At 41.8% G+C, this 288,358-nt stretch overlaps 1 protein-coding gene and 1 long non-coding RNA gene across 10 annotated transcripts; one reads left to right on the top strand and one right to left on the bottom strand.

Moving 5' to 3' along the window:
* Nucleotides 1-62,643: 62,643 nt before the first annotated feature.
* Nucleotides 62,644-287,432, top strand: ARHGAP24 (Rho GTPase activating protein 24). 8 transcript variants are annotated; one of them, XM_074589169.1, is made up of 10 exons: nt 62,644-62,787; nt 102,780-102,979; nt 144,563-144,650; nt 252,956-253,078; nt 265,704-265,911; nt 277,218-277,350; nt 279,658-279,731; nt 280,537-280,658; nt 284,119-285,187; nt 286,697-287,432. In XM_074589169.1, exons 2-10 carry the CDS (start codon nt 102,800-102,802, stop codon nt 286,938-286,940), a joined length of 2,241 nt encoding a protein of 746 aa, XP_074445270.1. In that variant the 5' UTR covers nt 62,644-62,787; nt 102,780-102,799; the 3' UTR covers nt 286,941-287,432. The 8 variants fall into 8 exon arrangements, with proteins under 8 accessions (XP_074445270.1, XP_074445266.1, XP_074445267.1 ...); XM_074589165.1 differs by having other exon boundaries at nt 62,768-62,783; XM_074589166.1 differs by lacking the exon at nt 62,644-62,787 and adding an exon at nt 62,998-63,639.
* LOC141744009 (uncharacterized) lies at nt 232,957-238,019 on the bottom strand. Of its 2 annotated transcripts, none has more exons than XR_012587305.1 (3): nt 237,938-238,019; nt 236,449-236,742; nt 232,957-234,242 (listed from the first exon to the last, which is right to left on the bottom strand). It is a non-coding gene; the product is annotated as an uncharacterized LOC141744009 (long non-coding RNA). The 2 variants fall into 2 exon arrangements; XR_012587306.1 differs by having other exon boundaries at nt 236,449-236,703.
* Nucleotides 287,433-288,358: the final 926 nt, after the last annotated feature.

Genomic DNA, 288,358 nt, shown 5'->3' with positions numbered 1-288,358 from the left:
AGGTGAGGCCTCACCAGTGCTGAGTACAGAGGTGCGATCACTTCCCTACTCCTGCTGGCCACGCTATTCCTGATACAAGCCAGAATGCTGTTGGCCTTCTTGGCCACCTGGGCACACTGTTGGCTCATGTTAAGCTGGCCGTCCACCAGCACCCCCAGGTCCTTTTCTGCTGGGCAGCTTTCCAGCCACTCTTCCCCAAGCCTGTAGCATTGCTTGGGGTTGTTATGACCGAAATGCAGAACCCGGCACTTGGCCTTCTTAAACCTCATACAGTTGGCCCTGGCCCATCAATCCAGCCTGTCCAGGTCCCTCTGTAGAGCCTTCCGACCCTCAAGCAGATCAACACTCCCACCTAGTTTGGTGTCGTCTGCGAACTTACTGAGGGTGCACTCAATCCCCTCATCCAGATCAGTGATAAAGATGTTAAACAAAACCGGCCCCAAAACTGAGCCCTGAGAGACACCACTGGTGACCGGCCGCCAAGAGGATTTCACCCCATTAATCACAACTCTCTGGGCACGGCCAGCCAGTCAGTTTTTAACCCAGCGAAGAGTACACTTGTCTATGCCATGATTCGCCAGCTTCTCCAGGAGAATGCTGTGGGGGACGGTGTCAAAGGCCTTAACTACTTCAAGAGAGTGCAGACCAGAATGGAGGACCTTCATCCCACTAAGCCTCCAACACATTCATGACAGAACACACTTGTCCTGTTTTGGGAATCTAGATCAGTGTGGCTCTGCAGTCTGCTTCCAAACACTTTGTTATTTTTCCAATATTGTGTTAAGAGTTTTAAAGCTTACTCTTGTAAAAGCTGGACTCCAGTAGTTTCTTGAACTGTAAAGGTATGATAGACCTGCACAAAATTGGGTGTCATTTTTTAGGGGCTGTGTACATTTTCTAGTTGATTTACTTGAAACTTTCTGTGAAGTGTGTAAGATATGTTATTGCTCAATTGACTTGGTCACTTGATCAAACCCAAGTTTGATCAAACCTGTCTGCACTGTAAGTCATCTTATTATCGTATATTTTAGATAGATGCAAAGGACATTTATGTTAACATCATATCTAGAAAGATGCAAGATATTAATTGTACTCTTTATAGTAAGTAGGTAGTTGACTTTGTAGCTAAATTATAGAAGATTTAATTGATGAAAAAGGCAGCTATTGTTAGTAGTTCATACAGTAAGGCAATTGTTTGATACCTTTTTCTTTTTTTTTTTCTCACGAAGGAGAATGTCCGGTTATATGTATGATGGCTAGTGAGAAACTGCAAGTCCCATTGAGCTCTGAATTGTTTTATCTGCGCATTTCATGAACGGAATGGAATTCATTTCATGAATGGATCAGGTGTAAACCTACAATTAGATATTTCTTGCAGTAGGCAAACCGATGGGGAGAGGATTGGCCATTTCACTGATAAACAATTCTTAAGTTTTTACAAATGTGTAAAGTATCAGATAAGCATGGATTTAGTGTGGTGGGTATTTAGCTACATATAAATCTCCTTACTATCTGTGCAATGGTCATATCAGTAGAAGGAAATCATTCTGCAAAACTCAGTGACATCTAGAACTGTCCTTAAAGCCCCAACCTAGCCAAAGGTTTTACTTGTGCAAAAAGTCTTTCACCTGTGTGGAGAATTGAGTTATCAACTCACCCATGTATTATAAGAGCAGAATGATGACTGAACTGTTTCCAGGTGAACTGCAGTTGTTGTGTGTCCACTCTAACATTTGTGTGAGTTCAGACTTCCCCAATATAGATCCTTAATCTGTCTCTAAAAGCCCATCTTCAGATGGACGTGTGGAATTTGTGGGACATTTGTGTTAAGGCATCAAAACTGGCTATTTGCTTTGCACATAGTAGGGCATTCATTAATGTAGCTTTGAATTCTCATTGGGTTTTGCCTTGTGTTTTTATATCATGGAATCATGGAATCTTCATGGTTGGAAAGGACCTTTGAGATCATCGAGTCCAACCATACACACACCAAAAAAAATAAATATATTCAATTCCCTTACCAGAAAATGATCTGTATGTTTTGGGGGCCTCTACTTAAACAGGGTCACACAGAATAATAAAGAATGTAGATTGAAAACTGAAAGCTTTTGTTCTAGAAAACAATACGTGGAATAATATCTTTACATATATTTTTAAAAGTGCATCAAAAGCCAGAGTGCCATTAGCTGTATTAAATACTCTGTAAGTGCTGAAAATTAATGCAACTGAGTTTCTCCTTCAGCTCTAACATATGGACTGGTGAGAAAACATTATGACCAGATGAACATTTTTATAGTAAGAGTTTGAGGTACTTTTAGAATTGCAATGAATTTTTTAGATGGAAGTCTTCACATATTAACTGTGACATTTGATTGTTTTTGACCGTGAGGTCTGCTGAAATGTAAGAGCCTCATAAAGTTCAAGTGACCTCACCAATTTTTGGTGAGGTCAGAAATCTTTCTTTTCGTAGTTAGAAGGCAGGCAAAAGAAAAAAAATGTTCCAAAGACTTTAAAGACAAACAGTTAAAGGAGCATACCTACAGCTAAAAATGCAGTTTTAACACAGTACAGCATTTTACACATCTCAATATCATTTATTAAGTGATAATTTTCTTTTCCTTGATGTTTTGAAAATTATCTTAAGATTGTAATATTACAAGATTTGTTTTGCTTGAAGAAATTAATTTTAATTGGAAAAGACCCATCTGTATCCTGCATATCTCCTCCAAGGTAGAGGCTTTGTGGCTTGTTCTGTGTAGCTGCAGAGTAATACATCAAAGTTATTAACCTCTGAGAAATGGAGGTTATGATAATGGAAATGCTGACACATTTCATCTTTAGGGCTACAAAGAGTGCGACTGTAATAACACCATCTCCTTCACTGTGTGAATACTGTGAAAAGAAGCCTTCAGATGGTCACATCCTTTTAAAAACCAGATTTAATTTATCATGGAAGAAACTTTGGGACAGACAGCTCTTGAAGTGAAATACTGGGTTTAATCATAGAAGAGGTATAACGTGGACAGTAGAAGTGTGGGTTTCTTAACACTGATAACTAGGAACTGCAAGTTATTTTTAAGGCTGGTTCACAGAATCATTTAGGTTGGAAAGACCTTTAAGGTCCTACCATTAACCTAACACTGCCAAGTTCACCACTAAACCGTGTCCCTAAGCGCCACATCTACATGTCCTTTAAATACCTCCAGAGATGGTGACTCCACCACTTCCCTGGGCAGCCTGTTCCAATGCTTAACGATCCTTTCAGTTAAGAAATTCTTCCTAATATCCAATCTAAACCTCCCTGGCACAACTTGAGGCTGTTTTCTCTTGTCCTATCTCTTGTTACTTGGAAGAAGAGACTGACGCCCAGCTCATCACAGCCTCCTTTCAGGTAGTTGTAGAGAGCTATAAGGTCTCCCTTCGGCCTCGTTTTCTCCAGGCTAAACAACCCCACTTGCCTCAGCTGCTCCTCTAAGACTTGTGCTCTAGACCCTTCATTGCTTTTCTTCGGACACACTCCAGCACCTCGATGCCTTTCTTGTAGTGAGGGGCCCAAAACTGAACACAGTATTCAAGGTGCAGCCTCACCAGGGCTGAGTACAGGGGCATGATCACTTCCCTAGTCCTGCTGGCTAGACTATTTCTGATAGAAGCCAGGATGCTGTTGGCCTTCTTGGCCACCTGGGCACACTCCTGGCTCATATTCAGCTGATTGTCTAACAAGACCCCCAGGTCCTTTTCTGCTGGGCAGCTCTCCAGCCACTCTTCCCCAGGCTTCTAATGCTGCATGGGGTTGTTGTAACCCAAGTGCGGGACCTGGCATTTAGCCTTGTTGAGCCTCATACCATTGGTCTTGGCCCATCAGTCCAGCCTGTCCAGATCCCTCTGAAGAGCCAACCCTCAAGCAGATCAACACTCCTGCCCAACTTGGTGTTGTCTGGAAACTTACTGAGGGTGCATTGATGCCCTCTTTCAGATCATTGATAAAGATATTAAATAGAACTGGCCCAGTACTGAGATCTGGGAAACACCACTTGTGGCCAGCCGCCAACTGGATTGAACTCCATTCACCACAACTCTTTGGGCCTGGCCATCCAGCCAGTTTTTTACCCAGTGAGGAGTACACCTGTCCAGGCCATGAGCAGCCAGTTTCTCCAGGAGAATGCTGTGGGAAATGGTGTCAAAGGCTTTACTAAGGTCCAGGTAGACAACATCCACAGCCTTTCCCTCATCCACTAGCAGGTCATCTTGTCATAGAGGAGATCAGGTTAGTCAAGCAGGACCTGCCTTTCATAAATCCCTGCTGACAGAACCTGATCACCTGTTTGTCCTGTATATGCCATGTGATGCACTCAAGATGCTTCCGTAACCTTCCCCAGCACTGAGGTCAGACTGACTGGCCTGTAGTTCCCCAGATATTCTTTCTGGCCTTTCCTGTAGATGGGCACCACTGCAAAGAGCCTGGCCCCATCCTCCTGACACCCACCCTTTAGGTATTTATAAGCGTTGATAAGGTCCCCCCTCAGTCGTCTTTTTTCCAGACTGAAGAGACCGAAATCCCTCAGCCTTTCTTCATAAGAGAGGTGCTCCAGTCCCCTAATCATCTTGGTAGCCCTTTGCTGCACCCTCTCCAGCAGTTCCCTGTCCTTCTTGAACTGGGGAGCCCAGAACTGGACACAGGACTCCAGATGTGGCCTCACCAGGGCAGACTAGAGGGGGAGGATGACCTCCCTTGACCTGCTGGCCACACAAGAAGAGTGTGATGCACCCCAGGATGCACCCCAGGATGCCATTGGCCTTCTTGGCCCCAAGGGCACATTGCTGGCTCATGGTCATCCTGTTGTCCACCAGGACTCCCAGGTCTCTTTCCACAGGGCTGCTCTCCAGCAGATCAGCCCCCAACCTGTACTGGTGCATGGGGTTATTCCTCCCCAGGTGCAGCACTGCAGAGTGTCCTCCTTCTTGCCCTTTTTGAAGACTGGTGTGACATTGGCTTTCCTCCAGTCCTCCAGTCCTCAGGCACCTCACCTCTTCTCCAGGACCTTTCAAAGATGATGGAGAGCAGCCCAGCAATGACTTCCGCAAGCTCCCTCAGCACTCTCGGGTGCATCCCATCGGGACCCATCTCTAACTTGATCCTCCCAACCAAGGGGAAGTCTTCCTCCATCCAGACTTTCCCTGTTACTTTCTCCAAAGTCTGTGACTCCTGAGGGCTGACCTGAGCAGTAAAGCAAAGAAGGCATTCAGTAACTCCGCCTTCTCCGCATCCTCTGTTACCATGGCTTCTGTCTCATTCAACAGTGGGCCCACAATTTCTCTAGTTTTCCTTTTGCTTCCAATATACTTGAAGAAGTCCTTCGTGTTGACCTTGACATCCCTTGACAGGTTTAATTCCAAGGAGTCCTTGGCTTTCCTCGTTTCATCCCTGCACGCTCTGGCAGCATTTGTGTAATCTTCCCAAGTGGTCAGTCCCTTCTTCCACGTGCTGTAAACTTCCTTCTTCCACATGAGCTTTTTCAGAAGCTCCCTGCTCAACCACGCAGGTCTCCTGTGTCCCTTGCCTGATTTCTTGCTCTTAGGGATGCACCGATCCTGAGCTTGGAGAAAGTGAAATCTGAATATCAACCAGCTCTCTTGGGCCCCCTACCTTCCAGAGCCCTAGCTTATGGGATCTCTCCAAGCAGTTTCTTGAAGAGGTCAAAGTTAGCCCTCCTGAAGTCCAAGGTTACGATTTTACTTCTTGTTGTTTTGTGAGTACTGCCCATGATCCTGAACTCTGTCTTCTCATGATCACTACAGCCAAGGCTGCCCCCGACCTTAACGTCCTCCACCAGTCCCTCTGTGTTTGTCAGTACTAGGTCCAGTAGTACTCCTCTCCTTGTTGGCTCCTGCACCACCTGTGTCAAAAAGTTGTCATCAATACACTGGAAGTTTTGGTAGTCTGAGGTTGACTGGCAACTCTCTGCTTGGGAAGGAGCTTGCAGAACAACCCAGTTAGTGCACACAAAACCAGCAAGTAAATGAAGGGTTTGTAAGTGAGTCTGAGCTGGAGTGTGTGCCCCAGAGCTAGGTTGTGCTTCCAAATAATTGCAAATTGCCGGGAGTTATATGTAAACAAGCTTATTGGGCTGGAGTGGGGTGGGGGGCAGCACTGAAGGTGCTGCATGCTGCATTTCTAACTCAGGTTTTGAATTTGCGCTGGGACTGATGTGATGTAATTATTCACTAACCTTGCGATGAAGATGGCAAAAAAACATTGTTTTACCTTGCTTACCAGCCCATCAGCTTCAGGAACAGGATGTGCAGTAATTCACCAACTGATGCATTTCCAAGTGCTAAGGCTTCATTTTCTAGCCTTTGGAATATAGTTATTACTTTGAATGAATGAAGCTAATCCTTAGTGAGTGAAGATGTTGGAGAGCGATCTGTCTTATTCTCTTGCATGCTCAGTAAAGCATGCTATTTTCCAAGTACAGTATAATATTGAAAGTTCAGGTGAAACGTGCTAATTTCCTGAGTGCAGCTGTCTGCAACTGAGTGTTGTTGGAGAACCCCTGAGAATTCCTAAGCAGTTCATCTCTCAGGATTTAGTACCTTCCTGGGTACATCTGACATGGTGTTGCTCTTTTGTCTTCACCTAAAATAACGCTAGGACAGTTCTAGCTAGAACAGCTAGAATGTTCTCTTCTGTTGAGCATCAGCTAATGCTGACAGTACTGTGAGGAAGTACAAACAAGAAATGCAGCCCTTTCTTTTGGATTTTACTGTTTTCCATATGATTATGAGTGAAATTGTATATCTGAAGTGTTCTTGTACATTACAAAAACAACCTACTGCATCTAGTGAACAATAAATATGAAGAACCGTAACCACCTCAGCTTTTCCTGGTGGTTGACTTAAATTATATACTGTTTCTAATAACATTGTAAAATTGTTTAGACAAAATAAAACCATTCTTTCTGTACATTAAATATATCTCTTGTAGTACGTACTCAGCATTATGACTGAAATTTGACTCATAATGCAATTGTTCTTTTATCAATGTAGCACTGGGTTTAATTTTTTGTTCCATAGCTTCCAGGAAGCCTTTTTCCCTTTAGTCATCCAGTGTAAGCATGTGTTAAATGACCCATGGTGTGCATCTTATGGTAAGAATTCGAAATGGGAGAACTGCTTTGGATGAAATATGAAATGACCAAACTTTAATCTCAAAAATGGGGTTAAACTGTTAGGTTGTGGACCCTATAACTTCTTGTATGTTGCCTTGTAATGTGCTTTACTTTGACAGTTTCGCTCCTCTTCTAGCTGTTCTACAACTGACTGAATGGGTAGTATGACAAAAGGGCTACTTTTACTGATCAAATTTTATTTTACTGATCAAATATAAATTGTGTTTAGGGATTCTAGGAAAAATGATGTCCAGGATTGGGACAAGCATCTAGCCAAACTGAATCTCTGAGTCCAAGGTTGTGCTTTCAGTGCTCATTCATACAAGTTGGTGGGTTCTTCAAATGTGAAAGTTTGAAAGCCGTAGTGAAACCATGATAATCCTGACCAGAATCTTGCATTGAGAGTTTCTATTCAATGGAGGTATAGTATTTGAGGAGCGGTTGAAGGAGCTGGGACTGTTTAGTTTGAGGAAGAGGAGGCTGAGGGGAGACCTCATCACTCTCTACAACTACTTGAAAGGACATTGTAGAGAGGTTGGTGCTGGTTTCTTCTCACAGGTAATTAGTGATAGAACAAGAGGGAATGGGTTCAAGCTGCAGCAGGGTAGGTTTAGGCTGGACATTAGGAAAAAATTCTTCACAGAAAGAGTGGTCAGACACTGGAATAGGCTGCCCAGGGAGGTGGTGGAGTCACCATCCCTAAACGTGTTCTAGACTCGTTTAGATGTGGTGTTAAGGGATATGGTGTAGGGGAGAACTTTGTAGAGTGGAGTTGATGGTTGGACTCGATGATCCCAAGGGTCTTTTCCAACCTAAATGATTCTATGATTCTATGATTCTATTACATATCACATTCAAAAAGAGATTTCTATTAAAATTTCAGCAGAGGTTTCCACATCCTGCCTGACAGCTTTGTAGAGTTGTATTTGCAGAAACAGTAGAACTACATAGTTTTTTGAAATACCTATCGTGATAAGTAATCAAAAAATCTATTAGGTGGAAAAGACTTAATAAGCCATTAGATTTTGGGCATTGGAATTACATGACTCCTCTTTCCATATGCTTACTTGAGCTTATCTCAAGTAAGAGAGGTATTGCTGTTGATCCTGAAATGCTTACTAAGTAATATGCTGTACTCTGTGGCAGTTGGCATTCATTGATAATTGTGAAGCCTGTCAGGAAGAGCTGTGAATTTTGATGCTGCCCTTCCAAGGCAACGTAGTGAGAATAAAGAAGCAGCAGAGGCCAACAGCCATGAATGGATTTCCTTAGAGAGCAGCTCAATTTATGCTGAGGTAACTTATCTTTGTTCCTTTTATCTGAGCCTATAGGGAAGACTGAAGGTAAGTGCTTGTCTAGGGGAGCTGAATAAGTGGCAGTGGGAGGCTGCCTTTTTTAATGTCATCTTTATTCCCTCACCCTTTCCTAGGTATGAAAGCTTTATAGAGGTAGGGGACTGAGGAGACAGGAGATAATGTCAACTGAGCAAGAGATTATTTCCAAGAGGAAGAAACAGGGGAGCCTGCACAGAAGGTGGGTTGTACAGAGAGAAATAACTTGTGGCATTGGCTTGCTGCTATGCTGCTTTCCCTTTCTCACAAGGATTGGCTAAGTATGTATTAGCAGTTGTGAAGCTAGAAGTTTTTCTAATACGGCTGGTTTGTACTGGCCCTGAAATAATGCTGATAATGTTACACTTGTAATAACAATAATTCCTTTTTGAATCCTAGAAAACCATACCTTCACTTAAATATTTTGTCTCTTTGACCTTAGCATGTTTGGTATGTCCGTAACCTGTTGCAGTAATTTGTGTACTGTAAACCTGTATTTATGTGTATAAATAGAAATGCATGTCCAGCACTGACAGATGAATGCTGGGCAGTGTTTTTGAACTATGGCACCATCTGTTCAACTTGACACGGTTTGGAAACAAGCATTCAGTGAGCTACATTGAGCAATACTTAAAGGTGGTCATGAACCATTTTAAAGGAGAAAAAGAGGGGAGAAGGGAACATGAGTCTTGATTCAACAGCTTCTGAAGGGAGACAAACAACTGAGAGGGATGGCAGAAATTTGGGAAACTAGAAGGAAGTAAGAGATGTGGCTGGTTGGTTTTCTTTCTTTTTAGCAAGATCCTGGTGGCAAGGGGATTGAACACTTGGCACTTATTTTTGTTGTGCTGGTTGAATGATAGCAACATCTCATGTGTTTAGGAGAACAGCAAACCTCTGCAATTGCATGACACTATCTGTTTGAAAGGGCTTATGGATTTGTGTCTTATTGCCCCATATTATGTGAGATTTATGCTTGCACCTAAGCCAAACCACGGGTGGACATCCAGGCAGCAGAACCTGTGTCCCAGGTCCTGTGTTCCTAGTCTATCCAGGAGCCTTGTGCCTGAATTAGGCTGACAAAACCAACTCTGCTTAGAACCTGAGAGTTTGGAGACAGAGTGGTATTTCAGAGATCATGTCATGCCATCATGGAACAGATCCTCCTAGAAGCTATGCTAAGGCACATGGAGGACAGGGAAGTGATTTGAGACAGCCAGCATGGCTTCACCAGGGGCAAGTCCTGCCTGACCAACCTAGTGGCTTTCTACAATGGAGTAAATGCATCGGTGGACAAGGGAAGAGCAACGGATATCATCTATCTGGACTTCTGCAAGGCCTTTGATATGGTCCCCGACAACATCCTTCTCTCTAAGTTGGAGAGATATGGATTTGATGGGTGGACTGTTTGGTGGATAAGGAATGGGCTGGATGGTCGCATCCAGAGGGTAGTGATCAATGGCTTGATGTCCAGATGGAGAGGGGTGACAAGTGGTGTTCTTCGGGGATCCACACTGGGACTGATGCTGTTTAATATCTTCATCAATGATATAGACAGTGGGATCAAGTGCACCCTCGGCAAGTTTGCCGATGACACCAAGCTGAGTGGTGTCGTCGACAGGCCAGAGGGACGGAATGCCATCCAGAGGGACCTGGATAAGCTAGAGAGGTGGGCCTGTACAAACATCATGAAGTTCAACAAGGCCAAGTGCAAGGTCCTGCACTTGGGTCGGGACAGTCCTCGTTATCAATACAGGCTGGGGGATGATGTGATAGAGAGCAGCCCTGCGGAAAAGGACTTGGGGGTACTGGTGAATGAAAAGCTGGACATGAGCCAACAATGTGCACTCACAGCCCAGAAGGCCAATGGCATCCTGGGCTGCATCAAAAGAACCGTGGCCAGCAGATCGAGAGAGGTGATTCTCCCCTCTACTCTGCTCTCACGAGACCCCACCTGGAGTACTGTATCCAGCTCTGGAACCCTCAGCACAAGAAGGACATGGACCTGTTGGAGTGGGTCCAGAGGAGGGCCATGAACATGATCAAAGTGCTGGAGCACCTCTTCTACAAAGACAGGCTGAGAGAGTTGGGGTTGTTCAGCCTGGAGAAGAGAAGGCTCCGGGGAAACTTTGTAGCGCCTTCCTGTACCCGAAGGAGGCCTACAGGAAAGCTGAGGAGGGGCTGTTTGCAAGGGATAGGACAAGGGGCAATGGTTTTAAAGTAGAGCAGGGTAGATTTAGATTAGACATTAGGAAGAAGTTCTTTACAATGAGGGTGGTGAGACAGTGGCCCAGGTTGCCCAGAGAGGTGGTGGAGGCCCCATCCCTGGAGCCATTCAAGGCCAGGCTTGATGAGGCTCTGAGCAACCTGATCTAGTTAAAGATGTCCCTGCTTACTGCAGGGGGGTTGGACTAGGTGACCTTTAAAGGTCCCTTCCAACCCAACACATTCTATGATTCTATGATTTTTAGTAATGGAGCTGGGATGCCTGTTGTCAGTAAGGACAGAAACCCACCAGAACTAACGAGTCTGAGGTGTGGTAAAAACAGTTTGTCCAGCTGATTGCTTGCAGCTATTAATGCTTTCAAAAGTTCTTACATCACTCATCAGCCACAGTATTTGAAGATACCAGTGGTCTGTGTGTGGAGTGTGGCTCAAATTGCATCTTACCCTTACGTTTGCTTTTCATGAGGAGGAAAAATATGATTCCTACTTTACAGATGGGAAGCTGAGAGAGTGTAATTGGTTTCTCAAGAGTATCATAATAAGAAGCCAGTGGAGACGACTGATTTCTAAGGATGCCAAATATTAGTTTTGCGAGTTGACCATAGGCTGCCTTTCATTTCACAAAGACTGGAGATCTAAGTCATGCTTGAACACTACTAAGTCGTACTTGAACACTACTAAGTCGTACTTGAACACTACAGTTACATAGGTTTATGATACACTGGTGGAGGTGTTTGGAAATGTGGAACACCGACAGTTTCTAGTAACAGTGTTGGCTGAATTGTGTCTATTTTTGTCAGGCCAGAAGTTACTTTTTTCTCTTAAAATTCATTTAACACTCAAAAAAAAAAAAAAAGGAAAAAAGACCCCCACCAAACAAAAAAAACCCACAACATGATTTTAAAATGCATTTTAAAAAACTTAATGTGTAACCAGGCAGTTAAAAACCAGCACTCTTCAAGTGGTGTGCTTGACTGTCAGAATCATCATTGGGAAAAAGTGTCTTAAGGAAGTGTGAAGATGCTGAGTTTTCTGGTAACATAGATGATCTTATTATGTGGTCCTTGCACACAGAATACGACTCCTTGGAGTCTTCTGGCACTTTCTGCTACAGCCACAGTTTTGCATAGGAAAATTTTTTTTTTTGTCCTCTACAGAAACTTGTGACAATCAGAGTTACAGAACAAAGCCAGATCCCAGGTGAGTTTCAAAGCTTATTTGAGTTGGGTAACAAACCGTCTATAAGACATTCGAACTTAAGTAGCCATTTGCATGCTTTTGCGAATATGTATGTGAAAGCTTTTTGTTTCCCCACAAACTATTTCTACTTGAAACAATGGAAGTGTATTTCTTACTGACAATGTACTATTGTTCAATTGCATCATTGCCTTTTTTTAAGAGCTCTGCTTAAAAAATTCAGAGGTGATGTGGAGAAAAAAGTTATGATAATTGATTGATGTTTTCAGTTTTTTTTAAGTCAGAGAATAATTATTATTTTAAAATAAAATCAATATCTTGTTTTGTAACTAAAATTTTTGTATTTTCTCTTAAGAAGTGCAACTTGTCACCAGAAATTATGCTTTAGATCTACTGCTGTAAAATGTAAAGTGAATAACAAGGAAGATAAATCGATGACAAAATATAATTAAGTTGTATAACATAAGGGAGGACTGCAAAACCAGAAGGGAGCATGATGGTAGAATAAAATGCAGCATAGACAAGTTTAGTTTCAATTTTTGCTGATATTGGCACTTTCTTTTTCGAGAATAATGAAAAGAATCTCCTTAATGTATACTTAGCATGAGAATTCCGAGATTGTTTTTAATAACACGATATAAGTTCACATGGATATATAAAACTGTCTGCTGCTAATACCAAGGAAAAGTTTCCATTTAGTCTAACTTTTTCAAATTTTTGTCATCATAGAAGGGCAATAAATGCCTTCTAAGACTGAACAAAGATTTTTGTCTTTTGCTCTGAACAAGGTTGGACAGAGCATATGCTGGCAATACTTTTGAATTTCTCATCTAAAAAGGAAGGAGGGGGGAGTAACTGTATTCATAAGGTTCCCTGGAGATAGCGTGTGTGTATGTGTTAGGGTCAGAAAACCATGTCTTGTGATAATGCTAGCTGGGACGTCTCTCCATGTTTTAAATTACTAGACTTTCACTGAATGTTTCAGTGATGGATGCAGCTTTTCAGTGTATCTTGTTTTCCCACCATTGTTTCTGCTTGGTCAAAAGTAGATCAAAGTCTGAGGAGAAATAACATGGCAATTTGGGACAGTTGAACAGGGACCACAAAAAAGAGGCAGAATTTTCATGGGAAGTGCCTCGGGTATGATGTCTGGCCAGCAAGCTGCAGCAAACTTTTGGGGTCTGAAATTGGGGACAATGGTATTTTTGTCTCCCAGCTACTCCAGGGAGCAGTGGGAGAAGAGTCGTTTAGGGTGTACAGTACAGCAGCCCCTACTAGCAATCAAACTGGCTCCAGGCAGAAGCAGGGCTGAAGAGGAGCAAACTGCCTCTCCATGGGCTGTGCTTGCTGCTTGGATAGATCAGGCCTGGGAGATTACAGAGGGGTTCTTGAAGGGAAGGCAGCCTCTCCAGCAAAGAGAGTTTCTCCCAAAACCTGTTCTTGGTGCAGATGCATCCTGGTGGGCTGTGTCCTGGGGTGGGGAACTCTGGGAAGATAAACCCTCCAACTTCACACCCCAAGCGACATTTAGACCAGGAGAACTTGTGTCATGGTGGAACCTGAGACAGCCTGCCCCATGAACTGTCTGCTAAACTGACATTTCTGTTGGTGATAACATATGACAGCAAGAGAAGTCAGATCCCTTGAGGGTTTGTATACATGACAGTCAATATTTCTTATAGCAGAGACAGAGCTGAGTGGTCACCCTCAGGGCAGAATGATAGACTGCTTCAGATGCTCTGTAGCTCATCCTGTACAATGAAATGCGACTTTTAGAAAATTGAGCTCTCTGATAGACCAGAATACAAGAGCTTTAGTTGTTAAACTGCTGAAGCCAACTGTACAGCTAAAGCTCTAGCAAATGAGCAGTTTAAAATGATTTTATGCACCTAAAGGTAGAATATAATTCTACCTAATGGAAGTGGGCGACAGGAGAAAAAATAGGCTTGCAAGATTATCAGCAATGTGGTAATTGCTACAGTTGCCCACTTTGGGGTTCGGGACACTGACAAATGAATTGCACGCGTTGTCATCTCTCTGAAGCACTCAGGCTCTGATTTAGTCTGAAAGAGCTTGTCAGTTTAATATTGTGTGTGATCGTAATGGTTGTCAGACATAAACTGAATGGATTGGGTAGAAAAAAAATCCATTATTTAAATGTGAGTCCTGGCTCTAGGAAGGTGGCTTTCTATAAAGTTTTAAATAATATCTTAACATTTGTAACAGAGATGTTAAGTGTAAATTGCATTTCAGTCAAGTGCATGTGATTATTTTCACCTTTGGTCTCTGGCATGCTGTTTTGGTGTGGAATGAAGGTCCGAAATATGCCTCAGTCTGGATTTCATATCCTGCATTTCAGGGGCACTGGAGTCTGAGACTTGGCTGTTCAGCAAATAGCAGACACCAGCTTCAGATTTAATCACTCCTGGTGTGGTACGCAAGTTTCTCTCTAGTTATCTGTCCAATTTAATTTGTTGATGGCTTTTGATGGCTCTGTTAACTCCGAAAGTCATATGAATGCCACCTAAGTTTGAGGACCCAGGGCATTGTGTTACCGGTTATGAGGCTGACTCAACTGAATAGAGGTTGCTACTTAAAATCCTAGTAGACGTGCGATCTCAGTTCAATCATTCCACCTAACTGTTCACAAAGGAAGGCTGGTCTTATTTGCTTAAAATTGTAGGGGCGGGCTAGGGAAGAAGGAAATAAATCTGTTGTCTAAAAATTAGCTTGACTTTCAGATCTTTAAGGTGCTTCAAGCTGTACTGAGGCAAAGGCAGTATCTCCAGTAATGAATTTCACAAGGACTTGGGTTCAATTCATCCTTCTGTCTTAGTTACATAATTGGCTCTCATCACCTTGTTTCCTGAGTGCTTGTCGGCTGGTTACTGCTCTGAGATTTATGGAAGTGTCTGTTCTTTCCAAGTCAGATACAGGGTAAAAGTTAAGACAAAAGGTAGAACTTTTAAGGCAGGTAAGTCTTGTAGGCTGTATTTGCTCTGTATTCAAGCAAAAGTCCTGTTGATATTCTAGTTTTGCTGAAATAAGTATAATGGGATTTTGGTATTAGAGGTGCAAAATTAAAGAAGTGTGAGAATATTGAATGGTATGACCAAGGGAGCAATGTTTTTTCAGAATATGTGAAAATAGGCAAAGGAATGTTCCCTCCATTAGGGCTTACTAATTATCCTAGAGGGAAGCAGAAACTACTCATCTCAGAAGAGCAGAAGAGAACTAAGTTTTTCAGAAGTTGCTAAGAACCTCACACTTAAGCTTATTTATTCAGGTAGCTACCTGTCCTACACAGTCGTAATATCTACAGGAAAACCCTAACATAATTAGGTAGTTTAATGGGTTTTATATCTAATCCTTCCATCCTATCATGTCCTTCCCTTTGCTAGGCCGTAAATGAGTATTACACAATGTTTTCTTTAGCTTACCTAGTCTAGTTTTAAATGCTCAGTGTGTGGGAGTTTGTGCTAATCTACCTGCAGGTAGCATCTGGCAAGTGCATGAGAAGACAATGTGGGTATTTTAGTCTTGCCATTTAATCTGACAGTTGAAAAACAACGCTGCTTATGTTATCTTATGCTTCTCTGTATTAAGTCCCTTACTGTTCCTTATTCATAGTGGTATGGTAACATTACTGTACTTGCTGAACATATGCGTGCCTTAAACTGTTGGAATATGTCCATTTTATTCTTATTAAAAAAAAAAAAAGCTTTTACTCTCTGTTTTGAGGGAATGATTTGGATTTAGCAGTAGAGTTGGGGAACAGAGACATAGCTAGTTTTCCCCATCTCCAGATCAGAGTGCTGGTTAGTTTCATTAGCGTGGCTAACCCCAGACTATTCGAATTCAAGTCTTTGGTAAATCCTGTGATACTAATCCTAAAGTTTTGGCCACATGGTTGAACATTACTAGCTGAGAAATGGGAATTAGCCTAGTTACCAAAATCAAAAATCTGTCTGGATTGAGTTTCCATCAGAAGGCAAGATATGAAAAACAGATTAGGCTAAAACCCTAAAATTTACATTAATTCCAGATATGCTTCTTGGCAATTTCTTTTTCTCTTATCGCCCTGCCTCGGGCCAGGACTGAAACTTCTTTATACTACAAGAAAGTTTGAAAGAGAAGCCCATTTCTGTGTAGCCTGGATAGTCTGTGAGGCAGACTGTTCTCCTCTATGAATTCACTAAGCTCAGGTTTGTTTTAAGGCTAAATCAGAATTCTGGAGCTTCAGGCTATTCTGTTTTCATACCTGCTGCTCAGTCTGTGCCTGTTTTTAGCAGTCATAGATTCCCTTTACCTTTATAGCAAATGCGTCAATCGTGCAGTTCTTGCACGAAGAAGCTGGAAGTGCTGCTTACTCACCTGTGCAAAGACTGTCTGAGCTGAGACTTGCAGAGGTTGAGTCATCTGCTCGCTGGCTGATCCTGAATGCCTTAAATACTCTTCCTGCTGCTGTAGTTTGCTTACAGTTGATCGTGATCAAAAAGAACTACGCAAACTTTTCCTCCAGGTTCAAGAGTATTTACATGTTTGTTTTATATACCATACCCCCATGTAGGGAGGAACTGTGCTGTTGGGAGGTGGAAATACTTACCTCATTAGTTAACCATTTAGAAGGCAGTGTGGATTTTAGGGAATTTGCAGGATCCTTTTGCTTGCTAGACTCTAGTCACAGTGCTTCGGTACTGTGCAGCATAAGATTAGCAATGAATCCTCATCAAAGGTGAGGAAAAAACAGAGCTTGGTGGAGATTACTGAAGGGTGGCATCACGTCTCATTGGCCTTAAGACGTAAGAATGTGCCATGATGTTTTACAGCTGGTCATTCAGCATTGCACTGCTCTGAATGTGCCAGGATGCTCCTGTCTTCATGTTGCCTTTGGCTTCATCTGCAAGATGGGGTTATGCCCTACAGTATGGTTCATGTTTGTAGTAGCTTGCTAATGGTCTCTCTTAAGGTGGATTTTGGGGTTGTGAGGTTTTCACCTACAGAATTAATGCTAGCTTGCTTTTATGGACTATTCGGCCTTTTAAGAAGGAACTTATGTGATGGCAAGAAATAAACCAGACATACATTTCTGTCACCCTGAGCAAAAAGCAAAGCTGTGTAAGAAAATTACTGTTTTATTCAGATGGGTTTGTAATCCTCAGATTTCAGGGACATCGTTTTTTATTGAGGCAGTTAAACTTATGGGAACTCTTCTGAGTAAAAGAAAACTTGATCATTCACAGGAAGTAAAGATGACAGAGCTAGATTGCTCTGTCTTACACCAGTGAAAGGGCAAAAGGCAATGGCCACAGACAGAAAAAGAAGAAAATCTGTTTTAACAAGAAATCTTTCTCCTGTGAAAGTAGTCAAGTAGGATCAGAGGTTGCTCAGAGAGGCTGTGAAATCTCCATTCTTGGGGATATTCAAAACCTAGATGAACCTGGTCCTGGACAGCCTGTTCTAGCTGACCTGTGTTAAATAGGGGCATTGGACCAGATGTTCTCCAGAGGTCTCTTCCAACTCAGTCCTCTGGTGTTTTGTGTACAGGCTGTGCCATCTATAAGCATCTATGTGAGGCAGAACGCTGATCATTTTACTACTGTAAGATACAGAAAAGCTTTTGTCAGCCATGCAAGGAAAAAAAGACACAGGAGTGGTGCTCTTTTTGCAGAAACTCTTAATAATGAATTTCCTGTTCTAGCCTACAAAATGTGTTGAGGAATTCTAGGCTTTATAGTGTGCCCTGTAAAAATAGGCTGACTTGGTTATTTTCTGCACCTGCATGAAAAAGTCTATTAAACACTGTTGTGATCTGCCACAGCCTGATTCATGATGCATTTGTTTGGTCTTCAGTTTTAAACTTGCATGCTTTCAGTATCTTCTGACACTGACAGTCCTGTTAAAATATACATATAAATGCAGGTGCAACACTTGATTTGACAGAAGTGTTATATATGCATGACTTGGAAATGGCAGCCTCAGCTAAAACCTATGGGCTGCCTTAAGAGAAAGCCGACGCCCTTTAATTTTACACAACACATAGAGTATGTGTAAAACTAACGTACTTTACAGAGGGGAAAGCCAAACTATTTCAGGGATGCTTTGTGTTACTTTTACATGCTATTCATTGTATCCTTTCACTTGTAAAGCCATGTGCACTATAGTTGAGAAATCTAACTCTGTACACATTGGAGGGAGAAAAAAAAAAAGTAAAATAACTTTCTTGGACATGGAAATCTGAGCTCTGCTGTTTTGGAACATACTAATGTTAAAAATCACGTGCTGATAGTCACAGCACTGGCAGAAACCTTTCCATTTCCAGGAGACCCCATCTCCCTCGGAGCTTTTGCAGGAGGCGAAGACCTTTCCTTCAGGCATCCTTCTATGAATAGATGTTGTGACATGAACATGGCTTATGCTGAAACATGGGGCAACTTGGGGAAGGGAGAGGGGACTTTGCATGCAATGTTTTTAAGGGAAAAAAACTAGTGTTTGGGAAGCTCTAATAAATTGTAGAGGTTCAGCGGGCAGACTGTAAGTAAGCAGAGTTACAGTCCAATACCTGCAGTGGTGTTGTGTTTTGTAAATATAAACTCCTCCTGCAAACAATTTGATTTGCATCTGTGGTAAAAATATAACCATACCAGCAAAGCCTGCTGCAGAGTTGATGCCTTTTTACCTGAAAATTCCCCTAATGGAGTTCAAATTCCCTTAGTGCTGGCTTGCAACTTGCTTAACTTGACCCATCACTAGGCTTTAACTCCAGGGGTTAAAGTTAGCATTGATAGATCTTTTGCTTCATTGGCGGCATATGTAGGTATTAGAGATACTTAAAATTGTCGCTTCTTTATCAGTGCTAGCAGAAGACTGTGTGTTGTAACAGTGATTTTTTTGTCCTGCTGCAGATGGATTGAGGAGCCTTAGTTTCGTGGCTTATGGAAGCAACAAGTACAGCCTACATTTCATGTTTTACTGTGGAGTGGACTTTAAAATACATTGGAATACCATTAACCTCAAAACATAAAGCCATTCTAATTGTCAGCTGGTATGTACCATTATTATTGGACTAATACAATAGTGATACTCTCACATTCTATAGACAGGTTTCTTTCTGTTCTGCTTGTTTTTGAAAACAGTATCAGGACAGAAATTCATGTTTCTAGGAGTTCACAATTGTGTGCCTACTACGTGAAAGACTAATACCGCCTATAATGTCAAGTGCAAGTTGGGGGTCTGTGTGTTTTTTAATATAACTGAGAAGAAAAAAGTAATGAAAGGTGATACTTTTATATCCGTAATGCTACTCTGAGTGAGGTGGAGTGGAAGTTAAGGTTTGGCTCTTAGTGTGTTTTTAACAGACTTGGTAAATTAATGCAATAAACAAGTGTAAATAATTTATTTAACATACTTTCTGTTAGGGATCAAGCTATTTGTAAGGATTTTGGTGTCTGAGGGTTGGAATTGTTTCTTAGTGTGGCTAAAGAAAGCCTTTGCCTTTATAGAACGCTGCATGGGGCTCTCATTTTCTATATTAATGCCCCTTGCTGAGAGACCTGCTTTGGCAGAGAACTTGTAATTAATATAATGTGCTACAGTGTCTGACTGTGGCAAGGTTCAATTAAAGGTGCTCTGGCAGCACTGGCACACAAGTATCTGTTTCTTTTGAGTTCATTTTATAACTTCAAAATGTTATTTTTAAGCTGGTTGCCTTTGGGATTAAATTGCTATGTTAAAGTTGAATATTTGGGAACATTTTTAGTAGCCAGCTGCAAGATGTATTATGATGTAAAAAGCACTCTCAAGCTACCTAGTTTTCAGAAGTCAGTAGACAGCTTTTCTGGGAAACGGATGACCTTTACTTTTCTTAGGAAAGCAGCAGAAAGGTGTGACAAACCTGGCCTTAAGCAGTGGAAGAGTTATGTGTACACAACCAATTTATCACAATTTCCAAGGGAAAACCTTGTGGTATGGTTTATAAAGAGATTTTTGGTTTTGAAGGGATAAACTCGGGACACATACGCAGGAGTTGGTATCTTCAGAAAAATTAAATCCCTAATTGTGAATAACTTCAGCAGTGACTTCAAATTATAAACAGAAAGTCTGCTTGCAATGCAGTTGACTTTATGACACAAGGCAGGTGGAACAAAATGTGAGTTAGGCAGGGGTAAGATGAGAGAGAACTGAGATTCTGAGGAACCAGCTGTGTATATTTACTGGTGTTTCATTTGTTATAGCTACCTCATTCTGTTATGAATGGTCTTAAAGGTATCTTGTCTAATGTTTTCAGAGACACAGATGGTTGGAGGAAACATGCAACTGATGAAGGCCTAGACTTGTGCAAAAGTTGCCCACAAAAGCAAGTTGCAGAAAGCATCATACTGTGTTTCAAAGGGTGTGATCTGGATTAGTGTTCAGAAAGTCAACATTAAATATTCATAGCTCCATAAAATAAGACTGAAAGTGAAATTGGATCACAGCTGTTGCAGCTGTTCTATGTATCCCTAAAGCCTGCAGGATACCTTCTTTTCACTTGGATAGCTGTAGCTGTCAAGAATCCTTGCTGCTCTTTCTGCACAGTGGAAACATGAGCCTCATGGGGGTCATGCTTCACGTTTAGGTCTCTACGTAAATGAAGGGGAGTGGTTTTCTTCAAAACTGGAAACAGTGAAGCTTCTTTAAATCTGGACTTTGATATGGTTTCCCTTTGGAATATATTTAGTGCTGGTGTTGTACCAGCAACAGCACAAGCCCCTCAAACCAGGAATAAGAAAACCCACAAGGAAAATCTAAAGTGGGGTCTCCTGTATTGTTCCTGAATTTCCATCCAGAAAATTAAGCTATTGATTTTTGAACTGCCTAGCAGTGTAGATTTGTAAGCTTGCTTGAAGAGATGCTCTTCTGTCAGACAGCTAAAGAGAAAACTTATTGTGTAGGAAGAGTTTTCTGTTACCTAAGTCATCGGTGTTTACTCAGAAACTAAAACTTTGAGAAGAGGACCCATTTCTTTCCACCCCAGTTCCTATGGAAGTGTGGATTCTAAAAAGTCTCTGTCTCAGGTGACTGTCAGGGAAGGTGTTAGTTGAAAAGGTTGATGTTTCTCTCAGCCATCTCTGCTGAACCTGTATCAGTTCGACGTGGCTAGCAATGGATTGACAGCTAAAGCAGCTGGAAGAAATGAAATTTAGAATAACAAAATTCCCCAGTAAGCAGGCCCTTTATGCTAGTTTATGACTAAATACAACAGTGACAGCTGTACTAGATGGGCTGTAAAGGTAAGCATCTGTGTAGCATAACTTCTACTTTATTGTTCTTTTGCTTCAGTGATATTTTAAGTTTTATGATGGATAAAGAAGTTTCTGCCATTGGCTGAAATGAATTATCCTTTTAGCTTTCTCAACTACTTATTGCTTTTGATGCAAACACAAAAGATAAGGTGTGTTTTGAGCTGATAATTTTAAAAAAAAAAGGCACTGAGAAAATTGATAAATGCCTCTTTGTTATGTTTTTCTTAATCCATATGATTGCATGGATGGTGTATACCATCTCATTAGGTAAAACGTGGAATAATGCCAAGAGGGAAAGAAAACTTTGCTGGCTCTTTTAGATCTGGTATTACTCGGATACATTTTATGTCAGTAATGACTGAGAGGCATTTTCATATTATGTTCTGATGATTTGTTTTAGAGCAGCTTGTGCCAGACACAGGTGAAGATGACAAAGAGGAGGTCTCTTTCAGCCTATTATGGGCAATATAGCCAGAGCTCATCCAAAGAAATAGGTGATACAAAAAAGAAAGGTACTTTGCTCCTTCTGTCAAGTAATTACAGAATCACACACACAGAATCACAGAATGGTTTGGGTTGGAAGAGACTTTAAAGACCACCTAGTTCCAAGCCCCCTGCCCTGGGCAGGGACACCTCCCACTAGACTAGGCTGCTCAAAGCCTCATCCAGCCTGGCCTTGAACACTTCCAGGGATGGGGCATCCACAGCCTCCCTGGGCAACCTGTTCCAGTGCCTCACCACCCTCACAGTAAAGAATTTCTTCCTGATATCCAATCTAAATCTACCCTCTTTCAGTTTGAGGCCGTTACCCCTCATCCTATCACTACACTCCCTGATAAAGAGTCCTTTCCCATCTCTCCTGTAGGCCCCCTTTAGGTACCGGAAGGCTGCTATAAGGTCTCCCTGGAGCCTTCTCTTCTCCAGGCTGAACAACCCCAACTCTCTCAGCCTGTCCTCATAGCAGAGGTGCTCCTGCTGCTGTTATGGAACTCATTTGGATTTCTGTGCCTTCCTTTAGAGCACAGGGTTAGTATCTTGCATATCAGCCCTTTTCTGGAGTTAAAGTGGGACAATTAAGAAAACGGCGAGCTAGGGTTCACTGGTGTAGAACATGTGGGCAGCTGCCTACATTGAGTGAGAGAAAATAAACACAGCTTGTGTTTACAAACCAAACACATGCAGGTGCTCTAGAATTCATGGTGTTATGGGTGATGGGTTTCAAGGGGATGGAGAGGACTGTTAACAGTAGGAGGAGGCCAAAAATGCTAGAGGAGAGCAGCGTGTGTAAATGCTCACTGTTTGGTATTGTTAAAGAGATTGCAGTCGTCTCCTTTGGTTCTAAATAAAGATTAGGGGCACTTTTTTTTTTTTTTTTTTTTTTACATTGCAGCACTTGTGAAATATTTGAAGTGATCCATCTGACCAATGAGACAGGTTTTAGATGGATTTTTCCAGACAGGGGACATGATTCACTTGTTTGGTTGCCCTCAGTCCACTCTGCTCATGATTTGGGACTGCTAGCTTTAACCGAGGAGCATATCACTGATAAATTATGAAAAGTATGTAAAAGGACTGAGAAATAAAACTAAAAAACAGTTGCAGTGTTTTATTTGCACAGTGATGAGGACATTCACCTTTCCAGCTGGAAGTTCCTTTTTTGTGTGTTTCAATAGGTTTTATTTTTTATTTCTCTCAACAGAGACCTAAGCTGTCCCCTCTAGCATCTGTTCTCCAGAGGCCTTCCTGTTGAGAAAACTTGTTTATGTTAAGTCATTACCTCTGAGAATGTAAATTCTATGTTCCCATTAGTATTCATGTTTCTTGTGTGTGTCTATGTATATATAAGAAGCAAGCAAATGTTCCCTTTATACTGTTGCTTTTAATTGTTGCCCGTTCATGCTTTTGAATGCTCTAGGTATGATCTGGTGTTCCTCAAGGTCTGTTAAAGAGCCGTAACACAAAATATTAATCCTTCACAGTACTTCAACAGTGATCTTGATATATATATAATAATAATAATAATAATAATACAAAAAAAATATATATAAATATACCTGAGAAATGAGGCCTGTGTACTTCATAATGTGACATGCTCTTCCAGGAACATATTTCCAGTCTTAGTAAGTTGTGCTAATTTAAGAGTTTGGCATCTGTAGTACTAGATTGATTCTGAGGCTATAAAATCCACAAATTCAGCTTAATCCAGGCCCAGCTCTCTGACATACTTGAATAACAGGTCATTAGGTCTGCAGATTGTTGCTTGTATAGTTGGCTTGTGTCAGAACTGATGGTTGGCTGACTCAGGTAGTGAAAACTGAACCTACCCAGAAAACATTTTGTATGATCTTGCTCAAATGATGGAGTTGCTAGCAACACAAAAAAGAACTAGTTGTTCAAGTTCGTGGTGGTAGTACATTTATTAGTCTTAAATTTCAAACACTTTGAATTCCCTTTTACACGGTCCTCTTAATAATTTATCATTAGTTTGCTCCTTGGTTAAAACAAATAGAAGCTGTTTGGTTTAAAATGCTTTCATTAGCTAATCACGTTCAGTTATTTTAAGCTTCTTGCATAAAATTCAGTTAGCTGAATGCCCAGCAAAATCATCAGTTCTGCATACAGCTATTTGCTCATGAAATGTGCTACTCAGTGGGGCTTTTTTCTGTCTGCTCTTTGGGTTGGTATTTCAGCCTCGATGTACTGTACAGGTCAGTTCTGTCTGACCGGGGTGTTATGATAATGAATTTAACCAAAGTAGTAAAACATCAGGGAAAAGCCTGGTCCCGTAGTTAAAGCACAGGAGTAGTAGCAAGGCCTGCTGAATTCCAGGCTGCAGTGCAGCGTAGGTGTTACCATGGTAGCCTTTTTTAAATCAAAAAGGTATCTGGGTGCACAAACTTCCCCAGCAGAGGCTTGCGAGATAACTAGTTCTGTCCATGTGAGATACAGGCTCAGACTTGTATCGCAACTGGGCTTCTCACTGAAAGCCAGGGGAATTAGGGGCCAAACGAGCATTTGAAAAGCTAATTCAATAATAACACTTATTTTCTGAGCAGTTACTGCAAGTGAATTTAGTATGTGTAAGGGTGGCATGATCTGTCCTTAACTAAAATAGCAGTGGGGAAAGTATTTATGGGCATGACTTGAGGGTTTCATTGTTCAATTACCTCTGCATTTCAAATTATTTCTATTCCAAGCATATTTCTTGAAAACTTCCCGAAGTGGCACCTGTTAAGGGAAGGATGATTGTTTCCAAACCTGTGCTATGCAGGAGATTCATGGGCTGCGCAGGCTGGCTTTCAGTCAGTTTTCGCTGGGGTCTCCAGCAGACTTGACACATGATATGAATGGCTAATGGGAAAGGGCAGCACATCTGTCCTCCACTGACTTTAACCCTTTAAGATGTTTGTTTTCAGTGCAATATGAGACTCCTGGCAGATCAAATCTGCGTTTGCTTTCCCAGAAGACAGGAAAGCTGGCTCGCTGGCAGCTGTTACGGTTTCATTAAGATTTGAGATTTTTATGGGGTAGAACATTTTGTACCAGTTTTGCTGATGAGACCAATGAAATCCAATTCTGTTTGTATGTACGTATATCCTGTCCTAAACGGGGATTGCAAGGATTATTTCCTTTAATGTAGCAGCTGGCTGTTAAAAAACTCCTTTCAAAGAGACCACTGTTGTCAATGTTCCAACAGACCTTCTCGCGTGCCCTCCCCATGCAGCGCTCTCTGAAGGCTCTCTCTAAAGCAGGCATAGCTGGTGTTGGAATAATACCTAGGCTTTTCCCTTGTACTTCAAGAGGATTTGCTGTAGTGTCCCTCATAAACAGAGGTCAGACCAAGCGAAATCCAGAGAGGGATTATTAATGACACTTGCTAGGAGAGAGCGGAAGAGGAGAACGGAGGAAACAAAAGGACACAAAGTCCCCTTGCATGAACTGTCTGTCAGGCCAATGAATGAAAATGGTCAGTGATGTGTCAGGATGATGAGTAATGAATGGACTGTTTTCAGTTGTTCCAGCTTTCTGGAATGGCTGCACGATACAGCCACTGTAGAGACGACCTCTGCCTGGACACCCAGGCACATCATAAATAAATTTGTCACAAGTCAGAAGTTACCTCTGCAAACCCCATGGGAGATGGTTTATAGGACTTCAGGCTGGTAAGCTCATCAGGTGAAGAGCTGAAGGACTGAAGATGGCTGCCACCCGCCGTTTACTGGTCACCTTTAATACATAGTCCAACCCTTCACCTTCCCCTTCAAGACTGCCACATCAAATGTCACGGGAGGACGTTAAAGCTTGTAGCTTTTTTTGTCTATGCTGATGCAAAAATTTTTTGACCACTATATGTTTCCTATTGAAATCTGCTGTGTAGCGGTGCTGGGACTTGGTTTTTGGCTTGAGTTCCATATCTGGTTGCTTGCAAGTGACACAAACTCTGGAACCAAGAAAATGAAATGATGCACAGTGTCCTTCAGGTACTGATACCTTTTTTTAGGGTAGGTAAGAGCAGGTTATAGAAGGGAAGAAGGAGATTTAAGGCTAGGGTATTTCAGGTTATATAGCCAGCTCTAGATTAATAGTCTTATGCATGTTTTGGTAAAAGATTCGAGCATTACTGTTCCTTTATTAATTAGTGTCTGAGTTCTCTATACCAGTTATGTGTACTTTATTTCATGTGTCAGTTCACAGATAAGGTTTGTTTGCATTCATACTCACGCTTGCTCTGTGTCAGAATTTTTATACACTTACAGGAATGAACTTGTTTGAACATTCCTAGTTTAAGTGTAAAAAAAATATTTTCCCATGAATATCATATTTTTGGCAAACATTCATGGAGAAAGGACCTGCTGTGGAAACTGTTCTGTGTGTTTGGGAAAATCTTACTTTGAAATCCCTTCATGTTGCTGAAAAAAAGTTTCAGTATCAGTCATTATACAGAAGACCTGCAGAAATACAAATTTCACCCAACTGTCTGTGATATTGATAAATAACACTGTACTCCCTAAAGGATTCTTGGGGATGAGGCTAAAGTTTAGGGCCATGTTTTCGACAGTATCTGAGGAAACCTTACGACCTCTTTGAGCAATCAGGATGTGCTTCTTGTTTTTGCATATGCAAGTCACATCTTGTGAGGATTTAGTAACTGGGAAAATTTGTTATTGATTTCTTGGGATGGAAACAATTCTGCCAGGTTAAATTGCTATACGCTAATTTTACTAATGTAAGGACTGTTTTAACAATACTGTAAGTGTGTGATACTATGGCTGTATCCGAATGCTTCTAGCATATTATGTTCTTGCTTTTGTTTTCAGTTTGTCAGGTAACAACATTGAAGGAAAACTGCATTTTGTCTGGGATCCTGAATGCAGTTTTCTCCGCTTTGTTCTTGATCTGAAGTCTGTAGGAGGTCACTGGAGATGATGGCTGGGAACAAATGAAAGTGTGCTAGTACAGAAAGCTACAGTGCCATAATCGAGCATCTGTTGCTGTAATGCGTGAATGTTAGGCATTCTGGGAGCTGGGACACGGATTGTTACTAGCTCCTCTCTGAGGTTATTTCAGAAGCACATAGAGCAGCTGGCAAGGTCTGGGGCAGGTTTAACTCTCTAGTGGCTTCCAAGTGCGTGCTGCATTAAAAGTTAAGTATGCATCAAGAAGCAATTTTTCTCAGCGTAAGTTCTTTCTCTCCTGTAACTTGTGCTTGGCCTCAATACTAAATCCCTTGGTCGCCATCTGAATGAATGACATAGTGTAGGACATGTAAAAACAGAAAATAGAAACCTGCAATAGGTTTTGATGGGGTTGGGTTTCAGTTTTTTAAACTGAAGGGTTGAGCAGAACTGAGCAAAATAATATGATCTGTTTATTGGGAGCTGACATTACAGTATAGCTAGACGTTAACTGCCCTAGCAATGACCTGTAGAATGTAAGGAGACATTCTTTCATCAGTCATGCCTGTGCTATCCAACTAGGTAACTGAGGTTACAATTTTGCCATTCTTCTTACAAAAGGTTTACTGCACAACTGGACACTGGCAGCTAATAAATTGTAGATGGTAACATCTTTCATCTTTCACATTTGATCTGAGCTTCTTAGCTGTTTGGTAAAAGAGTTTAGACTCAGTATAGTGAAATAATGGCAGGAGAAATTATTATTCATATGGGAAATGAAGTTCTGTTGTTACTTAACATGCTATTACACCTAGTTTGTTCCTCTACAATTCAAACATGGCTGTAGGATTAGTTTTTGAAAACCTACGGTATGAAGTCATGGAGACACATGAGCAAGTCAAGTGAAATGCAAAAAGGAAGAGTGATGGTATTTTTCTGGACTTAAGACCTTATACTTCATAGCATCATTGAAACTTGAAATTGATCACTTTTACAAAATACGTTTTGAAAATAGTTAAAGAATATACACACTGTGTGATCATACTTTACTTCCCTGAGTGTACATTGAGTTCATCATTGAATGCCTGTTAGTTCTTGAGCTATCACAAAAATAATTGTTTAGTGATTTAAGCAACAAACCATTTGAGTTTTGAAGGGAAGGCTTGGGTTTTTTGTTTTGGATTTTTTACAATGACTTAAGATTTAACTTACTTAAGATATAATCTTCTTTAACCTGAAAGTAATCAAAGTGTATGCAGATGTCGTGGCTTAGCCTCAGACCGCAACAAAGAAGCATGCAGCTGCTCTTTCAACCTCCTACAGCTGTGGGGAAGAATCAGAAGAAAAAGGCAAAACTCATGGGTTGAGACAAAGGCAACTTAACAGAACAGCAAAGGGACAAAGAAAACACCAAAAATAACACTGAGAGAGGAATGTACAAACACAATTACCGTGAGTGGTACCACCGCTCACCGATCGGGCCTGGCGCACCCCAGCCCCAGACTGGGCATGGCTCACATGGGATGAAATACCTGTGTCCCTGCCGGAGCCTGGGGAGAATCAACCCTAATCCCGCCGGAACCAGGACAGGAGAAAAACAATGTTTCCCATTTTTGTGGCATGTTATTATCAAGGCAGTGAAAAATGGATGAATACCTGGTCGTGCACTAAGGCTGCTTGTTGTGCTTAAGAAAGAAGTTGCTTATGGATGTCCTCACTTTGTTGCTCTCTCAGTTGGCTTGTGATAGTTAGTGTGCATGGAGTGATCATTAGGTTATAAAAAAAATCTTAACAGATGAGCAAATCAAGGTGTCCAGGTGTATACAGAAGCTAAGAGTCATAAAAGAGGTGAGGCAGTCTTTCAGCGCTGTCATAGGGTGGGTGTTTTTTATCAGTGCTTATTACATAGCATCTTCTATTGTCTAATTTTGTTTGAGGCACAGTTTCAGTATGGTTTACAAAGGAAAATGTATGAAAGCTTCTGAGGCATATCTGTTATGGAAACTGCCTTGTAGTCTTCAGTTTGTTATAAATTGCTATTTAATTCACTGTACTAAAGTGCTGTTCACACTGTTCATCCTCTAGTCTAATATTGAATATGATCTTACTTGTAATGTGATTTTTAAATTTTTTTTAATCCTCAGATAAGTTTCCTATCTTCTGATAGTAGCTGTCTGAAATGTTGCTTGAGGGAAAGGAATGAATCTTGGCTGGTAATTAATCTGTTTGCTGTTGGTCTGGTACCTTTTACAGAAATCAAGACTGATTTCCTCTATAGATGTTCCATAAACACCACACTGGCCACAGCAGAGCTCAATTCCCTATGCCCTGCTTCTTCACGCTTGTCCTGGAGGTGTTCCTGTATGTGATGGAAGGGCTTAGATCCCACTGTTCTTCATTTCCCTTGTGTCTCCCTTGAGATCGGTGCTGACCAATAAGAAGCGTGAGAATAGCGTAGTGTTATACTTTTACAGTAGCACAGCTTGTTTTGCACTCCTTTTATCTCTAGAAGAGTAAGTTCCTTTCAATGCTGTATGTAGAAGTGTCATACGTTCATTTTATGTCAAGAGCTTATTCTCTCCTAGATACCTGTGCTTGACTTGTAGGCATGAGGAATCGGAGCCCCACAATAGCAATAATTTGAAAGTATAAATCAAATTGTTAAGTCAGTCCAGGCTCTGGTTTCTAAAGCAAACTGAAACATGGTGATGGTTCTCTGTTGTGTTTACTGCATTTTTTTTGCTGCTGTAGGCTCTAGTTCTCCTTGCTTTCCTGTTCTGAAACCTTAAAGATTGACCACAAGTGTTTTCACATTAATAAATTGTAGGTTTGGGGGAAAACAAAACAAAGAAAGACAAAACATAGTTCCTGTTGATTTTCATCCTGCCTCTGCCGTGAGGGAAATATAAGCAAAACACATATTTTCAGGTCACATAGATGTGGAAATTGTCAGCATGTGGTGTCCAGCACCTCCTGTAATCGGCAACTCTGCTTCTTTGACCTTCCATTTTTCCTCAGGGAGTCTCGCGTCTCCCTTGACAGCCTGAAACCTGTTAGGTGCATGTGTGATATGTAAATATTTTGTATTGATATTCATCCATAAGTTTGGAACTAAAACAAATGCTGGATTATTGACATGTCTCAGAAGAAATTTCTATTTTGCCTTAATGCCATGCTTATTGATGTAGAAATTTTTCCAGTGTATCTTCCATGATTTTGAAGGGACGTGAAACTCTACTTGATTTGTTTCTGTATAAACATGATAGAAAAGGAGATTTTTTGTTTGCTAAAGGTCAGATTATATAAAAAGGTTACACTGTTTTGGAGGGATTCTTGCACACAGGCACTTTCACTGGGTCAGATGTGGGTGGCCTGCTCTGATAATATCAAATATCTGAGTAGGCTGCTCAGTAAACAGCTCAAGTACTGTGTCTAGAAGTGTCTTAAAAGGCAGTCATGTAACATTGTCTGCTCAGTGTGTTGCAAAATCTTTGGTAGTTCCTTGCCAATAATCTGCTTGCACTTACCATACCCTTACATCTCTGAAGCATTATTGGAAAAAAGTCTTTCTAGTAACACCTAAAGTATTTATTCTCTATTGATCAAGTTTTCCTTTCATCTTGTGTATCAAAAACCGGGACCTATCTTCACCTTGAAGGGCTAGCCTGAGCCAGGTTACCAAGATATTAATGCAGTGCTCCCCCCCCACAACTGCCTTTATATTATTTGCTTCACATATATAATTTTCCTTTTACTGTTCCCTGCATGCACACAGAATGCTGCAAGCAACTGACAGCTCTATTTTCAGACACTGAAAAGCTTTGCTGTTTACACGTCTTTGGTTATTGACATGATGATAATTCCATGGTTTCAGGACGGGTCAAAATACAGGTAACTTGGTAAGAATCTTTTTTAGTGAGGGAGGTGAGTACAAAGATGGTGTTCCTTGAAACTCTGAGAGAACACCTGGAATTACTTTTATATGTATTGAGTGTGTCTCTTCTGTGTTGATAATCCTGCGGGTAGGGTTTGTGTACATGGTGTTTGACCTACCTTTGCCAAACTAGTTCAGATTTTGGGGGATGTGGCTTGGGTTTGAACTGTAAATCTCTGAATGTGACACAGATACAGAAATTACAGAAGGCCACTTTAGCTCCCCAGGCCTACAGGATGCTCTTTGAGAGGGTTGCCAAACCTTTCTCAGTGGGTTGGCTGCATGTTTGGGGAGCTTTGCTTTCTGCAGGATTCATCATTGATCTGTTCCATAGATAGTTTGCTCTCTCCTGGTTCCCTGGCAAGGAGGTCTGTGTTATATTTTTCTGGCTAAGTTTTCCCTTACCTCCTGTCCTGCATTTCTCTGCTTCAGCCTGCTTTTCCTAAAAAGACCCTTCTAAAAAAAATGTCTTATGGAGGCGTTCTGGTTTTGGGGGGATTTTTTAAAGGCATCTGGAGTTCAGAAAAGAGGGCTGAAATGTGACTTTTAGTTTGGTGTATTTGACAAGCTGCTCCTCCATAGTGATATTAACATGTTGGTTAAGAAAGGAAGCAGAACTTTTCCTTCCTGGTACATCAGTCCAGTACACTCATAGATCGCCAGACTGGTTTTTGTCTGCCACAATTTGACACCTCAGTTAATATTGGTCTTGGGGGGAGAACTCTTGCTTGTTATTACATGTTAGCAAGTTAAATATTTAATGAATTAACTTGATTGATAGCTTTTACTTGATACTTTTACTTGATACTTTAATTTGATACTTTTACTGCACACCTACAACTGAGGTGTTTGATTATCAAGTATTACCACAACGCTGAAATAAAATATTTGTATCTAGTCACTGAAGAATAATCACCGTGAAATACCTGGTTGCTAGCACACCTGATGATGGCTTCCTTGTGCGTGAGAGGTATGTGAGAGATGTCTTCCATACCTGTAGCGTGTACGTTCTGCTCCACTCCAGCATGTTCTTCCATATAGCTTTGGATATCAAGATATCCCAGTGTCCAGCTGGCCCTCAGACAGCCAAATAAGGGGTGGAGTTGGTTCACCAGTTAGTGAGGAGTTAAGGTAGGAGGTCTGATGTTTGCATAGCCACAGGGTGAAAATGCTGCTTCTTGATGGGTCTTTTCCAGCATACCTCCTTGCCATGACTTTTTTCTTGGTACTCTGTCTGTGGTAGGCAGATGGAAGACTAAAAGCAGGTGTGAAGTTTGATGCAGAGTTTGGAAGCCACTGCTGGAAGAGGGAGGAAACCCCCCAACCTTTGTTCAGTGTGTTTCCCTTTGGGCCTGATTTCTCTGCTGCCCTGCAGGCACTGCAGTTACTTACCCTTGTTCTGGCAGTTTTGTTTCCTTGTACAACTCTAAATGGTGCCACAGTGATAGGAGTAGAAAGTTGGGACTGAAAGGAAAATTCTGTATTCCAGTAGTATAAGCAATGTGACAGCTAGGGAAGAGAAACTAAATGCAAAGCAGAAGCTGTTTTGTAAGAAAACAGATGCAGTTTGTATCAATTTAATGGCACCAACTGAAAATTGTTTTAAATCAATGGAGTTTAAACTGATTTTAAATATATTTTACATTGATTTTAAGTGAAGATCAAAGTGCTCTATGTCACGCTGTGGTAACTTTGGAACAGTTTATCTAGGTGGTTGTTTGTTTTGTCAGCATGGTATGGGAAGCTATTCTTCCTTTGCTTATTTTATAAGAGAACTTGTATCCAGGCTGTAACAAACCGTTCAGTGTGGTTGCTGTCTTTTACCTTTTTTTCTATTTGCACCAGCCTTATGATTGCCTCAGAAGCCTGGGTTAACTGGGACTGTCTACAAGGAAGGTGCTGTGAGCCACCAAGCCTGCACAGGTAGGGGGAGCCTCTATGAGGCAAGTGAAAAATAAAAATTGACTTTTTTGAGTTTAAAAAGCTCACAGGAGGCAAAAGTTTGGGCTGAGCCAGCATGAAGCTCTGTCTGGGCCAGGATCACATCACAAGAGTTTTGGACACATTTTAGTCTGTCATTCACTGAAAACTCCTTACAGAGAGAAAGAGGAAGTTTTATTAAGTCTTTGTACTAATAAAAGAAAGTGTTTTGGTAGATGTACCCTGGAGGTAGCAGCTACCATGTGTTAAAGATTTAAAAAAAACAAACAAGAAAAACCCCAAAACAATTTACAGGTACTTTTAGAATAAAAGCAATGAAGCTAAACCAAACCCATTCTCTTTGAGGTAAAGTTGTCTGCGCCTTAGGTATGGTATGGCTTAGTGTCATCCATGGAAATAAATAGGAAGTATACTTGTTTACATCATTTGGGAAATGGATGTTATCATCTCTGATTTTTCCGATTTCTTGCTCATCAAATACCGAGGCAGGAGCCAGGATGAAAATCTAACTTACTTGTTAAAGCAGCAATAAGAAAGTCCTTTTCTGATTTGAAAGAACAGCATGTTGAAACATTAAAGCATATGGAAGGCTTCCAGATGAGGAAAATAAATGGAACTAACTTAGAAGCTTCTGATTTATAGTACCAGTGGATACAACGCTTTACAAGACTGTCTTATTCAGAAGCTTATAATTAGAGTATCAGTTTTCTTGCAGGAAACTGTTTTTTTGTGTAACTGAAAGGACAAATTCCTTACTAGTTCTATCATCTATTTTTATTTATTTTTCCTGTTACAATTCAGACAAAAGTATTTTTCAAAGGTTAAAACGTCAGTAATTCATACTTGACAATCTGCAACTCAAATCCATTTAAAAAACCATACATCGAATGAGAAACAGCACTGTAGACTGTCTTTATTACACAGAAGTCTTAAGGATTGTTTTTTTGTAATACCTTAACCCTGAAATCAAGTCGATTAAATATGTCTTAAAGACTGCTTTGTCTAAGCAGTCTAGTGAGGAAGAGGAGAGATTGTCAAATAGTCATTTGCCTAAGGATGTGGTGCTATTTAATACCTGTATAGGAACCTCTGGCTCCTTCTACACCCTTTTTGGCAGAGCAAATAGGAATAATAACCTAATTAAGAATTACAGGCTCCACAACAAAGAACATGTGCACACTCTGCTACTGTTCTGCCTGAACCTTTTGTAGGTACATCAAGAACAGGTGGTAGTTTCTTCACAGCTGAGAGATTATATAGCTCCTATAGCCTTCAGTTATTTCCCATTTCTAAATGTCTGATTTGTTTTGCTATTTGTTCAAGGTTTTTTCCTGTAGTCAAAAAAGTCTCCAGTGCAAAAGCTTTTGGAAAAGTCAGGTGTTTTAATTAACTGACACTATTAAATGCTGCCATGTCTCCAAAAATCTAGACAATTATTCAATAGTCAGAATGAGAAAATACCAGACACAAAAAAGTAGATGTTAAGAATTACAACTTGATTAACAATGAGTGCTCCATGGCTGTTTTACACTGCGTAGCGATAGGACAAGGGGCAATGGTTTTAAACTCAAGCAGGGTAGGTTTAGATTAGACATTAGGAAGAAGTTCTTTCTTTACAATGAGGGTGGTGAGACACTGGCACAGGTTGCCCAGAGAGGTGGTGGTGGCCCCATCCCTGGAGACATTCAAGGCCAGGCTTGATGAGGCTCTGAGCAACCTGATCTAGTTAAAGATGTCCCTGCTTACTGCAGGGGGGTTGGACTAGGTGACCTTTAAAGGTCCCTTCCAACCCAACACATTCTATGATTCTAACAAGAGGTTTGAACATTTGCAGTTGCACTGTGGTACCGTAACTGTACACAGCATCATTTGTCACTCAGATTTTAGGTCATTTTGAGTGATAATGAAGTTGAAATACCATATTTAGTAATATTGGTCAGTATCTAGTATTAAATTTAAAGGTATTTGGTATGCTGGATTCCCTGGCATGGAAATAGGGGTAAATATTTTCTTTAGTAAAGGACAACTGCATAGTTGCATGTGTTTTATACACAAACGTATTCAATTCCACTGACACAGAGATTACACTGCTGTGGCATAATTAATTCTCCTGTGTTGAACACTGCTGGAATTTAGCCTGTAGAGGTTTAAGTGGGATTTTAGATAAGTTGTATAACCTCATCAGCATTGTGCTTATGCTGGAAAGTGTAATTTTGTTTATTTCAAAATAATGTGCAATTTTAAAATCTAAAAATAGTAGTTAGGATGTAAAATACCACTTTTCATTTTTTAAAGGACTTACACCTCTGAGCTGTTTTGGTCAGACTTCATCTACATTTTCTTCAGTTCTATTTGTACAGGTAAAATTACTGTATTAAAAGTCTAAGGAAAAAAACTTGATAAATTTCCTTTGTAAAGGTAGAGTGACTGAAGTACTTGGAAAACAGAAAATAAATATTCTCCTTAGCTTGTGATGAGTCCAAATGTACAACTTAAATATTTAAAACTCAGCATTATTTGATGACAGTGATGTACACTTGCAAAGTCTGCATACCTATTTGAAATAATGGCGTGTAGACCTCTTGATATCCTTTCTGAGTTGTTTCAGAAACTGAGAAGGCACTGGGATCACAGTATAACTCAGGATGTAAATTAGTATCTCATCAAAGTATAGTTCAAATGTTTCCCCAGATTAAGTAGAGCGTGAGTATTATCCCATCTTGAGAAAGTTCCTGAGTTGGGTGCTTCAGTATCTGAGGGTGGATTGGTGAGGAGGTGCAGGAGAACATTTTTAGAAGTAGGAATGCCAACTTGATGCCCGTTGCAAGCTTGACTTGTGACCCTTTGTCTCTCACTTCTTATACCTGGAGAGTGCTCTGTTTGTCTGTGCTTACCTGGATGTCTTATTTGGTGCAGGTGTTTCATGTCTGAAAGTCAATTTTGTAGAAGAGTGTAACTGGGAAAGGGGTTAAGGAGAGGCTCCTTGAATTTATGCCAGAATTAAGTGAGCTGTCACACACATTTGGGAGTACAAGCACTAGCCAAGGGGAGCCTGCTCTGCAGTTAGAATAAACAAGGTTTTTTTGCTACCTTCCCGGTCTGATAAACTAAAGTAGCGCTCACTGAACTTCAGTTAAATCTTGCATCTTACTCATATGCCCCCTATGAATTTGGCTAAGTCAAGACTGCCCTTTCTATAACAGCTCATGATCTAAGCTCCAGATACTGCAGTAAAAAGAAAAACAACTGAACAAGCAAATGATGGATCCTGAGATGAGATCATTGTGCAAAATAATGAACAACTCCTTTCAGAGATTAAATGCTACTGTAATTCCAGTGATGTTCTGGCTATCATAGCTGAGTTACTATTGCCCTGGAGGTTTTGTAATCAGCCCACTGGAGTGCAGTCTCATGTCTGCTAAAATACTCCAGTTACGTGACTGTACTGATTCAGTTTTGCTTGTGTATTACGTGCTTACATTCACTGTAGGTGGAGACATGAGAGGGCAATCTTCTGTGCAGGGGATAATCGGAATAGGACAGGCAAGTCAATATTAATAGAGGAGACTAATAAATGTGGAAGGGCCAAAATTAGTCCCTCATGAGAGTCTGGCTGAGCAGCAGTGCAGGACATGAGAAAGAGCTCAATGCTGAGGCCTCTGAGGCCCCTGTGCCAAGAATGTGCCTGCTTATGTTTCTGCACTAACCAAACTCCTTGCAGACCAGGCTCTCAAAGCATGCTATGGTTATATTGCTTTAACTACTATTTCTTCTGTGATAACTCAGAAAGTAATAAACATCAGGTTATTCCTGTCAATTTTTTCAAGAAGTGTGGTCAGAAACCCAAACAGGGTGTGGGCTTCCCAGTTCCTGGGTTTGGCCTTGCTCAGATAACTACCTTCTGCATTTTGGAAGGAAGACAAAACAAACAGCACAGGTTTTGCAACAGTGAAAGTGGAAAAGAGTATCTTTTCAACACTTTGTGCCTGTAGCATAGAGCCCAATTTGTGAGACTGAAGCAACAGCAACATGCCAAGATGGGTGTAGTTGCACTGCTGCAGGTACCCGAGGGCTTGGCAAAGCAGCATCTCAAGAAAAGAAGAAGGTCCTCTGAGGGTAGTAGGTGAGCGAAAGAGATTGCAGGGCTAAAGTTGGCCGTGGGGCCCTGATACTGTTCCTCATTGCAAAGCCAAGTGGTCTGGCAGATTCCCTCTTGTGTGAGGCAGCAAAAGGGGAGTGTTGGTGGGAGCATGGGTGCTTTGGTGTGTCCCCTTGGCCTGGAAGCATGGAGCACCTGCCACAATCCCTCTTATTTGGCCAACAGCTGGTCTTGTAATAGTTCCACTTGGAGAGAGGATGTTTCCTAAATACAGCTGTAATTCATACAGATGTCTCTGTTTGAATGCACACTTCATGACTGTTTTTCAAGAAATACTGGACACCTTTCTGGTCTTGTGAAATCCATTTAAGCTGCAGGTAGTGAGCATCAGCGAAAATCTGTGAGCCTGTGCTTGAAATGCTCATTTTTCCTCACCTAAAAACCAGTGTTTTATATACCTCATATGTTTTGTACTCACACTTCGGTGCTGTGGGATGCTGTAACTGCAGCCCTCATAACTCTAAAGTAGCAACCATTATCTATGTATATGCTCACATAAGATTAAGAAAGTAGGACTACTAATCTAGAAAAGGTTGAGAAAGAATAATTTGAAAATAACCTTGTTAACCAGTGAAGTTGCTGCCTTTTTCTGTACACTTTGGGAAGGACAAACAGTGACAGATCAGAACTGTAACAGAATCATAGCATGTCTCAAGTTGAAAGGGACCTATAAGGATCATCGAGTCCAACTCCCTGCTCCTCACAGGACTACCTAAAACTACCATATGACTAAGACCATCATTCAGACACTCCTTGAACTCTTGACAGGCTTGGCTGGGACCAGTTCCCTGAGGATCCTGTTCCACTGACCGACCACTCTCGCAGAACCTTTTCCTAACATCCAATCTGAACTTCTCCTGATGCAGCTTCATCCCATTTCCTCCCATTCTGTCGCTGTTCACCAGAGTTCAGCACCTTCCTCTCCACCACTCTCCTTGAGTAAGTTATAGGCTGTGATGAGGTCACCCCTCAGCGTTCTCTTCTCCAAGCTGAGCAAACCAAGGGACCTCATCCACTCCTTTTATGTCTTGCCCTAGAGACCATCTTGCCCTTTCACAGTCTTGGTCACCCTCCTCTGGACACACTCTAAGAGTGTGAATATCTGTCTTATATTCAGGCACCCAAAACTGTACACAGTACTCAAGATAGGGCTGCACCAGTGCAGAATGGGACAATCACCTTCCTTGACCAGCTAGCTAGTCTGTGCTTGAGGGCGGTACATTTAAGGGAGCTTTAAATGTTCCCTTTTAAAGCTCCAGCAAGCTTCCAAAGCTCTGGCATGGCAACCCTTTCCCCAGTGAAATGCAAATAGCTGGCAACCAACCCTTTTTCACTGGAACTTTTAAGCCAAGTTGGCCACTTCAGCAGCTGATATGGGCTTGGCGAGTGTTTGACACCTGATTTAAAACGCTCCTGTGGGTAGAAGACACACCTGTTGGGTAGAAGAAATTTGTCTAGTTATACTTGTTAAAGTATGTCTTGTCTTCACCAAATATTACCAATTGCTGTATTTTCTTTTAAAACAAGCTTCTTGGTAAATACTTCCTCTCTGATGAAATAGCTTGGTCTTGACTGGATGTTGCTTAGTCTTTCTGCTCAGCGTGCTTTACTCAAACACGTTTCAGCTGTACATTGTCTCCATTGTATTCTACTATTAATATAATTCTTGTGCGAGAAGGTATTTTTTTCACCAGCAAGCTGACGACCCTTTTCCCATTATTTTCTGGTCTCATTTCTCTCATAGAGCATACTTTAGAGACTGCGGGAAATTCCTAATTACAGTTTGACGTAGCATGGAGTACTTCTTTGGAAGCTTCCACAGACAGCTCGGATGATTTTCAGCCATGCTGTGAAACCTTTTCTACGTTTTCAGGCTTCACTTTCTTTACCACTTTCTTGTACTTGCTTTATTATGTAGATTTAACCCAAAGATTACCATAAATGAAAGAGCAGCGACGGAATTCTGTCATAAGGGTGGGACAAGCAACTTGTAATTTCAAAAACAATGTGAAGTGAACACTTCAGATAGACACCATGCAGGTTTACCGAAAACTATTTGCTTGTGTGAATACCAGTGTGTGCAGCATTTTGTAAAGGATAAATCAAGAGGGAATAATTCCACATACTCCAGTGAATTCTAATATCTGCATTTTACTATTGTCTGTGCATCGACTGGCCTCTAGCTAGCTGATGTATTGGCACAAATATACTACCAATTACTGAGGAAAACTAATGTCAGTGCATTGTTGTGAAACTAGTTGTCTTGCACCAGAGGCTACCGAGGCTTTCAGAAGTAATGCTTGAACTATAGGTTCTCTTAAAAATATTTGGCTTACCCTTCTCTTTTTTTAAAGCTGAGGTCAAATTTTACCTGTTGGCAGATGCTGATAGTAAGCAGATTCCAGCTGTGACTCTGATATTGGTGTTTTGTCAGTTTTCTTACAGTGAAAATTGCAGCAGAGATAATGCTCAATACAGGTAAAAAGAGAATTTTCAAAATATTACACAGAAGATGGTTGAACACCGGCTTTGCAGGGCATGGTTGCTGTAAAGCTTAAAATGTGTTTCATTATCCTGCTCTCTTTGTGTGAGTTTCCTTTTGTGGTCCGTCTGACCCTTCTGATGTTACTGAGCATAAAGCGGTCAGCCTGATTGTGAAGCCACTGATGAATTCTGTTAGTTAGGTCATTGGAAAGCAGAAGAATGGCAACAGCGCATTCATACACGTGCCAGCAGCTGAGCTGAAGTATCAGGCATCAGTGACAGCTCTTAAAAGTAGAGCTCTGGAGGTGCTCTGTGCGATGGTGGTGATGGAGGGGAAGCTTTCTTGTTGTAGAAGTAGTGGATCATAAAAATTACACGTGACAGCTAGTGGGGAAACTTAGCTACTGCAGAGGCCCCGTGCAAAGCTGAGTAACACTAAATAGCAGTGGTGAAATATTGCAGCTGATAAAAACAAGACACCTGGAGGCCGGTCTTGCAGATATTTGTCTATATATTCTTTCTAATACAAAAAGTCATTTATCAACAGGATAGCTGCAAACATAGTTAGGAGAGCCCTGCAACAAATGACCCAGCATTGTGTACTGATGTGAATGTATACGTGGAGTTTAATTTAATTAGCAAATACACAGTGTAGCATGTTAGTGCTACTATTTCACATAAAGGAAACCATGGCCATTGAACTTGGTTTTTCACCATCTGGAAGGTGAGGTCGTAACTCGAGCTATTATTTTGCTAATACCTGTGAAAGCTAAGACAAAACACATAATAAGTAAAAAAGATTTTGTGGGAATCTTGACAGTTCTCTCTGTTCTTTGGAAAGGGCAAAGAAAGGGTATATTTACTTTTTTGGTAAGGGACTTTGGACTGGGAAGAAAATTAGCTGTAATTTTCCATTAAACATATCTTGAAGTGAAAGAGGAAAAAAATAGAGAGTCCTAACATCAAGGAATGCCCGGATCATACCATGCAGACAGTAAAGCCAGAGGTGTTTGTATTCTACATCACATAGCAATGTTTTGTTTTCATGCAAGCATTTGTTGATGAACCAAAGAAAATGTATTATTCAATTTCACTAAGCTTCTGTACTTCTAATGATTTCTGACAAGTGTCAGTATGCCTGGTCAATTCATCATCAGAACATGCTTTGCTTGCCAAAAGCACATGAGGAGGAAAGAAACTTGAAGTATTATTTCTTTTCAGAAATTTGGAGGGTTATTATCATTACATAAAAATATGTTCTAGGTAAATCCCTTGCATCAGCTGTTGGAACAGGCTACTGCTGTGTTCCCACTGATGGTGTAATTTCCATTGTAGGAATCCATATTAATTAAAGGTGAAAGGAGCTTTGTAACATACTGCGTTTGGAAGAGAGCTTAAATGTGGTAGATTAGAGACTGCTTAGAACACCAAGTAAGATGACACTGATGGATCTAGAAATATGCTGATGAAGAATGAAGTACGGGGGGAAACAAAACGTTAGATCGTAGTTGTAAAAACAAAAGGGGAAAAAAAGGGGGGAAGTGCATGTTGAAGAAACCTTTTATACATCTAACAAATAAAAATTCATATGTCAGTGTGCGCAGAATTTGGAGTGTTGGCTATTTATCCTAGCTGTAAGTTAGATAAAAGGCCAACATTTAAATTGCTGTCAGTGCTATCAGAATGGTGAATTTTTGGCCCATCGGTAAAAGACTCTGTCGAATGTTCCACCTGACCATCACAGACATACTTTGGTGCTTGGCAGAGAAGAGCCTGCATACTGCCCCAGTGGCACAGTAGCCCCGGGCCTTGGAGAAAGAGTAAGATTCAGTTTGCATTTTCTTCAAGCAGCGTTGCTTGTTCAGAGGGAACAAGAGTGATGAACCCTTTGTCATTGAGTAAACGGACAACAAAATTATGTCTAGAATATAATCACATTATTATAAAATATGCTTTTATTTCAAGAATGGTCTTTTACCTGTGCTGCTCTTGCCATGACGCAAGCAGTAGAGAAACTTATCTGAAAAGTAAGTCCAGAAAGTCTGGATGATGTACTGAATTGTTTAATCCATTTTAGAGTAAGGGCAGTATTGCTGTGTAGAGCAATATTTTAGCATGTTGCCCTGAGTGGATGTATTGTCTTTACAATTTCTGTTGTAAGCATTTTGCTTGTTTGTACGTTGTCACAGGCTGACATGTGGATAAGGGAGCAATATGTCTAGGAAAGAACTGTTTCCTATTTCAAAAAATCCCAAAAGCAGAAAACTGAAGTAGTATTTACTGAAAAATCATGGTCACATTTGTATTGGGTTTTAAAGTTGACTTTTCTGTGTATCTCTAGCAAAAAAATGCATTGCCTTTGTTGATGAGGTGGCTATAGCATTCTGGAGGAATTCTGAGCTGCTATATTATATAAGTGAGTAATGCCTTGCAACAGTTGGCTTTGACAGTCTTACACTTTCTTAAGCGTAATCATTACAATAATCTAATCTTTTTACACCTCCTTTCAACACTTGAAGCATCAGCTTCTATTTTGTCACCATTAATCTAGGGCTACTCTTCCAGGATGCAATCTCTAACCAATATGAGGACAATTTTCCCCCAAATAGTTTCAGTCTCCTAAAATGCTAAGTGAGATGGCTGCAGGTTTAATGAGAGGGGTATTTCTTAGCTCATCACTGTCTCCGTCATAAGAGGATGTGTGCATTCTTGTTTGGCCGAGAAGAGTCTCATTATTACAATTTCCAGATAGAAAAGAGCTGAATGCCGAAGCTCAGCTTTAATTAAGTGTGCTATATCTAGCTTAGCTTCTTTAAAAGGCTTAGATGATAAAATATCAAATAATTAAAGGGATAAGGTGGACTAATCACTAGGAGCTATAACAAAGAACCAAGTCTGGTTTCTTTGAATCATGAAATGTTTCGATTTTTTTGTGGACTTCAACATCTCAGTTCTTGTGGCTCAGTTCAGCCAGATGAAGAAATAAAATTCTCCTGAACAAGATGTTAGTGAAAAATAGGTGACAGCAACCTTACAAGACCTATTATTTTTCTAGGTTTTTCCACAGAGGAAAACATTACAGTGTGAATGGGTATGGATGAACTCTTTGGAAGATTAGCGCTTTGGTTGCTGCAAAGACACTTGCAGTTACTGTGGGTTTGGTCAGACATGCTAGCTTGGCTTGGTCAGGCTGTACTGGTGTTTTTTAAAACAAGCAAGAAATCCCACTAGTACTAGGATCTCAGACCTGTTGTGTCAGTTAGCTGAGTAAACACTGGAGCTTATCTGTTACTTTGCCACATGTAGGCTATTGCTGTGAGCAAAGAATTGCTGGAATAAGAAAATAAGGAGCACTGATGTTATGGACATGTTGTCAGGTTACATACATCTTTTGATATTTTCGTTGAAGTGTGACAGAATTTGAAGGGCGTTTTGCCAGTACTCATATCTGCTAGGACAGAGTTATATGAAGAATAGCATTCATGATATTTTGAATCTGGAAATTTGTTAATGGTCTATGACAATGCAGATGTTGGTAATTTGTTACCAGAACCAATAGTTAAAATTTAGACATTGTTAATCTAGACAGAACTTCTGGAAACTTTTTTCACACTGCAGATTTGGCTCTAATTGAGAGCAGCCATACTATTTATTATACTTTATTCAATACTGCAGTAGTCAAAATCACTTGTGTCCTTGGTCATTAACTCACGTTTGCCCTTTTTTTGTATATTCAAGTCCTTAGGTACAGAGTATAATCATTGTTCTCATTCTCCACATTTTTCTCTTTTCCAGTATACATCTTCCAAACATGACCAGCTAATAAAAAAGCATGGCTTTGCACCTTTGAGCACAAGTTTGAAGTTCAAGCAGGCCAAGGAAGTGCAGGGAAAAAACATTAAGATGCATGTTTTACCAAGATGATCTGCAAAGTAGTAACATTTAGAGATGCAGTAGATGTAGTCAAGGCCTAGGATTACTTTGAGGAGTGCGTTAGATCAAATCATTAGATAGGTGGCTAGGGTTGGAAGAATGGGTTGTTAGATGAAGGAAGATGTTTTAAATAAATTTGCTTGTATCAAAGTATCTCACTGCTGTTTCAACATCAGTATGAATGTGACTTAACGGTACCGAATAGTAATATTCTTATTCTGTCAGATGATGTTTATCTCAGAACAACCCAGTGTTGAAGGAATGCTATTTTACAGAAAGGCCTACAGTTAAATATGTGGGGTGATGATCTCGAAATTGGTGGTATTCAGAAGCAAGAATTGAAAATATTACCAGACAAGCAATAACTGGAATCAGACTTGATGCTTGTATTGTTGAAAGCTTTAGCATAATAGTTTCCCTTTGCACTGTGTTTAATGAAAAAATCTGTTTTCTGTGCATTTTACTTTGGACATACACTTTGAAGTTAGCTGTCATAGTAGAAGCTGGACATAACTTAGGAAGGTTAAAAACATACAGTTTTACACAATACTGCTACATCAATATTGCAGCAATTTTTTAATTTATGTTTTTTATTAAAGCTATTAATCAAAATAAGCAGATCTTAACCACACTTTATTTTTTTTTCTCTTTAAGGAGACCTCTTTCTCTGCATATTAGTAGAAAAATATTCCAGTTTGTAGAAAATGTGTAAGAAATGGTTGCCATATCCAAGAAGATGATTTTTTAAATTGTTTTGACATGAGTCTTCCTATATTCTCTGACTCAACTTTTTAAAAGATAGTACTGTTATTTCAGAAGGCCAAGTTTACTACAAATTACATGAAGTAAAAAAAGTGGGGTTCATGGAAGATGACATCTCTTGGAAGTAGCCATTTCATGAGATACAGTCTCTCCTTTTTGTCTATTGTATGGAAGTCTTCCTTCTAAGTGGTTGCCAGGAAAACCTCAGTAGGGTGGAAAGACACCTTGCCGATTCTAGGACAGTATTTCACAGATGGGTGTTCCTCATCTCCCACAACCACAGCAGATCTAATATTCTCCACAAAAATTTTCATGCCAGTATTGTCTGTACTTTCTTCACCAATGAAGAAGGTAAAGATGATGTTAAGCAAAATGCTGAATGGAAGGTATGAACAGTCCACAGTGAGAGATCTTTTCAAAACATCAGAGCGGGGGCGGCCTTTTGGTAGGTAACTAGCCTTTTCCCTTTTTGTATAAACAGCAAAGTTTTAGGAGGCTTTCAGAGGGCAGGGCAACACTGAATTTCCATGAAGTTGAGCACGTTGAACCCAACCAAAGCATGATCAAGACCTGCTGAAGAGACCAAGCCCAGAAAGCAAGGGCAGATTTTTTTTTAACATATATAAAAAGTAAAAATTGCTATAGCTTGGATGGAAAAAATTCTGTGAGTATAGCATGGAAGATACTCTAGTGAATTTTTCATCAAACGAAGTTCTTACAAGGAACACATCTTCATGTTGGTGCTCACACTGTATTATTGTATTCTTAGAAAACCTTCCCAAAAGTAAGCCACACTTTGAAGAAGCTGGGCAAGGGAGATGAAACACAGATGCTACCGTAGGACAAGAGTTCATTGAAGAAAGGCAGAACACCACCATCAAGACAAGTTCAGCAGCATGGATTCAGCCTTTTTCTTAGTTTTCCATTCTCTTGGCAGTGAAATAATTGTAGTAGCTATTTAAATCTGTTCCTCATGTCCTGAGGAAATCGGAGAAGGGTAAGAAACAGAGAGGGATAGTCTGAGGGATAGTCCAAGGGAAAATAAACAATGGGATAGCACAGAGGGAAGTCACTGTCTACTTTATTTCACCCTGCTACAAACTGTTGAGGGCTGTATAGCTTGAGAATAAAGCCATAGCTGTCGTCAGTCCCCACTGTCAAACTTTAGACGTGCTTTAATTAGTTCACCTTTGGCAACGTAAACTGGAGGACATGATCGGGTAATATGTCTTTTGTTGAAGCTAAGGTACGCAGATCAGCACTGAGAGTGTAGGTCTTTCAGAAGAGAGAATTCATAATACGTGCTAGGCAGAGAATACTTTGCAATTGTACAAAGAAACATTAAAATATGAAGAAAAGGATCCCAGGTGAAAATGAGGCCATACGTTTTTATTTGCTTAGAAGCTAATTGTGATCTTTACTTTTGCATGTGGCTGAATTTAAATGCCCTTAAACACCAGCAATTTGCTCAATTTATGGATCTGGGAAATTTACCTGTGTGTGGAGCTTGGTGCAACCTATTTAAGTTAGCAATAGAAAGGGAAACTCCAGTCTGAGGTTTTTCAAGACTTCAGGCTGTAACGGTCACCAGTGTGTATTCTCGGTTAAGGAGGACTTCAGTACCTTATCACAGAAATGGAAGACTCATGGTTTGCACAGCTGAAATAATTGTCAAACATGTTCAAGTTTGGCAGCTGAATGTTAACTAGTAATGAAGTAAACAGCTGGCTTTGCTTGAGATTTTTTAACAGGTTCAGTAATGTCAGCTAAGTGTTGGAAATGTGCTTGATGCTATGAAATGGTCACTCTGATCCAGGATTGCTTGGCGTTTGGACTTGTTCAAGTGTTGGAGTTTGGTCTGGCCACTTGTGGGGATAGCCCAAGTAGAAAATAACTTTGTTATAGATAACAATTACTATTTTCTGCAGTGCACCTGATCATTGAGGCATAGGTTTTTGCTTGGGTCCATTTCAATGCTTGTCATAGAATCATAGAGTCATAGAATCATTTAGGTTGGAAAAGACCCTTGGGATCATTGAGTCCAACCATCAACCCCACTCTACAAAGTTCTCCCCTACACCATATCCCTTAACACCACATCTAAACGAGTCTAGAACACGTTTAGGGATGGTGACTCCACCACCTCCCTGGGCAGCCTATTCCAGTGTCTGACCACTCTTTCTGTGAAGAATTTTTTCCTAATGTCCAGCCTAAACCTACCCTGCTGCAGCTTGAACCCATTCCCTCTTGTTCTATCACTAATTACCTGTGAGAAGACACCAGCACCAACCTCTCTACAATGTCCTTTCAAGTAGTTGTAGAGAGTGATGAGGTCTCCCCTCAGCCTCCTCTTCCTCAAACTAAACAGTCCCAGCTCCTTCAATTGCTCCTCATAAGATTTATTCTGCAGGCCCTTCACCAGCTTTGTTGCCCTCCTCTGCTCCAGCACCTTGATATCTCTCTCATATTGAGGTGCCCAAAACTGGACACAATACTCAAGGTGCGGCTTCACCAGTGTTGAGTACAGGGGGACAATCACCTCCCTACTTCTTCTGGTCACACTATTTCTAATACAAGCCAGGATGCCATTGGCTTTCTTGGCCACCTGGGCACACTGCTGGCTCATATTCAGCCGCTTGCCAATTAGAACCCCCAGGTCCTTTTCTGCCAGGCAGCTCTCCAGCCACTCTTCCCCAAACCTGTAGTGATGCATGGGGTTGATTTTCTTGCTCGATCCTTCCTCGATTTCCTTCTTGCTCGATCACTGAATTTATTTTGTGAGGCAGAAATGGTAGAATACTTCTAGAAGGTGATGTTACAAGAAGTTTTGGCCAAACTGGAAGCATGAGTTGTGTGAAAAAAGGCAGGAGCTGATTGTCTTGAATATTCCAGGTCAGCTTGTGAATGTTTGCTTTGGCAGAGGGAGGGTGATAAGAGTTGGGCAATCTCAAGCCTTGGAAGAAATGGCATCTGTGTCATTAAGATTTCTGCAGAAGGGCGCAACACTGTAGTTTTTCTTCCTATATTTGAAGAATAACATAACCCTATATTATTCCTATGGTTCCCTTTCTGACTAAAAATAGTGGCATGACCATAGGTCGGTGTGTAGTGCTACCCCAGCAGGCACCTTTGTCATCCATTACCACATGGAGAAAGGTTAGTCATGCTTTAATATGTTTCTTTTTTAGGGTCGGAGGTAGGCACAATGCTTTTTCTTTGTTTTCCTAAAAGTGCTGTATGCTGCTCATTCATTTGTGGACTGTGAGTGTGAAGGAGTTGGTCCCTTTACATTTGAAGTTAAGATTTGCTTAAGAAATGCTGACGCATAAGTTTGGGACCAACTGATAGACCTGAATGATTTTCATGCAATTTGAGAGACATGAGTTGTATCAATGAATTACACGGTTTCCTGCAATTGCTGTTTCTCCAATGCAGCAAACTTGTAATTTCAGGAGAGAATAATAGTATCCTTAGAGAAAATAACAAACAGGACTGTAGACAGATGTGAAGGAAAAAACCTTCACTAAATGGCCCTGGTGACATTGTAAACCACGAGAGTATGGTCCGAGTGCTTTATCATGTCACTAAAAACTCCCCCTTTCTAGGTTACTGTTTATATGCTTAATGGAAACAACAAATTTGACTTTGAAATATTTTTTCAAAATCTCTCAGGATTTCTCGTCCAATATTACAGTAACGTTTTTTTTCCTGAGCTTGACAAACACCTCCAAAAAAAACCCCAAACCACCAGCCCCCAAACCACTGCAGTCTTTCCATCCGGTTCTTGTCAGTGAAGTAAAATCCATTTATTTGGTGGAAAAGCTGCTAAGTAAAAGCACCCAAAGCAAATCAATTCTTCCTCAAAATTCTGGAAAACAAATGGAATTGGATATAAAGGCACTGCTTATTATTGAATTGTGGCCATCCTGCACATATTAGAAAATCAATTACAGCTTTTCAGGAGCCACTCTATTTAAAAGTGAGTTAAATTGTTTATTTTTCTATCCAGATCATCTCTTTCGTGTCCGTTGCATTCTGCTGCAGCTGTGAGTGGTTGCACCTCATTCACCCCGTGCTCATCTGCAAATGTGCCGTGCATCATCTTGTACACAGAATGTTAGGATATTTGGTTAAAACTGAATAGCTGCTATAAACTAGATTAAATACTTGCCTTCGGTCTGTAAAGGATGTAAACACTTAATATTTGACAATAATATTCACAAAATTACTGACTTCTCAGCCTGCGCCATCAAGGGATACCTGCAAAACACTTGCAAAATGAGACTATGAACTAAAATTCCATAACAGTATACTCAAAAGCAAAGACCCAGTAAGTTTATTTTATGATCTGTTACAGTTTTCCTGTTGACTGCTCCTGGTAACGTGAATGCTAATGGCTGGTTTTTCACCTTTGCGATGGACAAAAAACTTCTTCCCCTCATTCTGCTGACAAGATTTTTCTGCTCTGTGATGCTGCTGTGGTTTGGTGGTGTTTGTTTTTTTTTTCCTCCAGTAAAAGTCCAATTGATAAATGAAATTACATTTTACTAAAGCCAACTTTGACTCACTTGTATTAGACTTTTGCCTTGCTACTTCATCATATGAAGCCAAAGCTTATCATTCACCCCCTCAGTTATTCTCTTTACAAGTCCTGTATTTCTTAATCCTGGTGATGACACATGCTAACAGCGTAATTCACAGAAACACTACCTGGTACAGAGAAAGGTATTCAGCTGGTATACAAGAGCATTTAACTTTTTGACTTCATTGAAGCCATGGTGATGGATAAAGTGATTTAAAATATTTGTAAAAACAGTATTAAAGTAGGAACAGTGAAGTGCAGTTTGGCAGGCAACACACCAGTCGTATCTAGCACTACGTATCCAACTACAGTACTGTTCCACAGTAATAGGAGTGCAGAAATAACAGACATAATGAGAATAAGAAAGAAGGTGGTCGCTGCTATGTGTACTACAGATGGACAGGACTTGAGTCAAATGCCAGAAGAAATCCTTCCATTTCTCACCTGCACTCATGTGGAGTGTGTAAATACCCACTGAGATCTGCTGTAGAGTAGACATGGTCGTTGGGTGTATCAGTGGCGTTGTGAATAGGTAGAAAAGGTGGTATGTGAGGACAGGGTGACTGAGCTTTGGGAACAGTCAGAAAAGGCACTTCAGTCTGTACTGTCATTCTCTGTCTTTAAAAATGATCTAAACATCCCAAAGGTACAGATGATGACAGGAGTCTGTATAATGAGGTCCTCCCAGCTGGTAAGTGATGCTCATCAGCGGTGGCAATGGAGCACCATGATCTTTAAAACTGAAACCCTCGGTGCCGTAGAGTATAATAGGCACCTTCAAATCATGTTGCGTATTTCAGCGATTTCACATGCCAGTGTGCTTTCATCTCCTCTTTAGTGCATCTTAAACCTGGTTTTGCCCAATGGATAGCTTTATCCTGGGCCTGTCTGTTCGTGTGTTATGCACAATTTGGTACAGGTTTAACTTGGACCCTTAACTTCCCAATGTCCTTATTCATTTTTTCATTCTCTTATTTGTTGAGGGTGCTTTGGCCACATACAGTGAGTCAGCAGCTTACTGAAATGGAAGATATTCTAGAATTTGTTAAGTAACTAACATCTTCTTGGATGTTGCTTGGGTTGAGTGACTTAGACTGTGGTATAAATGTGTTTTTCCTCTTTGTCTCTCCCAGTAACACTGGGGTGTAGCGGGTGGTTGGCTGCCAGAGGTGGGACAGTTTAATGAACGCAGTTTGTTAAGTACAATGCATATGGCTTTGGGGAGGAATTAATCAGAAGTATCAGCACTGGGATATTACCATCAAAGCGTCTGTGAAATAGAATGTTTCCACCTTTAGCTAAACTCTGAAAGGCATTTAGTGCATGTGACTGAGCAGTAGTAAAAATGGTTCTGTTTTCTTCTCTGGCCTCATGATCTGTGTTGTGCATACGCGTTTCTCCTTTGGGAGCCCCTTCTCACGTCCCAGTTGTCAGTATCATTTTAATAATCAGGGTATTGCTGCAGGTAGATGCCCACAGGCAGGTCAGTGAAACTACAGTGTGTCTGCTTAGGATTTTCTGCCCTGCTGCAGAATAGCTGGCCCTGTGTTTGCAAGCTTTGGAGAAGCTAAGTAACAGAGTCCTATTATTCATATTAGCGTGTATCTCAAAACAAGAGGCATGTCTAAAGGTGGTTTATTTTACTGACGCAATTTCCAGCCCAGAGTTCATAAAGGCAAAATGATGTCCACTTCTCACTTGCTCTTTTCAGACTCTGTTTACCCCAAATAGTGGGACCAATATTGGGCTACTTTTTCCTCCCCTGTTCCAGGCCATCTACATACCACCAAATATGGAAAAAAATCATGAGGGCCTGCCCAAAATTTCCCTGTGCCAGGAAAAGTCCAAGAATCAGCGAGTTCTCTCTGATTTATATGGTCTGTGTAAAAAGTGGCACGGCATTATTTACTCATGCTTTATACAGTTGCTTGCAGTGGTATTAGATGTGTTTCCTGATCTGTTGAGATGGGATTCACAGTCCAATTGCTTCTAGTGCAATGAGTGGGTGACTTCATCCTGTTCCTCTGCAGCAGAAAATACAGAAAAGAAAATCCTGTGCCAGAATCTTTGAGAACTGAGCCTGGGTATCCAACAGTCACCTTATGCATATTAGGTTTTTGTTGCTTCCTAATGGAATTACAACATGTTGGGTATTGTAGCAACAGAGAGTCATTGTCCTGGAGAACTTAAGTTGAAACAGATGTGTTAGAAGTGGGGGAGGAAGAAGAAAGACACAGAATAGCAGCATGGGTTGCCCAGATTTGCTTGGCTGGCAGAAACTTGGACTAGAACTCAAATCTCACGGCCCCAAGCTCATTGCTTTTTTTGGGCTGGATCCTGTTCTCTGTTTATATCACTCATGACATCTGTCTCATTTCTGCGACTTGACAGGTAGGTTGAAGAGAGGAAGTTAATGGGATGTTATCACTGTAGTATGGATATCCAGAAGTTCCCAACACCGCAATTGTATTTTTGGAAGGGGGAAAGGAATAGTGAGAAGGGGTTTTAGCATCCAGATTTGTTGAAATATTCCAGTTACAGGACTGACTTGTACATGACTTCTATGCAAGGATCAGTAGGAATGGTTTTATAGTCTGGGATGGATTTTCCTCATCTGAATTTTTCAGCTCCATTGTCATGTTAGCAGTGTAGCAACTTGCTGCTGTCTGGGGAAGTGGGATGGCTGTGCCAAACCTTCATGCCATTGTACTTCTGTAGATGGGTCAGCAATGATTGTGGCTTTTTTTTTTCTTTTTTTCTTTTTTTTTTTTGTTGGAGGGGAGTGATGGGGAAGCTAATCATAAGAGTATTGCATTTTCTCTTGCATCTGGTCCCCAAGGTCTGGCAAGCAGGAAGGCTCGGGTTGCTTCAAAGCCCTGGTCTGTGTTTGACAGCTAGGTTCTGGCTGAGAATTCTGGCAGCCTCTCTGTAAGGGATTTGAGTCCCACTGTGGGCTTAATGGTAAATTTCTGGTTCCACAGAAAGTTTCTTTTCTTGTGTAGCCAGTTACATTTTCTTCCTGCTCTACAGGCTGTATTGTATGGTCACAATTAGATGAGTGAGGGGGGTTTGGATGGGCAAGGGGGGCTTGGATGAAGTAGACCTCAATAAGTATTATCATCACACAGATCCTCTTGTCAGTTACAGGAAGAAGGTTGTCATTCTTTTGCCGAAGTTTTACCTCAAAAAGTCAGAGGTTCACAAAATAAATTAAATGTATCGGAGCATCAGGTTGAGACTTCCTAGCCTGGGGCAGGGGGAGGAGAGTGACTTATGAGGAAAGAGTTAAAAAGAGGAGAAGCTCTTAACTTGTTACGGCTTGGAACTTACTGTGAAAGGCTCGGTGGAAGGCAGATGATGCTATTCCTCTATCAGCTGTTGTTTGCGTGGCAAATGCTCCTTGCTGGTCTCCTTGTAAGTGGAGGATTTCTGGTTATTTGGTGTTGCCTTAAAGTCTTTCAGAACTGCTTCTTCATAAATGAATATAAGCAGATCTCTAGCAGCAAAGATAGAGAGTCAGAAGGGACATATGAGATTGCAGAGATGGTCAGGTGCATAAGAGACCCTGAAGGAAACCTGGTATTGAACGCTGGAAAGCCTGTAACATCTGTTTGGTATGTCATCTTGAAGCTTTAAAGAGGTCCAGTAATGGTCAAGCACAACTGTTACAAAGTTATCCAATTTATAGTTACCCATAAAGGTAAATATTATTCCTAATTTGAAGTTTGTAGTTATTTAGTCTCACTTGCTAGCTGTTGGGGTATAGTATATGTTTCTATTAACTAGTTTCTGTTCCCCAATACCTGATACAGACAGTGATGCACAGTGTGAGGAAGATGTGAAACACTGGTAGCATCTGTCAGATCATTCCCATGTTTTTCAGTATTTATTGTAGAGTCTGAATGCTGAAATTGTGTACTGACTTACTGACTTAGAAATGCTCCTGTCTACAAAGGATGAAAGGTGGCAGCTTCCCTTACGATGCAGAAAACATCAAAGCCTTCCTGGGAGCAGCTGCTGAGGTTCTTAGTTCTGGAAATACTAGGTCCAGTCTTAGTTTCTCCATTTTTGGATCTGGATGTCTGTGATGGGAGGCTTCTTCCACAGCCCTGAAGAAGGTGGGGAGCAGTGACTGTTGATTCCCATGCATAGCTTGCCTGTGAGGGGCAAAAGATAATCTCTATGTTTGCAGTATGTACCAGGAAAATGAGATTAAATTTTTAATTAAAAAACCAAAACCAACCACCAAACAAACCAACCCAACCAACACAACCTGTATGCCAGGTCCTTTATATATGTAATTAATACAACTTTCACCAGCTCTGGTTAAATTGCTTGATGAAACAGTGGGGTCAAGAAGTGAGAGGTCTGTATGTCATACATCCTGGATTATACTGCATAAAGTAGTGATCCCCACCATTTTGCCTTGGTGACTTGAAAGCATTACTCTGAGTACTTAAGGAAGGGAATCATTTTTTCTTCTTGAAGTAATAGCTTTAATTATCTCATTGTTGCAAAAGTGACCCTTTTAATTTCTGTGGCTGCTTGCCTAGAGGAGGAGGTCATTTGCCATGACACTTTGATAAAATCTCTGGAATTAAAAACTTTCTGAGTACACAGGTCATCAGACATACATTAGGTCCTGGAAAATACTCATAAAACTAAATGAGGCATGTGGAGATAGATGAGTGCAGCAGCCTTTATTGCTATGATTAGGTATCCAATTATGTTGCTTCATTTGAATATCTGATCCCACGCAGCCTCCGCGCATGGCATCACCTCCACTCACTGCATCTGTTTTGTGTGATGTTGGGGAAACTGTGACAGGGGCTTTAGACAGACCTCTGTGGCAAGCATATTATAGATGCTTTAAAATATTCGGATGTAAAAATCCTGTTCCCGTGGGCAGGGTTCTTCTCGGGTAAAGTGTCTTGATGAAGAGGGGAGTATCCACAGAGGAAGAACAGGTGGCAATGACATTGCAAGAGAGAAACACAAGAGTTAGTTGAAGTTTTTTCTGTTGAAAGATTTTTATTAAGCACCTGGAAGGCATAAAATACATAGCGGAAGTACTCTGAGTCAATGGACTGGCCTTGAAAACAGCTTGGATGTGGGAGAAGAATGGGCATATGCTTGAGTGGCATTTATGTATGGGACAGCAGAAAGAGGTCCCTATTTATATTGGATCAAAAGGAAGTGTGCAGAGTGGCAAATGAGGCTTTTGGATATGAAGATAAAAGCCTTATTTTGCTGTAGTGTTAAAATTAAATGGCTCAAGAGCTCTCTAGTATTTTGAAGAGCTACTGTTTGAGATGGAGGATTGTCTGTCAGTCATGCCTCAGAATGCATCCAAAAGAATGGAAGAGAAAGGACTTTGGATTGCTGTGTTTTCTTTTAATATTGAATCTGTTGCTAGAACTAGCTGTCACTTGAATCCCCTGTTGGAATTTGAAGAGCTTAATTGGGAGATCCTGAAAGCTTCCAAAGCAAATAGCGGAGCAGAGTAAATGTTAAGCAGCTGTCAGTTAGTGCTTAAAAACTCAACTGGCTCTCCAGATGAAGCAGGGAGCTGTAACTGTGTTTGTTCTAGCTCTCAGCTCTGTGCTGCAGTGCAGCAAATAGTCTGTGCTTATCCCCAAAATCTCTGCTCATGCTTTAAGAGCTCATAGCTGACTTAACTGGAGAGCGATAGCAAGGACTGCGTGCAATCTGTCTTCTTGAAATCTACATGATTCCACTAGTTGTTCTTGATGCCTTTCTGAATGCTGTTTTCAGAGAAAAAGGGGACAAACATAGCAGGCAAACATAGCTGAAGAAAGTCTTGTAGAAAGAGGCTATGCTAATGAGTTTGGGAAGTGACGGATATCATATTACTTAACTGTCTGCCTTTGTAGTGTCCAAGCACGAGAAGGTTTTCTCTCGGAGTTAGGCAGAGCTTTACAATGAGCCATCACCATAGTTGTACTGCGCCACTGCTGGACTGAAGTAGCGCTCAGGTTTTCCTTATGTCCAGTTCACGTGAAATGCATGATGGAGAATGGCAAACACTGCTGCAGCTTTGAGTGCTCAGGTTCGTAGTACTCAAGCTTTAACCAAGCTTACAATGAAGATGTGATGAAACCAGTCAGGATTAGCAATCAGCAAATATGAGTGGGATTGCATCTCACCTTTTCTGATTTTCTTTTTTTGGCTTTACTCTGCTAGTTTAAATCTGCATCATGTAATGGACACAGTAAGACCTGATTTACAGTGCTGAGAAATAATGCATCATGCATTAAAGCTGAAGTGCAGGAAGAACTGTTAGTGAGACCTGATAGAAGGCAAACATTCCACTAGCAAAAGGCATCTGAGCTTTATCAGTTTGAACTTTTATTTTAGTTTCCTCTAGGTAGGACCACAATTGAAGGGAAGCAGTAGATAACCAAGTCCAAGTGATCCACAATGCTGGTGAGGCACTGAACAGTTCTTAACCATTTTTGACATGGGTGTCCAAGTAGACTAACTGCAGGGATACGCCTTAATACATGACTGAAAAAAGCCTAGGCATTTAGTGATATCACAAATAAAATAAAATTTTAAAAAGCAAAGTGAAAGAAAGCAACAGCAGCCTTAATGAAAGCATTTTCAGGGCTAGGGTAATAAGAATGCATTCATATTATTAACAAAAAGCCAGCGAGTCTCCTAGAAGGGTTTTGAGGAAATGAACAAATATTGTCCACTGTAGATGCAAATCAGTAGTATTAATACACCTTGATATATTAGTCAATGGCACACTGACAGGGTAAGCTATTCAGAGGGGTAGGAGATGATAACATATCTGGAAATATTTGTTGCAGTAGTAAGATGGTGGATGTTATCAGCCCCCGATGTAGCCTGTGTGCATCTGCCATTGAAGGAAGTGAGGATGGATATTCCAGGAATGCACTTAAATTATTTCAGGCAAAGTCCTGCAAGTAGATCGTCTGTGGCTTTACCAGAGCTCTTTGAAAATGACTGAGGTTTCCCTGGCATACAATGTGTTGGTGATAGTAGGTCCAGATTTCATGCAAGTATTATATATTCACGCCGCCTAATCTGTGACAATTGCTGTCATGATGATGTAATGAGATAAGACTAGAAAGGATACTTGCACCTGAAAGAATGGCTGTGAAAAGATGAGATTTGCAGGATCTGGGAAATGGTATGCTCAGTTTGTAAGGCATTATGCAAGTCCTGATAGTAGCAGTCTTGAGACAGTAACTCTATTGGATGAATTCAAGGCATTTTAGCAGTCCTCTGATGCATTCTTTAAAATAATCCTTCAGTAATATGGAACAGAGTCATTTGTTTCCATCACCCTTGCTTACTTTTGCTCACTGATGAAAGCTGGTCAAGAAATGTTATACCCTGTTTTTTTACTGCCTTGTACAAGTCTTCAAAATGAAAATTTCTGATTTGTCCCTGGTGACTAAGTCTGTTGTCTCATGCAGGAGAGTGTTTTGTGGACAAATTGTGGGACACAACTGTGTTTAGTTTTTCCTCTCTTGTTTGTTTGGTTTTTTTTTTTTTTTTTGTGATCTGGTCATGTTTGTCTTCCCTCTGTTTTCCTTTGCATCTTAAATGATGTAGTTCATCTGATGAGGTTTGTTACTCTTCAGAGCTGCAGTCCAACAGGTCGGGACTGCCCTTGGGGAATCTGTGTCAATGTTAAACACTGGTTCTGTTAGACTCCTCCTTTTCATGTTCCACCAGGGTAAAATACAATGCAATGGTTGTGTTTGTCTTCTCATGAAAGCTGTTTGAGACACTGACTTCCTACCCCTTTATGCTTGTTCTTTACTGATGTAACATAACAGCAACTGACTCGGGGTGATATTTTGCTGCAGATGTCAGCAGAAGTCATTGCTGTGATAGATTTTGGGATTTTTAAATGGACACAAATTGTGCCTCATGCAATAACTGTACCTGTACGCTTGCTGTAAAAGCTTTTTGTTACAAGAAAGCATAGGAAGGAGTGCAATATCACCCTAGGAGGATGTTCTGTGTGGTGTTTTCATATTCCTACTCGGAGATGAACCTTGACAGTTAGGTGAATGAGTGCCCTCTGGACAGGGTGCGCAGACAGCTCAGTAGAAGGCATGGGGATTGTGAAATGCCAACACAGTGACACATAATTTCATTGTTGAGGGCTTTCTGAATTCTTTACCTGTTGACTTAACTGTGTTAAATTCGTGACACCTGATGCATTTATTCTTGCAGTCGGGTTCACTGTGGGGTGCTGGTTTTTCCTTGTAAATTTATGTCTGCTTTAAGGGGTGGATGTTTCTGTTTGTCCATCCAGCCTCTTGAGAGGCAATGTAAACTGGAGCTTCTGTTTACTGTTGATGAATAACATTCACTTCCTAGTGACTTGAGAAAATTGCTTGGCCAGTGGTGAGATCCTCTGAGCTCTTACGGTTTGGGTTTTTTCTACTGCTTAAGCTCGTACATTGCTTATGAAAGCGGAGTTGCTCACAGTGTGCATCTATGAGAAGAAGGTGAGACTATCCATTTAAACACCAGCTAGCAGGTACAGAACTATATTATTACATTCTGCTTGCATTTTGTGTATATACATTTTAAGTGTATCAAAATAAATCCTGACACGTAATATTTTGGGGTTTACTAATTTCAGCTAGGCTGCTGCAGCTGCTAAATGGACAACTGAGGAGTTTTATGTAATGTCTTGCAGAATATAAGTGTAGATGTTAATTTTTATAGGGAAGAAATCTTTTTTTGTAATGTCAGTGTTCCCAAAAGAATCAGGCTAAAAAGCTTTTTTCCTCATGTAAATTTCAGCTTCTAGGAAGATCCCATTCTTTGTGGTTTTTAATGTATTTTAAAAATCCCAACATTATTTTTGCATGGCACCTCTTGTCAAATTGGGAAGAAACCCCATCCTATCTGTATATTTGAAGGTTTTACTCTATATATAGAAAAGAAGTAAAATGTTCTGTTCTAAACTGTCCTGTGCAAACAGGATCCCTAATTTGCTGGTTTGAGCTTTGACTTACAATAGTAAATCAAGATTCACTGTTGGAATATCTACATTAGAAAGGGAATTTTTATTTTTATTCCTTCCTACCTGCTGCCATCCCTTGTAGAGATACATACGCTTGTGTTCTGTGCTTCTGACCAAAGATAAAAGGTCAGTTACCTTCTGCCTCTCCTGTGAATCCAAATGAAATTTGGTTTATGGCTGAGAAAGCATAGTATGTTTATATATGGGCTAATTCCAAAGTAATCTTGGAGCAATACTGGAAGATGTTTAGGAAATCAAAGCCAAGTGGCGTAAAATCAGATCTAATCTGAGATCCTGGCAACAGCCTTGTGAAAGAGTCAAATCTTGTAGTTACCAAGCCCTTAAACAAAAACATTAGTTTTAAAGCTTTCTGTTGATGTACCTGATCTTGGTTGTGTTGTTTCTACATTTCTGCATTGATCTGTCACACCATAAATCATCACTATAACTACTGAAGCTCTATTCTATGTCTTCTGACACTTTTTCAGTACTAAGGAATTAGTATAATTTGAAGCATGTATTACATGGGTGGCCATCTTTTCCTCAGTCAGAACACAGTTGAATCAGCTTCCTTCTGTGTGTCCAGGATAACCTTGTTTTGTTTTTCATAACGTTTTTAGTAGAACTCTAGACTCAACAATCTGGACTTGAAGGAAGTAGACCAGATAAAATTGTTTGGGCTCTTATAAGAGGAGAAGAAATTCTCCGGTGAATACTGACATCCAACCTAAACACCAGGTTATTCTGAGCACTTGCACAGAAAGGAAGAGGGAAGTGATGTAAAACCTTTTTTTTTTAATTGAATATTTTGTTTCTCCCCTGTGACTTGATGTATGACATGCACATCTGAAGAGTCCTACATTAGTCACAGTTATCTAGACTGGAAAACAGAACACGTAGTTAGGAATCATGTTGCTGAGTACAACTAAAATTCGCATGCGAGGTTCAGTTGCCAAGCACGGGGCTGGAAGAAGTTGTAAGGCAGAAAATCTACAAACTGGTGAGAAATATCTTGCTGCAGTTGAGGGAAGTGGATGTGAAAGTGGCTGGATGCCTGTGGGTTCTTTGAGATAAAATGATTCCCAGCTGGACAGCTAGATTTTGATAGATTTGAAGATGCACAAATTATCCAAACATTCCTGATGACTATGAGTAGAAATTTCCTGTTATGTGTAGGGAGGATCTTAACCTTTTCGATCCATTCTCAGATGTGTCAGGTTTTGGCCCTGTCTCTGAACACTTGCATGTCTCTGCTTTAGGGCTATTAGTGTAAGTAGCTTTACTCATTTATGAAACATCTTGCAGAATCTGTCCCTATGGAAACAGTAAAGATTTAAGCCACTTTTCAAGGTGTTGTTAATTCCAAGTGTGACTTGTCCTTTTCTTGCTGGGGACTAGTGATACAGAAGAATACTTCTTTAGTGAGCTATGGTTGTGTTTTCTATCTTGTGGCCTTAAATTTTGCTGAAACCTGCTATATTAAATCCCAGTTCTTTCCTTATTGACAGCTGTAATAGTGGATGAATGAAGGAAATAGTGGTGAGCCAGTACTCGAAAATATCCAAGGAAGGTTAAAACACTAGTGTTTAAAAATCCTACATCTTCCAAAATATTCTGTGCACTGGGGACATAAGACAGATTTCATCTGTGAGTGAGTAAAGGATAAGGTGAACTGATTTCCATGAAACTGAAAATGGGAAATGACCGTCCAGCCTATTCTATTGCACAACATAACCAGTGAGAACAGGGTGAGAAGATATTTCCTGAAACGCATAGTGAATTCAGTACCGCCTCCTCTTTTCATTTTTCATTCTCCTCTTTTCATTTTGAAGTGAATGCCTTCTGGAATTAGTTACATTGAAAAAAAGTGGCGTTTTTTCCTGCTTGCTTATACATTTGCCCACTTTGCTCACCAGACTGCAGTGATGCCTGCAGAGAAGCCCTGTTCCAAAGACTGTGTGCGTATAGACGTACAGGAACACATACAGGAAGAGTGAGTCTCCTATAGATACTCTATGAAAGTCCACAAGCTGTACAAACCCACTCTTGCTAGATCAGAAAATCCCTGCAAAATAAGTCCGACTTACTGAATGAAATTCTTTTATTTGCTGTTTGCGTTCCTGTGGGTCAGAACTCTTCAGCATGTATCTTCAGGTGTTAACAGCCACACAGTTAACTTTAGCAGTAGATTTAAAACAAATAACCTGTTATGCCTTCTGCAGTGACCAAGTGAGAAGGTGAGGCTCCCCACAGAGCAACAAAGTCAATTTGCCGCTTCCACTGGTATAAAAGGCTCTAAGGACAAGAGGCTTAGTAGGGGTCTGTAAGTAGTTCAGTGGTGGTAGTAATTCCAGATCAATTTCTACATAAGATGAACAAGGAAGAGGGAACCTGACTAAGGTATTCTGTGACCCCCAACTAAGTGACCCCACTTGCCAAAAGAGCTCGTTTGCCCATAGGGGCATAATTACCTTTGGAACTGTCTGCCCAAACTGTCCCGTGAAAATGCAGATTTCATTCTTCCCATTTGTTTGATCGCTTGGTAAAGTGTTTATGTTTTGTCCCATTAGATGTTTTGGAAAAAAAACAATGTGTTTTTCTTCCAGAGGGAAAGATTCAAAATCTTAGTTCCCTGCCATGTCAAGTCTTAGCTCCGTGACATGTCAATTCTTTGAAATGTCTCAGTCTGTTCAGATTTGGTATCCAAGGAGTTAAATAGGAGCAGTCTTGGCATGGAAAACTAGCTGGGTACCTACCACCACCAAACCAGGCTTTTCTTAGCCTTAATTGTTTGTATTGCATGGAGTTGGATAAACTGTTTACAGTTACAGACCTGTTCCTACTGGCCTTTCTGTACTGTAGCTAATGAATGACTGGATATTGATGATGTACACGTAGAAAAGACAACTCAGGCTGAAGGATTTCAATGCATTTTACAAACGAGTCCATAAAGCTGCAAATATCAATTGTTTTACAGTCTGAAACTCAGCTTCAGAAGGCTATCAGCTAGCAAGCTGTAACCACTGCAGAGAGGAAGAACAGTAGCAAAGGGCCACCAATAAGTGAAGTAAGGAAAGAAATCTGACTACAAAGGGTGTCCTCATTGTTACTGCTGTAATTATGTATTAATAGCCAGACTTCAAATGTGCAGCTCAGTTTTTGAAAGCACCTGCGTTGCGAGCACAAGGCTGTGAGCTTTCTGCTGTGCGCGAGCAGGTCTGGCACAGGACCCGGGGGTCTGTGTGTACCCAGGGCTGCAGCCAGCAGTTCCAGTCTGCCCTGCAGCTTGCTTCCTGCGTGTCTCTGTGCCTAGGAAGTACATTGTGCTGCTCTCCTTTCTCTCTGGTAGCTGGAAATTTCCCTGGGGTTACTTCTCTCTTAAGAGAACAGTACAGTAACAGAACAGTAATCTCCTATAATTTAAACAAGAGGTCTTGTGTGTTAATATGGCTGTTGTTCAAGTAAAGGCACAGAGCTGTGGAGACGAAAGTTACAGAAGTGCCTGACTTAAGTTTTTATATAATGTCGATTACTGTGATGCATAGAGTAAGGCTCCCTTATGTACAGGCACCTCATCAGAGCAAGGCATGGTCCTTGATGGTAGAAGGCTTTCCAGCCCATTAAGAAATGTTTTTTCTAGTATGTCATTCTGGCTGTTCTCCCTGTGAGCCTGCATTTGGCAGCTAACCAAACCAAAGGCCAGCACAGGTATCCTGCTGTGCGAGTGTTTAATTCTGTCCTCCTCCTCCCCATCTAAAGTTTGTGCATGTTTACTTTCTCTTCCTCAGCAGCCATGTATCTGTATACCCTGCTTACTCCAAGCACCCATCTTTGCACAAACTTGAAACCAACAAGTTATCTCGGCTCTGTGTGTAAAATTGGCTTATTGCACACCGGGTATTGGACCCCACTTGTGGGACAACAGTTGGTACAAGCTGCATTTTGGCAGGGTGCACCATGCTGTCCCTGATGCTGAGGACCTCTGTTGGCCTCATCTCTGAATTTGGCAGACAGATGATAGGAATGGCTTTGGTCTGCCTCCCCCTTGTTTTATCTCTGTGGACTTCTTTTCAAGGGACAGGAGCAGGGATGAGCCCTCGTGCTGAATAGCTTGCTCAGTTCTCTTTTCTGACTGTCTATCTCACAACAAGCTGGAAAGGTGAGGAAAGCATCTTGGGTATTCCCCTTCCTTCATGCACTGATACCTGGGCTGGCTGCTGCAGGTCTCAACCCTTCTTGCAGCATTAGTGAGAAGCAGAGTTCAGAGATTTGATTCAGTATATAGATAACCAGGCAGCTGAATGATTTTTTTTTCCTGTTAAAAGAATGATTATTTTTTTCTGTTAAAAGTAGAAGCTGCTTCGGTGCAGCGGTATCCCGTTATCACTGCTGCAAGCTATAACGTGTCATATGTTACAGTATGTAAATGTTCTTCAGACCTCATCTATTGAAAAACTTGATAGATCTGAGGAATTTGTTAGAAAACTGATTGCTTTCAAACGGCTGTAACTAATTTTTGTAGTACTTAGGATTTTTTAGTGCTGTCACATCGGGTGGAGCTGGAACCAGCAAACGCAGAATTGTGAGAAATGGGTCACTGGAGAGAAGTCAGTGGGAGTGTGTCTAGGTCTGGCCGAGCTGCACACTCATCAGATGCTGAGATTCTGGGCCATGCAAAACATTTTTCCAGCTTCTACAGATTTGCCAGCTCCAGTCATTAGAGGAACACCACGTGCCTGGTATGTGTACCTGCAAACGGGCAGGGTTTTGTTGTTAGTGTGTACAGGTTGCAGAACCCTGCTTGGGCTTGAAAGTGTAATGTTGTGCTGTTTTCAAGTATTATTATTAGTAATTTTTTCTTATGATCTCATTGTGGTATAGTATTAGAAACTGCTGTTTGTCTCCCGATGGGGATCTGAAAGAAGAGTCCAGTAACACAGAGCAATTGGGATTTTCCGAGAGAGGTTGTATTTCCAGTACTGTCGGGTTTAGTGTGCTGGACTGAGGTGGTGGGAGGGAGGATGGAGGTTACACATCATTCACTGCCCTCTCTGAGTATGGGGAAGAGTGCAGCCTCACGCTCATTAAGTCACCTGGGAGCAAACGACAGCTGTGCCATTCAGAGAGGGAACGAACGGCAGCTCCTGAAACCCAATCACAGCTGCAGTTAATTCCCATTCTGATTGCTGCTGTGCAACTGAGTCAGAGCTGGGCCAGCGGAGGAGGCATGCAGCCCTCCTCGTGCAGGTCCCACGGACACCGCCGCCAGGTCCACGCGAGGTAAAACCCTTGGTCCTCCTTCAACAGCCCATCGTACTGAGTTGCAGAGATGCAGGCTGTTGAAAGTAGGTGAGCCAAGGCCGCTTAGTCTGTGTTTAGCTGGCTGAAGAGGCATATCACAGGCAAAAACAGAAAGGAGGAGGGGGGAGCGGCAGAAATCTGCGTAGGATCACAGGGTGTCTCTGTGCCAGCTGGTGGCCGTCTCCTGCGTGTGCTGCGGGAGAGGAGCCCCTTGTCCCGAGGGCACGATGGGGCTGCTGCAGCCCGGGTCAGGTCTCCGGCAGAAGCCGGCGGTGTCGCTGTGAGGAATGAGTGCGTGGCGGCGGCGCCGGGAGAGCGCGGACCCCGCTCCGAAGCGGGGCGGAACGGCCCACGGAGGGTCTGCAGGCGCTGTCGGGGCGGCGGGTGCCGTGTGGCCGGGATTTCCAGAGATGTCTGGGAAGGGAGCCGGGTTCCTCCCCGGCGCGGCAGCAGTGCCGCTGGCGGCTCCGGAGCTGCCAGCTGCCCGTGAAATCTGAAACCCGGGGCTGAGTCTGAGGGCTGGCCCTGGAAGGCCGTTCCAGCCTCTCCTGCTGGATATTTACACATCCATGCACACAGAGTCACTCTTTCTAACTTCTTGGGCTGCTCTCGGCGCGCCGGCTGGGATTTCTGGAGGACGCGGGGTGGGAGCGCGGCGCTCCCGGGGGGGGGGCGGCAGCCCCGCCTGTGCCCGGGCCGTCTGGGCGAAGGCGGGGGGAGGAAAAGAAACTTCCAAGTGCAGTCAAGCTGAAACGAGCTGTCACCGTTTCCGAATTCGTCTTGAGAAGGCAGCGCGTTTATGAGTGAGAACATCGACCCTGCTTGGGGACGGTGGGAGTCCCGGTGCGGGGCAGTTTCGAACTCTCGCTGGACGGGATCGGCACTGCGGCTAAAAACAGGGTAGGTGGCATCGACGCGATTTTCATCTTGGTAGCAAACCAGTGTGGTCTTTGCCGGACAAATAATTGCTGCAGACCAGGAAGCGGTGGCAGCAGCTGTCTGTGTGTGTTACGACAGTTTTGTCTGCAGGGTGTGTGTGCGTGTAGGCATCTTTAAGTGTTTTTGTGTGCTGTTGTTTCTTAACAATGTTAAATACTTCATAACAGGCTGCCTTTTTGATGGTTTTAGGGGTACGAGCAGAGTATATGTCGGCTGACTACTTGTTGGCTTAAATATAAGTAACAGCCCTTTGTGCTTTTTGCAATCTCCATGTTAATGTTCATCTTTTGGTTTGCGATGGTTGTCTTAAATTCTTCCTCCTTCTACACAGATATCTGTAGCAGCTTTTCAGAGATAGGGTCCTCGCTATGACAGGCTTTACAGTAAGGACTTTGATTGTAATCACAAAAGAGTTAGGGAATCTTCAGTGGATTTCTTTTTAAGATAAGGGAGTAATTGTCTTCTCTTTTTTCCCTCCATTGGGCTTGTATGGAATATTTATCTCTGTCTTTATTATCAGTAACGTGCATGTATGCTGTCAGTTTGGGGGTTTTCTTCTTTCAGCAGAGTGGAGAGTAGTAGATAATCCGGTTTTGGTGTTAGAAACGTTTTTACAACAGATGACTGGAAATAAACAGATAGGTATCCTTCTCCTGTACAGGTAGAAATAAGAAACCAAATTAATTGCCTTTGTAGCATAGTGACTTCATAACACTGAATTTGTCTAATATTAATCTGGATTCTGTTTGTCTGTGTTAAGTAGCATGGTTGCTGGGAGAGGGTGATAACTCTTATTAGATCAGCAGGTATTAAGATGCTGTTAGGTTAAGTTTTACGGTTGCAGAGTAGTTCTGTACCTGGAAGGTGACAATAACTTCGGTATGTTCAAGGGAAAAGGATTCCCCATGAGGTAAGAATTAAGGGAAGGGGATTTATTAATACAAGGGCAAAGCATCTTGTCCTAGCCAAAAATCATTTAAGTGGCATCTCGTACTCACAGAAGGCATGCAAAGTTACAAGCAGAGGTAGAGAGAAGGAAGGACTGAGAGTCAAGTGCTTGTTTCCAGTCCCATGAAATTTTCATGTTGTGGCAGGTTTTGTTATTGCAAAAGGCATCTTCTAGTACGTGATACAGTGACTTGTGTTAAAAATAAATGTGCTTAGAACTCAGGTTTCTTTGTGCATAGTGTCTAAAGTTGTTTGTCTGCCTCTTCTTCGATTGTTGTCCTGTCTTTCAGCTGCTTTTTTTCTTCTCTTGTTCTTTACCTGGCTTTCATTCTTTAAAGGAACTAGGTAAGTTTAGTTTGGAATAAATAGTGTGCCCACCCCCTCAAAAAAAAAGCCCCACATTGAGTAAAAAATGTAAAGCCGTGTAGAAAATTCAGCTAACAACATGATTCTGTATGGAAGGCGTAACTTCTTTGCACTGTATGGCAATGTGCTTCTGGGCGCAAGTTAGAGGGAGGCTGGGGGTTATTCCTGTGTTTGCAGCCTGGGGCACGAAGATTGCTTTTGTTAGTGGTCCTATAGCTAGGTTCAGTTTTCTGAAGATGGAGTTTAGAAAGCTAGAAATGAAGATCCCTTAAAGGAAATTGCCTCGCAAGTAATAGTTTGAACTCCTGATAAGGTCATGTCTTCAGAAGTAACTAGAATAGAAAACCCCTGCGAGCCCCATGTCCAGCTACAGCACACAGACATCTCTCAGGACCTTTTCATCTCTTGCTGCTTGATTCAATATCTGATTTTTTTTAAACACACCAAGTGGGGAAAAAAAAAAGGTCAAGTTGAAATTCATGGTGGGTGTTTTGAAGTGATTTGCATCCTATTACCTTTAGCTGTCTTCTCGGCAGGCTATTTGGTGTTTATTGTGACCTGATGGCCGTTGGAAGTATGCTTTATTCCTGGGGCTATTACTTACTGCCTTTATCTATATTGGGCAGAGGGAGCGCTTGACATGATTTTTTCTCTTATTAAATAACCTCCTGGAACAGAGCGCAACACTTTATCATATTGGGGTGGCATTTGTGTTGTAAACAGTCTTGCGGGTGAATGAACTGTATGTTAGCTTTCAGCCAGGAATAAAAAGAAAAGGTTGTCTTCTCCTGGCATTCTAAAACAAGAAAAACACTGGCATAGGTTTTCTTTGTTCACTGTCTGGAACTTGGCTTTCTGTAATGTTGAGGGCTCCAGGTAAGATGAGTGGCTGAAATTGTTGGACGATAAGGAAACACACTGCTTTTTATGAAACTTATTACTCCATTGCCACTCTTGGGAAGAAGAGAAACTTAAGAAGACAATTGAGGACAAATTTTCACTTAGATTCTCTTCCTGCATGCAAGATTGCAGAAAGTGCTAGTGGTAAGATGTAGTCTATGTTAGTTTCTATTATTGTGCTAAAAGCAAGGATTTCAAGTTAGAATTATTTTTTATAGTTGTTGCCAGCATTTATTTAGAAAACCTTGATCAGGTTGCCTTTTTTTTTTTAATTGCAGGAGAAAAGGTGCCTCAGTTCTATAGCACTCAAAAGGGTATGAAAATACCAGACATCTCAAAGATGAGTGTTGTACTTTTAGCTTCGGCCGCATAGCAGATATCAACAAGCCCTGTGTTGAGACAGATAAAGACTCGTCATCTGCAGAGATGTAATCAAATGATGCTGAAATCCCAGCCTCACGGCAGCAGGGAGGGCACGCACCTTCGGCAGCAGCGGTACTGTGGGAGCCGGGAGAGGCTGCCTTGCCAGGGCGCTGTGTGTGAGCTCCCAGAAGCGGCTGGATGGTGTTAGAAAGCAGCTCGCTTTGGTCCCTGTGGTGCCCCAAGCTCAGTAGGACAGCCAGCAGCTGATGTCTCCCAAGCCTCATATTTTTTTCATCTTCACTTTCAGTAGGTACCCCTGGGATGTGCCCGCCAGCCAGCTGTGGCAGTCAGTCTGTAGGTAGCTGATCTTGGTGTGAGGAGCTGCGTGCCGAGAAACTTCTTCCTAGTCTGCAGCTTCTTGTACATTTCCTGACTTCTACTTCACCATTTTGCCAGTTACGTTTGGGTGATCGAAGTGTTGATGGTAGGGACTGGAGTGAAGCTGGAAACTTATTTTGTATTTAATTGATTATGAATCCAAAATGAACCATAAGGGTCCTTGATTAGCTTCCATTATAAGCTAGATCACTTATTCTCAAGAAATATCCTGTTTTGCGAACAGAAAGTCACTTGATAGACTCTCAATGATCTGCAATGTATTCACTTGGTGTAATTATCATCAGTCTCAAATTATGTGCTTTACTGCTTGTTTCATTTGACTGTCTTTAACGACCAGCTTTGTTATCTCTGGTTCTTATTAGCTCTTTGTATGTTTAATAGCCTTCTCTAGCCAAATTTCCGCTCCCTCTAGAGTTACTATCTTATATCTTATTCTTTACCTTCTCTTTGTGAAAGTGGAAAATAAAGTTCCTTCATTCCATTCTCCCATTCTTTAATTATGCCAAATTTTTTAAAATGGTTTTCAGTTTTCCAAAATGCTTCTTAAATGTTTGAGTGCCGGTGCTGGAGGTAATACTTAAGGTGCAGTCCTGTAAAATCCAGAGACACAATGATCTTTATACTTTCTTTTTTCTTGTTAGTCTTGTGATGACAGTAGAGATGGGGCTGTTGTGTTAAACAGGGACCTCGGTTTTTCCTTCAGGAGGATGCTCTCAGGTACTGTCAGTGCTTCACACTTTGTGTGCCTGCTGAGCAAGAACACGCAGGCTGGTGCACAGACAGCTGTCTGTCAGTCATCTTTCCTCTTTGTGATTAACGGTTTCCTTGGCACTTGTCACCTGCACAGTTTTTCAGTCATGATCTTTTTTTTTTCTTCCTTTTTCCTTCCAAGTCATTGGCTAAACTGCAAAATAAGATAGTTCCCCTGAGACTAGAAACCACCTGCAGTATGATGCTTTTTTGTTTACAGTCATGGTTTTTGACTTATCTGTTAACTATTTGAATTAATTTTGTCTGCCTGGCTCAGCTCTTCTTTCATTTTTTCCTAATGAAAATGTCAAGTGCCACCAAGCCCGGAGGCCTTGAAGGAGCACGTGAGCTCAGTACTTTTAACTCTAACAAACTTCTGTTGTTTACTGTTGCACTGGTTAGTTTGGAGAGGCTTTCATGCTCTATGGCTCAAAGAGACAAACTTCAGCAACACTGAATTTTAATTCCTTGTTAATTCCGTGTTAAATTCCTTGGCAATGTTTATATAGTTTCTTGTCATAAAATACCTTTCATTTTCCTATATTTAGTTCTGTGCAATTTTGTACAATAGCAATTATGATTAGTAGCTCTTTAACAAAGACATTTTTCATGTCTGTTACTTCCAAGGAGTACCTGGTGTATCCCTGTCGTCCTTTTCCCCCATCTGCCTTTGCTCTTAGAGCAGCTTAAATTTTAACTGGACTGGTGTTCTTGGCCTGCCAAATTGAACAATCATGGAGTGTTCTAAAAAGTAAAATGCAAAAGCCCAGCAATTATTTGCCTGTGTATGGGAGGCAGTAAGATCTCTCTAGGTGCCACTACTTGGGAGGACCAAACATGCTTTTTTCTGGATTAGTGTGGGCTGGGCCAAAATGTGTTGGCTATTTCCATATTTTGAGCTATTTCCCTGTTTTGCAAGGAGGTAAAGTGATCCTTCAGTAGGCAGAGCAAGTAGCCTTCCAGTTAATCCTTACTCAAATGACCCGACCTCAGCTCCAGCAGCAGCATCCTGGATTGTCCAAAGCTGCCTTTCTAGCTGTTTCTTTAACCTCCCCCAGCTACCACATCCTCCGTTGTAAGAAGAAAAATGTGAAGAAGGATAACGGTGACACCAGGGGAGTCCCTTGCTGCCAGAAAGTGGTGGTAATTTGCAGCTTAAGCTGGAAAAGGTTTTTAAAAGGGCGACAAGAATGGTCAAGGACACAGCACAGCTTCTGACCAAGAAACAGTGAAGCAGGAAGGAACTCTCTCTTTCAGCCTGGAGATGAGATGACTGAGAAAACTGCATTAACGGGTGGCAGGGAAAGGGTGAGCAGAGGCCAGTTCTTCCCTTATTTTCCAGTACAGGAACGCCAGGGTGTATCCAGGATTGACAGTGGCAGGCTCAAAACAAATGAAAGGAGGTAGTCTTGTGCACAAGATGTAAATAAGGTGTAAGTATGATGCACAAGTACATGGCAGAAAATGTTGTGGTTAGTAAAGGGAAAACTCAGTTTTAAGGTGTCGCTGGCTGAAAGTGTTGTTGCGTGCCTGTCTTAGTTATGCCACTTGTCCCTGAGGTTTTGCTTCAGTCACAGTTGGAGATAGGATGCTGGGCTGAGTGGACTCTTTCCATCCCATTGTAGCCATCCATTTGTTCAGTTTTGACCCTCTTTGTTTGGATGTTAATTACGTAGGGGATAAAACCCCATCTGATAGTCTGTTTGTGACTAGATGGAAAGGACCTGAACGGCCACAACAGACCATTGCTATATGTGAAGGCTTGCCTTCTTTGGTTGGACATGTGTAGACATAATGAAGGATAAGAGCTAGCATTGCAAAGCAAGTTGTGATGAATCGTTGTGCTTTTGATTTCTAAAGATTACAACCTTTTTTCCAAGTATTGCTGTGGGGACGTGTAGGCACAGGATGAGCATTTAGAAAATAAATCACAAGAGTGGATCACATGACTTCAAGTGGAGCAGACCCCCCGAAGCATGCTGGAACTTACTCAAGTAGGGAGTCTTTCTCTGCATACCCTGCTTGACAGCTGGCACTGTAGAGGTGGGAAAAGAAGCTGAAGTGCTACTGTACTCCAACAAACCCAGCGTACTAAATGATTATTTAGCAAATGGGAGAGCACTACAGTCAAGGGGGACTTAAAGTATGCTCGAGGCCCCTCTTGAGTTGCTCAAGAAAGAAAAATGATGCAGAGGCTGCAGACAATTAGCTTTGCTTCTCATTCTTCGTATCCCACTTTGTGGAACAGCTGGATGTGGTGACTGCCCCCCACGGCCAAAATGGTTGGTAATTCTTTCAGTGGTTGGGGGGAAAAAAAGTTTCAATAAATCCCTAGGCCTTGAGGAGCTCTGCATTCTGCAATAGCTCCAAGATCTTGTTGGCACCACCACGGCCGTGGGTATTTAAAACCGACTAGTTTAGTTCGGTTAATTATTACTGCAATGGAGCGCTAATCTTATGCACTTTACCTATTTGGGCTTGGTCTGGGAAATAAGAATTGTAGTTATCAATATATAGCACAGAGCATGATAAAATTCATTCGTAACGCTTCCAGTTTGAGCATAACAGATCACTGCAATTTGGGGACAAGTATGTGAATGCAGACATGTATCTAGGAGATGAAGACAGGCTTCTGGAAATCTATTTATTTAATGATATCATTGCCTAATTACCAAAGTATTGTCTTGGAAAGTGTGCCGACTAATTTGGCGTCTTAGTGTTGTTGTTAAATATGAGATAACGATGAAGGAAAAAGCTGTGCTGTACAACTGCTTATAATTATAAACTACCTACCGTGGTATTTTGGTTGTCCACAAGAAGTTAGAGTAAGCAGCCTGTTTGCTGGGTAAGCTTTTATATGGTGGAGCCTCTGGACACTTCCTTCAAGGGTTTGTGTTTCTGGTTGTTTTCTGCGTCTGTGTGTTTATGTGTCTCTATGGTGGGCTTGTATTGAGCTTTTACCGCTTATCTGTGATTGAGATCAAAACTGCGCATCAGATGCACGGCTAGTCACTGTGGTTATCCACTACTAAGTGGTCTTGCAAAACACAAAACAAGAAATCCTGGATGCTAGAAAGAAATCTTATCTCTGGCAGTTGCAATATTTGTGCAGCTGTTCCCACAGATGTTTCTTTTTTCTTTTTTTTTTTTTTTTTAATTTCTCCTAAGAAGCAAGCAAACCGAGGGAGAAATGTTAAAGGGCCTGCCTGGAGAAAGAGAAAACTTGCAATGTCTTTTAGTTTGGAGTTGTGATGTACCTTGTTTTAAAAGGACTGTGAATTCTTACTCTATGTTTGCAAGTACAGAGCCTGCTTAAGCTCTGTATTCAGTAGGGCTAAATGGGAGTGTACTAAAATGTGAGCTATGCAAATGGACTTTGAGAGTCCAAATCTGCCTGTAGTAATTGGGGATCTTAATAGTATTGCTGGAACTCAAATTGTTTTGATCTCGGTAACTTCAGTGTAAAATTTGCTGAGTTTAGAAGTGAATAGGAAAAATCCTGGTCAAAAAGCTTGTTCTGACAGAGTTCTGCAGTGTGGCTAAAAATGAAGTTTCAGCATGAAAACTCCCCCAGTCAATGACTGGTTTCAAGATTGGGGTCTAATTTTGTTCATACGTACTGCAAAATATCATTTAGCATCCACTGTAAGACAGGTTTATTTGCTATTTTAAACAAGCAAATACAATTCCATTATATGGTAGTGGGAAGTCTTGAAGTTGGTGTTTTAAATACAGTTCAAGTAAAAATTCTTCGAAAGTTAATAAAGTCATTAGAATGTAAAACATTATTAACATTTGATGTGTGATGCTGAAACCCCTTCTCCTAGGAGAGTACAGGACTCAAACTGGAGACAGTTAACTTCATCCTCCATAAATGTATAATAAATTATATTTAGAAAAACATATTTGTATAAATAGAGATCTATGTCTTGATGCCAGCAGGCTTTTTTAGGTTGGGTTTTTCTCGCAGGGGACACAAGAAAATAAGTGGCAAGAGGCTGTAAGAAGGCATGTTGTAAGTAGTAGTTTTGAGTAATGAAAACTTAGGAAAAACAATATATGTATCTGTCTGTAAGCAAAAGAGACCTGGTGCTTTTGGGTTGTTCAGTTTTCCATGTAACCTGGCATGTGTGTGATGTCTGCTGTCTAGACTTAACCAACCATACTTCACTCCTTTTTCTTAAGAGAAAATTAGACCCAGCTGTGTGTAATCTAGTGAAAACGAGAGCGCAGCCTTAATCTCTGCGTGTAAATACGTCAGGTGGGTAAACATCACGGGGGGAGCAGAACTGTTTTGGGTGATAATGCAGGAGTAAATGGGTGTAGACTGTCCATGAGTGTGCTGGCATGAAAAGAAAAATCTAACAGAGTAAGGAGTTCCTGGGTAGCCTTGGGACTGCTGGGTTGGGGGTGAGGGGAAATATTAAAATAGCTGTTTTGATGGTGCTTTTTCAATATCTGAAAGTAACTGTGTTTCTGGCTCCTGTGGTACTTCAGAAGCTGGGCTTAATGAATCGGGAGGTCCTTTTCTGTCCTGCTTGTTTGTCATGCATGGACAACTGTAAAAGAATAGTCTAGTCCCTGACCATAGGAATATTTTACATGTATTATAAGATGTGCCAGGACAAAGATATAATTGACAGCAAATCAACATGCTCACAGTAGGACCCTTTTTATTTTCACTGTGATGATTCTGTGCTGTAATGAGACAACTATTAATTCATTTCCGTTAACTTTACTGATTTTGAAGAATTTACAAGGTTTTAGCATTGGTATTACAAAGAATTATGGTCACTTGCTGTGATGATTCAGCTCCTGATTTGGTCAGCTGTTACTGGTAGGCTTTACCACATCTAGAAATGGTTATTGACTCTGCCCTTTGCAGTGGTCTGTGGGTCTTTGTATGGGAGTAGCCGCGTTAGTCCCTTCAAATGCTGCCTTCTGCCAGGCGCAAGGGGAGAGGGAAGCTTCTGGGAAGGAGCAGGGGGCAGCTGTGATGATGACTCCGTAAATTTGGGAGCTTGGCATGGTTTCTTATGCACAGCACTTAAAGTATCGTGCGGTTGGCTGACGTGTCCTCTGCTGTTTAATATATGCTGAATTTCCATGTGTACCTCTTGCGCTTCTGCTGCCAGCCGGGGCTCACAAAGCTCGCAGTGCTCTCGGCTGACACCAGGAAAGGACTAAAGCAGCCAGTTGAGTGTGCACCACATGGCACATTCAGTGTCAAGACTATTTATCATGTAATGAGATTAAGCCATCGTGCAGCACTGCTGTACAATGCAGGCTCACACAGCTCCCAGTACCTTTCCTTGCCAACGGGAAAAGTGCATAACAGGCATTCGGCATAGAGGTCATCCTCTGCTAGCATTAGAAATAATATCCTAAATGCTGAGACCCCCTTCAGACGTTTGCATGTTATTTGATGGTGTCACTCCTGGGACATTGCTTCGGAGATCTTCATCTCCCAGCATGAACAAGAAGGCTGTGAAACGTGAGTTTTACCATTTCTTACTTTCATAGGGACTACTAGAAAATGGCATCTTAGCCAAAAGGATGTATTATTATTGTTGTATATGACTGAGCAGTAAGTATTTTGCACCTTACTTAGGTATCTAGTAAGTTATGATAAATTACTGTACAATACCTGGTGGAAATACCCAGTAAAGGCAATAATTTCTAGTCAGTGCTGTTATAGCAAATGCTGAATGAATCCAGGTCCATGAAACAGTAAAGAAAAGGTCACACTGCTACAGTGTCAGGGGATAAAAAAACTGGAATAATGGGATACAAACAATGCTACTGAGAGATTTCAGAGGGATGTGTCTTTGCTGTATTTCAGTTTCTTTTCCAAGGATGTGAAAAACAGGCAGTTATCACCGAGGTGTTGCTGTGGACAGGTAGGTATGACAGGGAATAGATCTGATTTCACTTGCAGAACAATTATCTCGATAGTGCTGCTGGACTGCTAAATTATAGACAGAGCGATTGGGTTGTGTTGATAGATGTGGAAATGTGGCATGAGGAGCTAATTATTTCTCAAACAACTAGTCAAAATTTTTTTGCCTTTTTTTGCCTCAGAGTCCATTAAAAGCTTTCACCTGCCATTTATCTCTCCCTTGTAAGTCATTATTACCTTCAGACAAGAAGTATCCTCAGGTTTCTGCTTTGAAAGTACAGAGCTGAGTATGCCTCCTTTTGGCAAGGGCATGTCTATGCTGCTGGGCTGTGGACCGAGCCTCCGGCCTTGTTGGAGGGGAAAGGAAGGGTCTGTGTAGAAGTGTTTGTAGTTCATAACAGATGTTATGCCAGATGTGGCCAGTAGGTCAAGGGAGGTAATTCTCCTCCTCTACTCCACTCTCGTGAGACCCCACCTGGAGTACTGCATCCAATTCTGGAGCCCCTACTACAAGAGGGATATGGACATGCTGGAACATGTCCAGAGAAGGGCCATGAGGATGATCACAGAATCTTCATGGTTGGAAGGGACCCTTAAGATCATTGAGTCCAACCAAACAACCTACAGTCTCTGCCACTAGAGCATGCCCTGATGTGCCAAATCTAGATGTTTCTTAAATACCTCTAGGGATGGTGACTCAACCACCTCCCTGGGCAGGCTGTTCCAGTGCCTGACCACTCTTTCAGTAAAGTCATTCTTCCTAATATCTAATCTAAACCTCCCCTGCTGCAACTTCAGACCATTTCCTCTTGTCCTGTCATTATTCACTTGGGAGAAGAGGCCAACACCCACCTCTCTCCAACCTCCTTCCAGGTAGTTGTAGAGGGCAATGAGGTGTCCCCTCAGCCTCCTCTTCTCCAAGCTAAACATGCCCAGCTCCCTCAGTCTCTCCTCATAGACTTGGTCTCCAGACCCCTCACCAGCCTGGTAGCTCTCCTCTGGACACGCTCCAGCACTTCTATGTCCCTCTTGTACAGCGGGGCCCAGAACTGATCAGAGTGCTGGAGCACCTCTCCTATGAGGACAGGCTGAGAGAGTTGGGGTTGTTCAGTCTGGAGAAGAGAAAGCTCCGAGGAGACCTTATAGTGGCCTACCAGTATCTTAAAGGGGCCTACAAGAAAGCTGGTGAGGGACTTTTTAGGATGTTGGGTAACAGTAGGACTAGGGGGAATGGATTAAAACTAGAGATGGGACGATTCAGGCTGGACGTTAGGAAGAAGGTCTTCACCATGAGGGTGGTGAGACACTGGAACAGGTTGCGCAGAGAGGTGGTGGAAGCCCCATCCCTGGAAGTTTTTAAGGCCAGGCTGGACAGGGCTCTGAGCAACCTGATCTAGTGGGAGGTGTCCCTGCCCATGGCAGGGGGATTGGAACTAGATGATCTTTAAGGTCCCTTCCAAGCCAAACCATTCTATGATTCTGTGTTTTGTAGGAGGTGGTGCTGCTCAGAACGCACACCTGGGCTGCAAGACCATGGCGTCCCATGAGCTTAGACTTCTGAGGAAAAGTTAGCGTTGGTAACTTTGCTCACCATTGTGGCATTACGACATACATCGTTAAGGAGATTAATACCCGCCTCTGCTTTATAGCTGCAGTGTCTTTGTCAGGCTGGTGGGGTTGTCTGTGTATAGACAAAAGCAAAATTGAGTGTCTGGGGCCTGTGATACTGCTCAGTTATGAAGATGCTTTAAGTTAGGTTATACTTATTTTCTAATGCCATAAAATATCCAACAAATCTCCATACAACACGGTTCTTGGCGGGGGTGGGGGAAGAGTATGGTAGCTGTGATAATGTTTTTTTCATTCAATGGTTTGATTTTTGAGCTGCAGAAACATTCCTCTTCTTTTTTGTACTTTCTTCTTTGAGAAAAAGTTTAACGTTTTCTTCTGAGTCTTGGAAGTGCCACATGATGGACTACTGTGTGTGTGACAAGTCAGTGGGCTGCTCAGTTTCTTCTGTTACATTCCTTAAATAGAGCGCTCTGATGCCAATACAGCGTCACGTACCTTTCTGATTCGTAGCCTCGTTGCTCCTTTCATCCCTAGCTGGGGATCAGAGGTCCTTTGTGAGATACAGTTTGTATGCATCTTATTCAAAGTAGTCTTGAAGTACTCAAAAAAATCTGGTGATGCTTCTTGTTAAATGTACACCTTTCTCTCATGGAAGTCTTCTCTTTGCAAGTTAATGAGCTTTATCAAGTCCTTTTCTTTAATATGCGTGGTGCACACCTCCTCTGTGTCTTTATGTATTGGAAGACAGTGTCTGTTTTCCATTTTCAGTTCTCTAACTTAAATCTGGAATGCAAAGGTAGATAACATAAAAAACAAACTTATTTTACTTGAAGAATTGTCTTGACTGCCTATTTTTACTGATATGGAATGCTCACATAACAGAAGAGGTGGCCTGTTAGCCAAATCTTCCACTGAAGGAATATGTAGTATTATCAGCAAGGTAAGGTAGTCTGGGGTTTCCAGAACGAACTGCTCTTCTGCCCGTCTCTTATACCTATGTAGAATTTCTGCTATTTAGAAATTGTGACTTCCAGTGCCTACAGCTGAAAATCTTGCACTTACCCCAGTGCTTTTGAGAATAAGTAAATAAGTAAGGTACAGTAACTTTTCTTTTATATCCCTAGATGAGACTTATTCTTGCCTTTGATCCACCCTTTCTTGATTTCAAGCAGCGAAGATGTAACGTTGCTCTGGAGAGTAACCAAAGGTATTAGGGAATTGCCAAGAAGCATGGAAACGGAATAGCAAGCATGTCTAAAATCTCTCTGTATGGGGAGTTTACTGCCAGTTTCAGCCAGTATGTGTTGCATATTGGCTGTGGTATGACAGTACAGCTGAATGGATGCATGCAGGCTTATGGATGCTAACTTGGAAAATACTAAGTGTGGAGCTGGTGGTAACGAGGTCCTTTTTAGATTAGTGTGAAGTTAATGTCCGTGCTTAAAAAATAGGATGAAAACTTGAGCTCAGAAACAACCTGTCTGTGCTGCTGTGATGTCTGGAAAAAGTAGATTTGTGCATGTGTGTTTTCGGAAGCACACAGAAGCACAGCTGGTTGGTATCTGCTATAGATGAATAGGAAGGAAAGGGGTTGAAGTCTTGTCACAAAAACAAAAAGATGATTTATTGGAAATGTCAAGAAATAAATCACGGAGCCTAATAGGCCTGTTAAGCTTCTTGGCTTGGTTATGTTTAAAAGCAAGGAGGCTTGATCGGTTCTTCTAGTTTATAAACTTGGATGCCTAGACAGATTGCTTGGAAACTGATATGAGCAAACAGTTTGTTCTGAGACTCACTGAAAATGGAACAAAAAGAAACTGTGTTTTTTGGCTAGTCCATCATTAGCACAATTTTTCAGGCTAATAAGGTAGGAAAAAGGAAAGTAGTGTGGAAATCATGACATGATCCTGTAATTTCTACTGCTTTAACCAGCCTATTAAAATTTTACAAAGCTCTTTAGAGAGTGTTTTAAAGCTGCAACTTGTCATATTTGTGGTGGTGGTAGTGCTGAAACACCTCTGCAGAAAGACTGAGTGCTTTAGCTGAAAGCTTATGTGAAAATATATTAGTTCTGACCAAGTTGTCATCAAAAGGTCACTGAATTCCAAGATGGTGTTGGTGAGACAGAAGATACTCATTTGCCATCCTGGGACAACAGAGCACCAGGTAAAATTGCTGTTTGGTTGGAGTGATCTGAATATTTTTTTTTATATATTACAGTATTTTTACAGCCCCTGTTTTATATATATATATGCTATGTCATACGGTATAATAAAAGTGTCAGTTCCATTGGTTTAAATTATGCTTGAAATCAAAACCAAATAATGCTTTACTATTAAGTAGCATCTCTCATTAAGGTCTTGGTGCTTCATTGTAACGTTAGAATGGCTGTTTCTTTTGGTCATGAATTTTGTGAAGCAGTAAAGGAGGGTGCAGAGGTTGAAAAAATTTCTCATGGTAGGTGTTTAAGAGATGGGAGAATAATACTAAGGTCTCTGAAGTTGGTAAATAGGGAAGAAAGCCTTGGTCTTAACACATGTACACTTAGGACAGGATTGAATTGAATTGTAAACTGGTGTTGTTCAGGCAAGGAGTTCATGGAGGAGGTGGCAGTGATTTCTCTTGCATGTTCTGTTTCTTTGTAGATGTGTCAGAGCTACTTTGTCTTAGAGATCCTGAAAACATGGTCCTAGATCCATTGCTGCCAGTTTCTGCTAGTGGCATCTAGGCTTGAATTTGGCCTTGTGAGTGAATTATAACTTTTTTGTTTGACTTGGCAACATTTCAGTAGCTAACAGATGAAATTCAGATGTATGTGATTAATTCTTGATGCCATATCCCTTTATTTTTTAGTATTACATATTTCCTTACGGCCTGCCTAAAAGTGCAGTTGTAATGTTTTTCTACTGATTTATCTTTTGTCACCCATTGGTCTGTCATGCTAGTTTACTCTGAGAAAATCTTGTAGAATTACCTTGATGTGCACGGAGATAAGTGGAGGTGGTTGTCTGCAAAATGATGTGTAGAGTGAGGATCTACAAAATTCTCTGCTGTAAAAGGAGAGTGGAATCTGGAAAGTGTGTTGCAGGAAAAATAAGACGCTTCAGCCTGTCTCCTTGAGAAGTGTTGTTGAATTGTTCTAAACACTGTTATTCTCGTTGTCCATACAGATGAGAAGTTTAAATGGAATGATGTCATTGGCAGAGCTGGGGGAAAAAAATCTCCACGGTAGAAAATCAATAATTGCCATGGCTTTCTTGGGTTTTGCACCACTTCACTTTACCCAAGCTGGCACTTCTGCAGCATATTTGCTTCTTGTTAATAGTTAGGCTTTATGTCATACGAATGTGTGCCTCTACACAGCTGTTAAACTTTCTGAGGCATTTGTGAAAAGGAAATATTAAATGTGGTGAACACTTTGCAAGTCTTCCCTGCAAGAAAGGAAATTTTCTCCATTAGCCAGGAATCAAACACCATATTGTGCTATTGATCACAACCAAGCAAAATACTCAATTTTATCTTGCTGTAGAATTCAGCAAAACCTTGAATAGTTCAGGGTATCATTCTACAAAAATGCTGCATTAATTTGAGCATCTGCGGTGGAGGAACAAAAAATTAAGTGATTACAAATGATCTTAGGTGTTTTAGTGCCTTGAGAATTGTCTTAAATGTAATGGTGAACTTGAAACTAATGCTTTTTTTAAGCAATGATGAAAATGAGTCCCCCCCCGCTCAGTTAGCCATCCATAATTTCATGTTCTCACTTAGGATCTGTGTTGTGACATTTTAAAAGCCACATGTATAGGCTTAAGCATCAGCAAATTATAAAGTATGTTGTGAATGATTCAGTCATTTCTCAATAATTAATTTAGAGCAAAGGTCTTCAGAACATCTTATACTAGTTTTGCATAGTTATGCTAATTTTTTGCAGCGAAAATGAAGAAGCTGTCCATCAGAAAAGTTTTAGTTATCAAAGTACAATGAACTCTTGTAAGCTTGTATGATAGCTTAATACAAATATGCTATAATAAGAGCAAATCTTTATCATTCTTCTTGAATGAACAGGCTGCCCAGAGAGGTGGTGGAGTCTCTGTCTCTGGAGATGTTCAAAACCCGCCTGGACGCGTTCCTGTGCAACCTGCTCTGGGTGACCCTGGTCTGGCAGGGGGCTTGGACTAGATGATCTCCAGAGGTCCTTTCCAACCCCTACCATTCTGTGATTCTTGACAGCCAGATTTTGACTGGCCCCTCTGTGGGTGTGTGGGGCTGGCAAATTAAAAAAAAAGGTCCACTGCAGAAAACAGAAGACAAGCTTCCAAGTTTCTTTGTGTTTGTAACCTACCTGAGAGCTGGTTGTAATTGCAGCCTCTGTGTGCAATGGACCAGAAGGAATAATATTTTATTACTGTGTGCATTCATTCAGGTAACATACATGGCACACGTTTAGCACAGGAGAGGGCTCTGAGAATTTCATAGACAGGTTCAGGGTGAATACGTTCCTTGTATATGGTGAAATTGTAGATCGTTGCCACTGAGCATCTCCTACCCTCTCTGCGTAGCAGTATGTTTTGCAGTTTGCCATGTTTGCTTTCAGGCAGGTTCTTAAACGCTGCCAGTGAGTTTAGAAGACCCAGCAACTGCTGTGCAGAAAACTGAGGACAGTTAGCTGATACTAACGAAGGCACATTAGTGGGGCACTAATGTGCCTTCAACACTCTTTGGACTTACTGGTGTTCAGTATGTCAGCCTACTGTAGAGGTTGGTGTCAGCAGCTCCGCAACCCCAACTATTTCACCAGTACAGTTTGACACACCTTTCTTTCGAAAAAGCTATTACCATTGGATTAGTACTCTTGTTGTTACCCTAAGTGTTGCAGACAGTGTCTTGGCATTCTGTTTGCATGAGGGATCTGGTTCATGACCTCAAGATACATCTGCTGTGGGCTTTTGATAGCTGATGTAATTTTTCCCCAAAGGCAGGCTTACATTTACATTGGATGTAAATGTACACCAGCGTTCAGTGATGTCCTGAAACCCAATAAAAAAGGGCTGAAAAAGTATTGCTGAGAAAGATGTAACACATACTAATAAAACAAGAATCAGGTAAGCATAGTATGAGAAACAAGCCAGTAGTGAGCTGAATAAGTTGAACATAGTTTTATAGTTATTCCGGTTGTTTGTGCCAATTTACAAACTGAAAGAGGAAAATTTCCTGCAAAGTCATGTAGTTCATGGAATAAAAATTATTGTAATTGTTTGCAGCTAAAAGTATTTCATCATTACTGCTGTTTTGTCCATCACACATCCACAAGTCTGTTCGTATGCTTAAATCCTGGGTTTTGATCTGTACATGGTAGATGCTGTCTTAGTAAAAAACAGTGTAAAAACAGGATAATTTCTTCACATATAATGGAAATAATTAGCAGTGAGGGATACTAAGGTGTGTTTCCCTGAACTGCTATATTTTCATAAATTCAGAACCTCATTTAACATTTTAAGCTTGATGTGAAATCATGCAAACGTGAAAGCACGGGAAATCTGAAACAATTGTTGGTAGCGCTCCTGAGAAATCTTTGGTCTAAACAGTAAAATAAGCATGTCTTCAGAATATGCATTTTGTGTTTATGTATAGGGTCCTCATGAACAACTTTGGGTTTATGGGATCGTAGTCATCAGGATGTTGAAGATGTTTTGAATACTACCCGGAGCATCTTTTTTTTTTAATACAAAAATGGATGAAGGTGTAGAGCGTGGAAAAACTGAACTTGTGCCAAATGGTGTATGTGCATTTCTGGCTCCCAAGAAACAGTTTGATACAGGAGTAGTCCTCACTGAACATTTGAAGGCTTTTGCTGGGTGGTGGAAAGGTGGTGCTTGTTTTTCTCTGAATGAGGGACTGTTTACTCAAGCATGCTGTGGGAAGGTAACTTCGATGCTTTAAGTTGCTGCCAGTGTATATTGCTGATGTACTTCCCAAGCCACTGATTTGCCTGCCTCAGTGAGCCGATGTTTATCATCTTCCCTTTTAAGTTTTGTTTTTCTCCTTGGTGTTTGCACCCTTCAAACATTTGTGGAATGTTTTGTGTTCTTTTCTTGGCTGTCATGGTGTCAGTCCAACCAAATGCTCATCTTCATTCCTCTACCCTGAATGTCTTCCAAGTTGTCTTTGTTGTTTCCAGTGGAGAAAAATCAAACTCGGTAAACAAGCTGATGATACGTTAATACGATGTATTATTTTCCATATTGAATTGGAAAGCAAGTTTTATATATTGACACTGTTATGAAACTGTAATGAAGAAAGAGATCTATATGTACTCTGTATTCCTTTCAGACTATTTTTTTTTCAAAGAGAGCAAATTGTATTTTTCAAATGTGAATCTTGCAAGAAATAGGCCAGGGTTGCAGTATCTTCTTGCAGAAGATCCTTGCAGTTCTCACGAGGATCAAATTATCTTATAAATCTTAAAGGCAAGTATCTATATAAGAGCAACCACTTCACTGCCTTGGGACAGGAAGGACAAATCCAGAATAGCTTTGACAAAGTCTGAGTTTTGTAAATTGTCCCATCACTTTCAAATTACCGCTATCAAAGCCTTTTTCTCAGGGATGGTATGAGAGCTTGCTAAGGTTTTACTTTGCAGATTCAAGCTTTAAATACTTCCTCTGGAAAAGGTTTGTTGCAGGGCTGCTTGAATGGTAGGTTCTTATGAAAATCTGGACCATGAGGTGAATTATGCCAGGATGCTCCCCAGATCCCAGATGCAGGATATCTTTTGGGGTACCCCAGATTCCTCAGCAGTGTCTTGGGAAACGTCATGCTGCTGCAAGAGCTGCGACGTCCCTCCTTCGTTACAGCAAACATGAAGTAAAATTCCCCAGTGAACTATAATAAAGATGATAAAGTAGCTTTTTTCTGGAAAAATGTGTTGAAATCTGTTCTCTTAGAACTGGTTTTGATTTTTTCATTCCATCATGTGCTGTGCTGCTTATCACAGGCTTTTTGATTTTGCCAGTAGAAATTTGCCCCTTTTTCTGGTAGGTTTTGTTTGGGTTTTTTTTGTTTTTTTTTTTTGGGCGGGGGGGGGGGAAGTGTGTGTTTTTGTTTTGTATATAAACTGTAGTTCAGATAACTTGTGAGTAGAGTTTAGCACATCTAAGCATATTTTCCAGAAAGAACTGGAAGTCATGTTTAAAATATTTTGCTTTCATAATATCCAGATGTGTCTAGACTTCCTTTGTCTGTCAGCTGTGGTGACAACATCTCAGTTTTCTTCTTTTCCTTTCACTTCATGTTCTTCACAATTGAGTGATTCAAAGGATAAACTGTGGCTTAGTCCTCCATGTAAAGTGTGACACAGGGACGCGATCAGATTCCCCTAGCCATCTGTTCTGAATTGATGTCCTGTTCTGTCTGCACAGAAGAGCTATTGTTAAGTGCGTGTGTCACCTTTTCAAACTCTTAGGTTCCTATTTCTAGTTGTGCAACTCTCCAGTTGGGTATTGCATTGAAGAGAGCCGGTCAACAACTTCCCAAAACACTTCCCCACCAGAAAGCACTCATTCATTAATTATAACCATTAGTGGGAGCTTATCACTTCCATGATTTTTTTTTTAATTGAAATATTGCATTGCTTGATTTTGAGAGCATATCATAAACTAGTGTCTAATATACTGTGTGGTGACTTTTAAGATATTAGGATTTTTCTGAAATGATGAGTTTCAATGAAAAGTAGGATTCAGATTGAAGTTTGAGATGAGAAAATATTTAGAAAGGTGGGGGGCATTTCTTGAGAATGTGAAGTCTAAGGTTCAGTACCATCTGGTAGGAATGTGGTCATAATTGCACTTTCAACAATTCTAAAATGATGCTGTTCATCTTCTCAGGAGCTGTTATGCATACTTGAGCTTGTACATGGATTTGGCAGTAAATCATATACAAAGATTTGTTATTAGGTGTCAACTTAAAGTGATCACCATGATAAATGTCTACTTCTTTATTTATATGGCTGTTCATTTTAAATTCTATATAAATCTTGCCTCTGTAATACTGTGAAAGAGCTGCCACCTGACAACTCGCTCTTTTTTTTTTGTCACTTGTAATTTCTGTGTGATGGCACAATAGCTGTAGGCCCTGGATGTATAGCATCAGGGGTATGTTGGTCGCTAGGTTCAGTTGTCCCCCTGACAAAAATAGAATTCTTTGGAGATGGTCTCATCCTTGCTTTATTTATGATGGCTTTGGGACTGAAAAGATTATAATTGGGCCCTAAAGTTACCACTCGGGTTGTGGTTTCCAGTTCCCTTTGTGTCCTCATCCTTTGGTTATATCTTGCAGAATTAGCAGTCTGGAGCAAATATCGCTGTGAGAGTTCGGTGCGTCTCTTGAATGCCTTTTTCAGACTCCTACAAAATAGTTGGTAAATGTTTCAGGGTTGGGGAGGTTATGGCTGTACTGCTTTGTGTGATGACTTCTCCTCCTCCTGTGCATTGTTTTTCAGTGAAAACTCCTTTACAAAATACTCTGATGTGGACCTCTCTTGCACCATTTTCTGCAAAGATCCGTGTACCCATGGCTGCGGTAGATATTGTCAGTCTTGTTACAGGACCAGCAAATCAAAATGCCCTCTTGGTACAGTGGACACGTCTCTTTTTGTCGCTGAAAATGCGCATTCTTAGCTCATTACCCTTCTTGTGACAAATGAACTGTGTAGTATGAACAGGAGCATTTTCTTATATTGTTCTTTGCAGTGTACAGATCTGTTTAGAAAGGGGAGGGGCAGTAGGTGGGGGCTGGTTTTAGCTTCTCCGCTGCCATTTGAGAGAGGCAAGTGGAGCTTTTCATGACTGCCTTTGCCCTACCTCCCTTATATTTCTCAACTGTTGAACCAGGTGTAGAGCTGTTAAAGGCTCAACACAGCTGCACAGCTGTGCCAGTGTTATGCTTGGATCACTGACACGGGTGTTTGTGCAGGAAAAGCTGTGTGACTGAGCTGGATAAAAGTAGTCGTAACTAAATCATTGCCTAGTAAATTCCTGGGAATGTATTTTGCTTGTTCAAAATATTTACGAAGCCAATTTTGAGCAGAAGAAAATAGATTGAGGTAAGTTTACAAAAGTCCTGTTTAAGGAGAGGGCAGGGGGAAAGGAGATGGCTTAAAATCAATGGTTTTAACATACACACTCCTCCACCTGCAGTTTTTTTGATCCAGAAAATGAACCCAGGCCTCTTTCCCATTCATGTTAGTTATTCAAAATGAAAAGCTTTATAGGTTGTTCAACAAGCTTTAAAGAACGATGTGAATTGTTGCAAGTGAAATTTTTCAATTATTTGCTCAGTGAGTAGCAGTAAAAGTCATGTGAGATTTTTTTTTTTAAAGTAAAACTGCTTACTGGATCTTGTCCCATTCTACCAAAAGAAAACCTCAGCTGGTGTCATCCTTAGGGATGACTTTGGTGCAATCTACAGTGATCTGATGATAGTGATGAAAATTAAGTAGAAGTAGTTCTCTTGGCAATTTAGCTCTACATATCTTGCATTTAGCTTTAAAACTGACTGTATTCCTTAGCCAGTCACAGTAATTAATAATTTTGAAAAATATGGGCTGTATAGGACTTTGGATGCCCAGATGCTGAAAAGAATCTCATCTGCTCAGTTTTGGTGAAAGATTAGCCAGGTCCTTAACTTGTTACTGGGCAGGGGGGGCGGGGAGAGGAATTTCAAGATCAAAGAGGTGGTGTGTCTCAAGAACTTGTCTCTCTAAGACTCTCTAAGATTTTTGCCAGGAATGGATACCAGTATTTCCCTGTCTTGCCAACCAGTAAAGCAGCTTGTGTGGTTGCAAGCTAGGGTAGCTACGAATACTTGTTTGTAATTCGTCATTTGACCTATAAATTCGGTAGGGGGGCAAACCGAGAATGAATGCCAATCATGAAATGATTGACCTTGTTTTGATTCATACCAGTTCCTTATGAAAATTAATTTATCTAAAATGTAGGAATGAAACAAGTCATAGATTAACTAAACTGTATTTCCAGCATAAACAGTAACATTAATATGGGCTCCTCAGTTGAAGAAAGACAAGGAACTACTGGAGAGAGTCCAGCAGAGGGCTACAAAGATGATCAGGGCCTGGAGCATCTCTTATGAGGAAAGGCTGAGAGGCCTGGGTCTGTTTAGCCTGGAGAAGAGAGGACTGAGAGGGGATCTCATCAGTGCTTATAAATATCTAAAGGGCGGGTGTCAAGAAGATGGGACCAGACTCTTTTCAGTGGTGCCCAGCGACAGGACAAGAGACAATGGGCACAAACTGGAACACAGGAAGTTCTGTCTGAACAAAAGGAAAAAAACTTCTTTACTTTGAAGGTGGCAGAGAACTGGAACAGGCTGCCCAGAGCAGTTGTGGAGTCTCCTTCTCTGGAGATAGTCAAAACCTGCCTGGACACAATCCTGTGCAACGTGGTCTAGGTGAACCTGCTTTGGCAGGGGGCTTGAACTAGATGATCTCTAGAGGTCCCTTACAACCCCTGCCGTTCTGTGACTCTGTGTACTGGACCAATTAATTATCGAACTTATTTGCTGAATGCATCCTGATCTGCCCAACCTGAAGATGTTACTTGTTAGATGTGCCATTTTAAAGTACGGTTTCTGGCACCATCTGACACTACCATCATCCCTGATCTTATTGTTCCTTTTTTATTTTATCCATTGCAAAGTCTGTAGGGCTGAACAGTGCTTTTTAATGCATTTGTAAGTTGTAGTTTGCATCTGCTTTATAGACCAAGGAATGTTATAAAGTTCATGTGTCTGTTTAAAAAGAGTATCCCAGAATCAGTGATGTAAAGCAATAACGTTTTGACCGTAAGTGAAAATTTCACCTGTAGTACAACTCATGCGGTTTTCTTCTTCTGAAGCCAGACAATGCTGGTTGTACTTGCCTTCTTCATAGCAGATTTATTTTTGAACACGTCCTTAATAGAAATAGTTGCAAGAACCCACATTCCCTGCATAGGCAAAATCTAAAAAAAAAAAAAAAATAAAATGGAAATGGTGAGTTTTATTGAAGCTGAATTTGCTGAATTGATCTGTCTTGCAATTGGAGTTGCATGAAAAGGAAGAGAAGTTAGCAATGCACAGATTAAGTTTTCAACAGTACCAGGACTGAAAGATTTTGGAAATAAACGTCTGCAACTTCTTCAGTAGCTATACAGAATCTGTACCAATGTGAACAGGATATCTGTATGGCTAGGTCAGTGATGCTAGCCATATTACGTGTTTTACTAATGTGAATAGTTCCAGTGAAGTGTGTATATATATGTCTGATAAGAAATATTTGACACTCCTTGAACACCAAAGTGTGTGTGTGCTTGGAAATGCAGTGGTAGTGGTTGAACTTTCAGGCTAGCCACAATTTTTTTTTTTTGTGGCATTTAAGCCAGAAATAGCTGCTCCTTTGGAGAATCTTCAGACATATCATGTGCAGAGACTAAAGCATCAACTTGTAGCGTGGATAGACAATTTTTCTGAATAATCAACAAGTACTAGAGAAAGGTATCACATGAAAAATTTCCATCCTACTCCCAAGTGTCAAAACTACTTACTACAGAGCTTGGAGATTAAACTAATTCCTATCAAACTATGTACCAAAAACTGGAGCTTTGGAAGCAGAATTTGTTCACCATTAAATAACTCCTGATGTGTAGAAATATTTTCAGAATGAGGATAAAACCTGGGAAGCTGGGATTTAAGTGTGTGCTTTTAATGTTTTGGATTCAGTCAACATTATGTTAATATTCAAGGACAAACTAAACATTGAGGAAGCTAAACATATACCCTGGTTAAACCTGTGTTTGCTGCCTGCAACACCAATTAAAAGAACAAAGCCACCTACGCATGGTGGAGCAAATGGCTTCTTTTCACAGAGATAACCTGAAGTTATATTAGCAATGGACGTACAGAAATGTTCTTTCTATGCTGTGACTATTCAAATAATAAAATCAGCGAGGTTTATATACTGGTGGCTGAGACTGAGGACTGCAAGCATTTGTGCTTTCAGTTTCTCTCTCGGTTAAGTATCTGGTAGACTTTGGTCTGTCTTGGACATGTTGGGAAAGTGATGGATTTAGTCCTTTGGTCTTGGGTTTCCTGGGGCTGCCAGTACGGAGAGGTGTACATTCCTTCCCCTTTTGTCTAATTTCCTCCCTTTGAAGTGGAGATCAGGCTTCCATTGAAAGCAGAGGTTGTTCAGATACATGACACATGAACATCTGACTTTATTTGAGGGTACATAAAAGGCTTTTATTACTTTCTTTTAACATTTCTGTCTCGTAATATCATCCTAAATAACACTATGAGATGAAATCATAGTAGTTACCGCCTGGATTCCCTGTGCGTTGTAGAAAGCTTAATGCTTTATGTATAGGATCTTTCAAGGCCTAGCTGAGATTTTAGCTGCGTTGTCTTCCATATGTTTGGAAGAAAGCCTTCATCATCTGCAACTAATTTAGCAGAGAGCTGGAATGCCGGAAACATATTTTTGTTCCTGATGAAATATAACTGCAAGTACTTTGTGAGTGAAAGCATCAAATTGAAGCTGTTCCTCTATTTGTGTAAAACAAAAAGATTTCCAAGTTCTAGCTGCTTTTATCTATTTATAGGTTATGGTCCATATCTCTTTGGTGTAGCCTGAGCCTAGAGGGCTGCAATGAGCCAATGCTGAAGTCATCAGGTCAGCCATGGTTTGACTTAGCTCTTGATGAATCTTGCTGTTTACGCTTAACAGTTCTGAAGCGGCACCAGCAGTCTTATGTCTTCTAAAAGACAAAGGGCTTGGGAATAATTGAAAACAAAAAAGTGAAGAATTAGAAAAGCTTTTCCAGAACTAATATAAAAAGAGAACTCGAGTCACAAGACAATAATCAGGGCATCTGTTCTGCAAACTCCCAAAGTACGGAGTTCTTTTTGTTTTCTAGAAAACCCAATCGTTGCTGCAATGTCATCCATTATTTACAATGGCTAATCTGTTTTTTCTAAGGTTGAAATACTGTCTTGTGAACCATTGTGTCTTTTAGAAGATATGTTGAAAAATTGTATTCTGCCTGTATCTTTTCTAATTAAACTTTGTTCCTAAATTTAGGTAAGTGATGAATCAAGCTGATAGAAAACAGACAACTTTTGAGCAAAAAATTACTTCCTATGGAGTTGATATCTAGAAATTTTACTTTCCAACTTGGAAGAACAGAGTTAAATTTAAAATCATTATCTCATCAAGAGTAGATGAAAACGAAAGGGTGTAGTTAGGGTTGCAGACGCAAACAAAAGGGAAATCAAGTATGAAGTTACTAGAAGAATGCATTAATTTAATTGCCTTACATTGGCTTTTCTGCAGTGTCTGTTCTGGAGGTTGGTTGTAAGTGTAATTCCTTAGGAAACACTGTACTTAACTGATAGTTTTAAAATAACAAAAGTTGCAGTTGTAGCTTTTACCCAGCTCTGCTGCACTGGCTTGCATGTGGGATAAACTGTGGCGCCGATTGCTGTATTTCTCTTTGCAGTCAAGTCGCGTAATTCATACTTTCCAGAATGCGCCTTATTCTGCAAAAATAAATCCTCAAGTAGAGAGCTGCCTGCATTTGTGAGGCACTGATTTAAACTTATGTTTGAAATGCAGGATGATGTTGGTACAGGTTATAGATAACCTGAAGGCTACAAGTGAGGGAAAAAAGGTGTCCTTTACTTCTTTCTAAAAATAAATATTTTTGAAATTACTATTTTAACGTCTGCTGTACATGACAGAGGGAAATTTTGTCCTTTTTTTTTCTTAACCTGTAACCCCCCAAAAGAAGAGAAAGATAAGAATATTTACATATGCATTACTCAGGGCTACTGAAACTCCTGGAAGACCAAAAACTGCAAGAACATGAGGGTGAACTGGTCCTTGAACAAAACTTGAAACTGGATATGGTAACTACCATGTACAGATTGCATGAAATGCAAGAAGGAAAATAAACATTTCAACTAAAAATAAGAGATTAATAAGATGGGTAGGAATTCTTGTAAAATAGCACTTGGGAATCCTGACATCTCTCTTTATGAGGACAATAGTGTGTAGAAGATATACCTGACATTTAAGTGCAAGGAGCTACATTACATTATATTTCTGTTACTGTTCTCCATCTTTTTGTCTATTCAAGTCCTGGATTGGAGTATGAATTAGGTCAGTGCAATTCTATTTTCTATCCTTTAAAAATATGAATACTTGTTCATACCATTTGATTTCTGATCAAGCTTCCTTAATTTTTATTGTTACGGGCCTCCCAGCTTTCGGTGAGTTTATTAGGCTGGGAATGCCCTGTTCATTCTATTGTGGAAGTGGTGTCCTACGTGTAGGAAGGCCTTTCTGTTGAATTTCCTTCTTGACTTTATTATTCTATGTTGTTTGCTGATTAACATTGGCTGGCTGATTGTATGTATCACAGAACTGTTGTGGTTTCTCATCGCATGATGACAATACTTAAAGGACTGGTGTCAGCAAAGGCATGAAGCTTTAAGAGCCAAAAGGAGAGTCATTGGGAGAGGAACATCTGTTTGCCATGTTGCGTGAAACTGCTTTTCCACTTGAGGTGCAAAACGAAGAGCGATCTGCATTGAGACCAAGAACGCGCTTTCCTGCTAGTCAGGAGCAAGCTAACCCCGTGCTACCACAGAGGCAAGGACCTCAGCCAACAGCACTGCTGAAGCCATTAGCACAGTAAAATGAGCAGATCAGCCTGGTCATCCTAGTCCTGAAGCCATGCTTGCTTAGCAAGTCAATGACTGTTTTCTGCTGCTAACTTGTATCTGTAATATCCATGTGATCGTGGTTACTCTCTCCTGTCCTGCCATTTATTGCTTCTGATGATGTGCTGTAAAATGGGAGTTTTATTCAGTCACGATTGAGGATGTAATTTGGAGGAAAGCTGGGGGTGGGGATGACACAGCGTTACTAGCTAGCTGGGCAAACTAGTAGGTAATTTACAGAGACTGTCTTGACATTAGGGGCGCAACTTATCTTACTTATGTAACTTGATCTCCAAGCATCTTGATGGGTTAGCATGATGACTGGTGGCTTTCAGCAACTCCCCAAGAAGCTAATATCATTCAAGAGTTATCTTAATGTGTTTCTTTCCCTGTTGATTTGTTGCAGTCAGCAAATTTTTGAAAGATGGAAAAAAAAAAACCTGAAATGTGATGAGTAGCATATCGTCACAAGAAGCAAATGTGTATTTTGGAGATAAGCTAGCATTGTTTTCAGAGCTAGTGCTGAAAACACTTCAGAATTAAGCACCAAGTGTTGTAAGTATAGGTGTGAGGAAAAGGAGGTCTGTGTTAGTGAGGAAGAAACATGCTTTGTTTAATATAGTGCTGTATCTTTCTGGTAATGCTACAGAGATGACCCAGACCCAGGTCCATGTACACTCCTTCAGACCTCATGCTGTAGGGGATGAGCTCAGCTAAGATGAGTGGTGACACTGAAGTGAATTCTGCCTGTTCAGCTTTGTAAAAAGAGAAGCCTCAACAATGAGGGGGTTTTTCCACTTTCACCACAAACCAGAGAAATCTGTTCGTGGGGTTCATGTTTCAAGGTGTATTTGTCCAAGGCAGCAGTTCCAGACTTGTGAAATCACAGCCATTCAAATGGGGAGAAGAAAAAAAAAAAAAAATACTCAAGAAAGCAACAGTGCAGACCAATGATGTCCATACAGAGAGATGGGCTATTTTGGGGGGGAGGCTGGCGAAGCTTCTCTGTTGCTTTGGCTACAGTAATGTGAAATAGTAACAACCTCTGAACGTAGGTGATAACCTGCTTTCCCTTGGGCATGCTGATGTTCTGCTCTGCAGATTGTGACTTACATAAACACAGACTCTCCTTCCTGTAAAGGGAGTTAATAAGAGAAGGTAGATCTTGCTGGTTTGTTCTTAGCATTATTTTATGCTGTTAATGAGCTCTGTCATTCATAGGAGGAGGAATTTATATTCTCAGGATACCTTTCCTCTCTTTAAGTAGGTGCTGAATAAATTGAACTCTGTGGACCTGCACATGCTTAGCACAGCTTCAAAGTGACTGCAAGATTCAGGACCTGCCATCTTTGGATTATTTCGCTTCTGCTTTTGTGGCTGTTTCTCTGAAGTGTTAGTCCTAGCTAATGCAACTATCTCTCTTTTTGTAGCCTACTTAAAACCTGGAGAGTGACTGATGTTGCTTTGCTATTAGCTGGTCCTTTTTTTAAAGTAAAAAAAACCCAAGAAATGTTTACCTTAAGTTTCATGTAGGTAAGTAACATGTGCATGTCTCCTGTTTCTGAATCCTTTACTAGGTGAATAACTTAACTTGGTTTTCACTTTTTCTTTTTCTTTTTTTCTTTTTTTTTTTTTGGTGGAGCAATGCCAGAAAAAGATGTTTACATGGTTTTAGCTAGCTTTGAGGTCGCTGAAGATAACCAGTTACTTGCTGAAGTACTCTTGACTTTAGTTCTGCTTCTCACTCAATTCACATAGAAGTCAAGTGTGAGGAGGGAGGCTGCCCACTGTGGCAGCATGCAGTTACACTCTGTTGCACGGATTTCAAGGGCGTTTTATGTAATGACCAGTAAGACACACATGAACACCGAATGTTTTTAAAGAAGGTGTGTTCATCTTTTAACTGTGGGTTATAGTAACAGGCCTGAAGACTGTGCGTACAGTACAGTGGAGAGTTGCATCTCTGGCTTTAATTGTTCCTTCAGTAAAAGCTGGAAAAGTAGGTGTTAGCATCCATGCACAGATTGACGTTTTGAAGGATAAGGACCACATGAGTTTCTACTCTTCCTCCATATGAATTAATTTCAGAGTCAAGGGGTAGTGTCTTGGTTCTGGCTTAGGAATTTGGGGACAGTATTCGCTTAGAGCTTTACTGGAAAGGGCAGTGCCACAATGCCTTTAATGGTGTATTATAGCATAATTTTTCATTTACTAAAACAATTTAAATAGCATAACATACTCACTCTTTCTTTCTGAAATACACAGGAAGGACTGTGGACTCTATTTTTCTGATGCAAACTTGGTTTTAAAAAAGTGAAATGTTAATTCCAGAAGTAAAATTAATGCTTTTCCTGGGCAGAAGATGGAAATGTCAACTACAAAGTAATGGTGCTTGTTTTGAGTTGGCCTTTTCTATGGAAAGACACACATCTGCTTTTAAAAATTTTGTCTATATTGTCTCCAGTATTCTAACATGGAAATTTATGTCAGTATGGTTAATGTTTTTAAGTACAGAGGCAATTACCATTTATATAAAACATTTCTGAACAGCATTAAAACTATACTGATTTCTGTTTAAAAGTAGGTCTATTTTAAGTTCAGGTCCTGCTGGGGTTGGCACGCAGAGAGGACACAAATCTTGGCTCTGGTGCTGAGTTTAGTAGGAATGGAAGCAGATACACCCATAAGTGTGCCAAGTCTGAGGCTTTAGTTTTGACTTGCCCGTGTTTATTTCAGTTGGGACGGTGCCAAGATACTCCCTGGAGCTGGGTGGGTGCTCACTACCTGTGTACAGTACGTGCCTACCTGTTTACTATCCATACGCTCTTTGGGATGCGTACGGTACGTGTGTAACATGAACATACATGCCATTTACAGTTGCCCCCAGGTGCTGCACTGTCTGTGTGCCTCCGGAGAGGGTGAGAAATGGACGTGGTAATTCTGCCAGTTCCTCTGAGACACTGGGGCGGGATGCTCCCAAGCACGCATTCCAGTGATGCCGTGGTCCTTCTGGGGAACACATTTCCAAGCATGAGATGTGTACTTCAGAGGATGTCTCAGCAGAATACCAAATACTGCTGTTACTTGAACTTCTTTGAACTGAAAAGGAAACACGTTACATTTTACTTAATAAAGCAGAAGGAAGTCATCTCACATGAGATGTTCATAGTAAATACGTTAAAAATAAGTCCACAGACTTCTGTTTATCAAATGTGAACTAATGTAAGACTTAAAAGGTAATTATGGGGTGGGTTGAGGTGGGTCAAATCTTCCTTTTTTTTCCACTGTGACTTCTACGGAGGCACCCAGAAATAAGGTTCCTCCTGCTCTGAACATCTGGGTATCAGGAGAGATGTCGCCAGCCAGTACTTGCTGTACTAGCCTCTTGTTGCCAGAGCTGGGACTATGCTGGGGTTGTATTTGCTCTGAGCAAGAGATGAATTTGAAGTGCAGGCAGCAAATGTTCCTCTTCCTTCCTGCCACTCTCCAGCAACCACAAACCCTTTTTGCGGAACCAGTGTGCTCCTTTGATTTAGAAGAACTGCAGCAGGTTTGGGAAGAGGGTTTTGCTGCCGTGTAAAATGTATTTTTCCCAACTGTCAGCATACTTAGTGAATGTAACTTGTAACATCTTAATTCTCTTGGTCAATTTTACAAGGAATGTGGAAGGCCTGAACTGCTGTGAATCAGTCAACATGGAAAGTCCTGTTGTTTTGGATTTCCTAAAAGAGCATGCAGCCTCGTTCCATTCTCAGTGATTCACTGTCAGAGAGCTGCTGACATCTGTACTCAGATGCCTTTTGCCATCAGTCTTTGAGAACAAAGAGTAGTGCCAGAGATTATTTTTATACTTTGAGAGATCATCTGTTGAGATCATGCTTGGACACAGCTCTTAATCAATTCTTTTGTAAGTGAAGCCAGTAAGTGCTGAAGTATTCACTACTCACATGTGGGAATTTAAGCTGTCCTTACAATCAGTTTCTCCATGTAAAGTATGAAGCTGTAAACAGGGTTTGAGGTTTTTCAGTGTCAGATATTCAGAGGCAGCATAACCCATTGGTTGGGAGAGACATCTGGGAGTTGGAATATCTTTTTGCTGTTCCAGATGCTGCTTTTGACTTGCTCCCTGACCTTTTCGCTGCCCAATATTTCAGCTTGTGAGGCTTGCCAACAGTTCTGCATCCTTTGTCCATCTTGCATCACTTGACCCTTCAGCTGCTAGAGGCTCTTTTCTGTCTTGTCTGTAGTTTTGTATGTTTCTACAAATAGTTACAGCTGATTTTCTGCTGTATGCAATTTAGAATCATAGAATCATAGAGTCGGAAGGGTCCTTAACGATCATCTAGTTCCAACCCCCCTGCCATGGACAGGGACACCTCCCACTTAACCAGGCTGCTCAAAGCCCCATCCAGCCTCGTCTTGGACACTTCCACAACTTGAGCAATGTCTTCCACTGTCTCACCACCCTCAGAGTAAAGAATTTCTTCTTGATTAAATCTACCCTCTTCCAGTTTAAAATTGCTACCCACCATCCTATCGCTACATGCCCTTGTAAAAGGTCCCTCGCCAGCTTTTTTGTAGGCCCCCTTCAGATACTGGAAAGCTGCTGTAAGGTCTCCCTGGAGCCTTCTTTTCTCTAGGCTGAACCACCCCAGCTCTCTCAGCCTGTCTTCGTAGGAGAGGTGCTCCAGCCCTCTGTTCATGTTTGTGGCCCTCCTCTGGACTCACTCCACCAGGTCCATGCCCTTCTTATGTCTTCCCTTATCCACCAATGCTGTAACACTATCATAGAAGACCACCAAATTTTTTAGGCACAATTTACACTTAGTGAAGCCATGCTGGCACAGGGGTGAGACTGACTGGCCTTTAGTTCCCCAGATTTTCCTTTTTTCCCTTTTTGAAAGTGGGGGCTATGTTTCCCCTTTTCCAGTCAGTGGGAACTTCACCGGACTGCCACAACTTCTCAAACATGATGGATAGGGGCTTAGCACTTCATCCGCCAATTCCCTCGGGACCCGTGGATGAATCTCATCAGGTCTCATGAACTTGTGCACCTTCAGGTTCCTCAGCTGCTCTTAAACCTGGTCTCCTCCTACAGTGGGCGGTTCCTCGCTCTCCCAGTCCCTGCCTTCTGTTTTAGCCTTCTGTGACTTGGGTGGTGTGGCTAGAGCGCCTGCTGGTGAAAGCTGAGGCAAAAAGGTCGTTGAGTAGCTCAGCCTTGTCCCATGTCCTGGGTGACACCAGGTCTCCTGTTTGCTTCCTGAGTGGGCCCACACTTTCCCTAGTCTTCCTTTTGTCACTGACTTACCTACAGAAGGCTTTCTCGTTGCCCCTGAGGTCTGGAAGAAGAGGGTCTGGAAAGCATCCTGCATTTCTAGGGTCCTGTAGCATACTGGAGACGTACGGCTGTTGATCACTGCACTGGATGCGAGTCATATGGCTGCCATTACAGAGAACATCACACGACTGAATTACCATGCACTGCTTTTGAGAGCTGTACTGAACTCTCCTACCTAAACGTATTCAGGAAGGAAAGTATTTGAGGAATATTAAACTATTTGGGGGAAATAATTTTATTTTTTCCAAATACAGTGACTATGCATAATTCAACTAATGAACCCCTTTTAACTTCCAAAACCTGGTGTCTTTTAACAGCAGTACTGGTCCTGCTGATTTTATAACACAGACCTCATGTTACCCAGAAACGTGCAGAGGCAGCAAACTGAGCAGGACCCCCAGCAATGGAAAACACATCTGTAGTACAGCATCCTTACACAACATTGCTTTAGTTATGACAAAATTCTGGTCCATCTGTTAATTTCCACTGAGCGGTCCATCTGTCAATTTTTCTCTAGCATTGACAGTTTTACAGAATAAGACACGTGAAGTGGGAACCCGGGTAGAAACCTGGAGGATGAGAAATGACTGCATTCTATTCACACCTTCAGTTTTCCAATCACACTGGTAGCAGCAACCTTGTCTTGCAACTGTGTGCTGCCGTGTGAGGAAAAAGCCGAGGACATATGTACATAATAAGGAACATACAAATGGGAACAGTGACAGTGTTATCCTTGTAAGTTGCTCCTTAAGCCTTCAAAATGCATTTTTGTGGTGTGACATTTTGTAATCGCTGCTACATTAGACATGGTATATCTGCACTTGACAAAAGATAGCCAGACAGATTATGTGTAAATGTCTGTTACATGAGTCTTCTACAGGTGGAGTCCGTCTCGACTCAGAAAAGTTAGTGGGATTAGGAAGTGATGGAGAGAACAAAATGTCATTTCTAGGTGTTAAAAGAGAGTCTGTAATGGACAGAGTGCTCTTAGCTGTGCAACTTCCTCATGCCTCCTGCTACCACAACAGTAGCTGTAGTAGTGCAAGGACAAGAAAGGGTTTGTCTGAAAGCTGCTGCATGGATTTAAACAGAATAGGACCTGACGGCAAAAGTGGCAAAAGTTAACCTATGATAATTACCCAAAATACTGATTTGACAGCATGATGCTATTGTCACAGAACTGCTGCAGTTGCTTTGCTTTACATAGCAGTAGCTGACAGGTACGAGGGACTCTTTGAAATACTTAATTACCCAGCTATCTTTACCAAGGAAGCCAATATGATTTTGTTGCTATATGGGGAAGAAGTAAGTTCTAGCAAGTAGAGAATGATGTGTTTAGGACTAAATCTGAGCTCCACTCATTGCTGACTGCGGAAAGGACAAAGGGGAGGCAAGAGGTTCTGACCCTGCAGTCCCCCCATCCGCCAGCGTTTCGTACCAAAGACCACACTAAGTACAGAGGCACTACTATTGATGCTATTTCAAGAGCAATTGCAAAGTGTCTGGCACACTTCAGCCTCCCATCTGCCAGCTTGGGCTTAGTGCTGTCCCAAACATAATAGAGCAGAAGTTTTTCGAGAGGCTAGTTTGTTACATGATTCCTAAAAGGTAGGTCTGATGCCCATCAGTGACCCTAGACCATGGGCAGATTCAAACTGGGACAAATGCAGCCGGTACTGTGGGATTATGGTGGGGGAAAGGGAACTAGTGTCCAGACCTCATCTATAGGGTTTAAACTGTGCACATGTACTAAAACTAGTCACAACCACAGAAGATAAATATGCACACACAAAAGCTGATATTTTCAAAGGTGCCTGGCAGAATTTGTTAACTAATTTCTATTGTAATTCACAAGAAATTGAATACCTTCTTATGTTCTTTATAAATTCTCTAGTCCCATTTTACTTGGGCTGTTTATATCTGTGCTTGAATTCCTGTGAGCAAACAGGCTTGTAAAAGTTTGGCTACTTTAGGAATATCTGTAGGATGGTTCTGGCATCGAAATGCAAGCCATGTACTAAAGAGTTATATTTGACCAAGACCTCAATTTTCTGGCAAGATTATTGGGTCTTGGTTTTGGAACTGATCCCAAAATGCATTGAAAAGTAACGGAAGTCCTTCCCATAGCTGCAGTGGAACAGGCCTTCTACAGTCTGGCTGCTGCTAACACCTCTCACAATTTTTTTTATTGCCTAAGTAGTAATTATTTAGGCCTTGGAAGTGAAATTCTTTCAAGCAAAATATCTTCAGGCTGTCCCTAATAGGACAAAAATGAGAGTGGGGAATGCAGAACAGCCAGATGTATCTGTGATTAGGAGTTTTACTGCCAGTAGTACAAAAAGTTTCTCAGATGTCTCAGAAAACCTTCTAGATAAAAGTATAATGTCTGTTTGTGGAGGAAAGCTACTGGCAAGTGCACTGCTGCAACTTTTGGAAAAGAACGAGACTGAAATGCTTTAAAATATGTTCTTGCAGTGACAGAACTTGAGACATGCTCCTTGCAATGTGCATCTTGTAAAAATGGTTGCTAAGCACTAGCAGAAAGTCAACTCTTTTTTAAAGTATTTTCTTACCTTTTTGACCTGTTTTTTCCTTGCATGTGCAGTATCCTGTTGACACAACAGATGAGTAGCAACTGATTTGAAGCACCCGGATGGTGAGAAATAGGCAAATCTTTTGCTTCCTGCAGCAGTGGAACACAAGCGCATGCCTGTATTGTGGCAGATGTTTAGGTGTCTTGAGACATATTACAAGTAAAATAAATGCAGGCAATGTCTTCACATACTAAGTGATTTTACAAAGTTGTTACTCAGCCAGACTAAATCAGGAAAATTCAAAAGGAAACTCACTGGTCAGAGGCAGCACTCCATATCTGAAATATACTGATAACCTTAAACTTTTAGGCACTTATGCTCTATATAGGTCATGGGAAATAAGTAGGAAGGAACCCAAAACTAGACGTCACTTGGAAAGTGAATTACCTCTCTTCATGTAAGTGTTGCAGTATTGAGGTCATCTAATTTTGTGTAGAATTATTGTGTCACAAAGATTTTTATGAATTTTGCATATGTATATATGTGTGTGCATTTATTTGGCAGATATGTTGATCAATGACCAAGTCAATTGTTGCTGCAATTTTGCAGCCTTTTACTGGATATCTGTTAATGTGTCTGACGTGGAGAAGTCATCTCCATGCAGTGTTGCATTGCTTGCCCTTTTGGGAGAGCAAGGGGATTAGAGCTTGCGAGAGGCTGGAAGAGTACGGTTCTGGGGCAGGCGCTTCGGTGGCTTCTCATCTCTATCCATTTTATGCTAGGCTGACAGCATCTGAGCAACAGCAAAGATGAAGAAGGATTGCTGGAAGTGCACGCTGATGGTGTTTTGCATGCTTGAAATGTGCTATCTGGGCCATGAGAAACTTCAGTGAGAATAAAAACATACTGCAGACCATCAGGTTTTCTAGCCAAATGGGTCATCTTGGTGCAATCCTGTAACTGTTCATTGTAACTGGATTTGCTGTGCTTTAATGACTTTCTCTGAGTATTTCCTGGCAAGGTGCTGCGATCTGGGGGAGCTGCCCAATTGCATATTTCAAGTATCGAGTGAGTGGTAGCTGAGGAGAAACGCTTCCCTGCTTTCTGTGTGTGGGACCGGCACAACCTTTCCACATTGGCGAGGAGAATGTAAGTGCAGTTATTTGCCTTTGAGACAGACTAGTGAGAGAGGCAGGTGCCCTTATGGGAGCAGAAAAAAGTTGGATTGGGGCCAGCAGGGGTAGATGGAGATGGGCTCTGTGGACTGGGAGATGTGTCAGGGAACATTTCTCATTTTGTTTACTTTGCACTCCCAATGTCCAGACAAGCTCAGGAGAGTTAGCCCGCAGCCAGCCCCGAACGAATAGACCGTGTAGCGTTTGTTCAGTTCTGGTCATTACCTAAACTGGAGGGTGGCCAAGTCAGTAGAGTTGACTCTGGCAGCAAGTACAAGTCGTGCTTCCCGTTCAGAAGATGGCTTTGAGGAATATGCTCATTTAGTGCTTGAAAATGCATGGCTTTCTGCCTTGTCTCATGAGAGCAAGAGGACTTGGAGTATGTTGATGTAATTCCACACTTTGTCATGTGTTATTTACATACTGTTTGCACCTCGCTGTTCTCTGCATCGGTGCCAGCACCCTGATATTCCTGCAATTTATTTTTATGATCTTGATGTTGAAACAGCTGTAAAAACAACCAGTGAAAATGAACCAGCTGCTGGAATTTCTGATTCCGAGTCTGGTTTGTAGGAGGCAGATTCTGAAAGGGAAGGAGAGATGGAAAACAACAAATAAACTTAATCTTACAACTAAATATAATTCCTCTGAACAAAAACAAGTTAGGTGGCTGAAATTTTAATTGCTGAAGAGAATTAAATCACAAATAAATGAAATAGTACAACTGTTCTGTACAGAAAGTGTCCAAGGATATACTACTGCTTTAAAGGAGATCTTAAACTTGCCTGCGAGGACTTGGGAGCAGTAGAATGTCATCTCTCCTACACCTCATTTGTTTTAGCATTGCAGAAGTAGTTTAAGATATGAATTTTACCAGACAAAGAGGTGTAGATCAATTAACGTTTTCCCTGGCTAGCCAAAATCCGAATACTTAGTTTGTACACTGGTGTGAACACCAGCAATATGTGACTTTGTGGAATGAAATTAAAAATAGCCTTTCATCCAAGTAGTTAATTGCTTTTGACTTTGGTACTTAGATTCTTGTTTGTGGTCCAAGTGTAATAGAGACCGAGTGTCCTTGACACCCGTAATTACTGTATTTAAACTCTTCCTTTGTTACTGCCTTGAGGTTGGCCCAAGCAGCAGAGATAAACTGATCAGGTTAGCTGAAGCTGAGCACCGTGAGTTTCTGCGGTTGTGCAGCAAGGAGCCGGATGGCTCATGGTTTTGTTCCTTACTTTTTTTCAGTTGCAATAACATATCTGCTGTTTACAATGGTTTCCTTAAATTTCCTTAAAATATTTGCTAATTCAGTTTCTAAGGATGCGAGTTGGAGTGCTGCTTCTTGGCATCTACTTTGGCCCATCCAAAAAACAGCAGCATCCAAGAGATTTCTGCTTGTATTCAAACAATGCCAGCTATGAGTTGGGTGCATTTCCTTTTGGAGAGAATGATCTCATATAGGACAGATAAGTCTGTCCTCATTCCTGATGCGTTTTCACCACACGCAGTGGTAAGTGGAGGTAGGGTACAACAAAGCCTACCGTGTATGGATAAAGTTGCTTCTTGGAGATTATCTGATTGTTGCTTATTGCAAACAGTTTCACTTAACCTGTCTTCCTCCTCCTAAAGAGCTAAGGTAACCAGTGAGAGAGGTTGGGCATCCAGGGATAAAGCTGTAGGGGTTTCAGAGGCTGCTTGGCCACTGCTTTGTTGCATTCATAGTTAATTATTACAGTGCAAAGTGAACGAACAATATTACAAGAGCCCAGACCACCTTGAAGTGTGAGCAGACATTTATGAACAAGGCACTGAGAAAGCAAGCTATTAATTTTTCTAGTGGTCACTGAATCTCCATTTGCAGCTCCAGGTTGGAAGGAGGCACGGTTCAGTTCAGAAAATCACTGCAACATCTAATATACTCTGCAGCCCCAGAGCAGCAGCGTTCAGATTGTGTACTCTGATGGTATATAACTCTCACAGAAACCCTGTGTTGTCTGAGGGTTTTATCAGCTGGTTCGTTCTGGTTAGGATGTAATTGTAACCCAGGCACAAAAAAAAAAATCTTTGTCCGCTCTCCCAGGAGCCAGGGACGTTTGTATGTTTTGCAGGGACGTTTGTATGTTTTGCAGGGACACTTTGCTCAAGTAAATGTAAGAGTTCAAGTGTTCCGGGTGACTCTAGGTGAACCCTAAAGAGGTAGGAGGAAGAGTCTCTTTTCCTTTTTCTGAGTAGAATACCAAGTGATTTAAGTTTTGATCCTGCAATTTGTACTTTGCAATGAAACCACTGTGCTCGTGTTGCGGCCCACTAACTTCAGTGGCACAGGGCAGTTAAGAGTTTTAGTCACGGAGGTTGGATTCCAGGATCCATCCCAAAGTAGGGACGTGATAACAGACTGTGTGCTGATATTAAAAGCAAAAGTGTAAACGCACAGCAGAGATCACAGCTGGAGAAGCTGTTAGAAAGGGGGATAATTGTGAACAGTAAGAAGAAAGGAACCAAAGGAAAAATGGGCTGAAAACCACTCCTGACTGGAATCTATTTATCTATTTATTTATTCTTGCTTGATTATATTGCAATTTACTTTACAATGATGTAACACTATCCAGACAAAGTACTTGTATAAATTGTCAGAGGAATGGTCCCATTTATCAAATGAATGTGTATCTCTGTTTCTAATCTACCTTAGAAGCGGAGCACATACCTTTGCAATGCTGATGTCTGTTACTATGTTCAGTAACAGTATTGTTGCTGTATAGGGGACCAGAACAGGAGTGCCAGGCTTGGGCTCACCAATCTCTTTGCCAAAGTCAGAACAAGAAGCTTTGGTCTAGATGTTCTTAGTCAGAGATGTCTCCTGCCTGCAACGTCTGGAATGTTTTATTCTTTTCCCACCCTGATGTTTTGAAACAATAAATACATTACCTATGAAGCCATCTTTCCCAGGCCATAACAGCTGTGCAAGTCCTGACTAGGCAAGAAAGGCTGCCAGTGGTAGTCTAGAAAGAAAAGAAACATGTTGTTCTTCAAGCACTTACAGACAGTGCAATTTCATCGTTAATTTTGCACACTGCTGTGTTTGTGGTTATAGTCACATTTTATTCTGTTTAGGTATACACTCTGTGGCACATGTACGTCTCGGTTTGACTTGTATTTCAACTGAAAATATCAGAACTTGCAACTCAAAATCTGGAGTTTGAGCTCTAGACTTAATAGGGGATCAGGAAGAGCCTTTTGACCATGAAGGTTAAGCGCATGACTGCATGATCGTAGGTATAAAATCCATCAGGTATATTCCTGACTGTCCAGAGTTGGTTAAAAAGTATAGTTTCAACAAGGCCAAAAAGCCACATGAAACTTTGTCAAGTTTAATTCCACGCTTTAGCTCTGGTTTTGACATGCTTCTCATGCCTTGAATTAAGGCACCAAAATTCTGCATGATTAGCAAAGCATCTGTAATAAGCATGGCTGTACACACACCCACTTCAGTCAGGGGATTGCTTGTATGAGGGGATACGTGGCTTTTCCTGTATTTACTGTCACCATTCCATTAAATGGACTTTAGTAAAATAAACCAAACCAAAAAAAGCCTGTTTGTCTGGTGGGGCATATTAAGCTCTGGAGAAGCAGGGGCTTCTTTAATGTTCCCTGAAAGCCTGAAGCCTGTCAAGAAATAGTAAATGTGGAGGTCCAGTAGTGAGAAGCATACTGCTGTCCTTAGTCTGAAGACGTACTGTAAATTCATTTTGTGTTACTGCCTGTAATCCAGCAGAACTCACCTCAAGAAACAGCTGATGTCTTCCTCAGTGCTGGTTAAAATATCTTACGCTGTGCTTGAACAAAACTTTTGCCTCTTGCCTGCTTTTTAGCAACTCAGTTCATTATTATTATTGTCTCGTATCGGCGAGTAATATTCTCTCAGCTGATGGGGTGCTAGTATGAAAATAGGCAGATGGTAAATGCTTTTCTAGCACACTTGTAGTCAGGACATGTTTCTTTTCCAGCTGTCTTGAAAGGAGCAAGTTACTGCCTCGATAATAATCTAATTATTTTACCTTTTCCTCTTGTTTTCCCAACAGCAGAGTTGCGCAGTTCCAGTATGGAAGAACACAATGGCTCTGCAGAGACTCCCCCGCCAAGCCAAGGGCGGCACAGTGCCATTAAGTGTGGGTGGCTGCGGAAGCAAGGAGGCTTCGTCAAGACCTGGCACACACGCTGGTTCGTTCTCAAGGGTGACCAGCTTTACTATTTCAAAGATGAAGATGAAGCCAAGCCCTTGGTAAGTGAAAGGGGGAGATAGGATGGGAGGTGAGGTTAATGGTAATGCAAGCAGAATTGTCTGGTATTTAAAGAACCAAACCTCACCATCTCCGTCATTGACTCAGTACAACTTGGGATTTTGATTACAATGAACACAAAACTGAGTCAGGCCTTGGCAGTTTGTGTGACTTCCCCATCAGGCTTCTTTCTAAAACTTCCTTTTCCAGGTCAGGTTTTCTTATTGCAGCATTTTAAAGGGAGTGAAGTGTACATGAAGTTCAAGTAGCAAAAGTCAGTCAGATGGGCTTGACTGAGGCAGATGAATAATCTCTATTTGAAAAGGTACTGCTTATTTTTCTGCTGTTTAAAATGTGGAGTATCCCTGCTTTGTGTCTTCCCAAAAAGGAAATCTTGTAAGACTGTAGCCTGAATACGTTGCCATCTGTAACGTGGAACAGACTGCTGTCTGCTGCCTGGCTCTGTTGTGGTGATTTACTGCTCCTTAATGCTCATCTATTTTCCTATTTATTTAGCTTTCTCACCAGCATGCTTTAGGGCTGCCTATCTCTGGAGTGCCATAAGAGTAAATAATGGTGCCTCTCCAGTCAGGTCAGGCCTGAGCCTCTGTGATAACAAGTTAAGAGAGATCTTGTGCTAGCACCTACAGGAGTATGACAATCCTGTGTGTTAATCATTTCCTAGATGCTTGTGACTCCAGAAAAAGCTCTGACATCTGTGAGTTACCTCTGTGCAGATATTAAAATATAAATGCACTTGGTTTTTATGCCTACTAAATTTTTGATGGTGTACCTTCATGTGGAATTTCACCGGCAGTTCTCAGAGATGTAAAGTCCATCTAATCTAGCTTCCTGTATGGAACAGGTCATGATACTTTGTCAAAATTTACAACTTGCTTTATGGTGCACGTTAAGAAAAACCATTCAGTCTTGAGTTGTTCCCAAAGAAGATTCTTGTATGAGTTAATTTCTAAGAACCAATTTCACAGCCTTGGTAGCTGTTTGCCGTTAAAATTATCCCACATAATATAGGTTAATTAAATAACACATTGCATATTTACAAATTATATGTTAGTATGACTACTTTGAATATGAAATAGCTAATAATTTCTGGCAAATCAAATATATCTTTCAGTATATATATTTTGTTAATCAAGAGTGTAAAAAAGCAGCCATCAAAACAGAAATGTTTATGGGCCAGAGCCTGTGCTTCCAGAATACAACCCTGCTTCCTCGCACTTGACATCTGCCAGTATGTTTGTGTGCAAGGACTTCATTGCTTTTTGAGAGGTGACACAATGCTGCATTGCATGGAGCTTTGTACAGCACTATGGAGCCCAAATTATCATCTTGTCTGTCTGCCACTGACCCGTGGGATGACTTCAGAACATCCTATTGTCTTTGCTGCTTCCCTTTTGTGAAATGGAGGTGGTGATTCTGATCTTCTGTTACCTTTGATAGGTTAGGTAGCAGTTGATTAAATAACTAGAAGTTTGTTTGAGTTTCCACCTAAGTCTCAAGTAAATTCATAAAGACACCTAGAGATACAAAGTGGGAGGGCAGGAGTGCCAACAGAAGTGTAACTTAAATATGCCAATAGGTTTGAAAAATGAATGGGCCTGTCCAAATTAGGATCAGTCAGTATTTCACCTTGGTATAGCTTTGGAATGTTTCTGAAGCATACTGCACAAGTGTCAGTTCCTGAAATAATGTCCCACGTTCAATGCCATGTATAGAAATGTTTTTTCCCCATTTAACTACATTGAAGGGTTTGCTGCATTAACTTTGAAAAGATAATCACTGTGATCTTATGGGAACCCCATTGTTCTTACCGTGGAGAGCTAAAGCAAAGAACTCCACTGATACCATGACTTTTCAGTGAATCCTTAGGAAATGGCAAGCAGTATTCTGTTATATTAGCCATGTAGTATTGGATCTGTATTTAGGATAAATACCTGTTTATTCACCACTGGATTGTACAGTTTGTACAATGTACAATTGTACAATAATTCTTTTAGACAATAATATAATGGAAGAGAGTTAATGAGGTGGTTTTTTCCAAATGAGACTGTAGTTTTTATTTTGCCTGCCATTTGGTTGTGTTTGGAAGGAGGTAGAAAGCGGTGATTACTCATCCTGAGGGATGCTCTAATTGCACACCTTGTATATATTTATTTATAGAAGGTGGGAGAACTATAGCAGGAGAGGACAAGACAAACCAGTGGGTTTATGTTCATAGCCTTGATGCAAATTAGAGAAAAGCAGAATCCAGTTTCTGGTGTGAATTCAGCAGGTGTCCTGAGCACCAGTCTGCTTAACATTTTGGGCTTGGGTTCTGTCCAGTCTGTACCAGAAAGGGATGGTAATGTGAATGGAAGTGAATTTCAGAAGAATACTATTAGCTGTCAGACTTTATTCTACAAATGACTATGTATAATGGGAGTAAAGAAAAGAAATACTGTCTTGTGTCTAAACTGTCAGTAAATGCTTTGGAATTCCTGAAGCATGCCCATTTCCTGCTAGTAATATAGATTACTACCACATATGCTTTAGTCAATATGTGTACATCTCCTTGGTGTGAAACTATTAAATTTAAAAGTCATTAACTATCAGTGTGAGCGTGGGGAAATGTCTCTGCCAACCTGTGTCAGATGCCTACAGGCACGCAGAGCTAGTGAACAACAACAGAAGAAAAAGCAGTACACAGCTGTTAGTCTTATAGTCAAGGACAGTGAATTGTCATTGATTCTTTATCATCATCAAACATAAGAATCTTTCCATTGTAATGTTTTATCAGTAAGAATAGCAGCTATCTTTTGCTCTGATATCCTTGAAATGTCTCAGGGGATCTGGTGAAGACGGCATTTCTGTTTACCGAAGATGCGTGTAAGGATAGCAGTAATCTAGTAAATTCCAGAAGACAAAGCAATAAGTAAGCAAGCCATAGGAAGAAATAAAATCTGATTTCTGATAATTCTGCATAATTTTTACTTCTTGGAAGTGATACTGTATTTAGCCTTGTTAATTTTTTTTTTACTATCTTGGTGAGTCACCTTATTCCTGGCAGCCCGTTGTGCTTTAGAGAGCTAGTATTATGCTAAATCTGAAGGTCAGCTATCCAAGCTTGAAATGTGCACAGCTGAAAGAAATAAGCATTTAGCATTCTCTGTTTCACAGTACAGCTGTTGTATAAATGCAGCTCATGAAAACGTATTCCTTGCTTTCTTCTCTGCCTATGGCTAACTACTCCAGCTGTGTCGGGGTTGGCATGGTCTTAACTGAAGATGGGAGGAGGAAGTCAGTGCCTTCTCAGTGAGACAGCATGCATTTTCTGTGGTTTTTTGAGCAGCAGGAGAGAGCTTCCAAGTATCACTTCATTGTTCCAGGTTTGCTGTCACACTCTCCTGGTGTTACTGCGGAAGTGAATTTGTGGGAGCAAAGCTACGTAACCTGTACGGTTGGAGCATCACTGATATGAGGTTGTAAATGAGCAAGAATAGGCAAGTTCATCCAGTCAGAACAGTGTTTTAGGCTTAGGTGCTTATCCAATGTCGTTGCCACTCAACTTGGTTTATGGACTTGAATTTGAGGTGTGTAGAGAGATGTTAAAGATCTATGAACGAGCCTTCAAGAAGTACTTGTTGGTATATGCCTGAACGCAGATGATGGTCTGTTGTTTCAGTTTATATACTGTCCTGAACATTTTGACGTGCAGTTTTTATCCTCTAGATCTTGTAAAGCTCTTAACTGTTTAGCATAAGTAATGCTAAACAGCATTCAGTGGCTCACAAGATCTTAGACAAACCCTGGGAAGGGACAGCAGATTTGCATGCTGAGGTGTGAATCTTAAATGTAGAATTTGAATCGGTCTTTGATTGAAACTGAGTAAATGGCAGCTGGAATCTTAAGTACAGGTCACCATTTGTAAGGGAAGGTCTGTCTCTGATGTACAATATATCTTGAAGTATTGCTTTCTGGCAAGATATGTGCTTCCCATTTAATTCAATTTGTGTAAAAATTTCCTTCACAGAAAAATCCATTTAACGACATTAATAGGAAACATGACAAATTTCAGTTGCGTTTTTAAATTAAAATAAAGCTTCTAATGAATGTGTTAAATAGAAATTAATATGATAATTACATAATTTGAAACTTGGACTGTCAGTAGGGGAAATCTTTCAGTATTAGTATTGACTGTGACTAAGAATTGAGCATCGTGCTTTTTTACAAGTTAAAAGGGAATGGATAACATTTCTGGGTGGAGGGAAAAAACTAATTGTACGTGCATTTTAGAACTGCATCACAAGAAATGGCCATCTCTCCTTGTTGCCTAGAAGATTTTCAGTTAAGGGAGATTAGGGTATTATTCACTCTGATCCTTGTCTTTGGAAAGCCACAAGAACTAGCTTTTGTGTAAGTACTGAAGTGCAGCATAGCAAGTGAAACAGCTTCTCAGTAGATATCACATTGACTTGTAAGAGCAGCCCCCTCACTCTTGCGTAGGGGAGGATGTGAAGCACTAGGTCTCCCCACGCTTGGCTTCATGGATCTTGCTCAAAACTCCACCTTTCATGGAGCAAATTCTGGGACTTGATGTAAAAACAGCAGGGAGTGTCCAGACCACTGGTGATTTTTTATTATTTTTATTTTTTTTTCATTTCTAGGTAAAACACTTGCTATTAGTCTAGGAAACAGAAATGGTCTTCAGATGGACATGTGCTACTGGGTGAACTGAGTTACCTAGATACTGAGTTACCTAGAACCTGTTGCAAACTCTGAGAGAAATTAGTCAAATACAATTATGCAGGTGTCACAAGAAATGTGGGTTGATAGAGAAAGCGTGTTTCTCAGGAACTTCACTGGAAACTCAATATGCTGGATGAAATCATATAGGATTTTCTTGAGATCAAGAGTGATGTTTGCCAGTAACAAAAGGATTTACTAGAAAGGCTTTCTATTATTGGTTATTGGATACATTTTTTTGAGGGTGGTAACTACAGAGCTTAAAAGAAAACAAATAAAAAGCCTCCACAAAAAATCCATCAGAAAGCACACCTTAAACAGTTTATGTGAATGCAGTGGAATGGAAGGATGTCCAACACGCCTTATATGAAGTTTTAAAGAAGTCAAATGAGATGGTGTTCTGCAAAGGCAGTCAGCTGCCAGCAACCTCCTGAAACAGTAATTTGCTCTGGAGTAGCCCTGATAAAAGGCTTCCAGCTGATCTTGCTAAACTTTGTCTAAAAAAAAAACCCCAAAACAACAAAATAGGCGAGAAATAGTGGTCTCGTTTTTCAGGTGTCTGAATGGAGCCTTCTTGTGACTGATGTGCGCCCCTTCCAATAACTTCTGCTCGTGCGGTGCTTGTTGTTGGGTAAGCTCGCACTGCAGGTTGCAGCAGAGCAGCTGGATTGCACTGAGCTTGGCGCAGTCATGGCCTGGTTGTTCTTGCTATCCTACTGTCATTGGGCAGGCTGGCGTGTGATCTCCGCTTTATTTTCTTTCCCTTCATGGCTTTTAAGCTTGCATAAGCTCACTAAAGTAAGGTACTGCTCATTGCAGTTTTGCACGTCATGCAAAATAGAAGCAGATTTGGGGTTAGCCATGTGTTCCTGGTGTAATGATATTTCCTGTTTCTTGAAATGCTTAGTTGAAGGAAGAGAAGCCTCTGTGTAACATACCTTTCTGTTTACGACAAATGCATTTTTTTTTTCCTTTACGATCATTCTTGATCTCCGTCCACTGAACATAAGGTGTCTCATGTTTTAAACTGAAAATTAACTTCTTAACTCTATCACTGCTTGAGTTGCAGATGAGGCAAGAAGAGTTGTATCCTGTCTGATGTGAGCAGCAGAATCTCATGGGTTTTTTCTATGCGAGACAGAAATGGATATGACCTGGCATGGCAACCGGCAACCTATAGCCTGCTCTTTCTCACATAGTGAACTGCTACAGTGGTGGCTGTTCAGTGCAGAAAGTGAAGTGAGAGCCCCAAAACTGCTTTGGGCCTTTTATAGATTTTCAAGCAGTGACTCCTCAAGTATGTGAATATAAGCAGGCTTTTGCAACTCAAGCAGTGAAATTTCTGGAATACAGGGATGGCTGTTGAAGGATAGGTCTTAGCTTTTATATACAGTAGAAAGTTCTGCTATTTCTTATAACCTGTATGCCTTTGTATGTTTTTGTCATGCAGGTTTCAGCAACTTATTTGTGGAGACACATTTTTTTTACTACCGTGCTATTCAAGGTGTAATACACTTTGGTCAATAGATACCCATGGGAATTTTGTACAAGAGATTAGTGTGATAAGGCTAAGTTTATTTGAACCCAGGGTGTTTCTAATGCCACTACTGTGTTGCTTGGGAAAGGTTTCTCAAATTTGCAGGACTGAATTTCTGTCCTCAGCCTGAGATGAATAACCACAAAGTCAGTCACTGAGGTGCTCAACTCGGAGGTAATCAACTTCCAACTTTAATCCCCTTTTCTGCTTCTTTCAGACCAAAAATGTGAACTTGAATTTTCAGTAATTGTTCTTTGTTTTGTTTCTTTGGAAAACTTTGGAGGCCTTGGGCTTGGCCCAGTAAGACTCTGAAAGATTTTCACGGGAAGAAAAAACAGCATTAACTGCCACGTTAATTACAGGAGTGTCAGTAAACACTGCACAAGATTATGGATTCTGTGCCAAAATAAGGTAATTCTTGCTCAGTGCTTTGCCCCAGCTTATGCTGTTGGAAATTCAGTTCCTCCATGAAGATGGTTTTTCAGATTTCAGTGCAATGCAAGGAGTATTCAGTGTCTCTCTTAGTCAGCTTTGCATGTAGCTGTTGTGTCATTGTCTGTGACTCCACTGGTAACATCTACAAACTACTATCCTGCTATCATACCAATTTGTTTAAATCTGTGCATACGTCATTCCTGAGGGCTTGTAGTTTTTCATTCTCCCTGAACTTGAGTGAATTTTTCAAAACAGCTCTCAGATTCAGTCTCTGTCCTTCTTGCTTTGCTGCTGTTCTCTCTCTGCCGATCCAGCTCTGGCCTCAACCTCCCCTGGGTTTTCCTTTGCCTCCAAATACATTGGCTGGTGAAATAACTGCCGCCCTTCTCTCACAGTATCTATAGCATTCGTAAAAGGCCACCTGTATGGTTGTTGGTCTCTGACGTGGTTCAGTGTCTTCATCCCATTTGATGACTTGGAAAATTACAGATTAAATGCTTACCTTCTAACTTCCCATGCCCCCAGCAGTTCCACTAGCTGCCTGAGTAGATCTTCAGTTTAAACTACAACTAAAAGTTTGTAAGTATTTTCCACAATCAGCCTCCTTGATGCATTTTGACACCCATCTGCCCCAAAACAAAAAACCCAAACAGTGGGGCTAGATGCTGTGCAAATCTGAGGACGTGTCTATCTCCTTTTTCAGAAAGCCAGTCCAGTGACTGAAGTTCAGAATTTCCTGAGCTGAGACGGTTTTATAGGTGGGAAATGTAAACCTTTAATGGTGTTTGGACCTGTAGATTACACTGGGATTTGTTGTTGTTGTAACCAATTGGTAAAGAAAAGTTGATCCCACCTGAGTCTGCCTGTTTATGTGGCAGGCAGTACAGCCTCAGGACCTCTTCCAAAAACATTGTGGAACAACAAATACATGTTTCCAAACTTTTGTGTCTTTAATCAATCCAAACTGGGAAATTAGTTTTAGTAAATATTTTTATAATAGAACAAAGCAAAAATGCCTTGTGGCATTGATTGAAAATGCTAGTACCATTGACCCATGTGTGCATTCAGAGCTAAAACTCTCAAGTATGCTACCATATGTTGTATAAACTGGGGGTGTAATTAGACTCAGCCAACAGCTGCTGTTAGATTGGAAGAGACAGGCACTCTAAGAAGATGTAAATTAGCCAACAGCTTCATTTCTCGGTGGCCCGTGCATCTGCTTAATCCAAAGGCTGAGAGAACTGGCCCGCCCCCATCTTTCTTTTTGTGGGACCAGGGAACTAGCTTGTTTGTAATAGCTTGCTAACTCTGAAGTGAAGTTAAATCCTTAGTGTGTTTCCCTCCACTTCAGGGATGAGCAATACTTGCAGGTGTAGGAAGCCACTACATGGTACAAAACCTGCTTTCCATGGTGGTGGGGCTGCCCAGTCTATAACTGTCTTAAAGATTGCGTTTCTTTTTATGCTGGCACAGTCTTTCTCTCCCTCCTTTCCTCTCCATTTCTGGCTCGTGCCAATTTGCCAGGGTTTGGGGCAGGGAGGAGAGGGGAGATACTCTTTGTTGCTTGCCAGATGAAAAGTGCGTTTCCGGTGGATGATAGTGAATGTATATTTAACAGGTTAATGAAGCTGTGCGGAGAGGAGTGAGGATGGTGTCAGGCTGCTGCTGGTTAAAAAATATACGTGATGTTATGTTGTGATGGTTGTCATTGATTGTCTTTGTACTACCATGTTCTTGTCTGAAGGACTGCCGATCTAAATTCCTAATCATGCCAGTGGTTTTGTATTATCAACTCCAACGCAGTGCAGTGCCTTTTGTCATACTCAGTCGGACAGCAATGGTCTGCTCTAGATGTTTCTCTCTAGCTTTCCTTGCTTAAAAGCCGTTGTACCAGTAGAGTAAAACAACTAACGTGAATACTGCTACACAGCACGTGTGAGGGTATAAGGTGAAATTCTGTGAATATCAATCTCCAGATTCATCTTTAAGTAAATGTAATGCTCTTTCAAGCATATGTGGAACTTTAACTATTATAAAAGTAAATATTCTTTTTTTGCACTCCATTAATTTGGACAGCAGAGGCTATGTGATAAACTTGTCTTGTGTAAGGGCAAACACTTCAGATACTGAATAGATACGGGATGTTGTGTTTTGGAGTCTGACTGGTCAAATTCAGTGACATTTGATCAACTCATAACCTGGAGCTGCTCCAGGTAGCTTCTAGCTTAGCATATGCTATTAAGAAAAGTTCAATTGGTGCTGCGTTATCTTGTGTAGGCCATAGTTAACGTCCCTAGTTAAAGAAATCCTAGGTGTGCTTGCTTATTTCCTTGCATATTACTAAGGAACTTATTTAATGTTGTTGCTGTAGTAACTGAGGAACGAGTCTAGCAGTATTTTTTAGCAGCATTTGTACAAGTCCACTGATTTCATCTTTGTTCAGCTAGACTGCATAAATGCTCTTCTGTAGGAGCTCATCACGTGAAAAATGGTCTGAATCCTATGCAAGTTCAAATGCAAAATGCAGCAAAATGGTGAAGACGTGCTATGTGACATAGACACTGGATAAAAAAAACCTTCCTCAGTCTCTTGGTTATTAGAGCCTTTGGGTTGCCACGTGTTCCCTGACAAACTGAGCCAGACGTTTCAAATCCCTTCTTACAGAACAAGTTTATGAGAATGGCCATCACAGGCCGTATTTGTGTTGGCAGCCTCAGAACAGAGGCCAAGGGTTGAATGGTAACAGAAGCAGCTAAATTAACTTCTAACGCTGGAGGGACATCCTTTTCAGCAGACTTGCAGCACAAAAGTTGAGCTAACAAAAGCTTTCTCTGTTACTGGTTGGGCTGCAGAATAAAAGCCATTAAAAGCCTAGGCAGCTCCCCACAAGGAGTTCCTGCTCTGAGTGAGTAATTGCAGCATCTCCAAGACAAAGCAAATGCTTTTAACTCTTGAATAATGACCACAAGCAATTGAAGAGTACTGAGGACCTTCAAAGACACAGGCATGTGTTTTGGAAGCCTGTTGACACGGACTGAGCATTAGTGTAATGATTTGGTGATGCAGGTGATAGAAAACAGACATGAGTCTGTGATTTAAGTAATGAGCTGACGCTTTAGTAAGCCACTATACGTGCATTTGCCAGAATACAGTGGGGATCTCACAAGAATCTTCTTGCATGATGGCTCAGCAGTGTAGACTCTCCTCACCTAATCCATAGGTTTCAGCTCTGTTTTAGGACTAGTCACCTGCCCATTTTCCCTCTGTGCTTCCATAATGTCTGTAGCTTCAAACTTAAGTTTTCCTTTCTTCCCATAAGCGAAGGTAAAATGGTAGGTCTGCTTTAGTTTGGAGGCATGACTGTTTCAGCCTTGAAATAGTGTGAGACATGTGAAGGATGGGGAGCAATAAAAAGCCTGCATGGCATGAGCCTATATTTATTAAAGTAATTAGTGTGTTTCTGTCGTTACGCCGTGAGGAGCACAGAGGCCAAGCCTCAGGCTGCCCACTTGGTCTCTGGTGGAGGACCAACTCCTTTTTTTGCCTGTTTAATCAGAGATTTAGTATCCTAAAAATGCATTTTTAAGAAGCAAAAACACTCTAGCAGGACACACACACGAGTGAACAGCTTGAAAAAAACATGGAAACGTTTAGATGTTTTGGAGCCCACTGAGAACGAGACACGCTTGCAGTTTTTTTTTCCCTCTTCCTTCTTTGCCTTTTTCTCACTTGAAGAGCAATAAATAATGCTCCACATCTGAAGATGATGTTTGCTATTTGTGGAGAGAGGGGATATTGTTGAAAACTTCAGTCTGTCATTCTTATTAAAGTTACTATTTGCCACATACTGCCTAGCGTTAAGGTGCCAGATTTCCTCCCTGGGCTTAAAAGAGATACCGACCCCATTGTGTACCAGCAGTTACTGAAACTCTGTTTAGCTTTTGCAAGCTGAAAGTATATTTAGCCAATTATTTATGTGTTGTGTTTCTCCTGATTATTTTTTTCTGCCAATGAAGTTGTTGCTCAGTACATTTTACTATAAAACTTTTCATTTGTAATACAGAATCACTAGTCATGGAGTATCTGGGAGCAAGCTTCATGGCTTTTCTTGATATCTTTTGTTGAATGCAGTATTACCTCTTCATTTGAGTACTTTTAAATCCAACATATTGATCTAGTTTCCTGTAAGTGAGACAGATGATGTGCTATATAAACCAACTTTTACGTGTTGCAAAAATAATCCCTTTCAACAGGAGAAAGATTGCCTAGAGGAACTTTTTGAGAAAAAAACCTCATGAGAAATGCTAGCATGATTGGTATTAGTTACAACTCCTGTTAGAACTTCTCTGAAAAAGGATAAAGAAAAAAGCGGGCTAAGATCAATCTGTTTTCACAATTCCTTATGTAAATGTTTAAGAGCAGAGAGATTGGCCATGGGTAGATCTTGGATGAGACGTATAATGGCGGTGGGAAAGAAAAGGAGATGTAGCAATGTGAAGTTTACTGTGCTGTCACCTTCTTTGTGCCTCTCAATAAGGCCAGATCAGCCTCATGGGCATCAAACCCACTTCATTGCCTTGAAATGAAGGTGTGTTAAATTCCATACGGTATCAAAACTCTTCTGTCCCCAAGTATCTTGCCAGGGGCGAAAAGCTACATGGGGGTGAGGATTAGCAAGACGTGTGTAATAGTGGGCTCCTGAAGGTATGTTGTTTGGTATGAGAATTCACAGATTAGTCTGGAAGAAGTCTAGTGTTAGATTTCATCCACAGTCTAGACTGTAAAACATATATGTTGCATTTAACTAACTTCAGATAAACAGAAGATCTTTTTCCTTTTTCTTCCTGGGTTTGATTGTTATTCCAGGTGTGTTTCTTCATTTTCTTTCTGTATTTATATAATGTCATTTATATAACCAACACTATCTGGGAAACAGAAGTACAAGTCACAGCTGACAAATAAAACATACAAAGCCTCTGTGTCAGCCTTTTTGATGTACTGAAGTTTTTGGCTTTCAATTTTCTGACCCAGTTGCCTCATTTTTGAATAGGTTAACCTGAGCTGAGGTGGAGGGTACAGAGAAAAATAAATCTTCAGTATTTTATAATGTGATGGTAAGAAGAAATGCGTAAAATAAGTTTCTCCCCTCTGACTCATACCAAGGTGAAGGTAAAATCTAGCATTTTATGAGTAATCAAGCTGTTCTCATCCAGTTGCAGACAAAGATTTACATATCTTACATCAAGGAGATGCTAGAGAGGAAATGGTGAGCTTTTTTCCTTAAATTAGTCTCCAGGTTCTAATAAAGCACTTTTTCCAATAAAAAGGCTATGGCTAGCAAATATCAGTGCTATCCCTGGCTCTTATCAGCTGTGGAGCAGTCTTCACTGGAAAGAGAACACCCTGTCCTTCTCCTTGCTCCTCTGCAAGCAGGAGCTTTACATTTTTCAAGGCACGTGTGACTTTGGAGTGTGAAAACCCAACCTTTACTTAAGTGTGAAATCGGGGGTTTAGGACCAATGCGTTATGACCCTTGGTTTTAGGTGATGTATCTCACATGGCCTATGGATGTGTTTGTGACTGCAAGAAACAGATTATATCCAATTTTAAAAACAAACAAGTATGCATGATGGCATTTGTTTTAACCTCTTTAGTGTAATAGCTAATCTAGTAAACACTGATTATTTTGGTGTCCCTTTGCTACACTGGAAAGAAGTATCCAATTAACTGAGTGAAGAAAACACATCTACTGCTCTGAATGCACAAAAGGCTGGTTTAATGTCTAAATCTGAGAGTATTTAACATTGTGAGTAAAGCTAATTAAGCTATTAAGATGACATGAGGAGAACACTAAGTAAAACCAAGATACCTATTCTTGGCTTGCATTCACAGCACAGCTGTATTGCACTTTTTTGATATGATGATTCATACATAAGTACAGTAGTATTTCTAATGAAATGTTAAATTAAACAGAAGGAAGGTCTGCTAGGTTAAATCGTTGATGCTTTTCTTCGTATCCCAGAAGATGACAGCACTGGGACTTCTCACGGTTATTTGTGACCTGCTGAAAATACCAATGTAATGTTCAGAATAGCTGTATATATGAGCTGTTCTTTGAATCCTCGGAGCAATTTTGTCATAACTAAAGCAGTGTTGTTTATGGAGTCTGTACTACAGATGTGTTTCCCATTGCTGGGGGTCCTGCTCAGTTTGCTGCCTCTGCACGTTTCTGGGTAACATGAGGTCTGTGTTATAAAATCAGCAGAACCAGTACTGCTGTTAAAAGACACCAGGTTTTGGAAGTTAAAAGGGGTTCATTAGTTGAATTATGCATAGTCACTGTATTTGGAAAAAAAATAAAATTATTTCCCCCAAATAGTCTAATATTTCTCAAATACTTTCCTTCCTGAATACGTTTAGGTAGGAGAGTTCAGTACAGCTCTCAAAAGCAGTGCATGGTAATTCAGTCGTGTGATGTTCTCTGTAATGGCAGCCATACGACTTGCATCCAGTGCAGTGATCAACAGCCGTACTCTCCAGTATGCTACAGGACCCTAGAAATGCAGGATGCTTTCCAGACCCTCTTCTTCCAGGCCTCAGGGGCAACAAGAAAGCCTTCTGTAGGTAAGTCAGTGACAAAAGGAAGACTAGGGAAAGTGTGGGCCCACTCAGGAAGCAAACAGGAGACCTGGTGTCACCCAGGACATGGGACAAGGCTGAGCTACTCAACGACCTTTTTGCCTCAGCTTTCACCAGCAAGGGCTCTAGCCACACCACCCAAGTCACAGAAGGCTAAAACAGAAGGCAGGGACTGGGAGAGCGAGGAACCGCCCACTGTAGGAGGAGACCAGGTTTAAGAGCAGCTGAGGAACCTGAAGGTGCACAAGTCCATGAGACCTGATGAGATTCATCCACGGGTCCCGAGGGAATTGGCGGATGAAGTTGCTAAGCCACTATCCATCATGTTTGAGAAGTTGTGGCAGTCCGGTGAAGTTCCCACTGACTGGAAAAGGGGAAACATAGCCCCCACTTTCAAAAAGGGGAAAAAAGGAAAATCTGGGGAACTAAAGGCCAGTCAGTCTCACCTCTGTGCCCGGAAAGATCATGGAGAAGATCCTCCTGGAAACTATGCCAAGGCACACGGAAAATAAGGAGGTGATTGGTGACAGACAACATGACTTTGCTAAATTGTGCCTGACAAATTTGGTGGTCTTCTATGATGGCATTACAGCGTTGGTGGATAAGGGAAGAGCAACTGACATCATCTACCTGGACTTGTGCAAAGCATTTGGCACTGTCCTGCGCATCATCCTTGTCTCTAAATGGGAGAAACATGGATTTGACAGATGGACCGCTCGGTGGGTAAGGAACTGGCTGGAGTGGCGGTCAGTGGCTCGATGTCCAAGTAGAAATTGGTGACGAGCGGTATTCCTCAGGGTGTGGTACTGGGACTGGTACTATTTAACATCTTTGTTGGCAACATGGACAGCGAGATTGAGTGCACCGTCAGAAAGTTTGCTGACGACACCAAGCTGTGTGGTGTGGGTGACGTGCTGGAGGGGAGGGATGCCATCCAGAGGGACCTGGACAGGCTTGAGAGGTAGCCCATGCCAACCTCATGAAGTTCAACAAGGCCAAGTGCAAGGTCCTGCACCTGGGTCACAGGAATCCCAAGCACAAATACAGGCTGGGCAGAGAATGGATTGAGAGCATCCCTGAGGAGAAGGACTTGGAGGTGCTGGTGGATAAGAAGCTCAACATGAGCCGGCAATGTGCGCTCACAGCCCAGAAAGCCAACCACGTCCTGGGCCGCATCAAAAGAAGCGTGGCCAGCAGGTCAAGGGAGGTGATTCTGCCAGTCTACTCTGTTCTGGTGAGACCCCACCTGGAGTACTGTGTCCAGCTCTGGGGCCCCCAACATAAGAAGGGCAGGGACCTGATGGAGCAAGTCCAGAGGAGGGCCACAAACCTGATCAGAGGGCTGGAGCACCTCTCCTACGAAGACAGGCTGAGAGAGCTGGGGTTGTTCGGCCTGGAGAAGAGAAGGCTCCGGGGAGACCTTACAGCAGCTTTCCAGTATCTGAAGGGGGCCTACAAGAAAGCTGGTGAGGGACTTTTTACAAGGGCATGTAGTGATAGGATGAGGGGTAACAGTTTTAAACTGGAAGAGGATAGATTTAGATTAGATACCAGGAAGAAGTTCTTTACTCTGAGGGTGGTGAGACAGTGGAAGACGTTGTCTAGGGAAATTGTGGAAGTGTCCAAGACGAGGCTGGATGGGGCTTTGAGCAACCTGGTCTAGGGGAGGTGTCCCTGTCCATGGCAAGGGTGTTGGAACTAGATGATCGTTAAGGTCCCTTCCAACCTAAACCATTCTATGATCTATGATTCTCTTACTTTAAAAGGCTTGTGTTCACCTGTGTACCTGAGCAGGTATTTCTTCATAAACTTTCAGGTTACCCTATTATCCAAAAGAAAGTATTACCATTGAAGAGAAGAGCAAACTTGTGTACTTCACTGGGATGAAATCTGCCAGAAAGTGTCCATTCTTTTGTTTGGTTTTAATTTATCTTTTTTTCTCCACTGTAAATGTCCACAGTGTGCTCCTGCTCCTCTCCCTCCCTGTCCCATTGCACTGTGCTTTGGGAGAGCAGCAGAGCTGGGGAAGTAGGAGGAGACAGGCAAGGGTGAAAAGCCCTTAAGTACTGTTCACACTTGGCTTCCTCTGGCAGCATTCCTGAGTTAGGACAGAGACCATTGCAGGGCATGGATGATGGATTTCCATCACCCCTGTCCGGCCATCTCTTTGCTGCTGGAATGGGAGTACTAGTGGAAAGACAAGAGAAGGTGGATGCTGCTCAGTACTGGGATCCCAGTGAGAAAGTGCTTTGTGGACCTGGTGGCTCAAATGTGAACTAGTCCAGTTGACATTTGTAATTTGAGCTGGCAGTGTTGAGATGGTGCAAGCAGGGGGAATTTTGGAGATGTGTTAAATATATTCACGCAGAGCTGTTCAGTCTTTTCAGATGAGGGGCTTAAATGTGGTGCTGTGTGAGTTTGGATGCAAATGTAACCATTTGACCTTGGAGGGAGGGTGAAGTCGTCAGAGGGGCCTGTGTTGTGTAGGCTCAAAGAATGTAACTTAAGATCGAGGGAAGAGCATGTTAAATGAGCGGCTGGAGAACAGGACCAGGATTTCACAGCAGGTGTGGGGAGGAAGAGCTGGACTTCCAGACCTAAAGAGCTAGTAAGACTTTCATTAATCTGTTAACCACCATTCTTCACATTCTCTCGGTTTTCTTCAGAGGATAATTACTTGCTCGCGTTATTCTGCTTGGCTCAGCTTGTGAGAGACAGCGTGTATCTGCAAATGGCATTTGCTTCAGTATTTGGCGTGTAGTGCTTTCTCATGAAAGACTTGAGCCATTATTGTTTTTAAAACCTTAGGCAGCTCACAGCAGAGCTCGTAAAGGTATGCTCTGTGCTGTGGATGATACAGGGACAAAACAGCTTTTTTATAGAATGCTCTCTTAAGTCTCAGCGTGTAGACACTTTTAATTTGTTTGACAATAGAACAATAATGTTAAACAAACCAGACAGTAAAATGCCAAGGCATTTCTAAGATGTTAGAACAATACATATGCCTCTCTCAAATCAGTGCAAATGGCTGCTGAAGAATGAAACCAGCTAAAGGCAATTACCGGCCCCTTCATCCTGTGAACTGTGTCCAGAAGGTCCCCAGTGTGTTGCAAACATTCAGGAAGAGCATAAAGGCTTTTTATGTAGGGTGTCTGTGATACTATCCAGAAAATAATTGCTGCATATTGTGGAGTTCATTAATGTGTGTGTAGTCAGTGAGAAGGCTGAATGAGAGATTTCTCTATTAACTGCTTACACAGATAGCTGACAATTCGGCCACTGTGTGCCCAGCAGGAGTGAGGTGGTAGAGTCCCTCCAGAGAGGAAGACTGTGATCATCTGCTTTGAGAGATGCAATGGTCAAGGTTGGGAGGCGAGAGAAAGATGTCTGCAAGAAAGTACTGGGAGAAGGCCTTCTCACTTGACCCAAAGGTGATCTTGCAGTAAGGTAATGTTTGTGCTACCTAAATGATTTCAGGAAGAGATTTACTAAGGGATGTGATTATATCTCTGAAATTTTGGAAAGCCCACATAAACTTTTCTTATAGGCACTGTTGGTGGATGTCTTTCAAAAAGTAGCAGTGTCACGCCATTATCAACTACCCTCTTCAGGGCGATACGCAGGGGAGAGCGTGGGAAGGAAGGTTTCAGGAAGGGTTGCTGAGCTCAGACTGGCTGTGGGTCTGTCTGGATTTTGGGCAGTGGTGGAGCTGAGCTGGGGAGGAGGCAAGAAGCTGTGCCTTCTCTGAGAGAAGAGCTGACGTGTTAAAGACTGACCGAATGGAAAATGCTGAAGATAGTATTTTAATGGAAGAGTGTTGGAGATGAGTCTTTTGACTTTGTATTTGAAGTATAAGTGATCCTGCATGATGCTTTGAAGCTCCTAGTTCACATTACTTTCTAAATGAATCCATTGTTTTTCTATGAAGTCTTTCTAAGAAAACCAAAATTTCTGGGACAAGTCATTTTACATGTAAAGCCTGGTAAAAAGATTAGAAATAATTGTAAAACAGAGGCTCTGGGAACCAGGCAGATAAGAGGGAAGCTTTGGGGTTTGGTCTTGCTGGTTTGCAGACCTCATTTGGTAGGTGCTTGTAGCATATTGAAAAAGAATCAAATTGAATTGATGATTATGAATTTAGTTTCATCTGTGGATTAAGTCCACAATATGTGCACTCAGTGCACATTTTTGTGCATTGAGTGTGACACAGATTTTTGTCTAAGACAAAGCCACGGACTCTGTCAGGGACCTGAAGTGGCATAATAGGACTATCTTAACCAAGGTAGATGAGGAAAGGCTTGGTGGATGAGGGAAAGGCTGGGGATGTTGTTTACCTGGATTTCAGTAAGGCCTTTGATACAGTTTCCCACAGCATCGTCCTAGAGAAACTGGCTGCTCATGGCTTGGATGGGTGCACTCTTCGCTGGGTTAAAAACTGGCTGGAGGGCCGGGCCCAGAGAGTGGTGGTGAATGGAGTTCAATCCAGTTGGCAGCTGGTCACAAGTGGTGTTCCCCAGGGCTCAGTACCGGGGCCAGTTCTGTTCAATATCTTTATCGATGATCTGGACGAGGGGAGAATGCACCCTCAGTAAGTTTGCAGATGACACCAAGTTGGGTGGGAGTGTTGGCTTTGCAGAGGGATCTGGACAGGCTGGATCGATGGGCCAAGGCCAGTGGTATGAGGTTCAACAAGGCCAAGTTGACAGGTCCTGTACTTGGGACACAATAATCCCATGCAGCGCTACAGGCCTGGGGAGGAGTGGCTGGAGAGCTGCCTGGCAGAAAAGGACCTGGGGGTGTTGGTCGACTGCCAGCTGAATATGAGCCAGCAGTGTGCCCAGGTGGCCAAGGCGGCCTGTATCAAGAATAGTGTGGTAAGTAGGACTAGGGAAGTGATTGTCCCTCCGTACTCGGCACTGGTGAGGCAGCACATCAAGTACTGTGTCCAGTTTTGGGCCCCTCACCATAAAAAGTACTGTGTCCAGAGAAGGGCAGTGAAGCTGGTGAGGGATCTGGAGAACAAGTCTTATCAGGAGCGACCGAGGGAGCTGGGGTTGTTTATCCTGGAGAAAAGGAGGCTGAGGGGAGACCTTATCACAGTCTACAACTACCTGAAAGGAGGTTCTAGAGAGGTGGGGGTCAGCCTCTTCTCCCAAGTAACAGGTGATAGGACAAGAGGAAACGGCCTCAAACTGCACCAGAGGAGGGTTAGACTGGATATTAGGAAAAAATTTTACACTGAAAGGGTCATTAAGCATTGGAACAGGCTGCCCAGGGAAGTGGTGGATGCACCACCCCTGGAGGTATTTAAAAGACGGGCAGACATAGTGCTTAGAGATGTGGTTTAGTGATGGTTTTTGTCAGAGTTAGGTTGATGGTTGGACTAGATGATCTGAAAGGTCCCTTCCAACCTAGGCAATTCTATGATTCTAAGATAAGACTTTTTCAAAGGTATGTATGTCAGCTGCATATGTAGGAAAAAAAATATCAGGTAAATTAAGTCACCAGTGTTAAAATAGTTGAGACACTGATTTTTAACCTAGATTGAGATTGTCATTGCAGGAGCAATTGCAAATGCTAGGCTCTGTCATCAGCAAGATGGGCAAATAAATTCCCCTCTCCTCCTCCCTCCCCGCCCCCCCCCCAAGATTTTATAGTAAGTTCCAGGAATTACATTTTTGTTGTTGTTGTTGTCTGCCCAAGGCCTTCAGAAGAAGGAGTGAAAAGTTTCATGCATTGAGCACTTGCATGCACAAGCAACACAGCCAATCCTATGAAAATGAGCAGAGGAATGAAATTTTCTGTTCACCTGAAAGAACTTGGTGAAACTACAAAGATAGGTCCTACAAGAAACATGTTCTTTTAAACCCATGGAGTATATTATGCAAGGAACAAAGCAGACTGAGCTCCCAGTGGCTGCAGAGAATGGGGGCAGTGTGTCATATAAAGACTCCATGAAAATGGCAACTGTTCATTGCAGCCTGACTCAGTGTTATCCAGGATCACAATGGTGGAAATGGCCTCTTTAAACTTGCTTAAGAACACAGAGATCTGAATGTGTTTAGGATTGGGATGCACTTGGTTGAATTGCATAGATGTCTTGATGTTGCCTTCAGTCTGTGCGTAACTGGCTGGTGAAAGCGTGCCAGAGCCAAGGAACACAAGTAGGGGGTGAGCTGGTGCTTTGGGATAATGCCCTCTTCCACACACAGCATGGCATCTGAAGGCTGTGGTATGGCTGCTGGTGATGACAGTTCTGTGCCAGTCACCTATGAGAAGAGCTGTAATCATTTTAAGGATAAGTAAAATGGCTTTTGTATTATCTTTAAATTAACAGTGAATTGAATATAAGTGCAGCTGGCACGGATCTGCAAACCTGCATTTGAGATTTCGTAGCTCTCCACTAGAGGATTTTTCTGTATGACGATTGTTTCTTTGGTCTGCATTGCTTATTTCACTTACCTGCAGGAGGGAACCATAAGTTTTGTGAGGGGTAAACTGAAAAGAAAACTTACTGTAATCTTGTCATTTCTAATTTCTTGCAAGAGTCAGTAACTGCCCTGTCTTGAAAACATGAGTAAGGGCACTGTATCTTCAGTTGTGAAGTGAAAAAGGAAGGACTTCTTAGAACTTCCTATGAGACTGGAAGTGCATTATTACTACAGAGTGTAATGGTAAAATATATTGGACCTTGCACACTGTCCATGACTTGTATGGAGCTGGTGACACAGTGAAATAATATGTGTATCAAGTGTTTGCATATGGGCAATTACGTTAAGTGTTTTCCTAAGAGATGACATCTGTAGGAATTGCATAATAATACTGGGATTAATGCAGTCACTTAGCATGAGGCGGGGCCCAGGCAGCTCCCCTCCATCTGCTCTGGCTTTGCCTGCTAAGTTTATTGGTGGTGAGTGACTGACTCTTCCAGTATCCCATAAGCTGAATGGGCAGGGGAAAATTGCATGTGTGTGATGGAATAGTGCCAAATCCCTTTCTTTGCCAAATGTATCCAGTCATCTCTGGAAACGTGCAGTCTCCTAGTCCTCGCTTAGGTCATAGATGAAAATGGGCCTCTTCTCATGTGCATACTTTTATAGATACTAGCACTGTGATATTAGAGGCTGGCGGGTGTTTAGTTCCTGTAGATATCCCCAGCTAGGCAAGTACTGAGAATAATTAGCATTGTGCAAGGATGTCTTTCATGTGGTCCTAAGGTAAAAAGGACGTGGCTTTGGGATGTTAAGATGTTTGTTGCAGGAACCCACCCACTTCTTGTTTTCTTGCGTCTTGCATTGAAATATAAATCTTGTAAAGATAATTCATATCTTAACCCTGTCGTTTTGCTGCTTGCTGTGTAAGTACTTTCTGATGATGAGTCTTATTGCTTGTTAATTATTTAATGTAAACACCAGATGTAAAGAAGGACCACCATGCTTTCTTACTCTGATACCATTGTAAAATAGACCACACGGACATATTTGTTTATACGCTGTAGTAGGATGCTGATGTCTACCTCTTTTTCAAGAACCAATGTTATAGTCAGACACTCTTAAGAGGTTAATGTATTGGTTTTTTTTCTCACAACTTGATTTTTTTATAGGACTTTTAAGAAAGCTACGAGGGATTTTTAAACAATACTGTGTTGCACTTAGCACTTCTCGTCACAGGTTTGTTCACTCTTTTGTGTAGGCAAATACTGCTACTGCGCTGTTTTATCAGATTGTGAAACTGATGGTTTCTGCTTTGAGAGGGGAACAAATGAGATTAACATTCAAATTCATTAACTGTTTATTCCAACCTTAAACTTCTTCATAAGCTTTATGGAACTGTTGTGTATCACTTGTGTAGCATTTCTGTAAGGAATATATCATCCCCTATTGAATTCTACAGAATCATTTCATCAAACCATAAACCACAGGTTTTTTTACTAACTCCTGCATGAGTTTTCCAGAAGTGTCTCCCTTGTCCCATATCATTAAAACAAAGAAGGCGAGTGAGCAGGGCTGACAGCTCCCAACAGTTTTGGATCAAGAGAATAACAGTTCGAATACATTAGAGACAGCTGTCACCATTCATCATCTGCAGTATAAAATAGAGTTTGCTGGAGTAGAAGGGATGTCCTTGATTGTGGTGATGAGGCTCATGGCAGGATGCCTAAGATAACATAGCAGGAAGAAGGTCTTAAAAGTGAGGGAGCATTATTCTGCGTGACTGGCCACCCTGTGTGAAGGCAGCACGGGCAGTTGTCCAGGAGGTTGGATAACTTTTGGTGAGGTAGCCTTAGATAAGACTAGTTTTCAGCCATTACTCATAGTCTGCAGACTGTGAGGTGACTGCTGGTGTTGCCAGATAAATTGTAGCAGGTAATTGCTGTGTTTTATAAGGCAATTTTGATTTTGCTTCCGTTTCTACTGCATACCAGAAGCTGATGTTTTCTCACCTGCTGTTACTTATTTCTTACTACGTTTACATTGACTTGTGAAAGACTTTGACTCAGTAGCCTGTGCATTTAGATTGGGAGTCAGATTGTCTTTTGCTTACTTAAAATTACTTACCTGAATGTGCAAATAGAACTTGAGATAAACTTGTTGGAGGCATGATTGATGAGTTTTCAGTGCTCAGTTGGATACACTGGCTATATGAAAAATGAGGCTTCTTTTGGGGACGAGTTGAATGCTTAAAAAAACCTACAGCTTGTTGCTTTATCATCTCAGCCCTGACACTGCAGTAGGTAATTAAAATACATCAATAAGGCATTAATGAAGGAAAAAAAATAATTCTTCATTTGAAGAAAGCACATGACCATATGGAAAGTATTCTGTATTTTAGTAAGGTTCTGTGAAACTGAACTAGAAAATATTCAATGTCTGCTGAGCTGCCTGCCATGTTGGCTAGCAGACAGAAGAACTTGAGTTTCAGCGATGGCTTGCATTTGGAGGAGAGTCTTTCAGACACTTGAATTTGCTTTTTACTTTTTTCTTAATAAAATGCACATTAGTGAAAATGGTGAAACTGTAGTAACAACTTTAGAGCCTGAGGCCTAAGGACAGGCAGTGAGTAGAACTTGGTCTCCTTTTTTATTCCTCAGCTTCTCTATGGGTAATGAGCTTGGCCTTGTGCAACGTTTCCTAGGGAATTTGCTTCTCTTTGCTTCTGGATATCAACTCCTTTGGCTGGTCATTAATCTCTGGGAAGTGTTATGGACCTAGAGCCTTATCACTTAAACGGAGTTCATCTTGTGGTTAGCTTTTCATGCTTAAGATGCTGTGTTTCTTAATAAAGTGTCTTTGGGGGTGGTTATTGTGAGTAACATGCCGATCGTAAGGAGTTCACATCTTCTGTTGGATACATAGCTAATGCACTGTAATAGAGTCTTTTATTCTGAATACATGTTGCTTTACACATATACGACACCTGTTTCATGAGTTGTGGATATCTAGTGAGAAGCTTAATTATGGATATGTCTGTCAAATTAGAAGGAATGAGACAAAGCCTGTCCCATGTCTAATGGTTTTCGTTCATTGGCGTGTTGCAGATGTTAAATGGCAAAGAGAGACTGAGCAGAAAATGACAGCCATTTCAAACAAAAATGTTGTGTTTCAGGTAGCACCAGGAAGTGAACTTTGGATGGTCTAGTCTTGGAGAAATAAATCATCTTCTGCAAAATATTTCATTATAGTTTGTTTTGCTGGAAAATTGATGGGAGTGGCAATGAGATGAAGCAAAAATGGTGGAAAAAGGAACCTGGGAAGCAGCTGAGGTGAGAATGAGTGGTGGTGCATTGCTATCTCTGGCCATCACCTCTGCTCTCTTCTCTGTGCAGGCGTCCGTAACAGACTCATATCTATTGGTTGTAAACAGCCACGTGGGGGGAAAAAAAAAGTGGCTGAAAGATTTCAGGTGTCAGACTGAGCTAGCGGGAGAGTAAATTAGGTATAGATAGCCATTTTGTCATGGTGACAGAGAGAGGAGGGACCTAGAGGCATGCTTTGTGCTGTGTGCGTGGCTAGCACTATGTGAAGGAACAGCCAGACGGGTGCAAATCGAATAGCAGTGACTTGGGAAATTGAGATTATATATTTTGATGGCAGTAGCATGAAGTGCAGCACTCAATAATAGTGTCTTAATTTTCTCTTTACTTTTTTTCTGTGTTTTTGCATCACGCTTACAATAAAGTATTAAAAAACTTTAGCAGCCGCAGAAGCCGTGTCATCACTGCCTAACTTAGCCAAGAAGCATTAGATATATTTGTTACATAGAAGGAATACTAATAGAATAGGGAAAGTGCACAGATGTTGGCAAAATAATAGGGTTTTGTTCCCCACACAAGATACAGGCTGTCTTCCACCTTGCTCTTAAACACCAGAAAAAACTTCTGTCCTGCAGTGGTTAGCAACCCTTTTATGGGTTTTAAGTTTTTAAAGGTGTCATCAGAGGCTGGTGGCAGTCATTCTTGGGTAGCCACAGAGGAAGATAAAGTGGGTAGCCTCACAAGGACTCATTCCCCAAAGTGAAGGTGATAAACTGGTAACAGCGGTCCTGTTCCTTGTAATCTCCCATAATCTCTTGATCTTGTCAGAAGGGAGCACTTGTGCATTAGACTAATCATGGTATCAGGTCAATATCGAGTGGCCTGAGAAAACCAGCACTCCAGTGTTTTCCATCCCACACTCAGTCTAAATGCTGCAATGTTGCTGTAAAAATTCCCAAACGATTAGGGATGGTAAGCAGTTACATGGTAATCGGTTTTGTCTACAGCTTGACCCTCGCACACTGCTCTGTGTACTGTGACGGGCTTTTTTGATGATTTTTTTCCCTTTCCCTGTTTGTAGGGAATTTCAGCACTGTAGGAGGTCTGTGGCCCTTAAAAGGGCCCGTCATGACTTTTTTTCTCCCTTCCTTTTATTCAGTTGTACAAACGCCGCATGGTTCCTGAAGTAAGGAAATGAATAGCTCGCAAGAGAACCTCGTTAGTCTTTAAATGAAAATAATTGAGTTCTTTTAGCCTATTAGTGCTTAAGAATAGCCTTCTCTAAATCCATTACCTCTGGGATAAAAGCGGTATTTGCAGCTGAATAAGCAGCGTGTACAACTTGGCTTGTTGCTAGGGAAAGAGGCTTTCTTAGTTCCCCGCCAAGAGGAGTGGCTTGTGGGGTAGATAAAAACTGAATGACCTCAAACTGCATTCTTGAAATCGTCTTTACTCTTCAGTTGGCAGTCTGAAAGTATTTTCATAAGTGACTCTGGCTTTCTGGGGCTGCTCTCCTTCCCTTTCCAACTCGAACAGTCAGCGACGTGAGAAAAAAAAAAAAAGCCCCTCCTGCCTATCGGGGCCACATCTAGGAGGGCAACGCTCGCTGCAGGGGCTCCTCTCATCCAAGCGGAATGCCCAGACCCCTCAGCCACGCGTGGCTCCATCAAAGCCTGTGAGATGTGGGCAGAATGGTCTGTTAAATTGGCAGGCTTTCCCGTTCTCATCACTGCGGCAAAGGGCTGACTTCTTTGCAATGCAGAAGACCAATGCAGAATACATCCTGGGAAGGCTGAAGTTCAGTAGTAAAACATGGAATAACTGACTGCAGGGAGTAAAATAATTTAGAGCACCTTCATGATTTTTTTTTTTTTTTAGTGTAGCCTTATCTCAGACCTCACAATTCCTGAAGTCCTGAGCTACTGATGGAAAGTATGCCGTGGTCCTGCCCCTGGATTTGGCAGCAACACTGCGTGGACTAACCCAGCAGTCTTGGTGGTGGTGGGCTTTTCTTGTTTTTAGTGGTTGAACCCTGGTTTTGGTGGACTCATTGATACTAGTCTCCATCAAGAATCATTCCAAGGCTGTTAAAATGAACCAGACAGTTTAAAAGTGTGTTGACAGGAGTCTTGCCAGAGTACCTTTAAACAAGATATTTAACGCTTTATCAGCAATGAGACACGTAAAAACACTTTTTGCTCTTTAACACCTGAAGTTTGTAACAACTGCACAGAACAACTGCAGTGGAGAAGAAACTGAGATGGTGCTGTACTGAGTAGTATAAGAAACTTCAATACAGTAGGTCCATGGCAGCGCCTTTATTCAGCTTGGGTTTATCAGATGGGTCCTTTTCCCTCTGTGGAAATGAGGACAGTTCGGTTTTAGAACTCATACTTTTTGAATAGCAAGTTCAGGAGTTGATACTGGATAGGTGAAAAAAGGGTAGTTAATAGTTTTTAGAAGTTTAAATGCCAAAAAGGGCTTGGCGGTTATTGCTCTGACATCCACTGTCTTACTTTCCAGCGTCTGTCTGTTGCAAAGATGTTGCACAGGACAGCAGGCACCACGACAGACTGCAACTCTCTTGATACTAGCATGTTATTAATAATAATGAGTGACAGAAGCCCCAAAATCCCTACAGTGTCTATTATGTGAGGCTGTGTCCTACCCACCCTTTGCATAGATGCTGTTGCTGTCTCAGTTTAATAATAGAGACAAGAATCCCACAAGGCTGATGGTGGCTGTCGTTCGTTTGACTGGCAGTCGTATTTAAAAGCCCTCTTGTCCAGATATCTTAAGTCTTGAATATATGGTACGAAACAGCTGTGTATCCATTAAAATGCTCTGAAACTCAGTGACGACGACTGCGTACCAAATATCAGACAGGAGCATTTGCAGGCTTTGGTACTTGCCTTGGTTTTCGTAGATGATAAAGCCATTTGTGTTCGAAAATAATTTTCTTTATCCTAAATTCTTCTCAGCACTCAAAGCTTTTTTAACCTTTGTGTAAATGGGAACACGAGCCTTTATCTTATACTCAGGAGGGAATTCATGAAATTGTAGTACAAATTTATGTTTCAAAATGAAAATCTACTGAATCCCCTGGAGTGAAATAATATCTTATCAGTTGATCTCTGCTTTAAAGAGGGAAAAAAAAAGAAGAAAGAAAGATAGAGGAAGGAAGGAAAAGGAAGAAAAGAAAGAAAGAATAGCTTCCCTGGAGTGATCATTGATACAAACTCTTCTTATGAGAAAGGAGGTGGTTTAGAGATGGGGGTTTCTAATACAAAGTTGTGGAAAATAGCCTTTTGTTCCCTAACACAAACCTTGCTAAAAATAGATGGATATTGTTGCTTCAAATGAACTTGCCACTGTTTGTGTTTGAGTGACTATAATGTTCATCATCTTGCACTTCAAGGGAGCTCTCGGGCTGGAGAGCTTTTTTGTTCTGTTTGTACTAAGTGTATTCCAGGGGGTCCCACTTCTTGATCGGGGCTGCGACCACGGACTGTAGCAGTAGAAATGATAACGTGCTTCATTCTGCAGAGCTCCAAGCCTCTCTTCAGATATCTCTGCTGATGCAGGGAGAAAAATGAGTTTGAACCAAAGTTTTCTGCCTTTTAGGTTTAGGCTATCACTTGGTGGGTCTCTGTGTTGGACTAGTTTTTCATAGTATGCATACTTAAATGTTTGTGAGGCTAAATGGCAAGCATTTGTGAAAGGTTCCTAAGCGGGCTGGATGGGGTCTGGGATGTGAGGCCCTGGTGTTCTTCCTCTGCAGTGGGAGTGGTTAACCCCTTCGTTGTTCCTAGGGGTTATGTGCACCCAGTCTCCCCTGACCTGTCCCACAGGAGGGATGTCTGCTTGGGGTGCCCATTGGAAAAGGTGGGAATTGTGCCTGGCTTTTGTGCATCCAGATGCATACACAAAAAACTGAGTTTCTGAGTAAAAATGGGAAATCATAGCAGCATAATCCCTTTTCCTTTAGACAGATGTTTCCCAGGACAGCTGTTCAGTGAAAACCCTTGGAGTGGTTGAAATCTTGCTTTTCCATAAAAGCAACATTTCATATCAACCCCCTATCCAACTCCAAAATCTGCCTGTGAGTCTAGATGTCTCTTCTTGGATTGCTATGGGGCATGTTCAGAAGCAGTTCACCTGCAACTGTCTGCTTCACTTGGGTATCCCTCCAGCTCCATGAAATGAGTTAACCAGTTTGTGTTCAGTATTTCCTTGACAATTGTCAATTAAAATGTAAAAGTTACCAGAACTGGAATAGGAAACTAATGAATAGAACTTCGAAGCTATAAATATGAGATGCTGGTTGTCAAAATTGATGCTAACGTTTTTACAACATAGTTTGATATAACAGTTAAACCAGCAGCCTTAATCAGGATGCTTTTGTGAACAAGATAATTTATCTCAGCAAATGCGTTCACATAAATGTTTTAAAATGAAAGGCATGATAAATCTGTCTAGAACCTACACGCAGTAGAGCTGCCAAACCTGCCACCTGTTAAAGATTTTAATGAACTGTTCTTTATTTAACAGAAAAAGTCAAATTAATGCTGTCACTTGCCTTTGCTGAGACTTCCCTTATCTCAGGCACTCTGAGATACCGTTTAGAAAATGCTTTTAAGTGGAGCAACTGTGGTGTTTTAAGTAGAATTGAAGCAAACTGGTGAAGAAGACTATTAAATCTTAAATGTGGCTTTTGTAGAGCTCAGCTATGAAGCTGGGCTTTTTGTTCAAAGCCACAGGGAGACAGTGTTTTGTCAAGAGCTGAAGGATGCTCACGCTCATGTTGTGCCATGAAATTAATGGGAAATTAGTTCCTTTGGGTTTTCTAAATAGAAGATGATGTTTCTCAGAGTAAACCAAAAATTTACTAGGATGTTATACCTCTTGTGTATGAGAAAGCCTTTGATTCCATTAAGCCCTGTAAGACAGGGCTTAGAGGAGGGGTTTTTTTTTTGCAGCAGAAGAGTTCACCCAAGTCTCCTTTCTGCAGCCTGTTTTCAGATGGGAATTAGATGTGGAGTATGTCAGACTTGAAACATCTGCATAAGGACAAATGCCATCCTGTGAGCCTGTAGACAAGTTACGTGCTGGTTTTTTACCACCGATGAGTTACGTGTGTCGCTTAAGGCCTTAGATTGGCAACAGTTTCCACATCAACAGTTTTACTGTGGATGTGGAGAACACTTCTGGCTGAGTAGATAATACTCAACTTCTAGTTAAGCTATGCAATGACCAGACTGAAGCTCTCTGATGTTGTAGAAGGGATGTAGAAGGCAGAAACGTACTAGAAAAAGTAAATGCAGTAGGTAAGGATGTAGAATAGGAAGGGAGAAAAGCATGAAGAAATTTGTGAGGTACCTAGGCAAATGGACACAGTCAACAATAGCCATTGGGTAGCAGCAGAGGAGTGGTAAAATTAAATCCTTAAAAAATAATAATGAAACCTCATTAATTACCTTCATTGTCTATTCTGACTTCAGCAGGCTTTGAAGTAGCCTGTTGAAACAGCCTTGAGCCAATGGCTCGAGTGTGGTATTGGAATTCAGGAGCTTTTCTGTTTTTCTTTTGGCTGAACTACATTTTGTCCCATGAGACAGAATAATGTGACAGTTCTCACAAGCAATTCTAAATTCGAGATACCCCCTCCCTTTTTCTTGCCATGTCCTAATCAGTACCTCGGTTTCCCATGATGATCCCAGCCTTCAGCTGTAGTCAGTGTGCTCTATAGCTCTGAGCATGCCAGAAAATGGGGCCACTTTTGGTGAGGCTCCAAAGTAAACATTTTTACTTGCAGATTGGTGGACTACCAGATTTGACATCTTTGCCTTGTGTTTTCACTTTGAAGAAAATATGTCTGCAACAGAAATAAATGTGCATCTAAAAATGCTTAAAATTTCAGGAGCGCTCTCTCTTTGAAACAAGCAGATTCCAGAGCGTTGACAGCAGATGACTGGTATGAACTATTTTTTCTTGTTAGTTGGAGGAAAGGCCCCTTTTCAACAATAACTCCAGGCAGGGAGCAGTCCGGTGGCGAAAGTATTGGTGTGCTTGCCAGAAAACCTGGAGTTTTGTTTCTGTTCACCTGCTGTGTGAACTTTGTCTTAGCTTCTCCTCTTGCATAAATTGGTAGTTCGTCCTCTGTTTTTGTAAGGGATACTGCGGTCTCCTGCAGACTGTGAAGACCACTTCATGGTCATTTGTATTTTGGTAATTTATTAAAATAGCAACATGGAATCTAAACTATTTATATTAATGTGGTGTGGAACAGAGCAGCTGCCACAGTGCAGTTAATAATGTTGGCCTCCAGTCACCCTGAATCCATTTTTACTCTAGACTGTCTGGCACTCTGCAAGATACCCCCCCTGCCCTCAACAGGTCTGCAGAAAGCTTGCCACACTGTCTTATGGAAAAGCGTATAAATGATGGTTTTGTACTTCAATATGAAAACCCATAAAAAGGTGCAATAAACCCAAGTACCCAAGAATAACATCAGTTATTCTTGATGTACCTTTACAGAATGTTGTAAAATACCTTCAGTCTTATTAGGAGAAGTGAGTAAAAATCCAAATTACGAATATCTTATTTATTCTCACTGAAGTAAATGCTATTTTGAGACATCATAATCTTGAAAAATAATGACTATTTTTAAAAGACATCTTTAATTTAAAAGTTCAGCCTCCCTGCAGTCCCTGGTAAGGTCCAGGAGTGAGTCCTTCCGGAGCCTTTTGGATATGGAGGGAGCAACTGTATAGCTCAGATTCATCAAGGTTTTGGTATGGTCTCCCATAGTGTCCTTATAGTCAAACTGCTGAGATAAAGGCTGGAAAAGTGGGCTTTTTTTTTTACATGGTTAGAGTACCACTTCCAGGATGTGGTAGCCTATGACTGTATAATTTTCATCATGTACCTTGTAAATTCCTCCTGGAATAGCAAACTGGCCTTCTTGTCCTGGCTGTCAAAGGAGGTAAATAGGAAAGGGATTTCCAAGGGGAAACAATAGGTCAATTAAACTAGCACTGAGAGGATTTGTTTGTGGTGGTCCTTGAGTGGTTTTTGCATTATCCAAGGCTGATTTTGTGATCCAGATCAGTTCATGGTCTTGCTGCAACTTGACAGATCCCTGAATGCAGGGTGCAAGTTGAGGACTATGAAGAAACCATGTGTACACAAAAAACGTGTTCTGAACTTGTCCGGAGGTTAGGGGCTGTTGTGATCTATTGGTACTTGACCTAAACCAGCTCCCACTTAATCCTGCCTTGATTTTGTAATTATTTAAGTTAGGGGATATCTGGTACTCTTTCCTACATAGCTAGTAATTTAAGCGTTGTCCTCGAAAAACACATCCAATGATTGTATTCTGAGCAGACTTACATAAATGTAATGGAAAAATGGAAAACTTTTTTTTTTTGGTACAGTGAAACCTACAAGACCTGTATTCTACAAAGCTCCTCCATCCTTTCTTCCCAGCACATGGGAAAGCATTGAGGCAGCTATAGCACCATGCAGTAACTTCTGAGTGAACATAACAAGTGTTTGATTTATGTTGTCCCTCCAAAATTCCACCCCAAGTTGTGAAAGTATGTTTTAATTCATAGATATATTTATGTAGGTATCTATTTTGCCCAAGAGTCTAGTTTATAGAACACCTTCATCTTGCCAAAAGCATCAGCAGCTTTCCATAGCAAACTTGATATGTTTATAAACCATGTCAGTGTTTTGTATGCTTGCATCCATCAAGTATCAAAGTTCGGTTCCTAAGGCAGCTTTTAATTAGCCAGAATTCTCTGCTTAATATTTAGGGTGCATAATAAAAATATTTAAAGATACTTTTCAACACATTACTAATACTTTGATTAAGAAACAGCTAGATCATTTGCAAAAGCTATAAAAGTGAGTGATTCAGAACAGTTATAAATTGGAAACAGTATCACAGAATGGAAGAAGCAGACTAATATGCTGAACTGAAGGTAAAACCTGGAAAAAAACTACTGTACACAAATTATACTGTTTGAGAAGTAATTTGTAATCAGTGAATCAGAGTTTTCCGGTTGTGTTAATTGTTCAGATAGCACAGAAGACATGACCCCAGTCTCTGTGAGATAGGATCACTGCTAATTAGTGTAATCCCTTAGACAAAGACAGAGTATCTTACACTAGGTGCCGGAAAGCTGAATGAGCTATTTAATTTGTGTCAATGTGGTATTTGTAGTGCAGAAGCACTTATAAGCCATGCTCGTAAAACATTCACTACATAGACAAAATATAAACAGTATAAATGTTAAAACAACAAGCAATATAGGCATTAAAAAACTTGCAAAGAAAGATAACCTGTGCCATTAAGCTCTAAAGTTTTTCCATGAGAAACTAAGTTTTTTTTTCTTCAATAAAAAACTGCAAGATGGTAACTTGCATAGGACAGGCAAACTCCACTGAGTATTCTTGCTAGCCAAAAGCCAACAAGAATATTTGCACAGGAAAAGAAGAAACGACTTCCTTCAGTGGAATCATATTCCCATTTCCATGTCTCTGTCTGCCACCTTTCTTTACTTATGCTGTAAAAGTTGCACTTTATGTGTAGTTTCTAGGAAATCTGCAGCAACTTCAACCTTCACTGCATACTGACCTGTAAATGAATTGTCCTCAGGTGAGCTGCTTCGCCATATATAGCTTTCCTGGAAAAAAAACCACCTCTGTGTGTTGGGCTTGGAAAGGATTTTACTTCTTAAATTCAACACGGAAGTCATAAAACAAACAAAAACCCAGACAAATTGATGTGAATCATCCCTTGTCTCAAGGCAAGAACAGTTTTATGTTAGTAATTCCTGATAGATAGTTGTCTTTATCTGTATTTGAAGTGCTTCAGGGCTGAAGACTTCAGTCTCTCAAGGCTGAGCTCTCCAGTTGTTTACTATTTCTTCTCCTGTTCACACTGGACCTAGAGAACAAAGGTGGTTTTTATATATTTAAAAATTATTTCTCTTGTTTTGGTAGGTTTTAAAAGAGGCAGAGTAGTGTAAATTGTCATAAGCAAGACTGTTACTGTAAGCTAAGCCAATAAGAAACGCTGAAGAGAAGGCCGGGGTGGGTGGGGTGTGGTGCTGAGGGGAGGGAGAAAGATAATGATCTTAATTAGGAACTTTGAAATTGGTCGGTTATTTCTGACAGTCAGAAGCAGTCTGACCTCCACCTGGGATTTACCTGACCATGGTTTTAGCCCCTGCTGTTTTTCTGACTCTATGATAGGGTAACTGTGATAGTAAGTGGTAGTAAAAGGCGATTTCTTCTGGTGCTAAACTGGAGTGTCTGCAGGGTTCCTGCTGGTGGGTGTAGCAGGGTCCCCTGTGAACCTGCCGCGGACACCTGAGTCAGCTCCCTACCCTGCAAAGGCCTCTCTGGCAGAGTTTCCTGGGACTTAGAAATGGTAAAATCTTAATTATGGATTTCATTTGATTATTATTTGTCTGGGATTATTCTTTTTTTCTTTTAGTCCTTGATGATGATCTTCAGAAAAGGATGGCAAGCCGCCGCACTGGAGCACATGGGTTTTTTGGAGCAAATTGCTTCAACTCCGTTTGTCCCACTGACTAGCTTGGAGAGAGAGGTTGCGGTTTTTAGTGCTCTCATCACTTGTGTTGGTTTCTCTGCCTTCCCTGTGCTGGGTCTGCACCCACCTGCCAGCGCAGGGCCCCGGCTGGGCCTAGTGTTCAGGCTGGGGCTGTTTCAGCTCAGAGGTGAACAGACGAGTTATTTGTTGCTCCATCGGCTGTGCTCCAGGGTGACATTTACTCCTTTAAGTGTCGTGACATCTATTGCCTATATTCATCTGTCAACCGTTACAGTGGGTCAGGTTTTGACAATCTGCTTTGAAAGCCAACCATAATTATCCGGCTGTATTTTTTCTGACAAGGTTGTAGTGTTGTTAGTGTTTCCACAGACTGTTTTCCCCCTAAATTAATCCTCCTGCAATGTGAAAGCATAATTCAGAATGAGAACCAGCAAAGTGCTTGATTATCATTAGCAGTTCCGGTAACTGAATGTTTTTCTGTCCATCATGAACTAGATCCTAATCCTTTCCATCATCTGTGGGATTTAAACCAATTAGAGTGTATAAATGATATCCATTTGACCCTTGGAAGTGAGGCAACTGTGTGCAGTGACCATGGATTGCCCACCTCTTCAAAATAAGAAAGGAAAACAAAGATGTAATAGAAGGTTCAGGTTTAGGGCCTTCTTTTTGCCTCTGAATCTTATCTTGAAACATGTATAGTTCAGTATTTAATGACTGACTTGATTTAACCTGCTTAATCATATATGCTACATTCTCTCACAGTGTTGCTGTTTCTGTCAAGACTCACTGGAGAGCTCTGTATATAAATGAGAGGCCATACTTGAAAATATCATCTTTTTGGGGAATAATTGCATTGTTTTGGCCTAGATGTTCCCAGGACTAGAAGTCAGTAAATTTCCTTTGCAGAAGAGATCTATAAAGTAAGACTTGGTCCTCTGTGTTCTGATGCTTTGTGTTTTATTGGTTTGTTTGTTTTTTTTTTTTCCTTGGGAAAACAGTTTTATCTAATAATAAGCTAAATTTCTTATTGAGCAGAGCTACTGGAAATAAGATTTCTCATAGCTGCCTTTTTCTTCTATAATTCAGTAATGCCCAGTCTCATGGTTGTCTATTGATCAAAATTTAATGATCATTACAAAGCCTAATTTTATCAAAACTTCCATGCATGCATCTAATAATGAGCTTAGCTTGTAGTCATGAGTCCTTAAATTCAATGCAGTCTCCAAATTTATTTATACGTCTCCTTTTTCTTTGCCTTCAGAAAATACCACAGGGTCCTTTCTGTAAGCGACATGGCAACTGCAGTGGGTTCCCCAGGAAGGCACCCTGTATTGTAGAGCTCCCACAACATCTGTCAGTCGCTGGGCCTTGTGACCTGTCCTGTTCTGTTAAATGAGCTCAGTCCCTGCTCCCGAGGCACAGTCCTAATTACTCTTTCTGGAAGTGCTTGTGTGGGAGCAGGTGCACACCGCGCCTTCAGGCCCAAGGTAACTTTCAAGAGCGTTACTCGTGAATTGGCTCACCCCCTGTAACTATCTCCCCAGCTCCTTGTACCCCCCTGTGACAAACTTGGGAAAGAAAAGCACATCTCTGGAGGAGGAGCGATGTTTCTGACAGAAGCTGGTGACATATAATTGGATAAGCTCATTCATTAGGGAGAAGCCAGGAGAGGGTGGGTAAAATAGAGGTGTTCAAGCTTCTCTAGATACCACAGTAAATCTGCTTTAGACAGGAAAGCTGCTTCGTACTAATCCAAGATCTGTCTGAAACTTTTTAAAATAGCAGGCAGAGTTTAGAGGTGGGAAGAGAGCATGTTCAGTCTTACTTTCAACGGTAAGGTAGAGGTTGGTGCTGGGAAACAGATTCAGAAAGAGGCAAAAGCTTATTAGGCAAAATATATATTATTATCAGGCAAAAGCTGAAATTATTAAATTTCAGACACTATCTCAGACATGATTAGGAAATGGTCACTCTTCTCTCTTGCCCTTACTAGAAAAAAAGAAAACCATGATGCAATATGCCTGTATCTAGCCTCTGGGGTTTTTTTTGGTATTGTGTTACAGCTTAACTTGGTATGAGCTTTCTTTCTCTCGTGGAACAAAAAAGGGAGTTTTTTCTAGTGGCTGCTCGAGCCAAGATTGCTTCATTCTTGAGGAGAGAAGTTTCTCTCAAGCAGAGAAGCACTCAGCCATTAAGTGAAATGTGTAGCAGGAGAGAAAGAGAGAAAAATCTTTAAAGAAACTGTAAACATATCCTAGTAAAATTGCCAACTCTGTCTCTCATGTCAGATTAAATGTTTTGGTGCTCATTGCCAAGCAAACAGTACACGTGGTATTCACCACCACAGAGGTGAATTTACTACTTCTTTAGAAAATTAAGCTGTGAGGTAGGTTTCAACATTTCCTAAAGGAAAAATCTCCTTTATACTCCTGTCTGCAGAATTTCTGAGAACTGAATGACAATTCTTGTTCTTCAATGGTAACAAGCTGGAGTAATGTGTTAACATAGTGGGGCATGACATAGGAAATGTCGTAGAATCATACAATAGCTTGGGTTGGAAGGGACCTTTAAAGGTCATCTAGTCCAACCTCCCCTGCAACGAGCAGGGACATCTTCAACTAGATCAGGCTGCTCAGAGCCCCGTCCAACCTGACCTTGAATGTCTCCAGGGACGGGGCATCTACCACCTCTCTGAGCAACCTGTTCCAGTGTTTCACTACAGCTGTTGTAAAGAATTTCTTCCTTATACCTAGGCTAAGTCTTCCCTCTTTTAGTTTAAAGCCATTACCCCTTATGCTATCACAAAAGGCCCTGCTAAAAAATTTGTCCCCATCTTTCTTTTAATTACTGGAAGGCCACAGTAAGTTCTCCGCAGAGCTTTCTCTTCTCCAGGCTGAAAACCCCAACTCTCTCAGCCAGTTCTCATAGGAGAGGTGCTCCATATCAAATGCAATGGAATTTATGCCAGGAAAATGTATGCTGTGTATTGACTGAATTTTGTCCAGCCAAACCTGTTTCTTTTGTAATTTCTCTGTCCTCCTCAGTCTTCATCGTTGGCATGTTACACATCAAAAATGTTGTCACATTACACACGCTAAAATCTGAATAGTCCCCCCCCCGCCTTCTCCTGGATGCCTCAAATAGGATAGCGCTTGTGGTTCTTTCCCTGTGCATACTGCAAAACTGTAAATGGCTGCAGTAACTGCAAGACAAAGACTGCATCATCTCCTGTGGTAATTGTACTTCTTCCAGAGCTTTCCTTGCTTAAGTGGTATAAAAATCCACTCTTTTATTATAAAAAATTGAAAAATCTTATTATCTTATAATAATAAAAAATATTATAGGAGAACATCTGGTTCCTTCATTCTCTTATAATTATATCTTGTATTAACATTTCATTATTGACCTCAGTATAACTGGATTTCTGCCTGTGCTATAAATTTTCCTCCTCACCTTGTGTGGATTCCTCACAGTGCAAAGGGCTCTCTTGGACTTGAGTTAATCTATTTTTGTGATAGTTCAAAGGCAAAAACAGTAGTTATGTGAGGAATGAGGATTTATAGTTAACTGATATCATTTACTTGCTCACTTTATCCTTCTTTGCTATACATCACTTGTTTAACAATTCACAGTACATGTACACGTCCGTATGTACATGTAGAAATTTATATGTATGTATGTGCATACATATCAAGTATATTATTTAATCTGGGTTGATTAACAGGCTTTACTGTAAAATACAGTGGATGCCTTTCAGGCTGCGACCTTGTAAATACTAGTGACGCTGAGAGTACTATCCACTAAATGTAGTATTTTTCAGCCAAAGATACCATCCAAGTTGAAGTGTGCAGATGTTCTTAAATATGACACTCCAGACTTGCCAGAAACAACAACAGCAACAAAAGAAACTGTACAACAGCGCTGTGTTGTACATGGCTAAGTCATTTAACAGGCATGTGTACCCAAAAATCCTCCCCATCAGTTGCCTCGTTCCTAGCTGATGACCTTCCTGCCTCTCTGAAAGCTGATTCTTGTCTACCCTTTCCTCCCTCTCTGAGTAAACCTTTTATAAGAGCCGTGAAGTAGTTCAGTCTGGCACCATCTAGGGAGGGAGAGGACTTGGCATGGGGAATAGTAGTTGATTGCGGGCTGCAGACCTTCTTAGCACTGTTTTTGAGGAACTTTTTTCTTCTAAGGGACAAAGTTGAGCTGATTTGTGAGCCTTCTTGCAGAGAGGCATGAGTAGCTGGGCTGTGTTTGTTCAGGGGCTGCACTCTGGCGGGGTTAAAATCCTGGAAACTTTTGCTGCCAAACCAACACAGCCACTTCTGTGTCGTGGTTAACGAGTTACCCAACCTCTAGCAACAGACAAAGAGGAAGAAACTATGTGAAGATCCTCTAAGTTAATTGAAACTTTTCAGAAGTACCAGAAGAAAAATCCTGGGAAGAGTTTCCCATGAAACAAGAAAAACAGATATGTAAATGCAGCACTTATCTTGACAGCTGAAGTAGAATTCAATGATCTCTGATAAATCATCAAAGTTGGAAGGGCAAGAAGAACATCTGATATAACTGCTGATACTGTGGACTTCTGAAGTAACTTTTTTAAGGGGTGGCAGGACAAACTGTGAGCAAGCAAATAGACTAGTTAAACCTTGGAGAGTTTTATTAGGATAAATGCTGAATACATTATTTTGGCAAGAAAGCAGTTAATTTCCTCATGTATCTACATGCTTTTTGAGTAAAATCCATACAGAGGTATTGAAAATCATGTAAGTGTCTTCATAGTTGCCAGTCAGCATCTTAAAGGCATGGAAATTCCTTGTATCATAAGCTTTCTCGGGGAAAACCTGGTATCTCTTAAACACAGCTTCAGAAAACGAAGTTCAAACAAGGCTGGGGAAAGTATAGCTGGGGAGGAGTAATGGGAAAGAGAAAGCAAGAGGCGCAGGGTTGCTTCACTGTTAGGGTGTTACACAGAGTGTGCAAAACAGAAATAACCATCTGTCAGTTGGTTGCCATGAAACACTTGTGTGGTGGCCATCCTGTCTCCTTTTTCATGCTTCCTCGTGAAGTTCAGCTGGGAATGGCGCTGAAGGTGTTGCAGGGGACTGTTGTGGGATAAAACATCTCTTTGCGCAAGACTGTAATGCTGTTGACTGTAATGTAAAGTAGATTTATGTCATTGCTGCTGCACTGCAGTATTTTATCCAGCACTTTGTTAACCAAGTAGTAATTTTTCTTCAGTTAAAGGCTGCATATTTGCAGATTTATAATTTTAACAAAAATGTTGTTGTTTTGCTATTTAGGTGATCTTTGGTTTGAAGCAATAGTGTACTTTAGCGAAAGCCATGTGTGTGAGAAGCTTCTTTGAAAGTGGGCTTGGTACTTGGTTAGGGAAAAGGCTAATGCTTCTTGAGCAACCCAAACTTCTCCTTCATCCTATGAGTCACCCTCAGTGCTCAGCTAGAGAAACAGAACTGCGCTGGTAAGGACAGAATTGCTGGAAACTGAAAAACAACCCGGGTTTATCACAGCAGGAGCTCTGTAAAATGCTGCTGACCTGGTGGAAGCACAGACTGCAGACAGAATGGCAAGGGGAGGAGAAGGGTCTTGGATCAGGGCCACATTTTTCTCCCACTCCCATTTTTCTATATTTCTATAGACTGTGTCTTGTTCCCTGCCAGCACCATGGTTTTTTCTTTCTTTTTTTGAAAGCAGGATATTAATCTGGTCCAATCTTTAGTCTTATGTTGAGATGTTTTTTCAAACAGTTTTGAATGATTTGTATGGTTTGATATGAAGAAATGTGAAGTTTTCTAATTATGGAACATTTACATGCACTGATACCCAAGTCAAAACATGTATTTCCTCTGGAAAACACCTTCATCCTTCATGTGCAAATTACTATCTTGTTAGCTATCTTAGACCATATAGTTGGTTTTCTCTTGTTTCCCCCTGGAATTAGAGACTCAAGGGGAAAACCAGCGCTTTAGCTTGTTGAAACTTTGCAGCTCTGTGATAGTCCATGCTCTTTAGATTATCCAAGCTGTAAGGATGGGCCACATGTTGCACCTTAAGGGCCCAGAAAGACAACTGAGCCCAACAAGGGGCCCGACAGTGATGTGGGGACTGGGGTCCCCCTGCTCGTATCAAATACCCAGCAGCCGGGGCTGTGCCACACGAGGGGCCGCGGGGTTTTTTTTTACAGTACAAATGTGTTCCCTGGCTGTTGGCCTGCTTGTGTGAAACAAACTGCTGAGAAACTTAAGCAAAGGGACACTCCGGATAGCCTTGGTACAGTTATGTAGATAACTACAAAACTTAATGAAGAGGAAGTGTGGCTGTATGGTGGGTGTGAAAGCAGACAGAATGGGAAGTGAAAGAGCTGCAATTGCTCTCTTAGGCTTTCCCCGCTAGTCTGGGGCATCCAGGTGCATGTTGCACAAACAAAGCTATTCTCTTATTGAAAAAAAAAACCCCACATAAATGTATATTTTTAAGTGTCTCACATGCACCGATGTTTCCAATAATAGTTCTGAAAATAGACATTAAAATAAGATTGCCGTTTGAGGACATGTTTTCTTTTTATTCCACAGCAATGTTCTGTATGGTGTTGCTGTGTGGATTTCCTTCATATAAACTTAACTGGCATGTGTGGCGTTAGGCTTCACATCTTAGTAGTTGAAATAGGTTTCGTCTATGAAATGAAGGTGCTAAGGTTATAAATATTATGACTGTTTTGTTCTTATGTTCTCAAAAATCTGTCGTTAAGACAGCTCACTGTAGAGGCTTTACATCAAAGAATCAGAAAGCACCGCATTGTAATGAGACTGCAGCATGTCTATCGCTAATGAGTTGACAGCAAAGTTGAATGCAGTTTTCATTTACTGTCTTGTAAATTGATTTTAGTTGACAGTGCTGTAGGCTAGGTCTCTTTAATTTTGTATTTTTGCTTAATTGAATAGCAAGACATATAATTAGTGTAAATATGTTGTATGTCTTCACTGACACAAGTTCCCAAGGCAGTGAAATGTACTCCAGCGTGAAGACTCTGATCTGCTTGTCCTGTGTGCTGGGTGGAGCTTTTTTTAGGTAAAACCAGCTCCAGCTGGAAGTTATACCGGGCAAGAAAATTATAGCAGTCTTAATGGCCTATTACATGTGACATAAAATACATGTAGTTAAGAATCTTTTTTAGATATTTTTATTCCTGGTCTGCCATAATTCTCAGAAAAATTTATTCCATATATTTGCTGTTTTTTCTCCAGCTGTTATATGAGAAGTTGAGCTATTTTGTGACAGCTTTTCCCATTCATATAATCTTTTTTGTTTATGATACTATTCTTACCTAATAAAGTATTTCACAGAAGGCTTTGGCATGTGACAACTGTTAATAGTCGCTTCTTGTAGCAGGAACGAAGGAAAATAGCTTCCAGTAGAGCTATTGGACCAAGGTACTTAATGGTTATAATGCATCTGTATATGCAGTGAGTAGGGAAAGCTGCCCACAACTGCTAATGCTTGCTGCTAATACCACCTCAGCAGAATACTGTTCTGTTTCATCTCTTTTCAGTAAAAAGTAACATAGTGTTTCATGCAGGTGCTTTTGTATGATCCGATAAAATATCTGTGGACCCTGTCTTCGGCTTCCGCTGGCACAGCGTACCTGCTGGCAGACAGCAATATACGGGCAAGTTGGTTTAGAGCTCAGTCTCCACATCAGATGGTACAAATACTGATTTTTGTGAAACATTTGTTACCACTTTCTTCAGGTGACTTTTTCCTGTTGATTTGTAAGATCTTCTTTGCAAGAAGACTATAACATTCTGCTTGTCTTGCCCTCCTAATAATTGTGAGTGTTTCTGCTTGTAATGAAGGTTACAGGCCATAGCAACAAATACTGCATATCAGAATTGATGTTTTTCCTTTACTGCTGTTTGGGTGAGGGGCCTGACAGGTATTTAGAAGCAGCATTTGGTGAAACCACTATGGAAAATGATGCTCCATGTTGGATTCAATGATCCTTATGGGGCCCCTCCAACTTGAGATAGTCTATGTTTAAGCCGTGTAAGTTATGTAAGTTGTTTACTTTGGAGATAGGGGCCCTGTTACACAGTAGTTGGAGAATATTGGTAAGTAAGTATTATCTCTAATTAACAGTGATAGAAAGCTCGTACCTGATACAATTCCTAGGATGCCGCTCTGAAATTGGCTCTGGACAGCCGTCCCATCATAATTTCACTAAGGACTGCCTGCTAACTGAGGAGGAAATAGTACTAGGAGGGGCTGTAATATCTGAAAATGAAAAAGAGCTCTGAGAGGAAAGGGGTGGCCTATCCATCCGAAGTGACAGCAGGGCAAAGAGGGAGGAGGGGGCAAAGTTGGTGGAAGTGGGATGTTTTCTCTGTACTGATTCCCTGGGATGCTACAGCAAAAGGGCACAGAGCAGGGACTGGGTATGCACACCACAAATTGAGGTTATTCTTCTGTACGTGTATCCTTTGGCTTTAGCCAGGAAGCCTGGCTGGTAAGTTCATCTGCCTCACACATGCAACTTCATAGCTTTTCACCAACAGGGTCAAACTAGCCCTTTCTTTTAGTCCCCATTTTTCCGTGCAGCACAGTGGAATTAGTACAAAAATCTTCATAGTAACAAAACCCCAAGAGATGCAAAACCCTAAAACCACTATTGAATGCCTCAGTTAATTAAGGGGATCTATGATGTTGGCTTTTGGGATAATCCCTCCTCAGTCTCACTTTGGAGGTCAGCTGCCCTAGTGCAACGCCACATATTTATGTATAGCCCAGTCAAAAAAGAAGTGTCAGTCTATCAGAAGCATGGTAGCAGTTTTAATCCCATGTTTGTTGTTGTTTTTTTTCTTTAGGGTACCATCTTTCTGCCCGGTAACAGAGTAATTGAGCATTCCGGCAATGAAGAAAGTCCAGGAAAGTTCCTTTTTGAAGTTGTTCCAGGTAGGATATTCTACTCCATGTGAAAAGTCTTTGCAGTTTTGTTCTCAGTGACAAACGGCCACATCTGTTCTGCCAGAACAGAAGCTGAAGATGATCAATGATTCAATTTAAGGAAGAAAAATGGTTAATTTGTTAATACCTTCATTCCTAATTTTTTCATTCATCTCCAGGCAACGTAGGAAAAGGATGTGTCAATGTAAAGCGTGATTGTTCACAGCAAGGTGCTGGGCCACTGAGTGGCATAGTGACAGTACAAGTGTATTTGGTACTTATTTTAGATTATATTGGATGTTATGAAGTAGTTGTTGCATTTAGTGAGACCGCTTATTGCCGAGACTATAGGCCTGACACTGGATGCACGAACAGCCAGTCTGCTGTAGGTCTGGCCACTTTCAAAAGAACAAAGGAATCCATCACTTAGCATCAAAAGCTTATCAGTATAGCACATGGGCTTGATGACATCAGTGCCATCACTTAAGAATACTTCCTGGTCACTGTGCGTGGATAAGCAGATTGTGACAACAGCAAGCATCACTGATTTAGAACCCTAAACTTGTTTTTACTTGTGTTTTTTTTGATTGTCTATTTTACTGGGGGTGGAGTTGTTTCAAGAACATTACCCTGTCAACTGAGTGGTCTCCTGACTGCAAGTATTTCTGAAGTGATTTGCTAGCCTTCTCTTTGCTACCTTGAACTTCCGGAGGGCAGAGTTTGGCCTGTTTAGGGGCCTCGTTGACAGAGTCCCTTGTGAGACAGTCCTGAAGAGCAAAGGAGTTCTGGAAGGCTGGACATTATTCAAGAAGGAAATCTTAAAGGTGCAGGAGCAGGCTGTCCCCATGTGCCGAAAAATGAGCCGGCGGGGAAGACCGACTAGAACTTAATCTGGCTACTGCCATAACAGAGAATAAAAAATGCTCCTATAAACACATTAGCAACAAAAGGAGGGCTAAGGAGAATCTCCATCCTTTATTGGATGCGGGGGGAAACATAGTGACAAAGGATGAGGAAAAGGCTGAGGTACTTTAATAGTAAGTCTCAGTCTTTAATAGCAAGACCAATTGTTCTTGAGGTATCCAGCCCCCTGCACTGGAAGACAGGGACGGAGAGCAGAATGAAGCCCCAATAATCCAAGAGGAAATGGTTAGCGACCTGCTATACCACTTAGATGAACACAAGTCTATGCAACCAGATGGGATCCACCCAAGGGTACTCAGGGAGCTGGTGAAAATGGTCACCAAGCCACTTTCAACCATTTATCAGCAATCTCAGCTAACAGAAAGGTCCCAGTTGACTGGGAGGTTAACAAATGTGACACCCATCTACAAGAAAGGCCAGGAGGAGGATCCAGGGAACTACAGGCCTGACCTTGGTGCTGGGGAAGGTTATGGAGCAGATCATCTTGAGTGCCATCACATGGCACATACAGGACAAACAGGTAAAAGGGCGCAGTTAGCAGGGGTCTATGAAGGGCAAGTTCTGCTTGACTAACGTGATCTCCTTCAATGACAAGGTGACCCGCTTAGTGGATGAGAGAAAGGCTGTGGATGTTGTCTACCAGGACCTTAGTAAAGCCTTTGACACCGTTTCCCACTCATGGTTCGTGGCTTGCACAAGTGTACTCTTTGCTGGGTAAAAAACTGGCTGGATGGCCAGGTCCAAAGAGTTGTAAATACAGATTCAATAAGGCTAAACGCTGAGTCGTGCACTTGGGTCACAACAACCCCATGTGGCGCTACAGGCTTGGGGCGGAGTGGCTGGAGAGCTGCCTGGCAGAAAAGGACCTGGAGGTGTGGGTCGACGGCCAGCTGAATATGAGCCAGCAGTGTGCCCAGGTGGCTAAGAAGGCCAACAGCATCCTGGCTTCTATCAGAAATAGTCTAGCCAGCAGGACTAGGGAAGTGGTTGTGCCCCTGTACTCAGCCCTGGTGAGGCTGCACCTTGAGTACTGTGTCCAGTTTTGGGCCCCTCACTACAAGAAAGACATTGAGGTGCTGGAGCCTGTCTGAAGAAGAGCAATGAAGCTGGTGAAGGGTCTAGAGAACAAGTCTGATGAGGAGCAGCTGAGGCAAGTAGGGTTGTTTAGCCTGGAGAAAAGGAGGCCGAAGGGAGACCTTATCACTCTCTACAACTACCTGAAAGGAGGTTGTAATGAGCTGGGGGTCAGTCTTTTCTTCCATGTAAGGAAAAATTTCTTCACCAAAAGGGCTATTAAGCATTGGAACAGGCTGCCCAAGCAAGTGGTTGAATCACCATCCCTGGAGGTATTTAAAAGACATGTAGATGTGGCGCTTAGGGACATGGTTTAGTGGTGGACTTGGCCGTGCTGGGTTTACAGTTGGAGTTGATGATGTTAAGGGTCTTTTCCAACCTAAATAATTCTATGTTTCAACATGCAGTTAGCCCACTGTTTTTATTCAGTATATTCTGTTAATCCCCATTTTACTTTTTAATTTACCTTGCCATTATGGCGGTTCAAAAGGGTAAATAGAGGATAATGTTTATTGAAACTCACCTCCTTGTTCTTGCTCTTAAACCATCTTGGTGTCAAGGCACACATGTAGTTCTTTTGACTGATGCATGGAGGTATAGATATGTTGTACAAATATAAGGAGACCTAAAAGAGGCCGGTCACTCACTGGAATTTGCAGATGCAGCTCAGCACAGTGCAGCTTTATTTTTCCTTTTATATGCGGCAAAGAATTTGATTATGGAAGCTACGTGCAGTAAGGGGTTAGTGTGCTAAGAAAGCAAGCATGGTATCTGTGAGGTTTGCTTAACACTCACCCCAGCTTGAATCAATCACATTTTAAAAAGTTTCTCACTGTGGTGTGCATCTTTTTCATGTGTTCAAAATATTGAAAGAAACATATTATTAACATTGCAAGCCTGGGGTTGACTAAAATCTTGTTTCCATTGAAAATGAAGAGAGTTTTTTCAATTGAAAAAGTGCCCTTTTTAATTTTTTTTTTTATTTCCCCCCAGAGCACACAGAATGCTTTCTGCCCTAAAATTTCCAGGTGAAATGGGACTTCCAATCAGTCATTTCGTAAATTAAGTCTGTATTTCTTCTGGATGTTGTAGATGGGAAAGAGAGAAGCTGAACTTCCATAGTTATAGCTGTTGCTTTTGTTGCAGTAGGGTCTGTGCCCTACAGCAGTGAGCGCGGAGGGGATAAGATGAGCAGACAGAAATGGACTGGCACTGATTTTGGCGATGATGCTCTCTTTCCTTCTGATAGATGTGACCATGGGAGAAGCAGCTTTAGTTACTGCCACAAGTTAAACTAGAAGGTGCTGCTGAGGAAGAGCACAAAACTGGGGTGTTTCCATCTCAAAATGGCTGTCATGCCACATCACGTGTGAAGACATCAATATAAAGGATTTTGCTGAAGCTTGTGCTCCATATGTCCCAATTCATATTACACCATAATCTGTCTGATAATGCTCGCCCTGAGTGTTCTTATTATGCCTCTGGTCTGTGTGAATTTGGCATCTAGTGTGGAATTTTTAACTGTAGGCCCGACATGTGTGTACGGTACAGGCACGAAAACCTTCTTGTGCAACCGTGCAGGCAGCTGTATGGCACCAGAGGGTCAGTGCTTGCATGGGATCCGCCACAGCTGAGCTGCAGAGAACTCCCTCGGGTACAGCTAGTAATTTTTCCCAACAGGAGGAAATCTGGCTGACAGCAGGGTAGTAGGGAATGGTAATGGAATAAGGCTTGAAGAGTCAAACATTTACGTTTTGAAGGCAGGCCCTTCTGTCCATGTTCAGGCACCTTCCTCAGAGATCACTCATTTTCTGCATACGATCCCAAACACCACTGATGCCTGTGGGATGTGTACAGCACATTTGGTACACACACAGACCGTACTTTGCTGCTCTTTGAATGCTTTTGCAACAGTACCTGGCTGTTGCCGAAATTGTAGGAAGACTCCAGAAACACAATGTTTCGCCCTGGTTTTAAGTTACCAGTACACTGTTAAGTCTTAGCCACCATCTTTGTTGCTTCTGTTACCATAATTTGACTGTTTATTGCTCGTTTTCAAAGTGTCAGCATCTCTCACTCGACTTTCTTCCAGCCTGAGCCTTTATGTGCCAAGCCTCAGCCCAGGGTCTTCCTTCATGCCCAAGTTAAAAAGCTTGGGCAGCACAGCTGACGATGGCAGTGCCAGCTGCTGAACTGATGGGCAATGCTGATGGGAGAGCACGATTGCTGTTGTGATTCCCCCAAATATTTGTTATGCCATCTTTCTATGCAGTCAAGTTAAAAAGTAATTTGCAATTAGTTTTTGGGCTGCCTTCAATATTTATCTGGAGTCTCCCTGAGAATCAGGTATGGGTTTGTTTTTTTTTTTTCTGTTTGCTTGCTCTTAATTCTGAGTATGGGGTTTTGAATGTTTTTAGGGTAGCACCAGTATCTTTATTTTTCCCCCCTTGGTAACAAGCATGCAGCTATAGTGACTTCATGCTGGAGTAATTTTCCTGGTGAGATATTATGCTAAGGATTCGTGACCAAAAAAAAAGCTTTTGGGAAATCAGATAGGACATTTCATGCCACAGCACTTGTCTTTGGGGGATGAAATTTAAATTGAGACTCAGGCTGATTGTGCAGGCACCACGGTGCATGTAGAAGTGTTGTCAGCTGTACGTTAAGCAAAGATGAAGTGAGCTTTGCCACTGTCGTCGTGTCACTGTTGCTTCTCAAGGCAAGTATTGTCAGCCTTTTGTAATGGAGCTGTTTGTCATCTGTATCCTCTTAGTGACTCAATATAAAAGTCAGTTTTGCAGGCTGACAGCAACAAAACTGAGCTCATTGAGTGTAATAGAGAAAAGTATATTGTAGCCAAGGTTCTGTTTAGCCTTTGTTAGCTTTCATATGAGAAAAAAGCTACATAGCAACAGGATCTATTTGCAGAGGTTTTTTTTTATTTTGTCAGCTTAAATGAATGTTGTGTTAAATGTATGGCGCTGAAGCTCATGCTGCTCTTGGATTCTGTTTTCCCTGTATTAAAAGTTGAAGTAATTTTAGTTATAATCCCAAAGGCAATAGTGACAAGTCCTCTTTTTGTCTATCATGTCTGTGGGCGGCCTGAAAACTTGTGTGTGTGTTTGTTTATTGGTAATGCATGCAAATTATTTTAAGAATGTATGTGGGAGTAGGTTTATACTATGAAACTAATTCTCTGTGCGCAGCCATCTCTGAAGATGAATGAAAGAAATGTGTGTGGAGACAAGTATCTTGCAGTTTTGATGCTGTAATTAAAATACAGATGCCTTTAATTTGCATTTTGAAAACATTCTGTTCATTCCTTAAGTCATGACATGGTTTAATACTTAAAATTATTCCTTTTTTTTCTTTTGCTGTGCTGATGAAGTTAATTCACAGGAGTGAAACTGTCTCCTGTACAGCACAAGGCCCACGCCACACTTCTGTGCAGTTTTCTGTACTGGAGTCAGTGTGACAAGGAGGTGATTAGTGATGTTTGTGGTTAATAAGAGCTTCTATCGCACTTGGGAATATTTCATACTCAACAGAAACCAGAAGACGGTTTAAATAAAGACTTTTTTAATGGGAAATATGTACATATAGCAAAGTTGTGTGATTAGGTTTGTTCAAGTGATTGTGTTTTCTTTACCGATTGTTACTAGTTTTATTTAGAAGATAAAATCTCACTCTGTGTATTTGTTCCTGTCTAAAGGAAACCTGAGGTGTTTATCTTGGTATGCAGGTGCAATGGGGAAAGGCACTTGTGTTCACACAGAACTGAATCGGGTGACCTAGCTGTGTTTCAGTGAACTAGGTGTCACCCGTAGGTACAGAGGTGCAGAACAGAGGCACACGAAAACACCGTAGTTTGAATGTGTGGTGATTTGCAGATGGGGGACTTGATTCCTGCTTGAGTTGAGTGGCTGCACCCCGTCTGCATCAGGAGGAGCTGAGCACAGAGATGTGGGAAGCTCAGACTCATCCAGTGTTTTTCACAGAGGGCTCGAGTGTCTTTTTTGGAGTCTCCTGGACTTTCCAAGGGTTGCTGCCTGAAGGCATTTTGAGTGAGGGCAGCATGACAAGTGTTGCCATAGGAGCCTGTGGCTTTTCCAGGCATGTCCAGATGCTTGTAGGAGCTCCCAGCACTTGAATCCTTGTCTCCTGGTGCACTCGGGAAGCACCACCGGTTCAAAATAATCTGGCACTATGTAGGTAATTGCCTAGAAGAGATGATGGTTATTGAATGGGCAAAGGAATGTGCTTCATCGTTGACTAGGCTTTGATCCTGGAAACCAAACTGCTCATACTGCTACCTCCCCAGCTGCTGTTCTTTGAGATCTTTATGCTGTGGCTGATGTCCTGCTCTGTGAGAGTGAGAAATCATTTTACAGCTTGGCCTCAGGGGTAGGAAGCCAGACCAGCACTCCAATGGTATTTCACCATTTCAATGTTAGTGAATCATGTATTTCTTTGTCCCTGACCTGTATTGCATGCAGATTTCCTGAGTAAACAGCACTGAAGACAAGCTTACTTACATGACCATGTTTGCCAGCACGTGATCTGTTTGCATGCTCTGTTCTAAGGCATGAGTTCCCCTAGGGACACAAATATCCTAAAGTTTTCTCTGATGAGTTGTTCAGTTGCATGAGTGTTAGTATTTAATTAGCACTGTTTAAACTAAAACATATATTTCCAAATGTTGATCTTCGGTATTCCTTGTGGAATCTATTCACGGAATCACAGAATGGTAGGGGTTGGAAGGGACCTTTGGAGATCATCTAGTCCAACCCCCCTGCCAAAGAGCCTAGAGCAGGCTGGAGAGGAATGCATCCAGGCAGGTTTTGGATATCACCAGAGGAGAAGACTTCACAACCTCTCTGGGCAGCCTGTTCCAGTGCTCTGTCACCCTCACCTTGCTTGTAAACTCTGTATGTGTGTGCTGTATTTTTCACCACTGGCAAAGTCTCATAGTCCAGCACATGCATCTGTGTCAATGAATTTGTACTTTGGTAGTACTGAGTTACCAAAGTCTGTTCATCCCTCTAAAAGCATACTCAGTGCAGCCCCGAGTTATGTGTCTGCAGCATAAGGCACTGTTTCATCCTTAGGGGTTATCGAGACTGTTAGGAAATAACTGCAATATTTCAGGGAACTTACTTGTAGTCTCTGCTGCTCCTTTTTTCTGCACTTGCGTGTCTGCTTATTTCTTCTGTGTATGGCTCCTGGGCTATCTCCTTTCCCGTCAGGGAACACAAGATCTTCCTTGAGTCCTGGATGGTGGAGACTGCAGAAGCCAGGAATTGCCTTCAGCACTGTACGCTTTTGTTTGTTTAAGGTCAGTTTGTCGGACCTGAAAGCTGTAGTTAAAATAACAAGCCCAAACATATTGCTGAGGAAAATCACACCATTTTTATTCTTGTTTAGATGAGCTCTGTAGGAACATCTTTTCAGAGAGCAGTTTTTCAGTGACACTATGCAACAGAAGTGTTGGTTCCTTTTGTGGTACTAGCTGAAAACAAGCCAAACGGATTGCTGCAATGGCACAATTTACTTCTGGTTCTTCAAGTAGAAGGACAAGATATAAATAAAAATATTACATGTACTTAAAATACTTAAGCTACCTTCCCAAATACTTCAGCTGGAAAGGATGTGAAACAAAAGCAGTTTCATTGGACCGCCATGTACAGTCCTGTCTTAGCACTTAGTTTTGATGCTCTGGCAATCTTTACTTCTATGATACTGTTCAAAGATTTAGCTGCTTTTGCCTCACAGCTTTTCTTGTAAGAATTATTTTCAGGTAATTTACAAGTCTGTAGTAGATTTTACAAATTGATGTTAGGAAAGTGCTCCCAAATGCTGTTGTGGAGAGTGCCCTACGATGTATTTTTACATTATTTTGGAGGACTTGAGTTGTTGCTGTTCACAGCATGTTTGAGTCTCATTTTTCTAGCATGAAATTCTCACTCTGCTTTCTCAGAACAGTGAGCAGTATTTCAGCAGGTTTCTAGGCTGACTTTATGGACTTGTGAAGTCTTTGACTACAGAGCATTTCCCCAAATCCTGTGGCTTTATTAGAGAATCTCTGCAAGGGAGTGAAATATTAATTCTCAGAACTTCGAAATTGTTAGAATTATTTCCTCATTAGTCAGAAAAAAAAGAGGTGTCCACAGGCATTTTTCTTTATTTCTTTATGTCTTTAATTGCATACCATATGGCAAATGAAGTTTCCTGCAGATTAACTGTTCCGGTAGGGAGCATGAGGTGGGTTTGAGGGATTTCTTTTAAGCTTCCTTTACATAAAAGGTTGGATAATAAACTATTTTGTTTCTAGTGCTGCAGTAGGCTTTCACTCCTCAAAGCTTAATGAATTTTTTAGTTCCAAAGGATGATGTTATTTCATTTCCGCAGGATAGCTATCTTATATTTAAGACAGCTTAGATTTGCTTAGGTCTGTGCACCTATGGCGGAGAGTCAGGAGGGATCTGTTTTGCATATGTGTATGTCACAGTGATTTCACTGTCGTAAACAGGCCCTTTAGCCTCCACAAGTGTGTTGTGAGGTTTGAGAAGATAAGTGGCTGCCAGCGTGTTGTTATTTAAAAACTCTCCAGTTCCCGGTGATACGCAGTGTTTAGCAGATTAAGTCCTTCAAGACTTTTGCCATGAGTTCTCAAACATCTGAAATGGGAAGGCCACAGTAGGTGATAATTCTTGATACCTACTGATTGGCAGTGCTTTCAATTAAGGGTCCATGAAGGCATGGAAAATGTGGATTTGATAAGTTCACTTGCATTTTTTGCCTAAGGGACACAAGTAAGACAAAAAAGGAATTACAGATAAATCTTTTATGGATAAACAAGCCATTTTCTTTGTAGTGCCTCCCATGTACCTTAACAGATTGGACACCAGATACTTATTGTAGCTTCTATTTCAATATTCTTCTCTTCTGATAAGAATACTTTGCAGTCCTAGTAGTCATATACAGCCGGACTTCTGTGGGATGGGAAAGCGAGGCATCAAACAGGGCAGGTGATTATTAGCTGACATGTTTGACTGTGACTGGTATAATTCAACGTGATGTCTCGGGATGGAAATGTTTTAGAAGGTTTTGAACCCTGTTGTTTTGAAGTAGAACTGTTTGTTTTCTGTAAGGATGTAGCCTTGTGAGAAATAAGGGGCAAGAGTTCCCTGCCTTATCTTCTCAGAAGTAATTGCCATGTCCAAGGTGAGGATACACCCACACATACAGCAAGCAGCTTTCCTTGAAGGCTTAGCAGAGTGTTAGGAACACAGTGCACTAAGCAAATTCCCTTCTTTTGACTTAAGAAGAAAATTGTGTATTAAGAGGTTTCCCACTGTGCTGCAAAATATGCCTTTCCATAGTACTGGTGCACACACACCCAAGCACTGAGGTACTCTCTCTGCTATCATGCAGGTGCTCTGTATTCCCTTCGCCATCAGCATGGCTTGCACAAAATTGATTCCCTTTTCTCCATGATATAAAACCCCAAAATGAAGTGTTAAACCAGTCAGCTGCTTTGACTTGTTCCCTGTGCTGACTTCCTTCTCCTCCTGGTGTGACCTCAGTGGATTTAATTGGTGCTGCCACAAAGATGAATGCCTCCCCCTGCACACGCTGACAGCCAGCAGTGCCTCTTCATTAGTTGTCAGCAGCACAGGACCTCAAGGGCATTGTTGATACCGCCGACTGAACTAATTGTACCTCTGATATCTTCTGGAGGGAGCAGGCAGGCTGTTTAATCAAATGGGCACCAGCCTTACTGCGCATAGATATCTCTGTGTAATGGCATATTGCACTAAAGCAGCTTCGGGTGCGGCTCATTTCCTATTGAAGATACCCTGAACATATTGCCATCCTTATTTACAGAGTGATTTCTCAAAAATGTATTTGGTAGAGAGCCACCTCTCTGCATGTGGACACATGGCCATGCTCTGTCTCACTCTTGCCCTTCAAAGGAGGCTGTAACAACTGTAAACTGCCTTCTTTTAAGTGACCCTTGGAAATGCATGGAGGCAGCGAGCCAGAGAAATGAAGCCGGCTGAAGCTTTGCTGCTTGTTTCTCGCAAGGTTAATGGTGAGAGCTCAGTGGGAATGAACCCTTTTCCATCTCGAACAGCAGCTCTCATGATGCGCAAATATTTGACATGCTGGTAATAGGTTTGCCTCTGTCACAGTTTTTAGAAAACCAAAACCCAAAACTTCCCCAGTCCTACATCCCTGTGAAATGAGACGGCGAGTAATGCCACCAAGGTGTTGTGCTGGCACCATAAAATCTGCTAATTTCAAGCACAGTTCCATATAGGTCAATGCATGTGATATGCCTTTTAGCCATGTTTTTCGTGCCTTTGTTGTCATGGCTACTGAACAACACTGGGGAAAGGCACCAAGTTCAAGATACCTGCTTTTTGTTCCAGCTCCAACAGTGACTCCTTCTACAACACTGGACCAAGTACTACCTCTCTGTGCCCTCCTGTCCGCATGTGTTTAATTGAGATGATACCTGCATGCTTGTGAGAGGAACAAGCCTTGCAAATTAATGATGTTAAGGAAATGTAAATCTGAACTAGTGACAGCCAGCAAGAAATTTTTATAACCTTTATATTGTGGGCTTGGAGGAGAGAGGCAAGACCAGGACTGGGACACATACTTGCGGAATGATATGAGTAGTTTTTCCTCCTCTCCTTCATATGGAAGATCCCCTCATGATATCACATCTGTTTAAAGATCAAGATTGGTGTGACTCAGTCTTGGGCTACTAAAGAATTACTAGAAAATGTCCTGTTTATCCTGCAAGGGGAGATGGGGCACCTTTTCCCATTCAGAAGATGCGGTCCATTTTCAGGCAGAACTCCAGCACTTGTATCTGGCATAGAATAGCCTGCAATAGCTGATTTAAACATAATTTATTTAATTATAGAAATATTCATTCATAGATACCTTTTTTTCAGCATAAAATTAATCCAATAGAAATCATAGCAGTTTAGGCCATCTGCTCTAAAGGAATTAAACCTAGATACAAGAACCACTTAAAAGAAAAGATTATAAAAGAGACCTTTCTAAATGTCTTCTCTGAGGTATGCAGCATGTGCAGAATAGACAAATTATCCACACTCATACAGCTTGGATGTGTAACTTTGAAGTTAGTGAAACATGAGCCATCACCGATTTTCCTATATAAACCCTGCTATCTCGAATCCCTTCTATCTTTGTGAATGAGTACAAATTATAAGTTAAAAGTGTGCATATTTATATTAGAAGTAGTAATATTGCCTGCTTTCTGAATGCTGTTTCCTAGTTATGGTCTATTTTGAAGATAGGTGACAGATGAAGCACTTCTGAAAACTCCTGGACACTTGTAGCTTTCATTTTCTTTCCTGTAGAGTAATTCCACTTACTTTTCAATCATCTGTTCTCAGTGGCATTAGTTCAATGTGGCAGAAGACTGCACAGACTCTATAAAAATTTTGAATGAGTTCCGTTTCTTTGCCTGCCTTTGCCATTACTCAAGCGTGGTATATAAAGCTGAAGTTAAAAAAGTTATTTTTTTACTTGTCTTTTAATTTAGAAGCAGACTGCTTTTATTGGCCTTGCTTGACACGTGGTGCACATCATGTCTGATGTGTGTTTGCTCTGTAAGATAAGTTAGCAACATCGTTCATTTGGGCAATCTTCTCTGCGTGATGTACGTGTGTCACTCTGGAGGTCATCCGTTACATACAAGAGTTTGGAATATAACAGCAATGGCATCTTTAAAAACAGCAATGATTAGGTGTTTTTTCTTTTTTCCCTCTGCCTCAGCACTGCAGCTGGTACTGGTGCTTGACAATCAATATCGATGTTGGCAAATGGCTTAGATAGTGCCAGACAGGCAGAGATAGCTTCCACAAAGCCAGGTGGTCCATGGGAAGTGAGCAAGGTAACTGGAATGAGAGCTTATTGCTCTGACAATTTTTGATAGTGATTTGGGGACCAAATTGAGGAGAGGGGAGCAATATTGGCTTTTTCCATTGTTCCGTTAAGGTGTGAGGAATTTCCTCATCTCTGATAGTGCAGACTCTGTGGGGATGAAGATAAATCACACCCCAACTGTAATGGCTTGAATCAGCTGTGAAGCTACAGTAAGTCTTCAGCAATGTCTGTGTTACGTCCATTAACTATATGCCACGAACCCACCATTTTGTTTGCTAATAAAAAAATCATGTGTGTTGATACTTTTGGCATTTTTTTGTTGTATAAATACAAACTTTGTCTCAAAGGAAACAAAATGCCTTTTTTCTTTCTAACTACAATAGCAGTCTGAGTGGCAACTTTGACGTCTCTTAGCTTAATTTTTTTAGCTTCATATATGTCCCTCTAGTGGCGACGTCAAAAAGTCCAGTGAAGTAGTAGATGTACTTCTGCGTTGGATACCCTGTTCAGGGCTTCAGTTTTTGGCTTGTTTCATGTCAGCAGTATCCTTGGCATATCATGAAGCACAGCTTGAAACTTATATTCCCAAACAGATTCTGGGAAGTGGGTAGACATTACTGGGAAAAATCAGAGGCAGTGGTAACTCAAGCTTTTTGAGAAAAGATTTTCCTAAATGTCCATATTGCTGATATTTTTTTTTTTTAATTATGATAGTGATTACTTTGCTGTCTACCTCTGCTCACAGAATTGAGGATCCATCAGCTTTAGTCAACATGCAAAGTTGTATGATAAGATGATAATGTTTTTACTACAATTGCCTGTGTGCACTTTCTATATTTCAGTTGATAAAAGATCATCTGTACTTGATTACACTAAGTAATGAGAATAGCATTGTAGGAAGAGGTGAGACAGAAATGTTATGGAGGGATGCTCCAAAGTACAGGCATTTAAGGTACCGTTTTCTGCTGGGGTGTTCTGTAGTACAGATGCCTTCTGGTCTTCTGCAATAATAATAATAATAATAATGAAATTCCCATGCTTGTTGTCATTTTTAGCAAGAACCTCTGCAGATGTGAAAAGTAAATCAATTGAAGTGCATATACCTCTGTCAAGTAGCTGGTGGCATCCCACTTAGAATGGCAGGAAAGAGAGAGAATAGGTGATTTGCCTGAAGCTGTCTGAAAAGCCGGTGGCTGAGTCTGAAGACAGATCTCACCTCCTTGGTGCACCAAAGAGCTTGTGCCCCCGATGTGGGAGACAAAATTACACAGGCAGTGGGCACACCCTCAAAATATGGCAATTTCTAGTGCCTATGTCATCTGAATAGAAACTGGATTATTTTCCTAAAGTTTACCGATTTTAAGGCATATATGCTTCATGTTTTCTCATGTGCTTGGGTGTTGCCACCTGACCTAATCCTCCACCCTGTGGCTGTGGCAGCGAGAGGCTCACAAGTCCTTTGTAGACTCTTTCATCTTCCCCCTTTTCCATTACTGGTCCGAGGGGACCATTGATCTTTATTTGAAATAAAGTGTCATCTTTCTTCTTTTTCAGCCTTGTATTAAGGAGTGGGACAAAAATTTTTAAGCCCATGGTGAGTGCAAGGATCTCGCTTGTCTTTGTTTCTTCAGCACAGGTGTCAAATTTAAGGCTGAAAAGCAGCATTTCTACTTCATATTTGCCAGTTTCACAGTTATATCATGTACTAGTACCTGTTGCTGATCTGTTATTCAGCGTGGTAAAAGCCGGGTTAGCCTGACTGCTTCCCTTTGGCAGGAAGGGAAAACCTTTCTGTGGGATGTGAATGTCTTTGCCCAGGGTGACATTGTCTCATCTGTCCTCATGGAGTCATAGCTTGTACTGCTATCTCTGGAGATGAAAATCTCTGCTAATTAAATTCTATGTCTTTTGTAAAGCTAACGGGCATAACTGGTTGTGAAATCTTGATCTTCTGTGCTGAATTTCAGATCCCCATTGTATTCATAATTTCAGTGAGTGGTTAGCTTTTATTTTCTGGAAGAAATAACAAGGAGAACGCATGATTGATGTATGTTTGTGAAGAGATAGCTTCAAACTACAAGTGCAAGGTTGACTGGCGGGTCTTAATGAAGCTGGTCTACAATTTAGGTGATGATTAATGAAGGAATAATGTCAAGGAGCAGTGCTTGATGGTATTACGTTGACTGCTGCTGCAGACCAAACAGGCTCTTCTGTGGGAGGAGGACTGCTGCTCTGGGTTGAAACCAGCCGTACCCGGCAGCCAGTGTTCCCGCTCCCTGGTGTGTGTTACAGGCGATGCATGTCCGGGGGCAGCCTGCCCTTTCATCCCGGCACTGGCTGTCAGCAGCCAAGGCCAGCAGGAGGATCCGCTCTGCAAAGGGCTTCTTTCAGGGCAATTACAGAAAATGTGACAGCCTCCTCATCCAGTCTGCTGCATGCCAACATGAAGGAGGGAGAAGGAAAACACCCAGGGAAGAGTGATCTTTGCGACCTGCCAACTGCAGCGCCCCAGCTACAGGGTCTGGGAGGGAGATGCCATCTGCTACCATTTGGCATGACTCAGCTGTGACAGCACAGAGGGCATTATTGTCCTCGACCTTGGCGGAACGAGGTGGCAGCATGCCCACTGGGCTGCTGTCTTCGGTAAGAGATAAGAGCGGGAGGGACGTGGTGGTAAAATGGCAACTGCGTATGTCACGTCCCACTCTCAGGAAAGAGGGGCGGTAAGTGACTTCGGATTTGTAAACAGCGCAGACTAAGGTGAGATAAATCTCAAGGTCCGTATACAAACATGTATTAGTTTCCCAAAATGATTAGTATAGGTCTTAACAAGTCCACAGTAATTGGTTAGGTATATAACAAATTACGGCAAATGGTGAGGTATGCATCGTGCTACTTAACAACAGGGCTACAACTTATGGCAAGTGGTACTTAAGGTTGTTACTTAACAACTTTAAGAGAAAAGAGAAACAGAGGGACAGAGATAAAGAGATCACCGGTCCTGGTTCCAGTGTCTTTTTTTGGGAATCTTCACAGGCATAATCTTCTTCTTTCTTGGAAAAAGTCTTCCCAGGTACGGTCGTCTTTTTTGGGAAAAATCTCCCCAGGCACAATCTTCTTCTTTGTTCTCTAGGGGCACTTATTTTCTCCTTTTATGTTTGCTGAATAAGCACAGTCCACCCCCCTTGGCAAGGACAACCTCATCTCAGATTTCTCCCTTCTCTCGGGTGAGGTGTAGCATGATTTGGGTGGAGAGATGAGTGCCATAGTCATATATGTTTAGCATGATCACTGTAATCTTCATTAGCATATGCAGGGGTGTGCACTTTCATATGCATTTCGTGGATAATGAAGCAAAGGTCACTTATCAGACACAATGGCCTTGAGAACAGAGAACTAGCAAGCTCGCCACATGAGTGGCAGAACTATCCTGTCTTCACAAGACAGTCCTCCCACTGCTTTTCCGGTGCCTGAAGTGTTAGCCTTATCAGTTCTTTGAACACCAGGCCTGTGTTATTTATCTCCTTGTGAGTGTCTGAGGCACTCCGTTGAAGGCTTGGAGGGTCTTCTGCCCCTCATCAGGCCGTCTCTTACAGCGTCTCTGCCTGGCGTGCTGCAGTGGTGAGAGTGCTGGGGGAGAGGGACAGGGGTCCCTTGGACACTGTGTGCGCCTCTGCTCCTGCCACAAAACCACACGCTTCAGCAGGAGCGAGTGGGTCCTGCTTGCCCGTGGGGCCAGCAAGGGGCTCCCAAACTGTGGTGGAATAAAGTGCCTGTCAAGGACAATAACACCATTAAAGCTCTTAGTAATGTTAGAGGGGTAATAACAGGAGGTTTACACAGGCTGGTGAGAGAATGAGCTGGCTCAGTGGAGACCTTGCTGAACTTGGATAAACATCCCCAAACAAGATTAGCTACACCAGGGGCTGGTTTCCTTCAGAAGGACAGGGTGTCTGCAGCTTCTTGCCTTTCAGTTTGTGTTGTGGCTTACTGCCGTGTCTAAGTGTGGACCTCATTTTCTAGGGACAGAGAAGAAGAGAGCAGGGGCTTAAGGAAAAACTTCAGATAAACTGCCTAAACCACCAGGTATATCTTTGCTCAGAGAAAAAAATACTAACACTTCAGCTATGAGAACAAAATGGTGCAGAGGTGGGAAGAGGGTACTTCTAGCAGCAGGCAAGCCAAACAGTAAAATCAAGGTATAAGAGACAATAATGGCTGGAGCTAAGGAGAATGAATAGCGGAATTAAACAGTAGGCTATCAAAAAGGGGGAGCATGAAATAATTTGGGCCATACCCTTGTTATTTCCTTATCAATGGAAAGTCAAGTTAAGCTATGATAAAGGCAAAAGGGTAGTCATAGTATAAAAGTTGTTTGTGCAAGGCATGCATGCATGTGCGTGCCGTCTTTCTGTTTGCAATATTGCAGAGGAGCACTTCCAAAATGCTGAAAGAGAAGCCAGGCAGGGAGAACAGCCTGCAGTTTGTTAAAGGCCTGTGATGGATAAAAGCACGTTTAGCTTCCATCTGTTCCATTTTGGACAATGCTGATAAAAGGGTCATAGCTTTGGCAGTGATGGATATTTGAAACCATTGCCATTTTTAGCTGTTCCAGAATTTTTCCCATTCTGTTTATTGGACGTCTGTTTTTCGGTTTGATACGTATTGCCAGATACACTGCAGGTGGTGATTAGCAACAAGAGTTAGATAAAGTGAGGCTCTCCTTGCTGCCTCTCCCTCTTCCACTGCTGCACTTGGTACAGAAATGATGGGGAATGGCAATAGTTAGGGATATGTTTTGGCACATTCCGGATAACTGCGATTTTGCTTTCCTGGAATTACATGCATAATTACCTTATAGTTTATGTTTATGAAATATTATTACAGCGTGAATGTAGCTTGAAAGTAATAAAGAACCTAGATGTTCAACTATAGTGCAATACCAGAAATGGATTACTTGCCAAATACAGTATTTTCTGTGATTTCTGAAATTTAAACATTTATTTTAACTATTTATATATAATTCTTACATCTGTGCTGTCTCATGATTTAAAAAAAAAGGCGTTGAGGTGCATCTTACATAATTCTGCCTTAATTAAAATTGAAAATGTATTGTGAATATGTAAAATGGTGCAGCACACAATTACAGTACTCATTAGTTCTTCCTGGAAAGTAGCAAGAGATCAGCAACACAGGCACATAGTAGAGCCCTGAATACTACTTTAGAAAGTAGTCATTATGGCAGGAGCTGGGCCCATGGGCAAACGTATCTTCCCTCCAGAGGTTTGTTCTTCCTGTGTACATCTAGAGGCAATCTGTATGGATCGAAGAGCAGAATTTTGCCACAAATGATTGTAAATCCGTTTATTGTGGTTCCATATTATTCCTGATACCTAACCAGCCTTTATTTCAAATGCTGTAATTGCTCTGTTGACTCCAAATGCATACTTGAGATTGTCATTTAAAAGCCTTGTCAAAGGGAAGTTAGACTTAAGTGCACTAAAATCCATTTAAAGAATCCCCAAAGGCTTTTTACATGTCAGTCTTTTTAAAGCCATCTAGATTTGTGGAGAAGTGGGCTCCCTTGAAGAAGGTGCTGTAATAGGTGTAACATGTTTATGTTGATTTATTGTGTTTTTAATACAACTTTGTCCACACATGCATATGATGGGAGAAAGAAAATATGAAAGTCATTTTCCACTTGAAAGTGCTTTTAATGTCTTGGGACTCCTACGTACCTCAGTGATAAAAGCAGAATTCAGTTATGTTTGGCAGAGAGTGTCAACACCAGAGCTGGGATAACTGAGATTTACATTCTCAGAGTATCATTAAGTACTGTTGGATCTGCAGCTGTTTTTTTTAATGCATCAACTCTCTTTTATTTCCTTTTCTGTTTTAACAACATCAACTACATATCAACATATTATTTAACACAGACAGAGAATACTGCTCTGGAAATGCCCTGAAAATTCAGTCACATTCATAAGTTACCTCACACCAACAAAAGCTGGGGAAGAGACTCAGTAAGGCTTTTATTCCATAGTAATTGAATGTCTGACTGATGACACCGTAACTCAACAGATTAAATTGCTGTGTGGAAAGATATAGTCTGTCATGCAAGGATGCACATTAGTAATTACTAGTACTGGATGGCACATGTGACACTCCCTCAAACCGTGTTAGCCCTAGGTTGAGTCCCAGCCTCTGAAATGGAGGCAGTTAATGCATAATGTTTTTCCTGAGGTGTTTTGTGCTTCTTAGTCTATAAGTGAAATGGAGCCAAGCGTAATGCTACTGAGTTATGTGAATTTGAACTTTAAACTGTAATTTAAATTGGTCACCGTCCATGTTCCTCACGTTTTTTGATTATTGTTTGTTTTAATATTAATGTTAATATTTTCTAAGGCAGGTAATTCATACAGTTTGGAATCCAACTAAAATATCTACCAAAAGCATTTGGACAATTTCAGCCTTGATGTAGCTGGAGTACATCCTTGGAGGTCTGTTGTACTTAACCTGCTTCTGTTTCTGAAGAGAATAGGTAAAGATTAAATACTGTGCTTAGCTCTTCATCTTGCCCTTTCCTCCTTCAGTGGCGTAACTTGCTGCAAAGAAAAATATCAAGGTTTTGTACAGCCCCACTGCTCAGTAGAATTCATGTCCTCTCTAACAGTAATGTGAAAATTGCTTCTGGTGAATTGATGATGAGATCAATGTTATGTGGAGTGTGTGGCAGTTCTTTAAGTGGTTGCTTCGCTAATTTATATACTTAAGTGAATAACCTTGGCTAGCTCTTAAACAAAATGAGGTTTAAATCTAAGCTGGATTTTTTTGCACTGGAGGCAGTGATGCCTGACCTCTGTCTGTGCTCCCCAGCAAAATTTTGTTCTGCAGCGTGACAAAGAACCCCTCTTCTAATTTCTGCTACTAAACAGGCCTACTGAATAGTTTGTCTGTGCTTAAAATTAATCTAAATACTCACAGATCAACTTCTACAAATCCTTTTATTCCTTCTGCTGAGGTGGGTGACAAAGTAGTATATAAAGACCTCCCAAATGTAAAGACCTTGTAAACAGGCTGAACTCTGCCCTGATGTGGTGCCAGGCAATTAGCTGAGAGCACCACTTGTTTGCTGCTCCTTCCAATTTACTTCAGATTTTGTGTGCTGTGGCAACAAGCAGTGGTATTATAGCCAGGCCTTTGGCTGTTCCTGTACTTGGTGGCATTTTCCAGCTCGCTCTTTGTCCTGCTAAGGGAAAGAATTGCAATCCCCTTTTCATCTCTGTTGAGCCTTTGCTTCCTCTCTCCTACATCTTCCTGCCTTAGAGCTGGCTGTGTTTCTGCCCTCGCTGTGGTCTCTGAGAGCTGGCAATGCCTGTCCTGTCCTTGCCACTCCGCATCCCAGTACCTTTTGCAAACCACCCTGGTCTTCTTGACCAAGGCCTTCACGCAGCCTCACAAAAAAATCTTGCTCCTGAAAGTCTTGCGATGGGGGCTAATGGGCAGGACTGAAAAGGACATTGTGCCAGCTTTCATTGTCAAGGCCAGTTACGATGTCAGCACGTACAAAGTCTGATACTGTTAAGAGTCCACTGGTTTTCAGGGAGACCTTAAAATCAAGGAAATTTTATGATCCATGCAACCATGAGGTTAATAAAGTTAATGTTTCATTTGTATTGCCTGTGATGTACTGTGCTGGGTCATGCAAGCCAAATGCATGGCAGTGCTGCCCTCTGCAGCCTTACGTTTTGGTGGCCACAGGGGTCATGGGGAGTTGTTTTAGGGCAGCCCTACCCGTGTAAGGCTGGAAAGCTACCCAGCCTCAGCAAGGGCATCTTAATGCTCACTCCTTCTGTTGTCACTCAGCTAATATGCTTTTCAACAGCAGGCTACTGTATACCTCAGTCAGCCTTTTCCATTGCTATTAAGCAAGCCGGACTTCTCAGGTTTTCATGGGATACTCTAAGCCTTAGCCCATGTTAATGATGCTCCCAACATCGGTGTAGACATATGCAGCAGTGCTAGTGGAGCTACTTGACATGCAGTGGGTATGGTGACTAGGTATGCTCACATGCAATCACAGCTGTGTTTTGCTCCCTATTAATCTCTGAAAGTATGCGCTTTTTGTGCCTGTTACCAGTTCTGGCAGCCCATGGCAAGAAGACTTATTGCTTTATAAATGGCAATTTTTGGTGAGTACAAATTGGGAAAAAAATATTTTGGGAAAGTCAGTGCAATGTCCTTGGCACAGTTTGTTCATTTGTCTGGACTGTGCATTAGGAAGATATTTTGAAGAAGAGGTTGGATTTCTATGTGTTTTTTCACGGTAGTAATTTTGAATGGGCTGAAGAAGAGCGGTTGGATCTGCTGAGTTAACTTTGAAAAAAGCCAAATAACATCTTCCTGCTCTATTTCTGTTTCTGTATTGGTTAATTACGTCTATTTAATTCATTCAGTGTCTCACACGAGCAAAGAATGTGGTATTCTGTCACCAGACACACTCGGTTGCCTCACCTGTATTTGCTGGTGTATGTAGTTATAGTGCATATTTGTCCTACTCGACTTAATCTGCCTCATTCAGATACAGATGCTCGTCTTCAAATTTGAAAGTTTTGTGTTTAGACTTATTTACAGTGTCTAAGTGAAATGAAGTCATCCTGCATTTTCTTCATTGTGAGGAGTTTGACTTCAGTGTAATTCAATTTAAACTTATACCAGCAATGTAGTTAACTTCCCAACGAATTACGTGAAGTCCCATAGTTGTATGTATGATGATTTTTAAGAATTGAGCCAAGCCTTGACTTTCAGGCTGGGGAATTCAGTTTTAATCTATCCGGCAGTGCCTCACTGCATGTTTCTCAGCAGAGCCCTATTCTTGACTTTATTATTGCCATTTTTTCCTGTGTGACTATTTTATGTCCAGAAATTAAACATGAGCAATGATAATCTTTTCGGGAAGCCAGTAGGGAATGTTAAATTTAGTAAGATGAAATGATCGAGTCATGAAGCTTGCAGAACCAACGCAGAATGCTGACTATGATTTTGATATTGACTTTATTGTTCTGTAGTCTGAGTTTTGAGTAATGCCCAGCTGACAGAGACAGAGAAATATGTCTTTTAGTGGCCAAAATAAAACCATGATGTTGTGTACTGGAAGGACAGGAGAGATTGATCCCATGTATTACCAGCTGTGTAAAATTTAGCGTGTCTTGGCTCTTCCAGCAGTTTACTTACCAAGATGAATCATCCCATTAAAAAGTTTCTATTGAGTATGAAGTAGCCTGAACAGATTGAGGGTTTTTCATGGACATCCTTAGGTGTTGCATCAGGTCCTGGAAGCAACACTGGCAAGAAAGTAAAGGCAATGAATGCTTAATACAGTTTCCCACTAGTATAATCTCAAAGCTGACAGGTTATGGCAGGCAGCAGGTGAATGCATACTTGAGGATAGATCGTTTTGCCTTTCTCTTGACAGGCATATAAATCTGTCTTCAATTAATATATATATGACAAGAAGAGAAAGTAAATATGTAAACAGTTTCTTCAATTTGCATTTAAATTACCCATTATTTCAAAATTTAAAGAGCCACTGAGGTATGCAGGCAAAAAGTTTTCATATCTGAATGGAAGTTTAAGTTTCAGTGGGCTGCTCATTTTCCCATGACTTGATTTATATAAAATGCTTTCCAGTTGCCTTCCTGGTAGGCAGTTCACAGAATCACAGAAACTTCAGAGTTGGAAGGGACCTCTAGAGATCATCTAGTCCAACTCCCCTGCTAAAGCAGGATTGCCTAGAGCACATCCCTCAGGACTGCATCCAGACAGGTCTTGAAAGTCTCCAGAGAAGGGGACCCCACAGCCTCCCTGGGCAGCCTGTTCCAGTGCTCTGTCACCCTCACCGTAAAGAAGTTTTTCCGTGTATTTGAACGGAACTTCCTATGTTCCAACTTGTGCCCATTGCCCCTCGTCCTGTCACTGGGAGCCAATGAAAAGAGTCTGGCACCATCCTCCTTCAACCCACCCTTTAGATACTTGTTTGTACTCCAAAATGCTCTCTGTGCTATCTTGTAACTAAAAAGAATAGTTTAGTGATACTATGCTAACGACACTGTAGGCATCTTGTTGCCCAGGGCTCCTTGAAAATTGGAGAGCATCTGAAGTAGTATGGGAGCTGCCATAACCGGTTTGTGTAATGATCAACTAGGGTTTAAAAAAAGCTCAGTTCTGGCTGCTAGACTGAACCTTCAAGAAGTGTTGGCAGACAACAGGTATAAAGAACAATTAATCCCTATGTGCAAGACAAAAATCAAGGTAATCGGAAAAATCCCACCTCTCCGAAAGGTGCCAGTAGTTCAGCCATGTAGCAGATGGAAGTAGTTAATGGAATATAAATACAAAAATTAAAAAAAATACTAAGAAAAAATATAGAATCATATAGTATTAAAGTGGATTCTTGAAAATCATACATATAAATGCCATAAAACTGGTAAATTAATTCAAATTATTTTTCTGTATTGTTATTGTTCTATATTTGTGCACACGTATTTATAGGCTGAGCTATCCTGTTGTATTGTGAACAGTGGTAAAATGGAAAACTATGCATGGTCTTCACATTGTGTTTTCATAAATTGCAATCATCCCTTGCATCCCCTTGGAAAGTCACTGTTTTTAAAATTGAATAGGCTGTATCTCCTCTCTAGGAGACTGTCCTCTCCTGTCCTTGAAGGCTCTCAGAGATTTGCATATGAGCTTTAAAGCTGTGGGATTAGAAAGTTCACCCTTAGCACAATACACTTCAGATTTTCTTTCCATCAGTGACGTGTCCTGACAAGTGGTGTTTTCTTAAGAGGGTTGTCCTGCTCGTGTTGCTGCTCAACAGACTGTCTTCTGAAATTGCTCTCAGCCTCAACATAAAACTCTCCCACCTCTTCCTCTGCTTTGAGGATGAGTGCAGAAGAGCATGGAGGCTTCCAAAGTATAACATAAATACTGCTTTGTAATTGCCATAGAGTTTAGGCTCATGACCAGCACTGGGAAGGAAAGCGACACTGGCTCACGGTGCACAAGTTGCTAAGCCACAACAGAATGCCAAAACAGACTTTTCCATTACTTTCTACATCTGTGCCTTTTAGGACTTCCTACATCTAGGTCATTTTAGGAGATCCTGGAGGTATGGTTTATCAGCTGCCAGCCATATGAGAGCAGCCATTCTGCTAAGTATCTCCAGAGTCAAGGTTTCTGACAAATGCCAAATGCTCTAGGCTTCTGGTCCCCTGCCAGGCACCAATGTGTCTTAATTCTGGAGCTGGACGTGGCCTGCTCACTTCAGTGAGTCCTGGCATGGTGCGGGCTAGCAAGCCAAGATGCAGCGGTGTCTGCGACAGTCACAGCAATCATCTGCAGGCTTTTAAAAGGGTAAGAGGTAACTTCAAAATTGTATTTTTGAATGGAATAGAAATACCCAGTCTCAGTCCTGAAACACTGCTTATAACTCATTGCCATAATCTTTCTGTTAGTGCTGGGAAAAAGCTAGGCGTACTATTTTGTACTGAAGCGTGCATGCACAAGAGAGATGCTGCACACCGTGGTTACCACATTTCTGTGACTGATTGTACTGTGAGAATATAGATAGATTCTTCACCTAGGATATGTTTTGACACATGCAGCTATTTCAGGAAAGCCTTTCTTGAATTACATTTTTAATAAGAAGTGTATCCCATTTTTTAATAATAAGAATGAAATGTTCTGCCTTGTATTATTATATTTAAAACTAGCTTATGTTGAAGAGGGATGATTCATTCTTCTTTTCGAAGGGAAGTGCACCCACACAGTTACTAAAGATTGCTGAATGTTATGTGTTTCTTCTGACACTTGACCTTAATCTCCGTATAACTGGGAATACTTGGAAGTCTGGCCCCAGATGGCCTCTGGGCACCTCAGAAGTTTTTCTTCTTTTCCCATTCTACTATTAAACTAGCCTAGTAACTAAATAGTCAGTGGTTAGGGCAAGATGTTCCAGATACTATGTTAACTAGTATTTCACCTATGTGATGTAAGGAAAAGAACCATAATTCTTAAACTGGGGTTAATTTAATCATGTTTTGCAGATATTTTACAGGGGACTACTTGTAGGTTTTGGTGGTGGTATTTTCGTGTTTTAATGTTCTGGTTAATAATGCCGTTTCAGGAAAACGGGAGAATGCTGTAGTCGGGCCTGTCTCTTACTGATCCTGTTGGACAGACAAGTTCAACAGAGAATCCAAAGCAGAAATGCAAACTTGGAGTGGGAGAATTTCCCTCCAGATACAGAGCCTCAGGGGAGAGAGAAGAGCATGCAGCTCCCATGGGTGCTGCCATGGGCTTGTCAGGAGAAGCTCGGGGTGCCACTTCCCCTACGCACTCAGACAGGCACTATTTGATCCTGTGTCCACGGTAGATGGGACTGAAATCTACTTCGAACATACTGCTGAAGATTAATTTAAAATAAGCAGAGTGGATGGTAGAGCTGGAGGGAGAATGCCAATTCTCCGGGGACTCTTGGCGCTGGGATCAGATTGCAGCCTGAAGTGCCAGGTCTTGCGCCAGCTTCAGCTGGAGCTGTCTTCTTCTCTGATGTATTTGCAATGTAAATAACACTATGGGTTTGGGGGACAGGGGGGAAGTGTGCCCTGTACTGCCTGGGATAAAGAAATGTATGCACACAGAGTAAAAAGTGAGCTTGACTTGAAATTTTCTGGTTGCCTCCAGCTTCAGGCTGCAGAGGGATAGGAATATAACTTGAATGAATGTGAAGACCATGGTATGACACCTTTCTGATCTTTGAACCACTTCTCTTTACGTGTATAGTGGACAGATTTATAGGGGCTTGTTTTGGAGAGTCAGTATTTATGATCTGAGAAGCTGCAGCTGTGTTGGTCTGTGCAGCTACACCTCATCTTTCAAATTCATCAAAACGTTTGGCAAAACTGACTTCTCAGTGGAGACGAATCCACACTTTTATCAGTACTGCAGAGCTTCTGCATATTATTATTGAAATAAATTTGCCTCAGAAAGGAACAGAAATTTGTAACAAATCAGAATCCTGTCACAAAGTAGTTTTACACACAAAGCTGTAGCACTTTGCCAGAGAGTATATGGCCTGCTTGTTCTTATTTTTAGCTGGCAGGATTTTAATATTTACATGAGAGGAATTGTTATAACCAAAACACACGGTTTCATTAATGTAGAGGGGACATAACTTAGTCAAATGCTTGTGTGTTGATCCTACTTGTGACTGGCTCACGGATTCCAATAATGATTTGCAAGAAGCAAGTTCCCAAATACTTTAAAAACCTTGTAATGTGTTTTCTCTTTTTTTTTTTTTTTTTTTTTTTTGGATCTATCGGAAACATTTAATGACCTTTGTCTGGCAAACCACCACTTATGGTTTTGCAGCATTGCATCTGACTCCTGATCCTGGTGGCAAAATTCCCAGCAACTTCAATATAAACAAGATTGCAGTCCAATTATGACAGGATATTATGAAAAATACTGTAATACATTGAAATGGGGAAGAGGATTTTAGGTTGAAAACTGGTAAGTATAAAATTTGAATTTATCCGTAATAGCTATATTTAAACATATTCTCCCCCATCTGAACGTTCTGGGGGAGTAAAGTCATTGCAAGGACTTGAATGACTGCATGTGGTCAGGAAATCTGTTCCAGATTGCATCTGAAAGTCTTACATGTAATAAGAGATACCAAAGCTCTGAGAGCGTGTTCTTGAATGGAAAATCAAGCAATAACATTGAAAGTTAGTCTCTTGTTCTTTGTGGATCTTACTGCATTATAGAACTACATGAAAAGAATAAGAAGAAACCCGCACTGCCGTGCCCTCTCTAAGCTGTTCCTTGCTTATAATTTATTATAGAAAAAAAAAAAAAAAAAGAGGAGGACTGGAAGGTTGAGTTACCTCTGAAATGCATTGACCTTTAAATAAGAACAATATCTAAAATTTCACTTTTGCTGGCTAGAAACTGATTCTCTCCAATTGACTTAGAACAATGTCTGCAAAGATCAGGTCCTATTTCAGTGATAAGCGAAACAATTTTAATAATGAAAGCATCTACAGAGTATGTTTGTATTCAGCAGAGGGATGTGTGTGTCTAAGTACAAAGATGTATGTATACTCGGTATTGTTTATTTATATACATGAGGATATGTTTAAAAAACAAACAGCTTTTCCTTTGTGAGGTCAGAATTTATGCATAGTATTGATAAAATCCATCTGCATGGTGATAGTTTTCAGAAACTTCAAACAAATGGTGCAACATTAGAGCTCTTTCACTCCTGCCCCCATCTTCTACATGGGCATCCTCCTGGGAAGCTCTTTTGCCTATAATGTATACATACTTAACAACTCACTGTTGTACATAGCATAAGATTTTTATTTCATACAAAGGAATTTTTTTTCCCTAAAAGATGAATTTTTTACATACTTATTTTTAGGTAGAAGAGCATCATATCTTAAAATGAGGAAGCAAGTGTAATTTCATCTTTATAAAGCATTTGTCAGTTATAGAAACGCCACTTCAAAGATAGCGCGCAGCTATTCTTCACCTTTTTCGCTTGTACTCAGAATTTGACAACATTTTGGCTTTGGAAGTATTTGGTTTTTGGGATTTGGGTGGTGGTGGGAGAGGGACTGCAGGTTTTCCTGTGATGCTGCTGAAATTTTTCAAGGGAGGTTAATATGGAAATACAGATATTCTGGTCCTGTCCTGTATCTAACCAGCCACCATTTTTGACAGTGTTCTGCACGTTATGAAATTGTATCCATAAGTCCTGTAAGGCTCAGCCAAAGATGAACTTTATGTTCCTTTAATGTCACGAAGCAGAAGAAAAAGGGCATTCAAACACTTCCCACTCTGAGCTGATTCTTTTTTATTTTCTTTTCTTTTTTTTTTTCCCCTGGATGGTTTAGTGGTGTAGCTCCTTAATGACTTCAGATAGCACTAAAATAAACAGCTGCTCCCAGTACTTCCTAGCTAATATAGCCTATCAGCTCAATGATTCATGGCAGAGTGATTAGATTAACTTCATTACTGATGGATTAACTGGGAGACTGTAGACAAAGGTGTTTCCAAGAATAGCAGGCAGCTAACATCAGTCTGATGTCTCAGGAATCCTGGACGCTCTTCACTGGATTTGCTTTGGGAATTGGAGGGAAGAAAATTTGGGAGGATTTGTAGCTTCGGAGAAGCACAGGCAATAAATTATATGATGCTGCTCTGAGTTTTTGTGGTACTCTTTAGGTCTTGGTCATCTTCAGAAGTTGCTTTTTAGAGGGACCAAGAGAAGAGGACACTATTTCAACTGGGTAAGTGCCCTGGTGAATAAGGGCTAGCAGTTATAGAGAAGGCTTCGAGATCTTCCCTCTTCCTGATCTGCATTGCCTGGGAAAAAAGATTGCTCAAGATTCGGGAGAAAAGTGTTAAAGATACTTTTAGTGGATGCATGTGCTTCTGTTCGTAGCAATCGTGAATGCTGATGCCAATTTTTAGTTGGTGAAATATGGATCCTGGAAGCATACATTTTGGGTCTTAAATGATTACTATTGGATATTAAATGAACAAAACATGCAGGTCAATAAACTGGTTGTTCTCTCTCCAGTCCCACAAGCAGGGAGGCCTTGCTCTCGCTGAGATCCAGCAGGAACTGGGGACTCTCTCCAAGGCGCTGCCTTTTGGCTCCCCTGTGTTGGTATCACCTGCTGCCTGGGATGGTGGCCTCTCAATTTTTTGCCGGGAAGATCAATGCAGCCGAACCATCACCACTGGTGGCTGTGAGGTTCTTGACTCTTCTCCTGCAGTATGTGCAATCGCCATGAATCTCATTTAAATTGCCTTCGTGCTGTTGCTTATACTTACTGTCAAGTAGGTACCTACTTGTGCAGCTCTTGTGGATCTACTTCCATTTTCAGGCTTTCCCTGCTCAAGCACCTTGTATGTGCCAAGCAGTGAAAGGGTCAGGTGCCCACAGAGGACAGTTTACACAGTTGGTGGGGCACTACTGAAGGCAGTATTGACAGCCAGTTGGTTTATACCTTTTTACCTTGTAGTGAGATAACCCTTGCTGATACCATTAACCAGATAAAGCCATGGTTTGAGTCACTCAGTGTTTCAGTGCTGTGGTATTAACTGGGAGTAAAAAGCAGAGTTACTGTAGGCACGAAGGTGTTGACGTTTGCTGTTGACATGACTTACAACTGTAGTTCTCCATCATCAGCAGGCGAGGAGGCCTGGAGGCTGTCCAGCTCCCCTTAGCTAACTTGTGTTGGCCAAACACTGCTGCCTTCTGATGCTGAGAGGCCCTCCTGCAGCAGTATCGGGAGCACATGTCCCATTTCAGATCGCGCACACTCATAGGAAGCAAAAGCCAACCCTGTTTCCCCTTCAGGAGTGGATATTTGCCAGAGTGAAGTAGTGTTGGCCAGATAAATGTAAGAAAAATTTTGTTTTCGCTTTCAAGTTGCTACCACTAAGGCTCTCCTCTCTCTGTGTTTGTCATCTCTCCTTTTTTTTCTCCTCCTTCTCCATGTGGTGATACTCTTCCAAATGCTTGGACCATGTCATTGCTTTCTTGTTGGTGGTGTAAAGCGCATGACAGTTGTGGTGAATTCATGGCTTACAATGGCTGTCGTTTGAGTGCAACGCCTTTATCTTGGGGGTCAGAACATGCTTGGGAACCATGAGAGCACCATTTATTAATTTTGAGCCTCTAAGATGAAAGAAGAAAATGGTGGATCGAAAGGGAAATTGAAAACCAGAAAGCACATGCAAGCAAAGCCCGAAGTAGTGTATTTTTGTTGTGGCCACCAACAGCAAAGTCAAATGCAAAGGACCCGCTGACAAGCCATGTCAAAGAGTGGGTCTGCAGTCTGCATCTGATCTGGATGGTTATTCACTTACTGCCCTGTGGGAAATGGCTTGACCCTCTAAATAGTTATTACTCCAATTATTCAGACCTGCAAAAATGTATAACAGCAGCTGAAAAACCTCCACCTCCAATATATTCTTCATAGCATAATTATTGTTAGGGTCATTATCTGATTTTTAGATCCTTTCAACTGTGTCTGCTTGCTGTTTCTCTCTAGGAGCCAGATACAAAATGGTATTTTATTTCTGGGAATAAGAATGTAGCCTAAAGATCTAGCATGTGAGGATTTATTTGTCTTCAGTGCCACATAAACATTAACTTGATCCCTCCTAAGACAAATGTTTCTTGACAGATGAAAGTAGTAATGCTGTATTACAGGAGGTTTTCTGAAGGACGTTGAGGTTTATGAAAAGATATTTTAATTTCTAGGAGAGAAAGTCCATATCTGCAAACCTTGGTGCCAGATGGACACTTGTATTTCCCCAAAGCTGAAAATTTTTGGAGGCCTTTTGAAGGTTTTACACTAAGTCAGAAAGTCAATAGAAGAGAAATACAACTAGCGTTACTTGCTGGGAAGTTAATTCCTTATAAGTTTTATTGTCTGACGACTGTGTGCTAAGTTGCATTCATGGGATATTTGCACTCATAACTGTGATACCCCTTTGGTATACCTACAGATGGTAGTTTCACCATACTGTCAAAAACGCGGATGTTTGCGTGACTGGTATTGCGGGCACACAGGCAAAAGAAGCATCCTGTGGCTTAGTCCTTCAATTTTTCATTGATAAAGAAAAAGCACAGTAGTAAAAAGCTTTTACACAGGATAGATAACCCCAGTTTATGCTGCATTATTAAGATAATTAATCATTTGATTCATTAATACATTTTTTCTTTTAAGAACTAAAAATTCTGAGGGATTTTATCATACCATGTTTATTAATTCTATTCAACGAAAGATTCAAACTCGTGTTATAAGGAAAATAAGGTACATGCCTCACAGCTGCCTTCCCGTAACAGTCTGGAATTGTTCCTTTGAGGCGATTAAGGTTTGTATGTGAATGTGTGTCCAATTTTAGAGACTATTGCATGGATTATTATGCACAGCGTGAATTTTGCTAACAAAAACACTGAAATACCTGTTAGAGCCATATGGTGGTTGTCACACATGAGGGAACGGGCAGACCCAGTATGTGTAACTGTGAGTTCCCAGTGTAGCCTGGGCAGGGAGATTGCTCGGTGCCCACCTTTGGAGAAGAGAGCTGTGCCTTCTCCGTTAGTGCTTAAAAACTCAGTTCTATTAAATGCGAAGGTCATTGGGTGTCCCCAGACTGAGGCAAGTATAAACTGGTAAATAAAAGCACTTTTCTGGCTGAGAGTCATACCTGTTATCTGTCTTATAGCAGTGGTATATGCAGTCGCCAATTAAGCCTGTTGTAAGCAAGGAATTAAATGACCTGATCCGTAAGTATTCCCCCCGTCCTAGCACGCATGCAACAAGCCCTTCCTTTCTGACACAATGCTTTCCTTCAGCGTAGCTGCACGTTAAGTGTAGTCTGTGCCCTAAGGTACTAGGATGTGAGCGTTATATGGAAGTCCTTAAGATTTGTGTACGTGTGTGGTGCCCTGCGTAGTGAAGGCCTAGCACTGGTTAGGGCATTAGGTACCCCGAACAGTAAAGGATTTGCCATAAGGTGTGGCAGAGAGGAAACCAGGATATAAGCTGGGATTTTCCAGTCTGCTGAGCCTTGTACTTCCAGACTTACTCATTAAGAGATTTATTATAAAAGAGCTAAAAAGATTTATCGAAGGTTTGTTAAAGATTTATTAAAAGAGAGAAATACCCTTCAGAGACACTTATTCACTGCCTCTTCCCCTTCCCTGTGCTGACTTAAAGGCACTGTGGTAAACATCCAAGTGCACGATTGCGCAGTGGTTTGAAGCTCCATGCTGGGCCCAAAACTGTCTGGGAAGGCAATTTTAAGGCTGGCATTATGAAACGTAGCAGGTCTCTGCAGAGAACAAGAAGGTTTGGACTCTTGGTGCAACGTGACTTTTTGTTGCCACCCCAGGTGGGCCTTGTGCTGCAAAGGGTGCGATGGAGCCTGACGTACACAACTGGTAGTTGGGCAGGATTTGGTTACTAAGCCTTAGGAGGGAAGCATTATACATCACGCTTCTCCTGGAAAATAACTTGGATATGCTCACTTTTGTCTTTGGGTAGGTGCCAGCATACAGTGAGCAAGAGAGAGATTATTGCCTGTTGAGGAAAATGAATGGCTTTACATATAAAACATGTGAAACCTTTCAAAACTGTATGCATGTTTGCACTGGGAAACTCATGAAACACTAATGAACCCTACCCTGGTGTCCCTGGCCCTTCTCAAAGCAATTCTTTGTGGTGGACTGTTATGCTCCTTCTTTAAATGGCAATTCTGTGTGGCAGACACTGTATATTTTTTTTATGCATCCAGCTAAATTCTAGATATTAAAATAATTATGTTCCTGGGGAGCTGAGAGTTAGAAACAGATGGGAAGAAAGGCGTGACCTTGACTGATTACCTAGTTTGGGGATGGGAGCAGGGATCTTGGGAGCAAGAACAGTCTCAAATCCCTCTCTCTTCACCCACAACTGCTTTTTCAAAATTCTGTGTTAAATGAGTGGAAATCTGAAAAAGTCTTGCATACTTGTATAACATTAGTCATGAAAGATACAGTGAGTGTATGCCCTTGTCCCTTAATGCCATTTTAAACTGATAAGACAGCTTAGATATTGTTAGACTGCATACAGCACAGGAGGCTGAAATCGTTGTCCTGGCAGCACGTCCCAGGGCAAGGTGTGTTCTTGGGAGTATTTCAGGGTAGTGATTTTTACGCTTAGGTTTTTATGGGTCTGTGTTACAGGATATGTGGATGTCGTGTTTGTGTGCTGAAGTCTGATACGTTTGAAGTGTGCATGCTCTTAGACCAGCACTGGTCTAACCACTTGTGCACTGGTTACTCGTGCAGAAACCCCTAAATACATGTGCCTGAGGAGAAACACATCTCGGGCACCAGCTGGAGACTGGAAGGCAACTAGAATGGAGTTAATAATCCAGTGGAAAAATCTGTTTGAGGAGGGTCAGCATGGAATGGGCACTTCTTCCCAGAAGAAGCTAGGAAATTGTGAAAGCCAGAAAAAGCCCACTCTTGTAATTGTAGCCCTGGGACCTAAAACCTGGGAGGTAATGTAGTTTGGAGCTTGCTGGAGAACTCAGAGTCAACACAGAGCAAGCCAAGATGGAAGATTGAATTATCTATAAAACTGGCTGTGCAAAATGATTTGCTTGCTCCTTCCAAAAATGTAATAAACATATGTTAGAAATACATTTTTGCTTTTATTCTTGAAACATCAGTGACTGAAGCAAATCACTTTAAAAATCTGAGTAATGGGGAGACTGTATTGTTGTGGGTCTGCTGTTTCGATTAGTTGAACTTTTTCTGTTCAAGAAAACAGCAAAGAGAGGAAGCTTGGGAAATAAACGTTAAGCCAGAATCCTCTTAGTTTCTGTTTACAGAAATGGTTGCTCTTTTAGGCTATTAAAAAGTGTACAGAGCATCAACTGTGCATTTACTGTCTGAAGAGATTGGCGGTTAATAACTTGTGAGCTTTAAGTTAGAAGAAGTGAAGAGATAAAATTGTCCATCTGTGTTGATAGTGTTATGTCTTCTGATTTGTGTTCACAATTCATATTTCCTGTAGTGTACGAGGACAGAAGTAGTTCACATGCATTTCTAAAGACATCAAAATATGCATGCACTGGAATGCAAAAGATGATTAAAATATCATGGTTTGCTACTTACTATAACTAATCTGTCCAGTCCACTGCATATTTCTGAATCCCTCACTGACATTTATGGATTCCTTTAGTGAAAATGCTAAGATTGAGAGCAACCATTGAATATTTTAGTAATGTACGTATTTTAAAGTCAAGTCGTATTTTAAAGTCAAGTCAGAATCAGAAAAAGAATGATGTACTGCATTTCTTTGAAAGGCTGACATAGTTTTTTAAAAAATATTTTCGTAATGCCTGATACCATTGTTCTGCTAGTGCTCTCAGTGGAGAATAACAATAATTTCAAACTGTTCCTCTATCTATCTGTCCTCTGTTACTTTGCCTGCTGAAACCCAAGAGGTATTGTTGGTCTGCATTTCCTGGATGAACAATTAAGAAAAACAGTGTCCATCTGTCGTTTATGAAAATTTGGGATGGGAAAATGCCGATTTATACATGGTCAGAGAATGGATAAAATTTGTTTTGCAAGGGACATCAAAGAGCAGCGCACCCTTGGGTGTGCAGCTGCCCCACGGAAGCTTTACACCCCAGTTTGTACTAGCCAGCAGCCTGTTGATGTTTTGCTACTTGGCTGTTGCAATCCCTGCTGTCCATCGGACAGCAGTAAAAGTCAGTAGCGGGCCTGGGCAGGTGGGTGGGTTGCTCAGATTGTGCATGGAAATGCTAGTTTTGCAAGTAGGACCTCTTTGAGACGTTGACAAGGGACAGTGATTCTGTGTTTTGCCTGTCTGACAGGACACGCAGTACAGCCTCAGCCTCTGGCAAAGGAGGTTTGCTGAAGAGTTATCTATAACCTACGGTGTCTCCAATTTTAAGGTGTCTCCATTTTTGCCAGGACTTGGCTTCTGTGCCATTCAATAAAGTGCATTTATTTCTGTTATTTTTAATACTTCACATGTGCAGTCCAAGAGTATGCCATGATTTGAACAGCAAAAAGTGATTCTTGGTGCCTGTGCTGAGATACTTCTGAAGTTAAACGGGAAGGTACTTTGTGCTTTCAAATTACAGGCCACTTTTAATTGACATTTTTCATTAATTTCTTCCTTTTTTTTCCATTTTTTTTGGCCACTCTCTCTTTTGCTATTCAAGATAGCCAAATACTGGCAACCTGCGGCTGCCTAACAGCTGGAAGATCACAGAATCATAGAATCATAGAATGGTTTGGGTTGGAAGGGACCTTAAAGATCATCTAGTTCCAACCCCCCTGCCCTGGGCAGGGACATCTCCCACTAGACCAGGTTGCTCAAAGCTCCATCCAGCCTGGTCTTAAAACACTTCCAGGGATGTGGCAGACACAACTTCTCTGGGCAACCTGTTCCAGTGTCTCACCACCCTCACAGTAAAGAATTTCTTCCTAATATGTAATCTAAATTTTCCCTTTTTCAGTTTAAAACTGTTACCCCTCATCTTATCGTTACACTCCCTCATAAAGAGTCCCTCCCCATCCTTCCTGTAGGCCCCCTTTTAGGTACTGAAAGGCCGCTATAAGGTCTCCCCGGAGCCTTCTCTTCTCCAGGCTGAACAACCCCAACTCTCTCAGCCTGTCCTCATAGCAGAGGTGCTCCATCACTCTGATTATCTTCATGGCCCTCCGCTGGACCTGTTCCAACAGGTCCATCTCCTTCCAGTGCTGAGGGCTCCAGAGCTGGGCTGCCAGTGCTCTGAGACTCGATCGTCTCCCCCATTATTTGAACTGTTTGTGAAGGCTATGGAAAAGGCTTGGAAGCAGTTCTGACCTTCCTTGGCATTAATTTTGAAAACTTAAAATTATTCTGGGCGTACAGTGTACTTATGCCTGGCTTGCACCAGGTGGCACGAAGAGATGCAATTCAATGAGCCTGTTCTGTGAAAAGGTCACAAAATCAGCATGTGCTTTCACTTCATCCTAAGGAAGCAGGAAAACCTGAAGCACTGTCAAGTTGTTGCCCATCTGCACCTTTAGCAGATGGCGGTATCGGTGCTGCTCAAGTTTGTTAGATATGGTTCCTGCTGGCATTTATGTGGGTTTTATATCTTAATATATCTGCCCAAGGCTACAATTTCCTCCGGACCTCAAATGTTCTCTGTTTCTCTGAGTGACTGGAAATCTGATGTAATATAAATTTGACAATCCTTTTGCTCAAGCAGTTAACTTTGAAGGCGCTACCAGTTGTCTTTTATGGGGATTGTGGATTGCGTTTATGCTTAAATAAAATACAATTTGGATTTATGCGATTTGAAGCATTTCAAATGCACTACGGCATGGCTTTTATATGTAGTTGACGGTGAAAAGCTGACGTACTATTTTCAAGAGATGATAATAAATTACAAAAATATTGCATTTTTAGGAATCAAAATAACGGCATTACACAGCAAGAAGCAGCAGCAGTGTGGGCTATCTAGTCTGTCACAACATTGTTCACATCAGACAGCCACTTTGAAATCTTTTACATTAATTCCTCAGTGAGCAGTGCAAGTGGGTGTTCTCCTATTGCTTTTTGAAAGTGGATTGATACCACTTAAGGCAGCGTTGTTGTCTACTCAGGCTGCTCAAATGAATTGTACACTGAAGTTTAGATGGAAATTCTTGGCTTTCTGCTGGTGCCAAGGGATTTCAACTAGTCATTTTAGCTTTTAAATTATTTATTCAATATTACACAACACAAAATCTCCTAAAGACTTGTGTTTCCCAGTGTGAATGTACAACCAGCCTAGCTGGTGCTGGCTGGGTGAGCACAGTTTGGAGTCTGCATGGGCATCACGTGAATTTCTCACGTGAATTGGCGACTGTTGTCTGCATGAGCAAATCCATCTCTCCTCTCCCAGACCATGTCCTACTGACAGCAGAAAGCTAACAAAATGAAACATTATACAGACTACCTCCTTTTCTGTGTGCTCTGGGAGTTGGGGATTTTATACAAACTCCAAATTTATTTCCTGTATTTTTCTTGCAGTAGAGAAACTTAAGGCCAGATTTATGTTGAGGAATCATGACCCCCCCTGGAAGGAGACCTGGTGGACATGGTGGGCAAGGAGCTGAGCAGGCATCAGCTAGACATTCTGGGGCGAAGGAGGCCGACTGCATCCCAGGCTGTTAGCGGCAGGGTTTGGGCAGGGTGCCTGGTCCAGTTTGGGCCCCCCAGCACAAGGAAGACTCTGATGTACTAAATTGTTAGGGCGCTGGCTGGAGCAGTGACAGAAGAGGAGAAGCAGAGGGAGATGGCTTTTTTCAGCCTTGAGAAGGTGAAGGGGAGTCAGTGTTGCTGTCTGCAGCTACGTGATGGAGGAGGGTACAGAGAAGGGAAGAGAGAGATAAAGAAATGCCTTCTCCACCCCCCCCCACTACAAAGTGAGCATTAGTATATTGTTGACTGCTTTTGCAGTAGACTTTTGATACCATGGGTAGCAGAATAAAAGTCTTGCCTTACCATGGATAAGGCAAAGGAGATGCGCACACTGTTTTTTGCAGCAATATAATCGCTAGAGGTTTCTTTTGCTCCCTTAAAAGTAAGGCAACCTAAATCCCATAGCATCACAGCAGCTCAGTACCTTCCTTCTGCCTTCTTCTATTCCGACTTTCCCTTTCTGTGTAAGAGAGAGATTTTCTATTTGCATTCAGGGGGACAGCCCACTCGACTTCAGTGCTTCCAGGGATCCTTCTGGGTATGTGTTGTGTCCGGGCTGGGGCTAGCTAGCAACAGGCATCCGTATGGGAGGAATTTATATTGTCTGAGAGGCCTGAACACTGAAGTACTGTAAATGGTGTTTTCACACACTGCAGCTAATTCCCACAGCTCCCATTGCTTTAGGCTGTTGCTTCTGATGAAAAACAAACAGAATGGTCTGGGAGCTGAGGAATGCAGTCTGAAGCGCAGTCAGCACGTGGCCTCCGCTGGAGTGTACAATTGGAGTCAGAAAGGGAGCTGTGTAATGCCTGTACAAAAGAGGGGTGTCCAAGCACGGTGCACAGCGCTTCTTGATGTCAAGGCCACAATTCTCAGAGGCTTTCAGAGCTTTAAGGACCAAGCAGGGTAATCTACTTCAGTGGCTGGATGCTTTACCCTGTCAGCAAATTGACGTGATTCCTTGAAGACATACTCAGAGCAAGTTTCAACACTGAACTTGTAGAGTTAGTAGAGCAGTTCTCCAGTCGTGAGTGAGTAGATGGAAATATTCACTACGGGGAGTGTTTCCCAAATTTCTTGCTGAAGGAGAAAATCACGCTGTCAGGGGACAGTGACTGTTTGGAAATATGCTGAGCAAGCACAGTGAGCGTATCACGTGGGTTTATGTTCTGTTAGGACGACCACATATGTAATAATGTTGTAGCTTCTTTGTACTGCTGCCTGCCTTTTGCTCAGGCATTCATGTTCCTCTCTCTACACCTGGTCTTTCCTGTAGTCTGTTGCTTGACTCCCCCTTGCAATCTGCATGCTGCGTTTTCTCATGAAGTGAAATGTATGCAAAAAAGAAGTCTGGTTTGGACACCACTTAATAATTCCTCTAGTGCGCATGACACGTGGTTCCAAATGCTGATATTGATGATTAGCATGGTTATCACACCCAGAAATAATTTTCCGATTCTAGCACTGGACAAACTCAGCCTTTTTTGAGGCTGCCCTTGCACAGCAAAATATCCTTCTGTGTGTGCAGTATCTAGGAATTTTTCCTTGGCAAAATCTTGCCAAACCTATGGAAGTATCTTCTTTATTCTGCGTTGTGTCAAAAGGTTTTACTGTGGTCTAACATAAAAACTAATCGAATATTTTTTTTCCATGAGTTGCTGGTGAACATCAACTAAGTCATTCTCACAGTATCCAGTCACCTGTTGTGAAGAATTAACAGTGGGGTGGTTTTTTTTTTTGAGGAAACGCTTTCATATTTTACTTAGGTACAACATAACTTTGTGTACTAAGAGCTTGTTGCCAGAGCTACAAGGACCTTTCCGTTCTTCCCTGTGTAAAAATGAAGACAATCAAGTGAAACTTTAAAAGAGCAAACTGTGTTGTCAGTGGAACTTTATACAGTGCACATCTGCCTTTGTCTATTTGAGTGCTGCGCTTTTTTTTCTTAAGTAGAATATCAGACAAGGACCAGATTTTGTTGGGAAGTCAGTCATCAAGTTCGGCTGAGTTTTTATGATCAGGGCTGGCCGGTACCTGATCATCAGTGGCAATAGCTTTTTGAGACCCACTGATGCCCAAAGACCTGCAGAATCTTCCTGACAGACAGTATTAACGTGCCTGCACAGTCTTGCAGAAGGCTACTTGTAGGCGAATGCCACAGACTTGTGTAGTTCATAAAGCTTGAGCTGAGGTGCGTGAGTCAGCCCTGGGCCCGAGACAGAAACCGGTTTCTGGGTAATAACGTGATGAATGTTTCTGAGCTATCTGGGAATGCCACAGGCAGCGCTCTCCCTTCACTCCCTCCAGGAACTGCTGTAGCTGCGTGCATGTGTCTGCCTTAGAGGTCAGGAGAAAGAAGTGTGTGCAGTTTTGACTGCTTTACCTCCTCTTGGCTGCATTTTGGGAAAAGAAGGGGGGATATTTTGGTCTTATTAACCAGATGAGACATTACAGATTAGCATTACCACCAATGCATAGGCTCTGATTTTGTGAACGCGACGTGAGCTCCCAGCAGGACAGCATGGGCTTATATGACAAGGAATCCCTGGGGATAGAGTAATCAGTGCTCAATATGTTAAGGAGTATTTCCCTTGTGGCCTGTAGCACTTCTCATATGGGTCACGGTATTTGGAAACTTCATTTGAGGTCACAGAGGTCCCTGAGCGTTGTCTGCTTGGGACGGTCAAATTGTTCCAGGGTACAGCTGCCATGGCAGGGAGCAATCTCCATGTAGGGCTGGCCTTCTGTCCTTTTGTAGGGAAAAACAGCAGAACTAAAAATACATTCCTCAGAGAAGGGGAGAGTTTGTGCTTTATACTACACTGTCTCTGTAAATGCACCTATAAACTCCCATTCTAATTAGGACATGAGCGTAAAAGGGGATTCTGAAGAGGAGCAATGCCTAGCACATGTCTGGGAGGTTGTGTCAGTAATAATTATGCTTAGGAAGTTGTTAATTTTTTCAGTTGGTAAGTTCCCTCTTAGGAAAAGAGAATCCTGGTTTCTAAGCCCTTTGTCAGTGCTTTCCCTATCCCCTCGCAGCAGCCGGCTGACCACCCTCGACATACCTGGCTGCAAACTTAGTATGAGTACAGGGGAACTGGGGTGGGGGGGTCTCCACTCTGGAAATCTCTGCTGAGAAAGCAGCTGGCTGCACCAATGTAGTTGCAACGTGCATGAACCTCTGTTTGTGATGGCGTTACAGAGCACGAGACTGAAAGCCAGTCACCAAAAACCTGAGTACATCTTCTTGTATGTGTATGAAATAAATTTTGTAGTTTTCCAAAGTAATGAAGACACAGAGCAGGCCAGGGACAGTGGCATGCTCTCCCCTCTGGCATGTCTGTTCCCAGAACTGCTTCAGCTCTGGAGTTGTCATGCATGCTGCCATGGCAGGCCATCCTAAACTGGTCCAAAAAAAAGCGGAAGCTATCCACTTGGAGACGCATACTTCCCATAAGCCCTAGACTTTCAATCCTAATAACTGTAAACAAACCCTGACCTCGAAAAATCTTTTCATTTTCTTTTTTTTCCCTTCAAGTGTGGGAAGAGAAGTCCCACTCCTTAACCTTTGCACAACCACATATTAATCTAATTTCCTACTCATCATGACCTAGTGATTTGGAAATTGCAACTACGCTTAATTTGATTTTTCTTCCTATGCTTTTATGTTATGTTTTTGTTTTTTCCCCTATTCTTGTTTTTGGTTCAGTGCTAGTTCGTTAAACTTCAGTCATAAATACCAGCTAGAGAACACAGAGCTTGTTGTCGTGTCAGCTAATCAGATATTTGTAGATCAGAATGGGTTATTGCATACGCACATGAAAACTAGGGCTCTCTCCTATTGTTCCTTCCCCTTCTTGGGAGGCTTTGCCTGATCACTGTTTTCTCGGTATGTTGGCCCACCAGGATACATACCGTGTAGAGAACTTAGCATAATAGTACTCTTTTTGGTTTTTTTTCTGATTCAAAAACCTGTGCCATCCTCTATTCCCTGCTGCTGCTGTTGTCCTTGTGCAGTGTTTTGAAAGTTAGCACAGGCATCTTGTATTCCTGGTAAGAAATGCTGTAAGTTACAGTTAAGCCATTGGACAAAATGGCAATAGTTGGAGTGATCAGCAGCTGGCACTAGCTTTGCTTCAAACCATTAAGATCAAATGTTCAGATCTCAAGAGATGTTTTAACCTTCCCTTAGCAGAAATGTTCTGGGAAAATCAGAAACTTATGCTGCTTTAAATTAAAAAATAATAATAAGCAAATTGAGTTACAAGTTATGATGGGCATTTGACACAAATATTTTTTTAGGGACAAAACCCCAGAGGTGCACACCTCTCCAAAGAGGGAAGGAGGTGAACTTTTTTGCCCTCAAATGTCTTCCCTTTGCTAGAGGCTCAACAAAAAATGTTCATTTTAAGCATAATATTAGCAACACTTTGATTAGCACAATACCATGAACTCCCTGTCACCACATAGCATAACGTCTTTTCCCATGCCTATGTTTAATTGCTGCAAATCCAGCAGTTCCCACGGCTTATTACGAATTCTTTCCACTAAAATTGCTGAATCGTGGTATTCAAGCTATCAAAAATAGCATCTGTGAAAGTAATGAACCTTACATCATAATAAATCCTGAGTGATTCGGGAACGCTTCCTTAACTGTTTTCCATCTTCTACCTTCCCTTGAAAGTTTTCTATTTATTTTTTTTTATCTTTTTTTTGGTAGAACTCTACTATCCCATCTGCGAGCCATATTCTTTTTTCTGAGGAATTTATCACTTAGATTGGAAGGACAATGTCATCTCAAACACAGTTTGTGTTTTGTTACTTTGTTTGCAATAGAAGGGTGTGTTCTTCTTCAAAATTTTGCATGAGTAAAAATATTGCTATAGGCCTTTCAAAAGTCATAGTGGAGAAATTTGCAGTTGTGAAATTCTCATGGCCACTGTGTGCAACCGGAGCGTGCTGACACCGTGCTGTAAGGGAGCCGACTGCCTTCACTAAGCTTCAGTGGCTAAATTTGAAGAAAAGCAAGTGTAAGTGACAATAGGAATTGTGAACAGCTAAATGATATTTCAGTGGGTTTTTTAATCATACCAGACATTATTTTTAATGGAAAAAGTAACTTTGCCAGGGGTTATTTTAATAACATGATAGATGGTAATTTAGATTATCTCTTCACATTCACATTGCTGCATATAGATATATATACTGAAGATGCAGTAGTCTAGCAGCTCAGATCACTCTACTGCTGAATAGTCTCTAAAACCCAAAGTTCAATACATGTCTTGCTCCTCCAGACCAAGACCTATGTACCAAAGAAAGGAAAAACTTAGGAAAATTGGCCTGACTTCTTTCAGAGAAACACAGTGGTGTGGGGATATGCTTGTTCTTTCTATGAAGTAAAACAAGATGTCCCTGAGAGGTTACTCTGTCCTGTATCAATTTTTCTTTTTTTTTTTCCTTCTCCCTTAAAGCAAATAAGATCAGCTTGAGCTTTCTAAAACTCTCACCGGAAATCTTTTTCCCAGAGGTGAAGAAAGCATTTGAATGACTTTCCAATTAACAAAAAAGCCCCTTACTAATATCAATTGGCTAAATACCCACTGAAGTAGTGAAAAAACAAAATTAGTATCAAGCCTGTGAATGTATTATATTTCCTTCTCTTGTCCAGCACAAAGCAGGTGGTAGTTCAGATGTCTTGATAATTGCAGGCCTGGGAGGGATCTCCAGCAGCAGGTCACTTAGCTGTGTGGCAAAGCAGGACCAGCTCTGTGGGTCACCCTACAAGTAACGAGTTGCACAAGATAATAGTGGGGAAGCAGTGAGGGTCTATCAGCGAGGTGGGGACCGGCAGCATCAAGGTACGTGGACTGCCGCTGGACTACCGTGTTGCCCATTCCACACTTAACAAGGTGCTTTTCCTCTCCCAGCTTTCGGGAGCAGAGCCTGCAGTCCCTCCTTGCACATGCGTTTGGGGCACCTGCCCTTCCGTGGCTCCTTCATGAGGCTCAGCACTCCTCAGACCAACAGTGGTGTGTTCATCGCCTGCATCCGGGAGCGTTTTGGGGGAAGATACAGATGGGTTTTAGAGCTATAGGGGTATGGTAGAACCCTTTCACAAGGCATTTGCTTATCCTGTACAAGATCAAAATAACGCAACGATGATCCAAGAAGAGTGCACTGTAAGATATGCTTCCCTACACTCACATCTTCCTTTATTAATCCCAGTTATGTACTCTGTACATTATCCAAAGAAATTACTGCTCAGCTATTTCCCAGCAAGGGTCATTCCTCCATTAGCAGACATTTATTCAGACGGTCATCCCTACATCAAAGCTAGGACAACTGGACACACATCTACTTAGAAGAATTATCTTTAAGTTTGTTAACAAACAATAGCTTTAGAATGTTTTTGAAAGAACAGACTATAGAGGGAGCAAAACTGGGAACCATGCTCCTTATTGCAGATGCATAATGTTTCAAGTGATCATCTGTCCTCGGTGCAAATAGATATCACATTAAAATGGAGGAAGATTATATTTGTAATTGCTCAACATTTATCTTTTTCTTGAAACATTTATGGTTTATGAAACATTTATACCCTTTTATGTTTAGAAGCAAGTAGAAAATAAGTGATTGCACAGGGTCTTAGTTTTCTGAGACAGAAGTACACAGTTGTGTACAGTAAATTTGAAAATGAAGGAATAATTTACCAGCTGTCTTAAGAGAGTTGGGGGCATTTCAGCATTATCTCCTATTCTTTTGCAAAAAGGTACTCCGTCTTCTCTAAGAGCTGAGTACAGCTGGATTTTGTCTTAAAGTAGCTAAGTGCTTAATAAGGAATGAATTATTGCTGGTGAAATTATGCATAGACAATAACCAGTTCCTAATTCATCCGGGAACTTACTCCATGTTCTTTTCCTTTATACTGGCCCTTAGTGCATTAGCTTTGAGGAGGAAAAAATTACTGTGCGTAGAGGGCACAATTAGGGGATCGATGATGACAGAGTAACCAGTTGCCTGTGAATCCCCAGCCTACGTCTGGAGCACTGACTTGCTCCCTTATAGCAACAGAGCAGGATTGGACCAGCCTTTGAGTCCTGCCTTTTTACGTGTTAATCCACCTGCCTGCGAACTGCTTATCTCCAGGCTCCCTCAAGATGAAACTCTTTCCTGGGCTGAAAAGAAATCTTTTCTAGCTCCTAAAGACATCCATTATATGTTTGCTTGTATGAACTAATAGTTTATGTCCTCTTTTGTTGCGTTGTGGGCATCGCAAACCCCACCTGCTGCAGGGAAGGGAGGCTAGGGACAAGTCAAGGCAGCTGATGATAAAGAATATCTTAAAACCCAAGTGTGAGAGCACCTTCAGAAGGAAGGTTCTCATCTGCTCATTCAGCGGTTCTGTGTAAGTCCATGCTTAGATAATGTCAAATGACTTGGCATTTGCTGGTTTCCAGCTAAGTATGGCCAATGGGATGCTCCAAGAGGGTGTAAAATGAAAAAGACAAGTTGTACAGTAATTTTATAAAAGGGTTTTGCGGGATCAATGATGTTAAAAGATGCTGAAGATCCTTTCAGATCCTATTAAGATTTTGTTCCTCTTCTTTTTAGAACTTCCCTAGTGCTATGAAGTATAACTTCACATTTACAGCTTATAAAGCACCTTAGTGTGGACCCAGGTTGTTTATCAGCCTCTTCTTATCTTTTAATATTCACTTGAAATCAAGTGAGCCACTTAACTACCTAATTGCTTTAATTTGTGTAATGATAAACTGAAGTGACAGTTACTGAGTTTGAAAAGCTCTCTGAACAATTCTTACGGAAGACAGGTAATATCTCTGTTAACATTGCTTTCATAAACTATAGTTGTTCTCATTGTCTTGGAGCATCTCAGATTCAAAGAGCCTTTGCAGAGAATCACAGAAATAAGAAAATTCGCTTACTCAGCCTGGAACGGTCTTTGTTCAAACAGGCAGGTCTCTGGTAAGAGAGGATAGCACTTCTGCACAGTGCCTTCTTTGCAACTTGACAGCCCCGACTGCTTCTTTTGAAAGCCCCTTGCCCTTCTTCATTGTGTCGCTGACCCTGCAGCATTCCTGTGTGCCTCTGGCTCTCTGAACAGTACTTTGAGATTAAACTGTTCACTGTGATACATTGCATATTTTAATCTTTGGAAGTGTAACTTTCCTAGCTAGAAAATAAAATGTTACACTATCAAAACGTAGTATTTTCTTACACCAATTCAGATGACCTGCTCCATAAACAGAGTGGAGGGTCACATTTGCTTTAAACAGTTGTGTCATCTCTTTGACATTGCTGGCAATTATTTTGCCTTCATTGGTAACTGGATTGCTTTTTGTCAGGCAAATGTTTCAAAAAGTTTTGTCAATGTGGTTCAGTCCCTGGGGCAAAAGCTTGCTGGCACCTCTGCCCTCACTTGTCCTGACCCGCTCTGCACAGAACGGCTTGATCATGCACAGGTTGAGCCTCTGGTTTGGATGCCAGGGTGCACGGCGAGACTCTTCTGTACACCTGCAGATCTCACTTTGCCATGGACACTCCTGATGATACCAAAATGTGGATTATGATACAGGCCTTCCTTTGTCTTAGCCAAGTCGATCTCCAAGTTCTTTTTCCTGCCTTAACTCGTGACTGCAGTTTCTCATGGGAATCCTGAACAGACAAGATGAACGAAAATGTGGAGAGAAGCCTATTTAAAATTAAGGCATGCTTTTCAGCATTAGAGGTTTTAGTCCTGAAATCTTAAAAAAGGTTGCCTATAATCATCTGGTGTTTTCTCAAAGCAAATGACTTTCACCAAGAAACCTGGCTTATGCTCTCCTATAAAGCAGCCAAAGGAGAGGTAATATTTACCAGATTTGACGTGAGAGATCAGCAGGAATGTAAATAGAGTAGTCCTTCAAAAGACACTGTAGTCAGAGCAATCATCCTGCAGCTTTAACAAATTTATGAACATCTGTTCTGGTGCCATTTCTGCTGTACAGACCTGCCATTAACCATGGAGAGGAAAGGGTTTTAATTAAATGAGCAGATTGGCATGTTAAACTTTGATAAGATCATGCCATCTGGGTGGGTTATATTTGCAATTCTCGCCACAGCTTCTTAGATTTAGGGTACACTTCAGCGATGCCTGAGTTATTCTCAGGAAGATGCACCAACCCGAGAGCACTGGGGTTACTCAGCCAAGGTATGTGTAACAAGACGTACGTTGCAGCACCGCATTTCTGAGCTGTTTATTTTTTCTTTTACGATTTTGGTTTTGCTATTAGGTCACTCTCTGGTGCTAGACACAACTGCTACTGTAGTACAAGATATAAGAAATTTTTTTCTTTACTGTAACTAAGCCTCAGTCGATAGATAGTCAGCATTGGCCACAGATTAAGAAACATTAAGATGTGCCTTGACCGAGGTCACGTTGCTGACGCTGTGTCTTGGCTGGCTGCTCCCGTTCCTCAGGGTAGAAGAACGGTGTGGCTGCTGGAGGAGGCAAAGTCTGACGCTGGAGGAGCTACTGCCGACAAGAGACTGCTTTTTAATTGGCAGTGTAGTATGGGAGGCTGCGCAGGAGCCGCCTGTGGGGCTGTCGCTGTGCAGACACTTGGCTGTCCACTAGTACAGACACTATTGGTGAGGGTTTCAGATAGGCCAGAACAGCCGTGAATCGGAGATTAGTAAAAAACCACCTTGTTCATATGTGTATTCCCTGCTAGCAGTGTCTCTGGGTTCGTACAAAACAGTCAGCTCAAGAGCAGATTGCTCTTAATTCATGTGGAAATTGACAAGTAAAATTTTGCAATGCTTTAAATGCATAATACGCTGAATGCATTCAGTTTATACTTTAGTATTTGTCATCCCTTAAACTTGTAATAGGTTGAAGCAGGGTGTTTAATATGATGAGATGAGGCTATAAATAAAAGGCCCGAGATAGGTTCAGATGAAATCTTTATACACTTTAATTGTGTAGACAGGTTCAATTCCCAGGAAGGCCAAGAGGGAAATCAATTGATAATTTTAATCCAGAATCAATTTTATTTAAGTTTTTGAGATGTGCTGATCCAGTCTTTTCAGGCAACAAGTCTGTTTCTGCTGAAGTAGCAAGTGTATTGTGGGTGGTGTATTACTTGAATTGGGCTCTCCCTTATACGAACCTGAAGTAGCTCATGAACAGATGAAGTCTTTTGGGTACTGCGATATTGGTATTGACCTATTTAAGCTCAGATAACTAATTATCTCTCTGCCAACGCTCTTATCTCTCAGTGAGATCGTCTTCTTTCTGCTGCAATATATGAGCTGATGCTAAAAGGTGCTGTCGCAAAATGCTGCCTGCTTCCTGCCTTTTCAGCTGCAGGATGGTGTCCCAACTGTTGCAGGAATCTAAAGGAAAGGATTTGTCAGGACTTGGAAGAGATTTAAAGGTCTGAACAACTGCATGGGAGGCTATGGATAAAATCTAGTAGTCTGGGTGGAGTGCAGGAAAACAGCTTCAGACTCTCTCTCTTCTCTGATAATGGCACTTGGTAAAAATAATTTTTACTTTAGTTTTTATGTATCCTGTTTCTTCAAAACACAGGAACTAGGTTGTCTTTGATCAGCCAGGTCTCTTTTATCCAAGAGGTAGCAATCTTCCTGGTAGGTACTTATGACTTGCACTGTTTTTCGTCTCAGTTTTTGTGTAATCCCTGTAACCGCAGGAATTTGTTGAGCTGTTTCAGTTTGTTTGAAGGAAGGATGTCAACTAAGTCAGGTGTGTTTGTAAATCCTGATGATGCAGGACTGTGGCTCATCTAGTACATGGAAGGACACGGAGGTTTTCTAAGTGCTGTTAGTCTGGCTGTAATAGACCCTGCCTGTGTACACATTTTGTCTGGATAGGCTTTAAAAAGAAAGCAATATGAACATCAGATGAAGAAGTCATGTGCTACCAGACGTAGGTATAAAGCCAAGGAAGGAGGTAGAGAAGGATACACAAAATAAGGGAAATCTATGCTTCTGATAGCGAATGCACATCTGCAGTTTGGAACATGCTGCATTTGTAGTGTTAATGAGAAATTCATGTATGCTTTTGAAGTACTCTTACTCCAGTTGAAATTATTTAAAGGATTTTTACAGGACATAACATACCCCGTGTGTCATACTGTGTCTGATGGTTGCCCTTACTGAACTGCAGTGGCTGGAAAACTTTTCATTATTTTTCACTTTCAGCGAAACAGTACTAGCTGTTTCCAAATGATATTAAACAGTTATGTCTCTTGGTGTGATAGTGTATAGATGGTGTATAGAGTACCTGAGCCAAGGCTTTGTGGGTGCTCGTGGTTGTGGATTGTGTGTGTATGTGCATGTCACATAGGGAGAATGATCCTCCTTAACAAAGAGTTGGGTTTGATTTTGCATTGTTCCTTAAAATACCCAACATGCTTGTAATAGACACAGGTGACGATATAGCAGCCTTCAGGGTGTTTCAGCTTCTTGGCACTCCATAAGGATTACATGTTTGGGGCGAAAGGGAAAAGAAATCGTGCTTTATCTCCTTAGAAAAGTGTGCAATTGAGGGAAGTAAAGGAAAAGGTTATCCAAATAGTGTAAGACCATGCTGAGCTTGTAAGTATATTGAATTGTTTCGGGGGTGATTACAGTATAAAAAGTCACGTTCTTGTTTCCCAAAGGAGGAAGCGAAACTGCATCTTGTGTTCATGTCCACAGGGGTCAGGGTTGCAGTGAACCTGCTGCACAGGTCAGGGAAGCACAGCGTGGTGGGAGGCTCTAATGAGCCCTGTCAAAGTAAAAAGACCATAAATATCATTGGAGCTGTGAATCTATCCCCAAGCCTCTGTCTGTGTGTAAAATAGATCCTTCACAAAGTGCTGGCAACAAGCCTAGATGTCTTCTGACAGGGCTCTGCTCTCAGAGTGTTTTGATCCTGCCCTTTGGAAGATACTCTTAACTTCTTTCTTCTCTAGCCTGAACTGACCAAGAAATTAGGGGGTTCTGAGTGGCTGCTAAAAGTTGTGCAGCAAGTGTGACAGCTCAGCTCCAACTGCCAGCAAAAACGGGCCATTCAGGTAGGAGGCTCTTTGGAGTGGTAAATTCTGGGATTCCTCAGGGATGCCCACCCCACACTGCAGCTGAGCAAGCCAAATTGGAAATAAGATCACAGCTATCCTCTGTGATCACTGCGGAACAGGGAGGTGTCAGCTGAGGGCATCTCTTCCCTGGGCAGAGCAAATATGTAATTTATTATTTTTAGCCTAATTAACAATGGAGCAGCAGTGGTGGAGTGAGTAGTTGCGATGGCTAGGGAATGACTGCGTGACATTTCTGTTCCTGGAGCTGCCTCTCTCAGGTCTGTTTTAGATATTTCACTGTTGCCTCATTACATTCATTTTGCTATGGAAAGGGGATAAAAATATGTATCCGCTTACTGTAGCCTAGAGGAATCATCTGTTTATGTTTATCTAACTCCATTCTCAAACATATTTTATTAGCATTAGCCATAGGAATAACTGTTCTCTTGTCTTAGTCCCCAGAAGACTGTAGTTAATACCCAGTAGAACCTTATGATTTTAGGATTTACCTATGAGGGATATGGAAAACGAGTATTCAGTATTCTTCTTCTGTCTCTGCCTATTTTTGTGGACAGAATTTTTTGTGCCACTTTTGTGGACAGAAGCGAGATTTCTGCCTTCTTGCTGTGTTTTCCTTTGGCCCTTTCTCAGAGCAATGCGAAATACAGAAATTTAGCTTTACGTTCCTGCTTGCTGTTGAGTCCATGTTTTTGGAATAACCTACTGATTCTAGCTGTCAAGTTGCAGCTAATGTGTCTGTGTGTGTTGTGTTGGGAAATGGTGGTGCACAGCTAATTCTTCCCTGTCGCTGCTCTCCTCTCCTGGAATCTTTGAAATAAATACAAGCTCGCATACTCCATGCCCTAATGGGAAAGGAACAGCGTTTGATCCCCTGACAGAGACAAAGTTACACAGGATAAGACAGGTTTCTTCTGGGATCGATGCTGTAATTTAGGAAAACTGTGTGATTTGTGTATTATTAATATTTTATAAATTAGCTGTAAGTCACAGTTTTCTGTAGGACCTTTGAAGGTCCCACAGATGATTTAAAAAGACAAAGCACTTTAGAGGAAGCGTGTTTTCACCCTCTCAGCAAAACAGTGGTTATCAGCATCTAATTTAGCATAGCCCAGCAAAAATGATAGTATTGCCAAGTGTGTCTGAGATTTGGCAGGTAACAGAAAGAATATCCATAAGTTTTAAGAGAGCAGAGATTCAGTATGTCTCTTCTTCCATAAGCCTTTCTGTCCAGAACAAGAAGAAATCATAGGACAAAATCAGAGTCCATCCTCCACGTGTGCCCTGCCCATGGCCTCTTTTATTGAGCTGGGTATCAGAGGTGCTACTGATTACAGTCATTTTTATGGTGATGCTTCTCCAGCAGCAATGGGAGCAAAACTACTGTCTCATTTCAGTGGAGCTGCTTCGCAGGTGTCAGGCTATGGCAGGTTTCAATCATTTCAGACCAGGGCCGTGTTTGAACTGATGACCCAGGACAGAACAGCTTTAAAGAGCTGGATTCATAACTGAGATATATCAGATGAACTGTACCACCCTGGTGGCACATGTCACTGAGCTGTTGGAAAAATTGCTGGGAAACAAACCCTGTGACTTGCAGGATGTGCTGTCTGTGTTTCCCAAAGGCAAAGAGTTTTGTTTTCCACGTAAGAGCAAGTAATGTGCTTTTCTGGCCCAGCTAGAGGGTTATTTTTCATGGTGAAACCTCAAAACCATGTCCATCTTCAGAACCTCTGCTTATTTTCTGATTTCCTCTCTGGATTTGAAACCAAGACAGTGCTGTCACCAGCATTTCACCGTGATGCAGAGGGAGACACGGGTGGAACCAGCATATGGCCACTTCACAGCGTATATATGACTTCATTTTGCTTAGGCACATGAGATAGCAAAGTCCATACTTGGTTACGTCAGACAAGAATGTTAATGGCGCATGTAAATAAAGTGCCAGGTTACTACTACAGAGAATATATTGGCATATCCGTCTTGTTTCATGTGCTCCCATTGACTCAAAGTTGACGTGATTGTGTAATAAGTTTTGAATCCACATCTAAGCTTTCTGAATTCCACATTTAATTAATAAAATTTTGTTTACTCATTTTTTTTTAAACCAAGCAAATAACAGCTGGTGTTTGCTTATGTCAAGAAGACAGATGTATCACACAAACACCATACTTTCCCAAGCATCAAAACTGAAAGTGAGTTAATGTCTGAAGTGCAATTTGCATATAAGTTTGTGTTTATGAACCTGTGCATTTCATATACAACAAATGGATCTAAGAGGAAGACAGAAAAGATGTTGTCCTTATGGATTACAACAGCACAATATTTTTTTCCTCATGTTTTTTTCCAGACCTGCTATAACACTGTCTCCTGTTCTCTCTCCTGTTCCCCTTAGGAGTAAGCTCTTTGAAAAGTAGCATATTTTGGCAATTCCTTCTTGTGACCTAGCTTCTGGAGAGGGTTTCTCTGAGCTGCAAGGCAGAACAGCAGCCAAAAATGTAATTGGGCAAGTTACACAGTTGTGCAGCTGAGAGCCCTTCACATGATACAGCTGACAGGAGCTTCCATGAGAAGATACCAGCATGTCATATTCAGAGGTATTTGGGCATCCCCGCAGGCTGCATGAATATAACCATCTCAAACCCCAAACGCACAAACATGAGGAAAAAGGCTCATTTCTTACATATCAGCCGACTTGGATTTGGACTGCAGTGAAGTTGGAAGGAAATGGAGGAACACACTCGGGAAGATTTATTCCTGTATTAGCATATGAAAAACCAGATGGTGCATCTGGATTTCACAGGAAATAATTTTTGTGCCTGATTCTCATTTTCTGTGATTCTAATCTCATCTCCCTCTTGATATGTCCTTTAGTTTGTAGTTATGGTTTTGCATGTGACTGACTTTTCACCTACCTATGGAACGTGTATAGCACAGTTTTATCTAGCAGAGTAATTGAAAGAACAGTTCAGCTTCTCATAGGAATGTCTGGTGATGCCTATCATCGTAATGCTGTTTTTAGTAATTTTGAGGGCCAAGCTGACAGCTTTACTTTCAATAGAGATTGTTTTATTGACAATGAGAGACTTGCTGATAATGTGGAGGGCAGACCCAAATCTGGACATCCCTACGTTTTCTAGGAGCTTTTAACAAAGAACGCAAAGTGTTCTTATCACACTAAATTCCCTTAGCAGTTGGGGATTGATGGGTATTTTAAAGATTCCACTCAGTAGTATTCTGTGAGTACCCACACTGCTTAGCTGTCTTCCTTCATATGTCATTCTTTAATATATATGTGAGCATATTATTAAACATATGTCATAAAACACAAGAGATATGCTGGACAGCTAAATTTACATTAGCATGTGATCCTTACAATTCACATTTCTGGGTGTTGCTGCCTTTTCACATGAGTGTAGCCCAGCCGGCACCCCTGAAAACGCTCCTGCCTAACGAACTACTAAAACTGAAGGGATGACGGGGCTCGAGTCCCATTTAAGCATGCACTATGAAAAAAACAGGTTTCTGAAGTCACATGAAGTATTAAAAATAATCCCGGTGTGCTCAGTTACAGTCTCTCCAGTAATAACGAAGGATCATTTCATTGGGATGTTGGAAATGTGAAGCAAATACTTTAAGCGGCAGGCCTCGGATCATAGAGGCAGAGCAGGAATTACTAAGCAGTTTGTTTCATCAGGTAAGAAACGTAATTTATTGCTGGTGATGGTAGTGAGGAAGAAAGCAAAATGTCTGGCAAAGCAGTCCCCCTCGTCTTGGCCAGCCAGCAGGAGAGGAAAACTTGTTAAACAATCTGGATGCAGGGAGCCACATTTGGGATCATGACATTAGCAGGCAGCAAAGTTGATAAGTTTCCCACCACCCGATCCCTCCCCTTGTTCCCTGCCCACCTACACACACAGCTGCTCCCTGCCCGGGCAGCCTGGTGTCAACCCATGTCCAAAAACTTCAGGAATGCAGCCCCACAGTGTTGTGGACAGTGCTGGGGCAGACACAGTAACATGTGCTGTTTTCAAAAGTTTGCTCTAAATATTCCCTGGTGCAACAGAGAGCAGATGTGTGAGGCAAAAAAGGGAACAGAGAGAGATTTCTTGCCTTTTCCATGAACTGCGGGGAAGGTGGAAGGCTATTTACAGTGTAATTTTTACTGAGGGAACTCAGAAGCTGAGAGCCTGATCTTTGATGTAGTGCACCTTGCGAGGCTATTGACTTGCTTAGTTGAAATGTATAATTCACCATTCACACACAGAAATGGTGTTTATTTTCTTCTTGAATTGCTGTGCTTGATCAGGAGCCATAACTCCTGTGCTTTTAAAAGCCTACCCTTCAAAAATGCTAAGGAAGCCTAAGTGTAACTCACTGTTTTGCATTTGCACAGTGTGAAGGCTCAAGGTTGTGATTTGGTCACTGAATAGGTTTTAAGCATTAGTTGTGTGCATTCAGAGTCTTCACCTTTGAGGCCTGGGCAGAGCAAGTGGCCAGAGAGCTCTGCAGGCTTGCATCATGGCTTTTCTCTGGGCTTCTTCAGTGCTCTCCCAAGCCCTGCTGATTCGCTTAGGTGTGGTAACAGAGAGGATTCAGGCTAACCCCGACTTGTAATGAGGAATCCTACAGCACGAAGCTTTAGAGGTTTTGTCTCAGTTAAAAAACGACAACTGTTTTCCAGGGTATTCTTGGTAGTCTTGCGGGCTGGCTCCCAGCCAAATTCATCTTGTAGTCTGACCCACCACTATATGGTACCACCATTCTCTGAGGGATTTAGGTGGATGTTCAGAAGGAATTTTCTCAGGAGGACAGAGAGGTTTAACCTCAGCATTTCCAGTGACTGATGCTGCATGCTTGCTGTGATGTGGTTCAGCTCCCTGCAAGGCAGTGGCAGTAGCAATCTCGTTGCAAGTTCAGTAGTGAACTTCTCTCAATCTTGGCAACCACCGTCCTTTATTTCCACTCTTCTTTCCCTGCGTAGTGTCAGCCAATGTCTGACTGCTTAGGCAGTGTCTGCCTGTTGAATGCTTACATCATTGGCCCACTGTTTAACAGGAGAGGTGAATTAGTCACCAACACTGCCGAAAAGGCAGAGGTTCTCAACACTTCCTTCATCTCTGTGTTTACCAGCACTCTTGGAGCCCCAGGCCTTGGGAACAAAAATCCAGGTTAATGCAAACACACAGACCCACTGCCAGTGAAGGAAGAGTTGGTATGTGATCTATTACAGGAGCTTGACCCCTACAAATCCATGGGCCCTGATAATACCTACCCGAGGGTGTTAAGAGAGCTGGCTGATCTTGTTGTAAGGACACTATCCATAATTATTGAGAAGTCATGGAGACCAGGGGACATCCCAGAAGACTGGAAGAAGGTTAATGTCATCCCCATCTACAAGGAGAGCTTAAAGGAGGATCCAGGAAATTACAGGCCCATCAGTTTTACTTCAGTGCCTGGGAAAGTTATGGAATGAATCCTGCTGGGGGGCTTTCACAAGTCAAACGAAGCACATGATTAGGAAAAGCCGGCATGGATTCACCAAGGGCAAATCGTACCTGACAAACCTGATCACCTTCTACAACAAAGTAACCTGCTTGGTTGATGTGGGGCGAGCGGTGTACATTGTCTACCTGGATTTGCCGAAAGCTTTTGATACAGTTCCCCACAGCCTCCTCCTAGAGAAACTGATGCACTATGGTCTAGACAAGCGGTCTGTGCGGTGGGTGGGGAACTGTCTGACAGGCTGCACCCAGAGGGCGGTGGTAAATAGCTCCTTTTTCAAACTGGCAACCTGTCACAAGTGGGGTCTTCCAGGGATCGATACTGGGCCCAACACTGTTTAGTATCTTCATAAGTGATCTGGATGATGGGATCAAGTGTATGCTGACAAAGTTTGCCGATGACACCAAACTGAGTGGGGAAGTGGCCACCCTGTCCACCTGTAGGAAGACCTGGATAGGCTGGAAGAGTGGGCTAACAAGAACCTTATGAAGTTCAACAAGGACAAGTGTAAAGTCTTGCACCTGGGAAAACGTAATCCAGGAGTGACGCACAGGCTGTGATCTACTCAGTTGAGGAGCAGCTCTGTGGAAAGGGAGCTTGGGGTCCTGCTGGACAACAAGCTCAATATGAGTGAACAGTGTGCTGCTGCAGCAAAGAAAGCCAACAGGATCATAGAATCATAGAATTGCCTAGGTTGGAAGGGACCTTTAAGATCATCAAGTCCAACCATCAACCTAACACTGACAAAACCCATCACTAAACCATATCATCTACCCGTCTTTTAAATACCTCCAGTGATGACAATTCCACCTCTTCCCCGGGAAGCCTATTCCAATGCTTGATAACCCTTTCAGTGTAAAAATTTTTCTTAATATCCAGTCTAAACCTACCCTGGCTAACTTGATGCTGGGTTGCATCACCAAGGGCATCACCAGCAGAGACAAAGAAGTCATTATCCCACTTTACTCAGGGCTTGTCAGGCCACACCTGGAATACTGTGTTCAGTTTTGGTCCCCACTGTACAAAAAAGATGTGGACAGGCTGGATAGGGTCCAGAGGAAGGCCACCAAGGTGATGAAAGGACTGTGAAGCCTGCCATATGAGGAAAGGCTGAGAGAACTGGGTTTGTTCAGCCTTGAGAAAACAAGGCTTAGGGGAGACCTTATCACCACATTCCAGAATTTAAAGGGTGGCTACATAGAAGATGGAGACTCCCTTTTTACAAGGAGTCACATGGAAAAGATGAGGGGTAATGGGTACAAGTTATTCCTGGGGAGATTCCGATTGGACACAAGAGGAAGATTTTTCACAGGGAGAACAATCAGCCATTGGAATAATCTCCCAGGGAAGCGGTGGATTCCCCAACATTGGACACTTGTAAGATTCAGCTGGACAGGGTGCTGGGCCATCTTGGCTAGATCATGCTTTTGCCAAGAAAGGTTGTAGCAGATGATCCCTGAGGTCCCCTACAACCTCGTATTCTATGATCACTCCATAGATGAACATGCTGCAGGAGAAGCAGCTGCAGAAGGCTGGCTGGTTAGGCATGGGTGATGGGTAATGTTTTTAGCTCCCTCGTTGCCCCTCTGACTGGGTAGAGAGTTGTGAATTATTGAGAAAAATAATATTGAGTGAGATAACTTGCTCTACGTGACTGCAAGAGGCTGTGACCCAGGGCTGCGTTCATGTTACTGGCAACATTCCCCTTGATTTCAGTAGGGGAAGGAGCTGCTGTGTAGCATGCGGGTGTGATATATTGGAAGGGGAATATTCCTCTCCTCTGGTGATTTCACTGGGTGCAGCTGGTCCTCAAATGTGTTTTGAAGTATTTTCTCATTAGGATGAACTCATGGGAAGTGACAGATGGCAAAGTGAGGCTAAATTAGTGAGAACTTTGTGCTCTGTTAGTGCACTTTCTCTCTATAAATAATAGCTGGGGAGTGGAGCAGGAGTGAAGATGCTGTTACGTTTGTGGCTACCTCTGCTGCTATGTAGATGTTATACGCTGCCTTGCAGCGTGTTTTGTCAGCAATAGAAAGGAGTAGGAGGAATTTGCCAGCCCTTTCACAAGGGCAAAAATGTTGCAGTTCTACTGCAAAACAAATAAAAACAAAGCAATGTTCAGAGACGTATGAGGGGAGACAAAAATGTGGGAGACAATTTTACATTAACAGCCAAACAGGCCCCATAACCACCTTGGTTTTTCTGGTTTCAGCTTCTTCCTATGAAAAATCTGAGAGACCAACAAAAAACAGTGTGTCTCCTTGATAGTCCCAGTAACTCTCCAACTTCTTAGTGTTTACTTCCATCCCAAAAATCTTCCTTTAAAATATATGTATCTATAGATTTCTCTTTCTCTATGTGGGGATGTGTGTTTATGTATGTAAATACGTAAACATGTATCTCTGTACCGTGCTACTCTAGCCCCGAGAGCTACTTCTGGAAAACTACTCTGGCAGTGGCAGTTTATTTGTTGAGGCGAAGAAATAATTTTATTGCAGATTTATCCTGACTTACAAAGTCACTAAATATAGTCATATAGTGACTCGCTGTCGCACAGACTAAAGTTATAGATACCACCATCTCGCTGGTGTATATTATGTGATAGTCTGGATTTCTAGATGCTTTTACAAAGTAATGTCCACCGGCAGTAGTAAGACTTAACTCTCTGTGGTTCAGAAATCCTGGCTTGCTGGCAGGCACCCTCTGGTGCCTACTTCACAGCTGAAGCAACTACCAGGAGAATGACTGTGGTTTTACCAGGCTTTTAAAATGCCACAAGTCCTTGGAAGCAGGTGTTCAAAATCAAACAACACAAAACTGAAAAACCCAACAATGTGAAACTTTGGTTTTCAGGGGGGTATATGGATCTCTGAACAGTTCAGAGGCTACTAAGGAGATACACTTCCTCCAGGGATCTTTAATCATAAAAGCAGTTTAAGTGACTCACTCTTTCCCTGAGGATATTCTTAAAACAACTCCACTCATTTCATCCTTTTAGCGGTCAGAAACAGGATTTATTTTGTGCTGTCTTTCAAAAAAAAGAAGAAAAAAGAAACAATGACTTTTGAAAAAAAGTCAATGGCCATATTTTCAGGAGGATCTGGGCTATATTTAATATTAAAGGTCTGTACAGCTCAGTAACGCATGGGCTGACTGGCACTATGTTCACTCAAGCAAGTGCTTCAGCAAAAAATTCAGTACTATTTTTAGTTCTCTTACAACAAACCACTTGATTGTAAGGCCTGGGGAACTGCGACATTGTAGAGGGGTCTGCTGGAAAAGGCAGGAGGATGAGACACAGCAGCGTGCTAGCTATGCCAAGGACTCCCAGCTGATATGGAGAAGCCCAGATCACAAGCAGGTATTTTAAATCATCTTGTAAGCCTTGATCTGCCCATGAAATGAATTTACTGGTCGGAGACAGGGCATGAAAGCGTTAGCTGGCTGCCTCTATCTGCTCCTGCCCTTAAAGATTTCATTCCATAAATTCCTGTCCTGACCGTCAGCTTTTAAATCGTCTCTTCTCATTTCCTAGCCTTTTCTGGGATTTTAGAGGATCTTGGGCAACTTAGCAAATGACAATAGCAAAACAGAAACAAGTTTCTGTTTTAAGCATTCTGTTTTTAAAGAAATACAGCCTGGGCAAGTAGCACTCACCATTCCTCTCTGCCAGCTGTATTAACTTGTAAAAGAAAATAGCCCGCCTTTGAGCGGCCAGCCGGCTGAGGAGGATTTGATCCAACCCCACTGAGGGGTGGAGGGTTTGCTGGCGAACTCTGCCTGTGCGTACATACGCGCGGTGCCTGGTGCGACCTGGCTCTGCCCCAGCGTCATGGTCTCCCTCTAGCAGCTCTCCTGACCGCCGTTTGTCCCCGCGGGGCTTCTTCCAGGTCGGTCCCACGCGAAGGAAGCTGGTCCTGGGAGGTTTAGGGTCTGCTCCTGGCGTGTCTCGTCCCCACGTTTGCGGGCCCCCTCAGCAGCACTGTGCCCTGAGGGGTGAGGTGGTTGCCATTCCTGGGCGATGGAGTCACGGGAGAGACTGCCGCCAGCGAGCAGATAGCGGGAGCGCGGGCAGGGCTGGCTGTGGCCCGTGGCGGTCCCAGCGGCACTGGTTGTCGTGCCAGAGGTGCCTGTGCCGGCGCTGACTCTGCTGCCAGCGTGTGCTCCTGCCAGGTGAGAGCTCGAAGCTTCAGATTTGTTTCCTAGACGGACGCTAGTGTGTGTTGTGTCACAGCCCGGTGTGATACCGCCAGGGAGATGAGCTGTTGAGTTTCGGCAGCATCTTGCCTGCCTCCTTGTCGGTTCACAAGGGTTGATGCTGTGTAACAGCTTCTTAAAGTGTGCTTTGTTTTAAGAGAGAGGATTTCAGCCTTCAGGTCACACAGGAGCTCCCAGCTTTCGCAGGATGCTGGAGCAGCAGCCGGATTTAGGCACGGAAACCTTTGCATATGTAATATACCTTGGCTAGCTGGCCAGTACTTTGCTGTCTTGCATTTTCACCCTTTTATTTTAACTGGGTTGTGCAGTGTTTGCAAATTCCTTGCTTCAGAGTCGGACCCAGACTTCGGGGCGAGCCTTGATGCGGTTTAGCTGCATTGGTGTGTTTTAAAATAACTGCTCATATTTTACCCTTAATGATACCATTATCTTAAAATAGCATGAGTTATTTGGTAGAGAATGAAAGGAAGGGGAACTGTCAAATTCCCATGAACTCTGTGTTTAAAGATCCTGCCTAGCTTTCAGCATGCTGAGCTGCTGCAGCCTCCTCTGGATGCTAGAAATGGGTGTTATTGAAATGCACTGTTCTTGCACCACTCTCTGCACTGCTCTGGTCATGTTATCTGCCTCAGCTACACGTTAGGTGCATTTGAAAAGACAGGTGAAGTGGCATTTTCATAATTGAGTTTTCAGTGTATTCCTGCTAGATGGGTGTGTTTGTACTTAAACAGTGCAGATGGCGCAAGCACAGTAGCTATAGCATGTTTTGGCTTACGTTTGCAGGAACTGAGTTCAGATAATTATCCTATAATCAGTCATGTTCATGTGGGATTGGATAATTAATGGTTTGGGGCTTGTTTAAAAAAATATTTGAATATTAAAATTTAAATACCCAGTTTTGTTCTCATTCATTCTGTCTTCAGCAGTGATTGCTGAGTTGCCAGTCTCAATGCTGGTTACTAAAATGAAGGCAAGTGGAATGAAGAGTCAGTTAGTCCATGACCTAAATTTAGTAAACTGAGTCTGCATGGTCTAGAACTTATACTTTCTGAATAATTAAGATGAAATAGTTGGGTTTTCTTATGGAAAAAGTAGAAGTGGACGAGATTTCATTAAAACTTTAATGACAAGTGTTTTAGTGCCATGGCAAATAGCACCTCTCTGGGAGACACTGTACATGTCTGTGTAGATTAAAGCTGTATGTTTGCTTGCAGTGATCAAATGCATGAACTGTACCAAACTGCTGGAAAGGTTGACTGGATGTTTCTTAAACAGTGTTGTATCTTCCCATCTTCCTCCTCCTGTTATCCTGAGTGTTTCATGGGCAGGTACCAAACAACCTGCTTCTGGAAATACTCACCAGTATGTCTTGGTAGTGTAATTGTATTTGCACAAAGGATACTTGTGCGCAGTACAGTCCTGTTACCTTTTAGGTAAGGAATACAGTTCATGACCAGTAGACTAGAATCGGCCTGGCACAGGACTAACCGAATCATCTAATCTTGATATTCTCATACCCCTCTGTATTGGAAAGACATGTGGCCCTCAAAGCAAAAGACAAACTCCATTCATTACCTCTGAGATGCTACAGCTATTGTCAACTACCTACAGTTATTGTCAACTACCCTGCCTGAGGACAGCCCAAAACAGCAGCACTTGAGTTGGTTTTTGGTAGTGTGGCTTGTGCAATATGAGAGGTAAGAGGAAGGTAGTTGTAACGTTCCTGAGAGCTGTTATGAAGTAAGCATGTGCTTACACCGTATTTGGATATGAAATCCCTTCTTTTTCTTCCCCCAGACCCTTAAGCCTTTTAATTAGGTCAGTGGGTGAGATGCCGGTCACCAGTCACACCCTGGGCACAGCCAGGGAAGGTGCAGTAGCATCCCGATTCTGGAGCTGCTTATGAATATTGCAGAGCTCCCCTCCCCTGCTCTGCAGATGTCCTGCTGCTGCCTCGGCTCTCTCTTTCCAAAATGGGGTTATGCTTATACTTCAACATCTGTGCAGGCTCAGAGACGGAGCAGAAATCTTTAGTTCAAGGAGATGCGGTATCTTTCTGGCTTTATTGTTCCAGTTGGGATGAAAAAGTGATGGACTGCACGTAAGCTCTGCACTTGCTATCTCTTGCAGGCTATAAATCCAAGTGATGCAGCTCAAAAACAAACTATGGAGTCTGGACAGAGTTTGTCATTTAAACGTCAATTCAAAGAAATACTGGTTTCTAAGTTATTGGTGAAGATGAGCAGTTGTCACATTCATTCTGTTTTCATGTCTTGTAAGTGCAGAGCTGTAAACCACTGTCACATAGTCTGGTTTAAAACTGCTTTCTGGGGTGTTTTGGTCCCCGCTCCCCCACCCCCACCCCCCCCACCCCCCCCCCGAACTTCATTAGCTAATTTTAACTAGAAGTAGCTTATTAATTAAACTTCATTTTCTAATGAATCCAGCTCATCCTTCTTAAGCCAAGTCTGATACAAAACCAAACTCATTCTAATCCTTAAATCATTAAATTAATTCATTGCCTTTTCTGTCTGTGAATGTCAGATGGTTGCAGATTACTGAAGTACTTAACCTGAACGTTACCCATAGACCGCAGCTCCCTCTTCTTCCAAGACATGCTTATGAAGTGCTCTAACACAGTGTATGTAAAAAGATGCAAGTTCTCAGCATTCATTCCTGCTTGCAGAGGAGCAGTTATCACCTGCTCTTGGGAACAGATCTTGTGAGAAATATGTTTTTGATTTAACAATGAAAGCTCGTGGCAGACTTTCAAAATGATCAGGAAAATATTGGGGTCATTCAGGTTGTGACAAGAGCTGCTCTGTCTATGATGCTTCTGAGAACCTTCCCCTTTTCCAGGTATGCAGATAGATTCTTAACTCTCTGTGAAAACCTGACCCCAGCTGTTGGAATGGCACTCTGGAAAACACGCCCATGAATTTTACTGTCAATGAAAAAGTAATGCAGTTTTCAGGCTCCCAGAATGTTCTTGTCTGCTGGTCGAATGCCAGATTGCTGGGGGCTGAACTGTGGGTCTCCAGGCCATGTCTCATGGGCATCTAAACTCAGGAAAAAGAGGAGGGCTCCTGACTCCAGGGTGGGAGCAGCAAACATCCCTCGAGTGCTGGCACAGAGCACCAGCTGCTGCAGCGCTCGCCAGTGGGGTGCAGGTTTCCTAGCCCAAAGCTCTCCCCTGTTGTGACAGCTGTCTGCTTGGGCAGGACCAGGCGTGTCTCTGCAGGTAACATCCTAACAACCCCACAGGTCACCCTCACAGAGCAGTCACTAGGAGGGGTGTCTGACTAGGAAAGATCGCTTCAGGAGTTGGTGTGGCAGTTGTGAGAATATGCAGGTCGGATAAGACAGCGGATCGATGCTATTGGTAGCTTGCAAGGGTACTGAGCCAAACTTGGAGATATTAATGTTGTTGTCTGTTTCCTGGCGCTCTTCTTAGATGGCACCATCTTTGCATGTAGCTGATTTGACCGCTGCACTTTTCACTCCATCTGGCAGCAGGGTAAAGAGGTGGCCCCACTTGTACACAAAATTAAAAAGCCCAACTTCTGTGGATGGGAAAGATGTCACTGAATACCTGAAAGGACATTTTACATTTAGCAATAAATAAAAGTTAGGCAGCTAGAAGCAGCAAAGAATGTCTGTTAAAAACAAGTATCATATGCTTGAAAATAGGATAGAATAGAATATTTCAGTTGGAAGGGACCTACAATGATCATCCAGTCCAGCTGCCTGACCACTTCAGGGCTGACCAAAAGTTTATTATGCTGACCAAAAGCATATTATTAAGGGCATTGTCCAAATACCTCTTAAACACTGGCAGAGATGAGGAATTAACCATCTCTCTAGGAATCCTGTTCCAGTGTCTGACCACCCATCCCAGTAAAGAAATACTTCCCAATGTCCAGTCTAAACCCCCCCGACACAGCTTTGAACCATTCCCATGCAGGATAATACAGATAATACTAATCTATCTGTGTGTCTGAGTGTTTCCTGAAATTGTGTGGAAGAGCTGACACGATCCAGCAGTTTTTTCATCTTCCTTGTTTGCATTCTGCTTCAGGCTTTGCTTGGTTCACTTTATTCTCCCCAGAGCATATTTCCATTGCAAACAAGCTGGATTTGTAATGAGAAAGTACTAAGTTTCCAATATTAAGTGGACAAAATCCCCAAATGTTTCCTCTAATAGTAAAAACCCACCATGCTTATCTGTGTATTTTGAACATGTGCCACTTGGGGAGCCGACTGATGGTACTGTGTTACCAGAGGAAAGAGATGGTGTGTTTTGGCACCGTTTGTTCGTGTCCTTCTGTGGCCTGCCATTGAGATCTTTGTTTCAGTATAGAAGAAAAGGAGGGTTGGTGACTTTGGAGATCTCTCCTACTTCCCATGCCTAACATGAAAACTAATGAAATGATAGGATGAAGGTGTAAAACACAAGCCCAGAATGACTTAAAACAGGGGAGATACGGCCATGCAGTCAGAGCCTGCAATAAATGGTCGAAGATAAAATGGAAAAATTTATCCTTATTAAAAGTGGTGTGTGCAATATATTCATTTAGGTACTCGGAATTAGAAAACCTGCTGTCTCTTTGAATGAGAAATGTGTCTTCAGGAAATATTTTTTTCATTTAAACTTAATTTGAGGAGGTTTGAAAGTAGAAGTCATTCTTGTGGAATTGGATTATGCTTTGATTGTGGTATTTCCCTCTTCTACATCATCTTTTCTTTCTCAGATCCACAAATAGCTTTTTCATTCTGGTTTGTACTGGCAAAAGCCTGTAAATTGGATTTTTGGACCCATACAAGTGAATCAGAAATGCTGTGGTTGGAAGTTTTGCAGTCATTAGAAGGAGGCGCTGAAGTGATACGAGGTCAATCGGCCACATTTAAGCAAACTCAAAGTTTTTTCAGAAACAGCATGGTGACAAGTTAGTGCCAGCAGCCTCACTGCTGAATCACAGTATCATCTGCCTTTCTGCAGTCTGTGTAAGCTGTACGCGCACTCTCTTTTTGCAGAAATTAGGGATTTGGATACCCTGAATAGTGTGTTGTTCACCGGGCAAAGCAGGAAGGGTGGCCGCTTAAGTGCTTTGTCCCTACTCCTGTGCTCCTTCCAGCCTTACAAAACCTGATGCAACAACCTGAAGTTCACCCATGGTATACAGAGGACTGTCAGGTGAAAGAAACAATGCTGTGGGGATTTGGGGCAGAGAACATGACAAATTAAATAAACTTTTGATAGCTTTAAGGACACCCAAATGAACTGTCAAAAACATTTGCTGGGCCAGCTTTCCAGCAGGAGTACAAGTGCTCACTGTGGCTGTTGTTTACCAACAGAAGCATGAGGTACCCGGGCTCTCCTGGGAGGATGGCCCTCACCTGCCAGCCCTCCCTCTCTGGCCAACTGCGTTTCCATCCTCCTGCTTAGCAAAAGGGTCCCAAGGCAGCAGTGAGTTCTCATGAAATGGTGCAGTGACTGAGGTGTAATTATTGCATCAAGGACTGTAAAGTATTTGCCCTGATCCGTGACTTGACTTGTGATGCTGGCTGGTCAGGCTGGCAGCTGGTAAGTTTTTAAGCCTGTGAAAGGTATCTTGCTTTACAGTGGTACATGTGAAATGCCCTGGGGGCAAAATCTACTGCTAACCTTGCAGATTGCTGCTGTAGAAGTAGCAGCGGCTTGTCCCCTGCCCACACGCACAGCTTCTCCTCTCCCTGTCTGCATGTTGTTTGTTCCCCTTCCAGCTCTGGAGATCATAGAATGATCCTGTCCTTCAACCTGGTAAGAACCCAGCCACTGGCGTCTTTCAGGTTCTGAAGTATTGAAAGGAACTGTTTTCCTTTTTTAACACCAAAACGTAAAGAGGTTTTACTTAAAGCTAGTGATAAGTAGTAGTGAGGGGCATTTTTGCTTGTGCTTGTGTGGGGCCTTGTTCTTTTTACAGCTTAAAGCAGATAATACACCAACATTTATAGTTAGTAGTTTCTGCCAGGTATCTCTGATTGCAAATCGCTTTAAAAAAGAATAATAGAATCACAGGATCACAGAATGGTAGGGGTTGGAAGGGACCTCTGGAGATCATCTAGTCCAACCCCCTGCCAGAGCAGGGTCACCTAGAGCAGGTTGCACAGGATCGTGTCCAGGTGGGTTTTGAATGTCTCCAGAGATGGAGACTCCACCACCTCTCTGGGCAGCCAGCTCTTGCCACCCTCAAAGTAAAGAAGTTCCTCATGTTTAGATGGAACTTCCTATGTTCAAGTTTGTGCCTGTTACCCCTTGTCCTGTTGCTGGGCACCACTGAAAAGAGTCTGGCCCCATCCTCCTGACACCCACCCTTTAGATATTTATAAGCATCGATGAGATCCCCGCTCAGTCTTCTCTTCTCCAGGCTAAACAGACCCAGGTCTCTCAGCCTTTCCTCACAAGAGAGATGCTCCATTCCCCTGATCATCTTTGTAGCCCTCTGCTGGACTCTCTCCAGTAGTTCCCTGTCGTTCTTGAACTTGAGGAGCTCAGAACTGGACACAGTACTTCAGATGTGGCCTCACCAGCGCAGAGAAGAGGGGGAGGATGACCTCCCTCAATCTGCTGGCCACGATCTTTTTAATGCAGCCCAGGAGACCATTGGCCTTCTTGGCCACAAGGGCACATTGCTGGCTCATGGACAGGTGCATGGGGTTATTCCTCCCCAGGTGCAGCACCCTACACTTGCCCTTATTGAATTTCATAAGGTTTCTCTCCGCCCAACTCTCCAGCCTGTCCAGGCCTTGCCATGTGGTGGCACAGCCTTCTGGTGTGTCAGCCACCCCTCCCAGTTTTGTGTCATCAGCAAACTTGCTGAGGGTACACTCTATCCCCTCATCCAAGTCATTGATGAATATATTGAAGAGGACTGGACCCAGTACTGACCCCTGGGGAACACCGCTAGCTACAGGCCTCCAACTAGGCTCTGTGCTGCTGATCCCAACCGTCTGAGCTCTGTCATTCAGCCAGCTCTCGATCCACCTCACTGTCTGCTCATCTAACCCACACTTCCTAAGCTTACCTATGAGGATGTTACGGGAGACAGTGTCAAAAGCCTTGCTAAAGTTGAGGTAGACAGCATCCACTGCCCTCCCCTCATCCACCCATCCAGTCATGCCATCATAGAAGGCTATCAGATTGTTCAAGCATGATATCCCCTTGGTGAATCCATGTTGGCGACTCCTGATAACGTTTTCCTCTACATGCTTAGGGGTGACGTCCAGGATGAACTCTTCCATCACCTTTCCAGGGATGGAGGTGAGGCTGACCGGCCTGTAGTTTCCTGGGTCCTCCTTCTTGCCCTTTTTGAAGACTGCAGTGACGTTGGCTTTCCTATATACATTCCTTCCTAAATACATTCCTTCCATTCCTAAATAAATTCCTTCCAGTTCACCAAGTAGCATGTGAATTTATTACCTCTCTGATTACTGTGTTGTAAAATGTCATTTAAGGTATGGTCAGAAAGCACGTTGTAGTAATTTAAATTACTATTTTTTTCCTTTTTTCTTTAAATCTAAATGGGATCTTTCTTTGACACACTTCAGATATGACCTTTGTGTCTCTGCTGGGTCATTTTCTGGGTTTATAACACACTTTGCATTCCTATAAAACCCTTCACTGAGTGATCTTAAAGTCTTTACAAGCTTTAATTAACTGAAGTGCTATGTCTCCCCTGTGAGGTCGGTAAATATTCTTAATTGCTTTCTACAGAAAGAGGAAAACGTGGCAGAGAAATTTTAAAGGAATTCACCAATGCTGGGCAAAAAGCTTCTGAGGAGGCAGGAGCAGAGGCTGTGATTCCTGAACCCCCTTTGATGTGCACCATTTCTCTTTATTACATAAGCATGCACAGGACAGAAGTAACCTAGCGTAGTGAGGCAAGATGTAGGTCAGGCTTCCTTTATCAGTACATCTTCTGCTTTTTGACCTGTAAGTTGCTGAAAGCATGTCTTTTCAAAACTGGTTAAAAAAGAAACAAGCAAACCCTGAATGCCCCATTCCCCTCTAAAGAGTTATTTTTAGGAAGCTAAAGCAAAGAATACTCGGAGGGGGGGTGGGGTGTCTGCACGCAAAGTTTCTGTCTGGCTGCCTTTGCATAGCTTAAGTTTTAATGCACTTGTCAGGCTGTCACCATTTCTGCCTGATCAAAAGCAAGGACCAAACCGGGTAAGGACACAGGAGACCTGCATGGCTGAGCAGGGAGCTTCTGAAAAAGCTCAAGTGGAAGAAGGAAGTTTACAGCACGTGGAAGAAGGGACTGACCGCTTGGAAAGACTACAAGAATGCTGTCAGAGCGTGCAGGGATGAAATGAGGAAAGCCAAGGCCTCCTTGGAATTAAACCTGTCAAGGGATGTCAAGGTCAACAGGAAGGGCTTCTTCAAGTATATTGGAGGCAAAAGGAAAACTAGAGAAAATGTGGGCCCACTGTTGAATGAGACCGAAGCCATGGTAACAGAGGATGTGGAGAAGGCAGAATTACTTGAATGTCATCTTTGCTTTGGTCTTTACTGCTCAGGTCAGCCCTCAGGAGTTCCCAGACTTTGGAGAAAGTAACAGGGAAAGTCTGGACGAAGGAAGACTTCCCCTTGGTTGAGGAGGATCAAGTTAGAGATCAATTAAGTAAACTGGATATCCACAAGTCCATGGCTCCTGATGGGATGCACCCGAGAGTGCTGAGGGAGCTTGCGGAAGTCACTGCTGGGCCGCTCTCCATCATCTTTGAAAGGTCCTGGAGAAGAGGTGAGGTGCCTGAAGACTGGAGGAAAGCCAATGTCACACCAGTCTTCAAAAAGGGCAAGAAGGAGGACCCAGGAAACTACAGGCCGGTCAGCCTCACCTCCATCCCTGGAAAGATGATGGAACAGCTTGTTCTGGGTGTCATCTAAAGGCATGTGGAGGAAAAGAAATCTATCGGAAGTAGTCAACACGAATTGATCAAGGGGAAATGGTGTCTGACTAAACTGATAGCCTTCTATGATGGAATGACTGGATGGATAGATGAGGGGAGGGCAGTGGATGTTGTCTGCCTCGACTTCAGCAGGGCTTTTGACATGGTCTCCCACAGCATCCTCATAGGGAAGTTTAGGAAGTGTGGCTTAGATGAATGGACAGTGGCATGGATTGAAAACTGGTTGAAAGGTAGAGCTCAGAGGGTCGTGATTAGGGGCAGAGTCTAGTTGGAGGTCACTAAAAGTGGTGTTCCCCAGGGGTCAGTACTGGGTCCGGTCCTCTTCAATATATTCATCAATGACCTGGATGAGGGGATATAGTGTACCCTCAGCAAGTTTGCTGATGACACAAAACTGTGAGGAGTGGCTCCAGAAGGCTGTGCTGCCATACAGAGAGACCTGGTCAGGCTGGAGAGTTGGTCAGAGAGGAACCTAATAAAGTTCAAAAGGGCAAGCGTAGGGTGCTGCACCTGGGGAGGACTGGGGGCTGACCTGCTGGAGAGCAACTGTGGAAAGAGACCTGGGAGTCCTGGTGGACAACAGGATGACCATGAGCCAGCAATGTGCCCTTGGGGCCAAGAACGCCAATGGCATCCTGGGGTGCATCAAGAAGAGTGTGGCAAGCAGATTGAGGGAGGTTGTCCTCCCCCTCTACTCTGCCCTGGTGAGGCCACATCTGGAGTACTGTGTCCCCTGCAGGGGGGTTGGACTAGATGATCTCCAGAGGTCCCTTCCAGCCCCTACCATTCTGTGATTCTGTGAGTGGACAGTGCTGATGGCACAACATAGCTGCTGCATGGTGTGCTGCCATGCAGGGAGGGGATGGATCCTTCTTCGAGGCTACTGGTGCAAAGCCTATTAACTGGAGGTTTTGTGAGGAGGAAACATGCAGTGTTAAGCTGGCTCTCATTCCCGTTTTGATCACAGGATGTTGACTCTGTCCTGAGCAAAAGGGAAAAAAGATTTCAACTGTGTTGCTGTTGACTGCTTTATCAGAAAAATGGCAGTGCGTAGAGCATGAGCAGAAGGTACCATATTTATTGACAACAATATGTGATACCTAGTTTTAAGGACAACCAAGGAAGGAGGCTTAACAGGGCATCATTGTTGTCCTTCCACGGCTGTGAAAATCAGTTAGTTGTGTCTGTCACTTCAACCATGCTCCATCCCACGTGGAAATTCTTTTTTACCCTTGGTTACCTGGTTGTTTACTTTTGTTGAAGCTAGAATGACTCTAAGGACAATGTTGGAAGGACATTGAGGCTTTATTCTGCATTTGAATGTCCTGAATGCAGGATGTGGTCTCCCAATTCAGGGGCAAGAGGGGACAACACAAGCTGCTCTGTTGTAGAGAAAAAAGGGAAAAAAGTGCTTGCCCTTGTGTAAGAGTCCAGGCACAGCAGAAGTGCCATGGGAAGCCAGTCCTTGCTGCTGGTGCTGTGAAACACTTCACTGCGAGCTGAAGCACTGGCTTTGTACAAAACAGGCTCTTGACTGTGAAAGTTGCAAAGAAGCAGAGAGCAGCTAAGGCAAGGAAGGAAAAAACCTTCATTCACTGAACTCCTTGGCAGTGGTTGTACCATTTTCTTTTACCCAGCGCATGATAAGAAGGTATAATAGTAAGTGCAGTCGTGCAACAACAAAATTGGATGAGCTGATTTAGGTGAAATGAGAATCGATGAGGAGTTAACTCTAGATTATTATTATTATTGCCTCGATGTTTGCAGCTCACATACTTTTTTCCTCTCCTATTCTTGCTAGGAAGTAATCCACCCCCCCCCCTTTTTTTTTTGTACAGGGACACTAGAAGGAAGGCTTAGGCACAACTGATTTTTATTTCAGCTTGGAGGTCACTAATAAAAGCATGTCCCTCTCACGAGAGCGGTGCTGTTCCCCCCTAAGCAAGCGTCATTAAAGTAGCAAAGGCTGGAGACGTTACAGCAATAGATGCCTGCGGCCTTGAACTCTGCTGCCACAGGATTGTTGTTCAGTTTTGAAGCAGCAGTTATAATTTTAAAATTGCTTTGAATTCCTGCCTTGAGACTTTAATTGGGGAGTTGATACAGAATTGGCTGATAGAGAAGAACTGTGATAGATCATGGGATGAGTTAAGCCGATATAAACTAAAATAAGAGCATATTATGGTAATAATCATTTAAAAACAGACAAAAATAGCATCAAAATGATGAAGGGCAGACCCACAATCTGATATGTAAACACTATGAACCATTTTATTATCAAACAGACCAACCCAGTCATCCATCCAAACTGAAGGGAAGCTCGAGGGGGGAGTGTATTAGCTAAGGCATGGGAAGATACAGCAAGGTGAAGCTTTCAGCCTCCCAGTCCACAGGCACCAATGTAGGACGTAGGTTTGGTAGGCATTGTTCTGTATAACAAATTGTAGTTGTGATTTTGCAGTAAGGACGCTTTGCCTTATCTCCCATGGTTATTGCTGGTAAATTTGGACTGTGGGAGTAATTTAGTTGGTTAAATGGAACTTAAACTGATACAACTGAAGTAACTTTTTATCTGCTGTAAGATTGTGCATCCATAGTTACCTGATGATTTGTAAATCTTTTTTATGGATTTCTAGGTCTTTTAGATTGGATTGCAACATGTTTTAGGTGTGAGTGTTGAATACTCTGTACTCCTAAGTAAGTCCACAGGTACAGTTCAGCGTTTAAAACTTATTAGCACCTCATAACAGATACCAGGCAGCAGTCCTGTATTAACAAATCCACGTTGACATTCGGTGCCCGTTACAAAAACTCTGTCTGCTGACATGACACCCTCTGAGGATACAGCTGCCTGACAGCAGCCTGGCATGGCAGCGTGTACTTCTCATGGCGGGGCTGGGCGCTCTGCATGGCGGTGTGGGCTGCCTAATGAATGCCTAATGAAGGCGATGCCTTCATTAGATGTTAAGCCTATAGGAAATAATTGCCTGGGTGTTTCTCAGGCAATTCCAGGTACTGACTATTTTGAAAATATCAGAAAGTTTGAAATTCCCTTAATCATGACAGCAGGAAGTTACTAATACTGTCCAGGGACTTCAGTGTTAGAACTTTTCCAACTTGGAAAAGCTTGCTTTATTTGGCGAGGAAAAAAAAACCCACAAATGCCCCACAAACCCTTCTGCTTCTTATCCCTTTTTCCTGTTTTCTGCCTGTGTTGTGTCTGCTGTGTTGCAGATGGAACCCATGTTTCTCCTGCATCTTATGATGAATTGGGCTAAGTTTGTTCCCTTAAACAGGCAGGAAAAGGGTTAGGAGGATAGAGTGGACCTGACCTTTATTTTTGACAGCCTGTCGTCAGAGTTCATGGTAGCATTCCCAGTGGTGGAGCACCTACATAGGGAAGAGAATCTTTCCCTCTTATGTTTTTCTCTAACTAATGTGACTGAAGTCACTTCGCAGCCACAGTCTCGATCAGGAAGTGGCCACCAGCAGGGAAGATGCAGTACTGCCTAGCTGATTATATATCGGGTCTGGAAGAGGAAATGCTGAGATGTCACTGCTTAAGATTTTCGTTGGTGCTCTGTTAGCTTCCAGTTTGGGAAGAACTGACAGACTTGAGGATAAAAATGTAGCTTTAGTCTAGGAAATGTAATGTACTGTTGGTGGTAGGTACGTGAGCATTTTCAGTACTGAGATCCAAGCATTGCGAAAACCAGATGACAGGCATGTTCTTTTCCTGTAATCTGTAGGATCGATGTCACTTGTCATCATTGCAAAATCACTGCCATGCTGTTCATCCCCTTTGTTACATGATCCTTTGGGTTTTCTAGGTATTTTATCTACTTCAGCACCTCCCAGCTCATTGATTTATTGGATCAGTGCATTGTATACGTTCAGAGCACACGAAATATTCTCTTAGTGCAGCTGAAACCATGCTTTGATCTGAATTGCATGACTAAACTGAAAGAATCCCCTTAGATTCATTTTTTGCACTTAATATCCAGATAACAAGGTTGTTGTGTGTACTCATATGGTATAAAAGAAGTAAGGAGTATATCTGGACCTGTATAACACTGTGAATTTAAGTAACCCACTCTCTTCCTCTTCACCACCCCTTCTTGCAGGCCACTTTTACATCTGGCAAATGAAAACTGCGTTTTGTAAAGTGGGTTTTCGAGAAGCCATAAAGAGCAGCCCGAAAGGAAGGCTTGTTCCGTGGTGGTTGGCAGCCAGCTGACTTGAAGGCAGCCCCACCTCGCTGCCCCTGCCGACTTCAGGTCACAGGGTTGCACGGAGCAGCTTCACGCTGCTACAGGCATGACAGGCATTAACAAGAAATGGCTCTTCCATGTAGAAACCGCTGTGGCAGCGTAATCTTTGTCCGGGGCTGTTTAGGCAGCAGACTGAGTTGCCCTAATGGGAATAAAACATACATTGGACCGGTGGTGGAGAGCTGCGCAGATACAGCCTGTTAACGGCTGAAGGCGGGGCTGTGCTGGGACAAACCAGCGTGTCTTGCTATCCTGAAAAACTGGAAAAGAGCTTGGGAGTTGAAAGGAGCAGCGGCAGCAGTAACGAGCAGAGGTACTCCATGTGCTCTTTGGTTTTGTACTGGGCAAGTAAAAGGAGCAACAGCTGTTAGAGGGACATCGTGTTTGTGGTGAAGTGGACAAGTCCCTTTTTCAAAATAATATATTGAAAGCTGCAGGTTGTCCTGGATGAAGTTTGTTGCATTTCTGGTTGAATGTGTTTGCCAACACTGTGATCTGTAATCATATGAAGACATTTACATCAATGCAGCATATACAGGAATCTGTTTGCAAAAGCCTGTGTCTGCTGAAACTTTCTGTAATGTGGAAATTTCAGCTTATGTCAGTTCCTCGGAATGAGCACGTAGGAGCTGTGGCTATAATGCACCTCCAGCTGGAGGGCAGAGCAGTGCTTCCTGATGAGAGATTCCCATTGTATCCATACTGGAAAAGCCTGCATATGTGTCAGCAAATGCTAAGAATAATTCCCAGCGCTCCTGACAGAAGAGAGGTCTTGTTTAGAAGTTTTACCGTTTTTAGATAGTAGAAATACAAATTATTTTTCTTTCCTGGAGAGAATTGTTTCGGTAACAATACAGTAACAGTACAACAACAAAGAAGGATTATTTGTGGGTGGGTTTGTGTTGTTGTTTTTTTTTTCCATCAAAAATGAATCACGAAACTAAGGAAAAAAACCTCTGGACTGCTCAAAATAAGATAAAAATTAGAATTAGAACAGATCAAGAATGTGTTAAATCCGTGCTGCAGCTGTGCCAGCTGTATAATAGTAGCTGTTATACACCACAATGGCATAGAATGGTGGTAGTTTGGAAAGTTGTCAGCAAACAGCAACATTAATGTAATTCTCACACTTCATATATAATACTAGCTTCTCGTGTCAGAGACTTGATAAAAATCACTACTCCTTTAACATAAGCCTGCTATGAGAGAGATTTTAATGCAGCAGAAATACAGATGGTCAGATTTAAAATGAATGAGGTGAAAAAGAATTATAGGGTGAAGTGTTGTTCTTGTAAATATGCAGGGGAAATAACATACTAAAATATGTAAGTACTCAAGGGTATTCTGAAGTACAGCGCTGAGGAAAAAGCTAGCAATGTAATTCAAGAAGGAAATTTGGATTCATTGCGATTGCCTCTCAGAGGATGACCTGTGAAATGCTGGGAGGTTTATTTGTGCTGCCTCTTCCTCATAGTGCTGTACTTCAGCTGTCGGCCTTTTTATCTGAACAGAGCAGTTGGTGAGATGGGCGCTGTTAGAGAGGAAGCTCGGGAGAGTAACCTGGAAGGAATGGCTGCATCTGTATCACCTCTGTACCCTGGCTGTACCAAAGGCCTGGAGAGGTCAGTTGCCTCAGATGCAGGAGTTGCCCGAAAGCAGAGCTCCTGAGGGGAGGCTGGTGATGAACTGCAAACAACAGGCTACTTTGCAGGGATTACAGATGTGGTATTTTGTATCATTTCAGCAAAATTTGCAAGCTGCGGGCAGGATGAAGTTAGAAGTAGTACTCATTTAATGATCGGTGGTAACTTTTTAGATCTGGATAGAAAAGACTCCTTACTCTGATAGTCAAATTCCTTATTTTTTACCCTTCCGATTTTCAGTCTTCCTTCTGCTGGCTTTGGTATTGAACTGCATGTAAGCTCTTTTTCCATCCTCTTTGCTACCACCGGGTTGGAAGGAACTGGCTCCTCCCGTCTTTTCAGCCAACTGTGCTCATAAAGAACTTTGCTTCTAGCCCAGATGTTGCGGCAAGCAGTTTTGCTCACGAGTCAGCTCACTCAACTCACTAGTCCACTGGGACTTGCCTGAGTGACGTCTTTGGTATCTCATGCTTGAGCTGTCTCCCGTTTTTAGGGGATGGGCTCCTATCAACGCATTCAGAGGAAAGGCGGTACTATCTCACTCCTGCCCTCTCCTTAGCACTGGCGCAGCATCTGCATTGAGGTTACACAGAGTGTGAACCCTAAAATGGGATCTGGGTTGGCTGAGGCCAGTCCCTGTGAAGAAAGCAGGATCCCAAGGTGTGTAAAAGCTGTGCAAGCACAGCTAACCTGAATGCCTGTCTTACGGTTAGCACGGGTTTCTGCTCTTTGTTAGTAGTAGTGTGTAATTTAGTTGCAAGGTTTAGCTCACCAGTTCTGCTGGGAGCTAGAGGGATTTCCCCAAGATAATTGTGTCTTAGACTGCCTAAAGGATGTGGTCTAAAAAATTTTGTAAACTATTGTGAGGCTCAGCTTAAATGCGTGTAGCAACAACGTCCTGCTTTGCTTTGGTGTTGCTCACAAAAATGTGCTTCCCTTTCCAATTATTAGGCCTTTTAAGCTTTAGTAGTATATAAATCACACGTCCACCAAATCCGTTTGTTAAAGGCTTAGAAATGCTAGTGGCTCATTTTTGTCATAGCTTGATAGCACAATACGGGGAACACACGGGATGCCTGAGACAACCGAGGTCCTTTGTAGCACCTGCACATTGTACTTTCCTGCGCCTTTCCCAACACCTAGAGGTTTATATTCCTTAGTTCATGTTCGTTTGACTGTGAGCAGAGTCTCATACTCAGAAACGTGTTGTTCAGTGTGGCTTTCCAGGTGAAATGTGAACTTGATGAACGTCCCTGACCTTTCTGTCCTTGGCCATAAAAATCTTTCCATTGTATGCGGCTGCATGTATGGCAGGTTAGCGTTTGCCTCCTTGAAACACATCAGGGATTAACCTTTTGAAAAAGCAAACTGCAGAAAGCGAAACTTGCCCGTCAGCGCAGACTGCCCGTTGCCACCTCTCTCCTTACTGCAGCGTATGTTTGCCCCTGGCCTGGGGCTCCATTTGCTTTTCTGCAAATAAAAACATCTGCCTTGCCGCAATGAAAGGAGCATTTTAATGAGGTTCTTGGAGACCTTCTGCACTTTCCCTTGAAATCTAAATTTACCCAGGGACAGACATTATTTTGGAAGAGCAGGAGCAAGAAAATGATGCCTTTGTTGTGAAGATTGAGAAAGCAGCCTGGTGGTTGGGTTAAAATGCCTGTACCTTTAATTAATATTGACTGAGATTGCTCAGAAGAGAATAGCTATATTATATGCTGCGGCTGAGGGGATGTTGAAATACAGGCAGGAGTTATCAGGCAGGTTTCAGTCAGGGCTGCCGTCACTGTTGTGTTTCTCTTTGCCTTTTAAATCCTTTCCCTGTTTGTTAAAAGAGCAATTCACAGAGCAGCTTTCCCTGTGCAAGCTTGTTTTATAGTCCCAGGATCTGGCTTTCCGTTCCCAGCTGAAGAATTTAGGGAAAATACAAGAGATGGAAGACTGCAAGAATAACATAGTGTAAATGAGTTGGAAATAAACATTTTGCAGCATGTTAAATACTGTCTGTGGGCTAGGACAGAGTCTCCCAAAAAACTCTCCAAAGCAGATGTGCTTTGTATTTCCTCCAGTGTAAGGAACCCAGGGATAATGGTGCTACAGATCGGGCGACTCAGGACAAGCAAGGCAGTGCCCGGGGTTGGGATTAAAACACTGAGTATCAAAAAAAAGCGGAGGTCATTGCACAGGGATGTTGCTCAGTGGCAGAAGCCAGGTGAAGGACTGACGCTGATGACTGGCAACACGTAAGGGAGCAAGTGCATTACAGTGCGGGTAACATTTCAAAACATATATTGCGTGTTTTCTAAATGCTTTTCCTGAATTCAACTCTGAAATGTCAGGGTTGAATGGTGAATGCAACCGGGCACAAACCAGAGGAGAGGCACTACCTGAGAAGTATCCTGGTATAAGACTTCCAACCAAAAGTCACAAGTTCAGGAGTGTTCATTTTCCATCTCAGTGATTACGTATCTCCTTTCAGTTTGGCTATTGAGTTCACATTCAGATCGGAACTGTGACGGCAGAAACATTTGTTTGCATTATGAACAAAAGGATTTTAAATCATCATTTGGGAACATTGAGAATTCAGATCAGCGTTCATGCCGACAGTCAGCTGCTCGACCCAGGTCAAAAAACTGGGCTGCATTTTATGGGCTTCAACCCAGGCTGGACCTGCTGGCCCAGGGAGGCAGGTGCCATTTCCTTTCTCGCTGCTGAGACTCTTCTGTTAAACCAAACAGCACAAACACATCTGTCTGGATCTGTGCAGTGATGGACTAAAGAAATTGCTCCTGTTCTTTGTGCTTGATATTTAATTCCTCATATTATATATTTAGTTGCCCGTCTTAGTGGTTTGTTACTAGAATTACAAAATGCCAGCTTGCTTGCAAAATACCGCAGCTGCAGCCAGATCCCAGGTAATGTGTTGCCATGGTATCAAACCGAACTGGTAATGATCAGTGTGCCCATGGACAAGTTATCAGTGTGATAATGAATGTTTAAGTGTTTACATGCATTTTACTCTAGTTGGTAAGACTGGTGTACGTGGAGGAGAGCAGAGAGGAACTGAACAGATGGTGGCTGGAGTTGGTGCCACAGGGAGCTGCGCCCAGGCCGTGACCACTGCCTGCGTCCACAGAGAGGTTTGGCCATTGCCCATGACCGCACAGTTGCTGCAAGTAGCGTTTTACTTATTCAAGACCAAAGTTCTGAGACTAGAAAAGGAGGAGAAGTATTTTCTGTTAAGCAGTGCTTGGGTTCTGTGGGAAAAGAGGGCTGGAAAACTTGCTTGATATTCTTGGTTGACTGCAGCTATACATGAAGTTGACTTGAATACACCAAATGGGTCAGGTGAAAAATATGAGTAAATTTTGTTTGATATTTTCAACAAATAGTGTGTTTGGAGGTCTTTTTTCTTTTGAAAGAACCTTATCTTGCTTTTGGAATTATCAAGATGGCTATTAAAATACTAAAATAAAACAAACAAAATCTTTCATATTGGATTACCTTATTTTTTTATTGCTCAGAAATCAGCATTTTCAGTTTTGTTTTGCAAAGGAAGCCAAAAAGCTTGTTATTTTGAGTCACTGAAGTGACTGGTTTTCTTTGGCCAGCACTCCACAAACTCACTTATTTACATAGCTATAAATAAGAATATCTTAATATTTTCATATCTACACATTTTGATTTGTAGCAGCAGCCGCTAAAGAAAATAACTGCTTTCCCAGTCTACAGCAAACTGCTGAAAAATATGCTCACATATGTGTCTTTTCCTTTCTTAATTGAGTTATACGTATGACAGAAAAATCATGATGATATGAAAATGTGTGTTGCCTTTGGGCCACAGCCCGTGATAGATATTCAAAAAAAGATTTATGTGGGGATCAACGGTATTTGTTGAGAGAGATTTTCATAAGGAACAGTAACAAAAGCAGAGGTCCCTCAGACCGCCTGGTGACACAGAGCAGACTGAATCCTGAGTTGTGGGGTGAGTTAAGGAAATATTGACTTTCCCACCCTCGCTCTCTTCCCCGGCTAAGATCAGGTGCAGCTGGAAGCAGACCTGGTTGCTACAGCCGTTAATTTTCCTGTCTGCACCGCATTTGCCTTCACCCTTCCTCTCCTTGCTAGGCAAGCGTGTGTGTGAGGCACACAGAGCCCGAGGGGCTGGAGAGCTTGTCCTCTCCTAAAGCCTCCCTTGACGTTGCTTTTCTAGGCGGGGTGTTGCAGGACTCTTGATGACTGTGTTTACCCTTATACCTCGCCGCCTCATTGAAGGAGCCTGTTGCTTTTTGCTGGCTGGACTGGAAACACATTTCAAAAACTAAAAACATAACAATCTTGTGCATCACAGGTCACATCTTTTCTGTGGAGAGTTAATTCACAGAACCTGGGGCAGGCTGTTGACACCAGGCTGGAGAGAGGATGGGGGCAGCGGCATGCTCATGCTGCTAAATGTTATTAATAGAGTGGAGGGCTTTGCTTTGGATGGAGCCATTTGTTTTCTCTTCCTTCTGCCTTTTTTTAGGGAAGCAGAGGTTTGTTTCTTGACTCTCCTGAAGCAGCAGGTGATATGATGTGATGATAACAAAGTGGCAGTGTTTCAAGGACAACACAGATGTGATGTATTCTTTTCATCTTTGCATCCCTAGAGGGAGTGAGCAGCTACCTGGGTGGGTGTAAGGCTGTCTGGGTGACGTTGCTGCCGGGCAACGGCTTCTGCCATTCCAAAATAACTGTAGCTGCTTCTGGTGCATCTCCAATGGCCTTCTCATAACTGGCTTTTATTATCCTTCCACAGTTATAATGGCTTTTTGTAAAGGGGAGCTCCACATACACATCACAAAAAGTCATAGCTGTGACCTAAAGCTATGCTGAGGTAGAAGTTGTTGTCACCCTGAGAGCTGAGAGTTAAGTCTCACATTCCGTTCTTCTCTGTGATGCTTGCAACACAAGCCTTACACCAAGTGTTATGTGAAAAATAGCATGGACTCAAGGCGCAAAGTTCTGATTCAGATCTCAGCTCTACCAAACTTTCTAGAGGAAGGGGCTCAGATGCTGCATTCTGGTCCAGGGCAATCACTAATGAAAATGCTTCACTTGGATAGTTACTGCGCTTCTGTCTGTGATTTTGTCTGCCTCAATGCTCAGTTGTCTGGGTTGCTAAGGATGTGCCAGCATGAGTCTGGTTCCCCTGCCAGAAATCATGAAAAGAAGTGGCTGCCGTTCTGCTCTCTTATTAAAATATGTCCGGGGTGCTCAGCAACCTGGAAGGCCTGTGTTTTTAATAAATCTGTGGCTGTAGTAGCCAGTTGTTCAGTATCTCTCCATGCCTTTTTGCTGTAGTAATTGTAGTGGTTATTAATGCCTTTTGCAGGTGCTGAGAATAGAGTAGAGCTGCTGTTGTTCAGCAGCTCGTCAGACGTAGTCCCTGTGTGAGGCAGCCTTGGCTATCTAACCTGCTTTAGGGATCCTTATTTAGGAAGAACGTCTCCAGTGAAAGCCCATCAAGCGGCAGAAAACAGCACTGCTGATGGCAGGAGCAGTCTGCCGGCTTCACTTGTTCCGACTGGATGTATTTCCTTGGGGTATCACCAAGAATACAAGGGTCCATTAAAGCTGCTGATTTTATGGAGAGATGAGAATGTCTGCTTCCTACAAAAGCTGTTGCCATAGCAGCTATGTGCTTTAAGAATGGCTTCTTAATACAACCTAGGTATTTAATGTGTGCCATAAGGGTTCAGCGCAGTACAAAACAATTGGTTTAAGAGCCAACATAGTTGGGCCTTACACTAAACCATGAGCACAATCAAGCCTTTGGGGCCAGCTCTCCTTATCCAAACATCTCCATGCCCATCACTTCAGCAGTACTTAGGCATGTCATGTTCAGAATTGCTTGTTGTGAGCTGACCTATCTCCCTGTGTTAAAATAATACTGGAGGTTACTTTTACTGCAGCCTAGGAGGGTGTGTGAGTCTGCACATGTTTTCCATGACTAGGCAGATTTTAACTATAAAAAGAACTTCAAAAGTTTCAATGATGCAACTAGACCAAGTCTTAAGAATGAGCCACCTGAGTCTGTGGAAATTACGGTAGCAGAAATGGGGCTGAGGAAGGTAAGAAAGAGGCTGGTTTGGGTGTTTTCCCCCTGCGCATACTGAGAAAAAAGGGAGGCTCGAGCTGCAAATCCCAGGCTGCAACACAGTTAACTTCTGACTGACTTTTTTTTTAATGCTATGTCAAGTCTGATATCTAATTTCTACATACTGGGAGAAGGGGTTTCAGTGTAAACTGCGTTTTCAGTCTCCTCTTGACACATTAGCATGGAAAATGGTAAAATGTCATTTGTTTGTATAAATATTTTACATTTTCATTCTTCATGGATATTGTCTAAACAAATCAAAATTCCTTAGGATTGTAAATAGCCTAAATTTACTGAGGTCCTTTTGTCAATCTGTAGTGAGAGGTTAAACGAGCAGAGAAGGGGGGAAACAGAGTTTTGTCACATGTTTGCAGCTATTGGCATAATAACACAAAATACAAGCTCAGGACCATAAATATCACTGGTACCTGCATTGCATTTAGAGCCCAGGAGCTGGGTGCAGTGCAGGGTTACATTCGGAGTAAAATCCTTGTCAAAATAGGAATGTCATCTGTAGCTGATTAATGGGGCAGAATGCTCCTTTGTGTGTCTGGTCCAGCTTTGGGCACTGTCTCCTGTCAGCCTTAATGAACAAGACCAAACATCACCCCACACATGCACACATTGCTAGACTGGTTGCTTTCTTCCCTGGTTTCTGTGCTGTAGTCAGTAGGTTTTGGAGACTTCTTCAGTAACCAAGCCTAACTGTGACCGTTGAAGCACCACAGCTGAAACAGGACCAGGTCAGAAATGTGCCACAATCATCAGGTTTTGGAGGTCCTCTGATGCCTGTGTGGCAGGGCAGAGAGGTGGCTTTCTGTGACCCTGATGGGAGCAGATGCTCTCCCACCAGAGCAGGTAGTAAGCAAAGTGTTCACTTAGCCCCGAGACAGGCTCCTGCCTGCTCCCTGCACTGAGCCACAGCCTGCGTCCCCACCACAGCTCTGTACTGTCTTTGGGGACCCATCTGCAATAATTATGGATGCACGTATTTATCAATATAATTTAAAGCACCTGGTAGAAATTGCAGCTGCCAGTTAGTTTGTCTGCAATATCTTGAATACAGAAAACTAGGGAAACACTCATCTGCCTTAGTCTCCTTCCTCTCCCTACCATTAATTTTAGCTTTGCAGGCAAATACATCACGTACAGCCCCTGTGAAGAGTGCCAGAGGAAGGGCTGGTGAGCGTGGGCCTACCTGCAGTCCTACACTGGTCAGCAGTGGTCTGCTGACCGCTGCTTTGCCCCCGTGGTCATTGGGTGGCTTGGAGCCAGAGGAGGCGCTACGCGCCTCTGTGGCCTGTCCACTCCAGCTCAATTTGCGCAGACCACTTGCAGGTTTGGACTAGGCACTGCTAGACAATGTGCATTATTACATTTCCAGCCCCAGGCTCACAATCGCTACTCCTTTGATCTCACAATTTACCAGCTGTGTATTTTTTTCAAATATGTCTGAGTAAATTAAATTTGTAATTCCATCTCGTTTTTCTTCAGTAATTATACCACTGTATGCTCTAGGTTATACGTTACCAAGTCCCACTCTTGAATTACAGATGCAGTATGTCGAGTTGAAAGTATCATCCTCGATAGGTATTGCAGTCACTGCGCAGTAATAATATACCTGTCACATCAATATGTAGGGAAGCCTAACAGCATGGTTTAGAGCCTCTTGAATTGTGTTTTCTTTACCAGAACTTAGTGTGGCAATTACATGAATCAAAACTAAGGCGAAGTGTCTATTAACGCAAATCCTGGAAGACAACTGCACCCCAACTTAAAATGCCATCTTGGTAAGCTTTAACAGGGGCGTTATGTAGACAAGAACTGGAACTGTATCTGAAAAAATGAGCTCTGTAAGAGGCAAGCTTCTTTTTAATAAGTGATAGCCAAAATTCTGCTTTCTTCCCTTCAGAGCTGTCAGTGCTGTCTTCATAGGTGGATCCCTGCTGCCCTCTAGGAATTTTTATAATGAAATATCGTCAGCAATACCACTATACCTGTGTCACAAGCTGGATTCCTTTATTAATGTTCAGTCATAATGTTATTGAGAATACTTCATATTTCTACAGGGACTGATGAATTATCATATCCCGGTTTTGTAAGACCTTCAGGAGTTCTGCAAAGCCTCTCCCTTACTGCTGAGTTCTTTAAGGCATTGGCAAAGAAATTAGAAAGTTCCTTGTAATTTAAATAAACTAAGAATTAAATCAGCTTTTCATTTCAGCTTACCGTTGCCTGTCAGCAGAATAGAGGTTGTAGCATTGAACAACACCCAGTTTCAGATTTCCAGTAGAGACGTGGTATGCAGCAAATCTAACAGAAATGTAATTTCTATCATTAGAAAGGTTTTCTACTCTAAATACCCCTTAGCAGCATATGTGGCAGGTGGTGGGCATACCAGCTCCATAGATTATCATAAGAGGTAGATTCAAAGCAAATCCCAAACTGTGAAGAATGTTTTATTGCAAACCGGCATTTTGTAACTCTGACAATTAGGATCGATATTGATGCTACATCATCCTTTCTTTTACATCTCCCCCCATAGGAGAGAATAAGTGGTATGACAACATTGTGTGGGATCTGGCCCTTGTTATGAAAATAGTGGATTAAGTAATTGTCTGTGGTTAATGAGTGCAGCTTGATTAGCTAGGATTAGTCCCGAGAAAAATGCAATGAAAATGCCTAACCCTGGACATCCGAGTATCCTGAAGGGTCCTTTTTAAAGCATTACAAATCTCAGTTTAAATTAATTAATGTTTGAACATGTTTCAGGATAGATATTCAACTGGTTATTTTAAAAAATATTTTAATTAATATTTAGCAAGTGGGAGAAACCCCACCACACACGGCTGACATGGGGCATTTAAAAGTGCACAGCATCAAAGGTACGACGGACTACCCTGAATTCCCTACACAGAAATGGTGTGCGGACAGCAGATCATCAGAGCCTGGATTGTTGGCAAAGCCTGTTGTGTCAGTATGTCCAGGCTTGTCGGGGCAGAGGGAGACAGCAGAGGGATCAGAAGGTTGAGTTTGTGCAGTGCAAAGCTGAAAGATGGATCCGTTGCCTGGTTTCCAGCCCAAGTTTTCCAGGATTCTTGCACTGAAATAAGCCGGATGGTACACAGGCGGCACTTCACAGCAGTAGGGGTTTTCTGGAGCCCGTCCCGACATGGCGTGCACGTGCAGCATAACTGTGAGAGCTGGCTGCGGTGTCGCTTGTGACTGCTGGATTCGTTTTTACAGGCCTGTTTGGTAACATGGGCCTCACAGAGAAAAAGAAAAGAGGATATTCTGGCTGCTTTGATGCAATGGTGTAGCAGAAGTGTATCTGTCCTTCTGCACTATCCTGAACTGTGTTTTAGTATTCATTGGGCTGTTGCATTTCCCTGATAAAGCTTGTTTGTAGGCATAAATAGGTAGTAAAATTCATTTTTACAACTGATCAAAAAAAAAAAATCAATTCATCACTTATGAAGGCCAACTGAGAAAGACTGCAGCGTTGTCCATAAAACTGAAAATGAAAGATTTTTGGAGTAATGTTTTTGGCTCCAGTATATTCAGTTGTGCGTTCTTTCATGACATGCTTACCATTGATATCAACAGGTGTTTGAGAAAGAACCAGGAGAGAGATTTTTGTTGTTAGTTAAAAGATTAGCTTGCAAAAGCCTTGCAAGCTTGCAAAGCTGCTAATATGTTTGGACCAATTTAACCCTATTGTTCTCAGTGGAAATATTCCCAACTTGCACCTCGCGTTGGGGTTCGAATTGGCTGGTTGCTTGTTGTGCAATACCATAATATATCTGTCATCGTACGTGATACAGAAAAAGTGTTGATCCAGAAACCTGTATTTCTATTTATATGTTGTTGTCAATGAAACAGTGAAGTCTGAGGTGAAATAGCTCAAAATCAAGGTTGGTGGAAGCTAATACAAATCCCTGTAGTGAAATTAGGGACTTCATTTGCTGTAGACTGATTTACACGAGGGAAAATATTATCATCTACCCAGAGTTGGTAAAACACATAATGAATATATGCTTATTACTGTTAATGGATGTCTCTGAAAGCTGTTTGTCTTGCATCTGACTTCTGTCAGCCCATGCAGTCTCGCATGTGAGGTCGTTACAGAGCGGGAATTTGTTTGTTGAGGAGCAGATTAATTCCCAGCACCTTTTTGAGCAGTCGGGCCGAATTCTTGACAAGTCTTGAATTGAAGGAGGAGCAGCCTGGGCAGCCTCTGGGGGCCGAGCGCGGTGTAGGGAGCGGGTCACAGGATCACTACAGCCACTGACCCTCCTGTAGCGGTAAGGTCTGTGCCCCACTAGTTATGGATGTCATTTCTGTATAATGATTGTGATTTCCAGCCCTGACTCCGCCCGTTGCAGTGTGGCATCACTGCAGTCTCTGGTTCCTGGGGGTGCGGATAGATTTGGGTGCACATCTGCTACAACTGCAGTTCTTTCTGTTTCTTTTTTTTTTTTTTTTTCTCCAGCACCTGGCATTTCACACAGCTCAGTGGTTCTCAAGCCAGAGAGGTTCTCTGTGCCCAGCGTTCCGTTTCACAGACTTCGCATGTTAACGTCACTTGGGACCTGCCCTTTCTTTGTGTTTGAGGCTTGTGGATGGTGCTGCCACGTTTCACACGTGATCAGTGATTTTGAAAACCTCAGGTGCCTGCCTCCTCCACCCTCCCACTGCTGTGTTTCAGTCATGTTTGTGCTTTCAAGGGGGGAGCGAGGACTGTATTCTAGGTCTGGTTAAGCGCAAAGAAGCAAGTCGCAGCCCATTGCTGCTAAGCAGATACAGCCTGCTGGAGTCCTCAAGCGTGTCCTTCAGGAAGGAGCAGGAGGAGACAGATGCTTATCTTTTTTGTGGCCTATACGGGAGGCTTTTGTTCTCACAGAAGAAGTTAATGCTGCGTCTGATTACTGGTGTTCCCCTCCGGTTGTGTGCCTGGTGCATCTCACCAGCCAGGGAGGAGACAGGAGGCATAGAGGGCATGGTGGCTCTGACACTGTTGATTCAGTAGCGTCAGCTTTCCTGTTGAAACTGGATCCTGAAGCTCGAAATAGAACGGAGGTTCCCAGTGGGCAACTGAGCTTGAAATGCCTCCACTGTAAACAGTGAGCATTCACCAGGCTGAGCGAGACATGGGAAATTGCTGAGTCGGTTCTTTGGGTGATTTGATTTTTATGACTCTGTAACTGCATTAAGTTCTCCGATGGAGAAATTACGCTTTGGGTTCACTTGGGGTTTTTATTGTTGGTTGGGACTTTTTCTACTTTTATGAATCAAATACTTATTTTTTTACTTTTAATTTCAAGTACAGACTGTTTGTGTACTGTGGTTTACAATATTTTCAGCAGAGGATTTAGGCTGAGAATAGCTCCACGACTGCATGCAATACGCAGTCCATTCAGAAGGCAGCTTTTTCGTATCAATAACCATCACGTGTGTCTCGAAAACTGGTGCGTCAGTAAATTTCTGTTCTTGTGGTAGGCCAGTGGAAAGTCTATGCTTACTCGATAGGGCTAAATTCTGCCTGTCTCTATCTTCGTAACCCCACAAACCACTCATGGAGCTTCCTCTGATCAGGAGCTGAAGTAGCCCCTTGCTTTCTAAGTCATCACAAACGCTGAAAAGTTCACAGAGACCTTTACATTAAATATTTGTTATTATTTTTGACCATTTGCAGATCACATGATAGAAAAAGCTATCAAAATTGTGATAAAAGTCTCTCCATCAGCCTGTATTGCAGATCTGTATAGCAGCCTCCTTGTTATTTCAGTACATTGAACTTCTGGTGATGCCACTGGGGGAAACTGTCCTGCATGCAGCAGTGTGTTCAGCATGCAGGGTACAGAAAGTAAAGCAGATTTCTTGGGTAAATGTACCCAAATGTCATCACCTGGTGTGCAGGATGGTGATACAGTTGCTATTCATTAATTACTGTTTCCAAATACATTGCCATCTGACATTTTATTAATCAAAATTTCTGTGTTTTGTTGACTGTCTCATAAGTTTCTAATGCAGTGTAGCTTCCAGGCCCTGGCCTTCACAAATGAACAAATAAATTACTGGTTCCCAGAACCTGGCTGTGAGACTTAGCAATTTTTCTAGTATGTCTGCTAAAAACAGCTTTCTGAATGTTATTTGCTTTATGGAGACCACGGTCAGGATCAGCAACTCCTTTAACCTTAAACTAAAAGCTCAGGGACTAAATACAGAGGAAGTATGTTGGGGTATAGGAAACATGTTTGGCTAATTTGTTTGTTTGTTTTTTAAATAAAAGTTCTCTACACTTTCCCAGGTTAGAAAATGCAAGGTTTTCTTTCAGAACTTGAGCCAATATATACGTTCTTCCTCCCTTCCCTGAATGCAGCCTGGGAACAATTTCAGCATCGTTTGTCCTCAGAGAGGATTTGCTTTTTTAAAATGGTTGGCTGCTGCAAACTCCACAGTCTCCCTCGACTCTCTCCTTTTCACAGCAGGGTTATTGGCTTCAGAAGATTGTTACATACCTGATACTGCACACATTGGGATAACTTACACGAATAGCAAATCATTCCTTTAAAAAAACCAAATGCACACACAAACAAAATACCCAGCAAAGATGTTTTAGATGAGAGCTATGTTTCAATTCCCAGACCTGCATCTTAACCCCAAAATGAAGTTCTTCATTTCACTCCGCTAGCTGAACTGCTTCACCTCACCCTCTTACTGCAAAGAAACTGTTTGACCTGTAATGTTTGTGATGCAAATGACATGAACCTCCCATTTTCTTTTCTAACCCTGAATATTGGATTGGATTAGCAGTTTATCCCAAGCATAGTCTACCAGCTACTCTTCTGAAATAGAATTGCATGTTGCTAGCCCAGCACTGGAATTGGTCTCCCCTCTTTACCTTCCAGTGTGGTTCCTGCACCTCCATGCCACACACCCCAGAAACCTCTTTTCACCCTTGAGAAATACCTTCAGCCATTCCATCCTTCCTCATCCTTGTCCAAGGAATAATTATGTTTTCAAGGCTAACAATGGCAAGTGACCTAATCCCTAGTGATAGGATGGCATCCAGGCAGCTGACTTTGAGGACCCAGCAACCTCCTTTCATAAAGGAACTGTACTGAATTTACTCTTGTGAATTTACTGTTGGGTTGGTTTGTTGTACGCAGGCAAGATTTTCCTGTGTGTAGTGAGAGTACTTCTTTCTTGCCATGTTAAGTGTCCTTCTGACTAATCAGATACCCATGCTGGGAACGAGATAAGATGTAATTTTATTGTGACTGCTTCCAAGGTCAGAGCTGTTGTTTGCATGGCTTTGAGCAGATTTGGTAGGCTGCTGATATCCTTGTCTATCTTCTTTTGATCGTAAGCCTCCTTCGCCCCTTGCAGGGAGAGGAGACAGAGAAGCAGACTGTGAAGAAACGTGTTTTTGCAAGAAACTATGGGTGAATTCTATGGATATCAGAGCAAAAAGCTGTAGAGTTGGCTGGATGGAAGGTTGCTTACGACCTGAGTTACAGGCAGCATACAGTATTAGCACATTTCGGGCAGCATTTCCCTGTTCCCGCTTGTAAAATAGTCAGTGAGAAACTCTGTGAGAACCACACAACTAGATTTGACAAGAGCAAGGGCCAAGGTGAGGTGGTTTGCAAGGTATGCTAAGCTTCTAGTCGTGCTTCTAGTGGTGTTCTGGGGTTTTGGTAAGCTGTGCTGTAATGGTGATGGGAAGTGGTCAGAGCAGTCCATCTGCTGGACAAAGTCCAGTGAGGGACCCATAGCCAGAACTCCTGGCAAGTGACCACAGGGAGTCTGTTCCATTGCTGACGCTAACACAGGTGACACACACCGCTGGCCTCTTTGATAGCGTGGGTAGCAGTAAAGGGTTCTCTTGGTTCGTACCAGTAATAGTTACCGAAAGACTGTATTAACCAAGGTGGGAGAATACAGCCTGCTCTGGGATGGCTCTGAAGTGCAGGGCTCTGCAGAAATGTTGTGTAATAACTTCCTTTTCAGTTGCCTTTAGAGAGAGAGCTCTGCGTGAAAGTCAGGTGAGACTTACCATCTGCTGAAGGTGTGAGCCTGACATCTTGCTACAGCAGTCTCTGGGGGAAGTCTAACAGTCAGCAGCCTCTGGCACAACAGGCTTGGTGCCCAGCTGCGGTTTTCCCCCAGTTGTGTGCTTAAATACTGACAGAGAAACTCCAGTGGTTCTGTTACCATCTCTGAGGGAGAACGGACATGCTGTCTGGGAGGTTCAGTTTTGTTTGGTAGTGTCCCAGAGAAATTTAGTTTGTTTTGCAAACAAACTCTTTTTCATCGGTCTTACTGAGGCAGCTTGCAGCTGCTTCAATAGGCTTGAAGCCTTATTTCAAAGCTTAGCGAAAGACAATAAATGGATGCGTGTGTCAAAAATGTCTGTGTCACAGCTGTTTCACACCAGCAGACGGTGAAATGGAAGATTTTGTGCAATATACATACAAGCCTGGCCTTTGGATAACCATTTTGGTACCTGTGGCCCAAGATGGGTTAGGAGGGGTGGTGGGGTAATGAAGCAGCGGGACCCCTGGATTAAGAGACTGGAGTTGACACTGTTTGTCCAAAATGTAGAGAAAAGAGCAACTGGAATAAGGTGTCTTAGATGATTATTATACCTACTGTTTGCTTTCCATCTGCACCTCATTAGAATATAACCATTTTCTATTGCACTACTTACCAAATTCATACACCACCTCATTACTTCAGGAGGGGATTACTGCAATGAGCTCTGCATGCTGCTACATCTTAAGACCACTCATAAACTGAAACTGGTGCAAGAGGCCATGATTTGCTTCTTAAGTGGAGTTGAATGAGGCTAACTTGACCACAGTACTTTGGGATGTACAGTGGCAGCGTGCTGGTATGTAGGTGATAGCATTATACCTTTTGCAGTTAGGGTGGCAGTTAACTGAGCAGATCTCTTCCTGGGCCAGTCTGTTGTATGGACCTGTAAGGGAGGTCGAGGGGGTTGCTTGGAGGAGATGCTCTTCTCGAGTTACAGTACAGTGCCTCTCTCCTGATGCAGCATGACTGAGCTGTGTGGCTCTTTTGGTCCTTGTGCGAGATGTTTTTTCGTCGTTTGATGGGAGGATCAGTGAAGCTGTTCCACATGTGCTGCAGTTGGTTGTTCGATTTCGACGTACCTGTTTTAGCCTGGGAAAAGTAATACAATAGCAAAATCAAATGAAGTGAATATTGCAGATGGTTGGGTTTATGGGGTACCTGAGTTAAAGCAAGTAACGGAGCAAAGCCAGTTGTTCAGTGTTGGTAGGCTGTTCACATGAGCACATATATGTACGTGGAGTGTTGATCCAGAGTCATCCTGAGGGCCGGGTTTGGTGGATGGGGAATTCCAGGTGTCTTAGATGTCTGGAGCCTAAACAGAAAGAGCCCAGGCACCGTTGTCACCCTCCCCTCCCTTGTCTTTTCTGGGGGATGTGTGTCTTTGTCCAGTAACTCCTTGGAGCTGAAACGTGCACCCATTATCCCTTCCCCAGAGGTCACTCTTGAGATCCTATCTTAGCACAAACACAGTCTTTTGTGGGGTCTCTCCGCAGGTGATAGCCTTGCAATTAACGCTCCTGACCTCATGGGTCTGAAGAAGTAACCCATAAATGACATTTTAAAAAAGAAAAAAAAAAGTGGCTAGACCTTGTATAGAGTTACTAAGCACACAATTTTATTTACTTAAAGATAAAGCACAGGAGATTAGAAATCATCTGAAACCAGTAGCATTCCTAAATGAACTGGGTTTTGTTTTGTCTGTCCTTCAGGTACAAACTGTCTGCTCATCAGATTCTGGGATGGCAGGCGGGCAGGCTGCTCAGGGTGAACCTTCTCTGCCTCTGGCAGAGGTGAGAGCTGCTTCTTGCTGTCTGAGACCGCGTGCCCTGCAGGCACCGCTTTCCCTCTCACCTGAAGGTTTGTTCCTACATCTCTCTCTGACAACTCCCAAAACCTTCCTTTTTCACTTGTCTTTGTCATATGGATGTAGCTTTTCCTTCCTCTTTACTTGTGCACATTCCCCCTTTGCAAGGGTGGGAAATAGCTTTCTTCTTCCTTGAGCAAAGATGTAGTCCAAGGAAATTCCCAAAGAAGCAGCAGCTGCTCAATGTAATGACTCATGTAGGGAATGTAATGGCTCCTGATCGTTTCTGGTCTGGCATGGATGGGTCTCAGTCCCGTCAATCTTGGGTGGATACACAGATTGAGTCATTTGATGAGAAAACAGCTTTCAGACGAGCTATTCATACTCCCAGGCAGATTTCTGAAAGTCCACCGATGGATTTCACACATCATCACTGTGAGTGTGTATGGTGTGGGCCTATTCCTGAGAGGTAAGACAAGGCAGGTTGATGGATAAAAGAAAAACAGGAATGAAGGGTCAGGGCTATGTGGCTTGGGACGCTGAAGCACACTGAAAAAGCAGGGAGAAAATAAAGAGTTAAATGGTAGGTGAAATGAGATTTTGATTATGTTTATCTGCCACTAGATTAACATTGTTTGATAAGCCCTAGCTATTTTCTTAGCTTCTTATTGAAGTAAGTGTTAATTGGTCATTCCGTTTTAAAACTATTTGCAAACTGAACTGTAGCAAGTTAGTTGGTATTTCATAAACATTTTGTCTTCTGCTCTATCGCTGTGTATGTAAGTGCTGTATTAAAACAAGTTTGAGCCCCTGTGCTTTATTTTCTCATCATCTAGCATTCCTTGGCTGACACTTAGGACTCTCTTTTGTGCTGTAAACTGAGTCAGCCCTTTACTTGCAGCAGAGGATTGCAAACCAGGACAGAGCCACGTGCTAGCTAAACTGAACTGAGCCGGAGTAGAGACTTGGTAGTTCCAGGGGAGAGCACGAAGCTTGCCGTTCTTCCGAGCTGTGTGTCAGGATGCCTCTGTAGCCATATCATGGAAGGAACCTTCTCATGCCTGGTCACTTGATGCCTATGGAAAATAAATGGGGAAAAAAAAAAGTTGCCCTTGAGAATGCATCTTCTGCAACAGGTTGTTCAGATTCAAAGAAATAATTATTCTTTGTTGTGTTGTAGCTAAAACCCTCTTTAAACACGGTGGTATTGGCCCCCATTTTAGCTAAGATTTTGATCTTTTTCATGAGGACTTGAGCTTCAAGAGCCCCATGCGGTAGGAGACTTTTCCTTATTTCTGGGAATCTTTGCTTTGGAAGCCTGAAGTTTTGATGTCTACATGGGGCTGTTGGGATTTCACCCCACAAACAGGGTTCTGTTCCTGTCCACCCATTCATGTGTAAACACCTTTGTTTTATCACTGCACACTGGAGCAGAGCTGTTGGACACGATACCGGAGCCTTGCTGAGAAGCAGCTACTGAAAGAATTCAGTGTCCCAGACTCTGTGGTGACAAATCTGTCTCCCAGACCTAGGAACGTGGCATGCATTTTAGTACAGTCATGGAAGTTGCCCTAGAAGGTTGAGAGCAGAGATCTGTGAGCTTAGTTACCTGGCTAAGGAAAATCTATTTTAGGGAGAAAAGGTATTAAACTGCAAAATATTATTATCAGTCCTGAATGGCAGACTTCGCTATTAGTTTTTTAAATTGCAATCTTGGTGCGTTTGAATTCATCAGCGTTATTTAAGGCATCCTTGTGAGAATTATGCCTACACAGTAAGAATGCATAGTGACATTTAGTTTAATATAGTGATTCATTACCTCTAGATTTGTTTACCACTGTAATTGTATCATTATATTTCCACCATCGTGTCCAGTCTCCCCTCAGATCCTGCTGCCTTTTTAATTTTCTGTTCCATGGGATATTGCCTCATTTATAACTATTTTATCAGCATTTAAACAGTGTTTCATCTCAAAATAGTAAGCAGAGTAAGGCACGAGGCATTGATGATTAGGGGACTGGAACACCTCTCTTATGAAGAAAGGCTGAAGGATTTGGGTCTCTTCAGTCTGAAAAAAAACGACTGAGGGAGGATCTTATCAACGCTTATAAATACTTAAAGGGTGGGTGTCAGGAGGATGGGGCCAGGCTCTTTGCAGTGGTGCCCAGCAACAGGACAAAGGGTAATGGGCACAAACTTGAACACAGGAAGTTCCATCTCAACATAAGGAGGAACTTCTTTACTTTGAGGGTGGCAGAGCACTGGCACAGGCTGCCCAGAGAGGTGGTGGAGTCTCCGTCTCTGGAGACATTCAAAACCCGCCTGGACGCGTTCCTGTGCAGCCTGCTCTGGGTGACCCTGCTCTGGCAGGGGCGTTGGACTAGATGATCCCCAGAGGTCCCTTCCAACCCCTACCATTCTGTGATTCTGTGATTTGTCCCCATTTTGCTAACAGAGTATCTGAAGCTCAGGAAAATGGCACGACTTCTCTGAGATTCCTGGATAAGTCAGTAGCAAAGAGCTACGTGACTGTGGAAAAAAAAAGGTTGTTCTCTCTCCTTCCCCTATTGTAAAACTTACATGGCAGTTCAGGCACACGCAGCATAACTACTACAGTAACTGGCTAGAGGAGAAAAGGACCAACCCAGTCCCTGGGGTAGCGGGCTGAATCTGTGGGCCTTTGGGACTGTGTTAATCCATTTATTGATCCACCAGCATGCTATTGGCTGGAACAGAAGTTATTTCTGTAGGAGTCCAGCCCCCTAAGAAGGACGGCTTGCAGATCACTGCTGCCAGATGCCTTTCAAGACATTATAGTTAATCCTTCATTAGAAGAGAAACCATCAAGTTCTCTGTGTAAATTAAGTTTATTTACTCTGCATATACCAGTTAGAGAACAGATGAATCTGAATATCAAACAGGCCATTTCCTCTCTCAGTAGTCCTAATTCTCTTCTTCTTCTCAGAAGAACCTAATTCTCTTGGAGTGATTCTGCATGAAAATTCAGTTGTCAGAGACAATAAAGAGAGAGAAATTGTGGCAGAAAACAAACTCCCCTGCCACAACTGACTCGGTCAGAAACTCCATCCCACAACAGGGCAGAGCACCATTTCTCACAGGCTGACTAGCCCGTATACATGAAGGACTCTTTCTTAAGTGTTGTCCCTGAAGTGTCACATAGGTTTACCCATGTGAGATTTGACTTGGCTCACGCAGGTGTGGCTAGCAGCCTGGCCACAGCAAGCACAGATCTCAGCACAGCCTGGTTCTTGTATTACGTACCCTGCTTCCTGGGTGGAGATTTTTAGCCTGGTTGGAATTGCTTCCTCCCGTTGCCAGGTCACTTCGTTCTCCACCCGTGGGTACTGTAGCAGCTCCAGATGGATAAGCCGTGGAGTGATGTGGCTTCTTGTCTTTTTAGCAGGGTATCCTTTGGTCATTGAGCTCGCTTCTCATGCCATTCATCTTGAACAAGTCTTTTCTGCTCAAAAAGCCCCCAGCTTCTGGGCAGCCAAGCATCGTTCTCTCGCTTCAGTGCTGCGTAGTCACAGAGTAATTTGTAATGCTGGGCATCAGCTGACATTGTGTTTAATATATAAGGAACATGGTGAGATTAACTGGACATTGACTATCTGCCCATGGCAAGAAGATATGTTATATAGATCCGCAAAAATTAAATTTTAGGAAGTTTTAGTCTCTGTCCCTGTTTAATTAGCCATAATCAGCTTGGGTTTTTTCTTTTCTTTGTGAGATTTTATTATGGATTAAAGAGTTATTGTGTAGTTCTTCTGGGTATATTTGTGCTTACAACTTCAAAATGTAGCGTGTGTGATGGCAACTGTATTCCTGTTTTTTATTATTCAATAAATGTTTTTACAGTAGAATACTCACAGAAAGAAACACAGAGAACACAGTTCCAGGGAATTTGCTTAAAAAACTGAACACTCAAAGTAATTTTGTGTCCAATTTATTTTCTTGACACCTCGGAAAGTGACAAGAGAAGTGTGTTTGCAAAGGAAGCACAGCCCTAGAGATTAGATCACACTGCTTTTTCCAAAGCTGTACAGTAGATTATAATTTTTTTCTGTAAAGCTTTGAACAAATTACCTTTTAGGTACTTCTATTATTTTATTAATAATTTAAAGATGCTATATCTCTGGCCATAGAGATGTTTTGAAGATGAATTCTTTTAAAGGAAATCAAAATTGAGGTGCAAGTTCAACACATGGCTGCGTCTCATTTAAATGTCATCTTTCAAGTATTTTAATTTGCTCTCTTTCATTTTTCATTCTGAAAACCTAAGCAGCCATCGGTACGTGGGACAGCACTTCTCCTCCTGCATCTCCCGGCCCTGGCTGAGCAGCCCTTCAGAAAAGGGTTCAATGAGACTGGTTGCATTTGATCTCCTGGTGGGAGCAGGGGGACCCCCAAACTGCAGTCATTCCCACAAACTGCTCTAAGGCTGCTGTACCGCCTGCCATTCTTGGCTTCGGGTGAGGTTGCAGACTTACAGTTTAGCTCTGTACGAGCGCATAAAACAATGCTAAACTAAATGTTTCGCTTTGGAGAGAAAACTGCAAGGGAGGAAATTATTTCAAAGTGGGGACTAATTGTGTGGTGCTGGGACACTGACCACAGCATCCAGTAAAGTCTGAGGCTGTTCTGTGGCACGTAGGAGAAGCAACTTGGCTTTCATTCTGATAGGGCACTTCTCTTTGGCAGCTGCTGGCTATAACATAAAATACTTGCAGAAATAATTGTAAAGGCTTACCTGGGATTTCTGCTCAGCTCTTGGGAGCGCAGCTGTGCCCCTACATCGTGTGTGTCACTTAAAAACACCCTGCTCTTGTGTCACTTAAGAACACCCACCTCTCTCCCCATGGTGAGTGCCTCGGCACACTTCAGAAGGGATCAGCAGTTCAGCTTGGATAAGCATCAGAGAGTTCGTGTCCCTATCAGAGAACTTAATTTCTCAAAATTACGTGGGAAACCTTCCAAGAGCCATCCCCGTCACAAGCTTTCTGATACTTGTCAGTTGAAGCTGTGCCACTGATACTGTGAGAGGCTTTCTAAGATACCAGAGTCACCCTTCCAAAAAAATCACTCAGGTTTTGGCATCTTCCAAACACAGCATGATATGGGATCCTGGAGTTCCCACTATATTTGGAATAGGAGGTCTTGGTGATGAATTTAGTCATCTTACTGGCAAATATTTATCTCTTACTGACTTCTGTCTTATCATATAATTTTTGTTCCTGTTCTTATAAAAATATCTTTTGCCATATATGCTGCATGGTTTAAGGACAGTTGCTTGCTGTGCCTTGTCTTCAGCATGCATAACAAAAAAATATTCCATAACCCCCATATGGAAATAACATCCTTAGTGAATCGTGACCTGTCAGTGAATGAGTAACCCTTTTATTGAATTTATAAACTTAGTCTAAGCATGAGACAGAATTTTCAAGAATCCATCAAAAGAACATAACTTACTATCCAATAATTTGGAATAGTAATTATCTTTCAACATACATAGAGGATCTTGTTAAACTTTAGGGAAATCATTTTGGCTAACTTCCAACTACCATTAGCATGCTCCTCTGTTACTCTGTGAGGACATCAGAAAGTTGTACCAACTTTTACAGAGAGGCCTCAGTTTACAGTGCATGTGGTGGTTATGAACAGTAAATTTTTCAAAGGAACCAATGGCAGTTAAATTCCTGTCTCCTGTTTTGTCAGCAGAAGGTATGTGAATGTCATCGTTAGGTCCTTATCCCAAGCTTATAACTTTTTCTTGGTTCAGGCGTTGTGCTTCTTTAGAGGGTCTGTGATTACCTGAAGGATAGAGGACGTCTCTCAGTATTAGCCAGTGTCTGCTGAGTGCCTGGCTTTGTTGGTTAATAAATTGCTGGTGTCCAGGTTGTCATTGATGGATTTTTGTCACCTTTTCCATTGTCGGAGTTTGAATTCTTCCACCAATGTACTGAAATTTGCCAAAAATCATTTGCCAAAATCAGAAATGCCTACTGGTTACCTCTCATGTTTGTCATGCACTGTCATGACCTTATTATATGAAGTTTTTCTTTCTTTCCTAGTAGGAAAAGCAAGTGTCTTGAATAACTTTTTCTGCTTAATTACAAATTATTTACTTCCTACTTTTACTGATATTTCTTAGTAATTAAGTGGTTTGTAGATACTTAAGGGATATGTTTTCAACCACCATTTAAGAAATGCTAATACTTCTTTGAGTCATCACAGTCGTATACCTGTGCATGTCTAAAAGTTGGTATGCAGTCCAGAACAGCCCAGGGAACAAGGTGCTAACATTCACAGCTAGAAATGGACGCTTAAAGCACGCATGAACACACACAGACACACTGACACACATGCACATCCTTGAACTCACAAAGAAAGCCAATGCAAGTGTGCCTGCATGAATGGCTCAGAAGAGAAGCGGCATCTCCACAGCATGGTTCATCTCATCCTAGAAGAGGTTCCAAAGATGGCATCAGTCTTCAAGGGTTGTTTAATTTCTTGGGACTGAAAAATTCCTGGTAATTCTCCTAAGAAGGAGTGGACCCATGATGAGCATTTCCCCTGTTGTGCATGCTGCTGCCAAACAGTTTTTGAGTTTGTTACGCGTGTCAGAGTTTCTGTGGATTTATTCTGTGTGAGAAGTTGACCAAGTGTAAGCGTAGAGGGAAGGAGGGGCCATCTTCACCTTTCAGAGGCAGATCTGTGGCTGGCAGGAGTCTCACCTCATCAGTGGTCCTCTTCCAGTGTTTCTAAGAAATGGCAAGTAGACACCAGACAATCTTTTCTTTGTACAAGATTTATCATCTGTGAAAATTTATGTACATTATCTTTTTTACATTTATTCTGTACTGTGAACCAAGTTAGCATTTCATCCCATATAAAGTCCTTTAAAAAGCAATACTTCAGAATATACTGGGTGAATCCTTGCAAGTACTTTCTGTTAGCGTACACTGCCAGAAACGAAACCCAAGTGATCTTTGTCTGAAAAAGACATCCTGTGGTACATAGGCTCCAGCTGTCAAGGCAAAAGTATGGACCTACCCAAATTAGAAGTAAATGCATTCTGGAATCATTCTGTGCTCATGAATGAGAAGGGGAAATGTGGACCATATTATCATCATGTATCCATCTGTGGCATATATGTAAAAAAATAAAGCTGAAATGAGGTTTCTGCTCATTCACAGCTTGATCTGAGGACAACCTAAGTCTGGCATCTTGGCATGCTGGCTTTGCAGTCTAAAGGTCCCGTGCCAATATGTATAGGTAAGTTTTTCCAGTCCCTGGGTGAATTTACACTTGAGGACTTCTGTTCAGGTATTGATCCTTCTTTACTTAAAATCATCAGAAGTTTTAATTTCCTGCTAGGTCAAATGCCATACAAATATGTGCTGTGGATTTGACCTTTCAAAATAATCCATTTCGAGTTGAGTCTTTGCACTTCAGTGCAATTTATGATGTGAAACTGAAAACCAAAGAAATATTTGGTAGCACGGGGCAGCCATCTCTCCAGCAGCAACAGCTCCAGGATCTTGCGTTTTGCCAAAACAGAGTCCTTGCAGTCAACTTCTTCTAAAGTATCTCTCTACGTTGTTGACTATGTCTAGACATGCAAATGCATGCGGCTTTTCCCCCTCTCTCCTTAGAAGTAGAGATGGATATATGTTTGCAGAGACTTTATCTAAAATAAACTTAGAGCCAAATTTCAAGTAACATGATGGTCATTTTGGGTGTCCAACTTGAGACACTTGAAAGAAGGTTCTTACTGTCAAATTACAGGAGTGCAGTAATATATCTTTAAGGTGTGTCACATAGGACAGAGAAAATAAGTTTGCTATCATAATTTTTATTTATGTTTTTCTCTCAGAGTAAATCAGTTACAACAGGTAACAGTGAAGTCATCCACTAAGTCTTGCAACATCACTGATGTTTGACATTATGTGACCCTTGTGGTGCTTCCAAACTACATAAATATATTGATTCCCTCTTGCCAAGTTATATGACAAGCCATATTTTTTCACAGATTTTAACTGGTAGTGGAAGGAGCAAGTAAAATAATAATTTCAGGGTGTGAGAACTGTTAAATTTGAGAAATGGTCTGTAGACGCTGCAGCAATGTTCCAACAATCAGATGGCAACCAGTAGGCAGATGAAGCAGTTAAATGTGAAGCCATTTCTGTCATTCTGCCCTCCCCATTTCTAATGAATACACATAACAGTACATGAAAAAGGTTGGAATTGCTTAGTGAAGCCTTCCTATTAAAGACAACAGGTCTTCTCAGTGAAACTCCTCAGTGCTGAGGACATTTGACATCTGATTGATTAACATCTGTTTGCCTGGAGGTCTTCTGCGTTCCTCCTTAAAATCACTTACCCTGTAGGTTTAGCATCAAATACAACCCCGTGTAGTCAATGGCTGAGTAAAATGCTGTGCCACGGAGGTCAGAGCAAGCCACTCCTCTCTTGGTTATTGCAGTTCAGATGGAGAAATGATGTAACCTGACGTGAAGGTAGTAGAAATAAAGCAGTAAAACGTTTGAGCATCACAGGTCATTGAAAAACCCGTGTTCTTCTCTCCGTGTTGTTTCTTCTGGGAGGTCACAAGTGAGTTCTGCTGTCGGTAAGAATCCAAGCTATAGTTCAGAAAGCAAATCTCTCTTGTCTCTGTCCCCAGAAAATTACTGACCGATGTCAGAAGAATGGGGGAAGAAAACTCACATAAATGGACTTACTGTACTTTCTTCGTCCAAAAAATAAATAAATTAAGGCCTTGACAATTTGATTTTATATCTTCTGTGTGTACAAGTTTTAACTAAAAACCCACAGTATGTTTTTAATAGTTTATGGCATTAGGTAAGACTCTGCTTTATTTTTACTGTCTTGAACTCATGATTTCAGAGGAAACCTCTTTCTAGTTGAAGTTTTGAAAATAGGGCACTGTGATGGCACTGTACATGTACATAAGAGAAGTGTGGCCTGCAGTGGTTTTTTTCTGTAAAACTGGATCAATATGGTATATCTCAAATCCTAGCAGTAATAAAGGACATTGAGGAGTGGATTTCTTACAGCTAATCTCTGGGGCTTTGTTTATTTATATTTTTCACATCTTCCTACCAAAAAAGCCTGTGTGAGATGCCATTGCAAGAGAAGCCTTCTTGAGAAGTGATACTGAGTGTGGCTTTTGTGGTTCCACCAAATCATTTCTCTGCTTCCCTGTGCTAAGTGTAATAGTTTGTCAAGACCAGGTAAAATTATAATACACGCTTTCTTAGAATGTTTGCTAAGTTTCATTTTAGTGCCAGAGTGTGTGTTTAGGGTATTTGTGGTCAACTGCACTGAAGCAATTGCTTTTCTATAAAGGTATAACTTGCATACTGTAAATCTGACCTTTTTTCCCTGATGCATCTGCTTCTGTGAATTCATTGCCAGTCTTCACTATACAAGCAGAAGAACGTGATTTCATCCCAGTTAGTATGGCTGGAAAAAACACATAGAAAAATACTTTTTTGCTGTTGCGTGGTTTCACAGAACTTCAACGTAAATAAGAAAGTGGAATCATTAATGGATGCAGAAAATGTTACCAGCCACTCTGAAAACAGCTGAAATTCACAACAATACAACAGCAAACATGACAGTTCAGACCGCATGTTATATCACAACAATGCTGGCAACATTGAAAAATACTGGAAAGCTGAAAGCTATCAGCAGTGCAAAAGAAGCATGCCTCTGACTTCTACATGGTACTGATTAACTGGGAAGGCAGAGATGTGTGCTGCTGCTCAGGGGCTGGTGACAGTGTAGAGCTGTGATGGGTTCCACGCAGCTTGATGGCCTTTTAATACAACCTGTAAACAAAATGTTCCGGGCAGTGTGCCTTAGGCAAGAAGAGAGATGAGATTTTTTCAAGTGGGAATGGCACTGGGGAAGGGCAAGATACTTAAGTTAATTGTGCTGGCACCAGAATCTTAGTGACAGGGAAGGGTAGGAGGAACAGACTCTGTGAAACAGGCACCGCTTGGGATCTGCGTCTGAGGATGAAGGGGATAACTGTGAAATCTGTTTGAAGCATAGCAGAAGTTCAAACTAGGAATAAAGGAAGGGAAGCAAAAGTAGGGGAGAGGAAGAACGAGGCACGCCCAAAAAGATTAAGTGCTCTGAAAAAATCAGAGCTTTTACATTGTACAAGGGATGATTTGAATTCACATCTCTCTTCCTCATTAATGACATCTTTCTAACACAATTATAACTGCTCATGAGCAAGCATCACAGTTTTTTGCTCAGGTACTTAAGCAATAAATATTGTTAGGATAAAGACTTGGTAGCTGTGCAATATACAAAATGCTTAAATGGCACTGATTTTATGCTTTTATTGTGCAAGACACTAAACTTACTTTTATAGACAGATGTGCTGCAGTTGTAGCTCCGCAGCACAGAAGAAAGCTACCTGTACAGATTATTTGTCGTGTTACGTTTCCTGAGCCTGATTTCGGGTATCCAACAGCCGCAGGTTCAGAGCTTCGTATAAACAGCTCATTCTATTGAATAAGCCCTGCTGTCTTCCGGGCATTCAGCAAGTGGGGAAATTGTGATAGAGAACAATGCCCACCAGGGAATGTACTTGTGTTAGCAGTCTTCTGCCATTTAGCACTTAAATTAGGCTGCAGCCTTTATGCTGAAAAGCTAATATGCCCATAAGACAATACAACCTTAGAATCATAGAATCATAGAATTGCCTAGGTTGGAAGGGACCTTTCAGATCATCTAGTCCAACCATCAAACTAACTCTGACAAAAAACCATCACTAAACCACATCTCTAAGCGCTATGTCTGCCCGTCTTTTAAATACCTCCAGGGGTGGTGCATCAACCACTTCCCTGGGCAGCCTGTTCTGATGCTTAATAACCCTTTCAGTGTAAAATTTTTTCCTAATATCCATTCTAACCCTCCCCTGGTGCAGTTTGAGGCCGTTTCCTCTTGTCCTATCACCTGTTACTTGGGAGAAGAGACTGACCCCCACCTCTCTAGAACCTCCTTTCAGGTAGTTGTAGACTGTGATAAGGTCTCCCCTCAGCCTCCTCTTCTCCAGGCTAAACAATCCCAGCTTCCTCTGCCACTCCTGATAAGACTTGTTCTCCAGACCCCTCACCAGCTTCATTGCCCTTCTCTGGACCCGCTCCAGGACCTCAACGTCTTTTTTGTGCTGAGGGGCCCAAAACTGGACACAGTACTCGAGGTGGGGCCTCACCAGTGCCGAGTACAGGGGGATGATCACTTCCCTAGTCCTGCTGGCCACACTGTTCCTGACACAGGCCAGGATGCTGTTGGCCGCCTTGGCCACCTGGGCACACTGCTGGCTCATATTCAGCCGGCTGTTGACCAACACCCCGAGGTCCTTTTCTGCCAGGCAGCTCTCCAGCCACTCCTCCCCAGGCCTGTAGCGCTGCATGGGGCTGTTGTGACCCAAGTGCAGGACCTGGCACTTGGCCTTGTTGAACCTCATACCATTGGCCTCAGCCCATCGATCCAGCCTGTCCAGATCCCTCTGCAGAGCCTTTCTACCCCCAAGGAGGCCGACACTCCCGCCTAACTTGGTGTCATCTGCAAACTTACTGAGGGTGCGCTCAATACCCTTGTCCAGATCATTGATAAAGATATTAAACAGAACTGGCCCCAGCACTGAGCCCTGGGGGACACCACTCGTGACCGGCCACGGTGCAGGTTAGTGCAGAAAACTGCTGTTCAACATTATTAATGCAAAAGATCAGACTGGCTGCTAGCAGCAGAAAAGTATGTTTGTACTGAAGTATTTAAAAAGTAGTATCTTCATTATTGAGTTGTTTGCAGTTAATTAATTCCCCTCTTTAGGAAAATGTGGTAGTTCTTTATGAAGAGATAATTAAATAGTGCACCTGATATGGTTTGTTAGTAAAACAACGGTGAGTTTGGTAACTGTATTTCAAAGCTGAGGTTTCTCAGTGGTGGTGGTGGTATTAGTCATTTGAAGCACATCGGTGATATAAGCGTATCTTCCAGCCATCTTGGCACCGAGCCAAACAAGAGCCGAGGATATAATGGGACAGTCCTTGGTAAAAAAACTGAAATTGTAATTTATATCTTCCTCAACCCAGTATATTACCTGTCATCAAGGCTTTAGAGGAAATGCAACTATGTAGTGGAACTCAAAATAATGAACTGTGTCTGCCACCTGCTCTGGTTTTGAAAGAACAACAGAGGGTATTTTTCAAGTTTTATGGAACACCTTTTGAAAATCCTTAGGAGTTAAATTCTAATGGTAGCCACTCATGTGTTGTAACATCCAGCAACCTAGATGGATTTATCTTTCTAAACGCCTGTGGAAAAACAGCCAATATATTATTTCACCTAATATTGATATGACTTTTAAACTGTACAGGAGTCTCCTCTTAATATCTGTATTATCTCTGGAATCTGGTTTGCCATATATTACATAACAGGGACATAGCAGAAGTTCCATACCATACCATACTGTAAAAGACGTTCTTTGTTTCAATTATTGGTATGTCTCTTTTTTAAAAAAAATATTTTATATGTAAGTGAAATGTTTCAGCTTCTTTTTCACCATCTCTTATGATGGGATACTAAGAAATGCTACAGTAGTAGAGACTATGTTAATTTATTAGCTTAGTTTTTTTTTAGATAAAAGTTTCTGCACTCAGTTTTGTCATGAAGGTCTTCTAAACATGGATCCTAAAATCTCAGGAATCATCAGATAATAAGCTAAGATACATGACTGCGCAAATCTCTTTGATTTTAAGCTGGACACTGTTTTTTGTGGATCTGAATGAAATGCTAGGAGTTGACAGGTTGTATGTTCAACTTATTATCTGGGAAGCCCAGTGCAAGATAAAGCAATTGGGTATTTTAGGATTTGATTGTTTAGCAAGCAAGGAGCCTGTAACTTCCTCAGTGCTAGTTTTTAGTTTTCTGTTTTCCTTGGCTCTTAGGGTTTCCATGACTGATGGCTCTGACAATGTCTCTTAAATAGAGACCTTCCCAGGGTGCTCTTTTATACTCCGAGTTCAAGCTCTTCTCTGCACTACCCACCTTGGTCTTAGCTTCCCTGGTTGATTTTCAGCTTCACTAAGTCCAACATCACATCTTCAGTTCATGGACATCTTTCCTCCTTTGTGATATAGATATGTTTTAAATAAGCTGTGCCGTGAAAGATGTAAGTAGGTTGAGTATTGTCAGAAAATACACCAATGTTCTGTGTAGTTTCCATGGAGCAGGTCTGTTCTGATGAGATGATACAGCATATATTCTGTAACAGTCACTTCAAAAGTAATGCTGAAGCTCCTGTAAATACCGAGTATTTGTCTCTGGTAATCATACAGCGTGAGTTGTTCTTTTTGACATGAGTTTTTGCATAATCATTAAGAACTTGGTTCTCCAGCCTACCTTAATTTTGTGGTGAAAGAAAAAGGTGGAAGTGACTTGAACTTAGCCTATGGACTCCTTTTTTCATCCGAGATGAAGTAAGAGGGTGCTGTAAATTCTTGGTAAAGGTTTACACAGTCAGGAAGAGCAGGAGCAATACCAGGCATGTGCAGGATAAAGAAGCTTTTTAAGAATTATAAACAAACAAAACAACAGAAAAAACAACATTCTCCAGCTCTTGTTTGCAAGCTCTTGTGTTATACCTGCATCATCAGGAATAAGTCCCCAGCCGACACGCAGAAATTCATTGTCCCCACTTGCTCCTCACTGACATGTCTGTAAGAACATGGGCTTGGCTGTTTAGCAAACCCCACCTGCAGTTCAAAAATGTTGCAAGTTTCAAGTAGCTGTGTCTCTTTCTGTTCTTCAAATCGGTCATGTGAGAGGCAGCAGTTGCTAAACCTTCAACACAGATTCTCACTTGCTATGAAGAAAGGTGTCTTAATGAATCCCAGAGCCAATATGACATTATAATCTCATCAAAATACAGTTGCATCCTGGAGCTTAGCTTCTTTATTTCGCTGTGGAAATTTCAGCCTGCGTTCTGACCAAGCTTTTTGCAGTTAGGTTTTTCCACTGGCCCAGTTGGAACGATCATAAAACGTTTTAGTGCTCAAACTGGCCTAACAGTTTGAGGGCAGTTTGTAGAGCAAATTGTCCCATATTGCCTCAGTGCAGGAACCTGAAAGACACCTATGCATGGTTTTCATCAGACTCAGGATGCGCAGGGTTCATGAGCACAGGGTTTGACTAGCAGAAGAGTTATTATGTTAAAGTCAGGTGTGATTGTAAGATTTAACAGCTATGACAGAGTTTCTTGACTCACTTGAGGATAGATGGATGCTCTAGTTGCCAGTGTCGGTATATGGAATCTGTGTGGATTTGAACTGTAGCACACCGGTATGTCAAGTCAGACTTCTATGCTTAAAGCAGCAGTGGTTAGTGTTGAGTTAATACCAAGGTTGGGTAATCATAATTTCTGTTTTGTTCTTAAACAAGGAGTTTCATTAGGAAAGAAAAAAAGGACAAGGCGGTTCATCTTGGTCTCCAATATTCTAGTATCCTCTACAACTTGCAGACATGATTTCTGTTTAGGATTAAAAAATCTGAATACAAATGCTGTAAAATGAAACTTGATGAAGGAAATGCAGGTGTTTTTTTCCCAGAGAAATAGATTAAATGTGTCACTTAATGTGCAGTTCATTTGCAGCATAGGGGAAAAATTAAGAACACAAAATGTAGTGGAAGAGTCATGAGTTCTATTGTAATTACTGGTGTTTTGCTCGTGAAGAAATACTAATTGGAGTCCTGATCAGGAACTACAAATTACGTAGTCTCATCATACATCTGAATGGGGAAGAGCATGCCTGCTTCAGTGCACACACAGGTGGCACTTGTGCATCGGGCTGCATTTGGAAGATTTATGCAAAACACAGATGCATACATTTCTGAGATGCAAACAATTTGTATGGAATATCAGTTGTACAAAAATCAGCTCTTCTACCTTAAAGACTGGTACCACTATGAGGCCTCGGGTGATACAGGGCTGTGTGGGAGAAGAGGGCAGTTCAGTGCACATATGCAGAAACGTGGTGATGGACAGTGGTAGCTGGAAGAGAATTCCCGACCATATAGCAGCAAGAACTATTTGAAAGACAAGGTAAAACAATTAAGAAAATAAAGTGAAAACAGGGTGCAGTAGAAAGAAAATAAAGGACTCCTCAGGCAAGATTTTCTGAAATTAACGTCTGAGTAGCGGCTCCTAAATTTTTTTGTACGTCTGTGGCTTGATTTTTTGGTGAGGTGATGAGTAGCCAGGAGTGCACCATATGGAGGTGCATTTAGTGTATTCATCAGAAACATTAGAAGGCTAAAATTTTACTATTCAGCATTTTCCTGAAAAATTAAAAATTTAGGAAACAAATGTGAAGCACCAAACAGGAGGATGTTTCTAAAGAAAACCCAGCGGGTTTTGTTGTAATGCCAGTCTGCCTTTCACCATCTTTCAGTTCCCAAGCTTAGAGCAAGGGTTTCGGAAACTGTGGCTAAGAAAAATTACAAGGAAGTAGGGAACTGTTTCACTTGGAAGTTGGCCCCCAATTTTTTTTTTTTTTGTCGGAATGTGAATATTCTTTTGAGTTTGGCCATGACATTCTCAGCTCAGAAAAATCAGATTAATCCTAGTTTCTGATATTCCTCCCGGGAGAAAATTCTCTTTTAAACAGTTGGTATGAATTTAATCCCTTCGCATTCCATTCTCAAGAATGCCGAAACTACTGTTTGCAAGAAATCCAAGATGCTTTTAAAAGGACAAGCAAATATTTCCTTCAGAGTTCAGCCAGGGTACATTCAGGTAAGAGAAAGGTGTTGGGTTAGACAGGAAGAGACTACGAAAAAAAAACCACCCTGCACGACCGCAGGCTGTTGCCTTTCTTTTCCCCTGCGGAGCAGATCGCTGCAGGAGTTGGCCTCTCTGTATTTTAATTGTTTGTTTCCGGTGGCTGGCAAGAGCTCTTAAAATACCTCGCCTCGCTTGTATGAAAGCGGCGCTGGCTCGGAGCGCAGAGCTGCAGCCAGCACGGGGCTGGGTGGCCACAGGCTGCCCTGGTCAGGAGGCACAGCAGCGGTCTGTGTTTACTGGTCACCGAGCCCCCGAAGGAGGCAGGAAGGAGCCCTCGCGAATCTGAGCGCCGAAGGGGACAGGAGGAGAAATCCAATCTGTTCGAAGTGGGAGGTTCATTATGGTGTTGTGCTGTTTCACTGCTTGCACTCCAGATGGATGTTGGGGGTAGATTTCTTCAATAAATAAGAATTAATTCCTGATGCTGCCAAGGAAATAAAACAGATTAGGGATTGGTTAGGGATGCAGGAATAAAAATATGTGATATAATATTGTAGTTTTGAGAAACTTTATAGATCCAGATACTTTTTGCCATTACCAGGGGCTGGAAGAAACAGCTTATACACATCAGTTGTGTAAACGGCAGCTTTTCCTGAATATGCCAGACTCGACTTTGTGGGTCAGGTAGGCTGGATTCTGCTCCTTCCAGGTCCTGTGACACCTGCAAAGTAACAAGGGCGACCAATGAAAAAAAAAATAAAAAAATATTCCAGCCCCTTTTCACAAGCAGGCCGCAACACACAGGACTAGGCGTTTCTCATACTTGACCTGCAAATGCAGGAAAGGGAATGTGAGAAGGCATAATCTGGAGCTATACAACAGTACAGGTAAAACACATTATGATTTGCACGCCCACAGGAAAGGAATAAGGATGCGTTCACATCTGGAATGGACTTAATGCTGAGCACTGTTTTCAAGCTGACATACTTAATGCTGGTATCTATGGTATGAACAGATGTCTGATTTTTGGAGATTGTATTTTACTATCTACTCATGCTTCATTATAATCATAACAATAATATTATAAGAAAAAAAAAAGTGAAGGGGAGATTCTAATCAGCATCTTTCAGAAGTGTCCTGTGGACCTACTGAAGATTCAGAAAGGTCCTTCTAATTCCATTTGTGTTTATCTTGTATTACTTAACCTGAGATGGCTCTCCCCTGAATCATGGTCGTTTCTTCTTGCCTGTCCCCCTGGTCTTAATTTTGTATTTAAAATATACTCCGACTAAAAATTAACATTTGCAGTAAAACGCAAATCCAGCATGGGCTATTGTATCCCTAAAAATCTCTTAGTGAGGCTTCAGTTCTTGAATAATAGCTAAATTAATGCAGAAGTAGAAGCACCCTGCAAGATCCAATATTGGTGCGAAAGAAGGGAACTGAATTATGAAATAGACAGATCCAGAACTGCTATAAAATGGTGAAGCTCCTTTTGTTAGGAATGTTTTGCTTTCTCATACCAAAAGATAACGTAACCAAACACTATATTTTCCTTCTTTTCAAAATTAAACACAGATTAATTGTGTATTAGCTGAGTGGGTGTTTACCCGAGTTAGCTGTAGAGTACTGCTCTGGAATCCACACTGGAAACTAACTATCTAGACTGCTGGGATTAATCCGGTTTATCTGGAGAACACCTGCCAATTTGTCATAACATAACTGACTAAATCTCACACAATCTGCTGAACTTAAATATGCAGGCTAGTAAAAGAATATGGAACAATCTGACAAACACCTGAGAGGAGGATCATCATCTGGATGTGTCTGTTGTCTTTTTTGTTGTCTCTTTAGTAAGAGAATCAGGTCACGTCATGTTTTATTCCTGGATCTGATATGTATTTTGTGTGAATGCCTCTTTTTGTTCTTTTTGTATGGCATTTTACATGGTCCTCATCCATTAAAAAAAAAAAAAAGAAGCTACAGTACAATGTGATAGCATAAATAATTTTTTTCAGTTTTTATCAGCTACAAAAGGGGCACAACTGTGTTGCATGCTTTTTCTCTATACTGTATTTATTACTATTATATTTAATAGCTGTGACAATATATTGAGGTTTTCTGTTTGTATCTTTATTTTTGGGTCTTTTGGATGCTAAATCTAGACGATATGTAAAATATGCCAGTTTAAGTAGACTGTAGACAGTATCATGTCTACTCTTCCTGCTTGAGTGAGGGAGATCTGTTATCATTCTGGTCAAGATGGCTGTGTGAGAGGTAGAGATGGGAAGTAAATTTTTCAGGGCCTGACTGTGTGCTTTCTGCTGGGCAGGGTTGACTTGGAGTGCTACCATTTGAGATGCTAATGCTTCCCGCTCCCCATACCCTCATTCACCACTTCTTGAAAAGTAAAAATGACAGAACATAGCACAGAAGTAAGACCCGTGTTTTGTACTAATTGTTATGCAAGTCACTGAAAAGATTCCAAAAAAATACAATGCAGTTTAGCTCATGCTGATATTTCTCTAGTGTTGGCACTTCAAATGGGTTCAACCCTACCTTTTAACTATGTCTTAAAGAAAAAGTAGCATTCTACAGACTTCTAAATTGTGGTATAGTCTAAATAGCATTGTACTTCAGGTTGCTGCATTATGTCTTTAGATGCCTTTGTGGGGAACGTATGGTATATGAATGGCTGTATTTTGACTGTGGAAAACCAGAGTCTCTCTTTTACCTCCAAGTTCAAATTTAAGTTTTGAATAATGATGTAAACCTTAAGAGTAAGTCTTCAGTAGAATCTGCCTATGTCTGGGGAAGTCTGGCTTTTGTGTTTGCCAAGTTTCAATTAAGTCTCTTTTACAGTTGTGTGTCCTAGTTCTGTAAAGTGTGGACTATACGAGTAGGTTCATTCATAACGGTTGTGCTAGGAAATCCTGGTTGGACTTTCTATTCCTTAAGAAATTTTTCTTTAGAAACCTAGCTGTTCCAGTGCCCAGCACTGAGCATGGCACTCTTCATAAGACCTCCCAGGAGCAGTAATTCCTGCTGTAATGAACACAGGTATTTAATTTAGATATGACTAGAATCAAAAACAGGGATGGAAAAAGCTGGAAAGGGATGAACACAAAACTCATGGGATTTCTAGGTGCATTGCATTTGTGCGTGAAGTATACATATATACCCTTCGCTCAGTGAAAGGGCATCAAAATGTCTGGCACGATATTTCCGGAAGGCTTCGCTCCTTCTGCAGTGCTGGAAAGGTGGTTTGAATCCTCATGTGCTCTTGCACTAACACAGTACCCACTAGGATGGGGACTGTGGCAAGCCAAGTTCTAGTTTTGACCTTCTTAGTGTCGGCCCATCCTTTAAATAAAGGATAATAAGGCAGTGTGTTCCCTCTTAAACTAATCCTCGTCAGACCTGTCCAAGGCAGTGGGTTGTACCATGCCAACTGCTAGCGTTGGCTGCCTTAGAGATGCACAGCAACAGTTGGATGTATTAGATGTCATTGCCATGAATGCGACACCTTATGTTCCTGAAAATAAAAATGGAGTCATCCCCACTTATTCAAAGCACGCTTATCTCTCTTTGCGTTTATTCTCTCCATCATGGTACAATAACTGCTGCAAAATTTCCAGTGCGTGTATCAAGTTACAGATTAGTGCAGGCCCCCCATGGAATGGCATGGGGCTGTTTTTGTTTACTGATGACATTTATCCTCTCATTTCCTTTTGGAAGCATGACAGCTTCTCACAGTCTGATGTGGAATGTACTTACAGGACCTTATTTTCATGCCGTGTCTGACGATAAACACTCCACTGCACGGTGTCTGTCTCTGCTTGCTATGGAGCCACTATTACTGCTTTGAGCAGTCAGTCTGGCAGGAACTCAGCTGGGCAGGAAAGCAAAAGGGTTTCTAAGTGCAATTATCTTCTCTTGCAGGAGGAGACCGAGAGCGGATGACAGCTAATCATGAGACATACCTTCTTATGGCGAGCACGCAGAATGACATGGAGGATTGGGTGAAGTCCATTCGCAGGGTTATATGGGCGCCATTTGGAGGAGGTAAGTCAGTGAGGGAACACGCAAGGCTCCCAAATACACAAAGACACACAAGGGTTCTGCTGTCATCTCTCAGTCACAGCCAGAGTTTTGAAGTGGAGGAGAATGGTCTAGATGATAGTTCAAAAAAAGTGGAGTAACCCCTTTATTTTCACTTGCAATGCAATTATCAGGCATGTTCCCACGCAGAGGGCTCAATTAAAAAGGCTTTAAACTGCCTGGAACCACTTCTCTCGATGAGGATAGCACATGGCAGCGCATTACCAAGGCGATGGGAAGCTTTCACAAAAGGTTGGTCTTCTATGAAATCAGCTTTCCCGCAGGGAGAAGCAGTGCAATTGCTTTGGTCACCAGCAAAAAGATCGTCCATGTGTTTCATAAATACCTGTTAAAAGAAGGTGTCAGTGATTCTCCTGCAAGTGACAGCTAAGGCCAGTAATAGTATTATATAGAGCTATGCGCTCCAATATAAGCCCCAGAATATATAAGCCCCAGAATATTAGCACTAGTAGTATAGGATAGATTATTTTTCTTTTGATCGGCATACCCAATAATTTCAGTAATACTGGATCAAAATTTATTGTCAGATGTCTAGTTGTCTTTTCAAAAAGCTCTTGTGTTGAATGGGCTGCAAATTATTTTCATAATTTTTTCATCATTATGATTCTGGTGATAATGTCTATATTATTATAACACGATTTATATACTTGCAGAAAATATCAGTATGTTAATCAGTCTGTTCCTTGGAGCTCTCAGATCTCCAAGTTTGGGGACAGAAATATTTTTGCACTGTGAAGGAGCACTCATATTGCATCAGATGCTTTTTGGTCTTGTCTGCAGGTTGCTGCAATAGTAAGTCAGGCAGGATTGTCTGTGCTATTTCATGACCAAGAAGCACAAGTTACCACTGAAAACTGTGACTGCTGACTGCAAATGTCTTCTTCTCAAATGCCAGGTAGAACACAGGAGAGGGGATGGGAGGGGCTGAAGGAAACTACCATTTTAAACAAAACTTTTCTTGTAAGCCACCCATCTTCCTTTGTGCTTTATTCAGGTCACACAGTTCTTAGGAGAAGACTTTGGCCTCACTGGTGGGCTGCGCTGAGGGAGTTGGTCAGCTAGGGCCTGTCTGGCACCTCTTCAAACAGGACTGTCTTCTGTTTGGCTCCTCCTGGGGAAATGTGCCCTGGAAAGATGATGCTAAACAGTCATCTCACTGGGATCTGGCCCTATATGTTAATAAGCTGGTACGGTCCTGGATCTGGGCATGTAGGTCTTACAGGAGGATGTTTAAAAAACAAAACAAAACAAAACAAAAACCAAACCCCAAAACCCACAAAGTGAAAGGTTTGTCTTGAAAGGTGTGATCTACTGGCATATTGAGTTGGTTTGGGAGAGGGGCAGGGGGAGGAGCAGAGTCTTCCGCAAATGGGTTAGGTAAGAAATCTGCTTGTTTATATAGCACGAAGGTGACTCATCCCATCCCCAACTTTCTCTTTGTAAAGCAGGCCTCATGTTGAGCTCCTTAGTGTTTTCTGACTCCAGTCCAGTAGCAGCATAAGCTGCTGTGGCAATAATAAATTTGAGGGCATAACAGAATTGGATTTTTCGAAGAGTGTCTTTGTCACTTTTTGCACTTGGCTTCCAGCACCACAGTATCTTTCTGTGGCCGATAATGAGGAAAGGCAACCTTGCAGTTCGTCTGCAAGTGGAGAAGTGTCTACATTTTACAGGCAGGGAGCTGAGATTAGGTGAAACTCCATTTCTAGCCCAAGTCCACGCACAGAGCTACAAATAGAAACCAAATCTCTTGAGTCCTGACCCTACGCTTTCTGCACCAGCCCCTCATTTGCTTTTATAGGGCAAGAGCTATTTCTGGTTTACAGCTGGGAATCCTTCCAGCCACCATGAAAATTCTCAGGACACCATCATTGTTGTAGGAGTGTTTAATGCCAATTACTGAGGGAAGCACTTTGCTGAAGACTCTGCATGCTGATTTGCATAAAACAAGAGTTGGGTGCAATTCTTGAATTACCGTTTAAATTCATTTCTAGTTAAAACACTTCTAAGCACATTCTTTTTGTTCTTCCTTTTGGATTTGTTGAGCAAGTACATTGACTTGGTGTTATTTGTATTAGGAAGCAAACAGTTAACTTTCTGGAAAACGTGAGAATACATGGAACATAATTTTGGGTTTAGTGCTCATGCAGAAGGTTTGACCGTGATAACAAGGCAAAAAGAGTATCGTGGGATGTGTCACCATTAAGAACTGTGTTTCTAGCATGTCCCCCATTTTATTAACTACTTGTTACTTAGTTTGATAGTCTGAGCTATCTTGAGCAAGTCTTAATAAGCCGTATTAACTGTTCTGTAATTATGTATGGCCAGACACACTCATATTTTTGTTATCCCTTGCTGCATGGATGTTGCTACAGCTGCTGAAACAGTCTGACCCTTCTAAAGATGGGCACTTCTGGCTTAAATTGTCTTAAGAGCCTGCCTGTATGAGCTGTAGCCACTGAAGTTAAAAATCTATTTATTGATTCCATGAAGTTGCAGTCACATGATGATGACTAGCCAGTAACAATTACCTGCAACACAAAATTATTTCAGACAGCTATTTAATCAAAACACCAGTGTTGTATCAGCTTCCTAAATTTCAGTACTAGACGGTAAACCACAATAGTCTGGTGTCATACAAGTCAAGTGCCACTTTGAGTAACATATTTGAATTTTCTGGTTCTTTTAAGTATTGTAAGCAAACTCCGTGTGTGTGCGTGCGCACACGTGCAACGGATGTGTCTGAGCCTTGGTGAGCGACTAATATTTAAAGTTTGTCTGGCAGTGGGAGAGGACGCCTGGTACCGGAGCAAGGAGCTCTGTAAATGATTAACCATATCATTAAATTGTTATTTGTTAACCTGTGCTAGAAAGAGAAGGCAGGAGGGGGGTAGGTGGGAATCTGCTAAGGTGATGAGAAACAGCTTGTTTTTTGCACCAACAGAATAAGGTGACTGTGGAAAAAATTGTGAAAGGGAAAAGAAATGTAAATGAGCCCCGGCATGTAATGCTTGTTTGCACATGAAATTCCTCTCCTGATTAGATTAAAAAGGCAATTTTTTACAGGAGGGAAAGGCCTGAGCTTTAATTGCAGAGCTTGCAACTAAGGGGGAGGGAGGAGGCGAGAAGAAGGAGCGTGAGCGTTTTAGCAGGGGTAGTAACGTAAGGTCTGGCACCTCCTGCGGGAGCCAGGCACAGCCTGCTTGCTTTTCAAGCTGCCGCACACAACAGCCGCCTGAAGTCAACTCAAAGTCACCCGGAGGAGCAGACAAATCTGCGTTGCGGCAGCTCCCTCCTCTACGTCGTTTCCCTGCACCTGCTGCACGCGAGGGGCTGGCGCAGGCAGCAGCAGCAGCCGTGGCTGCCATTGCCAGGCGTGGGACCGGGAGCGAGCGAGCAAGCAGAGCATCCCCGTGTGGAGGCACGTATTCCTTAGCAGCTCCCCAGGATCCTGCTGGCAAAGATGCGCTGTGCTGCCGCATCTGACGCACCTCTCCCATGAGAGCTTCTGGTAGTTCGAAGGCAATAAAACAAGCGAGAAGCCCATGAGAACATCAGACAGGGAGCTGGGTATATAAAAGGCCTTTTGAAAGGAATCTGTTATGAACAGAGAGCCTTCTGGGCAGAGGGGCTGTTGTTTTTGCTTCTTGGTTGCAGAGATAAAGGGAGCCAGCAAGGAGTATCGTATCCCGGAGGATTCTTCAGTGGCCTTTATGGTATTGTTCTTCTCTTTCCCTTTGCGCACCGTGAAGCGCTGACCTTTTTCTGTGGAATTGGAGTCTCTGCCACTCAACACCCTGTTCCAGCTGGGAGGAAGAGGTCTTTCTCCCCCTCCATCTGAGCAGGCACTTCTGTTTGAATGGAAGATATATCTTTTTGCTGAAACTCTTTTGTTGTGACATTGCATAATAGACAGTTGTCTCGCCGCAAGAAATAAAAGAAACGAAAGGAAATAAGAGAGACGGAAGGAAATTGTTCCCCAAAGCAAAACTGAAGCAGGGAAGAGAACATTAAAATCACTTCAAGCCCTACCCAAGATCTAGAAGACCACAAATCTCCTAGCTCCAGAGGAAAATACGCTATTATAAAAACTCCTCAGCAGTCATTAACGATGAGCAGTCGTGGTGTTTCATCTGAATGCAGCTGGTAAAGGAAAGCTTTGGAGAGACCTGGGGTCTCTGGCCTGTATGATGCCTGAAGACAGAAATGCTGGAGCCCGCAGCCCAGGTGCCTTAGCAGCAGCTCCCTTCATTCCTAAAACTACTTATAGGAGAATTAAGCGGTGTTTTAGTTTCCGTAAAGGTAGGTCCATTCTGTCGCTGTGTTCTGGTTTGCTAGTGAAGCCATGGTTTCTGAGAAGTCAAGGAGGCTGTGTGTGCAGGGGCAGATGAGAGTACCGAAACAAAAGGCATTAAACAATGCAGATGCCAACATTCCACGAATGATTTATTTACTTCTTTGTTCGTTTGTTTGTAGCTGGCCAGCTGATACTGTCTCCTCTACATAATAGCCCATGAATGGGCTGCCTGAATGAGGTGGCTTGAGACAAGATTATAGCAGAGCCTCTGAGCAAAAATCAGTGCGAGCAGTGGGGGAATCAGACCCGTGGTGCTCCGAGTTGCCTATTTGTCTGCCAGAACATCAGGGAAAAGAGTTCAGGTGTGCATTTTGTCTGTGTGGGAGGAGGGGGGAGAAGAGAGGGAGCAAAGCAACTCGATAAATGTGCATCTGTGCAAAAGACTCAGTCCTTGGATTCAGAGATTTCTGATGGATTGAAGCATAGCCCTACGATGCACTGTCTTCTTGCAAGTGCTGCATTGCCACTTCATCCTGCTGCCCTGCAGCCTGCATTTGCCTTCCCACCTGCTGCATAGAGATGTTTAAAGCCAGTTTTCTTCTGCATTGCACATACTCCTGTTGAAGCAGAGCATGGCAGTACTGGGCGGGAGGAGGGCAGAGAGGGGGCTGGCTTTCAAAATATGTCACTTGGAAGTGCTGGAAGGGAAACACATGTCTGAGAAAGGGGTATGACAAGTGGTGATAAAGTGCCACGGTGCTTGGGATGCGTGGGGAGAAACTACTACTATCATGGGGACAAAAACTTTGTGTGGGGGAAGAGGAGAATATTGGTGCTGCCTTAAAAACTAAGCTGGACAGAGAAATCCAAGTGAAAGGGCTAAATTGTCATGTTATTCTGAAGTGTGAGAAATGATCTTACACAGAGCTTCTATGAATACAATCATCTTCATCTCCTGCTCCTCCCTAAACTGTTCCTCCATGCTGCCATCTGTCCTTTTGCAAGACCAGGCAGCTCCTTGCTCACGAGACAGTTGTGATGTAGTAGCGTCATTGCTTTTGAGGGCTGTGTGCGCAGTCGGGGCGATGCCTTGAAACGAGGGGTCATAACCAGTGAGGGACTCACCACAGAACTACGGCAGAGATCAACTATCACCTGCAGCTGAGGCAGCACTGAAAGCTGTTTGCCCCCTGTACCCCCCCTCCCCAAGGCCAGCATTTCCCTTCGGTGCTGGAGTTCAGTCCTTCTGGAGACTGGGCAGGAGGATGTGGATGTGTCTGTATGAAGTGCATTTCAAGGTGTTGGTGTGAATTAGAGCTGTCTGTGCCCCATTTATACACTTAACTATTTGAGAAATGTTTGGAAGTTGAATAAAGGATTAACTGATAATTCTGCAGACAGCTGCCTTTGTGCCCAAGGTGCAGCCTTAGCCACTCCAAGAAGAGCTTCAGCTGTTGATTTTTTCCCCGTATGTTCTGACACAGAAACTCTTCATGTCTAGAACTCCAAGTGAAGCCACAGCGCTTGAGGCAGAGGACGGAATGATGGAGGCCATGCTGCTAATTTGCTTTCCTCCACGTACCATTTGTTTCAGTTGCCTTATACACATTTTCTGTCAAAAGCATTGTCACAAGGCCAGATCAGAGCTGCAGAATGCTGGGTGCGCGTGTTTAACTAGGTCCATGTCTCACTGAAGTCAACAGAAAGATGAACATTAACTGGACTCTCAGTCAAACCTTATTATTAATTGGCATACCAAATTCTTATAACCTCATTTGCAGATTGTACACCTAAGTATAAAAAAAGGCAAAACTAGCCTTCTGCAAACCTAGCCCATACCTGCATAAAGCAGATCAATTAGTTCTAAGCTGTGCAATGCGATGCACAAAATAAAATTAGCATGGAAAACCATTGGCTAGTCATTGGAAGAACTACAAGGGAATCATGACATTTTATGTTTAGGCAGAGGTACATTGTCATCTTCACCCATGATTCAAGGTGTGGAACCCTTCCTGGAAATCAAGATCAAAGCTGCATTGTGAAAAATTAAATGTCAGACCTGCTTGGAGGTCATGTCGTAGGAGAAGTCGGTGCTCAGAAGGCAACATCTGAACAGTCACAAGAGCCAAGTGTCTTTAAAATCCAATTTAGGGAAGATGCTCTGTGGTACCACTACAGAAAGCTCCTGGGAGTTCATGCAGTGTAAGCAGAGAAAGCAATAACTGAGGGTAACTTTGCTGGCATGCAGTGGTGAGAACATTCAATAACATGGTGAATTTGGGTGAGCAGAGTTTTGGAGAAGGAGATGGCATTGGCCACAGCCAGAGAAATGGTGCAGGCCCTGATGTGATTGACTGTAATAAGTTCCTGGTGATGTTTTTAAAATTGCCTTCCTTCCTTTCCAGCCTGTAGCTAGTTCTGCTCTTATTTCAGAGTTGTTTTTTCTAAGCAGTAACCTCTGGTGTGCAGCTGTGCTAAACTCCAGGGCAGGAGTTTATCTTACCTTATCTACTGCTGGCATCACGCTCACTGTGTGGTAGGAGAAGGCTTGAAGGAAAGAAAATGAGTCAGGCGGGAACAAAATTCTGCCACAGCTATTTTTGTTGGGATTTTTCCTCTCCTGTACATAACAAAATTCTGTACAGAAGAAAATACTCTCTGCCTTTGACCCACTCAAAATGGCGCTTGGTGGTGGGGAACACCAGAGCAGAAAGCTGATAAGAATTTAAAACTCTGTATTATGTGGCCATGACAGCCACTTCTTTGTGTTACTCCAGGACCTTTGTTCCCAGCCCTGCTGTTGAAAGCCATTCACCTGATCTGTAATTTTCACTGTCAATGAATTACTGATGTAGAATTGAGGGCTGCTTAAAATTCTCATCCAGATCCTAAGCTGAGACCAGTTTCTATGACCTTAACTGACCCTTTCTGATCACTATAGCCCATAAACTCAGAACTTGTTTTTGAAGGACAGAGATCATCTGCTGCACATCGAGAGAACACACGTACAGGCATCGGCCCTCTGGTGAAAGCAGAGGCCCTCTGTGCTTTATGCTGCCTGAAAATGATGCTGTCGTCTGAACTGCTGAGGGGTGGCTTGGGAAAAGCAGAAATACCCTGGCTCACTGAGTGCGTGTGCTGGGGTAGAGCTAGAGCAGCAGGTGGGCTTTTTCAAGCTATTTCTTACAGAGTAAGGAGACAGAACTGCCTAGATCTTTCTCGTTTTTTCTTACTGAATCAGAAGCTTGGAGTCAATAGTCTTGAGATGTGACCCCTGCCTGCGTTCAGTAGCTAAGGAAATCATTGACTAATAGCATTCTTAGATTTAAAAAACATACCGTAACTTTGAATATGAAAATACCACAGTGCTTTCACAGCTCTTGAGTAGACATAAGCAGAATTTGGATATAGCACTCTTTCATAAGCTTTATGGGTATCTGTTAGGCTTGGAAATCCAAATTCCAAATGTTCTCTCTTCTCAAAATGTTTACAAAACTTCTGCTACGGGAATGTTCTAGTTAATGAATAACCGCTCGGCATGCCCTTTACTAGCATGTGATTTTCCTCTTTGATGTTATGCATGATCTTGGCTTAATTGGATATAGCTTTAAAGACCTACAAGAGCCTCTCTGAAAAAGCAGTTCTGCTGATTAAATCTGGTGACTGGTCAGAACTGGAATCTTGTACATTTCCCTGCCTTCCGCCAGCTGTGGGGAAGCCAAGCTGCTGCCATTCTGAATCTCAAGGTTTCTTGTTGGTTTTGTTTGTTTCCCCTCTGGCACCTTATCCCAAGGATAAACCAAACCACAGGTCAGCATTTGTACATCTCTGTATTTCTGCAGAGAAATTGTGATTTAGGAGGAGAACTTGGGTTTGGATTACAACGTGAGTTATGAGGGCTGTCTTTTATTTCCTTCTCCACAGAGGTGTTCTTGTTTAGTTACTGTAGTGGAAATTTACTTTTTAAAAACAGCATGTGAAATTATCTCTGTGGTTGTGGTTATGTTGCAGTCTTCGTAACTTGGACTGTCTTTTCCTTGCTTCTCTGTAAAGGAGATGCTAGTAGTTACCAGGTATAGCTGATAGTGTTCACCGTTGTCTGCCTCTGCCAACCACTAAGGTTTGCAATGACAATTCTTCACAGCATTGCCTTTGCTTCGTAATAGTCAATGTCTTAGTCTTTATGAACTATTAATCTACAATATCTCTGTAGTCATGAATTGTGACGTAAGAGGGGATAAAAGCATTAGAAAGTGACAGTGGAAGAAGATGCACCTTACAGGGCAATGATCATGACTTTTATTCCAAAACAGTGAAAAAACCAACAGACACCAGAAAGATGATGAGCAAGGTAGAAGCTATGACAGCATGATGCGGAAGCAGAGTTGTCATGTTTCTTCCACTTCTGCCCCTGGCAACAGAGTACTTTTTCCATAAGGCATCAGCAAGTCTGTAACTTAAGTCAGTATTTATTCAGGCTTATCGTGACTGATTCCTTTCATGGCCAAGTGCTGCCTGATGCAGAGTTCTGCATTTGTTAGGTGAAGGAAATTATTCCTTTGGAGAAGTTCAGCCTAGTCTTTGAGACCAAATCAAGCCTGCCTGAGATGAATTCCAAAGCCAAACAAATTGGAGAATGCAGAGTGTAGTAAATGGTGGCTTCAGAAGCAGTTCTGGGTGTGATGTGGTGATTTTCCATGAGACTTAGGTCTTAACTTTAGGTTATTACATTGTTGTCAGAATTACCGCGCTAGCTGTGAGCTTCACAAATCTGAATGTGGAGATCCTTATGCTGGTGAGGTAGATACGGTATTATCACCGTTCATATAGATGGGGAGCCAAGTCCCTGAAGCTTTATCTGTCATGTGAGGATGGTGGGGCATACACCTACACCTCCGGCCATGAAGTATTTATGTGGTCAGACTCAATGCAACTGTGTTCTGAGGATTGTGTAGGATCTGTATCCAGTCTGTCAAATCTGAGACAACTGCTGTAGTTATTCTGTCTCTCCTTCAGGCATTCCTAGCGATGTGTATTTTAAGTGTCTCAATGAACTTAAAATTAAAAAAACTAAAAATAAAAAAATTAAAATAAAAAAGTCCCTTAATTTACCATGTACCTTATTGCAGTCAGTAGTAGAAAGAATTCAGTTTTTACATTTAAGGGACCAGAACTGGGAAATTTTAGGCTCCAATTTGGATTAATTTTTTTTTTTTCTTGACACTGGTTACTTCTCCATCATATCAGGTTTTATTCTTCCTCAGATATAGTTTTTTTAAGGTTTTCTTCGTTCGGTACCTGTGATTTGCAGCTCCAATACAAAACCAAGTCTGTCATATCCATTTAATGCACATATATATAAAGCCCCATTTATATGAGGTTTTGCTCCCACTGCACAAAAAAAACTTATTCTGACTTTGCTCATTATCTATTAGGCATGCTTGGAAAGCCAATTCTAAAATGAAAAAAAAAAATAAAGGCAGCATCCCAAAAAATGTATTAATAGAAAGTGATGTGTTTTGACAGCAGTGTCATTACTGTTTCAGAGCAGTCTGGTAGGTTTGAGAACTTACTCTTTTCTCTGCAAATGTAAGCTGCAGTATGCACATTACTGATTAAAGAATGTTAGCATGGAGGGAAGAAAGTATAGCCAATAAGACAAAGCTTATTCATACTAATTGTACCATCAGTCGGCATGAGTTGTAATTGTACATCATATATGTGGAATATCCTATCTTATACTGATTAATTTTGTTTGAAAAGAGTCAAAACCTCTTACGTTTAAAATGAAGAGATCTCGTGGCTCTTGAAGGGAAGCTCAGACTGTATGTTCATAGGACAAACTGAAGTAGGACGGCTAGGTCCTACACCTAAGAAGGAATAACCCCTGGAAAACAGCTCTGCAGAAAGGACCTGGGTGGCCTGGGGGACAATAAGCTGGACACGAGCCAGCAGTAGACCTGGCAGCAAGGAAGGTTTGACGGCAGTCTGGGCAGTACCAGCAGGAGCAGAGCCAGCAGAGGGAGGGAGGCGATTAACTCATTCTGCTTAGCATTTTTTAGACCATATTCCAAATATTGTGTCCATTATAAAAAAAAAAAAAATTAAAAAAAGGTGGTGGGGGGGAAGGAGATAAACTGGAGGGAGTTGAGCAAAGGGCCACCAAGATGCTTTGAAGCTAGAACACATGCCCTTTGAGGAGAGGCAGAGGAAGTTGGGCTTGTTCAGCCAGGAGAAGGGACAATTTTGGGGACACTGAACAGCAGCCTTCTTTAATATTAAGAAGGACTTTGAAATCCCCAAATTCCCATAATCACACAGATTCCTTAACTGACTTTCAGTGGACCTTCCTCCTTAATTCCACTACTTTCAGCAGAAGGGTTCAGAAAATGGAGGGACTTTAAGATTTCCTTCATGTTGACCAGCAGCAACCCTTAACTCAGACAAAGACAAGAAACCCGAATTCACTTAATACTCTTGCCATCCCCATAGGCAGGTTGGGAAGTTATGTAAGAATTAAGAAAACATAGTTTAACTCCTCTGCCAGCATGAAGAGGCTGAACTTTGCAGACACCAAATATTCCACATCCGTCAGTATTCTTGTGAGCTTGACTCACTCTGAAATTTCAAAAATTCCTTCTTTAATTGCTAATTGTTGGGGTTTGTGCTTTGTACAATATGAAAAACAGTGAGCTAATAAAGAGTCACTGTGTGATGTTCAGTCCCCTTACCTACTGCTGGTTTTGGCATCCACAAGTATGGGTACCATGGAAATCACAAAATATGCTGTTCTGCATCTCAGAATACTGTCTGGATGTCTTAGCTGGACATCAGTTACTCTCTCTAGTTATTTCCTGTGCTACAGTAAAAACAATTGCACTTAAATACAGACCCCAGACCTTCAGTATGGGCAACTAAGAGCTTGCTACCCACTTGCCATAACATCCTGGAACATACGCAAGGCAACTTTCCCCCCTACAACTAAGGTGTGAGTTATCTTTCTTTTGTTGGAGGAAAAATGTTCACATTGAAGGTTACCCTGAAGGATACTTCAATCTGAAGTCTACCTTAGCTTGTGGTTGGTTGTTCATGTAATTGTAATTTATGGGCGAATGAAGTTTTTGGGCCAAAAGCAAAAGCTCACTAGCTCAACCTTGGTCTTTCTTTAGAGAAAGCAAACCAAAGCAACTCTGGTGTCCTTGCTGAATATTTTTAAACCAGTAGGAACTGTGCTCAGTGAAGGACACAATTTGACTTCTTTTTTTTTTTTCCACTTTATAGCGTACGTAACTGGAAAAGGAGCCTTCCAAGCATAGGTAGTTACTTGGTCTTTAGTTCCTGATCATGACTGCCTCAGAACTATTCATTGTCTTGCTATATATAGAAACTGAATTGCCTCAGTTCAGCCCCAAATACCATTTAACAAATGGTGGTCTCAAGAGAGAGCTTCCATCACAGATGACATGCCTGGACATTATTGTGAGGCTGTCTATGATGGCTGGCTCTGCAGTTTGAAAGGGAAAGACAAAATAAGCTATGAACAGTAGCTGTCTTTCCAGTGGTAGCAATGATATCCTCAGATCCGGGTCGAAGTTAATTCTGTCAAAAAAACCCTCCATGTTCTTCTGAGGTTAAGTATAAATGCAGGTTTCCTGCAGTTTGTCTGACATATTTCACCATTCACGTCAGGATATACTTCATATACAAAACTAATTGTTGCTAAAGCAGACAGGGATAATGCAATTTGTAATACATTATAGGGACAGTCTTTGTTTATGTGGGAAAACAATAATTTGGTTTAGTGGGAACGAAATCCTGAGTTTTATTTATAAATCTTTTGCTTTCCATGTATAAAGGTAATGTTTATATGCCATTGAAACTGATACAGGAACTACTTTTTTTTAAATAGGTAATTAAGCATGAACCAAAGAAGATGCTTTGGTTCATCTTCTTTGATGATCTCTTTTGAATCCGAAGTTTTGTGACAGAAAATCCTATTCGTATTATTTCTGTTTTCTGTGCTTATGGTCTGAAAAATCATTTACAGTATTTTATTTTAAATAAATTTTGAGCATTGTTGTAAAATATGTCAGCATTGTATTTCCACGAGAGTATCAAAGTGAAATAGAGCATTTTATTCTTAAGAAAGGAGTAGATTAATTGTGTATGCATTTAAATGACCTGTAAATTGTGTGGGTTGTAATAGAAGACAGGAGGTCCTCAAATGTGTTTATGAATCTCAACCAAGTCACATTTCTCTTTTTCATTCAGGTATTTTTGGCCAGAAACTGGAAGATACTGTCCGATATGAAAAGCGATATGGGAACCGCCTGGCCCCCATGCTGGTGGAACAGTGCGTGGATTTTATCCGACAGCGAGGGCTAAAGGAAGAAGGCCTTTTTCGACTCCCTGGGCAGGCGAATCTTGTCAAGGAGTTACAGGATGCATTTGACTGTGGAGAGAAGCCTTCTTTTGACAGGTAAAGTCCTCCAGCCGTCCCCTACTCTCTGAAGCCTAGACAAGACACAATCTGCTGTACTGGCTGACCCATGGTGCTGTAAAACAAGTGTCAGCAACAGACACAGAATCACAGAATCACACAGAATCTTCAGAGTTGGAAGGGACCTCTAGAGATCATCTAGTCCAACTCCCCTGCTAAAGCAGGATTGCCTAGAGCACATCACTCAGGACTGCATCCAGGCGGGTCTTGAAAGTCTCCAGAGAAGGGGACCCCACAACCTCCCTGGGCAGCCTGTTCCAGTGCTCTGTCACCCTCACCGTAAAGAAGTTTTTCCGTGTATTTGATCGGAACTTCCTATGTTCCAACTTGTGCCCGTTGCCCCTCGTCCTGTCACTGGGAGCCAATGAAAAGAGTCTGTCCCCATCCTCCTTCAACCCACCCTTTAGATACTTTAGACAGAATGACATGTTCTTGTGGGTTTTTCTGTGTTTCCTATTATCACTCTAAAATGTCGTCCTTTTTTTTTTTTCTGACTTTGGTGTCTGAAAAACTGTTTAGGAAAAGTATTGCTAATGGTTTGGCTTAATCAGAAATATCTAGGTTGCCTTGATCTTAGTATCATTTGAAATACAGTAGTGATGGTGGCACTTAGTCAGTTCCACAAAGGAAGAATTTCTGTTATCGCCAATTTCAATATGTTCTGTTACCTATAAAACTGACTGGAAGGGAAGTCTACTTTTATGTATGTCTTTAAAATTTTGGGCCTTTGGTCTTAAAATAAAAGTCACTGTGACCATAATAACAAACCTATGTGGCTTTAAGGGTCTGGGTCCAATTTGTATTCCAATATTTATACATTTTTTCAGAGCTAATGAGAATTTTCTGGGCCAAGGAAGAACCCAGACCTCTTCACGCAGTTGTGTATGACTTCAGTCTTTTCTAAGATTAATTTTTTGTGCTGAACTTGCTCTCCTCCTATAAGTATTGACAACAGTACTCCACATATTCAGAGTGTGCAATCAGAGAAACAGAACCAGTGGATTATGAATGCCACATAGCCTTTTTAACTCTGATCAAAATTAATACGATGGTAATGAAATTCCAATTCAAGAGACTGTTAAATAGTATTTGTCCTCAGTGTGTGCCCTAAGTGACATCTGTAACACACCTCCAAAATGGAATTGGGATACTTCTCTCCAATTGATGGTCTAATGTGAATTAGGAGGAAGAGGCAGGTTACATTTATTTTGTGAGACCTTTGACTGATAGCAATGGAAGTAACAGGAAGGAAAGCATAACTTGATCTTTTAGTGCAAGAACATGCCATGATATAAATCTAATTGCTGGAAATTATTTACCTCTTACCCTTCCCTATTCGTATGAAGTGACCAAATTTGTTATGCATGAAGTATCACAGATGTGTATCACAGATGCACAGAAGGCAGATATATGCTGTTTTATCTCCAATAGTTTCCCGAGTCCTTTAAAAAGGACTTTAAAAAGTGTCAAGAATTTATAATGCTCTGGAAAAGTGAACTGTCTTCCTATGAGGTTTATTAGTTTCTTATTGGAAGTTGAGAGTTAGGATGATTGACCAGAAAATAGCTTTAAGGAGCCAGATGACTGTGGGAAGTGACAGTGTTAGCTGATAAATGTCTGTAGCATACTCACCGTCTATTCAAGTACTGTGTAACTTACTTAAAAATGGTAAAGCATCAATTGGGTACGTTTACCTTACTTGGACATTAAGACAAATATTACTGGTCATGTATCTGGCACAGATGGCACAGATATCTGGATCGGTACATCTCTCTACCAGAGATACAAGTAGGCGAATGGCAGAAACAAAAGGTTATTTTTCCAAGCCTGTAAACAGAATAATTGTAGAAGAAATGCTTAATTGTGGAGGAAATGCTTCAGAAAAAAGCCCCCCCTAAACTCCAGGAAGATGATGTACTGAACACCCCACTGAGAGGTGCAGCTTGAAAGAGGTGCACAAGTTCTGTCTATTCAAAACAAATGAAACCAGGACTCAGATGCATAATTTTTGCAAGGTTATCTAGCAATATCTGTAGCACACACTAATGAGCCCCAGGAACAGGCATGCTAGCTGACCTTTAGCAGATGAAACGGAGAAGGGATTTTACATGCTACTGCTGTGAAGAAGGCACATAATCTCTACTACAGCAATTAGAAACATCAGAAGGAGTTGCCTATAAATCACCGGTCCTGACAGATCCACTGTGTTTAATCTGTAATTATATGTCATTATAAGTCAAAAGTCCGATAGTGCAAAATCTATCTAGGTTCTGTTTATTAATTTACATTTTGCCCATTCTCATACATCAATAATAACAGATTTTTGCAGTTAGAGCCGAGTTGATGGTTTTGTTGATGGGGCACAAAGCATAATGGAATCCAGGTCATGCTTCCGTAGCAGTACTGGGTCGCTGGCTCTGACTGGGAGAAAGACTAGCTGCTGTCATCAGTGTTGGAACTACTACAAAGAGCTGATGTTTGAGGAGTTTGCCATTTTTCATGCTGATACTTTTTCTGTGTATAAGTGCGCACAAGTCAAGCAAAGACTTTAGAACAAGTGAAGATGCTTTGAAACATGCGTGTAAGCTTGTGCATATGTTTGTGTGAGAATTAGGATTAAATAATCCTTCTTCTCTTTATGCTTTCGGTAAAATATGTAATTTGTAGAATTAAAAGAAAAAAAAAGGTAAGAATGTACAGCCATGATAAGTCCTCGTTTGAAATGTCACCTCTGTTTTGAAATGGTTGCACCATAGTGAGACACCTTACAGCCATTGGGAGATGGAGCTCAAATGCACAGGCACAGATCGGCTCTTTTGCCCAGAGTTCATCTGCTGTCCACAGTTCTGTGGAGACCCTGCTATTCTCCCCTCTTGCATTCCTATCCGCACCCCTTTGGCAAAGAAGACCACAGAATGAATGCAAGCAGAACACGTGGCACATTTGAAAGAAGTAGAATAGCTTTGCTCAAAAGAAAATGCAGCCATGTTTTGAAACATAAAACATGTTTGATAAATGGTATCTCTCACAGGAGTTAGCAGCTGGATGTTCCGATAATGAAGTCAGTTATAAAAACGCAGAGTGAATCCAGAACAAGTCAGAGAGTGGCAAAAATCTTCATGTATTAATTTGATCTTGATCTTATAGTTGGATAAGGTGTTGCTGAAGAACCATGAGCTATACGTATGAAAATGGAACCAGTACTTGAAATTTCTCAAACTCACAGAATGATAAAACCCAGTATCTCATCTGAAACATGAAGCACCCCAGCCCCTCTAGTATGAAAACTGGAACATCAGCATTTCTCACAGCCTTTGAAAGGGGAGGTACAACTGCTACAAATGAAAACTGCTGAGGCCTTTTGTGTGAAGAGAAAAAAAAAAACAACCAAAAATTGTATGTCAGTTGAAAAACAAAAATCAATAAATACCTCGCTCCCTCTGTATGCATCTGCACATATTGTGAAATCTGCTTTAAGGAACTAACAGTGCAATTAGGCAATCATTCATGCTTGCTAGTATTTGAAATATACTTGGTATTTACAGTAGAGCTCCACCTCTGTGTAAAATTGTCCTCTCTGGGGAATCCATTTTGCTTGCCCTTTTGGGGTGTTTGCTTCTCTTGGCTGGTGTGGCATATATTTAAATTTAAAGTCCCTCAGCTCCTTTACAAATCATATGTTTGTAATGATACAAAGTAGATTATGACTATTTGTTCCATGAAATTAGCATAGCGAATATAGCACTGCATAAGAAAAATAAAATAAGGGTTTGTTCTACAATTTTTATCTAGAATGGGTACAAAATTGTATTTATCTTTTTATACTGCCTTTTTTCATCAACTGTTCGTCACAATTACTACCAGATGACATGAGAGTTAAGATTGCTCAGGGAGAAAAAAATATTTGAAATGTCACTGAAACAAATATTAATACTTATGTGATTGATTGATGTGTGTGGCTTGGATTTTCATAACTGCTATCACAAGAGTTTAAAGTTACATAGCTCACCTGCCTGTGTTTGTGTGCATGCACACAAGGAAAGCACGTAAATGCATATTTAGTAAAACAAAATCCCTATTATATTTTCTCGTGGGCATTATTTCCTCTAAAGAAGAATGCAGTACATTATATGAGAAAATGCTACTTACTGCTCTAGTCACCATTGCGATCAGCTGAGAAAAGGGTATGTCAGTGGCAGTATATGATAGCTGGCAAATGCTATTACCTACTGGAGCCAAATAATCCCAAATGTAGAACTGGTATGTTCCTATGCATTTAATCACTGGGATTGCTGAAGCAAAGTAAGACAATGATGAGGACGGTACTAATGTAATATCCTCAAGGTGAGAAAGACCACATGCACAATTCTTATTCTCCTCCAGAGGCAAAGAATGTTTTAAAATTTTGGTCAATGCAAAAAAATTGAGCTGTCTCAGTGGGGCTGTAGTCTGCGCTGGCACTGTACAGACTGCAACGAGACGTTGGCTTGGATATCACTGGTTATTAAACTGTTCTTTTATTGTCTAAATACAAGCCTGTACATAAGAATATCTTTCTTTAGAAGCAGATAGTTCCCCACAAGGTAGGGGCTTTATTTCCTTCCTAGTGGGAAAGTGCAGTAATCCCTAAACAAAACATTTTTATGTGAAATGAAGTCTTTACTAGAAAGCTGGTTCCTGCCAAACACAAATGGCCTTAGGCCTGTGAAAATTCCTGTTCGTTTCTACCTGTTCCAGGCTTCCTTCCCTGATCCTCACAATCTGCTCATCAGTTATGCCTCTGTAGCCACTTCCACGTTGTTTCTGATTCTAGCCCTCTTTCTAACCAGCTAGCAGAAATAACCTCTGCATATGGCACAACTTAAAGACCTAGACATTTCTAGCATGATGCAAGGGTCATTAAATCAGTTTAATTGGTGTCCTGCTGTACAAGAGTGTGTTTTTAGTTACTGGCAGTGAATAAACATTTGTAGTTGCTGTGTGTGAATGTCAGTTTCAAAAATTGAGCTGGTGTGTCATCTGTGATTTAAAAAAAAAAAAAAGAAAAAAAAAGAAGGCGGCAGCCATGTATTTCACTTGCCGATGACAAATGACTTCTTAGATGGCCATGGTCACCTTTAAGAAAGGACGACATTTTGTTACTATATGGAAGGTCTGAGAGCGTGTTTTTTAAAGCATCCTTACTTAGGGTTCCAAGATTTGTGACTTTCTCTTCCAGCGAACAAGAACAGGTTGTTTATTTGTGGTGTTTTTCCATGTTTTATATATACTTAAAATAGCTGCAAAATCTTGCAGAAACTTAACAGCCTTCTGAACAACCTATCAAATGATAAAATAATTTAGCAGCATGTTCACTGGAGCTGGTTTTTCCTGATGGGAAACCATCTGCTTCTTAGGCCTCTGCCCAGCTTACTTGAAAGCACTTGTGTCTCTCTTTAAGGATCTATATTTTTCTAAGTAAGTTTTAATGTCCTTCCATAGAGTTTGTCTTTTCATTTGTCAGTCCTAAATTGCTGTCTTCATCGCTGCTTTTAAAGCGTCACTCTCTAACCTAAGTGAATTGGCTGCTGTTACAATTACTGAAGTGGATGGCTAGCTTGGAAATGGAGTCTGTCAATCTTCAGTATTCCTTGTGGTGCTTACTGCCCTGAATGGGTCCCTGGAAGGTAGCATGTATTGTAAAGTCATGAGCACAAAGACAAAGGAGCAGAATACGTGTTTGTTTTTTTCTCTGTTTAAACAGAAGAATAAGAATTGAGATCAATATTAACTTAAAGTAGAGCCAGGCTCTTGTGGCAGAAGGAGAGGAGAACAGACAACTCAGGACTTAAAATGCTTTCATATATATTTCACAAGTTGTAGGCAAAATTTCAGCGGGTCCTTAGATTAGGCACAGTACTGCTTGCACTAGATATGCATTATATAGGAAAATTATGTAGAGGGTAATGCTTTGGAGATACTTACGCAAGGGAACAGAAATCACATAGGACATTCAACCAGTTATGCTATGCATTTGACTTGACCTTTGAATTTCTGGACCAAAGCCTGACTCCCCAAATCAGTCGAACCACTCCACAATTCACCTGAACACAGGCCTTGCTCCCTTAGCCTCTGGGTCCTGGCTTCTCAGCAGTAACAGTGCTCTGATTCTTTCTATACGTAGTTATGCACATTTGTAATACTCCCTTCACGTTGCTTACTCAGTGTTTCATCACGGGTTTATCATGGGCTCTAGCATCTCAGTCAAGCTGTCTGCAGACTGGCAGCAAAGGTACACAGCCTAGACAGCCAGTTAGGAACTCATCCTCTCGTGTCAGGAAAACATCCATACTGATCTGAGAGCTGCTCTACAGACCTGAATGCAGCTAAGCAGGGACACAGTCAGTAAATGTGGTGGTGGGTACAGGATATGTTGGTGAGGTAGACTCTCTGTTTCCAGGATTGTGATCTGTAACACATCTGAAATGATGGAACTGTAATTCTAGTAATTCCAGGAGGTACTGATACACAAACTTCTTGAACTGTACTGTTCTTCATTTCATTACCAAAACTTCTCAATTGAATTATATACTCACAGCTTGTTGCTCCCTACTGCTTGTTCTTTATGCAAACTGTTTATGTGTCATCATGATCTAGAACTATTTTTAGCACAGCATTAATCTTTTTGTAATGTGACCTTGCCCTGTTAATATTTCCTCTCCGAGAGTTTATGAGGAGCTTGTTGGTTTTGTGTTCTAAAGTGCTGACTCCAGCTCTCTGAAGATGCTGTCTGCTTGTCCGAGTGTGAGGGTTATGCATGGATTTCTGGTGACCTGCTGGGCTTCAGTAATTTTTGTTTATGGTAGAGAGGGTGAAAAACTCCAGGCAGTGTAATCAATCTGACAGTGCCTGTGGTATCACAAAGGAAAGTGCTGTCAAAACAGCAATGCCGTGAGGGATATTAATGACAAAGCTTAGATTAATGGGGCTTTGAATCTGTGTAGTCTGATGAGTAAGGAGAGGCTGTGGTGTATTTGTATTTGTAATGCGTTTGCATGGACAGTGGTGGAGTGGGGGATCAACAGTAAAGCAGTATTAAGATTTTAGTGAGGGAAGTAAACTTTCTCAGACTTTCCAGCACGACACACCGAAATAGACTGTTTCTCAGCTTGCTGATGCTTTCTGTGTTGCATTAAATTTTCTGCTTTGTGCTTTGTCATTCCCATTTCAAACTTGTAATTATTCATTGCATACTTGGAAAAAGTCCACCTCAATTAATGAGGCTTGTTCCAATTTAGGTAACAGAGGATTTTCTTCTGGAATTGACATACTCTATTTTAATACTTGTTAAGGAATACTTTTAATCGTATTAATTACGAAAGTGTAATCATGGAACACTTTGATATTACACCGTCAGATAGCAAAAGAAATACCAAGATAGGTATAATCATTACGTTTCTGTAGCTGTAATGGTCCTAGAATAAGAGCAAGGCCAGGTTTGAAGGGAGAAATACTGCCTTGTCTTAAACTGATCAGTTGTAGCTGGAAAAAGTCCAGGAACAAAAGGTCCACTACAGGCCCTGGAAAGATCCACATCTTACAAACAACACAAATGCCTTTAAGGCAGATATATAAATGCTGCTGGTTGACTTAGACTGTGGATAGAACACTGTAGACCAGCAAGGGAAATGAATGCTCCTGATCCTCAAGAGAGCTTGCAGTTCATCACTCCTTTGACACTCACAGCTGTCTTCCGTGGCTGAAAGGTGCTTCATGGTATTTGTGGATTGAAACACCTAAAATACAGAGGGATTAAAACTGAAGTCTTCCATGTTTAAATTTTCCTCTGTATTTTAAAAGAAAAAGTGAAAAAAATATACTAGACTGCAAGGTCTAAACAGGTCTCAGATTATATGAAACACTCTTTTACTTACATTATTATAAAAATATTGACAAATTTTTATACCAATATGTACATTGAAAATTACATTTACATTATATTTCTAGCTTTTGTGTAACTGTTGCTAAGTAGAATTTAAAAATCCAGTTCTTAAAGGGCTTTTCAGGCAGTGTATGTATGTGTGTGTATGTTTGTTTATGCTGCCAAAATCTGAATGGTAATTTCTGTATAGATAGATTAAGTCCTAAGCAGTGTTCCAGTACAGTTTAGGGGGAAAAGGTAACAAACAAATTTTCCAAAATCTTATTTTGCAGTCCCACCATCTTGTGGCAGTCTGCGGTATTGCCTTAGCGTTCAGTCAGCAGAAGCAAATTAAAAAAAAATACTACTTTTAAAAATTGCTAATGTGTCCCCATCTACTAATTGGGACCTGGGTTTCTAACTCTAGCTCAGAAAGCATCTTTCTGTGGACTCGTATACAGCATGTATTTCAGGAGGTTAGTCTGGGAACTCAAGACTTCATATTGTTTCCTTGCTCCTCAGCATCCTACCTTCTCATTTCTCTCTCAGTTCTTCCTTGGTAGAGCCACAGATTTTAGCACTCAGTTAACCCTTTGCAGTGATAATCTATCAGTACTTCACATTGAAAGGTGAAAACCTATAAATTCCATCAGTTTTCAGGGCTTTTGTCCCCTTCTTCAGCCTTTTTATCTTCTGTTTGCTGTGCCCTCAAGGAGCGAGTATTCCACTCCACACCAAGGGACTGGTGTTAAATTATTCTTATGTACTACATGAAGCATGATCCTGGGAGTACAAAGAAAGTAAGACAACATTGCTTAATCCCCTCACTGGGAGACCTGTGTGCTTTTAATTGTTCTTCAGTAATTTCTCTCACTCAACCTGTTTGAATATTGTATTTTGGAAAAGCCTCTAGTTTTATGGAGATAGTCTCTGGAAAGATGTGGTTCAGGTCTTCAGCAAGGCCTGGGGAGCTTCCTTTTTTAAATAATACAAATGGTAATAATAAAATCTTCAGAAAGACCATCAGTGCTGAGCAATCAGAGTTAAATTCTCTGCAGATTGATAGCCTGTGCTCCCTTTCATGCTGCTGTGTAGGGCACTGTCCTAAGGCTGACAGTTCACATCTGCTCTCTGTGGCTGCTGCTCTCCTTCAGAGTCTATCCAAAGTCTTTCCCTTTGTACTTGCTTTCCTGGTGCACCAACAGCTTAGGGAACTGAAGATCTCTCTGTAAAATTTGTTTCTTGGATAAGGCTGAATAGTGGCAAGTGCCTGGGCATGCATGCCATGGTTGTGCTCTAAAAACTAGCTCCAATGGAAGCAAGACACGCAAGCAATTACCTGAGAAATTACTGGGGTCTGGGTTTTAAGCCCTCAGGTTGTGCAGTCTGTAATTACAGAGTTTTGTTAGCCAGGATGTCAAGAAGACCTTCAGCGGATTTAGTTTGCATCTGGATTGGGGATAGGTAGAAGGCAAAGGTTGGAGGCCAAATCTCTGCTAGCATTTGAAATCTCATAAAATAGTACTGTATCTAGTGTCATATATAGTACTGTTCCTTACATATGTTATACATGCACCCAAGGAATGGGGCAGGGTAAACACAGGATTCCTGTTTTGGATCCAAGCCAGTAGAGGGTTGCAATCAAGGTAATAGAATTTGAACCTTCCTTGAAAATGCGGATTTGTGTTAGTACTTTGTTTCTAGAGTTTCTCTAGAAAATGCTTTCTGGAATTTTGGCTGGAGATTATTAATGATTGAAATAGAAATGTTTTCTGGGAATTAGTGTCAAGGAGGGTGGTGCTGGTTAACATTTAAACATATAGAGTGCTTTATCATTTCTTTTCTTCTGTTTTGACTTAGATTGATCCTACCTTACTGCATTAATCTAAGGTTGTTCCCATCATTCTTGCTAAGATTTAACTTAGTAAAAGCCATTATTGTTTTAACAGATCATTCCAAAATAATGATTAACGGACCTCTAGCAAAGCTTAAATGCGTCAAATACCAGTAGTTCCCTTTGAGAGACTATGAGTTTAAAAAATGTTCCAAGTGTGACATCTTCAAAGAAAAAGAAAAGGCACAGTAATGCACATTGTAGAAATATCTGTGCATTTTCTGTTTCTTATTAGCATAATTTAGTATCTGGGTTTTTTTGAATTTTTTTTGAATTTTCAGAAGTCAGAGGGAAACATATCAGCTTGCAACAACTCTCTATCTGAACCAGGGGAAGCATGCAGAACATTCCAGTAGGGACTCGAATAAATGCCTGAGTAGCTAAACCCAGATATGGAGTCAGAAGGAACGGAAGAGAGATTTCTTCATGTTAACTTGTACCTGTTATCTATTTCTATTTATTTCTTTTCAGAGAAGTACTCCTAAATTACCACAATCTAACTTTACACACGACAAAAACGTTTAAGGAAGTTTTATTGCATACTCTGAACTTGTGATTTTGATCTTTCTCCCCATCCTCTTACTTTTAGTATGCCTGATAAACAGCCTAGGCTCCTACTAGCTGTATCCAGAAAAGGCTTCAGTTTCTGCAAATGTAATTATGAGGAGGCATATGTCATAACAGATCTTTGACTGTCAGCCCTTTAATGTTACCTGTTGTGCACTCAGACATTTTCTAAATTTGGTGACTTGCAATGCCTTAGCTTACTCAGTACAGGACAGAGCTAGAACTCATTTCCCATGGATTTACGGTTCTGTGTGTAAACTATACCCAGGTTTTTGGTGTAACAGTACAACTAAAAAGCACAGTAGTAATTTTTTGGGAGCCCATAGGAAAAAGATGCATACCAGGAAAAGAACTGTAATTCAGGTGGGGAAGTTTCAACTAGACACCTGTGGTATGTATGGTCTCCTTTAAAACTTGCTTACTTAATACTGATACCAGAGGAGATGGTGATACAGTGGAATTCAGATATGCCGGGCATGTCTTGGGAGCTGGGGCATCTCTGGTAGGAGAATAATCCCCACTGTGTAAATATAATGACTGGTTTCTGGCTCAGGTGAAAATGAAAAGCATCAATTCAGATGCATTTGCATGCCCGATGTGAGATGCCTGTCAATGGGAGCCAGGATCTTCTCAGTACCTGCACCTGCAAATAGGGCTTTATGTGTAATTATCTATAGTAATAAATCAGTAGAGTTGACAGACTCTTGCTTGCAGGTATCCTAAGTTCTTTATAGGACCAAAAAAAAACCCACAAAAAAGAAACCAAATCCAGATTACAGATGTGATCTATAAATGTATATAATGCTGATGAGTAAAATCTGAGTTGACAATGGAAAAGTTAAGTGGCAGTTTTTATCCTGTCAGTCTCACAATATTATCCTGATCTGATTCACAGTAACAACTTTTTGTATTCCAACCCAACAGCAATACAGATGTGCATACAGTGGCATCACTGCTTAAGCTGTACCTAAGGGAACTTCCAGAACCAGTCATACCATACACAAAATACGAAGATTTCCTTTCCTGTGCCAAAATGCTCAGCAAGGAGGAAGAAATGGTGAGTTGGCAATTTGAGTGAGATGAAATAAAAGGCTGGGATGTTATAAACTGTTCCAATTTTGAGGAGGAGAGAAGCTGGTGATTACCTACCCTGATTTAAGATATGCATCTATTAATTGAGGCTGGTTTTATATGAAAATTGTTGCCACCTAGGTCATTTGGAAGTCTAAATAAAAGCGCAAAGCATAACCTTAGCTGTATTTATTGCATGTCACTGAATCTAGTTCAAGTAAACATCATCATGGTCAATAGCTTACATTTTGCATGGAAGAGACTTATATTTTCATGTATTATCATTCTGAACTGTAAAAGGAAGGTTCTAAAAGTTGTTGCTGTCCAACTCTTGCCATTAAATCAGGGGTCATTTTCTTCTAAGTATCAGGATGCCAGCTTCTACTGACTTGTGATTGAAGGCCAACAGACTCTATTCATTGCCTATCATTGAATCAGAAGGCCTCAAAAAGATGGAAGTGGGCCCCTGGAAGCAGGCCACCTTCCAGGCTCTTCTAAAACAGCATAACACAGATGAGCAAAATAAGAGTTCTCACTGATAATATGTGCCCTGCAGGGGCACGGGTCTACTATATATTAGTCTGAAGACCTACGAAACTAAGTGTTTGTTTTTACATTGTTCTGTGTGCTTATGGATAATGAGGTCAACCGTAATATCTTCTTTGCAAAGTAAATACAAATAGGCTCATTCTGTTGATTTCAGTCTACTCCCCTAACTTCCTAAGGTTGTTATTTCTGTTTAGTTCCTTTTTGACATTTCACATCCTGTTAGAACTGGAATCCCTCCTACCTAACCTTCTAATTAATTAAGATGAGGAGCCCTTCTTTTCTGAGAGACCATCTCCTTTCTGAGCCTTCAGTTGATGACTACCAACAGCACAGATGGTAGTTGTTCCCCATCCAATGGGGGGGAAGGGGAGGGAAAGATCTGTGGCAAACTGTCTTCTATAGTCATCTCTTACACTGAAATCAGGCTGGTTTCTTCGCTGTCCTTCACAGCTTGCTACAAAGTGCAATTTTTTGTCAGCTGCTTGCAAAAGGTGGGATTGGTCCGTTCACCTGATTTGAGCTACTCTTTGCACAAGATAAGGCAGGGGATCCTCAGAGATAAAGTTGCAGCTGTTTGCTTGTGCGTGTTGCCTATGTCTCTAACCATTGATAGCTCCAGCGTAAAGCCACCTGACAGCTCTGCAGTTAGTTATTATGCAGTTTATGCTTACAGTGATATTCATTTTCAGATTAAATTTTTAGTCATTTTATATTGGCTTAGTCCAGAGTGTATTTATTTAGTTTCTCTGCAGCTGTGCCAGAGAACACTCTTAAATTCATTTGGCAAGATTCAAGCAAGATTCAAATTACAATGGCCTTCTGGTGCTGGAGTTGGTGTTGGCAGTTTGAAAAATCAGTACTATAGGTGATGAGCCAGTTCAGTCCTTTTTAGAGTGACTTAGCAGTCCAGCTATAAGGCTGTCTGACTAATTTTCAGTTCTTCTTTCTCTGTGCAGAAGTTAAAGGTGCAGTCACTTTTAAGGGAGGCAGCTGTGCATCTTGTTTCTTAGCACACAACCAGCGAACTTGTGCGCTATCACAACCCACCCATCTTGATTTGCATTTGTTTTCATAACATACTGTAATCAGAACTCCACCGATGCTAGCAAAGTACCAAAACCCCATGCTGAAAAACACTAAAGACAGTGTTGATAAGGAGTGTAATCAGCGTCTGTTTCCACGGGGCACAGAAATTAGTGTGTGATATTCTGCTTGTCCCATTCCCAGGGTGGGCACAAACTGAAATAACTGTTTATTGGTCTAAATCTAGTATGGACCAGAACTGGCTAAAATACCCAAATAGTTTTGCATATGAAAATGTCAACTAAATCATAGAATACCAGGCTGTAAGGGACCTCAAGGATCATCTGGTCCAACCTTTAACTAGTTCAAACCAGAACTGTTCCTGGAAGCCTCAGCCTTGTTATCAGCAGGAGGGGGAACAGAGCTGCTGGTCAAAAAAGAAAGAGTACACAAGAAGAGAAAAACACAATGAAACCAAGTTATTTATTTACGTGTTTATTTTTATCCACAGCTAATCCTTGTTAGCCAAATATAGCTTTCCCCATCCAAAATGGGTTCTACAAGCTGTTCCTAATGGTAGCCTGTATATGGCATTTAACACTGCAGTTTCAGTGATGTATTTGTTGTCTTGTAATTGGAATTGCTGACATTTTTTTAAATCTTTGGTAAAATACTAAGAAGCTGTGCCTCTCTGCTCTTTTTTTTATTAAACGGCTTAAAGGGCCTGAGAGAACTGGTGAAGCAAGTGAAGAGCCTGCCAGCTGTCAATTATAATCTGCTGAAATATATCTGTAGGTAAGTACTCTTGCAAGAATATCACAATGGTATTTATAACTGTGAGCTGACAGACAAACCAGTCTGTGTATTTGCCCTGAAGGAAAAGCATTACTCACAGTCAGAGGACTGGTGAACTTAAGTGAATGCACTAAAGATATAGGTTTACTGCTTGACTAATTACTCATTTGCTTTATGAAGATGCACAGTTATGACTTTACTTTCATAAGCAGGCTGCACTCAGCAAGAAACACAAGAAGGTAGAAATTAATGTATTCTTGTCCTCTTTATAGGACCCTGGTTTTCCCATTCCTAACTGCAGTTATTGGCCTTGGCTGTGCACTCCTGAAGCATGGTATCCTTGAAAACTCTGTATGCCTTGTAGTATATTGAATAGTTTTGTGGATACCTCCGAGAGCTTAAAAAACATGTCTTACACAGTTGCAATTTGTGAACTTATAGAAAGTTCCCAGCATAAAAAAAAAAAAATTTAAAAGAATATAAACTTTTTCTTTTAATTGACAGTTTGCATTTTTAGGATATCGTATGAGCCAAGTAGTTGATTAATTATGCTGGAGAAAGTTATCATCTTCAACAGAGTTCTCTTGTAGTCAGTCCAGATTGAGGTTTAAGTTTTATTATCAATGTATCATTTTGAAGAAAATCTGAAGTTGAGGAGAATAGCCTTGAGCTTTCAAGATGTTCCACAAGGATTTGGAATGGAGTACTTGAACTATGTTAAGAAACCATCACATGCTTTGACTATTTTTTTTAAATTTATTTCCTTTTCACATGTTCCATAAAGGCCTCTTTTTTCCCCCCACAGATTCCTTGATGAAGTCCAGTCTTACTCAGGTGTAAACAAAATGAGTGTGCAAAATCTGGCTACTGTTTTTGGCCCCAACATCCTTCGTCCCAAAGTGGAAGATCCTCTGACTATCATGGAGGGTGAGGTTACTGTACATAACTTGTAATAGAAAGAAGGAATGTCTTTAGGTTTATTAACAGTACATCCCAGTTATGGGATGTACTTACAGCACACACTTACAGCATGTGCAGTAAGATCCACATACCCGTTTCACAGACACAGAATTCTTCAACCTGAATGAACTTCACGGTTAAATCTTGCAGGTTATTGTAAAAGTGACTGAAATGTGCAGCATTGCAAACATACATTGCGTGAAATTGTGCTGCCCTGGCAACTTCACTAAAAATGTACTTTTTCTCTCAAAACTTGCTATGGCATGTTCTTATTCAGCACGTGTGGTTGGAATGCAGTTAATATTTTACCTGCAGTTATTAAAGATGCAAAAAAGTTAGTACAGGTTCATACCTTGTGTTCCCACAAGGCAGTGGTATATTACATGCTTTCTTGCACAACAGTGATCAAATTGTCAGCTGCATTCTGTTATTTACAGCAATGTCCAGCTGTAGCATTTCGGTGTGATAAAGACAAAAATATGGCCATGACAATCTCCTCCCATAATTTCCTCCTAGGCTTAATCTTTGTGACTTTAGTTCTCCATAAAGTACATGATGCCTTTTCTCCCTCCAAACGCTTTTTTCTTAATATATAGGATTTACTTAAATTTCTCAGAAATTAGGGCTGTACATAGATCCTGCACTGAAAATTTTACCAAAACTCAAAAATGCAGTGTTCATAGTTTATTTGAGAGCGTGTGGATTTATTTTTTTTGTGTTTGATGCATTTTCTGTTCCCCAGATACTGTTTCCCATATACTTTGTTCATTTACTTTTTTTTTTTAAGTCTTATGTTTCCTCCTTCTTCCTCTTAATTCTTAACACAATGACTATGTTGTGAACAGAAGGATGGTGTTTTCAAATCATGTATGAAAGCAGTAAAGACCCAGGGTTAGCCATCTGAACAGTAGCTCAGACAAGCCAGAAAACCTTCTAATGTGGAAAGGGTTTTTAATCATCATCTTCATTTAACATCTGGGTTCTCATTGTCACAGAGTATAGTTTGATCATGCATTTGACTCAAAAGGGTTTGCAAGAGCAGGTGTCCAATTTATGTGCATGTTTATTATGCATCAAACCTGTGCAGCTTCAGATACTCTTAAATCTGCATTTGTGGCTTCCCCTTAGTTTCTGTACATACTTGTCTCAAATGCACTGTGACTATCTGATCTGGAGGTGCAGGGATAAGCTTCACTGTGTCATTGAAATTCTAGTTTACACATCTCACAGCTGTCTCCCCGTGGTATTTTGAGAGAGAAATGGAAGAGTCTTTCCTGCTTGTTTCCTTCCTCTTTAACTATCTTGTCATGTCTCTCGCAGGAGTTCCATTTTGTGTGTGCGTGTGTGCACGTGCTGCGTATCACTTCACTTTCAGCCTGGCTCTTTGTACCTACAGAACTGCCAGACTGACTGGAGTAGTAGCTTCTCTTACCCTGACACTTCTGTAGAGCTTAGCAGCCTGGTAGATAGCCGACTGCTGTGAATGTTTCTCTTGGTTAGGCAGCAAACTGTCCCTTTTTTACCCACGCTTCTGCATTAAATAATAGTACAAAACGTACTTCAAATTATTCAGTAAATTGGAATTGGAGAGACATATCACAGAGCTGATTTATACCACTGAAGTCAATGAGAACGGTATCTCACAGGATAACATCTTCTGGGTTTATAAAAGTGGCTCCTACCTAAAGTTTGTGAGTTGCTTTTTTTTGAAAGTTTGAGCAAGAAAGTTTGTGTTGTTTTTTTGTTGATTTTTTTTTTAAACCAGATGGAAAGGGAAAATAATATGTTTTTCCAGTTCTTGAAAGCAGATCTCCAGCCTGCTTATCAACAGCCCTAGCACTGAAATGATGGTGGCTGCTGTAGGAAATAGCATGGATACTACATTCATTGAAGGGAAATACATATATTTTTTAACTAATGAGAAACAGGTTTGATGAAACAGATTTATGACTTCTCTTTAATGATAACTTTAAGACTTGACATCAGACTGCTGATTTGCAGTTGAGCATAGCTGAATGTATAGGAACTTTTAACAAAGATGTACATCGATTGGTGCTCATGGTCACCCTTCTTCATTGCTCTTTGCTTTTTGGAAGATAGAGAGTGCTTTTCTTGCACAATCATTTGAAGTCAAACATGCAGCTATGAGTAACCGTACCTGTATAATGAGGATGAGAATTTGGTTTTGTTTGGTTCGAGAGAGGTTTTCCAGAATTCCAATCATGGGCTGATTTTTTCCTGTAAAATGCATTGGTAAAAGTTGCCTGAGTACCGTGCAATGTTTGTAGTAAAATTCTGAACATAACAGCTAATGTTCTTGGAAGGAATACAGCTAAATATACCACGGGAGTAACTAAGTGAATTTTCCTGGTGCATAGTTCTAATGCATGATTTTACCTTATCAAACAAACAAACAAGAACATTAAAAAAAGATGTTGTCGAGTACCCACATTGAATTGGCTCTTAGTAGTTGTATTTTAAAAGGGTGGGGTATAAAGATGCAGAATATTACAAAGGAGTTGATGTGAAATAACATTGCACAGTGGGAAATTATTGATTAAAATAGCACAGCGTGCCTCTGAAAGCTCTCTAGGAGCTTAAAAATGGGGTGGTTATTGTAACTACCTTGACCTTGTTCCTGAAATATTCTTAATAATCCTTAATGAGAGTCTGCTTAATGAAACGAATTGCACATCGTTATTATCCCAAGTCCAGTTATAAAGGCTAGTGTGTAAATTACAGTGCAGTCAAGTGGTATGCACACCAAGGGGTCGTTCTTTAAGAGGAAAGGTAGCCATTTATTACAGCAAGTAGCAAGCTGTGGTCCTCCATTAGTTCTGTACTGTGCTATAGTGTGGCATAGTTCCCTGGTTGCATATAATCTCACCACGGAGTACATAAAGACATTCACATTAAATTAATTCTGTCATACTACTGCCCTGTTTTGCTCCAAAGGACTAAAACATCTGTGTTCCAGCAATGCAAATCCCTTGCCTGCCCGTTTTCTGTTAAACTACTAATACAAGTGCTGTGCCAGAATACGACTTTGCTTTTAAAAATGGTCACTACACTGAGTTGAAACACATCACTTAAAATGTTATCCTTTGCTACTCTCCTTCTGTGGTCTTCTTGCAATGCAATTACTGTAATAGTAATACCTTCTTCGCAAAAGTTCCTGTTCTTAGAGGGTCTGTGAGGCCTGCTGGCTTGGTTTGATGGAAGGAAGAGGTGGTGCTGATCTGGCCTGGTAGCCAGAGGCATCTCAGGTGTGTTAAACATTCAGGGTGTTACACAGATGGATGCAATGCGTAAATGTTTGTGTAAGCTGAATATTTAGTAAGTATTTGTGGAATCTGATGGATAAAGTATATTTATGCCCTAAACAAAACAGGCCATTAATGACCATGTGCTTGGTGTCTCCTTTCAGGTACAGTAGTAGTCCAGCAGCTAATGTCAGTCATGATTAGCAAACATGAAGAGTTGTTTCCCAAGGATGCAGACCCTCAAATGGGACCTGAGGTATGCAACAACAACAATGAAATGCCAAAGAAAGCGATTGTGGGGCAGCTACAGAACAAAGAGAACAACAACACCAAGGAGACGGCAGTGAGACGCTGCTCTTGGGACAAACCTGAGTCTCCCCAAAGGGGAAGCATGGACAATGAGTCTCCAACTGCTCTGCCAAGCAGCAAGACAAGTAGCCCCAGAAACAGCATGCAGAAACTGGATGTCACCAGAAGCCCGCCACTCATGGTGAAAAAAAATCCTGCTTTTAATAAAGGCAGTGGCATAGTCACCAATGGGTCCTTCAGCAGTTCCGTGGAGGGCCCTGAGAAGAGCCAGACCTTACCAAACTGTACCCTGCAAACCAGGAGAACATCGTCGCTGAAAGGACCGGTGACTAAGATGGGCACACACAGTGTGCAGAACGGAGGTGTGCGGATGGGTGTTTCTAGCACAGATGGGCACACCAACACCATCAACAGCCGGACACCAGGCTGGGTGCCCAATGGCTATGTCACACTGAGGGACAACAAGCAGAAGGAATCGGTGAGTGAGTCAGGCCAGCACAACAGGCTTTCCACCTACGACAATGTCCACCAGCAGTTCTCTATGGTGAACTCTGATGACAAACAAAGTGTGGACAGTGCCACCTGGTCAACATCCTCTTATGAAATATCCCTCCCCGAGCACTCCAACTCCTGTCGTTCATCCACCACCACCTGCCCTGAGCAGGACTTTTATGTGGGTAACTTTGAAGACTCTGTGCTGGATGGACCACCACATGAAGACCTCTCTAACCCAGGTGACTATGAGAACAAAAGTGACAGAAGGAGTGTGGGGGGCCACAGCAGCCGAGCCACCAGCAGCAGTGATAACAGTGAAACGTTTGTGGCCAACAGTACTAACAATCACAGTGCTTTGCACAGCCTGGTGTCCAGCTTGAAGCAAGAGATGGCCAAGCAAAAACTAGAGTATGAGACAAGGATAAAAAGGTAAGACGGTTTGGTTCTATCATCAGACTGCCTTTTGCAGAGGAAATCCAGGAAGTTTTCCCTCTCATGACTTGCTAGAAGTCTGCACTTGCTGCAGTCAGTGGGTGCTTGCCACTGAGTCTCCCATCTTCCTGAGTTGACATACTCTGACATTGCTTTTGTGACACCATGATCCAAAGGGGTTTGTTTCAGAGCAGTTGCTTGCAGTAGTTGTGACATGCTATCCTATTGGCATTAAAAATAAAGCCAGAACCTTGTGTGTTTCTGTAGAATCTAATTTAAAAAATCAGTAGGCTCTCACAATGTTTTCATTAGTTGACGCCTGTTCTCCAGAGACTGAGAAGGGCAACTGAACATCACCTTTCAGTGAAAGCAGTGCTATGGCTTATTCCACCTGTAGTTTTGGGGACTGTGAGACTGCTGGAACTCCTTTCCAGAGTTCTCATTACTCTTGAGACAGTCCTGCATCTCGAAGTTACTTCTGTTCACAGTCCTGTTTCTGCACTGCTGCTTTGCCTGAGCCTTTCCTTCACAGCTCGGACCTGTTAAAGAAGGCAAGGGAGAGCCATGTCTTTGTCTACCAATAGTGCGGACTCTTCTCGTGCACAATGAGATTGCTAGGGTGGGCGGCCATAATTATCAGTAAATGACCTCAAAGTCTGGGCTTAGCATTAACTAGTGCACACAGAGCTGAATGTGCTACCTTTGTAATAAAGGTTCTTCAGTAAAGCTGTTCAGGACTTGTATTCTGTTCTCATCTCTGTTGCGCAGAAGCCCTTTGGATTGGTAACTCTGGCACTGCAAGTCATAGCTGGATCACAACATGTGAGAGCTACTGGCAACAGCAGCTGTGAGCGAAAGTGCAGCATATGGAATATTGCAGTCTTTCACCCACATCGCTATTTTCAGTGTAGTATGCAGTGTAGTAGAGCACTTCTTATAATGTTTAATATCCATGATGACTGTGTATTTAGTACCAGTAGGATTTCTAATGCTTTCCATTGAAAAGATCTGAAATGCAGTCAGGTTTTTAGACAAAAACCATGTTCGTGGCAGTTTTTTTTTAAATTGTCGATCCATATTTGCGAAGGTACAGCAGATAAATCAGCTGAAGAAAGGAGATTAACAGTGAAACAAAGGTATTCAGGGCAGTATTCTGACCTTGTAAGTGACACTAGTGCAACTACAGCAGGAGATGGGTGTCAACACTTCCAGAAGTAAAAGGAATACTTGGCCTGTTCCCTGGACAATTAGATGGAGCTGTTTGCTACTGTGCACCTTGCCCATGGCTGCTATTAGGCACTTTCTAAATGAGCTACCAAAGAGATTGCCCTAGGAGAATGGTAAGTCATTGATGAAGTCATGGTTTGTAGATACACCTCTCAAAAATTCAGTCTGAGCTCTGTAAATGAAAAGACACGTGTATGAATTTGTTGGTGACATGCATTTCTGCTCAAGTGAGTGAGGAGTGCTGCTCAGGAGCTGTCTGCTTTTATTTTGTTTTTGCAGCCTGGAGCAGAGAAATCTCACCCTGGAGACGGAAATGATGGCCCTGCATGAAGAGCTGGATCAAGAGCGGAAGAAGTTCACAATGGTAGAAATCAAAATGCGTAACGCTGAACGGGCCAAGGAAGATGCAGAGAAAAGGAATGATATGTTGCAGAAGGAAATGGAGCAGTTTTTCTCCACTTTTGGAGAACTGACAGTGGAGTCTCGCAGACCAGAGAGAGGCAACACCATCTGGATCCAGTGAGCATTGGAAGCATAGACTGTGGGTCTTTGGGGAAGGGTTTGTGGGTATTATACTGTATCAGGTGGCTGGTCACCTATCTGAGGCTAGTACTCAACATAATGTTATAATCCCTTGAAGGAAGAAATCGTACAGACATCAACCACTCATATCTACAGTGTGTACTTAGCAAGTTATAGTCTTTGAATGCTTCATGAGACTACTGTCAAGTGTTACAACTGGATATGTGTATATAAATTTTAAAGAAATCACCAAGAGATGTATCTCAAGAAATATTTTAATGCAAGTCTTGTATTTAAACTGGTAAATTGAAATGTTGTTGCAATCAAGCTTTATATCAAGCTTTTTCCCTTGCACTTCACATAATAAGCTATTTTTGGCATTGTGTTACCATCAGCTTATTTTGTATATCAAATGTTTTTTGTTTGCTTGGTTTTGTTTTTTTTTTGTCTCCCCTCTTGCTGGGGAGTGAAGATAAACAGATATGTTAAGGTATGTGTGCCGATGCTTAGCCCTGATTTGCGCCGCTTCTAAAAAGACAGCAGGACAAGAAACAGCAGCACGCTATGGGCAAAATACAGAGGTACTAATTTAACAGAATTGGCGGCCAAGGTAGAAAGTACTAGGGCACCTGTATTGTAAAAACCAAATGAGGATATCAAGTCAGCAAAACTGGGGACAATGGCAAAAGGGTAAACAGCTGCTTGTTTGGGAGCAAATGTGTGTGGCAGAGTAAGAAGTTGGGAGAGGGGAAAGGGGAACTTAAGGGGCAGTCAATCACTTGACCAGAGCTTTCTGGGGTAACCTAAAGAAGCCCTGTGCCTGATCACTGCAGCTCAGAGCAGGAATATAAACCAGTTGTTCTGACCATATTCGCATCTGACTTACTTCTGTACTCTGGGTGATAGTGAGTCCTTCTTGTAATGCCGGTGAAGGGACACACAGAGGGGATGAACTGGACATCCTGATAGTCTTGTCAGTGTGATGGTTGCTGAAAAAAATAACAAAAATAATTATGTCCAGAGTAGAAATCATTGGAACAACTGTGTAACAAACAGCAAATAAGGAAGAAAACACCAACATGTTCACCACCCGTATTTACAGTGTGTATTAGCAAGTTATCACACAGTCTGAATGCTTCATGAGATTACTGTCAAGTGTTACAACAGTGAAAGTTCCCAGGCTCTCAGCATCACCAAGGGAACACCTAGAGGGAACAGCCTGGAGTCTTAACAGCATGCAGAGTGCCAATGAAAGAGAAACAGCAAAGCTATGCTGTAAATTAATAATTTTTTGTCATCTTTACATATAGTAAGTATAACCGGTATTTCCTACACCACGTTACGGATTTTTTGGGTTTGTGTTTAGCATTGGAAGCTGTATTATTAGAGAGGGTTGTTGGGATGTCTTGGCTTCCCTCT

This window comes from Larus michahellis, chromosome 5 (assembly GCF_964199755.1).
Source record: "Larus michahellis chromosome 5, bLarMic1.1, whole genome shotgun sequence".
NCBI classification, from domain to species: Eukaryota; Metazoa; Chordata; class Aves; order Charadriiformes; family Laridae; genus Larus; species Larus michahellis.
The sequence above is the reverse complement of the archived record's forward strand: the minus strand, read 5'-3'. Positions and strand labels throughout refer to the sequence as shown.

Excerpts from the sequence above, each read along its gene's own strand:
- ARHGAP24 (XM_074589165.1), top strand. Across the intron at positions 102,980-144,562 it reads AAGATGAAGCCAAGCCCTTG|GGTACCATCTTTCTGCCCGG; the intron begins GTAAGTGAAAGG and ends TTTTTTCTTTAG. Across the intron at positions 285,188-286,696 it reads TATGAGACAAGGATAAAAAG|CCTGGAGCAGAGAAATCTCA; the intron begins GTAAGACGGTTT and ends TTGTTTTTGCAG.